The following is a 288,358-nucleotide window of genomic DNA, read 5'->3' as shown; positions in this document are numbered from 1 at the left end:
CTTACAAAAGAAAATATTTGATTCGCGCTGGTTTACAATTTCAAAGGATTAGTCCATTACCATTATGGCAGGAAGCATAGTAGTGTACAGGTGACATGATGCTGGAGAAGTAGCTGAGAATCTATATCTAGACCTACAGGCAGCAGGAAAAGAGTGACAGTAGGTCTGGCATGGACTTTTGAAAGCTCAAAGCCTACCTTCAGTGACACTCTTCCAACAAAGCCACACCTCCTGTTCCTTCCCAAGTACTGCCACTCCCTGATGACTAACCATGCTTATTAAGGGCATTCTTATTCAAACCATTACACAAGGCAATCACTTAATTGCAACGTTCTGTAAAATCAAAAACCAAATTACATACTTCTAACATTCAATGGCACTCTTATTCCAAAATGGAGAAATGGTGGCCCTGAAAAAAAAAATTTAGACCAAAGTAGGACTGAAATCCACAGGACAAAGACCAATCCCTTCACCTCCATATCAAGCATGTGGAAGGCACTGGTTCCAAAATATTTAGGCATTTCTGCTTTTTTATCACTTCTGCCTATAGCAAAGATGGCCTGCCCCCTCCAACATCCTGGATCTCCACTGTGACTTACAATTCAGCTTCACAGTGACATTTTAGGGACTCCTTGCCATGGATTCAAGTCTCACTTCACATTGGTTATACTTAGCAGCTCTCTGGAACTCTGATGCAAGATTCCATGACCCCTCAATCTTTTGTCTTTAATATTTGCAAAACCAACATCATGTGGGTGATCCTATCAAGCCCTATTTTCATCTCTGGGGTGAGCCTGGGCTCCTAGGTACTTCAGTTACAGCAACCTCTGTATACTGAAACAAAGGAAAAACTTTATTAGGCACTTGCCTCTTTGACATTCTGAATATATGTTTTCTCCTTTCAAGTGAATTTCCATTTTCACAAGCTAGAACCTTTGATCGACAGAGCAATGTGAGAGAGTTTGGAAACTTTTCTGACTGTCTCAGTGCAAAGAGGGAGGTTTCTCCTTAATGACACTAATCACTTTAATAGTTACAGTTTTGTTTGCTAAACAAATTTGATCATTATTCACCCAAGATTTTGCAACATGGACAGAATGTAGCCAGACTCTTTAACAGAATATAACTTGAATGCACTCTAGCTAAATTTAGTCCTTGTTCCCCCTCTAGACTCTAGGAACCAGTTTCCCATTGCGTGAACTTCTCTCTGTATTCCTGTCTTCTAAGCTCCTATTAGAATGGCCCACTTAGTGCCACTTCTAGGGTGCTAGGGTTGTTCAAGCTGGAAGTTCCCAACACTGCTACATTGCTCCTACAAACTCACTCCAAAGGCCACAGATCCACATGTGTAGGCATACCACAGCGAGTTCCTCACCTCTCATTACCAATGCCTGTCTTAGTTTCTTGCCTGTTGTTATGATAAAATACCCTAACAAAGCAAATTAAAGGTGTGCAATTCCTGGAGGATACAGGACATTCTGGTGGGAAAGCTAGGTGGCAAGAGCAGGAAGATGTCTGGCCATAAGATATCTGGACTCAGAAAACTCAGAACAAACAAGAAGTAGTGTCTCTTGTAAAGCCTTATGGCCCAACCCAGGGATTTTCTCCATCTGGTGAGGCTGCACCTCCTAAATTACACAGCTTCCTCAAGGTAGCACCAGGTGGGGACCAAGTGTTCAAACATATGTCTATGGAGGACTTTGCGCAATTCAACCACAAGAGTGAAGAAAAGAATACTGAAACTAAGGGTAAAACAATCTTAATGGCTGACATCTAAATAAAAACATGTTTGTTTAAAAGCACATACATTTCTCTTCTAAAGCAAATTTTTTTCAAGAGTTTACTTTCACTTTCTACTTTGAAGTTTAAAGTTTCTCCTGAGAGGAATTCCACATGTCAGATGGTATAATACAAAGCTTTTAAGTGAGGGTTGAAGTCATAGATGTTTTATTTTTATAATTAAAATGTTTCTTTTTACACACAGCATTTATTTATATACTACAACTTAAATTGTTACATTCATTCTCTCTCTCTCTCCTGTGTATATGTTAATGGATTTACATGTACCATGGCACACATGTAGATATCAGAGAGTATGTTTCAGCAATCAGTTCTCTCTTTCCGCCATGTGAGCCCAAGGATCAACCTCAGGTTGTCAGGCTAATGACTATATGTATTTACTTTACGTCAACCCAAACATTAACTTATTGAGGGCCCAGGTCAACAGTTTGGAAGATTCACAGTAGAGGGTCTATCACCCATCTAATTTCAGAAAGATTTGGAGATAGATAGATAGATAGATAAAGATTAGATTGATAGATAGATAGATAGATAGATAGATAGATAGATAGATAATCAATTATTAGGCTTCCTTTATTCTCCTCTCCCTTTGGGCTCTGGCAACTTCTCAAACACTTTCTGTCTTTATAGATTTGCCTATTAAACATTTATACAAATAGAAATTGACAATATGTGGTGTTTGGTGTCTGGTTTCTTTCACTTGTTATAATGGTTTCAAGGTTCATCTGTCTGCAATATGCTTCAAAATTTCATTTCTTTTTATGACTAAGTGATATCCCCAATGTGTTCATTAATTTGTCGCAGCAATTAGTATGTACAGGTTTTTATGCAGACATTTGTTTTTAATTGTCTTGAACATATGCAAAGCAAGGAATTTGTTATATCAAATGTCAAGTCCCTAAAGTTTTGATAAGTTCTCAAACAAAACACTCATTTAAAAATATTTCTTTTATTTTTTTTGAGATTATAATATAATTACATCATTTCCTCCTTCCATTTGCTACCCTCAGACTCTCCCAATATCCTTCCTTGTTCTTTCTCAAACTCATGATCTCTTTTTCTTTAATAGTTTTTTACATATATATTCCTAAATCCATAACTACAACTGTGTCATGTTGCTTATATGTATGCTTTCAGGGATCTACTTGGTGTACTCTTCCCTAGGGACGACTGTTTCTTCTACTCAGCATTCCTTAGTTGCTTGTAGTTCTGAGTGTAGGTCTGGGATTTGTGTGTTCTCTCATCCACTTTGGCATGTCTGTTGTTATCTGCATTGAGCTCACGGTTAGGCAGTCACGCAGGTGAGATTTTGTGGGTGTAGCTTCTGATGCTTTGGGAGACATGGTCTCACAGTTAACTCCCTGATCCTTTCTGCTCCCATTTTCCTAGCTGTGGGGGTTGTAGATATAAGTATTGGGAATGGAGTTCACACCTCTACATTTTGATTGATTGTGGTTTCCTGTAATGGTCTCCATCTGTTACAAAGAGACGTTCCCTTGATGAGGAGAGAAGACTTCACTTACCCGGATAGAACACTGATTCTCTAATTACGTTATTCTTAATAGGAAATTCTAGCTTGTGTCTCTTTGATAAGGAGAGTAGTACAAACAGCTGGGGAAAACATGCTCCCTGCACACTTGGAATAATGATGTCAGTTCTCAGACACCAGTGGGGACAAGAAGTTTTAGCAAAGGACAGGGGTACGTGTCTTATAGGGTGAACGCTAAAGGCCTACAACACTGGCTGCGTTAGAGCAATTCATCTAAAACTTTTTTCCTTGTTTCTTTGCAATCTGTGCTCCCGTTTCCTCACCTGCTAGTAAATTATCTTTACCAGGAGTTGGAGAGACAGTTTCTCAGTGAAGACTGAAACATGTGGAAAATACCTGAAGTTAATTTTGGATTTGGAATGACCTGGTGTTCCCCTCTGTTATGATGTGTGCCTTAAGAGATAATGTTGAGAAAATTTCAGAATTTTAAGAAGATTTTGAATCTACATTTCACCTGCTTTTCTTTCTTTCCAACATAACGCAATCTGAGTAGTCTGAGGAACACTAGGCCTATAGTCAGAGGATCTGATTTGAGCTACTCACTCACTGTCATTTACCAGCCCTATGACCGTGAGTTGACTGGAAGCCTCAGGCTCTGTGTCAGCAACATGGAGATGACTGCTGCCTCCTTTCTCCTTTAGTAACTCTGAAGCGAGAGACACAGGAGAGTGACCAAAGATAGTGATTTCAAAAGGCTTCTAAGTTCTGTGGATGACTGCCCATAGACTTGATCCTCCAGTTCCTTGACAGGTGCCATGCATGATTCTTGTACACAATGGTGACAAGAGGAGAGATGAAGAAGCCAGCAAACTGGGACAGCAGCTAAAAGCACTCGCAGCAAAGGCTGATGATTTGAGTTCAACCTCTGGAACCCACACTGAGGAAGGATTCCTACACATTGTCCTCTGAACTCTATGTGCATATCAAGGCATGTGTACGCATATTTGTCTGTGAACACATGCAGTACATACAAATACATAAAAATGGAGAGAGAGAGAGAGAGAGAGAGAGAGAGACAGAAACAGAGAGGAGAGGAAGAACTAACCTAGACTCCATAGACTGCAAATGTGTATCTGGACTGAATTCACTACAGTTTTCACTAATGTCACCCGTCACTGATTATATAATATTTTGAGTAAAACAGTCTTGCTTCTTAATCAGTACTAGGATATATGTGGTCTTATATGAAAATGAATGGAGACTCATCTGGCACAGGAGACTAGTAAGTCCTACGCTCTCATAGTGTGGTGGTTTGAAAAATAATGCCTCTCATCGGCTCCTAGATTTGAATGTTTGCTCACTAGGAAGTGGCAGTGTTTGAAAGGTTTAGGAGGTATGGCCTTGTTGGATAAAGTGTGTCACTGGGACTGGGTTTTGGAAATTTAAAAGCTCAAGCCAGGCCTCTTGTCTCTCTCTTCTGGCTGCCTATGGATCCAGATGTAGAACTCTTAGTTACTTCTCCAGCGCCATGTCCGCGATGTGCCGGCATGTTTTACTCCATGATGATAATAGACTAAACCTCTGAAACTGTAAACAAGCCCCAATTAAATTAAATTCTTTCCTTTATAAAGGGTGTCATGGTATGTTGTCTGACTAAGACACATAGGTATGGTTCATAGACACTGTGGAATGGCAGGGTGTAGTACCCAGAGACTCGGTGACCCTTATTATGGATCATCACACAGAGATGTACATCCAGTGATCTGTATTTAGGGGTGGGTGGTGAATGATTTCCAGAGAAGAGGGTTATACACTCATAGCATCTGCTACTGGTGATCTGATCTAATGATAATTCCGGTCCTTCCTGAGCTGCAGAGTGTATCAAGCTAAAAGTCATATTGTAGACTCTCTTGAAGGTAGAAAGCACGCCTAAGCAGTGCTTTACCGTCCAGATGCCATCCTACTCACCTTAAAGGAGAAGAACAGTGAGAGACAGCTCCTCCCAGAAGATCTAGCTTTATCAAGCAGGAGCAAGGCTGCTCTGGCCCACAGTAAACAGATGATGATCAGGCCTCTGAGCCATTTTTCTGAGTGGCGAGATATCAGCAGAATGGATTCTGATAAAACAACTCTCATCAGGCCCCGTTCACTTGATGTGCTAGTCTTCACAGCGTGGCCTGTAAAGTCTTACTTTCTATGAACTAGTTAGCAGCAACGCATGTCTCCTTATTAACAGCTGCAGAAGAACCCAGGATCCTTGATCAAGAGAACCCCATCACATCCTTAAGACAGTGAAAAAGGGCTACTTAAAATCCGGAAAAGGCAAGAAAAATGTTATGTTTGAAACTTACTCATATGTATTGCTAATATGATGGAGCTGAAGCATAGTGTTCTCATCCCATGAATGTAGCTAATCTGGTGCTTGTATCTGCACATTTGGTGAAGTCTGTTTTCCTCTTTAAATATTTCCAAACCTTTCTTCTAGATATATTTTATCAAATTAAGAACAGCAGTTGCCTGCCAAAAGCTAATGAGTATATTTTAATTAGTGGTAGGAAAGCCTTTTAATTTGCAAACACAGATACTTTAAATTATGCCTTATAAACAGAACATGGCGCTAAACAGATTCTGTGTTTATGGGAAGGCTCTGCCACAAGCCTCCTGAATTTTTATATCTGAAGCCTGCAGACACCATGGAGAAATCACACCTTCCATCTTGGAAGAAATGTGAGTGACAGTGACACTTTCACTTATTTTAGATAAGAGAGCCAGCCAAGGAGCCCGAAGAAATGGGTTAATGTCTTATTTCTGTTAAAACCCCCAATGTAACTCCCTCATGCCAAGAGTTTCAAATTTACCAATTCTTTCCACATTGAAGAACTGTTTAATTCTTTTTTGATTTTCCAAGACAAGATTTCTTCTACAAATTCTAATCACTAGGCTAAAAGAAAATCAGAAGTAATCTCTTTTCAACTCAGAGGAATTGTACTTTCATTCATTCATTCATTCATTCATCTGAGGTGGAGGCTGCTATTTATTTCCAACAGAGTGTTTCCATTTGTACTTACTATCTAAGACTTGTCCATCCAGGAAGTTAAAAATTTCTCCATTGTAATTCCTAATTTTTATAACATAGTCCTATACGAGAAAGAGCTCAGGATGGTGAGATGGTTCGGTGGGTAAAGGCACTTACCACCAAGACTGGTGACGTGAATTGACACCCAGGACTTACATGGTGAAAGAGGAGAACCAACTCACACAAACTCTCTCTGATGTCCATGTGCTTAGTGTGCTATGTGGGCACCCACACACATACACATGCAAAACAGATCAATATGATAACATAGGAAATGAATCTCCAGATGTGATAAACTATCTCGAGATGTGATGATCTCCTTAGATTAAGGGGTTTGTTGAATGAAATATAAGCTCGAGTCTGGTAAGATTTGGAGAAGAGATGGAAGAAGATCCTAATAGAGTTTTTAGAGCCCAGGACTCAGCCTGACCAGCTCAGTCTCTGTAGCTGAAAGATATGGATACAGAAATTGTGGTACATTTACACAATGGAATACTACTCAGCAATTAAAAACAAGAAAATCATGAAATTCGCAGGCAAATGGTGAGACCTAGAAAAGATCATCCTGAGTGAGGTATCCCAGAAGCAGAAAGACACAAGTGGTATATATTCACTTATAAGTGGATATTAGATATATAATATAGGATAAACATACTAAAATCTGTACACCTAAGGAAGCTAATCAAGAAGATGATCAATCCTCACCCAGAAAGGCAAACAGGACAGACATCAGAAGAGGGAGAAAACAGGGAACAGGACAGGAGCCTACCACAGAGGGCCTCTGAAAAACTTTACACAGCAGGGTATCAAAGCAGATGCTGAGGCCCTTAGTCAAACTTTGGGCAGAGTGCATGGAATCTAATGAAAGAAGAGGGAGATAGAAAGACGTGGAGGGAACAGAAGCTCCACATGGAGTAACAAAAGTAAGAAATCTGGGGCCGGGGTCTTTTCTGAGACTGATACTCCAAAGAGGACCATGCATGGAGATAACCTAGAACCCCTGAACAGATGTAGCCCATGTCAGTTCAGTATCCAAGTGGGTACCCTAGTAAGGAGAACAGGGACTGTCTCTGACATGAACTCCATGGCTGGCTCTTTGATCATCTCCTCCTGAGAAGGGAGCAGCCTTACCAGTCCACAGAGGAAGACAATGCAGCCAGTCCTGATAAAACCTGATTAGACTAGGATCAGATTGAATTGGAGGAGGACCTCCCTTATCAGTGGAGTTGGAGAGAGGCATGGGAGGAGATGAGGGAGAAAGGGAGGGATTGGAAGGGAATGACAGAGGGAGCTACAGCTCGGATACAAAGTGATAAAGTGTAATTAATATAAAAATAAATAAAATAAAAAAGATATGATGGATGTGTAGCACACATCCAGCAAATGTGTGCTAATTTGTCACAGAAGCAGGAGCATACAAGAAACTGGGATTTTGTTCCTCCTGTGTGCACAGCTAGGCTCCTTTCTCAACGTTTTTCAGATAGGTCTAGACCATGGGACTGAGGTCCAGGCTGTGGTGGAAGTGAAGGCAGCACTTTCCCACTGGAATAAGGAAGTGAGTCCTCTCAAAGGACCCTGTGTAGCCTTCCTCCTTTTGCTAGATGCATGAAAACATTGTAAAGGTAGATCCAGACCACATAATGGTGATATTTCCTCAAATCCACCTTATCCTTGTGGAGAGCTGATGCAAAGAACAGCAAGACGATGAGCGGCAACTGTGTTCCCCTGAGTCCACAACAGAGCCGCATGAAGCAAGCACACAATCCAAGTACAGAGTTATAGTGTGTTAAGATGCGGAAGATCAAGTGTGTTCCGCACTGATTAATTAGATCACTAAATGCTAAATGATGGGCATGCCGTTTAATGGATAAATAGATACTAAATTCCTCCGCTACTCTAGGCATTAATAATATACCCTGAGCTGTCTGGATGAAATCTGAAAGGCCCTTGCAAGAACATTCTCATAGAGTTGGCTCTTAAAGGAAAAAGCATGAATTCTTCTCACAAAGTTTAAGTTATTAGACATCTTTCTGCCAACTGTATGACAACTTCCCAATGTCGCTAGGACACTGCACGTGTGTAGGAAACATGGAATGCTGATAATGATGAGGTGAACAGTAGACCAGTGAGGCTTCTGTAGAAATGTGCGTTCACCACAGCTGTTAATCAGACAATGCTGACTCTACAACAGCTTGAGATCGATGTGTTTTAATATAATAAGCAAGAAGGGAACTTTTCTGTCTTCATTCTTCCTCCTGGAAAGTTGCATGTATGGCAGGGCTTTTGTACTCACAGATTTTTTGCTTCTCTCTTGTAGCTTTAAGGACCATCAATGTGATGATCGGTCTTTTCCATCACTGACAAAATACCTGATAGAGATGGCGTAAAGGGTGGGGATGAGTTGTTGTCTTGCTCCTGGTTTTGGAGATTTCAGTTTATAATCCTTGTCTCCACTGGCTCTGTGGCAATTAGGAAGTCCATTGCAGTGGGATTCTGTTTTACAGACTGCTTACCTAATGGCATATAGGAAGGAGAAAGACAGACAGACAGGCAGCCAGCCAGCCAGCCAAACCTAGAAAGACACACATGGGGGGGGGACCACGATACATGCCCCTCGTGAGGCCACATGGTAGGGTAGAGAATGAGGCCTACAAGGCATTGGAAAAACACTGCGAATTAGCACGTGTGAAAACAAGTACAGCCCCAGCGGTTCTCCAGAATGTGCCAAAGGACCTATGGCTCATGTCATAGCACGAAAACCACACCCACCCTGTGTGTGTGTATGGGGGTGGTTAAGACACTAAAGAGACAAGACACATGAATGTGTGTGTGTGCATGTAACACATAGACTTTGCACAGAAAAGCCCACTCTGGAATAAAAGAGCCTATCCTACAGTAAATAGAAGTCCCAACTCTTGAGCAATTAAAAGAGGGAGCATTTGCCACCGAGTCTACCAACCTGAGCCCAGTCACTGATGGTTGCGGGGCGCCAACTCTCCCAAGTTGTTCTCACCTCCAAGTGTGCTATGTCATAAGCTTGTGTGTGTGCACGCACAAACAGACACACACGCACACGTGCACACACCATGTAGAACACCTTTCTGAAAACCCAACTCTTTATGCAGTGGGCACTTTGCTACTGCTCAGGCCCGACTCCTCCTTAGAAGTTTGTCTTGGAAGTAAATCTGCAAACAGGACAGAAAGGCAGGGAAAGAACAGGGACGTGGACAGGTGAAGGGCTGAAGCCTCTCCAGCTAAGAACCAGGAATCCCAGCCAACAACAGCTGCTATCAATGCTGCCTTTAGAGACAAGATGGGACTTTCCTTTTTTCTAGGGATAGTCTAAATAAGAATGTCAAAATATCAACCAGCCACAACTAAACACACACACACACACACACACACACACACACACACACACACACTTTTGTCAGATGCTAATATGCAACTTTCTGGACATTTCAAAAGCAAGTTCATAAAATTTTGTTTCTAGTAAAAACATTTTAACTCTCCCTGCAGCTGTCATGACCAGGGATTTTGTCTTTTCTGTTGAAGTCCTATCCAGATGTACTCCAGGAACAAGCCTACGGTTTCATGTAAGTTCCTTAGCAAGGTTTTGAAGGTTGAACTTCAGAACCCACCAAAACCACACCTGTGCATAAAGAAAAACACAATTTATCATGACTTTCTCTCAAGAGAAAGCACACTCACAGATGGGGTGCTTCATCTCTTACATGAAGGCCTCTCTACAATCCTTGTCCTTCAATCTGCGTTAACATTTCTTCAAATGAATTCTAGCTCTGCTTATTTTGAAATTTCTTTTCGGCAGCAAAAGAAATATCTGGAAAGCAAAAGAGGTATCTGGAAAGAATGCCCCAGGGTGCTGTGGGTGGCAGTTTGATGCCATGGTTCTGGTTCTTGCCCTACAGACACTGACACACCCTTTTCTGATAAATTCTCTTGCTTTTCTTGCTACTATCTATATGTCTTTGTCTAATTCTTTATTTTAGGACCAAAAAATATATATATCTTTCTGTAATTCAGGTTCCACCAAAGCCTGTGTGTGGTACCTGACCCCAAAGATTCCCTTCCACCAGCTACGTCTCACTTCCTAAAACTTTCGTAACTTCCTAAAACAGCACCATCAGCTGGTTCCAAGCACAGACAAGTTAGCCAGCAGGAAGTGGTAGTGTACAATCATAGCACCTGGATCTGCCAGGTAAAAGTTGGAAAGAAGACATGGAAGGAAGGAACATGGGAATATGTTACTATAGAGGACCAAAAGGAGCACATATAGATCAGACCCAATATCCAGAGGAAAACAATTTTTTTTTACCTGAGCGCTGGAGATCCAGAAGTAGGGCCACATGCTTTTCAGCACTTACCAACTGAGCTTCCTCCAAAGAGGTAAGGGTTGGGAAAGGGGGGAAAGGCTGGTTACTTGATGCTGTTTTATTGTGTGTGTTTACATATGTTTGTTGTGAGGTGTATACATATGGAGGAATGTTTGCACATGAGTGTGCATTCAGGTATGGAGGTCAGGGCATAACCTTGAGTGCCATTCCTCAGGCACCATCACCTTCATTTGCTTTTGAGGCAGAGTCTCTCAGTAGCCTCAGGCTTGCCCAATAAGGCAGGCAGGCTGGCCAGCAAGGCCCAGGGATCTCCCCGATGCTGTCCTCGCTCTAGAAATCCAAGTATCAACATGCCTGGTTTTTTATGTGGAGTTCTGAGGATCAACCTTACTTCACTGGCTGATTCGTTCTCTCCAGTCCCTAATTATGACTGTGATCATATAAGCCTGCCTTCTTCACACAGAGGTAGTTTATCTTTAATGAGATTAGAAAGTTGTTTTACAACTTTCTCTGTTGTGGATACAGGTATTTACTTTTTCATTTCTCATAATTTAGCAGATGCTTTTAACGTCTTCACATGGATAACATAATGCAAATTTTTTTCAGGAAGTGTTGTGATTTGAAAGTGAAATGTCCTTTATGGATCCATGTGTTTGGAAAATTGGCCCGCTGCAAAGTGGTGTCATTTTGCAACTTCCTGTTTGCTCCCTCTGCTTTCTGACTATGGACACAATGTGACCAGCTCTGTAATGGTGCTGCTGCCAAGCTCTGATGGGCTGTTTCTTCTCTACATTTAAGACAAAATAAACCTTCCCTCTCCTTCTTCAGGTTGCCTCTTATCAGTACTTGGTCAAAGCAATGAAATAATTTAACTGCTGTGCCCACAAGCATTTCTGACCATCTCTTGATATCTCTTGTGGTGGCCCCTGGTGACTGGCTCCGGCAGGTCTGCACGGCCCCTGCAACTGCCTCACTTCCACACAGATGTCTATGGGGACATCTTCCTCAGACACGTCTCTGTGTAGAAAGGCAGAATCCTGTTCTTGTAACACGTACAAGTGGCCAGTACCAGTACGGATGGACAGATAAAGCTGTAAACCGCTAGGCCACCTGTAACCTGTAATGTGAAGCATTAACAGCCCGGCCCCTAGAGCAAATGATCCAGCTTCTGCTTCCCACCTTCAGTCTCAGAAAGACGTGTTCTAAGCCTTTGAATGGATCTGAGCAGTGCAAAAGCAATGCTTCCCTAGCATTGCATCAAGTAATGTTAGAGCAAGAGCTACCTTAGAAGCCCCGATTGGAGAACAGAGATGATAATACTCAGAATCATGGACAGGATGAAGTACAGATCAGCTCATGTGGAGTATGATGACTGGTCCAACACATATTTAACATATTAATATAGTACATAAGTCTACACAGAAGCCCATTTGACACTTCAAAGACATGTCAAAATTAAAGTTGTTCCCTGAGAACATTCTTTTGCTGTTTCTACTTTATTGAATGGTAATGTGTTTCTCCAGTACATACCCCTAATCATGTCTGGTCATTGCGGCTGTCACAGATATAACATACTGCAATGTGTGCTGAGCTTGGAATGTTAAAATTTTTAATAGCCACAGTAAGTTTGTTCTTAGTTAAAAGTCTAACTTTCCATGCATTGCAGCATGCTGAATGGGCAGGGCAGCAAAGTGAGCAGACATGTATTCCTTTTTTTAAAATTTTTATTTTTATTAATTACACTTTATTCACTTTGTATCCAAGCTGTAGCTCCCTCTTCCATCCCCTCCCAATCCCACTCTCCCTCCTTCTTCTCCTATGCTCCTCCCCCAGTCCAATGATAGGGGAGGTCCTCCTCCCCTTCCATCTGACCCCAGTCTATCAGGTCTCATCAGTACTGGATTCTTTGTCTTCCTCTGTGGACTTGTAAGGCTGTTCCCTCCTCAGGTGGAGGTGATCAAAGAGCCAGCCCATGAGTTCATGTCAGAGATGGTCTCTGATCCTATTATTGGGGAACCCTCTTGGACACTGAGCTTCCATGGGTTACTCTGTGCAGGGGTTCTAGTTTATCTCCATGCATGGTCCTTGTTTGGAGTTCAGTCTCAGAAAAAAATCCCTGGGCCCAGATTTTTTGGTTCTATTTCTCTCCTTGTGAAACTCCTTTTCCCTCCAGGAGTTACTATCTCCCCTTCTTTCATAAGATTCCCTGCATTCTGTCCAAAGTTTGGCTGTGAATCTCAGCATATGTTTTCATACCCTGCTGGGTAGAGTTTTTCAGAGGCCCTCTGTGATAGGCTTCTGTCTTGTTCCCTGTTTTCTCCCACTTCCAATGTCTGTCCTGTTTACCTTTCTGAATGAAGACTGAGCATCTTACCCAGGGTCCTCCTTCTTGATGAGCTTCCTTAGATGAACAGATTTTAGTATGTTTATTCTATATTACATATCTAATATCCACTTATAAGTGAGTATATACCATGTGTGTCTTTCTGCTTCTGGGATACCTCACTCAGGATGATCTTTTCTAGGTCTCACCATTTGCCTGCAAAGTTGATGATTTTGTTTTTAATTGCTTAGTAGTATTCCATTGTGTAAATGTACCACAATTTCTGTATCCATTCCTCAACTGAGGGACATCTGGGTTGTTTCTAGTATCTGGCTATAACAAATAAAGCTGCTATGAACATGGTTGAGCAAATGTCCTTGTTGTATAAGAGCCTTGAACTCGTTGGCACAGGAGACAACTTCCTGAACAGAACACCAATAGCACAGGCTCTAAGAGCAACAATCAATAAATGGTACCTCATGAAACTGAAAAGCTTCTGTAAAGCAAAGGACATAGTCATCAAAACAAAATGACTGCCTACATTTTGGGAAAGAATCCTCACCAACCCTATATCTAACAGACGGCTAATATCCAGATTATATAAAGAACTTAAGAAATTAAACAGTAACAAATCAAGTAACCCAATTAAAAATTGGGGTACAGAGCTAAATACAGAATTCTCAATAGTGGAACATCGAATGGCAGAGAAACAAAGAAATTCTCAACATCCTTAGTCATCAAGGAAATGCAAATCAAAATGACCCTGAGATTTCCCCTTATACACATCAGAATGACTAAGATCAAAAACTCAAGTGACAACACATCCTGGAGAGGATGTAGAGAAAGAGGAACCCTACTCCATTACTGGTGGGAATATAAACTTGTACAACCACTTTGGAAATCAGTCTGGCGCTTTCTCAGACAATTAGGAATAGTGCTACCTCAAGATCCAGCTCTACCACTCCTGGGCATATATCCAAAAGACATGTGTTTCTTTACCCAAGTGACTTATCCAAGGACCGACTCACAAAAACATACTGTATGAGGTGTCCTGTACTTCATGAACTATTTACCCGCTGTGTTTCTGCCTGGCACTCCCTGACAACTTAGTGGAATTTCTCTGCTAAAAGTGCAGCCTAAGAAACTTTTAGAAGCAATATTTCAAAATATTTTGATAAGTAAAAACATTTTTAAAGACTGCCATTGAGTGTCTAATCTTCACATAGCTCTCTGAAGTTGACAATGCAGTGAAAGTGTCTAAGTTATTTGATAGCAATTAAAAATTGATTAATAAGGATGTGATGATGGTGTCATTTGCTGAGCCCTTGCCAACACAAGATGTTGTTTTATGTCGTCTTGTTGTTAATTTTTTAATTTTCTCGACTTATGAGGTAGGTAACTAGTTTAAAACACTGCTTAATTGATAAAGTGTCAAGCCCTCTGAACTGTTCTTGTTAGCTGTAGTGCATTGAGTATGCCCAGCTCTTCTGGGCAAAAATCTTGGGTGATATGATTGTCACAGATGTGACTAGGTGAAGGATTCCAGGATGAGACTATTCAAGGTTGGCCATAGATCCATAGCTGGAGCCTCATGAGAAAAAGACAGAAACAGATCTTGTAACAGGGAAGTTGGAACTGAAAAAAAATGTTACATGGAGATTAACATGAGAAAGAAGCCAGCCTGAAGAGGAATAGTAGAAGCCAGCCCTTCCTTATCCTGCTACCAACTAAGAAATAGAGCATGTGACTCAAAGCCTGCAAAGTACACACCGTGGTGGGGTGAGACTGTAAACATGGGTAGGTGCTTTAGTGCTCTTTCCTCAGCTCAATAGCCTACTTCCGTTCTTGGGAGGACTTGCTCCTTTCTAACAAGCTAGGTATTTATGTGCCTTGCTTAATTTAAAAGGCATTTCCCCCTCCAACTCTCTCCTTAGAAGCTGCTGAGATTTTCGCCAAATTTGTATTCTTTAAAAATGTGACAAATTGTCCTTGAGCTTCATTTGAGTCAATCCATTTTGTTAATGAGATTAAGAGGACCCCAGAGTGACCCTTGGTCATTTCTTCTCACATTCTATTGGACAAAGCACAATATGTAAAAGCAAGAAAGGCATATACATTTGGAGGGGAGAAGAACATTGATGGCTTTTAAGTGAGTGTTACCATACCTGCATTGGTCACTTTCTCTTGCTGTGACAAAAGAAACTTATATAAGGTTTATCTTGAAGCAGAGTGTGAGGGTGCAGTCCTCCATGGTGAAGATGTCAGGTACTCAAGATTGGGCCTGAAACAGCTAGTTGTATTGCATCCTCAGTTAAGATGTGGAAGGACAAGGCTGAAGAGATGACTACAGGGTAAAGAGCATTTTCTGTTCTCCAAAGGACCCAATTTCAGTTACCAAAACGCGTGTTGAAAAGCTCACAACCACCGATGTTTCCAGCTCCAGGGGATGTGAGCATCTCTTCTTGCCTCCTTGGGCACACACACAATATACACTCATAAACACATGTACACATATAAATTTTAAAAAACAAAAAAGAAGTGCAGTGAGATCAGCGCTTTTCTCTCCTCTTCACTGGGTCTGAGACCCAGCCCATGGGCTCGAGCTGCCCTTTCTTAGAGTGGGTTATCTCGTCAGTTAAACTTGTCTGGAATACTCTTATGGGCATACCCAGAGTTGTGTGGTTCTAAATTTACCCTAGACAGCAATGACAATGAAGACTAATTGGCACTGCTACACCCTTTGCTGACTTGCTTTCCAAGCCCATCATTTTAAATCATAACATTCCATATCAAGACCCCAAAGTCACATTTTCATCTCATAATGGGAAATGCATTTAGTTCATCTTTTAACATCCCCATAGATGCAATACTGTCTAAAATTTATGTCTCTTCTGAGACTCCAGATAATTTTATAGCTGTCAGGCCTCTTTTACAAAAGCCTGTTTTATAAAATAAAAACAAACAATTTATGTACTCCCAGCCTATAGTGTTGTATAGTAAACATCCTCATTCCAAAGGTGAGGAGTAGGAGGCTAAGGAGGAAATAGTGAACCAAAGCAAGAATGACACCCAACAAAACAAATATCAAATCCTGTAGCTCTGTGCTGGCATCTTGTACTTTTGATGAAATTGGTCTGGACTCCAATAGACTTAGACACCACCATCCTATCTCCAATGCCGATAGTACACATGGTGTCCCTTTTAGTGGACTCCATATCATTTCATTTCTGCAACTTTCTTTGGTGGATATGCCATCTTCCTGGAATGTTCAATGACCTGGAGTCTCCATGCAACTTAGGTTTTCCTCCTAGATTCATTCCTTGGTTTTTAAAGCCGGTGTTGTGGGGGCTCCGCATCAGATTGCCTTGTATCAGTGACTTTTGGCCATCTTGACACAGGCTTTTATGACCCCTCACACATGTGTATTTTATATCTACAAAACCAGTCTGTGTGAACCATGCTGGCAGTTTCAGCTACCAGCTCAAGATGCAGCTTTTCCCACAACCTCAAGCCTTCTTTGGACCACAGCTGCAGCAGCCTCTTCTTGCCTTCAAGACTGAACCTGGGAGTCTACAGGCTGAGGTCCTCCAGTGGGAACCCCTTCAGCACCTCCATGCCTTAAAATAAATTTGCATTTATATAAGTGGGAAGATAGAATCTTGCCTTCCAGGAACTGTTGCCATTGCTGTGGTGCAGACTGCCAGGTGTTTTCTTTACAAAAGCCTGGAAAGGATCATCCTGAGTGAGCTGTCCCAGAAGCAGAAACACACACACAGTATATACTCACTCATATAGACATATAATATAGGATAAACATACTAAAATCTCTACACCTAAAGAAACTAATCTAGAGGGAGGACTCTGGCTAAAATGCTCAATCCCTATCCAGAAAGGCAAAGAGGATGGACATCAGAAGAAGAAAACGGGAAACAAGTTAGGAGCCTCCCACAGAGGACCTCTGAAAGGCTCTGCCCTTAAGCAGATGTTGAGACTTAAGGCCAAACTTTGGGCAGAATGCAGGGAATCTTATAAAAGAAGTAGGAAATAGTAATATCTGGAGAGGACAGGAACTCCACAAGGAGAGCAACAGAACCAAAAAATTTGAGCACAGGGGTCTTTCCTGAGACTCATACTCCAACCAAGTACCATGCATGGAGATAACCTAGAACCCCTGCACAGATGTAGCCCATGGCAGTTCAGTGTCCAAGTGGGTTCCATAGTAATGGGAACAGGGACTGCTTCTGACATGAACTGATTGGCCTGCCCTTTGATCACCTCCCTCTGATGGAGGATCAGCCTTACCAGGCCACAAAGGAAGACAATGCAGCCACTCCTAATGAGACCTAGCAGACTAGGATGAGAAGGAAGAAAAAGCCCTCCCCTGCCAGTGGATTTGGGGAGGGGCATGCATGGAGAAAGGGGTGAAAGGGAAGGATTGGGAGGGGAGGAGGGAGGGAACTAGAGGGGGGATACAAAGTAAATAAAGTGTAATTAAAAATAAAATAAAATAAAAATTTAAAAAAAGGTATAGGTACTTCCGAACCACCTTACTCTGTAACTTTAAACCCATATACATTCTTACCATTATCAAATTGTCATTTTTTCTTACTTTCTGATTGTTGTTATCTCTCACAGTAAACTCATACAATTGCAGTGAGCAGTAACTATTCCAAAGCACAATGCTATCCTGTCTTGAATTTCTTCTACCATGTCAGCCCGTTGTTTTTAAATTCAGCCTTCCTCGAATTCTCAGGACACAGAGAGAACAAAGCTGAATTCTTTGCCAGAATATAGCATGGATTGCACTAGCCCCGTTCATCAATAGCCTTGGCATATGTTTTCTACTCTTTTCTTTCCCTGCTTAGCTTTAAAAAAAACTAAGGCACAGTCAAGAAACATACAGTAGATAAAGCTTAAAATATAACCTCCTTGACATATTGTGCAGGAGGATTTCCTTTTGAGATGTCCTGTACTTTTAAGCCATCAATTATGTTAGCTTGAACAGACTTAAAGAGATATGGGTAAAATTACAGCAGGCCCCCAGAGACCTGCCACAGCAGGAAGCCTCTCTTTCCTGAAGTAGCTTTAATCTGGAACAGGCAAAACTAATTTGCCCTCTTGTTTTGCAGCTCAGTCCCGTGCGGACTCTGGATCAGCCATGGGACTTGATTTTCCCAGTGGAACAGAAACTACCTGCATGCAATCAAAGCCTTGGAAATGAGCTTTGCATTCCCTCTCTGTTGGAAATCTGTTCTTGGCAGGAAACTGCTTAACCAACTTGCTTTAGAGCAAGAGTCTATGTGAGCAGAGATGGGCCACTGAAGAATGGCTGCCAGAGCTGAGCTCCTGCTCACAGAGTGACTGAGCTTCAGTGGAGCTCTGAAGTCTCCATGAGTCCAGCTATAAATCAAGAAAAGTCCATCCTAGCATTCCACAGCAAGTGAGCACCAGTCACTGATTATATCCAAAACACTAAACTTTGGAGCCACAAATAAGACAGGAGTCACAGGGCGGAGTCACACATTTTTTTCGCAGTACTAAGTAAAAGTACTCCTTTTGGGACCGGAGGTTCTGCCTGTCAAGAGTTCCCACTGATCCTAAGTTGGCATTTGCAGTCTGTGACAGTAACCCTCTGCTTGGACAGCTCCTCTTTGACCTGTACTTTCCTAATCATCTCAGCTGTGGGCAGTAAGTAGCCAAGTCAGGTGCAGTAAGGGCAGGTGCAGGGGGCTTCCTCATGGGGAATGTCCCTATTTCCAGGTTAATGGGAATTGTGTGAAAATCAACAGTGGACAAGCCCCTTTAAGCCCTAACCCCAAGTTCTCCCAAAGCTCCTAGGACTATCTTTTCTCAAAGAGCTCTGCCTCTGGAGTCCCCTATTTTAGATTCTGTCCACTTGTTGGGATCTGTTTGCCTCTAACTAAGTTCTTTCCACCTCAGATTCTCTGCTTCTGAAAATAGAAACAAAAGCATCCACCATGAATGCCTTACTACAGAAACCAAGTACGTGAAGTGTCTGGAAAACACTGCCTGCAGCTGCAGTGAAACACACCTAAATGGCCATGTCCTTTCGGTTTCTTTTCTATGTTGGTTTGTACATGAGATCTCACCAAGTGGATTTATAGAAGCCAGCAAACGAGAACTCTGCGGACATCTTCTTACTTAGCTTGTGACAAAATCAACTGGGGATGCTGACTGATTGGATTTCAGAAGGCAAAATTAAAATACAAAATTATAACTTCAAAACTCTGCCTGGCAAGGAAGAATGAAATACAGTGGTGAGCACCACTTGCTTGTTGGGAGTGACCACCAGAAGCTGAATGGCAGATCAGAAGGGCCTCAATCTAGACCTCTAGGGAGAGGACACGCCTGTCTGCCGTCTTCTAAGTTCCTCCCCAGTCCTATGAGATCATCATCAAAATATGTTACTTGAACCGTTTAATGCATAGCCTGCACCCTTCCAAGAGGACTAGTCTTCACTGGTTAATTACCAGGTAAGTGTTTCATAAACACACCCTACTCTGCAAAGGGTTTCATTTCTCTCTTACCCTCTTTTGTGTTTCCAGAAATGAAAGGGTTGGAATTTTCTTTAATGACAATGCTCTTTGTTCAGGAGACTTGGAAACGAATGCAAAACAAACAAACAAAATGCTATTAGTGAAAAACGACAACAGCCTCAGCCCACAGCCACATGAAGCACAAGAAATGGCAAAGCTGTCTAGAGGTCCCCAGGCTTCAGACCCCTCACTGCATCTTCTGGGGATCAGCTACTGCTGTGCAGGAAGAATTGCATCCCAGGTCTCAGCCAGGTGTGACATCCTGTTTTCACAGTTCATGAGGAACAACAGAATTCTGATAGCCCCACATAGACTTGAACTTGACTGTGTCCCAAACTGCCCTATAGAACAATCCCACTTTCTGGAAAAAGCTCCTAGAAGTTGACCAAGGTTGCTTATTGTCTAAGAACAAATCTAAGACAAAACATCCACATATCTGATCCAACTGTGTTATCTGTGAATAAATGCAGAAGTGGTGTGGAATAGGATTTGGCCACCTCAGTCATGCATGGCTGGGCAGCAGGGCCAGGATTTCAGGTAAAGCCTTCCCTGCTGGAAGATCTACATTGTTTTCTTTCCATCTGAAACAACGTCCTAGGAAGACCTGCCTATTTTCTCCAGAAGTTTCAGAAATCAGTTTCCTTCCATTGTTCTTACCTTTGTTTCATCTTCCAGAACAGACTTTGCAGTCTAAAAGCGTGAGAGCCCATCACAAGTCTCTAAGCTATTACTATGTAAGAATGTTTTGCTGAGCCATAGCTTCTAGCACATTCCTTCCTCATTTCTCATGAGCAATTAGCACATGGATCCAGCATGCGTAAGGAGGGCCAGGAAGCCTCACAAAGCTGTTGGTGGGAATGCCAGGCTCTGTCATCAGTCAAATAGGTAAAGTTTGGAAAATTACACTTTTCCAATTAGGATTTAGTGCTCATGTGAAACTGCCCTGCTCCAACAGGAAGGCGCCTGGCTTGTACTTGGGTCATCACTGGTCCCTTTTCTTCAAGCCTCAACCTGAAATCTACTCAGCCTGCTTTATAGGAGAAAGCTTCAACTGACTGTTTGATGCAAACCCCCTTTTTTGTCCAGCTGCCATTTGTACAGCACTGGAGTCCTGCAGAAGCTGGGCTCACTGCAAGGTTGTGTTCCCTGACAGCACTTGATTGCTTATCTAGATATGGCAAAGGAGATTCCTTTGCCAGGAGTATGAACCTGGAACTCTACTGAAAGTTGCCCAGCACTCTGTCCAGGATAAGTGTATACATTTGTCAGGCTAAGCTGCTACTGCAATAGACCCAACATATGAATGTCTAAATGTAGCAAATTTGATTTTCATGTCTAGCTCCTAATCAAAAAACCTTTGTAAGAAAATGGTCTGTTCCATGATTACCAGGGAACTTTGCAATTGGAGCCTCCATCAGTGCTTTGTTTTGAGGAAGAGCCTTTAGATATAAGAGACTTGGCTGGGCAATTTTGTGGATCATACCTGAAAGTATGGCTTATATCTCTCCATCATACTCCACAACCCTTGCAGTTCTGTACTACAGATCTGGCCAAGGGTTTAGGAGAAGGAGGTAGGTACTTGGTAGAACAGAAATATTTTCCTTGCACAAGTTATTAAGGCTATTTGTGACCTAATGCCAATAGGACTCCATTTTGTTACAACCACAGGCATATGATTTTTCTTCATGTAGAGTGTTTTTTATCCACTGTTACGTGGTAAATTTCTAATCATCCTCCTTCCAAATATACTCAGGGAGGTATCTAGGAGCAAACATGTTAAATATGTTTTAATAGAACCATCTGCTTCCTGTGTCTGTGGGGGGGGGGTGCATGTGTGTTCTGTGGCTACTCCATTAATTCTGCACTCTATTCATTCTACATTCCTCATGACACTACGAATCCTAGGACAGCAAGAGTAACTTCTGTGTTGTTCATCAAATTCCTACTTCCTACTCTGTATTCAACAAGGGAGATGGTCAGTAAATATTTCTTCAGTGCAGAAAAGGAAGGGAGAGAGGGTGGAGGAGGAGGAAGAAATGGGGTGGAAGAGAGAAGGGAAGGAGAGAGGATGAAAGAGAAGAGATGAAGATTGGAGAATGAGAGAGGGAAAAAGAAAGAAGAGAGAGGAGAGAGAAAGGAGGCAGGAGGGAGGAAGGAGAGAACAGTGTGACAGAGAAGAGGTAGGGAAAGGAGTGAGAGAGAAAAGGCACTGGGTGTGGAGTGGAGTGAGGAGGCAAGGGGAATCAGTAGGGTAGTTTTCTGTTAATGGTGACACTCCAGACAGCAGTTCTGATTTCCTCACTGTTGGTATCCTTACTGTTAAGATTCCTCCATTTTTGAATCACATGTGGTCAATTCCTCCTTCAGTTCTTTGAAATATGTGAAAGTTTTCTAATTATTTCTCCCCCAAGGTTTAAAGAAAACAGAACCAGTATGGCTTCTTAACAAAAGATTTCCATATCAGTGTTTCTCAGTGTTTATGAGCACATAGGTGTGGTGAGGATGTGGTTCAGCTCAGTCGCCATGGAATCAGAGATCATGAGCCAAGCTCCGAGGTGACGCCGCTACAGGGCCTTTGGGAGCTAGACTGTCCTGAGCAAGCCCTGGCTTATGCATCACAATCCAGCCATCAGCCAGCTGTTCAGTTTGCTCAACATCACAAGACCACACTCCTAGATGACAGAGTCAGTCTTCCTCTGCTGTGCATTGCTCTCGGGGATAGAATTGAGTCTCCTCACACACTGGCCTCCTCTCAGGTCTTCATGTTCCAGGTACATCCACAACATCAGCAACATCTTTTAGCTTGATTCTCTGAATAACCTATTGCTAACTCTTTCTTTTTCATTAACATGTTTATTTTAGAGTTTTAGGCCATCTGTTGCACTTTTATCTCACATTAATGGGTCAATTCACTATTGATGTGACTAAGTGCATTTTCCCAAGACCCCAAACCAATCACAGCAGTAAACCTTCTCAAGCTTTTAAACGTGCTACTGACCATTAATCTCAATCCATAGAAAAAAATTTACAATAGTTTACTTTTGGATAGCTCTTTGTACCCTACTAAAGCATCGGATGTACACCAGCTCACTCTATCATCAAATCCCATATGCATTACATCCCATATGCATTACATCCCATATGCATTACTCTTCATCATTTTCATCATTGTCTATGTTCATCATGCTTCCTAGCACCGTGCAGGGTAGCACAGGTAGCACAGCTGCTCTTCAGTATAGGTACACTCTGAAGAGTCTTGGAAGCCAAGAACATTGCATAAGCACTGTGGTATTGTGAAGTTCCACTAGGAAGTTCAAGACTGAATCTATTTTATCAAGTCTCTTTTGGTCCACAGATAACTCTTAACATGATTTCACTACTTTACGTGACATCATATGACCTGGTCATTGTGTATAAACCATATTATCAGATTTCCCTCAAGTAAGAAATACATTTCTGATAGACTAAGATCAGAAAGGAGAGGAGAACTTCCCCTATCAGTGGACTTGGGGAATGGCATGCAAGCAGAGGGAGGAGGAAGGGTGGAATAGGGAGGAGAGGAGAGAGGGTCTTATGGGGGCATGCAGAATGAATAAAGTGTAATTGATGAAAAATTTAAAAAAAGAAAAAAAATAATTTAAGAACCTTAAATGACTTTCAAAAGTGGAGTTAGTCAATTTACATGGAGCACGTCTCGCCCCTGGGGGCAATGGTCTCCTGAACCTACTCAGACCTCCAACACCACCACTGCTAGTTCTAGAACTGATGCAGGATGTTCCAACAAGGGGGTTAAGGCTTCTCATAATATTTCCTATAAGCCCACACCTGTTTGTTTATATCCCCCACTTTTATTCATTATTAGCCAGATAGAGCCAAGTAATTGTGGTGATGATACTTGCTTTTTTGCCCAATGCTGGAATGCTAGTAAATTTAGGTATGCCCTGGTTACTCGCATGCCTCCTGGGTGCCTGTGGCCATTGATGCCCCTCACGCTATGACTCTCTTCAAACAGAAAAGGGATCTTGGAACTACAGCCACCATTGTTACTGCCATCTCATTGGCGGCTGTTGGAGCTACCACCACAGCATTAGCCATGAGTCATACTGGGCAGACTGCTCAGACCCTGAATAATCATTTAGCAAATGTAGCTCATGCCTTAGTTGTACAAAAAGGAATTAATGCTCAACTAAAAGAAAGCTTGATGGTGTTCAATCAGAGGATTGACCTCGTGCAGGAGCAAATTGATACCCTATGGCGAATCGCTCAACTTGGCTGTCAATGAAAATATGCTGGACTTTGAGTCACTAGCATATAACACGAGAATTTTTCCTGTGCTGCAAATCTGTCTAAACAATTGTCTAGCTATATTTTAGGTAATTGGACTGGAGAATTCGATACTACGATGGAGCAGCTGAGAGTGGCCATTGTCACAGTAAATTCTACCAGAGTGGACACAGGACTAGCCACAGGATTATCATCATGGATTGCTGCAGCCATGAATCATCTGAAGGAATGGGCGGGCATGGGAGCATTAGCAGGCCTTCTGGTGTTGGTCTCCTTGGTTTGACTGTGGTGTATATGCAAGATTAGAGTCTCACAACAGCGTAATGCAGCCATGACCATTCAGGCCTTTACAGACATTGAAGCAGGACAGTCTCCCCAAGCATGGTTGGCTACCATAAAAAGCTAAAATGTTATGCTCAGGATGCGAGCCTAAGCACTGCACTCAGGGTCAGCCACTTTCGACCCAGAGAAGAGCAAGTCTGATTGCATGCGGGTTGATGCCCCAGGTCCCGCCTCTGAGAAAAAGGTATCAGACGGGTCTAATGATCTTTGGGTGAATGACACCTATATGAACATCGGTACAAAGTCCCAATTTATTTCTAATATCAGAGATCAGACCTCTACTCTTGCCTGATGCGTCTAAAAAAAAATGGGGAACTGTAGAGAGCTGCGGAATGCTATGCCTTAAAGATGGAGCTGGTTTCCACCTTCCACCTTCCCGATGGTGAGTGCTCTCTGTCAGGAACAATTCCACATTTGGCTAAGGCTGAGGATCTCGCTTGCTTCCATGTATGTGGACCTATCTGCATTGCCCACGTGGCATGCTGGGGTTGGCTACCCAGAGGCTATATAAGCTGTGGGCTGGCTTTCCCCAGGGTCAGATGATTGTTCAAGGTTCCTGAATAAACTGCATTGAAAAAAAAAAAGTCCATAAAACCTCTTAGACATAGACAGGAGGTGACGCAATGGATGAGTCTCCCTTAGAGCTCTGGGAGAGGTGCTTTTGAAGAGCCAAGAATGGGAGTGTATTGCTTACCTTTCTGTGGCTGTGATAAAACACCATAACCAAAGCAACTTGTAGAAGGAGTTTCATTGCAATGAGCATTTCTAAGTAAAGATGAGTGGGCACATGGGTGTACTGTGTGGTATACAGTATGACACGCTGTGACACGCTACAGCTTTCACGATGTTTTTATTTTTTATTTTCTTTGGGTGGGGGAGGTTGCAGGGCTGGAGGGCAGATACAAAGAGATGGGAGATGAGTGGGCTTGGGGCGCATGATGTGAAACTCACAAAGAATCAATAAAAAGTAAAAAAAAAAAAAAAAAAAAAAAAAGAAGTACATTTCTAAGAGGGAACAAGTTAGGAACCTGACACAGAGGATCTCTGAAAGGCTCTGCCCCGCAGACTATCAATGCAGATGCTGAGACTTATGGCTAACCTTTGGGCAGAGTGCAGGGAATCTTAGGAAAGAAGTGGGAAACAGTAAGATCTGGAGATGACAGGAACTCCACAAGGAGAGCAACAGAACCAAAAATTCTGAGCACAGGGGTCTTTCCTGAGACTGATACTCCAACCAAGGACCATGCAAGGAGATAACCTAAGACCCCTGCACAGATGTAGCCAATGGCAGTTTAGTATCCAAGTGGGTTCCATTGTAATAGGAACAGGGACTGTCTCTGACATGAACTGATTGGCCTACTCTTTAATTACCTTCCCCTGAGGGGGAAGAAGCATTACCATGCCACAGAGGAAGACAATGCAGCCACTCCTCATGAGACCCAATTGACTAGGATCAGAAGGAAGGAAAAGAATACCTCCCCTATCAGTGGACTTGGGGAAGGGCATGCATGCAGAGGAAGGGAAAGATTGGGAAGGGAGGAGGGAGGGAACCACAGGGGGGATACAAAGTGAATAAAGTGTAATTAATAAAGAATTTAAAAAATAAATAAAATAAAAAAAAGAAGTAAATTTCTACCCTTCCAAATTGGAATCAAGAAAATGTGGTACATATACACACAGAAGATTGTTGCTCAGATATAAGGAGGAATACAATTATGTCATTATAGGGAAACAGATGAAACTCAGACTGTTTGGGAGGGAATAAGGACCAGCTATCGGACAGGGCTCTGAGAACAGGTGCTGGTGAATATGATCAAAGTAGTGATAGATGTGTTTGAAAATGTATAGTGAAACTCGTAATTTTGCACAATACATATATCGGCTCTGCCTCTATACACATGTCCCTTTCCTAAGAGTTTTCTACCCATCCCTTTAGAAGGACAAAAGAGTACTATATCTTCTTCAATTGAGAATTAACTTCTGTGGCCTATTACTGCCTTCCTCCTGCTTTGCCTATTTCTTACACTTGATTTCTGGGCCTTTCCAGAATACCCCTTTCAGCTGGAGATGAGATGAAGATTCCTTCAAAGTCTACTATGGAGCTACAAACACTATTGAGGATGAAATCCAGAGTTGGCTTAAGGGCTCCCTCTGAGAAATAAAAAACACATGTAAAATAATTATAGATGTTTAATATTTAAAATTGTATCATAAAGTCTTTACAGTACACCAGGGGAACAAAATTGTTCTCCATGAGGAAAACAGTTTGAAGGCAACAGAGTGTTAGGCAATTGTTGAGAATCTGTTGCAAGAAAGTTCTGAACTACAGCAGGAGGGAGCAAAAATGCAAGCGATTTGACCAGTGGCAAGCGTTTCCGCACGGAACAGAAGAATCGGTGTCTAGCCCTGAAGTGTGGTGTTGCTGTCTTGAAGAAGGGGACAACTGACATATTCCACCTTATAGCACATATGTGTCTTCAGAGGTACAGTGAGGATTCTTTGTGTTGCGTCTGTGATCGTTCTATCCTGCAGCTGAAGCTTAGAGCCATGCTATACCTGAGTACCAATTTCTCAAGTTTTCAGAAGACTCTCCATAAATACTGATGTTTTCTGTTGATACCCAGAAGTCGAAAACCCAAGTAAACTGAGCTTAGAAATGTGGAGACTTGGGTGCCTGCGGGGATCTTGTGAAATTCCAGACATTGCTGTGTTGGAAATTTTCTAGAAACAGATACACCTAACTATCTGCAGTTCTCAGGCAATACTAATGCAAGGCCTGCAACAGAGCTCATACAGCTTTTCAAGCAGGAAAGGCTGCCTGGGTGCTGGCAAGGCTGGTACACTCTGTCAAGTCATGCACTTGTGTGTAGCATGCAAGACTGTAACAGGCGCAGTGGATACTGTTACTCCAAAGGTCACAGAGAAAACTGAAAGGGTGGCTGCCTTGTAGGAAATGGTTGGTGGACAGCTTAGAGCCCAGTGGATATTAAAAGTGAAGTATCCAGAAGTCTGCTGCATCCACGGAAATCAGCATCCCAAATCTGCCTTTGAAGAAGGTCTACAAAGAACAGGCCACACTGAAAAACTATGTCCCGAAAGTACTGAATGCAATCTCCCTGTGTGTATGAGATTTGTGTTCTAATGTCTAACCACAGTCCTGCTCTGTACCAACCCTTGGCTTTCCCTCCTCTGGACTTAACTATCATGTGTAAAGTAAGCAGATTATTCCACTCTGGTCAATGTGTGGGCTTCTAGTGACACTGAATAAAGACTCACCTTCTCAGTTCCACTAGTCAGATTTCAAAGTCCACGTGTAGTGTGATTACCACATTAATGGCAGATTAGAAACTATTTCCATCATCACACAAAGCTCTATTGAAAGTCTCTGGTAGAGAAGATGTAGCTGGTCTTTTGTAGCTTAAAACTCCCCAGTCCCTGCCCACACACCATCTGTGTTAGTTAGAATAACAAGGCACGGACTCCTGGACAGAACAGTTGCCCTTGTATGCCGAGCATGGTAATGAGGGTGGCATTTGCAATAAAATGGGGGAGGGGGGGACACTGGCTGATTCCAGCTTTCACCCACCGACAGATGCATCCAGGAACACAATGGAAAACCCTGCTAAAGAGGAGTGGGCTGATGAGAGCTGGCAGACAGATGGCACTCAGATTCCTCATTCCCCAAACTCCTACTTGGTTAAACTTCTGGCCAGGACAGTTCTCAGAGAATAAATCATTTTATTCTTTATTCATCAGAAACTTCTGACTCAGTGAAATTCACAACTTAGAGTCCAGTGAATTTTAAAAGGGGTGAATTTAAAAATTACATGCATCCAGGAAAATTGGCATCCTGAATTTACCATTCTAGCATGTCTACAAAGAACAGGTCACCCAGGAAAACTATGTACCTCTGAGAGCAAGGTGTTCCCAGGGCCAAATAAGACAGGTAGCTTGCTTGGATCTATTCTTTTTCTCTGAACAGTTGATCGGAGTGTTTGGGGTTTAAAATTCTTTAGTGTAAGGAAGTTAAGAGTTGAAAAGAGAGCGACAATTGAGGGCATCATGGGATGTAAGCCAAATGCAATAAATTTTGCATTTTATTTTTTCTGATGCATTGCAACAGAGCCCACAAAAGACTGGTCACTTTCATTCCAGGAAAGGAAGACTGGATTAACCTCCACCAGAGTTGCTCATGTTTCAAGCTGTTTTAGATATATTCAATCATTTCAGCTTCTCAGTAAACTTATAGAGTAGGCAACGTTATTGTTCACATTTTGCAGTGTGAAGCTGAAACACAAAGAGTTGAAATGACTTGCACAAGATCACACAGCTAGCAGGTAACTATCATGGACCCTGCTCCCAGGAATCAATACTGCAGCATAGCCATGTTTCACCAGCCTTCTTCACCTGCAATCCATCTTGAGAATGACGAGCTGATTGTATGTAAAAGATGAAATTCTCAGGTGAAGGCACATATAAAAAAACATAAAGAACGCCATGATTCTGGCAGGAGCTAGTGGCCCCATTGGAACCAAATCACTGACCATAATGCTCACACAAATCAAACCTCAGATCATTAGCTCCTTAGTAATATATACTGACCAACTCATCCAGCTTTGTCTTCTCCTTATGTAGTGACCAGAAGCAGTGAGATGGTCAGACTGCGCTGAAGGTGGAAAACAAAGGAAGCACAGGCTAGCAAGGGTCTGGATCTGTGAATGAGGCCTGTGAGAGGAATCTGATCAGGACAGGCCATATGATGCTCTCTGTGCTCTAGGGAGGTCTGTGTGAAGAAAAAGTACAAGCTTTCTGCCCCCGATCCCTGAAATTCAGAGCTTCTTGGGTAGAAAATTTGCTAGGAGAACACTGAGGCACCCCCTGCCGCACCCAGAGAGAGTCAGTGGCCTGTAATTTCTCCATGAAGTTCCCTTCTGGTGTGAAGCCGCACCTCACGTTGTAGAGCGTGCTATAACACTGAGCGCTATCGTAAGAAGCAACTTAAAAGTCATGGTTTACCTGAGGACTGCACGACAGCTGCTCTGCACCTCACTGCACAGACTTTCACCTTGTTCCCAATCTGCAGGTGGCTCAGGGAAAGGTTGACATTTCCCCAGCCACCAATCGCTCTCTTCTACATCTCTATCCCTCACCCCCCACATTCCCTCAGCAAGCATGAGTTCCAGCATAAAGAATCTGTGCACTTATCACTCTGCAGTCCGCTTGCTTTCCTTGTGCAGTCCCCAACTTCTTCCATTCCTTAAATGCCAAGCCCTCCTAATACATTTCAGGGTATATGCTGTCTATACCTGAACATCATCAAGTTTGTATCTCATTTAGGCTCTTGATAACAGGAGAGATTAGTAAGTGCTTAATAAGTGTATATATAGATAAATATGCTATTGAATGAGGAGGTTCTTCTGTGGGTATCAATGTCCTTGAGCTCAGCAGAGTCAAATCCATCTCCAGGCACACTAGGTGAGGAGATTCTGGTCATTAGCTAGCTTAAGTCCTCCCATCATTTAAAAACATACATGCTCCTTCCTTTTGTTCATGCCAGTGGAGATTCATGGAAATAAACAAAGCTATTAGACCCCTGGTCCTAAAAATAAGGATTAATTCAGAACGGTATCACACTGTTTAATTTAACCAAATTATAAGGCAGTGTGAAATGCAACAGTACTTGAATAGACAGAATAATAAGATACTGCTACTCACAGAGTGATGGGCATCTACCCTTTAAGATTTGAGTTTCTGCCAAAGTAGCCACAAAAAATCGTGAAAATAAAGTTTAATTCTGGTACCATGTAGCAGCCCTAGTTCCTAGATAACCATTCACATGGAACAAACACAGGTATAGTTACTTAAATGATGTGACTCTGAAGGATCTTTCAAGCTTAAAAAAATCTAGAAATATAGACATGAGTAAGAGAATTTCTGCAATAATGTGTTATAGTAAATATATTCTTGATTGTTTAAAGCCTGCGTAATGTTTAAAGAAATTTTGTTTTTGAGAGTAGCATTGCTGCTTTTGACTCTAACAGAGCCGTGCCTCTGGGGACTCCTTCAGTTACACGCTGTCTAAGACATGGCACAGGTGATAGAGAGCAGCATTTCCACTCACATGAGTCCCCATTACACATATGAGCAGAGACTTTGGCTCTCTGAAGTTTTCTTGTCAGTCTTCATCAGGAGAAATGTACAAATTTATAAACTGAGTTAATTATTTTAATAATAGTTGAGGTTGATGTTTAGATCTTCAAGCAGGACAGAATATTAGATGGAGTTTCTTTAAAGGCAAAAGAGTTATATTTCTCTGATTTTGAACATACAAGACCAATCATGCTTCAGATGACCACACACCTATCCATGAGAGTACAGGCAGCACTGGTTGGTCAAAAAAAAAAAAAAACAACAACAACAAACAACAAACAAACAAAAAAACACCTAGAACACAAAATTGGAGCTAGGAGGAGTTTTGGGAGAAGAAAATCAACACACAATCTATGAAATTTTCAAAGGCTTTATAAATTTATCTTTTTACCTATTTGTCAATAGAGCTTTACATGAGAAAATTATATTGCAGAATTTATTTTAATAAATACTGACAGTTATAATTAAAAGAAAATCTGGATCATCTTTTCAGTTAGCTGAAATCTTTCATTCATAATAATCTTAGTTTTTATCCTCTTTTCATCTCTTCTTCCAGACAGCCATTAAAAGGTAAGATAGTGGCTGCTAGTGCCAAAAGATGCCGTCTACACCCTACTGGAGTATATCAGGGACATGACTTCCTTGGATTTGTGTCCACAGGAAATGGAACCAGGCAAACAGGCCGGTGCTGGTTTCTCCCACACGCATATGCAATGTCTACACATAAAGGAGCATGGAGAGGATGGGGGGGGGCATAACGCAGGATAGAGAGGAAGGAATAGGAAGGCCAAACAAGAGTAGAATAACAGAAAACCACAGTTTCAGCAAGTGAAGACAAAATAAAGCCACCCCAACCTCAAACTTCAATGGGGGTACGGTGAGCCAGAGATGAACTCATCAAAGCAGAACGGCATGACCTGAGAAAGTTGTCCATCAAGCATGGAGGGAAGCCGGTCCTCTAGGGAAAAGCCAAATACATTCACTTGATTGTGAAGCTTTACAATATTCTAGCATACATCTAGAGGGTCTGTTCACAAACCATGGCAGGTGCTGAAAGGCATGTTACATGTTAAACACCACAAGTTGACGTCACATAGAGGCACACAAGTGTCCAAACAGCACAAATATGTGCATTCATCATGTGCCAATTAAAAACAGAACTAGAGAAGCTGGAGAGATGGCTGAGCAGTGAAGAGCATATACTTCTCTTGCAGAGGACCTGGAATTGGTTCCCAGCATGCAGCAGCTCACAATTGTCCAGTTCTGGCCTCTGACAGTGCCAGACATATGTGGTGAAGATTATTAGCACCCAGACACAATAATTAAGAATAAATAAATCTCTCGAAGTTGTGTGGAGAAAAGGGAAAGGCTGCTAGCTGGATGAGAACAGTAACTACAGAAGCATGTAACCAATATGGCAGTATTCTGAGCATACTCTGTGCCTCTGGCTATGTTGTGGCTTTCCAGCCTGAGTGAAAGGGTCATTTGTCATCAGTTCTGAACGCCACAGGGCAGATCCAAGCGGAGGACAACACCGCACTGCATTTGTGGCAACGGGAAAGACCTGCATTTGAAAACATGGCAGGGTAGACACCTTCCATGTTTTAGCCACTCACCGGTACAAACAAAATATAGTTTCCCAGGATGGCCTTCCAAGGTCCCTCTGGGACAAGAGTCATAGACTTACTGCTGTTCTAGAGACTTAACAGAATGCTCTTGGATCAAACTTTCATAAGCTTTATAGAACAACAGCATTTCCTCACGAAATACTATTATTTAAGTGGTGTGCTTTGATTTATAAAGCCAATGAACAGAAACTGAAGCATGTGGGAAGAAAAATGTAAAAACTAGAAAGCCTGTATCAGAGAACAGAAGCGTTCTGATATTGATGGGTCATGTCAGTTACCACTACCAAAATACAATTCCTCTAGAGAGGAACAGTTTTAACAAACAAACAACAGTAAGTCAGACCACTGTGTGAAAGAGAAACTGAAAATAAAATAGCTCTTATTTCTGCTTAATGTATAGAAAAATGCACATATTTGTCAAAATTTCCTAACTTTAGGTGTTGTACACTTTCTTTACAATTTAAATTACTTTTTAAAAATTCTTTATTAATTACAGTTTATTCACTTTGTATCCCCCCTGTGGTTCACTTCCTCCTCCCTTCCCAATCCCTCCCTTCCTCCACCCTCTGCCTGCATGCCCCTCCCCAAGTCCACTGATAGGGGAGGTCTTCTTTTCCTTCCTTCTGACCCTAGTCAATTAGGGCTCATCAGGAGTGACTGCATTGTCTTCCTCTGTAGCCTGGTAATGCTTCTTCCCCCTCAGGGGGAGGTAATTAAAGAGCAAGCCAATCAATTAATGTCAGAGACAGTCCTGTTCCTATTACTATGGAACCCACTTGGATACTGAATTGCCACGGGCTACATCTGTGCAGGGGTCTTAGGTTATCTCCATGCATAGTCCTTGGTTGGAGTATCAGTCTCAGGAAAGACCCCTGTGCTCAGAATTTTTGGTTCTGTTGCTCTCCTTGTGGAGTTCCTATCCTCTTCAGATCTTACTGTTTTCCACTTCTTTCTAAGATTCCTTGCACTCTGCCCACAGGTTGGCCATAAGTCTCAGCTTCTGCACTGATAGTCTGCAGGGCAGAGCCTTTCAGAGGCTCTCTGTGTCAGGCTCCTGACTTGTTCCCTGTTTTCTCCTTCTTCTGATGTCCTTCCTCTTTGCTTTTCTGGATAGGAATTGAGCATTTTAGCAAGAGTCCACCCTCTTGATTAGTTTCTTTAGGTATACAGATTTTAGTACACTTATCCTATATTATATGTCTATATGAGTGAGTATATACTGTGTGTGTCTTTCTGCTTCTGGGATAGCTCACTCAGGATGATCTTTTCCAGATCCTACCATTTACCTGCAAATTTCATGATTTCCTTGTTTTTTATTGCTGAGTAATATTCCATTGTGTAGACGTACCAAAACTTCTGTATCCATTCAATGGAAAAAAGACAGAATCTTCAACAAATGGTGTTGGTCTAAATGAATGTCTACATGTAGAAAAATTCAAATAGATCTATACTTATCACCCTGCACAAAACTAAAGTCCAAGTGGATCAAAGACCTCAATATAAAACCAGACACACTAAACAGCTTAGAAGAAAAAGTGTGAAAGAGCCTTGAACTCATTGGCACAGGAGACAACTTCTTGAAGAGAACACCAACAGCACAGGCTCTAAGGGCAACAATCAATAATTGGGACCTCATGAAACTGAAAAATTTCTGTAAAGCAAAGGACACTATCATCAGAACAAAACGACTGACTGCAGATTGTGAAAGGATCTTCACCAACCCTCTATCTGACAGAGGACTAATATCCAGTATATATAAAGAACTCAAGAAGTTAAACAGCAACAAATCAAGTAATCCAATTAAAAATGGGGTACAGAGCTAAACAGAGAATTCTCAATAGAGGAATATCGAATGGCAGAGAAACACTTAAAGACATGTTCAATGTCCTTAGTCATAAGGGAAATGCAAATCAAAATGACCCTAAGATTTCACCTTACACCCATCAGAATGGCTAAGACCAAAAACTCAAGTGACAGCACATGCTGGAGAGGTTGTGGAGAAAGGGGAACCCTCCTCCACTGCTGGTGGGAATGTAAACTTGTACAACTACTCTGGAAATCAATCTGGTGCTTTCTCTGACAACTAAGAATAGCGCTTCCTCAAGATCCAACTATACCACTCCTAGGCATATACCCAAAAGAGGCTCAAGTACACAATAAGGACATTTGTTCAACCATGCTTGTAGCAGCCTTATTTGTAATAGCCAGAAGCTGGAAACAGCCCAGATGCCCCTCAGTGGAGGAATGGATAAATTACTTTTTAATAAAATGTTAACATAAACACACAGTAATCCATGACTGCTACCACAGAAGCTAACTTAAACATAATGGAAATCAGTTGCTAGAAACAAGCATGCATAGCTATTAGAAAACAAAATGTTCAGAATCACATTGATAAAACATTAGCAGTTGCTACTAAAATTAGATACACTCTTCTGTCGTGACCTAGGAAATTGACACATACACCTGTGCTGTGGCCTAGCTACAACCCACATGGTGGATGGAAAGAGAGACCTGATTTCCAATGTGTGTTCTCTGCCCTCTACATGTGTACCATGACACTTGGGTGAACACACACACACAACAAACAACAAACAAACAAATAAATAAATGTATGCATGTATGTGAAATTGTTAGTTAAATTATAAAAGAAAAAATAAAGCGTGGACATCTACACAATGGAAAACTGCAGAGCCATGAGTACAAGTGATAACTACAGGATACAGGAGAAAATTCCAGAAATATTAAGCTGAACAAATGAGGGAACACGCAGAAGAACCATGCTGGCTTGTCCATAGCACCAAAGTAGGTGAAATGCATTTGTGATGTTAAGATAGCAGTTTCCCATGGAGCAACTATGGAGACAGGTAGCAGGATCGATGCTGTAGCACATGGGTCAGGTCGTCCTCCCTGACCTGCCTCTCATAGCGTAAGTCCTCACCTGTGAAAATTCACAGATCTCTGCAGTTGGTACCAATACCTGTGTGTATGTGATACATAAAGAAGTGTTTTGACTTTTTTAAAAAGCAGGAATGAAGTCTTCCTACTTCCATTGTCTCCCTCACTGCCGTCTCCTCTGCCACCATCTGCCTTTGGCTTCAGACATGCCTCATCCTTTTCTGTCTCCTAAGCAGCCATGTTTGGTTCCCCTCTGTGCTTGCTTCCTTATTCCCAAGGGTCTTGACCAGCATGAATTTATTCTTCCTTACATTCCAGTGCTTCAACATGTTCTGTTAGAAGCTAAGAGATTTCCTTAGCCAGCCCAACGGGAAACTCAATGCTTAGCTCAAGTAGGCATTCATTTAACGTGTAAATTCATTTAAAAAGAAACAGCATCAAATAGTTCCAATAGCACCTCTCTTTGCTGACCTGGCCATTGGTACTTAGACACTCACAGCTGCTGGTCGTGGGGAGAAGTAAAGGGATGGCCAGACTCTAACTGAACCATCAGAGTGAAGTTTGTGCAGCACGTCCACCTGTGTCTGCCACACGCCACAGGAGGAGAGAAAGAAAACAGAGATCCTGGCGGGAACTGCTGCTATCACTGCTACGGTTCCATGCACTGGCACTGCTGTGTCACAGTCAGAAGTCCTCAGTGGTGTGACATCTGAAAAAGAAGCTTTTGGCTTATCAGCTGTATATCACAGAATGAACACAGCTACAAATAACTAGAATCACAGCTATAGCTTAAACATACAAAAGGTTATTTTCCCTATGATATAAAATCTTGGGTTGGATAGTATAAAATGATGGCTCGGCAATTCAGGCTCATTGCCTTTTGACCTGCAGTCCTTGGCATATTCGCAGCATCCTCTTGACGCTTGGCGGCCTCTCCAAACTCACCTTTATATTCCTGGGAAGAAAATGCTGAAAAGATCACAATGGAAATGTGTCTCATAAATCCGTCAACTTACCTTGCACTCAGCCATATGATTATCACAAAGTCTCTGTAACAGTAAGAGCAGCATTACTGTCTTCTTACCAATGCACTAGCTTTCCCTTCCAAACACACTACTTAGTTTAAAATTCCTGTGATGAAAGGGCGTGCACGCACGCGCGCACACACACACACACACCTGTACATACACACTGCCCACCAATACGTACACAGAGACTGAAAGGATCCTTAATGAGATTGGGAAGGAATATTTAACAAGACAATATTTCCATATTGAGATAATAGTATTATAGTCATTTCCTTTTTAGACAGTACTTATTCTTGTTTTATAATAACATTTTATAAAAACATTTTTGTTTGTTTTTTGGGGTTTTTTTATTTGTTTGTTTTGGTTTGGTTGTTGGTCTTTTGAGATAGGGTTTCCCTATGTAACCTTAGTTGTCCTAGAGTCACTTTGTAGACTAGGCTGGCCTCAAACTCAGTGATTTGCCTGCCTCTGCCTCTCTGAGTGATGGGACTAAAAGCCTGAGCCTGGCTAAGTCAACTGTTTTGAATGCATTTTATAATTTAAAAAATGTCTAAACCTATCCTTCTAGACAGTAAAACCACAAAGGTTTGAAAATCATTTTGCAACATGAAGAAAGACTCCATTAAATAATTGGATGATCAAAATTTTCTACAAGAAGGATGGCTCCTCTGTCTCAAGCACCCATGATGCAAAGCCTGATGTGGACTGAGTGGTCACTGACTTCTCCAGGATAGCCTGTGGCACACTCAGATGGCCTGGGGTCAGCTGCCAGGAGGAATCACAGCTCAAGCAGAAAGTTGAGAGTGATTGTGGATGGTGGGGGTGGGTCATTCTCAGTGGCCAGAAGAAGTGTTTTCCTAAGCATCCCATCTCTCCCAGTGTAGTGACAGTTTGCTTATTTATTGACTCTGCATTAGTGCTGTCCTGAAAGTTTGGCAAGTGTTTTCTGATAAGACAATATTGGCTCAACTTGGGTATTGAGTAGAAACCTTTATTCCTGGGGAAACTACTGTTTCCTTATCAGCTTAAGGCGTTGTGAGTTGAATAATTGTGTGTGTGTGTGTGTGTGTGTGTGTGTGTGTGTGTGATGGTGTGAAGTGTTCTGATCTGAACGTGAACTATTCTCTACATTCTTTTGTATTTGAAATCAGAAGAGAAGCGGCAAAGAGTCTGGGGTGCAGCCATTACCAGGTGTATAGGAAGGAAGTGAAGTTCAGAGAGTCTCCGAAATGCTTTAGCAGGAGAGCTGACAGCCCTGCCTATGATGCTGGCTGTGTGAATGTGAAGATAATCTGCTAAAAGGCCTGGAATTAACTGGTTACCATTCACCCTTCAGGCAGATAAACAGTGCCTGTGTTTACACTATTCATTTGCACAGCCATCTCTTTGGTCCTCGAAACTGGCCCACTGTATAAGGATAGATTTCAGCCCCATCTTCTGGAAACACAGCAGAATATGGCTGGGAGGATTCCACAACAGCATGATGTGGACACTACAGAACAAAGTATTGGGCCAATGAGTGAGCTATATTCTGAGGCAGGAGTGCAGCTTGTGCCCAAGCTGTCCTGTAAACGACAGCCTTGGAGTATGGAGAGGAGACACACCTGTCTGTGTTACAGCCTCAGCAGTGGTGGCCCGTTCTGTAGCCACGGACTGTCTCTATGTCTGGCTCTGTCATCAACTGCAGTGGGACTGCAAGAGCAAGACACCACATCAGTTTCTCCAAAGTTCCTGACAAGCAGGTTATTTTGGTTGCCAAGGAGGATACAGTCACCAATGGTCTTCCAAGTGGAGAATCCAAAGTTCTCCTGTGACTTCTCCACACACAGTTGTCCTCTGTTGGCCCTGCACTCCCACCTGAGGAGAACTTAACTCTGGCAACTCATTACACTCTTCTCAAAACCCACCTCAACAAAAGGGTGTTTGTGGTGGTTTGAATAGGCTTGGCTCCCATAGACCCAAGTGTGCTAATGCTTGGCGCATATGAGTGGCACTCTTAGGAAGTGTGGCCTTGTTGGAGTAAGTGTGGCCTTGTTGGAGGAAGTCTGTCACTGTGGCAGTGGGCTTTGGGGTCTCAAGGTAGGCATAGTGTGGCACATGGTTTCTGTCTGCTGCCTGCAGATAGAGATGTAGAACTCTCAGTACCTTCTCCAGCACCATGTCTGCTGGATGCTGCCGTTTCCCACCATGACAATGATGGATTAAACCTCAGAAACTGTAAGCCAGCATCAATTAAATGTTTTTCTTTATAAGAGTTGCGTGGACATGGTATTTCTTAACAGCAATAAAACCCTAACTAGAACAGTGTTTTTTAAAGTTTTCTTTGAATCACAAAACCAAATTCTATTAGCTTATTCTAGAAGTATGCACTGAGACTTGCAGACGCTTCTAGGACTTGTTGCGAATATTGGAATTTATGGAGCTTGCCAGGTGTTAAATGCATACCATGATTCTTGCTGAAAAACAGAAACTCCAGGCTTAACCATCCCCCCATTTAGCTCCCCTTTTCAGCCCTAAATTGTAATAAAGTGAATAGGACTTGTGGGATAGCCCTGCTCACCTGGGGCTCCCAAGAGTTGGGTATAAAATTGGTCAGTATTTTGAAACACACCTGCTAGTTTTCCTCCTGTAACTTCACTTACTGACGAATGGTTACATGGGTGTTGATGCTCACTTAGATAAAGTTCTGGCTGAACCTGCATCACCATGCTTCTTGTGTCTCCCTTATCTCCCACTCTAGGCCATGAGAACAGAAGAGCAGCAATCATCTCCATTGTCCCCGAATCATGACAGACTGCCAGGTCCAGAAGAGATAACTCTTAAATGCTCACATATCAAAAAGAAAGATGTGTTAAAAGAGGTATGACAAAATTTCTTGGATGATTTGGGCCAAAGCAATAATACATGTGCATTCTTTGCTTCTGGCAAGACATCTTCTAAGAGAACCCACAGCCTCTTCTCCAGAAACTGAATTCCTAGCAGAGAGGACCTGGCATGTGGCAAATGAAGGGTTCTAGTGGTGGATCACCCCAGAGTATCTGGGCCATCTTAGTGTCACTATAAAAGGGTCAATGAAAAAGGACGAAATACTGGAATGAGCGGGAGAAAAGTACAGATGGAAGCTGGAAGTAGTCTCATGTGAGAAAGAGTCAGGAGTAAAGAGAGAGAAGGGAGCCATGCCACAGACAGAGGAAAGGAATTAGCAGAGTCTGTTCTCATAGATGCCAGTAGTTATCTCATAGATGCTAGTCAGTCCAGTTAGACCTGCAATGCTCAGTAGTCTTCCCCAGAGGTATGTTTACATGGACATACCATGCTGTTTTAAGGCACTGCAGTATAGCTCAAGGTAGAAGTCTGACTGTATTTCTTTGAGACACTAATTCATTGAAATAGAAATTTTTAAATGAAGCCAGACTTTAGCTCCTAGAAAGGAAATACTCTCTAGAAAATACTTAAAATTAATGCTATGTCTTTGGAACTGGATAACAATCAGAAGGCTGGAGAAATCTAATAGGAATTGGAGGCTCTAATGGTCATGTTCTCAGTGGAAATACGGATACTGAAGATGACTGGACTGGAACTGAAGATAATTGGACTAGAGGAACCAGACAAAATATTGCATCACAGAGAATATTTAAATGTTCATTTTAAGAGGAAGTTGTTAATACAAACATGATTGTTAAAAGGCATGCTGCCAAGACACAGTAAAATAGCAGCTCTACTAAGAATGGAGGGAAGATCACTATGGGGTCTCAGTACCAGAATTCTCCATAAAGTACCTCACTGTTCCATGCAATGAAAATAGCACCCACACACACTGTCCTTGAGAGTTTCTAAAATTTCCAAGCAGAATGATAAAGTGGAACCTGAATTCTTTCACTCCTTAATAAAGTGAATGAGACCTTGATTGTTAAAGAACCACCGACCAACAGGGACAGCGACTTGATGGGTGCAGAAAGGCTTCACTCATCCAAATGGCAAAGGGTCTCAACGTTCTGTCAAGAGAGGGCTCTGTGGCCTAACAGGACTGCTCCTCCCTTCGAGGGTGGGGAGACCAAAGAGCCAGTCATTGAGTTCCTGTTAGAAATAGTCCCTGTTCCCCTCACTTTGGGAAACCAATTGGTTACTGAGCTACCACAGGCTACATCTGAGTGGAGGTTCTAGGTTATGTTAGGCCACAGAGGAGGGCTTTGCAGCCAGTCCTGAAGATACCTGATAAAACAGGATCAGATGAATGGGGAGGAGGTCCCCCCTATCAGTGGACTTGGAAAGGGGCACGGTGGAGATGAGGGAGGGAAGGAGGGAGGGAGGGACTTGGAGGGAATGAGGGATAGGGACATGGCTGGGATACAGAGTTAATAAAATGTAACTGATAAAAATAAAATAAAAGAAAAAAAAAAGAGAGGGCTCTGGAGAGAAGTGCAAGGGTCTCATTATGCAGCTTCTGCCAGGTCCCAGACAGACAAAAGGCAAGAGGACTCACTCCCATGGACGCTCCCAGAAGTAGTGAGTCCTATGACGCTTGGCTGTTCCTATCCCTCTCTGCAGAGCCTTGCATCAGAATGTAATCCTCCAGTTCCTTGGGGCAGGACGCCTGGCCTGATTGATGGATGAGTCCCTGGGTTGTAAGAGGGAATCTATGACTTTCATGAGACCCCTCAGAAAACTGCTAGTGTGAACTGGAAGGAGCAGAGAAGAGATGAAGCTGATGAAAATGGTCAGACTCTTCAATTTTACAGATGGTAAGGAAACGAGACAATCAAACTACTGACCTTCAAATCCATGCTATTCTACGTGTAGAGAGTGGCTAGCCTGAAAGACAGATCCCTGGCCCAGAAGGCAGGTCCAGGGACCCAAGTTCAAGGCTAAAGGGTTGTGCCCACATTAAACTTTGAAACTACTTGGGGCCTCCACTGTGTTCTCTCTTCCTCAACTCTGGAGTGGCAATCCTCATAGCTGCCATGCTGTCTCATCATTGCTATGGGTATCAGTGTTCCCAGTCCATCGTGAAATTTTGATGTAGTCAAACCTGAGACCTGAGTGTCACATATTTAACAAATGTGTGCCTGAAATGAAATAAATCCAGATTCTCCTTTTTCTCTAACTTAGGTCATTTCTATGATTAGATTTGGGACTTTGGAACTTGTGGGATTTAGATCTAATTTTTAAATTTGAGATGATACTCTTAAGTTGAGACTTTGGGGGACCCAGTGATGAGCTGAATTTATTTTGTGTGTAAGATAGATATAAATCATTGTTACACCTGAAATGGGAAATGATACATCACATTATTACAATATTTAAAAGCTGGGAGTGGTAGCACAAGCCTATAATTCCATCACCAAAGAAGCCGAGGCAGAAGAATTACAAAATTGAGGCCAACTTGAGCTACATAGTAGACCCCATCTGAAGGTTCTTTTTTTCTTTATCAGAAAAAATGATATTTTCTTGCTGGTTTGATTTTTGCTGCCTTTAGTGGTAACCTCTTGAAGGTAAACATGGATAATTCAGACATCAACTCCTTTTTTTGTTGTCCACTTATCAGCTTTGGAGCAAAGTATTTATAGAAACATATCCTTTATTTTACAGGTGTGTGTGTGTGTGTGTGTGTGTGTCTGTCTGTTGGTCCATGTGTCTATGAGTCTCTCTGTTTGACTGTAAAAAAAAACTGATCTTTATTTTGATATTCTTATTATACATAGCAGTGTCAGAAAATCTATGTATTTGATTTGTTTCTTTGTGTTAAGATACAGTCTCTCACAAACCAGTGCTCACATCTCCTGACACACTCTTCATCATTTATTATTGTTCAGTCACAGCTCTCCTTGGCCTTCTGTTCTAATCACATAACAATAAATGATAGCTTCCATTATTACTATTTTTGCTTAACTAATTATGATAAATCTTCATAGTCAGAACATGTCTTACCACAATGGAAGCCTTCAGGAAACATCAATGTTATTGATTCCCTGTTGAGAAAATTAAATTAACTTCTGCAAAGAGTTCTTTAGATTACTAAAGGAAAAGTTCTGTTATTTCTGCCCTTCTGAAATATTAATAATTTAGGTCCATAATCATTTGAGTATATTTATAAAATTTAAAAGTTGATCTATAAATGAATATTACAAGTTGCATTTTCCATATTTCAAAATTCTATATACCATGATGCTCTAGGTTGGACGTAAAACACACACACACACACACACACACACACACATACACACACATCTCAGAAGTTTGTATGTTTGACCACATAGTCCCCAGCAAGTGGGGCTACACTGGGAGGTTCTGGAACATTTAGGAGATAGAGCCTTGATTGAAGAGTAGGTCACTGAAGGGAGAACTTCAGTGATACAGTCCAGCCTTATTTCATTCACCCTCATATGACCAAAATGCCCACTCCCTTGCCTCAACAGCCAAGAACTAGCTATTCCTGTCATAATGTTTTTCTTGCTATGATTTGACTCCTCAAACCATGAGCCAAAATAAATTCTTAAGATGCTGCTTATGAAACATAAAGAAAACTAAGGCCTTTCTGGCTATTATTAAAATGATAATATTCAATTGCAAAACAACTGGCTTTTGCCTGTCTCTCTAAACATGGAGATTATTTAATGAATAAGGAATCATTGCTACAAACAATTCAATGGGTAGGAAAATAATGAGTTGATCAAGTTTCATTAACTCTATGAAGCAGTGAATCAGTAGAAGTTTGTCTTAACTGATCTTCCAGAAGTTACTGATATTTGTTGAGACAGCATAACTTTGGTCAGCTAAAAGGAAGCTCCTGCCTCACAGCCCACAATCAGAACTCAGTTGCAAAGTCTGGCTGGTGAGAAAGGGCCCCTCCAAGCAGCTTCAGAGCAAAGAATAGATTTTTCCTTCACTGGAAGTTACAAGAGTTTTTAAGGGCTCAGAAAAGCAGGCCAAATTTATTTTTTAATTATCTTTAGAGGAATTCACTGAGTGAAAAACCAAGGATCATCAGGAAAGGAGTTCCAACATTTTTTTATATATGGAAAAGGTGGGGGGATATCATATTCCTTCTGTTAAGCACTTGGCTGGTCTGAATACTTTATAATGAGGGATAAAACTATAGCACACTTTACCCCTTCCAAGTCCATATACGCCAGCCATGCCAATCCATATTGCTTAAACACCAGGGCCACACAGCCAATTGGAAAGAGTGGCAGGCAGCAGTCACCACCTCCCTGCTTCATGAGTAGACACTCAGTACTTAGGGCCTACAACCTGAAAGGTTATCATAAAGAAGTGACCAACATTTGGAGAGAGGGTGGCCTTACTCTGATCTAAACAGTCTACAGACAGTGAAAACAGCAGTGTGGCAATGGAGGCAGACTCTACTTGGTCAGTGCCATGTTCTGTCCATACTTCACGCTTCCTGGAAGGCAGGAGGCCTGCTGAATCGAGACGGAGGTAGGGCCACCACAGCCAAAGCTTTGCTTCCTCAGAATTATATTCTCAGGGAAATGTTGACATCAGATCTAGTCTGAGCATATTAAACCATGGAAATATCTATGTTGAGCAGGGAAGAAAAGAAAGAAAAAAAAGTGTGAGAGGGGCGGGGGGAGGCATAGTCAGAAAGCAGCAACTAGCACCACAGGCTTAGCAACAAGGGAAAACAGTGATTAAAAAGCCGACAATCTGATAGCAGAAGGAAAGGTGAGAAAAAAGGAAAATAATGATGTAGAGGCTGTAACATTCCAGGTCATAATCCAGAAATGCTAGTAAGAACCAGCCATAGCCTCATGATCAGAGAGCAAATATCTGTCCTGTGAAGACGATTTACAACAAGAGAAAAGAGGGTGTGCTCCTAATGCTTCTGCAACAGCTGTGAGGCTGTAAGAAGAAAAGAACAGTTTTAAAATAATCCAGGTGGGGACTCTCAGCCTCCCGAGTCCCAGCTTGTGTTCGCTTGTGTTCGTCTCAAGGTAGCTGAGTCAGGCTGGAGGTAGCAGCGGTTAGCTGCCAACGCAGCATCATCTTTTCAGCAGGGCCTAGTCCCTGGATCCGTTCCCTTTACTCCCCCAGACAAGAAAGGAATGGCACTTTACCTTGCAACACTGCGTAAAGAGCAATTATAAAATGAGACAGAACACTAATGTTACATTTAGTCATTTGGGGACTGAAGAGATCGCTCAGTAGTTAAGAACACTCACTCATCGCTCTTGTACACACTCATAAACATAAAATAAAAATAAATAAATCTTTAAAAATTTAGTTATGTTAGGAAATAATTGTTAATTGTCCTGAAATTCACTAGGAAACTAAACCATTCTTGTGAAATTGCTAATTGCTATGGAAGCATAATAGACTTCGCTCCTGTTTTATGGGGGGTTAAAATGTAGAGACAGTGCAACTTACAACAGCTAAATAATTGTACTTGAAAATAAGCATTCTAAGCTGGGTAATGGCTAATGTTTTTTATCTAGAGGTCATGAAGGGGGTGTTTTCTCTGCCAGTTCCACAATTAAAAGGCAAGAAAGAAATCTCAAGCACAACAGATGGCAGCAGGGGCAAATCTCAGACACAGCAGATGGGAGCACACACAATCAACCATAGAGAGAGGTTTTTCCCAGGAGAGAGGGCCCATGCACAGCAAGGCACACACTGAAAGAGCCTCTACAAAGCTTGGGACTTGGGAAACCCAAGCCAAGTTCAGCATTTCTTTGACGAATGAGATTTTTGAGTATTTTGAAAATGGTCTTTCTCTGCCATTTTAGGGTTTGTCAATTTGAACAAAAGCAGGAAGGCTGACAGGACCACAACTTTGGGATAAAGAGGCCCTTCTCTGGCCTTGAACTTGCTGGGCCAGTCCACAGGCTGTAGGGCCCCACTGGCCTCAGAAAAACAGGCTGTCCAGCCTCTGTCTTAAGCTGCAAGGCTTTTTCTAAGGCCCACAGGGTGAGGAAGCAGCCAGCCATCTTGGAAGGTCACCATTCCATTATCTAGTCATGACTCTTCTCCCTGTGTGCTAGATCAGAGAATCTGTCTGACTCCTAGTTCCTGGGTTGTGTTCAGTGATTCAAATTTAGATTTCTGGGCTAGTAAAGTGATAGGTTTTTCCTGTTATCTGGTGAGGGAAAACAATGAATTAAGATTCATGTGCAAGTAAAGATATTTGGACAAAAGGGTATATTGTGTGACACACTGTAGCTTCCACAACAAGAATTTTTTTCCCTTTTGTGAGGGAAGTTTCAAGGGTGGAGGGCAGATATGAAGAGATGAGGAGAAGAGTGGAATTGGAGTGCATGATGTGAAATTCACAAAGATTAATAAAAAGTTAAAAACAATAAATACATAAATCTAAAAAAGAAAAGATTCACGTGTCAGTGGTTTTACTTATAAGTGAATCAGATTGTGAGCATCTAGACAATCTTTACAAGAACTGGAAACAAAATAAGATGGACACACCCAAGCTTGGAGGGGGTCAAAGCCCTCAACATGCCAACAGCCTAACCACAGGACCAAAGGAACGGAAATTGTTCTTAGTAAATAGCTGTATTCTACTTCTTTGAAGAGTGGATGCTGCAAAGGGCATTTGGGGATTATTAGAATGAGGTTCATTATGCTGTGGTGAATAAGTGTTTGCCAAAAATGTACCAAAACCAATGTTTAAAAAGACAGCCTAAAGGGGCTCGGTACATCACAGCACTGTGATGCTCTGGCTTCCGGCCACCCCCAGCAGTAGGCTTGAATGTGGGAGCTGTATACTGTTAAAGTCTCAAGTTCCCACGGAAGAAAGAATATTTATTGCAGATACATACAGTAATTTCGTAGTGGATGTGAAGTCTTCTTGGTTATTATCTTACAAAACAGTGAAATTGCTGACTGCTCTTTATACTGTGGCCTGACGCTAAAGGTCCCAGTTGTTTTCACAGTTTGTCCTTAGGCTGAAGTAGATGATACAGTTAATTTGGTTCTTTACAACATTTCAAGGCAAATTATAATGTAATAACTTTAATATTTTAACTAAAATGGTTTAAGTTGCTATAACATTTCCTGTTTTATGTAAAATACAGGCCCAAACTTTTCTTCCAGTCAAACCCAAAGATTCACAGTAGCTCTTTCTCAGGCTTTGTAAACAACAGTGTGGGTTTAGTGACAGGCACCACTCCCACCACAAAAACAGTGTCTCCCCACGGCATGACATCGAGGTGAAAGTGCTAATAGACTCCACGGTAATCCTAGAGCAACTGCACAAGTCAGCTCAACCATTGTGGTGTTGACAACATCATTTGTGATTGGCAACTTTACTTTTTGGTATTTTATTTCTATTTCTTCAGTTAAAGTAAGAAGAATAACACTGCTCATATCAAATAGTGAATATCCTAAGGCCAACTTGCGCAGCACTTAATGTACATGATGGCTTAGTGGCTAGGAGCACTGGAGGCTGTTCCAGAGGACCCAGGTTCAATTCCCAGCATCCACATGGCAGCTCACAACTATCTATATTTCTAGTTCCACAGGATTCAATACCCTCACACAGACCCATATGCAGGCACAACACCAACGCATATAAAAAATACATAATTACAAATATGTGTTTTTAATTTAAAAACCTTTTTCTCTCCTCAAAAAATTCATGTTATCCTCTTAACACATATATTTTTATGTTACAGTTAAAATTAATTTAATCTCAATAAAAGGAACAGCCAAGCACAGAAACAATTAAAAATTTCATCAAAAATAGAATAAGCAAGCTTTTGTCTACTTACACAATAAAATACTTGCACTAACAAAAATGTGTAAATGGTAACTTCATGTTATAATACAGCTAAATTCTTAAGAGGAAAGCTGGGCCTGGGGAGAGGACACAGTGGGCAAAGCATTTGCTGTATAAGAAGGAGGACCTGGATTCATATCCCCAGAACACACATAATGGCCAGGCATGGTGATAATTACCTGTAACCATAGTGTTGAAGGTAACACTAAGACATGCAGAGACTGGAGGCTTGCTGGTCAACCACTGTAGCTGGACCAGTGATCTCCAGGGTCAGCAAGAGACTGCCTCGACAAATAAGGAAGGGGATAACAGAAGAGGACTGCTAAAGTCAACCTCAGCCCTCCACGTGCCCACACAAAAATGTCATCATACACATGTGCATAGCACATATACATAAACACACATACACAATAAATGTGTTAATCAATAGGAAAGGCTACACTCTTAGTCCTTGTGGCGAGATTCTGCTTCTATAGCAGTAAAAAGAGACAACCCATTTGACTCTAGCACAGCAGGTGTTTTCATATATATATGAGGGGAGACTATTCAATATCTGAAAATACTTCATTTTTTAGCACTTACTGCTTTTATTTGAATTTATTTTGTGAAAGTTAATCTAATTTGCAAGTGTTATATATGTATGTGATAATTTTATACATGATACTTCTGTGAAGTTAAATATGACAATAATAAGTGGAATTTATACCAATGGTAACGATGTTGAAAATATGAAAACAGATAAATATAAAATGATATTTTTTCATAATAATCTCAATAAAATCTTGTTTCACTCTAAACTATAAGGAAAGTGAAGGTTTTGTGCACTCTCTTCTGATTTCTGATGTCAGAGAATAAAATCAAATGATCATATCATTAGATGCAGAAAAAGCCTTTGACAAAATACAACACCCCTTCATGATGAAAGTCTGGGCGAGATCAGGGATACTAGGTCCATACTTAAGAATAATAAAGGCAAAATAGAGCAAGCTGAGATCAAATTAAATGGAGAAAGACAACGCAATTCCACTAAAATCACAGACAAGACAAAGCTGCCCACTCTCTACCTCTTCAATGTAGTACTTGAATTTCTAGCTAGAGCAAAAAGAAAATTAAAGGAGATTAAGGAGATACAGACTGTAAAGAAAAAAAACTTAACTATCCCGAGTCACAGACAATAAGACAGTATCCATAAATGACCCCAAAATTCTACCAGGGAACTCCTACAGCTGATAAACACCTCCAGCAAAGTGGCAGAATGCAAAATTTACTTAAAACATCAGTAGCCCTCCTGTACATAAATGACAAATGGGCTGAGAAAGAAATTAGGGAAACAACACCCTTCAAAATAGCCACAAATAATATAAAGTATTTTGGTTTAGTGATAACCAGGCAAGTGAAAGAACAGTATCACGAGAACTTTAAGTCTCTGAAAAAAGAAACTGAGGGAGATATCAGAGAATGGAAAGAGCTCCCATGCTCATGGATAGGTAGGATAACATAGTAAAAATGGCCATCCTACCAAAGGCAACCTACAGATTCAATTCAGTCTTCATCAAAGCACTAACACAATTCTTTACAGGCCTTGAAAGAAAAATTCACAGGTGGGAAAATGAAAAACCAGAATAGCTAAAACAATCCTATACAATAAAAGAACTTCTGTAAGTATTTCTGTCACTGGCTTCAAGCTGTACCACAGAGCAATAGTAATAAAACTGCATGGTACTGGAATAGAAACAAGCTGGTGGATCAATGAAACTGAACTGAAGATGCCAAAATAAGCTCACATATCTATGGGTGCTTCATTTTTGACAAAGAAGCCAAAATCATACAATGAAGAAAGGAAAACATCTTCAACAAATGGTGTTGGTTTTTTTTTTTAAGATTTATTTATTATTTATACAGGGCACCAGATCTCATTAGAGATGGTTGTGAGCCACCATGTGGTTGCTGGGGATTGAACTCAGGACCTTTGGAAGAACAGCCAGTGCTCTTAAGATCTGAGCCATCTCTCCAGCCCAAATGATGTTGGTTTAACTGGATGTCTACATGTAGAAAAATGCAAATAGATCCATATTTATCACCATGCACAAAACTCAAGTCCAAGTGTATCAAAGACCTCAAGATAAAACCAGAAACACTGAATCTATTAGAAGAGAAGGTGGGAACCAGCCTTAACCTCATTGGCACAGGAGACAATTTCCTGAACAGAACACCAAGAGCTCTAAATCAACAATCAATAAATGGGCCCTCATAAAACTGAAAAGCTTCTGTAAGTCAAAGGATACTGTCAACAGAACAAAACAACAGTCTACAGATTGGGAAAAGAGCTTCACCAACCCTACATCTGACAAAGGGCTAATATTCAATATATATAAAGAACTCAAGAAATTAAACACCAGCAAATCAAATAATCCAATTAAAAATGAGGTACAGAGCTAAACAGAGAATTCTCAAAAGATGATTTTTGAATGATGGGGAGCACTTAAAGAAATGCTCAATGTCTTTAGTCATCAGAGAAACTCAAATCAAAATGATTCTGAGATTCTACCTTATACCCATCAAAATGGCTAAGATCAAAACCTCAAGTGACAGTACATGCCAGCAAGGATGTGGAGAAAGGGAAAGACTTTTCCATTGCTGGTGAGAGAGCAAATGTGTACAACCACTCTGGAAATCAATCTGGTGATTTCTCAGAAAGTTGGGAATAGCTCTACCTCAAGGCTCAGTTATACCACTTCTAGGCATATATCCAAAAAAATGCTGCACCAAGGTCATTTGTTCTATTATGTTCATAGCAACTTTATTTTTGATAGTCAATATCTGGAAACAACATTGATGTCCCTCAACCAAAGAATGGATAAAGAAACTGGTATATTTGCACAGTGGAATACTACTTTGCTATTAAAAACAAGAAAATCATGAAAATTTCAGGCAAATGATCATCCTGAGTGAGACAACCCAGACCCAGGAATAGACACATGGTATGTACTAGCTTATAAGCAGATATTAGCCATATAGTACAGGATAACCATATTAAAATCCACAGAACTAAAGAAGCTAAGTAACAAGGAGGACCTAGGAAAGGATGTTTGAATCTCACTCAGAAAGGGAACTAGCAGAAGTGGCTGAAGAGAGGAAACAAAGTAGGAAAGGAAGCCCAGAGAGAAATGAAGGTGATGATAAGACTTTGGCAGAGCATGGGTGGAAGGACAGAGGGCATGCAGAGAGAGAGAGAGAGAGAGAGAGAGAGAGAGAGAGAGAGAGAGAGAAAACGTGGGCGGAGGCATCTCTGTGACAAGCTGGAAGCCTTACACAAGGTAGGCTCTTGAGAGAACATGGGGTGACTCCAGCTGAGATCCCTAGTAGTAGGGAGTCATAGAGACTGAAGAGGCCATCCTCTAACCAGACAGAACTCCTAATGCAGGGAGGGGAACCAGAAAGCACCCACAAAAATTTTAACCCCAAATTTGCCCTGCCTACAATATGTTCAGGGAAAAAGATAGAACAGAGATTGAGGGAATATCCAACCAATGCCTGGACCAATCTGAGACCCACACCAAGGGACAAAGCCAGCTCCTTACACTATTAATGATACTTTGCTATACATGCAGACAGGAGCCTAGCATAGCTGTCCTTTGAGAAGCTCTACCCAGCAATGGATTGAAACAGATTGAAACAGACCCACCGCCAAATATTGGCAGAGTGCAGGGAGTCTTGGAAGAATGGGGGAAAGACAGAAGGACCTGAAAGGGATGGGAACTCCACAAGAAGATCAACAGAGCCAGGTAACCAGGGTACAGGGGGTTGGGGCTTGTGGAGACTCAAGCACCAACCAAGCACCATGCACTGACTGGACTTAGGCACCCTACACAGATGTACCTGATGGGCAGTTTGATATTCATGTGGGTTTCCTTGTAAGGGGAAGGGGCCTGTCTCTGAAGAGGACTTTGTTGCATGCTTTTTGATCACTTCCCCCTGGCAAGGCTGCCTTGCCAGGTCTCTGAGGAAGAGGATGTGCTCGGTCTTGATATGACTTGATGAGCTGCAGAGAGTTGGTGGGGTGGAGCTTTCCTTTCCTGAGGAGTAGGGAAGGGGGCTTTCGGGGAAGAAGAAGGGAGGGTGGGAACAGGAGGAAAAGAGGGAGGAGCTATGATTGGCATGTAAAATGAATAAATAAATAAATTAGTTAAACAACCAAACAAAAGAAGAAATTTCCAAGCCTGTCATTAGTTTCTGTTTTCCATAGAAATTTTTATAAAACAGAAATTATGAGTCCTTAAAAAACTCTTGTTAAAATGCTTAATTCCTATCTAGAAAGGCAAAGAAGATGGACATCAGAAGAAGGAGAAAAGAGAGAACAAGTCAGGAGCCTGACAGAGGACCTCTGAAAGGCTCTGCCCTGCAGACTATCAATGCAGATGCTGAGACTTATGGCCAACCTTTGGGCAAAGTGCAGGGAATCTTAGAAAGAAGTGGGAAACAGTAAGATCTGGAGAGGACAGGAACTCCACAAGGAGAGCAACAGAACCAAAAATTCTGAGCACAGGGGTCTTTCCTGAGACTGATACTCCAACCAAGGACTATGCATGGAGATAACCTAGAACCTCTACACAGATGTAGCCCATGGCAGTTCAGTATCCAAGTGGGTTCCATTGTAATAGGAACAGGGACTGTCTCTGACATGAACTGATTGGCCTGCTCTTTAATTACCTCCCCCTAGGGGGAAGCAGCATTGCCAGTTCACAGAAGAAGACAATGCAGCCACTCCTGAGGAGACCTAATTGACTAGGATCAGAAGGAAAGAAAAGAAGACCTCCCCTATCAGTGGACTTGGCAAGGGGCATGCATGCAGAGGGTGAAGGAAGGGAGGGATTGGGACAGGAGGAGGAAGGGAACCACAGGGAGGATACAAAGTGAATAAACTGTAATTAATAAAGAATTTAAAAAAATAAAAATAAAAAAATTGGTGTTATGTAGACATACTCTGTTTCAAAAAATGATGTGGTGAAATTTGATACTATTTTGGAATTGGCTTAGAGGTGTCCTGGTTTGTTTGCATTATCAGCTTGACACAACATAGAGTCTCTTGGGAAGAAGGAACCTCAAATGAAGAATTGCCTGAAATGAGTTGGCCTGTGGCTATGTGGGGCTTGTCTGTCAGACATTGTGTTGACTGATGACTGACGGAGGAGAGATCTGCCCAGTCTGGGAAGCACAGTTCCTAGGAAGAGGTTTGGGGCAGTATAAGAAAAGCAGCTGAGCGTGAGCCAGAGAGGGCCATTAAAAAAATGTTCCTTCACGGTTTCTGCTTCAATCCTGCTCTGACTTCTTTGTAAGATGAGACAAACCCAGTCCTTCCTAAGCTGCTTCTGAATAGTGTTGTCAGTGACACTTGAACAGAGGTAGATACTGTACTATCGTCTAGCTCCTCCATTTCCAGAATCCTGCTCAATCTGTGCGTGTTTTATCTTCATTTTTGTTGCTGATTTTTGAAATGTGCACTTCCTACATTTTGCCTACGTTCACTTACACTGAAGGTGAACTGATGGTCAACCCACCGGGATGAGTGTCAGAGTTCCTTCTGTGCAGTTTGGAACATTGCTGGAGCTGTCCCGTGAGAGAACTGCTGAGAAGGTATGTAGCTGTTTTCAGGTGTGTATGTGGAGGGAACACCAAGCTGATAGAACAAACCCTTCAACAGGGGAAAGGAAGAGATTTAGAGCCCAACAAGGATAGGGCTTGTTGTGACTCTGCCACATCATTTCCAAGTTTATATTAATTGGAATTTTTGCATTAAAAATCCGAACACAATTCCCTTTCTCATGGGAAACTGCGATACAGAGTTTATCTATTAATTGGCAGAGACGTGAAACATAAACTGGGCACTGAAAGAGAAATGCAAAGTTCTGAAAATGAGAAATAATTCAGTATGTAAGCCTGGTGAGGTGACTTGACACCAAGACCATGTGCCACCATCAATCAGACCCCAAGAAGGAGATCAGAACCTGGGGGAGAGGCAGAAAAGCAGTGGAGCTTGGCATTAAGCACTGCAGATTTTCTCAGCATGGATGGCTGCACTGCAGAGTCTCGCAGCAGAGATGGCTACACTGCAGTTTCTTTCACAGGCTGGATGGCTGTGCTGCAGAGTCTGTCTCCGCGTGGATGACTGAACTGCAGACTCTCAGCATGGATGGCTGCACTGCATGTTCTATCACCGGCTGGATTGCTTCGCTGCAGATTCTCTCAGCCTGGGTGGCTGCACTGCAGACTCTCTCTCAGCCTGGGTGGCTGCACTGCAGACTTTCTCAGCCTGGGTGGCTGTAGGACTCTTCTCTCCCATAGTAATATCCTCAGGGTGATTTCTTCCTTCTGCTTCCTTCAGCTTCAAATGTATTTATCCATTCACATTTCAGCCCATTTAAACATGGAATTTAAGTAACTATTAAATAAGGCTTCATGTATACTTGTTAATCATTATTTATTCTACTCCTGAGACTATGTTGTTCTAAATAGTTTCCTAAACACTTTGAGTTTTGGGGGGTGTAATTTTGGTTGTTTGTTTTGTTTTGTTTTTCCCTTCTATCAACAGACTTCTTGTCATGCATGTTGGGATTTTTTTTTTTAAGTTCTACACTTTAACTATTATAATTAGATTATTCCCTCACTACCTCTAGAATAAATTTGAACCAAATTTTATGTCTCGGAATTGAAACCCACAATTTGTAATGATAACGTTCTTTAAGAGCTTTGAGTAGATGGCCTCACTCACATCCTACACATTTGTGTACAGTCTGTCCATGACTACAAGGAAACACCTCTTTTGAGTTTAACCAGGGTAAAACAAAAGTACAGGAGCCTGTAGGTGTGGATTAGGAAGGACACCAAAGCAAGCTCACTGGAGATCTACGGTAGTAACAGCCACTTGTCAAGAGTCATGTCAGGAAGCTCCTGTTTGTCACACTCAGGGTGTGTCATCTAAAATTACTGTTGGAATACACCTGGCATTGCATATGACAGATTTCCCCAAATGCATGCTAGTATTGACATTAAAAATTTGTGTTTATTATTTGTTTACTCATTATGTGTTAATTGGTTGATTTTGTGATAGAGTTTGCTTTGCAGCCAGGTAGAGCTAGGCTAGTGCTCTGTAACTCATGCTAGTCTCAAAATTAGCACAATCCACCTGCTTTAGCTTCGTGAGTACAGGGATTACAGGAATGAGCTACTAGTTCATTCTCTAGCTTTGAACTTTGTTTGTAATATAAGAAAATTGAGCAGTCAGGGATCAACTTTGATCATCCCTGAGGCTTTTCAGTTATTCTGTGACTTAAGTGCAAATCTGTGCTACAGACCATCTTGCACAAAATAGTTAAAGGTTAGATTTGATGATTATTTGTTAAGAGGTAAAACTCTCAAAGTATGATATGTTCATAAATGGATGATTTTGAAATTTTAAAGCAAGCCTGCACTAATTGTGAACACCTCTCTTTTCATTCTATAGTGTGCCTCTATCAGATTTCCTTTCACAAAGAATTGATAGTCAATTGCAAGACCACCCATTAGTAAATGTTTTACATCTCATTTTTTGAAATGAACTTTACAAACTTGGCAGTTTTTCTAAGTACTTTATAGAATGATCAATAATGGGGACAAGAAGGCATGGCTCCCAAGTACATGACTCAATGTTTACAGAGGCACCAAATATTCAGGTGTTAGAATCAAAGCCATAATGTCTTCTTTTATGTTTCCTGGTAGATATCCTCCATGATAGACTTTAGGGTCACTTGAGTGATTTTAGCAAGTGAAGGTTAGAGAAACTCTTATTGGTTGATACATCTTCCGTTTCCTGGTTTTTTTTTTTCTAACATTATTTTTCAGGACAGTCTTTCACTCAGGATGAGTTGGAGAAGGATAGAGTCTATGCTACTGTACAAGATGGGATAGTATAGATGTCCCAACTTGTTAACACTCATCCTGTAAATAATAGTCAGGTTTGGTTCCAGAGTTTAGCTGTTATTGAAAAGATAAGTACACAGGTATGAGACTGGAGCTCCACATTGGAATATACATTAGGAGGGGGGCATTAAATTGATAACTGTTTAGAGATTCATGTCAACTCTATTTCTAATTTACTCTCTGCACATGGCTGCTGAAATCCAAGAGCCTAGGTTCTGATGATTATCCCGATGGACAACACTAAGACTGTAGAGTGAAATGACGTGACAGAACCATCGAAAGAGCTTAGGTCAATGGCTGACTCAGCAGCATAGTGGACAGTATGATTCTTACAGCTGTGATCAGTGCTGGACTCTGGAGCACAACGGATGGTATGATGCCAGCAATGCTGTCCCTCGGGAGGCATAGCCCTACACAGCAGTGCTCAGACACCATCAGCTAAAATGTAAGGAATGGAGAGCTTACAAAGTCAGGCACACACACAATAATGAATTAGAGATCAAACCTGAGAGCTAAGGGAATATCAGCTGGGCAGAGCATAGGTAAAAGAAAATGCCCCAAATACCATCTCTACCATAAAGCTAAAAATGATTTTTAATTAAATTCTATCATTCATAGAGATTCTCTTTTTATTTTCTTAGACTGTGTCTCACTGCGTAGCCCTGGCAGGCCCTGGACCCCCTGTGAAGACCAGACTGGCTTTGAACTAAAAAAGTCTGCTTCCCAAGTGCTGGGATTAAAGACACATGGCACAAATCCCGGCTAGATTGATTTTTTTCTTAAAGGAAATATAAATCAAAAAAATCACACTGTAAGTCTGAGATAGACAGTCACATGAAACTATAAAGAAAAGCTATAATGTAATAGGATGACAGATAGCATTTCATTTAACTCAAGGTGAAGAGCAACAAAACTAAAAAATAGTCAAACCTGGGAACCAAAGACTAGAAGCCCAGTGTTTTTGTTCAAACAAATGGACTGCACATAAAATCTAATCATTATCTATTAATTTGTCATCTGGAGAAATGCAGTGTCCACTGGGTAGATGTTATCCAAAAGTAAAACAAAATGCAGCTAAAAACTTAGTTAGGATGCCATTGTGAATCTCTAAAATACAATTTCTCTAAAGACAAAACCATCTTTAAATCTTAGCTTCAGAGCAAAGGATGTCTGTTTCTAAAAAGAACATGAAAATGCACAGGCTGCAATTGCCTCTTCCTCTGCCCTACAGAAAATAAACCAAGACACCTATAGAGTCATTTACAAAGACTCCAAAGACTCAGGGCTACACACAAAACTACTCCAGCTAATTCCAATAGCAAAACAGCTGATTCTTTTTTTATCATTCTTTTTTTTGTTTTTTTTATTTTATTATTATTTTTTATCAGTTACATTTTATTAACTCTGTATCCTAGCCGTGTCCCGATCCCTCATTCCCTCCCAGTCCCTCCCTCCCTCCCTCATCTCCACCGTGCCCCTTTCCAAGTCCACTGATGGGGGGACCTCCTCCCCATTCATCTGATCCTAAAACAGCTGATTCTTAGGAGCAATACAGTCTTATCAGAAGAATGGGAGGCCTCAAATCTCTGTAGGCCACCCCAACCAGCCACTTTCCTCACATCTAGGATAGAGGAAACCTTGAGCAGAGAGACCAAGACACAGCAGCCACTCCAAATCATAAGCAATTTACATGAAGCCAACATTTTTGGAGTCCTCACCTTGGTCTCTCATCAGAGGTACAAGCTTTTGAGGACAAGAAGTTCATCATAAGGAAGGTTTTGGGTAATGTAAGAAATATCATTAGCAGCAATGATAATAAGGAAGATTTATTTTTATTTATTTTATTTGTATTTGTATAAAGAATAGCCCCTTGAAATGTAGGAGATAGAGATGCTGTGGGGCTGGAAGTTGTTGAAGGAAAAGGGGATGGAGACAGCAAATGTTACAGGCCCTGGTACAGTTCCAATTTAAGGTGGTAGGTTCACAGCAGGCTGTAGCCATTATGGATGCTATCCACTCATAGTCCTGTTATTACATGTTAGCTCTGTGGTTCCTTATTCATCTTATGTATGTTAAATAAAGAGAAATCAGCTGCTTCTGATAAAAACAAACACAAAAGAGAAGTGATTAGGCAATGTGAAAGGTTATAGTTGACCTTTTCAGCTACACTTATCCCACAATGTCAGTCACATACATAATATGTATATTTTAGAACTTCAGTTTTGAAAGAAATAAAAGATACATTTGTGGGGGTGAATTGGATGTTGAAATTTCATCAGACTTTATAAAAACTGTATTGGAAATCATTATTCAACACATTTAATAGTTAAGGCTACATGTGTATCTTGGCAGATATCTAGAAACTATAAAGGCTGAACGAAACAAAAAATGTTAGTGAAGATAGAACAAAAAATGAATAATTAATTTGATAGAATGAACAACAAATTGAAGACAGACGATAAAATAATCAGATATTGACATACAAGATAAAAGATTAAAATAATTTATTTAAATTTAAACAATAAGAGAAAAAATAACAAAAAAAAAATCAGATGAAGATGCCCAAAGTCAACAGACAAATAAATGGAGAGGAGAGAAAAGGAAAATGCCATGCAAAGAGCAGTAGGAGGGAATGAGGGTTCATTAAATTCCATCAACAAAATAACAGAGAGAACAACGAAACCGCCACATCAGAAATGAGATGCTGAGGAAAGATGGATCATGTCAGCAGCAAGCACAAGCAGACTGTTTTATTTTTATTAGATCCAGTACACTTGAAACAAAACATACTTTTAGCCATAAGGACCTTTAATAGTATTAAAAGTCCAACTCATTAAAAAGCCCTAAATATCTATGTATAAGATACAGTACAAAGCTCGTGGAAATTAACAAAATTAAATGGAAAAAGGGAGAACTTTATACTACTATGTCAGTGACTGTTAGAAAAACAGATGGAAAGAATCAATGAGTATATAGGTCATGAAATCTGGGCCCTAGATATGCGCACACGTGCATGTACACACACTCATGCATGCTGGCACGCAAACACATATGTGTACACATGACAATGTATGTCTTTCAAAAAATATCAAATCCACATGGCACACCACTAATGAGAGGAAGCTAGAAGAAATTTCCAACATTAACTTCTTAAGAACAACTATAAAATATTAAAGAATCTCAAAGATGGCATGAATACAATCCAAGAGAATACAAACAACTGAATGAAATGAAGTTAATTCAGGCTATTGAAACAAAATTCTATAAAGAATTAAATACTTGAAGTAAAAACAAGCTGAAATTACACTAAAGAAAAAATTCAACATGTAAAATAAAAAGCCAAATAGGAAAGCCTCACCAGAACAATAAATCATTAGAAGACCTAACTGTAGAGTGAGGAGACAAGGCAGAGAGATTAGATCACTCACTCAAGATTAATGATAAAGATTTAAAAAAAAGAAAAAACATGCAATGTTTGGAATACCATGAAAAGGTTAAAGTTGTGAAATATGGATATTGAATCATGACAAGAATTCCACGTTAAATACACACCAAAAATATCCAATAAAAACCACAGAAGACTAATTTCAAATCTATGGGGAAGTAATGCCCATCCAGATAAAAGAGTCGTAAAGAACAGCAATGGGAACAGAGAATACTCTCCTCGTGACACATCACAGTTAAAGCACTGAATATAAAAAACAGAGAAAAAATACTGAAAATGGCGATAAAAAAGGGCCAAGTCACATACAAACTCAGGACAATCAGAATAACAGCTGATAATTCAATGGAAACGTTTAAAGCCAGGAAGATTTGGAGAGGTAGAGTTCAAGTTCTAAAGGAACCCTTTGATTAATATGCCCAGCAAAATTATCTGTCAAAAGTGAAGGAGAGACAAAATTTTCTAAGATAAAATCAGACTGAAAGAATTATGAACACTCAGTTTGCTCAACAGGATACTGACTGGTAGGAATACTTAAATGGAAGAGGAGGGAAACACAATAAGAAGTCACAAAAGAAACAATAACAGTTGAGCAAATAAAGAATGCTATGATGTTAAAAATCAGTGAAATAACAAAAATAAGTAGATACATTTTGATAATATTGAGTATTAACAGTCTCAGGTCTCCCATAAAAAAATATATATAGAAAACAAGGCTTGTGTTCTGCTGCCTCCGGGAGAAAAATCTCACTACCAGCTTAGAGTGAAAACAGCAAATGGAACCAGAAAATAGGCAGGTGTGACCATTCCAATGTCTGACACAATAGACTTTACAGGCAAAGTCATCAGAATCAAAAAAGAAGGTTACTATATATTGATTAATGAAACAATCAATCAAGAGAATATTAATATTCTAAACATAAACACTAAACACCAGTGCATCCACTTTCGTAAAATAAATGTTACTAGATGCAAGACTCATAATAATAGTAATGGATTTAATACTTTCTAAAATTTAAATTACGTATTATAAAATAAATTAGGCTAATAATAATAATGTAATATATACTTCTACATAAATATATGGGTATTATTCTAAGAGGGCAAATTGGTTCACTTGGAAAATTCAGCTGTATAAGACATCATTTTAACAGAATAAAAAAAGAAAAAAAATGATACAGTCATCACAACTGATGCAGAAAAAATATACTTCCAGAAAAGAAACTCATAAAAGAGGCAGAAAAACAAGCTTTGCTGTGAGATTGTATCTACAAGGACTGTCAGGAGCTAAGTGCCTAAAATGTCAGTAGCATGACTTCCTGAACACCAGCTGAGCAAGGATGACACCAATAGACATGGAGGAGGGGAAGGAGCTCAGGACGCTTGGGTCCTACACAAAGAACTACAGGCAACTGAGGAATGGTGGGAGTGTGAGAAATAGTCTCTTGGGAAGAGCCTTACAACTAGCTTCCCCAAACCCAATGGTCATTCTTGAAAGCATATATACAAGTAACATTATATAGACTGAACAGGTAGTATGTATATACTTAGGAGTGTGTGGGTACATATGTTTTAATGAATAATTAATGAAATAAAAAGAAGTCTCAAATTTGAAAGAGAGCAAGAGGATTATATGAAAGGGTTTGGAAAAAGAAAAGGGAAATGATGTAATTATAGTCTCTAAATTAATACAGATTTAAAATTGAATGAAAATAAAGAATATTTATGAAAATCCTATAAAGGATGTATCCATTAGCTGCTTTGCCCTGAAGGTGGGGATGAGGGCAATACCTGTCCATCATGCACCGTGGGCCTCCCCAGTGTGACACAGTAAAACCCACCACTGTACTGTGGACTTCTGTAAGACCCATCAGTGCACTGTGGGCGTCTACAGTGCATATAGCAAAAACTAACCCACAAGGGTGTTCAGACTGGAAAACATCATGGTTAGTTTAGATTATCAACTTGACAATCTAGAATCCTTAATAAAAAGGCCTCTGAGAATGTCTGCGAGGAAATTTCTCAACATGTTCATGTGGACAGATCTATTTTAATTGTAGGAGGAACAATTTATTAAGCAGAACAACCAGAACTGCACTAAAAAGAAGACAAACTGGCCACTAGCATGCATGCATGAATACACTGCCCCTTTCTTGACTGGGAACATGATGTGACCAGTTCTCTCTAGTTTCAGCTGTTGGCTGTGACCTCCAACCCATGATGAAACTGTGGGCAGAAAAAAAAAAATCTTTCTTCTTCAATTTATTTTTTCCAGAGTATTTCACTACAGCAGGAGAAAAAAAAGAATTAAGTTAGAAAGTATAAACTGAAGCTGCCATGATCAATATATGATTTGCCTCACAGAACTACTATAAATGATAAATGAACAAAGATCACAAGATATAGAGGTAATGTACAAAGAAGTTATACTATGCTTATCAACAATGAAGAACTAGAAATGCAATTAGAGATTATCATTTACAAAAACATCAATTACTCAGCATGACAGACAGTCTTCAGTGCCAATTTCATTGAATTAAAAAAATCTCCATGGTTGTACAACCTGTTTGTCTGTGAAGAAGATGTGAGAAATGTTTCACTGAACAGGGAAGACTTACCCTGAACATGGGCAGTGTCATTCCATGGGCTGAGACCTTAGACCAAATAAAAAGCAGAAAGCAAGCTGAATACCAGCACTCACCTCTTGCTGCTTCCTGACCTCACACACACGTGGCCAGCATCTACCTCTCCCATTGCCATGGCTTTACTACTGTGATAAGTTGTCTCCCACTAAACTGTAAGCCAAAGCAACTGTTGACCTTGAAGTTGTTTCTGCTCCTGCTTTTTGTAGTACCAGTGAGATTAAAAACCAATATACATAGTAAAAACATAAAAATATTTTCAAGTCTTAACTGTGAAGCTGAGAAAATATCTCCTTTGCTTACAGATTTACTCTTTAGAGTCAGTGGAATTTCATAAAGCCTTTCCACAGTTGTTGGTATAGGATGAATAAAAAAGACAATGGAGGAAAATAGTCAAGTTATCTTAGATAAAACAAGATGATTTTGGAAGACTTGTGCTATCAAATTCACGGCTTGTTGGAGATTTCAGTTAATCAAGGTTCAAACACAACACTAGCTAAGCAGACCCATGGAGCAGCAGAGACTAGAAACAGCTGTGTACACTATCAGAACTTACATAAACCAAGAAACTGAATCAGTGCAACTGATTTACTGTCAGAAAGTTTATTGTTAAAACTAGATCTTCATCTTGAGAAACAAATTAAATTTTGATCCATATATCATTCTATGTATGAGAATTAATTTGATATAGATCATAGGCCTACACAAAATGATAAGAAAAAATAAAGCAACTGGAAGAAGAGATAAGCGTATCTGTGTATTAAGATACTCAGGGGCAAAATTTCTTAGATATGATGTCAAACCAACTATAGCCTAGACTTTGCCATATTCTAAAATGTCCCATTAGCAAAGCCATTTTAAGAAAATGAAGATGCCATAAAGAAATGAAAAGTGTGATATGATATATTACATGATAATATGATATATGAGAGGGTTTGTAATATAAATATATCTGACTAGGAACTTTTACACAAAACATTTTTGAAATGCTCATGAATCACCCATAAAAGGCAAAGAACACAATAAAAATGGGGAAATATATTCATAGTAAGTACATTCCAAAGATACATCAATATGTCATGAGATCACTTCATATAAAAGCATGATGATATAACTTTATAGACTGCCTGAATCTTTAAATGAAATCACCAATATTGGCATGGATATGCAGTAACTCCCACTCCCAGGTGGCAGGGTTAAACAGCAGAGATATCTTAGCACACGGAACCTTCCTTTAAAATTCCATGGGTTTGACCCAGGAAGGATTTCATTTCTAAATATTTACACAGATGAAGTAAAACTCAGCATCTATATGATGCTCCCAAGTGGCCTTATCTACAGAGGCTGAGCCTCTGCAGCCTTCCCCATGTCATCACCAGACCTGACAAATTATGACACATTAACACAGCTTAATGCTACCCATCAATAGTAATATTTCTCATATGAAAAGCGATGTGGCAAAAAGCTCTCTCAAAGGCTAGAACTTCAGGAGGAAATTCCAGGGGCAATAGCGGCAGTCTGTCCTCTTCTGAGGCCCCCATGTGGTGTGCTTTCTGTTGTTGGCATCAGAACTCAGAGCCCTGCACAGGTTCCATGCTGTATTACAGGCAAGTTTACCTCAGTACATTATGTAACAATACAACCCTAACCGTGTTAGCTCATCTTGCCCATCAGCGACACTTCAACAGTTGAGAACCAGGACTGTATTTCCCCTATGGCTTCAGAGCCCAAGAGTCTGACCTCATTAACTGTATTTTCATAAAGGTTTATCTCCAAAGACATTTAGAGTGAGGTTTCAATACATAAATTGAGGGAGGTGTACAAACAGTCCGTATCAAGTGATAAGAAATATTTTATTTTAAAAATATCTGTACTTGTTACAAGGAGATTGTTTTTGCTAACTTTGTTGTGGGTTTTATTTTTTCCTAAAGACATTTCATACAACATGAAATTGTATGAAAGAATCAAGGAATTTTACACCTGGAAATGTCCCTAGGCTGAAATGTGACAAGTCATTTGTGTTTTGGAATAATTGTGCCAGTGCAAAGCAGGCAACAATTAGCATCTAGGAGAGTAACAGCAATCCAATTAGGAAGCTGTGAGCAGCTGCAAAGGTTTGTACAAAGCATTTCAGGAAATAGTGTTTTAAGACAAAACAAGGCAACCATTAACTACATTAAATGACCATTTTTCTTTTTAGAAATACAGAAAAATGGCATGTCTATAATGAAAAATAATGATTTAATCAGATGGTGTGTCGAAAAGGTTCAGAAAAATAATTCTATGAGAAGAATGTTTAGGAAGAAAAATTAATCTGAAGACACGAACAGGCTGTTCCCTGCTCCTAAAATAGATCTCAATTTGAAGAGGAAAATGGCCTCCTTTCCCTGTACTGTATCTAAGATATTCAGGTCACACACTGCAAGGCTGAAAATATCAAAAAAGGTCTTCACTCCTAGCCTTTAGTACTTTTTCAAGAAAAGTTTTTCTTTTCCTTCCTGTCAGTGGATGGCAAAAATAAAGACCCCTTGCACAGCTAGATTGTAACCTGTGGTGTTACAACCTGCTGAACACAGGCACATACTGTGAAAGAGCTTTCTCCCAGGTGTTGGGGGTGTTTGTGCATGTGCTGGCAACAGGAAGCAGTATCAGACCTGAGCTGTCTGTTGTATCGTGGCCTCCAGAGCAGCAGTGGTTAATTATTCCTCTGTCACTTTGTGGCCCAGCGTCAGTGAGGAGTGCTCCTGCTTCCCTTCCGGCTTTATTTGAATCTTAGAACAATTTCTGTTCATAGAAAGTTGCTTCTAGAGTTTTGCTTTTGTAACAAATTCAATTTGGAGATCAGACATCTCTCTGGTATTGCTTTTTCGAAAATAAAGGTGAGACCTAGGGAAGAGAATGTAAATTTTACTATTGAGTTGTTTAAAACACATTTTCAGATATTTGAGAGGGAATATTTCATAGAAAAAATGAAATCAGTATTTTTCCATGACACTTGAATTGGTTTATTGAATTTTCTGCAAAGATGATTTACTTATGGTATAAACAAACACTAGGAAGAAATATGGTCTCATAGTGTTTGAGCCTTTGTAGGTCCCAGTATACAGGAATGTATGTTTGCAACTGAGGAAATTCATACTTCATTGTGCATAGAGAAGCTTCCAGAGATCGCATAAACTCTCCAGCCCTGTCCACACAGTGCAGGTCTCACTGGATCCCACCTGCATCATTGCTGGCATTTCTCACTCACGCTTTGGAGTTCCCTTTGCTTTATGAAGGATAGTCTGGAAGTGTCAGGAGTTAATGAGCCTCAGAGTGGCCTCCACCAAAGAGAGTCTTGGAGTGAACAGTCCCCTCCCAGCAACCAAAACAGAAAAATACTGACTTGAGCTCTGAGCCTTTGGCCCAAGAAAGGCCACAATGATACAGACACTACCTATGTTCTGTCTCTATCCTCACTTCCTTCCTTGTTCTCTGGGATAACTTCCCTAATAGGCTTGGCATTCTTTAATATCTCTCTCTGATTTGCATCTGGGAACCTACAATGTTCTGAAACCACTGTTTATTACCCTGCAATTGTTCAGAAATGTCCTTGTCAGGAATAATCATTCAGTACTTCTTTGCTTTAGCAGTAAAGCTGACACTTAAAAAGGCTGAGGCCAAGTCCTTAGCCCAAAAGACAAGATTGTATGTAACAGATCTGTGAGAGGGTAGAGTTAACACAAACTCATTATGCTCTACACAAATAACATTTTCAGTATTCCACCTCAACATCACCACCTGGAGGTGTTTTGGAAGTCCCCTTGCCTAGAGAACAGCTCTCTTGGGAGTGCTGGGGTAGTTACAGGCTTTTGTACTGACATTCTCAGGGTAGGAACCATGGTTGGTCTGAATAACGCAACCTTCCTGCTTTGACACTTCGTGCTGTACCTGTCACTCTACCTGTTCTTTTTAGCTCAGACCCTTGCGATTTCCTGGGTCCATTTTTTTTTCTAAAAGGGAAAGAATGTGTAGAGATGATCAGGGAGCTGGTAAGAGAAAGCAGCTTGCGGAGAGACCGGGTAGTGTGGCTTAGTGTGCCATGTGTGGTATTTCTTGGAGTGCTTACTTCCTTTAATTTCCAGTTTTATAAAGTCATTGGAAGAAGCCATAGAGTATAGTATGGGAAATAAGTCAAGGTAACTACTGTATATAAAATGCTTCTAAGTAGGATTTACCAATTAGCAATGCTGATAAAGTATGCCAGAAAGTATTCAGTTGGGCATAATTGAACATCTTCCTTCCACTCCCTATTCCTGAACTGCAGAGAGGAAAACCCTGCCTCCCATTTTACTTTGAATCTTAAGAGTGAACGCAAAATCCAATTGTCTTAGTGTACCATCCAATTACAGAGTAATATGATGTTTAACATCACTGAGAGAGAGACAGAGAGCCAGGGTGGGGGTTGGGGAGAGAATCGTACAAATTAAAAGCAAATATTCTTAATAAATGTTTATGGAAAGTGGAAAGAAGCAAAGACTGCTATGATCTCATTTCTAGAATATGGAATCTTTAAGTGATAGTTTAGTAAGAGGCTTGATATAAGTGGTTGGCCTTCCAGGCAAACTTCAGGAGACTTACAAGGAATAGGGTTTCTACCTCTGATCAGCCACCACATGGCTATTGAAGAGACCAGGGAAGAGTCTCCTCCACTAAGGGTCAACTATCAACATTGCTGAGTCCTTTAGGAGATGTGGCTCCTCTGAGGAGCTCATACCCAGAGGCCTGTAGCAGATGTCAGTGTCTAAGAAAAAGTTCAAAAATCTCAGCATCTTCCTAGGCAGCATCCATTAATCAACATCCATTAAACAACATCCAATTAAATAGCAGCTAAAGCTCAAGACCCAGAGCAGAATTAGAAAAGTAAGAAATACCAGGTGTCAAAAGTTCATTCCTAGAAGTTAAATGATTTTTTTTCTGAAAATATTTCTCTCTAGGAGTAAAATTGAAATATCTTTAAATTAATTTGATTATTTTTGTGTGCTCCATTTTTATTTTAAAACCAGACCTTAAGAATGGGCTAGCCATTCCATTTGTTTTGAGCACTTAGATTAATTAACAACTGACTCATGGAAACAAGTACCAGCTCATGGACTGTGGTCCATACACATCACAGAACATATATTCACTGCAGCTGCTGCATACTTAAATCAATGTTGGCTTCCCATTGTATTTACAACAGAAGCCTGACACTACCAAACCAAAGAGTATAGCCAGTCCTTACTCATTGCAAAGTGTATCTTATGTCTCGATCACTAAAATCCTGCCGTAGTCAGAATTTTAAGTAACCATCAGGATGATAACTGTTTCTTGACAGGTTGCACTGCACACCAAAAAGGGTTGGCCACAAAATTACTGTGCAATTATACACATACAGCTTTACCTTTGTTTATCAATTTCTTTTCCATGTCTGTGTACTTTTGTTGCTTTAATAATAAATAAAGTAGCTTTCAGAAAGTTTAAGAAATGCAAAATTCAAATTAAACAGAGAGCTACAATCTGCTGCTGATTTATAATTTAACTTCATTGTTACTAGAAAAAAATAAATGCTTAAGATTTGAAAATAGAGTCACAATAGTGTCAATTTCATAAATTTTAAATGTATGATTAAGTAGAATGAGTATTCCTCCAATACAGAGTATTGAGTTTTACATTAACTCGTGCTCATTGAAAGAATTTTGTTGGGTAACCACACTCTGCTAAATTATTATTTATCCTGCCCTTTCTTTAACATTATTCATGTTCAAGGTTCGACACAATGACTTTCAAGGAGACGGTGCCAAAGACAGAGACAGAAACAGAGTGAAAAGAAGGAAAACGTCTTCAAAGAGACAGCATTAGGAAAGAGGGTGGCTTCAGAGTCTACTGGCAAGCACTGCTAAACACCAGGCTTGATGTGGAATGAATGGTCCCAGTTGGGTGACTACTGTGGTAGCATTGTTGTTACCTGTGGATCAGGGAACTTCACACAAGGGGTAAGAGTGGGGGCACCCCTGCTGCTTGGGAATGTCTTCTAGCCTGACAGATTACTGCACCCATAAAATCTCAACAATTGTGCTGTCTAAAGAATACCTTCCTAATCATTTTGAGTGAGGTATCCCAGAAGGAGAAAGACACACATGGTATATACTCACTCATATAATCCTATAAGATATGATAAACATAATGAAATTTATACACCTAAAGAAGATAAACAAGAAAGAGGACCCCGGGTGAGATGATCAATCCTCACTTAGAAAGACAAATGGGAAGTGCATTCGATGTAGGAGAAAACAAGTAACAGGACAGGAGCCTACCGCAGAGGGCCCCTGAAAGACTCTACCTAGCAGTGTATCAAAGCAGATACTAAGACTCATAACCAAACCTTCAGCAGAGTGCAGGGAACCAGATGAAAGAAGGAGGAGTTTGTATGACGTGGGAAGGATAGGAGCTCCACAAGCACCAAATATATCTGGGCACAGGGTCTTTTCTGAGACTGACACTCTACCAAGGACCATGTATGGATAGAACCTAGAACCTCTGCTCGGATGTAGCCTGTGGTAGCTCAGTAACCAATTGGTTTCCCTTAGTAAGGGGAACAGGGACTATTTCTGACAGGAACTCAATGGCAGGCTCTTTGACGTCCCCACCCTCCAAGGGAGGACAGTCCTGCTAGGCTTCAGAGGAAGACTTTGCAGCCAGTCCTGGAGATACCTGATAAAACAGGGTCAGATGAAAGGGGAGGAGGTCCTCCCCAATCAGTAAACTTGGAAAGGGCAGGGAGGAGATGAGGGAGGGAGGGAGGGTTTGGGAGGGAATGAGGGGAGAGGGATACAGCTGGGATACAGAGTTAATAAAATGTAACTAATAATAAAAAAATTAAAAAATTAAAAAAAAAAAGAAAACCAGCTTCCAGACACAGCTGGAAAACTGAGGGTAGAAAAGCTACAGTATCTGTGAAGTGATTTCTTCTTTGAACCTCTTTGGTAAAATTTACAAAATCCTGCCTACCATTGCAGAAGGTGGCAGACCTTCAGCATACAGACTCAGAGCCCATAATACAAAGCAACTATTCTTATGGCCAAAAAAAAAAAAAAAGAATGATCATACCAGTCAAGATGCTGGTGGGGAAATTTTCACAAGGCCCCATTGTAAATGCAGAGTTACAGGCAGTCAATGGCTCCTAGGAAGAAAGAATCAATTTTCTTGAGAGACAATGTCCTTGATAGGTTATCTAACCAACATGGTCAGCCCAAAACACACGTGAGTAACCAAAACAGACTCAGTAGGATGTGTGTGTGTACCACAATAAAAACTGTAGAATAGGTCATGACATATAGGGGGAGTGGGGAATGTAGTTTAATGGGAGAGGAAAAAGTGAAAATTAGGAAAGTAAAATGCACTCGTATAAAAAAATTCTTGAAAAAGTATTTTAAAAACTATGTAGCTTGTTTCATCATTCTAATATATATTTACTCATTATTTTCATCCTTCATAACTTTAGGTCCAAAAACTTTAGGATAACTTAGTTATTTTTACCCTTTTTGTTTTAGATGCTACTTTACTTGTTGTATTGACAGCTATTAATCACATCATTTTACTATCCATGTATTTCTGTACATATGTACATACATACACATATCATTAATAAGTAGAATCACAGCATCACAAACATTGTTTTAGGCAATTCAGGTCTCTTAAATGTTTAAATAAATGTTATATTTTCTTTTTTGCTTCATTGAGGTTTTGTTTTGTTTTGTTTGCTTGTTTGCTTGCTTGTTTTTTGTTTTTGTTTGTTTGTTTATAACTTACAGAGAGTCACATGCCTCTCCCTCCTGAGTGCTGGGACTTAAAGGCATGTGTCACCACCACTCAGTTTTATTTTCTTTAATTATTTTAATTCTGGCATCTTAGGGATTCCATCTAAGCTCCTTTATATTGTGGTCAAAGGATGTCTTTAAGATTTCCAGTTAGTGGATAAGTACTAACTTCCTTGTAATTTTTTCAAATTATCTTTATTTGCTTTCATTCTTGAAAGAATGCTTTTGCTAACTAGATGGTTTTAAATGTATATATATATATATATCTCCAAAATTTGAGTGTATATTTTCATTCATCTTGAATAAGTGAATTTATATCTCTCATCAGTTCTAGATCGCTCACAGCTATTAAATCCTAAAATATCTCCCCTACCCTTCTCACCACGTTTTATCTTGTCCAATTTTCAGTGTTTGATCATTAGATCATCTCATTGTAATCTGTGTATCACACTCTTTGGAATTTCAAATCCTTTAACATTCTGTGCATTGTTGAAACAACCTTTTAAAACCTACTTTCCAAATCACCAATTCTCTCTTCAGCTATATTTAACCTTGGCCCACTTTTAGAGATCTCGCAGTTACTCTCTGTTTTAACTCTGTAATTTGAGGTTTGTTATTTTAAAGTTTCACAGTGTGGCATTTATAGTCTTTGTGGCATTTATAGTCTTTGTGGCATTTATAGTCTTTGTGGCATTTATAGTCTTTGTGGTTTTTTTCCAGTTTTAGTCTGCAAACACAGAGAAAGAAGTTCTTTCATATGTTGCTTTGATAATCATCACTAACAGACACGGTGGCTTTGTGTCTGCTCTTTGATTTAATCTAGCTGATAATATCTGCTCTTAGAGCATATCTACAACGTGTTCATAGTCTGTGCTCATCACATTAAACAACAATTCATAAGTAGTTTTATATTTGAATAATTTCTATTTTATTTTCTTGCACAGGGAATGCAGATAGCTTTTTTTCTAAGAGTTGGAGGCTATAATAAACAGAACCAAGGCTTAGAGTTTTTTGGTTTTTTTTTGCATTTCTAAACAACCTGTTTAAATAACTCATACATCTTTTTCCAAGTGAGGCTCATTTATTTCTCAGTCCAGGTGCTGTGGTTTGAGTCAAAATATGCCACAGAGGCTCATGTTTATATGCTCATACCTAAAAGTGATGGTGTTTTGGAGGCTGTGGAACTTTATATATGTGCCTGACATGTTGACATTGTTACAGCACATTGTCACCTGCAAAGTGCATACTCAAAACCTATGCTTTGGACACACACATACACACACATGCATGCACGCATGCACCACCACCACCAAAAATGTTTTAAGTAAGTTTAAGAGCTTCTATTTTATGACATTTGTAATTATCATCAGTGACATGTGACCTATGAACTACAAGTTTAGCACATATAATAATCCTAAAGATGGTCTTTGAATATTATGCCTGGTCCCTAGATCTGTTTTCACTCTTTGCTCCCTTATCTCTTGCAGTGTGGACCTCTGACGCGTCATCCTCCTGTCATGGAGTGCTGCACTGGGCCATGCACTCTGTGAAGACTCCAAAACCACGAGACAATGTAAGTCCTTTCTTATGACTCGTTTCTGTCAGCTATTCTGATCACAGGATGAGAAAGTAACTGATACAGAAAACTGGTAGTAAGAGTAGAGTCATTGCTGTGATTGAACCTGACCCTGTGATTCTTCGGCTGTTGGAAATGATCTCCAGGAGAAATCTGGACAACACTGGAAATATCTTTTGGAGAAACACTAAGATGTAGTAAGTTTCACCTACCTTTAATTTTACTAGGACTTTGGAAGACTAGAAATAAAGACAATGAAGGGAGACTCGTAGTTCTTGTTTCAGGTGGAAACAAAAACTCTACTTTAGTTGAATTTGCCTATGGTTTGCTTGTGTTGTGTAAATGTGAATATGGTTGAATACAAAAGTAACGGCCTAATTAATCTGATGGAGAAAATTTTAAGATAACATAGCTTTTGGTTGTGGCATGGTTATTGTCATCAGATTTTAGTCAGACCTGCAGTTAAAATCAAGAAAAGATAAGTAGATCCAAAAAGATGTTTGAAAAATATACAGTGATGGCAGAAGAGACATCCACTTGAAACCAAAAGCAGAGAAAGTATTGAAAAGTGTCCAAAGTTACTAAAGAAGTTAGTGGCATTCAAAAGAAGCCAAGCAATTTGTGCTGGGACAATAGGCAGGGTGCCTTGAAGTAATATCTAGAGTTGGAGAGGCATACCCTTTGCAACATCTAGGGTATACAACTTCAGACTGATTTAAAAACTTATCTTTGAAGACAGTCTCAGGACACCTTACTACAAAAAGGTTGCCCAAAGGAAGTGCTTTGCATTGTTCACTGCCTAGGTACATCGATACCAATGCAAATACAGTCTGAAGGGTGTTACTATTGCTTAAGTGGCAGCAGAATTCAACAGCACCCATGTGGTATTGGTTTGGAGGCATATACAATAAATGTTACAAAGCAGATTCCGGAAGACCAGGTATATGTATCAGGGTCAGATTCCCTTCAGGAAGCTCCTGGTAGGGAAACGTGTCAAGTCTGTGGCCAAAACCTAAGCCACAATGGAAATTCAAGAGCACCAGATGCCAAAAATGTGGAGCATCTTTCTAGAAAAGCTGTAGACATGAAGTGGACACAAACTAAGAAAGAGACCATGTGAGCATCAAATGATTAGATCATAGGGATGTATATCATAGATGTATTGAAACTCAGGAAATACCATCATGGGCACCCACTGTCAGAAAGGGAGCTGCAGGGTTTAATAATTGCCTTGCACAGCTTCAATCTTGATTTACTTTTATCATTCTTGTCTATATTTCCATTCCTCTGTTTTGAAATAGGAACACTAATTCTGTGATTTTGTGTTCTGAAAATATGTAGTATCTTTTAGTTTATAGGCACTCAAAATTAAAAGGTTGTATCAAGCTTCAGTAGAGCCTTGGACTTAAACTTTCAGACAGTGTTGGAAATGTAAAACTATGTGGAATTTTTAATTAGACTAAATAAAAATTTAACCATGAAATGGACAAAAGCCTTTGTGGGTGGGCTGTGGAGAGTTGAAGTTCAAATTGGAACCATCCTCCAGCCCAGTGGCTCCTGCTTGGAATGTTTGCTCTCCAACTGGTGGTACTACTTGGGGAGGGTTTGGAGCCTTTAGGAGGCGGGGCCTCAATGATGGAAATAGGGCACTGGAGGTTTGTCTTTGAAGGTTATAGCCTGGTCCTAGCTTCAACTCCACTTTCCATATCATAACCTTTGTCACACTCTTGTGCTATCATAAAATAACCACTCTAGCTTGACAAGCTGGAGACCTAAGTCAGGGTAAACTCCTGGGAGGATATGAGGGGCGATTCAAACAGAGACTCCTAGTAGTATAGACCATAGAGACTGAAAAGTACATCCTCTAGGTCTAGGCTAGTCTTCTAAAGGTGGGGAGCAACAACTCACCCACAAAAACTTTGACCCAAAATTTACCCTGCCAATGAGATATGTAGAGATAAAGATGGAACAGATATAGAACAGACTGAGGGAATATCTAATGAATGCCTGGCCCAACCAAAGACCTACTCTATCTGAGAGGCCAACCCCTGATACTATGAGTGATACTGTGCTAAGCTTGCAGACAGGAGCCTGCCAGAGTTGTCCTCTGAGAGATTCTAATCAACAAGTTCTCAAAACAGATGCTGAGACTCACAGCTGAACATTGGTCAATGCTTAGGGAGTCTTGGGGAATAATGGGAGGAAAGAGAAAGGACCCAGAAGTGGCAGGAGCTCCACAAGTAAAACAACAGAGGCAACTAACCAGGGCTCAGAGGGGTTTGCCGAGACTGTAGCATCAACCAAGGACCAGGCATAACTGGACCTAAGCCGCCTACAAAGATGTAGCAGATGGGCAGCTTAGGCCTCATGGAAGTTCTGTAGTAAGGGGAGTGGGTACTGTAATGGACATGGACTCACTTGATAGCTTTTAGATCACTTTCCCCTGGCAGGACTACCTTGACAGGCCAGAGGGGAAGAGGACAATTTCACTCCTGATGCAACTTGATGAGCTTGGGTTAGATGAGAAAGGGAGCTCCACTTTTCTGAGGAAAAGGAAAAGGGGAGGTAAAGAGGGGCTGGAAGGGGAGGAGGGAAGGTGCTACAAGGATGTGAATTGAATAAAATAAATATATGAGATACAAAGGAAATATTCCACTCTACCGTACCTCTCCACCACAATGAAGTAGAAGCACGAGCCCTTAGATTAGATATCGTAATCACAGTGACATGAAAGCAGCATGTTAGGTCAGCATTCTGCTTTCACTGGCCTCTTCATACCCACAGATAGTCCGGAACAGAAACATCAGCCTTGAACACCTGCTTTGGCAATGGAGGAGCAGAACGGAACTTACCTCACTGTGAGACCATAGGCTCACAGGAGCCATGCACCATTTGCTAAAGTTAAAATCACCTTGGAGCTAGAGACACAGCTCAGTGTTAAAAGCACTTGATGCTCTTGCAGAGAATTGGAGTTTCATCTTCAGCACCCATGTCAGATGACTATACCCGCCTGTAACCTCAGCTCCAGGGGATCAGATTTGTTCTTCTCTCCGCTGTGGGCACCTGGACCCATGTGTATGCATGGACACACACACACACACACACACACACACACAATCAAATTGTTAAAATAAACCTCTAACAAAATTAAATGGCCTTATCACTGAGTTTCATCTATAGAATCAGTAATGATCTCAGTGAAGCATTTGTTTCCCTCTTTGATGATGAACCACACCCTATGTTAGGCCAAGGAGTTCCTCATTACCTTATTCTGATGCTTTTAAAGAAAATGCCTCTCTCACCCAGCTTGAACAGCTCCCTGTTAAGTTAAGCACATTATATAGCCCACTGTAATGAGACTTTGGAAATTTTAGAGATAATTTACGCTGTGTACCCTTTATATATCGTAGACTGTAAATGAAATAAACATACTTTTAAGTTGATCTATGTGAAACTTTAAAAGAATGGAAACATTTTTACGCTCAGGATGCGAGGCTAAGCACTGCACTCAGGGTCAGCCGCTTTGGACCCAGAGAAGAGCATGTCTGATTGCATGCGGGTTGATGCCCCAGGTCCCGCCTCTGAGAAAAAGGTATAGGACGGGTCTGATGCTCTTTGGGTGGATGACACCTAAATGAACATCAGTACAAAGTCCCAATTTATTTCTAATATCAGAGATTAGACCTCTACTCTTGCCTGATGCGTCTAAAACAAAAAGGGGGAACTGTAGAGAGCTGCGTAATGCCGCGCCTGAAAGATGGAGCTGGTTTCCGCCTTCCACCTTCCTGATGGTGAGTGCTCTCTGTCACAAACAACTCCACATTTGGCTAAGGCTGAGGATCTGGCTTGCTTCCATGTATGTGGACCTATCTGCATTGCCCACGTGGCATGCTGAGGTTGGCTACCCAGAGGCTATTTAAAGTGGGCTGGCTTTCCCCAGGGTCAGATGATTGTTCAAGGTTCCTGAATAAACTGCATTGAAAAAAAAAAAAGAATGGAAACATTTTAAATAAAAGAAAGGAAAAGAAGATAGAGACAATCACAATCATAAAAGATTTGTTTAATTGATTAGACAAAACTATAGATTTTATTAGATGTTTTTATAATTAAAAAATATGTTTAACATAGACTCAGAAAGACATACACGGAATATGCTCACTTTTAAGCAGATTTTAGTCATATATTACAGGATAACATACTGCAGTGCACAGATCCCAAGAAGATAAGCCCGATGGGTGTCTGTAGCTTCATGAGTGCCCAGAAGGACACTCAGTTAGGGAAGTGGGGGATGTCTCTGACATGGACTATATTGCTTACTTTTTGATCACTTTCCCCGGATGGGATTGCCATACCAGACCACAGGGGAGGAAGATAAACTCAGTTCTCATGTAAATAGAGGAGCTGCGGTGTCTGGGTAAGGGGTCCCCTATTCTAAAGCCTAGGAGAGAGGGGATGTGGAAGGGACTGGGAGGAGACGTAAATTCATAAAAAACAATTAAATAAAAATTAAATTATAAGAATAAATTATAAGAATAAATTAATAAAAATATGTTTAAAATTTAAAGATAGCAAAGAGATATTAAACTATTTTAAAATTCCAAATAACCAGTGCTATAAAGGAGAATAAAATCTACAGAATAATCAAGTCTCTATTTAATAAAAAATAGGAAGGAAGGGCTGAAGAGATGCACTGGTGGTTGATGTGCCTGCTGCTCTTCTAGAGAATGCAATTCAGTTGCCAGCACATATGTCATGGGAACCTCAGCTATTTCTAATGTTAGCTCCAGGCTGACAACGTCCTCCCTGGCTTCCATGGACACTGGCACACACGTGACATGAACTACCATAAACACACATATGCACATAAATAAAAGTTATAAGAATGTGGCTGTGTTTCATCAGATTAACAGTCAAAGGAATTGTTGGACAAAGTATTAAACACTTTTCTGGAAATAATTAAAATTTAGCTATGGATAGAGTCTTTTGTGATAGGAGATCCCTGCAGGTTCCATTAAAGGGTGTTCTGTTTTCCAACATACAGAGTTTCCCTTCTAGCTCTTCCTGTTTCCTATCTTCCCAGCTTCACACACAAGATCATTTCATAGGTCAATAACCACCTCATTGTGTGGGGTCACTCGAGCAGTGTGTCCACAGTAACACTTCTTCATTTGGCAAAATTGAAGAAACTGTACCTCTCTATGCTAATAGAACTAATTATGTCAGATACTCTTTTGGTACAAACTTACACTAAAAGAGATTTCAACAATATCTAAGTAATCTATGCACTTAAATTTCATGGAAAATTTGAAGAACATTTGCCTTCATATCACATGTCTCAGTCCTGGACTTAATTACACTCATGAGATGGCAGAAGTAGAAGAAATACTAGACATGTACTTCCTCAATGATAGATGACAATATAGATGCCTGGAGTGAGGAGGCTGTCTGGAGTGTCAAAGAGGATGCATCCTCCATTGGCAGCTAGAATCCAGGTCCTTGTTACTGTTCTTCAACTAAATTTTTTTTTTTATTCTCTTATCTATGGACCAGTCCTTTGGAAGACAGAGCATCAAGTAAGAATGTTCACAATAGGTAGAAACAGACCATACTAAGTGTTCATTCATAAGTAGATATGTTGTGTTTCAGGTAGGGGAGAAAGCCTTTCTGGAGCTTGTGTTTTAGTGGGGGTAGAGGACTAGGAAAAGACACATAAGCCACATAAGTTCACACAGTGACATTCCAAGAAGCACGAATAGGGAAGCAATGATTTCTGTAAATCAAAGGTCTTTCTGGTTAAAGTTTTCTACTTTGCTCTGGGAGTTGACAAGAGTCATGCAGTCAGCCCTGTAAGGGTCTGCATAAGGCTACTCTAATAATGACAGTGGAGGAAAAGTACCTGGTGCTAGACCATGGCAAGGCAATTGAGGAGGGAAGGCTAGTGGGCCAGGCTATGCTCACCGGAGGTGGCAGTGGGCGTGGAGCAGATGATGAGGTCAAAAGTATCCTGACCACAATTGAACAATTTAATATTATTTTAAAAGTAAGTGGATCTGCCTGAAGCTTTCATAGGAGCAAACTTCAAGAAGATAAATTTGTCAATTGATCTTTTTAAGGTAATATGAAAATAGATCATGTTAATGGCATTACAATTGATCTGTATTTTGTGACATGCAACAGAGTGAAAGTAACAAAGAAAATAAGACAAGACAAAAATAACTGAAATAGTCTGTCATTATGATGTCAAACCATTTGTGAAGAGAAATATATACACACACAAGCTAGAATCTGGAACTCTGTATCTCTGGCTGGTGATGAAGAGATGCCATTGATATTCAATGACAATCAATAGGTTTTACAAACCCTGAAATTCTAAAGATGGTCATTAAACATGGTACAAATTAAATGGTAATCATTAGTCCATTGTGCCACAGTGATAGTGATGAATCTTTTGTTTTATTTTGTAAAGGCAGATTTCTTTGTGTAGTCCTGACTGTCCAGGAACAATCTCTACAGACTAGTCTGGCCTTGAACTCAGAGATTCTACTGCCTCTGCCTCCTGAGAGTTGTGATTAAAAGTGTGAGCCACACCACCAGGCTCATAGTGATAAACACAATGAGAACATCCATCATCATATTCTCCATCTGTCTCATTTTCATGCCCATCTTTTATGACTTTGACCATTTATTCAAGTCTCTTATGATCTGTCCTTGAGAAATAGAGGTGCTTTATAAGCCCCTCAAATCATTCCTAAAGCACATTCTTGCTGTGGTTCATTTCTTATCAACAATATGACCCATAGGTGAAAACAATGGAATGCAGGCTTTTTTAAGGGTTGAAAACACAAGTGTTAACCACAGTATAACTTACTAACATCTTCCTGATAGAATTTGAAGCTTGCTCCACAGGAGGAAATTTCATGTTAGTACTGTAATTCTGGTCAAAAACCCATGGCCAGTCATGGGCCCTCAGAGTAAACTTACTATTGACATTAGGCTAAATGGTTATGTTGTTAAAGTACCTTCTAAATATTTACACTTATACCCTTAGATTAATGCTCTTTGGCTTGGTTAGAGAAACTTCTTTTTAAAATTCAGGCAGAAACTTATAACTAGTGAGAGTGCTGATAATAAGTGTCTGTGGAGTACTCAGTCATAAGTGAGGCGAACATCACTGGTGAGGGCACAGAAAGACAGTAAACACTGAAGAATGGTGAGAGCCGTGAAATGCCGACTTCTAGACACGATATGACTGTTTGTATAGCTGAATTTACCGCAGCTTAGTTACCTGCCCAGCTTCTGAACAGAATCAAGCCAGCCAAAATTCCAACATGAATGGGGTTGGAGCCCATCAGACATCACCTGGAGGCAGGGAACACCAACACCCATTCTCAAACCTTCTCAGTCTTTTTGTTGGAAGCGGGTTTTTATGTGCTCATGAGCCATTTCGTTGGAAGCGGGTTTTTCTCGGCTGCTGGGAGAGGGAGTCATTTTTCTTTGAGGGTTTATCCACTGGTAGGTTCCCATGTGCCAGTGGATGATCGCACACCCAAGCACATATGGCAGAACTAATTGAGAACAAAACAAGAGACAAGGTTATGAAGTTGGGAAGGGAATTTGAAGAAGGGAGTCCAAGAGGGAACTTCCAAAAGGAAGAGGAATGTAAAAAGATGGTGGGAGAGTGAGATATTAAGGAGAAAGGAAGGGGCTATGACCAGGATGTAAAGTGAAAAAATAAATAAATAAATAAATAAATAAATAAGCATTTTAAAACACAAAAAAAGTGTTTATAATCAAAATACATTGTATATATGTATGAAATTATCAATGAATAAGAACTAGTATTATGAGAAATGAAAGTAAACTTAGCAGTGATAAAGTATACTATATACATAAATAATAACTACTTTATATACTGTTGTAACTTTTTTTAATTAAATGGTTTATAATTAAAGATGGTAAGGGCTCTTATTTCTGAAGTGTGGGTAATTTGGAGTTCAGTTGTTTCTTTTTCATTTTGTTTTGTTTTCCTGGTCGGATGACACTTGTTTTCATAGTCGCAAAATTCTACTTCAATTGAACCATGCGTAAGTCCTCAATCCACCACATATTAACTTCACCTTCACTTGATAAAACCCACCAGTGGATTTTACCTGTGAGGGCCGTAGAATAAGATAACACGTCATCCACAGCGGCGCCGACCCTTGTCAACATTCGAGTTAGGGTGGCTTTTCACTGTGCTGTGGTCCGCCATCCTAACTAGGCTGAAGATTTTGTTTGGATCCTTATTTTTGTTAGGAAGAAACAATGTATGCATTTTAGCATAGATATGTATGGATGAGGAGTAGAGCTTCAGTTTATTGGACTCTGCTGATCGAGATGGACTAGATTTCATCTGGTTACTGCTTTGGGAAAATATCTTATATAATGATTTATATATTTACTTATGTATATATATGTGTGTGTTATTTATCTATGTACTATGAATAAAATTGTCTATCCAACTAAAGTATAGGTATGTTGGTATGGCACTGTATATCTTTGAATGCCATGCAATTTCTCATAACAAACTTTTAAGGTAAATACTGTTTTGACTATCTTAGAAGTAAGAAGGTTAAAATGTAAGATATTTAGTAAATTGTCCTTAGTAATGACCTAAGATGAGATTTTAATTCAGAGTTGTATAGTCTCAAGGGTAAGAAGCTAGCCAAGAATTAGCCGAGAGCCCTTAATGCCATAGGAACTTAGATAATGCCGGGTAGAATTCTCCCTGGTCTTCTCGTAGATACAGTGGGACCTGGGCTATGCGTCACTTCCCGCTCTGGTTTTCTCATCACTGCACTGCCATAGCACGCATTTCCATAATATACTCTGTAACTTTACAAACACTGAGGAAGCCAGGAAGTTAGGATGAGTGCAGCACAGCAGCAGTCTTTACAATGAGAGCCCAGAGCTACCTGCTAGGAAGGCTGATTCTCTGTGAGGGTCCATCTCCACTCCTATTACAAGATACAATGCTAATTATCTTCCTTTTGTGGCAATGTAATGCTCCCTAGAGCTGGTGCCCTTGATTTCAGAAACTGGCCAAGAACACTCACGCCCAGGAATACTGATGCTACACAAAGAGAAATTCATTTTCTGCTTTATTTTCTAAGTGAAATTGCACCCTGTCACCACTTCTATCTGCTGCCATGAAAGGTGTTAATGAAACATGACTTCTGGGATTTGTTTTCAAGATTGTCTTCCATTACACTCCATGGTCTGAAAATGCCTTGTAAAATCTCTGTGTCAGGACATCATAGGGGTGTGGGGTAACACACTCTTGGTAACTCTCAGAGAGGCCTGATAGTCACATACATTGTTTAATCTCTAGATTGGGAGGCCAAGATGTGCACAAAGGTCTTAGCGGGAATAATGGAGCACTGTTCTCTAATGAAACCACACAGGTTCATGTTTCACTGTTGGAGCCCAGGTTTCAGGTTGTCTTTAAAATTGATGTTTCAATTCATCAAAACTCAGAAGTTGCTACAGAGCCAGCCGTCCTTCCGAAAGACAAGTTCTCTTGATCTCAGTGCTCTGTTCTGAGAGCAGTTTCTGAAGCAGGAAGTTTAACAGTGAGATGAAGGACCTTGGGCCATTTCCCGGTGGACAGACTCTGAGTTCTCATTCTGAAGGAACTAGAGCATCCCGGGAACAGTGATGATGGGGAAGATGTAAGCATCGGCCAGCTCAGATGGCTCTAGCCTCAGGGCCTCTCACTAAAGCATCCTCCAGCATCTTCTTGTAAGCTGGTTGATTCATTGTGACCTAATGTTTACATAGACCTGATCAAGGTAGGCAGTTTTGTAGCCATATGTATCCATGGGACCTGTACAGATACCCTTGAGTTATATCTTTGTGTTTCCAGTTCACACATGAGGCAAACAGCTCATACTCACTGCCTTGTGACTCTGTTTTTTTTTTCTTCTCTTTGTTTACTAATTATCAAGTTACATCCTTGATGTATCCCCCTCTCTCCTCCCCTCCCAGTCACTCCTCAATCCTTCCCCCTCCACTACTTGCCTCTTCCTCAGAAAAGGGGAGCTCCCTTTCCCATCCACCCCAGCTCATCAAGTTGCATCAGGACTGAGCATGTCCTCTTCCCCTGTGGCCTTGCAAGGCAGTCCCACGAGGGCAAGTGATCAAAAAGCTGGCAAGTGAGTCCATGTCTGATGCAGTCTCCACTTCCCTCACTAGAGGAGCCACATGAAACCTAAGCTGTCCATGTGCTACCTCTGTGTAGGGGCCTAGGTCCAGTCCACACATGGTCCTTGGTTGATGCTTCAGTGTCAGCAAGCCCCTCTGGGTGCTGGTTGGTTGGCTCTGTTGGTCTTCCTGTGGAGCTTCTGTCACATGCAGGTCCTTTTCTCTAGGGGAGGCAGCACTGTTCACTCTGCATGATGAGAGCAGCGCCCTAGTTAGAACTGGCTGACAGCTGAGAAAATGCATTGCCGTACCACTACAGCCCCAGGTAGAGTATGTGTTTCTAACAAGACTGTGGCAGAGAAACACAAAATAGCTATTTAAATAAACAAGTGATTATTAGGGAACTGTTCTGCTTTCAAAATGATGGAAATCATGTAGGTTTTCTTCCTTCCTTCCTTCCTTCCTTCCTTCCTCTCTCTCTCTCTTTCTTTCTTGTTGAGAAAGGGTTCTGCTGTGTAGCCTTGGATCTCCTGGACTCACTTTTTATACCAGTCTGGTGTTGAACTCACAGACATCTGCCTGCCTCTGACTCCCTGAGTGCTGGGATTACAGGGCTGGGACAGCACACCTGGCTGATTGTCATATCTTCCTAGACGCTGGTTTTATTATGCAGGTAGAAAATACTTTCCCACTGCTCATGCCACTGTTGTGTATGGGGCCTAGCTATAGGAAGTGGATATCTTCATGCTCATAGCACAACCATGCTCCCTGTCCCACCTCTGCTTCCTGCTGTGCTGAAATGTGAGGAAGTGAGAAAAAAATAGCAGAAGGCCATACTATTACTTTGTACTCTAATAGACTATACCCTCAAGCCATAGACAAGCTCAAGCCTCCCTCCCTTAAGTTGTATCTTGCCGGGCATCTGACTGTAGAAATGAGAAAAATAACTAACCCAGAAGGCTGATACCAAGAAATTGGGTTGTAGACGTGACTATGTGATATGCAGTTCACAGCCCCACATAGCTACCTTCAGGATGATGTGGACGTATTTGGAGTCACAGACTAGACAGGTCCTACATATAAGCAGAGTTTAATGCATTACTCTTGTGGGCGCTCACGAGACCAGAATGAAACGAAATTGGAGATATTGAAGGTTGTCTCTGCTTCCTGTTCTCCAGAGACACAGGTGAGAGGACCTAGCTAAGATCTCCCCTGCTATGGTGCCTTCTTGCTGCTATAGGGTGTATACTCTTGTCGTAGCTAATCTCCGCTGTACCCTTGCACAGACTAGAGGTACCTCTGGGCTTGTCTGTGAGCCAGCTTCCAGAGAAGGGTAACTAAGGCAGGAAGACACAACCTGAATGTGGGCAGCACCATCCCCTAGGCTGAGCTTCCACTGAATGAAACAGAGAAAGCAGAGGGAGCACCAGCAGTCATTCCTCTCTGTGTCATGACTGCCTCCGTCCTCCCACCAGGTCCACAGGGCATGATGAAATGCAGGCATCTTCAGGTTGCTTTTGTTAGGTATTTTGTCACGACAATTAGAAACATAGCTAACCTTCAAATCATGAGACAGAGTTAGTCCTTCATCTCCGAGCTTGTTTCTTGTCAGGAATTTGGTTGTAGCAATAAGCAAAATAACTAATACAAATACAGATAAGTAGTTGATAGATGTAGAAGGTAGATGCTGCTGCTACTGCTGGGCTGCAGTGATGGTGGTGGAGGGGAAGAAAGATGATAGATAGGTAGGTAGATAGATAGATAGATAGATAGATAGATAGACTGATAAACTAATAGATAAAATATAGAAATAGTGAAAATAGATAAAATATAGAAATAGAGAAAATGTAAACTTATTCCGGAAAGGCTAACAAGGCTCATTTTTGGTTCTGTATAAACTCTCAACTGACCTTTATCCTCAGAAAATAGGCTGATGTTAGAATCTGCCTTATTGAAACTGACATATATGAGTTAGAGGCACCACGAGATGAAACCAGGAGCCCTGAGGACTTTACTATCTTCCTATCTTCTCACATTCTAAAATATTTTTCTCCATGCTCTAAATACCAAATGTTTTTTTTGTTTTTGTTTTTTTTTTGTCAAAAATTTAAAGAGAGGAACATTCTACCAATCAGTATCTCTTGGAGTAGAACAGGAAAGGAGTTTGATGGAGTTTTTAACTTTGCCCTAGTTTTCTGAAACATTTCCTGACATGGGTCTATGTTGACAGTAGTTAGCAAGTTCCTCTCTCTCTCTCTCTCTCTCCTGGTCCCAGTTTCACCAGCTCTACACTAAATGAGAAAGACAGCCAAGTACTGGTGAATTATTGTGAGATGTCATGAGAGGAAGAAATAGTCATTTTTCCTATCCCCAGTGTCCACTCTCATCTCTTGCTGCTGGAGTTCATTATTATTAATAATGTCAGGCCCTAGGCTAAATGACTAGCATACATTAGCACATTTAATGCTCATGTCAGTCCAGTGAGATGCATAGCTTCTCAGAGCTTTTGCAAATTAGAATCATGAAAATTTTAATTATGCAAATCTGAAATTGTTTAATATAGAATATCCACACATTCTCACTTCATTTGCACAATTTCAAATACAGCAATACAAGCCTCTCTCATTTTAATAAAATATAACAAAAAAAATCCTTAAATCAAAATTCAGCCTAAAATGCTAGGTTTGGTGACCAATGTCATAGTTCCAGCTACTTGGGAGGCTGAGGCTTAAGGATAATGTGATTGAGAACAGTCTGGGCTACATAATAAGATTCTTCTTCAATAAGAAGCCCAATAAAAATTTACCAAATATAAAAGGGTAAGCCTAGAGAATTTTCAATCGGACTTACACCTTGCTCACCTATGGCTGATACTTTTGTTAAAAAATAATAATTGTTAGGATTAAAGTTAAAGCTTACTGAATGCTAGCTAAGTGCTTCAAGGATTTGAAACCATCTATTTTTAAGAGGGAAGAAAATCCTGCCAAATAGAACTATTATTATTCCCAATTTACAGAGAAAGAAGAGGTGATATGCCACAACTGAGGAGGAAGATGGAACCAAGCCCCACTCCAAGGGATTAATCTTAAGTTACATGTATCTTTAATTAAGTTAGCTTTTAGAGTGGCCCCCTCCCTATGACATATGCTTGTCTCTTGTGTTTATATTCTTACATTAGAAATCAAACTGGGAAGTGATTATGTAACAAGTAATGCATCCACAGCCCAAAGCTGATGGAACCCTCACTCACCTGACAGGGGAGGTAAGTTAACAAACAGGCAGCTCTCCTACTGTGCACAGCTGAGAACACACGGACCCTGTGAACACATGGACCCTGTGTGTCACCTTTGTATGGCTTTTCTTCCCTGAACTAACAGAGATGTAGCTGATGGGCAGCCTGGGCTTCATGTGGTTCCCAAGTAGGGGAAGTGGGAGCTGTCTCTGACATAGACTCTGTTGCCTGCTTTTTAATCATTTACCTCTGACTAGGCTGTCTCACCAGGCCACGGGTGAAAAAGATGCATTCAGTATTTCCCACTTCTTTCATAAGATTCCCTGCACTTTGCCCTAAGTTTGGCTATAAGTCTCAGCATCTTCTTTGATACCCTGTAGGGCAGAGCCTTTCAGAGGTCCTCTGTCGTAAGCTCCTGTCCTGTTTCCTGTTTTCTCCCTCTTCTGACGTCCATCCTCTTTAAGACATGGAGAGGAAAGGATCATTCGTAGAGATAACCTAGAACCCCTGCACAGATGTAGCTCATGACAGTTCAGTGTCTAAGTGGGTTCCATTGTAATGGGAACACGGACTGTCTCTGACATGAACTCAGTGGCTGGCTCTTTGATCACTTCCCGCTGAGGGAGAAGCAGCCTTACCAGGCCACAGAGGAAGACAATGCAGCCACTCCTGATGAGACCTGATAATAGACTAGGATCCTAAGGAAGGGGAGGAGGACCTTCCCTATCAGTGGACTGGGGGAGGGGCATGGGTAGAAAAAGGGGAGGGAGGGTGAGATGGGGAGGGGAGCAGGAAGGGAGCTACAGGGGAGAAACAAAGTTGAATAAACTGTAATTAATAAAAATAAAAATAAATTTTAAAAGATTCACTCAGTCCAACTTGCTGTGCTGGGATGGGTTGGTGGGAGGAGGAGGCTCCCCCATTTTTAGGAGTAAGGGAAAGGTGATAAAGGGAGAAGAAGAGTGGGTGAGACCAGGAAGAGAGGAGGGAGGGGCTTATGGTCAGGATGTAAAGTGAATAAATAAAATTTAAGAAAAGCATCTGAGAAAGCATTCATGTCCACACGCTTAACATGCTTCGAACTCCTTCAGCTCCAGCTGTGACAGAGAACATCTGGGCACTTACTCAAAGGCTTCCGTTGCTGCTGTCCTGTCTTCTCTAACTTCAAAACCACTGTCAGGCAATAGCTAGAAGGAATGCATGCCCAACTAGGTCCAAGTCCCCAGGGAAGCTGAGGGACTCTTGGTGACATCCCCACACCCTGTCTTTGATTTCTGCCGCAGGCTGATTTAGCACAGTACATCTTACCCTACAAAAAGTACAGGATAGATACAGTTCAGCCACAGAACCAGCAAAAACTGCATAGTAGCTTGTTAAAGGAAAAATCAGAGTGTCTTTCTCTGAGCAGAATGACCCAACACAGAGACATTGCACTGCTGTTATTTTGGTCTTTCACTCCCTGCAAAGTACCCAAATACAATGCTGTGCCCAAAGTACCCAAATACAATACAAGGATGACCACCCACAGGCATATTTTAACCACAGAATACGTAGAAGATGCCTATATTCTGACTTCTATGTTGTCTATAGACAGAGCGTCAATTAACCCAGTCCTGTGTCTGTGAGTACATACTTTTAAATTTATTTTTTTATTTATTACAATTTATTCACTTCTGTGTGTACATTCTTAAACATGTGCACGCACAACAGCAAATGTTCCACAAGAACTGTCTGGAGTGGAAGGAAGTTTTCTCAGGAAAGTCGACTCCAGCCTACCTACTGTAAATCCTCCTCAGCACAAAGAAAAGCACCCTGCTTAGAAGTACAAAGCTCCCAGAGATAGAAAAGGTGCCAGCTATCCATCACGGTGTGGTCACCACTCTTGCGTGAGGGTGGGAAGCTGGCCTGCTTCCAGAATAACTGAAGTAAATTCCTAAAGAGTAAAATTAATATGCAAATATTAGTTCCTATAATTAATCACAAGTTATTTCTATTATGCTTAATACATTGATTTATATCATGTGTAAATATACAATTTAATATACTAAGTATATAGTAAACATGTATACAAAATTATATTTAATTTATTTATTACATATTTATTTACATAAGAGAATACCCACTCCTATGTACATATATACATTTTAAATATATACCTATTAATTCAAACAAACTGCACAGCTGTTTCTTCTTTCTTGTCAAAGGCATCCACATCAGTGGTGAGCATTTAGATTTCTGGTGTTTGTAAGTGCTTTCTCTAGAGCACACTGAACTGACATGGGTGCTCTAGGCTCTGTTCTCAGACACAGGAGTGGAACAGGAGCATTTGGTTTTATCTGCTATGGTACAGTGACACGAGATCCCTCTGCTGCCCACTGCTGCTGTCATCCTTACTGCTCTCTTTTCCCTGGAGGCAGGATGGACCAGGAAAGATCCTCATCTTCCTGTTTCTTGCTTCCATGAGAAGGTCCTGATTCTTCTTCTTTTTCTCTTCTTCTTCTTTTTTTTTTTTTTTTCTGAATAAATACAGGAGAGACAGAGGTGTGCTGTGCAGGATAAGGGCAGCCCTTTGAGAAGAAGATGCACACTCTGACTAAGGACAGGAGCTGTTTGAAGGGAGAAGCCCATGAAATTCTGAGTGTGGACCAGTCTGCTCAGACAGCATGCAAGGGGGAGAGCACACTCCTCCCTGCCCTTTGAAGACCACTGAGTCTGTAGGGAACACAGATCTTGAGGAAATGTCAAGGAAAGGGGCTACTTGCTAAAGGTCAGGGCTGAGTCTGGCTGCTGTGTGTAAAGTAGAAGAATCACTTATGTAAAGACTCAAAGTAGGCAGGGCTGAAGACAGCACAGGATCTCTGTGGGTGGCAAAATGTCCCAGTACAGGCAGGTCACAGCTCCATCTGTAGGTATAGGTGGGACCGCAACTATGGAAATTTCCAGGACATATGAGGTTACAAAATAAAAGAGATGATTGTCTACCTACCTACATACAAATACCCCAGTGTGATTTAAACTGCACTTCAGTGTATAATAAGAGATTTTATTTTGACAAATTCAAAGAATAGGCAGATGTTCATATTTTGATGTTAACTTAAGACATTTGAGAGCAGGAGGCTGAAACTGCCCCAGATGTGGTTCAGTGGTGTGCGCTCACAGCCGAGAGCATCACACACCGCTACCAGCAGTGCTCCCTCTCTGCTGCATTACACTGATGGTGGCAGGTCAGGTAAGAGAAATGAAAATATAATCAGATTACACCCAGAGCAACTACAAGGGTGTTTGGGAAAAAAAAAATGCATGTATTAGTGTTTGACTTGAGCTTTTTGTTTGTATGAGTGAGAGTGTGTGTGTTCCAGATAATTTTAAAGTGTGAACAGAGCTGAGAGCCATTCCTTAAACAAACAAACAAACAAACAAACAAACACATGATTTGAATGTCCCAGGTAAAAGTCGTTGAAGTATGTGATGCTAGTATGTCAGAGCGACAACACTTAAAGGCTCCTGTGTGGTGAACTTGGATTTACATCTGCAAAGTGAAAAAAGGCAGCAATTTGAGAAGTTGGGATTGCCAAGGTCATTCTAATTTCCAATGAAACATGCTGGGCTGTGAAACAACTTGAATGAGCAGCCCACAGTGAGAAGGTGCTCGACAGAAAACATGCTGGCTGGGTGTTTGTCTGTCGGTCAATGGGAACTGAACACTGCAAAATGACTGGTTCCCTCTCTGCAGGAGGATGCATCTATGTAACAGGGATGTCTGTCTGATGCACCTCCCTCAAAGAGCAGTGCTCAGTCCCCCCAGAGAGGGAGAAGCCAGCAAAGAGAAGACAACTTTCGCCCCTTATTTTCTTCCTGGAGTCCTTTAATCCATGGAACACTCCAATTCTTTTTCACTTAAGAACAGGAGAGTGTGTTGTGGGACATCTCCTCAGGGAATCAAGATAGCTTGGGATTCAGATAACAGGTCAGCTCTGCAACATCATGAAATGCCATTGTCAGTGAGCTACTGAGACCATTTGGCCAGAAAACAGTGCCTGCAAAGGAGTGAGTACCAGATTCCATAAGGGCAAGCAATCCCAGGTTGTGACAGCCAGGCTTAGGATCTTTTACACTCACGAAAAATAAGTGTATGTTAAAATCAGTAAGCCCCTGCAGTTGATGTCTGTTGTTTAATACAGGTAAGTGCTAATAGGTGAGTAAAAGTGCAGTGGACAGAAATCTGGAGAACCCAGGTTTCCTAACATAGGCTCACACACATCCAAAGTACCAGAGAGCACAGAGAACTGCTTGTCAGGAAGAAAGGAAGCCTCATGAATGCTAATCTGTGACTCTACACCAAGCAAAGGGAAATGGAGATGTCATAAACTTCCAGCCTAGCATGGACTCCGGCCCATCTGTATCTCAGTGGTGTGAGCACCACACGGTGGGAATTAGGCATGGTGTGTTCACGGCACACAGAAAGGCCGCTCAGCTGTTTACTTCTCCTTTTCTCCTCACGGCTGTGTGCATGATGCACAGGAATGGCCTCCTTTAAAGCTGTGACGAAGCCTGAGTCAAGCACGTACCATTCTAGCCACACTTTTCTAACCTTGCCTGACCAGCCCCAGTCACTGCTTAGGTGTCATTTATTCACATTTTTTCCCATTGCCATCTTTGCCACCCCTTCACCGTGAATCTCGAATTTGTCTTCTGTACTTCCTTATGCTCAGTGCCACTCTCCCATCACAGGAACACCGTCCACAGACAAGCTCAGGTCACATGCCAAGTTCCTTAATGCAGGATGGATTTCATTCATGTGTCCACAATTCAGATGAAGACAGTGGGGCTAGAGAGCTGGCTCAGCAGTCAAGAGTGCTTGCTGTTCTCCCAGAAGACTATGGTTCAATTCCCACCACTCACATGGCAGCTCACACTGCCTATAGCTGCAGTTCCAGGGCTCTAAGAGCCTCTTTTGACCAGTGTGAGCACTGCACACATGTGGCTCAGAGATGCACACAGACAAAACCATCCACACATATTAAACAACATCAACAAAACCCTTTCAATTAAGAAGCAGGGAGCAAGACAGGCCTGCTAGTATACACAGGCCACAGTCCCCTTCTCAGGGAATGGTTTTCCCCACAGTAAAATAAATTAAGGGAAGCAACATCATCTCCAGAGGCATGTCCAAGGTCCTTCCCCCAGGTGAGTCTATGTTCTGTCAAGTTGACAGCTAGCCAGCCATCACAGAGGTCCCTGGCAGGTCTCATGAGGAAGGGGCATGTGGGAGGTTCTTGGGAGAAAAGGGTCCTTTAGAAAACTCACTCATCCTGCGTTGTTCCTGGTGAGCAGCTGACCTTTTAGAGCCAGAGTGGACAATGTTCACCCTAAGGCTATGCTTGGCACCAGGCACTGTGGGGTACTAAGGGAGGGGTTGTAGTACCAAATCACTCCTAGTTAAACAATAAAGTTAATAGCGATCTAGCAGGACACTGTACGACTCAGAAACTGTTATTCTCAGTTATCTACCGTACCTTCCCACAAAAAAAAGGTCTCCCTACTGCTTGAAGACAGAATCACAAACAGCACACTTCCGGGAAATGTGGGCTTTTATGCAGAGGCTGTCTTAGACTGGAGAGTGGATGTAATGCTGACTAAGTCAGACTCGTGCCATTTGACTTCTTCAGGGTACATTAATTGTTTAAGTAACTTTACTGTTTCAAGCTTGTCCCCCAAATTCTCATCTGTGAGCATCACTGGCTACATTAGATTCTCTGTGTGGAATTTTCCAACTACTCAAGAAGTGTTTTCTGATGATTTATTTTGTGAATTGTGAGTGGGTGGATTTTTTGTGGAGAGATTTGTTTTGTTTGGAGACCAGGTCTCATGTGGTCCAAACTGTCTTCAAACTCATTATATAGTGGAAGATGGTCTTCAACTTTTTTTAAAACCATGAACATTTTTAAAATTTAATTTAATTTAATTTTTTAGGCCTTTGCATCCTAGCTGTAGCCCCCTCTCCATACCCTCCCCATCCCACCATTTCCTCACTCTTCTTCTCCTATGCCCCTCCCCCATCCAATGATAGGGGAGGTCCTCCTCCCCTTCCATCTGACCATAGTCTATCAGGTCTCATCAGGACTGGATTCTTTGTCTTCCTCTGTGGCCTGGTAGGGCTGCTCCCACCTTAGGTGGAGGTGATCAAAGAGCCAGCCCATGAGTTCATGTCAGAGATGGTCCCTGGTCTTACTACTGGGGAACCCTCTTTGATACTAAGCTACCTTGGCCTACTTCTGTGCAGGGGTTCTAGTTTATCTCCATGCATGGCCCTTGTTTGGAGTAGCAGTCTCAGAAAAGACCCTTGTGCCCAGATTTTGATCTTAAACTTTTGATCCGCCTGACTCCACTCCAGGTTCTGGGTCACAGGCCTGTGACACCGCACTCAGTTTATTGTTGCCAGGAATCAGCTACAGGACTTCCTGAATGCTAGGCAAGAATTCTATCAACAAAGCTAGAGGGCCAGCCCTATGAGTTCCATTTCTATAAGCTGCAACGCATTAGAAAATGAGTTCCCAGCTGGGTCTCGAAGGGATCAAGAAAAAAAGAAACTTGTTCTGACTCTGTGCCAGCAGCTCTGACAATTGGAACAAGTAGAGGAGAATGTTTTAGAACCTGTTTTAAAAACCTGTTCCAAGGGACAGGAGGAAATGAGGGCACACAGTGGTTTGGATGTAATTATCTCATGTTTTGGAAGTGTGGCCCCAGTGTAGTGATGCTAAGAGGTGGCAGGACCTTTGACGAGTGTTGTCTACTGGAAAGTCATAAGAGACACCGATGCAGAAGGGATTGCAGTAATTCCCTGGAGCCCCTGGCTAGTTCTGTCACGAGGAGTATTATGTCAGGCTGCCGCAGATCCTGTTACTCAGACTGTGGGCTGTGTTACTGTGTAATCTGTCCTTCACAAGTGTCCCTTCCATGCCCTTGAACTGCCAGGCCTGGGAGCAAAGTAACCCCCTTTCTTTATGAAGTAACAGAAAGCAGAACACTGAGGAATGATGTCCTGCTGAAGAAAGACAATGGAAAAGAACAAAGTGGAGGCCCTTTACCAAGTCTGCTTTTACCAGACTGGGCTGACCTACGTTTGCTACAGAAGAACAGCCTGACAATTTATAGCTTGCTTCCTGGATAATCATGAAACAACCGTCACTTTATTCCTTATGAAGTTCCATTACTGTAAACAAACTAGCGTAAAAAAAGCTGCATTTCTTAGGTTCCAAGGTTCTGATTAGATGAAACTAAGTGTCATGTATGTAAGCATAAAGAATGCGACAAAGGGTTTTAAGAAAGAAAAACTTTGTATGGCTTTAAATGGTGATAAAATGCAAAAATAAATAAATAAATAAGCCAAATAATGATGAGGACAAGGAAGAAGATATTTTTCTTAAACGTTCCTCTTAATGTTGTTAAGGTGATTCGTATTCTTAGCTAACAGCTAACAGTTCTGTGTATACCAGATGCTTCCAGCTCTTCTTTAAAACAAATCTCCCGTCTGTCCGTGGCTCCAGGTTCCAGTGCAGCAGAAGCCAGCACGGTAGGGTGGTGGAGCAGCGTCTGACCTGGGCTCCAGTCCCCATCCCCATGGTGCAGCAAGAGGCATTATTTTCACTGTCTGGGTCACGACGGCCTCTCTTTCACACTCCTGAATGGGTTACTGTTGTATCCCTGCAGAGCTTCCAGAGATGTGATCTGGCTGGGATGACAGGAGAACGAAATGACAAACCACAGTCGAAAGGACACACAGAAAAGCGGGGATCAGGTGGACTGTGGTTTCTGCTAAGGAAACCTCAGCACCCTGGAAACACAGCATGCTCATTAAATAGAGCTGAACAGAGAGCTGGAGGGCTGCTGCACACAGCTGCACACAGCTGCACACAGCTGAATAAGGAGTCAGGGTTGCTAGATACAGGAAGGCTGGGTTTGTGGTTTACGCAGTACAGTTGGATAGAGGGAGCAGGTTTAGCTAACCTTGCTAGGAGCAGTCTCTACAGGGTAAGTTTTCAGACCATAAATATCCAGAGAGAGTAAGCTTTGGTGGACATTTTTCTGGACACACTATCAACACCATCAGCACATGGACCAGAGGAAAGATTTTCCATCTTTGAGTCTCACCAAGTGGTTCTCGCAACCTTGAGACCCTGAGTCACCCTGGTTCTGGACACTATGGCTACCTTTTAGGGCCACTGACAGGATGGAGTCTTTCTTCCTAAATCTTAGCCAATAAATCTGTGTTGGTGAATAGAGATGCCCACCTACTCCTTTGAGTTGATTTTGGCAGATGCGAGGTGTGAAAAGATTTTGATCATTCAGATTAAATTAAGACTTTCCAGAAGCCATTGTTAATTCAAGTCTTGCAGCGCCGAAGACAGTGTTCAGTGTCTTTTCAGTTCTTCAGCACTCACGGAGATCTTGTAGAAAATCTAAGCAGCAGGGCTGTGGTGGATACATATTACAAGAGATGACTATACCTCATATTAGAAAGGTCACTTCTCAAAGTTCTTTTATAAAAAATTGAAGATAGTAGCTTCATAATATAAATAAATGTGCTAATTTATAAATTACATGAGAAAAAGAAGGAAAAAGGAGCTAAATCTGATGCAGGAAAAATGAAAAGTAGAAATGGAAGCGACAGGACGTCTTTCCTACTTTGACACAAAGTTTGAATTTCAAAAGTCAAAATTAAAGAAAGCAATCAGTCCAAATGCTACAGAAAAAGAAAGTGGGTGAGAGAAAGGGGATGGTCCAATGTGTCACTGTTCTGTAGAATGCGGAAAACGGGGTGTCTACAGGAGGAAGGCCCGTAATGAAACTCAATTAAAGCAAATAAATGGCATTTGTAAAAAAATAAAAAATAAAAATCTTCACCTGGTGATAGTGTTTGCTTTGTGCACACTAGTAGTCTTTTTTTTTTTTTTTTTTTTTGTCTTTTCTTTTAAAAGATTTAGTTTTGGATTTTTAAAACTCTGTGTGTGTGTGTGTGTGCGTGTGTGTGTGTGTGTGTGTGTGTGTGTGTGCGTGTGTGTGTGTACGTTTAGGTGCATGTGTGCCGTGGTGCCCATGTGGATATCAGAGGATAATTTAAGAGGTCATTTCTTTCCTTCCATCATGTGGGTTGTGGGAATGCAACTCAGATTACCAGTTTTGGTTATAAGTACTTTTTACCCATTGATGCATCTCACTGGCCCTAAAAGATATTTTTTGTTGCCGGCAGACGCCAAAGGTGAGGTTTGTGTGTAGACACTGTTACTGTTTTTATCTGAAGGACTATATCGTCCACATGTTTTGTATGCAGCAGGAAGTTCTCAATCCCCACTAGTCTTCTGTCTGAGTGTCTCTGTCCTTCAGCTAGATCTGAGATTGTCTCATTAGTAAAAGTTAAATAACTTGATTTTTCTCCACACTGACATCAGTTTCTTCTGCTTGAGTTTCAGTGAGATCATTGGAAGTACCGGTCTACAGAGTCCCTGAAATCACTATGTCTCCAGATGCAATTTTCTGACTCTACTCCTTTATCTTCTCCTTTAAGAACTCATTAGACACATATTAGCTTGCTTCACATTGTCACACAGGTTATATCTATTTTTGTATGTGTGTTTGTGCATGTATGTGTGTGTGGTGTATGTATGTGTTCATGTGGTATGTGTTCATGTGTGTGTACTTGTGAGTGCATGTCTACATGTGTGTAGAGGTCTGAGGTTGACAACAGGTATGTTTCAATTGCTCTCCACTTTACTTTCAGACAGACTTTCTCCCTGAAGCTGGCTGCCCAGAGGGCTTTACCTGTCTTTGGCTTCCATCTTGGGGCGAGCCTGTGGGCCCAGCTTTGACATGGTGATATGAAATGAACTCAGGTCCATATGCGAACACAAGCACTTCACGAATTGAACCATCCCCCTGGCTCCTGCAGAGGTCTCTTAAGGGCCTTTGACTTCTGTTTGTTTACATATCCAATCTACCTTTCACCCTAGTTTACTTATGCCCCAGACACTGTAATTACTATGAGCACAGTCTGAAGCTTCTCTTTCTTTGTTCAAAAAACTTAGTTATCACAATTATTTTAATGCCCTACTTATTTTAACATCTATGGCAGCTCTAGCTGAGCTTGAATCAATTTGTTATTTTTTTCTCAGATCAATGAGACATGCTAAGCTGCAGTTATGACCTAATTATTGGTAATTGTGACAAGACTTGGCTCACTGGAAGCTAGGTGTGACATTCCACACATATCCTTGAGCATTGTTCTGGGATAAAGTAAAGCCACTTGGAAACAATCTGAACATTTCTAGTCTTACACCTACATATGTTTATATTTGACTGAACTTTGCATTAGGCCAGGGCTAACTGTTCAAAATGGAGGCAGCCTGTCTGAGAACCCCAGGCAGTGCAGCAAACTGTGAGGGTCTGTACCATGGCTGGACAACAGGCACCATTTGAGCCTTGATAGTATGACACACTTACACTCTGTTATGATGTGATTAACATCTCAGTTGTAGTGGTTTTTCCATGCATGTGACCGATATGCTATAAAGGTTTCTGGGTACCTCTACACATCTCCAGCGCTGCCTGTACTGTGTGAGAAAGTAAACATTAACCACAGACTTGCAGATATGTTAACTGAGACCAGAGTTCACGCTGGGGCATCTACTAGTCATGAACTAGTTGTTATAGACTTTGAGAGAGTGTTATTATTCCTGAATACATTTTAGAACCCTTTTATCTTTAAACATGAGTGGTGAATTCAGGCTAACTCTCTGGCTCCTCATGCTTGCTTGCGGTATTTCACTCTCTGGGCAGAGTCATCTCCACCCACTAAGTCCAGATACAACCACAGAACTGTTTATATAAGGCCCAGAGCAGCCACAAGACAAAGCCTCATGAGATCCCTGCCTACCCTCTTCTAATTTAGGTTGTAGATAGAGACAAAACATAAATGTGTTTTAGAAGCTTTAAACAGAATTATAACATGTGCATAGAAAAGTACACATATGCTAAGTGTGCTCCTGGATGAACTTCCAAATTTCCAGCCCCAAGACATGGTCTTGGCTGGGCTACTGTGTCCTGTGTTCAACCAAATGTTAGTTGAGGAACTTGAAATGATGTCTTCCAGAAGTAGTTAATATCAACAACTGAGATTAAGCAAAAGAGACTTCTCAATGATGCAAAGGTCCTTGGCCAATCAGCTAAAGACCTTAGACCTTTAAAGAAAAGACTGAGACTTCTCTACAGAAGCATAAATCCCACCTCCACACAGCAGCAGCAGCTCTTGTTTATAGGTTTCCAATGAGACTGTTCCTTCTTAAGCCATGTGCATGTAAGTGTGTTGTGTGTGATTTTGTGTGTGTGTGTGTGTGTGTGTGTGTGTGTCTGTGTGTGTGTAGAACCTCAACTGAGGCTGTCTGATTTCCATCAGGTAATCTCTCCCCTGACTTAAAGTATAAGTATAGAGATAATACATGAAACTAAGCACGATTAAAAGAATTTTTTTTTTAAATAGTAAAGTCAGAGGTCTGGAAACGGATATAAAGCCACGTAATCAGTGGCAGCACCTGTCTTCAGAAGGGAGGACTATTGGCTGCATTTCAAACACTGGGATAATATGCATCATTTCTACTGGACATAAGGGAAAAGAAGTCATGGAGTCAGAGAAAACTCTGCTTTCCTGCAACACTTAGTGCGGTTTGACACACCAGATTAACTCCAACCTTCCAGCCCCATCCTGAGATGGCCCAGCTAAAGCAAAGCTGAGCGTGGAGCTGTCCTGAGGCAGCACTGGGAAGATGTTCTTCAGCCCTCAGTCATGAAATCGCTGATTGACTGGCATCTGCCTTAGTGAGATCTATCTAGATAGCCAACCCCAGACACAACGTACAAGGAGAGAGTGCATAGGGTAAAGGCTTTCTTTGGAGAGATAGCTTGTCCTGACCTTATCCCCACATCCCAGTAATGAAAGGTCCAGAAATGGAGTCTCCTCACCCAGTGCATGAAGGGAGAGGTCAAAAGGTTTGGGAGGACGTGATGGATGATCCCAGGATGCTGCCAACACCACTAGGGAGCAGAAGACCAGCATCAGCATGAAGCACCCTGAAGGAGACAGGCTTGTAATTTTACTGAAAAGAATCTTGGTCTTGAGGAGCCCACGTTTTCTTCTGTTGTCCCCTTTTCCCATCAGCTCACACAGTATTTCCTCAGTGGTCTCAAGATAATTTTCCAAAAGCTGAGTTGAATAGAAAGCCTCAAAAAAAAAAATTTGTAGCCCAACAACCACCATCCACTGACCTAGAGCAAACAGAAGACAGCTAACTGGGCAGCAAGCATAAGTCACCACGAGACAGGAGCAGATTTTCTCTCATTGACATTTAGATGCACATATGAGCATTAAGCCCATCTTCTCCACAGGTCCCAGCTTCTGCTCTCTACCTAGAATAGGTCCATTTTCACCTTTTCTTCCTGGACGCCTTTGGCAGTGCTATTCCACAGTGCTATGAGTGAGAACACTGTCCTCACTCAATGCTAACTCCTCCAGCCCTCTTGCTCAAGAAGAGTCAGACCCACAGTGATTGGCCCCGCACCTCTGAAAGGCTTCCCTAGCCCATCTCCTGTTACTCATGGCCCTTGTAACCAACACCAGTCTACATGACAAGAAATCAGCCAACCACAGGGAAAGGCATGCACAGCCATTTGTAAAGGGCATGAACCCCAGAAAGGAAAAGGAAATGTCCTTGCCAGCACCTGCGGTAACGGCTCTCCTCTGGTTGGGTAGTGTCTATTGGCCTACTTTATTATTTATTTATGATATTCTCTATTTTATATGTTTCATCTTCAAATTGCTTGGTCCTTTCAATTCTTTAAAATTATAGTACTTCTTTCATGGAAGATGGGATGCACACATGCACATAGAGCTAAGGAAACAACTGGAGGTAGCCATTCTCTCGCTACATCATGTGGATTCTGGACTCAGGTCCTCAGGCTTGCCTGCAATCACCTTTACCCACTGAGCTGTCTTGCTGGTCTCAAGTTGCTGGGGTTGGTGGATTTACTGTTCATGTTTTCATGTTGAAAGGAGTCACATCACTCCAGGATCCAGAAATAAAGGTGACTGCCTAAGAAGGTGGCCTGGCAGGAGAGGTTCGGTAGGTAGCACAATCAGAGGTGATGATGTGAAGGGGTCAGGAATGGGCAGCAGGAGATGCCCTGCCCATCAAGAGGGTAAGTGCCAGCGAGGCCCATCAGGAGTGTCCCAGGAGTTTATTCAAGATATCAGAGAGCATCAGTACAGAGCCCAGCACTCAAGAACAACCCTGATCTCGGGAGTCTGGTGACAATAGCTAACCTCTCTCTCTCTTCTAATTACTTCTCTTGTACACTGACCCAGCAGGAGAAGGCTGTGTGCTCTGCTCAGTCTCAATAGCAGGAGGGCAGAGCTGTCTGACGTTTGGTCAGTGTCAGACTTTGGGTGCTCTTTGGAGTGGACTAACTTCACCTGCTGCAGTGACGTCATCACATCACATTGACGTGCAAGGAGAGTGACCTCAGAAATCCTGGGTCACCTATGTTCCGACTGTTCTGAAGAGAAAGTACCGTCCTGTTGGCTTCATGGGTGAAGAGAAAACAAGAACAGATGGGTTTTCTGGCAGTATCATGTCTCTCTCTCACTAGTGTCCGCAGCAGTTTAAGCACCAGAATAATCTGTTATTCCACCACATTTCCCCACTTTTGCAGTTAGACAGTTTGGAATATTTTGGTCTAGGGTGGGCTTCCTTTGAAAAGTAGCCCCAACCGATTCCACGAAGTTTATTTGAGCAGTGTGTAGCCTGCAAATGTTACAAGGCTGAGGGGGTTTCCTGGAAATGGATCTGCCCACACAGACAGGCCTGCAAATGAGCCTGCCCCGGCAGCCCATTTCCTCCTGTCACACATGATATATGCAGGCTCCCAAAAAGAGGATTTCCACTTGCACACAGGCCTACAGCTTGCACCCCAAAAGAGCTCCCAACTTTGCAGGTATGATTACTTATGTGCTGTCCCAGGCCATCTCTACCGCACTGGCAACTACTCAATCTGCAGCAACTGTCAAAACAAAAACAGTTTCTGCTTCAACTCACTTCAATCATCTCTCGAGTATTTGAAGCTGCATTTTTCCCCCAAAGAAAAAGCTGTAGTTCCTGTGAAGAAAAGATTCTTTCATTTGAAAAAAAAAAAAAAAATGGAGCTTTTCACCTCTTCACATCTTTGATTTCAAGAAGGGGAATCTCCATCATGAGGCTCAGATGCTGGAGACTGACAGGTCACAGAATGAAGCCAGGATAAGGAAGAGACTGCACCTCCTTCTGTTTTGTTTGGGCGTGGCTGCATCGGCACAGTAAAGAGGTTCCACATAGAGCGGCTGCACCTGTGAGACCTGCTCAGGAGTTCAATCGCGCCCTTCCCAGAAACTCTCCCAGACCAAGACTCGTTGCAAAAGCAAGAGGTTTATTAACCATTGTACAACGGGGTCACCCCTGCTGGTCAGCAAAGAGTGGCACCGGGAGACAAAGGCCTTTAGGTTTTTAAAAGAAAAATTGAGGGAAATTTGAAGTTTTAGTTTTGGCAATTTAGGATTGGATGAGGAAGCTATAAAGTAAGATAATTGGTTAGTCTTAGGTGCTCAAGCTTGGCCAGTCCTGCCAAGTGTGGATGCAGCTGCACTTTAAGGTGGGGGTGGTTAGCTCATCCTTGAAGATTAGGGGCTGCGGACTCTTGGCTGGAGGTCAAAAGCTAATCAGAAGAAGTCTAGGTTTGTTGCTAAGAAACGCTATCTCAAGGACAAGGGTCTGGTCATTCTTTTGCTGAGTGAAGGTCATTGCTTGCTTGCCCTTTTTTTATATCTGTCCTCATGGATAGGGTCACATTTCTTCACTCTCTGGAAAGGTACTAAGAGGCTTTAGCTCAACCTGGACCTAAAACTCAAAACTATAGGCTTTAGAAGACATATAGGTTACAAAGTTAGCCTAACCCTTTCACACCCTCCTCCCCTACTGCTTCTCAGACAGTTGGGTTCTTGTGTTTTACCCACTCTCCCATAAAATCCAGTTGCCTGATTGCTGCACAAGTGAGAGAATACACGGGATATTCCAGAAAACAGAAAACCTAGAGTGTTTTCTGGGCCTTATACCAAACAGACGCCTTGGAGTTTTTCTTCTCAATGTCAAGCTCAATCAGCAAGCTCAGGCATAGAAGCAAGCCGCAGACTGAAGTCTAAAGCATGAGAATAGTCTCAGTGTGTAGCTGTGCCCTCAGGGGGCTGGTCCAGGTTCCAGAGACAGGGTACTAAGTGTGCAATTATGAAGGACATAGATCATTCTTACTGTCAGAGGCACAGCTCATTTATTACCAAAACAAAATGGTCACATGTAATTGATGACTAGTGGTTTCTGGGAGATATTTTTAGGAGGAAAAGAAGTTATCTGAGGGTCAGTGAGATGGCTCAATAGTTAAGTACTTAAGGGTGCTTGCCACCAAGCCTGATGACATGAATTCAATACACAGAACTTACATGGTAGAAGGAAAGAACTAACTCCCTTAAATTATTCTCTGACCTCTACGTGTGTGCTATGGCATGCATGTATGTGTGTGTGTGTGTGTGTGTGTGTGTGTGTGTGTGTATACATATAAGATAGATAGATAGATAGATAGATAGATAGATAGATAGATAGAGTAAATAAATAAATATCTTTTAGAGTTGTCATTTGGAAAAGTTCCATGGTAGGAAGCAGAGCAAGCATGCACCCAACAGCTACTGGGTAGCACCTCAGTGTTCACAGATTTGAAATAGAATCTCCATTAGTTACTCCCACTCTGATCATGACTGTGTCTCCATGTCTCAGGACATAAACTAAATGTTTCAGTCTGCAAGTTATTTGTTATGCTTTCACTTATCAGATAAAATAAAATCTCAGAAAGTGTAAATGGCTTGTATCAGGTTGTACTCTAATATCTTAATGAACGCACACAGTTGAATAGCTGTCATAAAACTTCTCTATCCACATATAGCTAGCTCAGCCATTTGTAGGGGCATTGGTCAAATGGGTAGTCCACTGAGAGATCTGAACTATCTATGTAACCTGATATTTCATGTTTATAGCAAGTACCTAGCATGTAGAAAACACCATAAGTATGTAATTATTATTCTTAGAGATAGATAATATATTTGCTGTATTTTTCTGATAAGTCTTGGAGAATTACCCCAATCAGTTCAATAGTCTTGTTATTCCAAGGTTTTATATATAATTTTAGCATGAAAACTTGGACTATTTTTTTGGTTGAACCCTGTGATAGTTCCAACCCTACCAATTATTATTTTGAAGAAAATAAAAACTAATAAATATGCCAGAGTGTTTAAGAACTCTTAAAGAAGAAGCTCATAAATTTTTGCTGTTATTTGAGATTTTTATAACATTTTATGCCCATTCTTTATCATTTTTTAAGTGGTGAACATGTTTCATCTTCTTTTAACTCACTGAGTAGGAATCAGGTCTAGTAGAGTGCCCTCATTAGGTAGTCATAAGGCCTACCTCCTCCTGTCTTGACCTTCCTCATGTTTATATACAAACTGCCAGGGTGAAAGGCATCTACACTGGCAATGGACTTAGTCAAAGCACCTACCAGGGTAAAAAGAAGAACTGACAGGTAACCCTGAAATTCAAGGCAACAAGTTTGAAGAATTCACAAGTACTCTGGTACCTGTTGGTCAGTGTGTCCAAAACCTCACTTTTATCTCTCTGTAAATTAGTAATATCTCATCATGTTGGTTTTGTGCTCTATAATTTACTTGACTTCCACATGTAATTATTCAATATGATCTTTAAAGCCAAAGTAATATGGACCGTAGCATTATTTTTATTTTATACATAAAAGCACCAAGACTCAAGTAGCATCTGTGATCTTTCCCACATTATGTAGTTGGTACACTCTTGGTTCTCCTACTCTGATGACTGGTCGGGAAAGTGAAATCTAAGCATGAATCTAATACCAGAAGTGCTGTCTTTCACTTCAGTACTTAGAATATTTTGATGGCAGCATCAAGGAAGAGCTGAACTGAAGGAAGATCACAATAATTCATTAAACATGAAGAGTTACAATTATTATCTAAGCTTCAACTTCATGCTCAATGCAACATTTTTCTAAGGAAGACACAAAGACAACAGAAATGTTGATTGTGCGCCCTTAAGAAACTCATCAACATAAGAGGATTGCTGTCATCATTAACTCCACATGCTCAGTTAAGGGAGGGAGCCTGCAGAGATGTCATTGGACACAAAGCTTCAAGGTTCACAGTGAGTGTTTGGGCAGTCGAGGACTGTGGAATCAGGTACAGAAAACACATGAATTCTAAAACATGTCACTATAAACCAGTCTAACTCTTACATTTCAAATCTAGAATTTATGTCAAAATCTAAGCACTGCCACAGCATTTATCTGCAGTAACCTCCTGTGTATTCAAGGACTATCAGGGGGTTTGCTGAAAACTAAAAAGAAGAAAAAAAGAAAGGTTTTGCAAAATGGTAGCTTTGCAGGAGATGTTTTGAAGAGTAAACTTGCAAATAGTTAATTATTGATTAACCCAGTCTACTACTTTTACAAAGCACCAAGTGCCAAACACTATATTTCCTTAAATCTCTACAAACAAACAAAAACCCTCCTTCATCAGTCAGTACCTAGAGTTTCCAGTAACTAAACTGTAATTTATTTGTTTATTGAGCAAACATTTATCGTACCATTGTGTTATCAAAAAAAGATAAACACAAGTCTGTCTTGAATTACTTAGGAAGAAGTAACTAAAAATAGTACACCCAGGACAACTAAAGTCAAACAGTTTACTCACTTAAGTATATTGTACCTTCCCTTGATATCTGGAATATATTTTTAAAAATTATAATTTTGTATTATAAGTAATGAGTTATATAGTTTTCTCTTAAACATTTCTCTTAAGAACGTGAAAGCTTTTACTATCACTACCAAATTTGATCCCCTCTTCTCTCCCTGCTGAAAAAATCACCATAAGGTAAATACAAATTTAGCTAGCACCATACTCTTAGCAGCTGAGCGACTCTGGAACAATACAGAAGTTTCCCTTAGGGACTTACCAGGAAACATCAGAATCAGCCTCCAAAATAAAAGGTATATTGGATTACAGATTAAAGATTTATACAGGACCCAGAAGGTGGAAATCTCTGCTGGTAACAATTCAATACAGAAAAATGACTTTAGCTCTCTTAAATAAAGAAATTTGACTCACAGATTTTGTGACATGGGCATAAACAGGTGAAAATAGGAAATTCTGAGGCCTTCAGAAGTCAGGATAGTGTAGAAGTCACATCCCGCCAGAAGGTTGTGATGACAACTTTTCCAAAGTGGAACTGGTGGGTCTCAAACCCAGGACAAATGGCTAACTGAGGTGCTCATTAACATATCAAAGTGGATGCTGGCAGCCAGATTCTGTTACAGGGTATGGCTGGTATACACTGCCCCTTATCCTAAACTTCTCCAGCCCAGGGGCTAAACTACCCTTCCCCCAGATGACCCTCCATATATACCTCAGACATTTTGGTTACCTGGCCTTTTGGTCTACCCTTTTTCCCTCTTGGCCATTCTCTTGGCCCAGGCCAACCCTCTTTGTTGGTGGCTCCTCTCTCTTTTCACATGGCCTAGCTCAGTCTTGCCATGTTCAATCTGGACTATCCCAGATGTTGCTGCCTCTAGCTCTGCTCTCCCTTTTATCCACAGTAAAATTTTCCTCTAGCATACGTAGGAGCAGTCATATACTTTCCTTTTCTATTTCTTTTCTTTTTTTCTTTTTTAATTCAAGGATAACAACCACAAGCAAACAAACAAACAAAAAACAGGATTGCTATAGGTTGTCCTTCCAGGGAGGAAAAATCCTCAAGGAGGTAATTCTCATAGAGGAAGACAGCACCATGCCAGATTCTCTCTTCTCTTAGGTTTCAGTAATGCCAGCAGTGGATCTCAAGATGAACAGATCCAGGACATTAAAGGCTCTTTGAACAGACTTTCTCCATCGTACTATACTGAGAGGACGGAGCTGCACAAGGTGGGCCCAATTAGAGACAATCCTTCAACAAGCCCAGGCTGTCCTCTCTCCAGCAGGAGAAGCCGAGGTAAGGCTGCAACTGAGATATACATAATGAATAAGATTTGAAGTCATGTTTGGTGCACTACTCTCTACCCAACAACCACCCCAGAGTACTCTGAGGGAAACTATGCAGAGGAAAGAAGAGGCATGTTGAGTACTCCTCCCCACTCCCCTGTGTTTGAATAAATCAGCTAAATCTCAGTCAGTGCTGTAGATAGGACTTGAAAATCCCTGTGGAATGGTGATTCCTCCTGTGTTAAGCTTTTGTCATTGTAACAAAGTGCCTGAGAAAATCAGCTACAGGAAGAAAGAAGCTTTTATTTTGGGTCATGCTTTCAGAGCTGTCTGCCCAAATGTTGGGTCCATTTTTTTTTTCTGGGCCTGAGGAAAGACAAGAACATTATAGTGGAAGAATATTATGAGACAAACCTAGTAACTCCTCTTAACAGCATCATTATCATTTGGGAACCAAGCTTTCAACTTGTGGACCTTTGGAGGACATTCCAGGCACAAAACCCACTCACAATTAAATCCACTTGCAATGAAAAGTACATCAGTAATAATTGTATCTGCATTTTCAGCAATTTCTGCAAAGTCTGCATATTATTTTATTTCTCTCTAAGGTTTTTAAAGATAAGATGCCAGATTCCATTCCATTCCTGCATCTGATGGTGTCTCTTTTCTCTGCTTGGATTCTAGTTCATGCAGCTCTAACTAAGCAGTGGGCATCTGATTATCCAGCTTGCAGTGGGTCAGCCGAGTCTCTCCATCGAGAGCACAGCTTGCTATATCAGGTTTAATTGCCCTGGCCTGTCAGAACTGGGCATCCAGCCTTGACAAAGGAGTTCTTCTGAAAACCCTAAACCAAAAGAAAAGCTCTGCCCAAGAGAGTGTCCTCAGCTAGCAGGAAGTGTGTTATTTGCAGAAGTTCAGGCAGGCCCCTGCTGTTTGCAGAAGTTCAGACAGAGCCCTGCTGTTTCAGCCCTCTGACCTCTCATTTTTTATATCATTTACTTTACAAAACACAACTGCAAATTTTCTCTGCCACCTTTAAAATAAGTATCCTTAGAAGACTGTAAGTTTGGCTAGACATCTGTTTAATATGTGCAAGGCTCTGGGTTCAATTTCCAGCACAATTTCTGTGCAGGGGTTCTAGGTTATCTCCATGCATGGTCCATGGTTGGAGTATCAGTCTCAGAAGAGACCCCTGGGTCCAGATTTCTTGGTTCTGTTGCTCTCCTTGTGGAGCTGCTGTCATTTCCAGGTCTTTCTATCTCCCCCTCCTTTCATAAGATTTCCCGCACTCTGCCCAAAGTTTGGCTATGAGTCTCAGGTCTGCTTTTTTACCTTACTGAATAGAGTCTTTCAGGGACCCTCTTTGGTAGGCTCCTGTCTTGTTCCCTGTTTTTTCCCTCTTCTGATGTCTGTCCTGTTTGCTTTTCTGAGTGAGGATTGAGCATCTTACCCAGGGTCCTGCTCACTTAACCTGTGTAAGTGTACAGATTTTAATATGTTTATCCTATATTATATGTCTAATATCCACTTATAAGTAAGTATATACCATGTGTGTCTTTCTGCTTCTGGGATACCTCACTCAGGATGATCTTTTCTAGTTCCTACCATTTGTCTGCAAATTTCATGATTTCCTTGTTTTTGTTTTCCATTGTGTAAATGTACCACAATTTCAGTATCCATTCTTCAGTTGAGGGACATTTGGGTTCCAGAATCTGGCTATTATGAATAAAGCTGCTATTAACATGGTTGAGCAAATGTCCTTATTGTGTACTTGAACATCTTTTGGATATATGCCTAGGAGAACTATAGCTGGATCTTGATGAAACACTATTCCTAATCCAAGAAAGCACCAGATTAATTTGTGTGCAAGAAAGAAAGGGATGGATTCTGCACCCACCCTCTAGCAGCGGGAGAGAATCCAGCAAACAGAGGGCAGGAAGCACACATCTCCTCTTCCTAGTGGGAATTAAGTGACTGAACAGGAGGCCCAGGCTGAACCACTTTAAATAGCCTCATGCTGACTCAAGCTTTAGGGATACTCAGTCATTGGCCAGGCTGAGTTCCTACTCCCTTACTTGCATTTGATTTGAGTTAGTGTTAAAAATATTACTGTCCTGCTTTTAAAAGTTTCACAAGTATACTCAAATATAATTTCACACCCAAAAATTTGCTCATTTGGAGTGAAAGATGTAAAGATCTGGGAAAATATCAATATAACATATACTACTGAACACTAAGCTTAGAGTTCTCTGTCATACACAGTAGCTGGCTTGGAAGCCTGTCTCCATTCCCATCCTGGCTTGGTACATGGCTTCCTGAATGTTCTAGTGGAAGCGCATCCCTCATCCTTCATGTGAGCTATCTAAAACCCCATGCACAAGCTTATCCCTGTGGTGGCTTGCTTTAAACAAGTCTCATTGGTATATATATTTTTTTTTTTCATTGTGTGAACTGACAAGTTTTGTGATGACATTTTGATATATCATCCACTCATATTTTGACTATATGCATTAATATCCTCTCCTGCTCCATGCTTCTTTCTTCTAGTCCCTTTTCTCTTCATAAATTGTCCCTTTTCTATTTTCAAAATGTGTATGTCTGTGTATATGTGTGTGTGTGTGTGTGTGTGTGTGTGTATGTAAGAGAGAGAGACAGAGAAGGGTGTACCAAATTTTAAAATCTGATTTCACATACCATAAAAAATAGGCAGCATGAGTCTTTCTGGGTCTGATTTCCTTCACATAATATGATAATCTCCAGTTCCGTGTACATTTCCTGGGGAAAAAAATGTCCTTCATAGTTGAGTTAACTCCAGACTTTCATGTTGTGTCCAAGTGCACCCTATCACTTGTACTTTGCTCTGCCTATCAAAATGGAATTTCTAAGTATAGTCACCTTCAAGGCAGACAGAATGAGACTCTCTTTCTTGAAAGGGCATGTGAAACCTTTGGGGAATCTCATGTGAATGAAATCAGGCATTGCACACACACTACCATGTCATGTTCCTTCATGAGCAGCTGTTCTGGCCATCAGCGCTGTCCCCGTCTCTGTGATCTGGAACACATTGCTGTATAGGCTAACCTTCATTTAGGCAGGTTGCTGCACCTCACCCACTCACTGAATCGCAATCTGCAGACTGTGTTTCTTAGAATCTTCATGTAAAGAAGGATTTCATCTGGACAGCGCTACATAGCTGATGTTTAGACCAACAATGTCAATCAGCTGACCACATACAGTGAAATTCACCCCAATGGATCACCACAAATTTGACAGTGCACTTCATTGTCCGGAACACACGCTGAAATGAAAAAAAGAGTTTTTAAGGTAGGTGTTCCCATAGTATGCACACTTGAGGAGCACTCAGTATTCCCAATTAAGAAATTTAGTTTTGGTCATTGCCTGTCTAAATTTTCCTCAGTAGTGGCCTTTCTTTACAATCCAAATCTCTTTTCAGAGTTGAACTCTGTTCTCATATCTCTAAGAAACATACTTTGAAGCTCTTCAAAGGGAGCACAGATGGAATTGAGAAGTTGCTTTCTGTGCTGGAAGACTTATTTTTCCCGTCAGCTACCAGGGGCTTGAATGAGATGTTCAAAGGCTTCCACAGACCTGTGGAAATGTAATCTCTCTTCCTCAGATTTTCCCCCACATGGCGATCTTTGTCCGTCTGCAGCAGCCAGTTAAAATCGATCATTGTGTCAAACCAATTGGAAGGGGGGAAAGGCAAGGATATAATCAGAGCAACGGGAAACCATTTAAGCTGGGTCCAGAGGTTTCTGGATCTCTTCCTAGTATCTAGCATGAGTCAAACTTTAGCATGTGCTTGATAAATACACCGTTACCTCAGTGGTTCTGTTCAAAAAATACAGAGCCTCCAAGAACACTTAACTTACCAGCTCCAAGTACCCTGAGAGACCCAAAAGTCACTGTCATGTTTTTATAGGCAGTTAGGCTCCAGGCCTGGATGCAGAGCCAAGGATGGGGAGACGAGTGGGCCTAGTGAGCAGAACACACAGATCTCAGGGCAGACTCCTTTGGTGTGCTCTGCTCAGAAGCCATTTAGTGACAACTCTCCTCAAACTCTTTGTCAAGCCCTGTGGGACATAATTGCCTATTATATGAAGCCATTTATATATAAAAAGTGCCTTCTATACTTCATATGCAGTAGGATAAGGCAAAAAGAACAGGGCTGGCAAAGTGGCACAACAACTAGAAGCACTTTCCCGCATGCCTGAAGGCCTAGGTGTGGTTCCTGGAGCAGGGGTAACTGACTTGGGAAGGTTGTCTGCCTCCACACCCACCTCAGTGTGTGCACCACCTCCCCCAGAGACACAATAACAGTTTTTAAATGGGAAGATGAGTCTCCTTTTCAAAGTTCCTCTGACTCACATTTAGGCATTATTAACTCTTGATGTCAACTAGCATTGAGGTATGATTCCTTGTTCAAAGAGGAATAAAAAATATGGAGAGTCACTTCTTTAGTAACAAAAGAGATATGGGTAAGGGAGAACACAGAAAAGTAAGAGTGTTAATTGCACAATCTCCAGGAATTTGGACTGGACTATGGGCAATGAAGGAATGAATAAAAGACAAACACACAGACACAGACAGAAAAGCTGAGATTTTTCCATCAGAACTGGGTTTTCTGATGGAGAAACCATAGCACCTTGGAAGCTCAGCATATTTATTACATAAAGTTAAGCAGGGAAGCATGGCTATTACATACAGTATCTCCAAGGGGGTAGGATTATTACATACAAATAAACAAGGAGTCAGGGTTTAAAGTATACAGCTGGATCGAAGAGACAGGTTTGATCAAAGCTCAGTAGGAAAGCTGTCTTCCAGCCTCCATAGTGGAGCCCTCTTTCGGGTGTAAACATCTGGGGAGGAGAAAACCAGGGCAGGCATTTTCTGTACAATGCCAACACTGTCACTTGATAGGCAAAGGAAAAGCCCTGCCACTTCCCTCTGAGCCTCCCTCAGAGAAAGAGGTTTATCCAATCCTCTTTCCATCTGAGGCTCTGGGGTCCTTATCATGGCTGTACCCATGTCAACCACACATATTCACTCAGAACTTCACGCACTTGGGCTTTCTCTGCCCCCTCAACTATTAGCATTGGAGATTATTGCATAGTGACATTTCTTCTGAAAGCAAACATGTATTTGCCCTTTTGGTATCACTTATGTTTCTGGAGTTCAAGAGCTTCCTTTACATCTCCTACAGTTTGAGGCTGATGTACCCACTTTGCATACACTCATTGTATGTCTTCTCTCTGAAGCTTCTCTTTTCACGTAGCTCTACTCCTGTCCTGGTCAGACTGCTTCCCACCATCGAGTAGTACATTGCTTTTTAATACTCCTTCCCCCAGGACTGACATCATGGCTTTGACATCAGTTATGATTTGACTGTTGAAATGTTTCCCACAGGCTTATGTTGGAACATGAGTGCCAGCTGGTGGCACTGTCCTGGCAGGTTGTGAAATATAGGGTGCAGTTGCCTAACATAAATCACAAGAGGTGGGCCTTGGGTACTCTAGCTTGGCTCCACTTTCAGCTGAGTTCTGTGCCCCCAGAGCTTTAGAGTGAGAAAAAGTTGAGCTGCAAGTTCCCACAAGCACTGATAAAAGCTGACCTCCCTCTTTCACCCTCTGACTTGGCTGTGAGATGTTCTTTGTAGAGAAAAGTGTTTACATCCTATTTGTTAGTCTAATCCCCTGGTCTGCCCAGTTGGGACTATTCACATTTCAGAATATCATGGAGATGGACTTTCAGTCATGTGATTTTTGTTGTTTTCTTGGTTGTTTGCATCATGTTTATTCTTCTCTTTTTCTGATGTTTATATTATAGATACATTTTTAAATTAGACATGATTGATTCATAGTTCTTTTTTATCTATTACAATAATGAAATATATTCTTTTCTTTGAGCTCTTATTGCCAAATGGACACGTATCTATATGTGAACTAAAAGGGCTATTTTCAACCACCAAAATGGAAACTCATCCTCAGGGAGTCGGCCCTGCATATCACAGAGTGAGGGGAAGGAGAAAGGAGCAAATGCTTGCTGACTTCTAAAGGGAAGAACAGGTGTGGAAAATGCACCCTGCAAGGTTTGCTCTGCAAACCACTGATTTTCTTTAGATAGCAGTTTCCACCACATTAGCACAGCACCAGAGGTTATTCTGTCTCCATTTCTTTTTTTTTCTTATTTAATTTTATTTTTTTATTATTAGTTACATTTTATTAACTCTGTATCCCAGGTGTATCCTGCTCCCTTATTCCCTCCCAATCCCACCCTCCCTCCCTCATCTCCTCCCTGCCCCTTTCCAAGTCCACTGATTGGGGAGGACCTCCTCCCCTTTCATCTGACCTTGTTTTATCAGGTATCTCCAGAGTCCTCTTCTGTGGCCTAGCAGGACTGCTCCTCCCTTGGGGGGTGGGGAGGTCAAAGAGCCTGCCATTGAGTTCCTGTCAGAAATAGTTCCTGTTCCCCTTACTGTGGAAAAACAATTGGTTACTGAGCTACCACAGGCTTCATCCGAGTAAAGGTTCTAGGTTATATCCATACACTGTCCTTGGTGGAATGTCAGTCTCAGAAAAAAACCCTGTGCCCAGATATATTTCATCCTTTTGGAGCTCCTGTCCTTTCCACGTCATACTAACTCCCCTTCTGCCGAAGGTTTGGTTATGAGTCTTAGTATCTGTTTTGAAACACTGTTAGGTAGAGTCTTTCAGATGCTTTCTGCAGTAGACTCCTGTCATACATCCAATGCACATCCCATTTGTCTTTCTAAGTGAGGATTGATCATCTTACCCCATGTCTGTTTTCTTGTTTATCTTCTTTAGGTGTATAGATTTCATTATGTTTATTATATCTTGTAGGTCTATATAAGCGAGTATATACCATGTTTGTCTTTCTCCTTCTGGGATACTTCACTCAGAATGATCTTTTCTAGATCCCACCATTTGCCTGCAAATTTCATGATTTCCTCCTTTTTGGTTGCTGAGTAGTATTTCATTGTGTAAAAATACCACAATTTCTGTATCCGTTCCTCCGTTGATGGACATCTGGGCTGTCTCCATTTCCTGAGGAAATGCATCTTCGCAAGTATTCTAAAACCAACACTATAACTGAGGGCCTTGGATCAAGGAGGTCACAGAGCTGCAAGTTCATAGTGCACTGCTGTACGATGATTTACACTAGCAGCACATTCACACACGATGATGTCTAACAGCCCAGCCCTGGCCGACCTTTGCAATGGCAGCATGTTCACGTGTGCCTTTCTTTTTCAATACTCAGGCACCTGTACAGGGTTCCTTTCCCTGGAATAGACACATTGATTTTTAAAACTGCCAAATGACTTACCGAAGCTCACAAACTAATTTTTTAGCAGATTCAAGTCCAAGTTGTTGTTTTTTTAATTCAAGTTTAGTGCTATTTCAGTCTACTCTAATTAAAACACTATTTTAGTCTAATTTTTAATATGAAATTTTAGTACTTGACATTCATATTTCAATACTAAGTGTGATAAAGAGCTACTTAAGGGGTGTTGTCCCTGATGTCCATCCCTATGCTAATATTTTTTTCCTATGTTAATGTTTAATCAGATCTGAGACACAGGAACACTTTATTTCATAACATTCCAGGAGTAATGGATAGTTTTAATAGTAGCATTCAAAATAACACAAGGAACTATTATTTTAGTCTCAGTTTACCCTACAGGATGATTTTTGTAAAGGACAAAGTTGAAGACTTACATTAGTTGATTTTGAGGTTTAGTATAAAGTTACAGTAATTGCAGAATGATTAATAGAAAAACAAAAAGGCAACAAACCTCTGTGTGCAAAAATGCATGTGTGTGTGTGTGTGTGTGTGCATGTGTATACATGTGAGGGGGCATGTGTACATGTATGCACACGTGTGTACAGTGCCTGTGTTCAGGTAATTTGTTTTCAAACAGGGTACTAAAAAAAATTCAATCAAAATGATCATGTAAAATGTGCTGAAATAACTGGGAAAATGAACATTGAACTTGATTTCACCCAATGTTTAAAAATGATCTGAACATAGAACACAAACTTTAAAACGTGAATATGCTAAAAGAAAATAGTTGAAAACCTTTGCGCTCTGATGAAAATAAAGGTATTTTACTAAATAAACAAAGAAAGAAAACATACAAACCGTAAAAGAAAAGATTATAAAGTCAGTGAGGATTAGTTCCTATGCTCTGAGATGACAGGACGTATGTGAGAGCAGCATGCATGTTTGACCAGTAATGTGTGGCCCCAGCATGCAAAGAATTCCTCTCTGGATAGGAATTTGCATTTTAGCCAGAGTCCTCCCTCTTGATTAGTTTCTTTACGTGTACACATTTTAGTAGGTTTATCCTATATTATATGTCTATATGAGTGAGTATATACCATGTGCATCTTTCTGCTTCTGGGATAGCTCACTCAGGATGATCTTTTCCAGATCCCACCATTTACCTGCAAATTTCATGATTTCCTTGTTTTTTATTGCTGAGTAATACTCCATTGTGTAGATGTACCACAATTTCTGTCTCCATTCCTCCACTGAGGGGCATCTGGGCTGTTTCCAGCTTCTGGCTATTACAAATAAGGCTGCTACAAACATGGTTGAGCAAATGTCCTTATTGTGTACTTGAGCCTTTTTTGGGTATATGACTAGGAGTGGTATGGCTGGATCTTGAGGAAGCGCTATTCCTAGTTGTCTGAGAAAGCGCCAGATTGATTTCCAGAGTGGTTGTACAAGTTTACATTCCCACCAGCAGTGGAGGAGGGTTCCCCTTTCTCCACAACCTCTCCAAAGAAGAAGACAATGCAGCCACTCCTGATGAGACCTAATTGACTAGGATCAGAAGGAAGGAAAAGAAGACCTCCCCTATGAGTGGACTTAGGGAGGGGCATGCATGCAGAGGGTGGAGGAAGGGAAGGATTGGGATGGGAGGAGGGAGAGAACCACAGGGGGGATACAAAGTGAATAAAGTGTAATTAATAAAAAATAAAAAGAAAAGAATTCCTCTAATTCAACTTCAGTAGACAGACACTGGGATAAAAAATATAATGAATGTTCGCAGACAATTCACTGTAAAAAAGGTAGTGCTGGGCAGAGGGGCGCATCTTTAACTCCAGTACTAGGGAGGCAGAGGCAGTTGGGTCTCTGTGAGTTCAAGGCCAACCTGTTATACCGAGTGACTCTAGGACAGACTGGGCTACACACAAAAAAGTCCTCTCTGGAAAAACAAGCAAAACAAAATAAAACACTAAAAAGGAAGAAAAAAATAAATGGGAAAGAAAACAAACAAACAAACTTTGCTATCAAAGGGGGAACACTGCAAAGTGTGATTAACGGAAAAAGACAGGACTAAGTGTCGGTGATAAGCCCAGGTCAGTCAACTCAGGGGAGTTTGACTGCTCCTTTAAAAACTAAGCATTTTCACAACAAAGGAAAGCTTCCATGCCTATGTATTTACTGAAAAGAATGAAAACCAAAACTATATGCACAAAAAGAATTTTGAATGCCTTCTCAAACAGCTTCAGTCCTAAGAGCCCCCAAATCCCCAAATGAAATAACCTACACATTCATAAAATGGTGAGTACTTGCAAGTTACCATTAGTCCACATACTAGGGCACTATTTGACAACTAAAAAAATAAAAGGAATGAATCACTGAGATATATAAGAATGAAGCTCAAAAACATACAGAGCAAATAAAGCCAATGTTTTTATCATCATTATTATTATCATTATCATTACATATTGTATCAATAATTTATTATATATTGTTTATAGATTATTACATACTTTATATTAAATATAAACATTTTATATAATTAATATAACTATAAATATATAATATTTATATAATATATAAAATGCATAAGTAATAAATATTTTTAAACCACATGTTAATAAATATTAATATTAATTAACATTGATATTAATAGCAGATTTTATATAAATATTTGTATTATATATTTACATAAACATTTGCTCAAAATGATGACATTTTCATCATTATAACATGGTACTCATGCTTTCTGTTCATCAGTATCAGGTAAGTCTACTTTGGGCTGATAAGAGACTGGAACTTTCTTGCATCCTATGAAGTTAGGAGACACACACACCCAACTACATTTGTCAGCTCATCAAGCAAAACATTCACAGAAGTAATGTTTGAATCCATGCTAGTCTTTAGGGGCAGCGCTCATGCCATGATGTCTCTCCCCACAAAGTCTCTGCTTAAGAAGATCTGAGTGAAGAGATGCAAGGAAAAGCCACGAAGATGTGCAAAGCAGCCAAGGCCACTGCAGGAATGATACCCTGTATATGTTGGTAAGGTCCATGTGCTGGGAAGGTCATGTTACACAATATAATTTATCCTTATATGATTAAATTCCAAGATGACCTTGTTCCTAAACAGATACAGAAACCCACAGCCAAACAACTTGGGGAGTGTTGTAGAAGAGTGGGAGGAAGGATTGAGGAAGCCAGAGGGGACAAGGACACCAAAAGAACACCTACAGAATAAACTAACCTGGGTCCTGGAGGGGCTTACAGGGACTGAACCACCAACCAAAGAGCTTGCATGGGCCAGAGCATGGGCCAGACCTGAACCCCCTACACATATGGTTGTCATGTGGTCCCCTAACAACAAGAATAGTGGCTTTCTCTGACTCTGTTGTCTACCTATGGATCCATTTCCCCTGGCTGGGTTGCATTGTCTGGCCTCAGTGGGAGAAGACTCTCTTATTCCTGCTAAGGTGGTTAGTACCCCTTAGGGGGCCTCCCTTTCTCTGAGAAGGAGAGGATAGAATGAGAGGGAGGGGTCATGAGGATAGGACTGGGAGCAGAGGAGGGTGGGGACTGGCATTACGCTGTAAAGTGATTAAATAAAACAAAAACAAAAATCAAGACAATTTATTTACCATTTCCTAAATCTGAACAGGCATGAAATACAGATAAAAACATTCTTGTTAGAGCTTCTCACTAACCACCTCTCAAGAAAGGCTGTGGGTGGATGGTACATCCTGCAAGCTAGGGTTTAGTTGATATAGAAGAGTCTACACACTGCCTTCCTCTGCAAGGCTCTTCCCTCTCTTTCTAATCAGTCAAAATTCTACACCTGTTCTGAGAGCTCAAGCAAGTTTATTTCCTTCACATTCCTTATTCTGGAGGCCCTTAATAATCTCAAATTTTCCCTGTGATGCTTCTACTTCATAATGCTCTATGGAGACACATATTATGGTCTACATGGAGGAAGTAGGCCTGTCCTCCCACTGTCTTCTGTGCTCTCCACATGCTTTCCTAAATACTGCACGTAGGTAACAGAAGGTGCCCCTCCCTGCAGGAAGGGAGAGCATTGAACCACACAGAGCCCTGCGGACACGTCCTTCCATTTTACCCCTTGCAGAGTTTTACTTTCCTGTCTTCACTGTGAGTATATCACCCACGAAAGCATGGCTATGTTAACTTCTACTGTGATTCTATATGAGCCAAGTGAAATAATTCTGCTCAGGGTGCTGAGACATATATTTTGTGGCAGTGTTACTTATGTAGGGACAAATGGTTTTGTCAGATTTTCTTGCCTCCTGTCCCATCTCTCGCCATTGTACTCTTTTGCTCCGGATCCCCTATCACCTATCTTATTATTTTATTTTGTACTTGTCTTGAGATAAAGATAAATTCTTTAGCCTAGGATGGCCTGGAACTGTCTATCATTTTAGCTGACAACAATAAAAAAAATGTATTTTCTCATGTTTCTTACTTGAGTTGATGTCATCTGTGCCTGCCATTTGGTAAGTCATCATTTTCCATCTGTCATTGCCATGCAAAGCTTTGGTTCTGTCATCAGACAAAACTCTCCTCTAGTAACCAAGGGCATCGCTAAGATGACTGCCGCCCTCTGTTTATCTGTATTAGTAGAGGCACCCCTTATATCTGTTGTCATGGAAGGTCCACTCCATGATTCATCTCTTTTTTGAAAAATAACAATTTTTAAAATTTATTTTTAATTTATGTATTTACTTTACATCCCAATTGTAGCCCCCATCCCTCCTTTCCTTCAGTTCCTCCCTCTCACCCTCTTCACCCTATCCCTCATTTCCTTGTCCTCAGAAAAGGGAAACCCTCCCAAAGAGAAACCACCCAGCACATCAAGCATCATCAGGAGGGAGCTCCTCCTCATCCTCTATGGTTAGGCAAGGCTGCCTGGCTGGGGCAAAGTGATCAAATGCAGGCAGCAGAGTTCATGTCATAGACCATTTGAGCAAATAAACAGTCCCAGGGGAGCTCAGATTAACTAGCTTCCCCTTCTCCACCCTCCACCAACACTAAGGTATTGCCAACACTTTGCCAGTGCTTAGAACACTTATGAAACAACCTGCACTCATCACCCAAGCTACACATTTTCTGAGAGTTTAGCTAATAAAAGTTATCAAATAACTCTCCACGGAATTGAATGATTGTTTTACTTCAATCTAGATAAATGTGTGTCCCTCACTTCCCACAGCTCTTGTACAGGTTTGGCTCTATGTTGCTTATTAAGCCAGAGGCCTGGTCTCACCCAGCAGAGGCTCTGACGTGATGGGGAAAGCTCACACCTGAAAGCAACCAATGCCCTCTTCTAGAAATCCTAGTGCACTGGAAATTGTCATCTCTGTTTCAGACAGTAGAAAACAATGTAAAGAAAACAAGAGGAGGAGCTTTTAAGTGCCCAGACATGACAGTGCTCTCCAGCCCTCGCCTGTGCTTCCAGAGGAAGAAGGGAGCTGATTTCAGGCAGGAAGTTGGGAAGGCTGTTCCTTAGCTGGAACAGCCCAAGATAAACTCTTTCTGCAGAGATCCTCAATTTTACACAAATAATTTGAAACAGAAGTGAAGTATGTCTGTAAATTTACCATAGTAGCTGATAGAAGGAGCCAAATTGCTTTATTGTGCAGTAGTTTTCATTCTCTCTACATATAGTATGCATCATATGTTTTCATTAAATTTATTCCTAGAAAAGTAAGTTAGATATACAATTAAAACATTTTATTGATTAAGTGAATATATATATATATATATAATTACTAAAAAGTTTAATATAGATAAACACTCATGACAGATTAATCACAGCCTGCTAACATCTATCAAGCACATGTTATATACTATGGACTGACTCAATATGATATTTAATATTGATTACAAAACTGACAGGAGCAGGGGTCACCTAGGAGAGGTGTCCCCAGGCACGCTGTGACAGGTGATGTTGGCAAGGTCATTTGAGTTGAGAACCCGTACAAGAGTGGGCAGCACCATCCCCCCTGGCTTGAGTACAGGAGAAAGTGGGCTGAGCCAAAGCACTCATCTTTCTCTGCTTCCCCCGTCATCAATGTGGTGTGACCAGCTACTTTGAGCTCTTGCTACTTTGACTTTCACCATGATGAACTGTATGCTGAAGATCCAAACCTTTCTTTCGTAAGTTACTTTGTCAGGGTATTTTATCACAGCAGGGAGAAAAGAATGTAAGACGCTTGAGTGTGTGCTCTGGATAAAAATCTCTTATTTACTCTTCAGAATTTTTTGTAGTGGATTCTCTGCTCCCCACTATACAGTTAAGACAAGGAAAGCTCTGAAACATAAATCCTGGAATTTGTGTGTTCATTTTGTTTCCTGAAATTTTATTGAATTATTTTTAGAGCATTCTCTTTAACTTTTTGGTAGTGTATTATAAAATATTGGCATGGTTCTTTGTTACCTGTTTGGTGTGTTGAAAGAGTGAAGCTATACGCTTTTATTTAATAGAAGACTTTCATTACTGTTTTAATCTTATTGCTATTATATTCTGTATAAATTTTCTATCTCTTCATGATTCTGTATTGGGAGATTTATGTATGTCTAAGTAAGCATTTATACATTTTTCTCTAAATTATGCAAGATACTGACAATAGTCTCCAACCCTGCATTTTCAGGTGTCAGTTTTAATTTATTATTTTTACTTCTCATTTTACTTTCTAAAGTTTTTTTGTGTTAGTTATATTAACAAAAATCAATCTTTTGTTAGATGCATTGATCATTTCTATGCAGTATCTACTGTCTTGTTTATCTCTACTTTAATCTGTTATGTTCTTTCTCCTACTGGTGTTCAGATTAGAGTGATCTTTGTTTTGCTCTCTGAAGGGTGTTGTTAGGTTGCTTTTTTTTTTTTTTTTTAGATTCTCCCTGCCTTCCCTGGTCATTGCAAACTTCCTTATCTCATAAGATTGGGCATGGCATGATAATAGCCTCAAAAGACTTTTTACATTTTTCTTTTTATTTATTCTGTAAGTTATTGGTGGCTCAAATATGCTGCAAAATTTCCGTGTATTTGTGAATATTCCAGCCCAACCTGGGATATTTATATATGTGTTATATTACTAATGTAATAAGATATTGATCATATAATGTTAAAGAAATGGGCAAAATAGTGAGTCTATGGAAATATGAATGTAATGCTGTTAGTGACAACTCATATAACACATAGAAACAGAGCATGGTGGGTTTCAGGATGTAGGGGTATCCTAGGAAGAGGATGATTAATGTGTAAATACTTATGAGATAACTAAAATTTTTAGACCTAATTTACAAATTGGAACTGTAGTGAGTAACAATATCAGACACTTGAGATTTGCTGAAAGGGTAGAGCTGAAGTGCTCTCACCACGAAGAAACTCAATGCTGGAAATGATTGAGATGTTAAATATTTCACTGTGCGTATGTATTCTCCATCTTAAATATGCATCAGTTGTCAATCAAACCTCAATAAAGTTGGGAAAAATTAAGCATATTAAGATGAAAATGAATATTCTGGGATATTTTTCTTGAGGGACAAAAATATACTTCGGTTTTCTTCTTTCCAGCTGTTTGTTCCTCCTTTCATAAATAAACCACTCATCTGGTCACTGAACTAATTATAATTTACAATAGTTATTTCCCTACTGAAGGAGAGGATTATTTTCTCTCTCCTTAGCCTACTATTGGCAGCAGCATTTGAGTTTGTTAAAAGAAAAAGCACTAGCATGAGCAACGACTGTTTTCGGCAAAACTGATCTATGTGATAACGGAGGGCACAAGCTTTAGAAACGGATGTGAGTGGTACAACACCCATCTGCTAAATCTGTAATAGGCCAGAGTCAGATGACCTGGAGCAATATTACTACTGTGACTCTGCACTGGAAAATGAGACATGTTCTGATATCACAGACTGGGTAGAGGAATCGCTAAGGTAATGGTAATTTCTGGGAACAGAAATCATTATGGCTTGCCTGCCAGAGAGGATATGATGTAAATCATGTCATAAATAGAAACTTGAATTTTAAATTTAGTTTGTCTCATCATGGAACAAAGCAGAACAGACAAATTCTGCTTTTGTTTCTGGATGTGTAGACTGGGCTTTTATACAGAACACACTGAGCTTCTCCATAGCCAAACCAGAAGCCACAAGCCAAACTACATACAAGGGGACCTTAGGAAGTAATGCCACCATGAGAAGTATGGGAAATGCAGATGGATCAAAACTCATCATATCTACAATGATTAATTTATTTAGTCAGAGCCAAGCAGATGGACAAAATCATTCATGTGACCACAGTTAATACCAGTCATGATGGGCCATCTTTGGTGTGACCTGATGAGAAAGGCACTTCAACTCCAGGCGTTTGCTCCTTATACCTGTAATCTCCATCCAATCACGGAACACTATATAAATGCAAATTGCTTCACTACTACTCCTTAAAATAGTCAAGGGCAGCAGAAAGAGAGACAAAGGATGAAAAGTTGGTATTCTAGAGCTCTTCAAAGAAACAGATTCAATAGGACAGATACAGCTATATGCTCCAAGAATGATCCAATTCTATGCAATTATGGAGAGCAAGAAATGCAAGCCAAAGACATGAGGACACCAGCAGCAGTCTGAACCCATTCTCAAATACCTGAGAGTCAGAGACCCGTAGGGCAAAGTTTGGTCTCACTCAAAAGTCAAGGATCCCAGAGGGGCAGTTAGAGAAACAGCAGTCACCCTTCCTCTACCTTTGGATTCTGTTTGTGCTGTCAGGGGACTGAATGACATCTCACTACATGGAAGAGAACTATCTGTTTTGCAGAGCTCACCAGCTGAAATTCTACTCCCTTCTGGAGATGTTTTTGGAGATACACCCAGAAACAATGTGTTATCTTACATATCTTCTAGCCAAGTCAAGTACTGATTACAGGTAGCAATGGTGAAAGGTCAGGAAGAACTATTATTTATCCAAAGCCTACTAAGACAAGACACATTGTTGCCCTGGCCTCTATAATATCCCCGTGAGACTGCAGGGACTGTATTATTTCAGAAACCAAGACACAAACACAACATATAATGGTCATGTCACTATTGACAGGTACAGATCAGATCTGAAAAGAGATTGGTCATGGGATTCTAGCCCCTTGAAGATAAAGAACATTACCAGGACCTGAAATAGCATCCCTTTTCTGCCCTAATGACAAATGCCACGGCAAATAGAGATAGCATATGCTTACTCAAAATTAAAAACTAAGACAACTTTTCTCATGTGTGAAGCCATGGTTCACACTTTTCTATGTCTGTCACATCTGAAAGAATTTTTTAAACTCACTGTGAATTTACTCAGGGGTTGTAAAAAGAGAAGAAAAGAAAGTAAGAAAGAGAAGGATCAAAGACTGAGTGGGAGGACAGAGGGAAGAAGGAAGGCATGAAGAAAGGAGACAAAGACCATGTCTCATGTTTCTGTAGATTTTATACCCAATTCACATAGCATGCCGTACTAGCTAAGAGCCATGAATACCACCAATTTCTCTTATGGCAACTCACATTGGAGAGCAACTTCTCCACTCTATGTTCAGTTTTATGCATTCATATGTTGTCTCTGATGCCAGTCTAACCTGAAAATAGCTGGCTCTGGAAAGCGGGTTTTTAGGAAGAGTTCTGGCCTCTGCTAACTCTGGCAGATCTTTAGATAGAGCATACAACACTGAACACAGAACTGAAACTTGCATATCTACTATCCATGCTTTCACATTTTAAAATCTAACATGCATTCAAACAAATTTTGGCTATCTAAATTAAGATGTTTTATAACAAAAATATGAAACACACTGAGGTTAAATTTGACAGAAAGTATTTTTTAACTTTTATTAAGTACACTTTGTTCACTATGTATCCCTCCATAAACCCCTCCCTTCTCCCCTGCTGATCCCACCTTCCCTCCCCCTTCTTCATGCATGCCTCTCCCCAAGTCCACTGATAGGGGAGGTCCTTCTTTCCTTCCTTCTGATCTTAGTCTATCAAATCTCATGAGGAGTGGCTGCATTGTCATCTTCTGTGGCCTGGTAAGGCTGCTCCCCCCTCAGGGGGAGATGATCAAAGAGCAGGCTAATCAGATTATGTCAGAGACAGTCCCTCTTCCCATTACTATGTAACCTACTTGGACACTGAACTGCCATGGGCTACATCTGGGCAGGGGCTCTAGGTTATCTCCATGCATGGTCCTTGGTTGGCGTATGAATCTCTGGGAAGACAGAAAGTATTTTTAATTGTGTAGGTTTGGTAAGTCAGAGCCTGCATTTGGTTGGTTGTCAGTTTTGAATTTTAAAATCTATTCTTTAACTGACATTTCTCAGGAAGTGATTCAAATTGTTATAGTTTATTGTTTTGACATGTGTGTTAGTTACTTTTCTTGAAATGTGGTAGCAACTAAAGGGAAGAAAGGTGGGTTCTCACTCACAGTGTCAGCAGCTGTGCCCCATGGTGGTGGGTAGACTTCCTAGGTGGAAAAGCTTCACGGCAGGAGCTGGCAGTGCAGCTGACCCATGAGTTGAAGGATAAGAGGACAGAGGCAGGAATGGCATCAGAACCAGGCTACAACATTCCCAGGCCCATTCCCAGGGACCCATGTCTGCCAGACAGACCTCACCTCCTACTCGTTGCATAGCTCTCAAAATAGCAGCACACACAGGGAATGCAGGAAAAAAAATGAGCCTGTGGGGCACATTTCAGATTCAAACCATAGATGTAGGCTTCAGTCTTGTACTGAGGAATTGTGTTTGTTTTCAACTTGGCACTATCAACCAAGAACCTCTCTCCATTAAATTTCAACTTTATTGGTGCAAATGAGAAATGTTAGTGGTGTTGGAAATTTTCTTAATTTGGCTGTACTTGTGTTATCATTAATATGATGATGCACTTCAAAATTATCGTTAATTTCACAATTATTTCTTTAAATAATTATGTATTTCTACTCATGGAAAAGAAATTAACCATTGCTATACAAACACCAAAGAGAATAAGACACAGATATTAAGTGACACTATTTTCTCCACTAAAAAAAGAAAAGAAGAGAAAAGAAAAGAAAAGAAAAAGGAAAAGGAATGTGGACACTGCAGTTGCAGCTGGACAGCAGGCACATGGCTTTGTGAAGCATGGAGCAATGGCTGAGAATGACCTCCTAGCAACTTAGTTCCACAGGAAATCATCACCCTTATCCCTAACATTTAAGATTCTGTCCTAAACCTAATAATAAGAGTCTAGGAGCAATGTCATAAAAGATTAAGGTACTGAATCTTAAAGGCTTTCTAGTCCGGTTCATGGAGCGGTACACATTTTTATCACACGTACAAGCAGGTTGGAGGAGTGGGGCTGAATTGACACTAATGTTATATACAGTTAACCTTATTCACAGTGAGAAAAGAAAAACCTAATCTTTCTTACAACATTCCTAAATTCAAAGGGGAAAAATGAAACAACCTTCTATTTTTCAATTTCATACAACTTTAGAGGCTCAAAGCCACCATAAGATTAAAAAGAATTTGTATGTGTGATTTGCTTGTTTTGTTGAGACAAGGTTTTACTCTGTAGGCATGCCATTCTGTTACTTAGTGTATATATCCTAGGCTGACCTCAAACCCATGGCAATCTTTCTACTTCAGTCTCCTGAGTGATAGAATTACATACGTGACCACCATGCCTGGCTTATATGTTTAATTTTAAATTAATATTATTCTATGAAAATGTCATGCGTTCATTGTCATCAGAGGAAGTAAGATATGAAGAGTGAGGCAAGGGCTAATAACAAGTTGAACAAGGTGTTAATTCTGAAGCTGCCGAATAATTAATGGTGATATGCCTTTATTGAAGACCAGTGTCAAAAATAACTTCCAGAAATATAAAAATATTCATCAGAACTGAATTAACTTCCCAAGGAAAAAAGGACCTTATTTTGTCATGTAAAGTAATTTTATCTTCTCATAAAACATTCACCACATCTAGAATACATGCATCATTGTCAGTGTTCATCTTCTGCCCAAGTGCTGAACAGATAACTCACATTGTAAGCAATCATTCCTATGCAGGATGTCCTAAAACACTTGTCATTGTGCTCTAAATTTATCATGCTTTGTGTTTCCATCACATTAAAACTTATGTATATCCTAGCCCTGTTCACTACTTACCTGAAAACTGCACAAATATTCTCCAAATTATACAGCTGTCCTATCTCAGAAGCTATTTGTACACGAAAGTTTGGGATGTCAAAAATACTATATTTTCTGTATTCAACGAATATAGAAAGGTTAATTTTTAAAATGTGAATGGCACTAAATAGAAAAATACGTGAGCTGAGAGCAGTACTCCAGAGTTGGTGGAGGGGCACAAACACGAGCAGAGTGATCTCAGGTTTGACTGTCACTACTGGGCCTTTTAACAGACAGTAGGACAATACAAGTGGAGCCCAGGATCAGAAGCTAACGCCACCCACACTGCCTTTACTTCTTCTAAACTAGTATGAAGATGACAGAGACCTTTAAAGAGGAAATTAAATAAATCCCTTAAAGAAAGACAGGAAAATATAATAAAGCAGGTGAAGGAAATGAATACAACAGTTCAAGACATAAAAAGGGAAATACAAGCAATAAAGACAACACAAACAAAGGGAGTACTGGAGATGAAAAAATTTATGTAAGTGAATAGGAACTGCAGCCTCAGGCATCACCAAGAGAACACAGAGATGGAAGAAAGAAGAATCTCAGGCATAGAAGACATGATAGAAGAAATTAATGCATTAGTCAAAGAAAATATTAAATCTAAAAAGTTTCTGACAGAAAACATCCAGGAAATATGGTACACTATGAAAGGACCAAATCTAAGAATAATAAGAATAGAAGAAGGAAAATATTCTCAGCGCAAAGGCCCCGAAAATATTTTCAAAACAATCATAGAAGAAAATTTTCCCAACCTAAAAAAAGAATGCCTATCAATCTACAAGAAGTTTATAGAACACCAAATAAATTGGACCAGAAAAGAAAATCCCCCCCCATAATTTCATAATATTAAATGCCCAGAACAAAGAAAGAATACTAAAAGGTGTAATAGAAATGGTCAAGTAAAAAAATAAAGACATACCTTTTAGAATTATACCCAACTTCTCAACAGAGACTTTAAAAGCCAAAAGAGCCTGGACAGATGTTTTTCAGACTCTAAAAGAGCACAGATGACATCACAGAAAACTATACCCATCAAAACTTTCAATCACTGTGGATGGAGAATACAAGTTATTCCATGACAGAACCAAATTTAAACACTCTCTATCCACAAATCCAGCACTCAGAAAATACTAGAAGAAAAACTTGAATACAAGGAGGCTAACTATACCCACAAATAAAGGAAACAAATAATTTCACACCAACAAATCAGAAGGAAACATACACACTACCAACACTAACATCCAAATAACAGGAGTAAACAATCATTGTTCATTAATATTTCTCAGCATGGAGGAAGTCAAATATCCCAATAAAAAGACACATGCTAACAAAACGGATGTGAAAACAGGATCTATCTTTCTGCTGCATACAAGAAATATATCTCAACATCAAAGATAGATAAGGGTAAAGAGCTGGAAAGTGATTTTCTGAGGAAATGGACCCAAGAAGAAAGCTGGTGTAGCTTTTCTAATATCTAGCAAAATAGACTTTCAATCAAAATTAATCAAAAGTGATGGGGAAGGATATTTCATACGCATCAAAGGAAAAATCAACTAAGATGACATCTCAATTCTGAATATCTATGCCCCAAACGCAAAGGCACGCACATTTATAAATGAAGCATTACTAAAGCCTTAAACCACAAAATAAACCCCACACAGGAGACCTCAGCACCCCACTCTCACCAACGGACACATTCATCCAGAAAGAAACTAAACAGAGAAATAACGAAACTAACATATATTATCTATCAAATGGACCTAACATATATCTACACAATATTTCATCCAAAGACAAAAGAATACGCTTTCTTCTCAGCACCTCGCAGAACTCTCTCCAAAACTGAGCATACACTTGGGTCACAAAGCAAGATTCAACACATAAGAGAAAACTAAAAAAAGCCCATGTTTCTTATCAGACCACCACTGATTAAAGCTGGACATCGGCAACAACAGAAACAATAGAAATCCCACAATAGAAAGAGGAGTAAATGGCAGGAAATAATCAAAGTCAGATAAAATCAATAAAATAGAAACAAAAAGAACAATAAAAGAATCAACAAAACAAAGAATTGGTTCTTTGAGAAAATCAACTAGGTAGACAAACCTTTGTCCAAACTAACTAAAAGGTAGAAAGAAACTATCCAAATCAACAAAATCAGAAATTAAAAGGGGGATTAGCAACAGACACTGAGGAAGCCCAAAGAATCATTCAGTCTTACTTCAAAAACCTGTACTCTACAAAACTGGACAGTTTAAAAGAAATAGACAATTTTCTCAATAAATGTCATTTACCAAAGTTAAATTAAGGTCAAATAAACAATCAAAGTAGACCTATAACTTCCAAGAAAATAAAGCAGTCATTAAAATCTCTGAACCAAAAAGAGCCAATGGTTTTAGTGCAGAATTCTACCAGACTTTCAAAGAGTTAATGCCAATATTCTTCAAATTATTCTTCAAAATAGAAACAAAAGGACCATTACTAAATTCATTATATGAGGCCACAGTCAGCCTAATACCTAAACTACACAAACACTCAACAAAAAAAGAGATTTTCAAACCAATATTTTGTGAACATTGATGCCAAAATACTCACAAATGAAATCCAGTAACATATCAAACAGATCATGCAGCATGATTAAGTAGGCTTCATCCCAAAGATGTGGGGATGGTTCAATATACAAAACAAAATCAATCAATGTAATGCACCACATAAACAAACTGAAAGGAAAAAAAAACAAACAAACACATGATCATTTCATTAGATGCTGAAAAAGCTTTTGACAAAATCAAACGCCTTTTTAAAAGAAATGTCTTAGAGAGAGCAGGAATATAAGACACATACTTAAACACCACATACAGAAAGCTGATGGCAAATATCAAATTAAAGCAATTCCATTAAAATCAGGGGTAAGACAAGGCTGCCCACTGTCTTCATATCTATTCAATATAGTATCTGATGTATTAGCTAAAGCAATAAGACAACTAAAGAAGATCAAGAGGATACAAATTGGAAAGAAAGAAATCAAAGTATAGCTATCTCAAGATGATATGAGAGTACACAGAAGTACCCAAAAAAAATTTTTACCAGGGAACTCCTACAGATGATAAACAGCTTCAGCAAAGTGGTTAGAGACAAAATTAACTATCACCCTCATATATACAAATGAAAAATGGGCTAAGAAAAAAAAATTAGGGGGAGATCCAATATGGCAGTGCTGCTAATCGCATAGTGCATCTGAACATCAAAGCAGTGACTGTATAAGAACCAACAGACTGAACTGTGGGCCTCACAACACCAGGCAACTGAGTTTCCCAAGTGAGAGGAAACCCCAGGGTGAGGGAAACAGCTGTGTCAGACTTCAGGGCACCTAGCTGATCCCCAGAAAACTTCCTGGGTTCTTTTAATCACTCTCCATTTCCAGCACCTATCCACATGCCTGCATCTTGTGCTAACCTTCCTAAACTGAATTGTGGGCCCCCAAACAAGAGAGACTGGCTCTGCCAATCAAGGGGAAGTTCACAATGAGGGACATAATTGGGTCCAACCTCAGGGCACCTAGCTAATCCCCAGAAAAGTTCCTGGGTTCTTGCAGGCTAGGGGGTTTCCTGTGTGCTATGCTCACTAGCAAGTGAATACATTCTGGGTACTGGGGCAAGCAGCATCAGCCTCAGGCCTCTAGACACCTAGTATTCACAGGAATTGCCCCAGATGTCACTCTGAAGCTCAGCCAGTCTCCCTGAAAAAAAACCTCTGGGCTTGCTGATTCTTCAGGATGGCTACACCCAGTAAACACAGTGTCTGAGCACAGTGTCTAGGCAACTACAGCTCATTAACTTCATAGTAAGAAAGCCAGTGGCAGGGCAACTATCTCCAAGACTGCCTGGTAAGAAGAGAGTCCTTGGGCTTCTGAGGCATCCAGTTAGCCCACAGGGTCACACACCTGAGAAAACTTATGGCAATTCCCTGATAACCACAAGCCAGTCAGAGACCATACATAATAATTTGAGAGGGGCTACTGCAGGAACCTCCAGTTTTCTGCCCAAGGGGATTTTCCATTCTACACCTACCCCACAAGACACCAGCAGACAAGAGAAACTGCCAGCCAACATCTGAGACAACCAAGATAGGTAAAGGCCAGCATAAAAACATAATCAACAAAAGCCAAAGCAATATGCTATCTCCAGAACCTAGTTATCCAAGGACAAGCAGCCCTGGATATCCTAACACATATGAAACTCAAGAAAGTGACCTTAAATCTAGCTTATGAAGATGATAACTGAGGAAATGAATAAAATCTGTAAAGAAAAACAGGAAGATACAGTCAAACAGATTATGTCCTTTAGAATGGATTAAATGATTAAATCACTGGAAAAAATAGGGAAAATTTCAAACAAATAGATGAAGGAATTGAATGAAAGGCAAGAAAATACAAATAGGTAAAGGAAATCAACAAAATGGTTGAAGATCTGAAGATGGAAATATTAAAAAAAAAAAAAACCACAAACTGAAGAAACCCGGGAAAGGGAGAACTTAGGAAAGAAAATAGGAACTACAGACATAAGCATTTCCAACAGAGACAGAAGAAAGAATCTCAGGGGTAGAAGATAAAATGGAAGAAATTAATACATCTATCAAAGAAAATGTTAAATCTAAAAAATTATTGACACAAAAAAATCTAAGAAATTAGGACACCATGAAAAGACAAACCTAAGAATAATAGGAATAGAAGAAAAAGAAGAAATGAAAGTGGGGGACATAATGACAGACACTGAGGAAATCCAAACAATCATTAGATCCTACATGCCACAAAATTGAAAACAAATGAAACAGACAATTTTCTTGATAGATTCCACTTGCCAAAGTTGAATCAAGTCAGGTTAATAAATTAAATAATCCTCTATTCCCTAAGGAAATAGAAGCAGTCATCAAAAGTCTCCCATCCAAAACCAGCCAAGGGCAAGATAGTTTCTGTGCAGAATTCTACCAGACCTTCAAAGAAGAGTTAATACCAATACTTTTCAAACAATTCCACAACATAGAAACAGAAGAAACATTACCAAACTCATTCTATGAGACCACAATCTTCTTGATACCTAAACCACACAGAAAACTAACAAAGAAAGAGAATTTCAGACCAATTTACCTTAAGAACATTGATGCAAAAATACACAATAAAATACTTTCAAACTAAATCAAGAACACATCAAATATATCATCTACCATGACCAAGTAGGTTTCATACAAGAGTGGTCCAATATATAGATATACATTAATGTAATCCACGATATAAACAAACTGAAAGAAAAAAAAATACATGATCATCTCCATAGATGCAGCAAAAGCACTTCATAAAATACAACATCCATTCCTGTTTAAAGACCTGGACAGATCAAGGATACAAGGCACATACCCAAACATAGTAAAGGCAACATACAGCAAGCCTATAGCCAACATCAAACTAAACAGAGATAAACTTAAATCAATTTCACTGAAATCAGGGACAAGGCAAGGCTGCCCACTCTGTCTCATCTCTTCCACATACTACTTGAAGTCCTAGCTAGAGCAATAAGAAAACTAAAAATTAAGGAGATACAAATCAGAAAGAGGGAAGACAAAGGATCACTATTCACCGATGATATGATAGTCTACATGAGCGACCCCAAAAATTCTATCAGAGAAATCCTTCAGCTGATAAACACCTTCAGCAAAGTGGCTGGATATAAAATTAACTCAAAAAAATCAGTAGCCCTCCTGTATACAAAAGACAAACAGGCTCAGAAATAAATTAAGGAAGCAACACCCTTCACAAGAGCCACAAAAAAAAAAAAAGATAGAGTATCTAACCAAACAAATGAAAGATTTGGATGAAAAAAAAAAGTTTCTGAAGAAAGAAACTGAGGAAGGTATCAGAAGATAGAAAGATTTCCCATACTCATGGGTCAGTAGGCTTAACATTGTAAAAATGGCCATCCTACCAAAGGCAATCTACAGATTCAATGCAATTCCCTTCAAAATGCCAACACAATTCTTTATAGAGCTTGAGAGAACAATTGTAAAATTCACATAGAAAAAAAAAAAAAAAGAACCGGGAGAGAAACTTAAAGCAATCCCACTGAAATCAGGGACGACAAGACAAGGCTGCCCACTCTCTCCATATCTCTTCAACATAGTGCTGGAAGTCCTTGCTAGAGCAATAAGACAGTTGAAGGAGATCAAGGGGATACAAATTGGAAAGGAAGAAGTCAAATTATCACTATTTGCAGATGATATGATAGTATACGTGAGTGACCCCAAAAACTCTACCAGGGAACTCCTACAGCTGATAAACACCTTCAGCAAAGTGGCCGGATACAAAATTAACTCAAAAAAAATCAGTAGCCCTCCTGTATACAAAAGACAAAAGGGCTGAGAAAGAAATTAGGGAAACAACACCCTTCACAATAGCCACAAATGACATAAGGTACCTCGGAGTAACCCTAACCAAGGAAGTCAAAGACTTGTATGAAGAAAAAAAAAAGAACCTAGAATAGCTAAAACAATCCTATACAATAAAAGATTTTCTGGAGGTATCTCCATCCCTGATCTTAAGCTGTCCTATATAGTATCAGTAATAAAACCTTCATGGTACTGGAAAAGAAACAGACTGGTGGGTCAATGGAATTGAATTGAAGATCCAGAAATAAACTAAATATGTTAGAATAAATAGTGGGGAAGAACCTTGAACTCATTGGCACAGGAAGTAACTTCCTGAACAGAATACAAACAGCACAGGCTCTAAGATCAACAATTAATAAATGGGATCTCATGAGACTGAAAAGCATCTGGGAGACAAAGAACACTGTCAATATGATAAAACTGCAGCCTACAGACTGGGAAAAGGTCTTCACCAACCCTACATCTGACAGAGGGCTAATTTCCAGAATATAAAGAACTCAAAAAGTTAAACGGCAACAAATCAAGTAATCCAATTAAAAAATGGGGTACAGAGCTAAACAGAGAATTCTCAATAGAGGAATACTGAACAGTGGAGAAACACTTAAGGAAATGCTCAAAGTCCTTAGTCATCATGGCAATGAAAATCAAAATGATTCTGGGATTACATCTTACACCTATCAGAATTGCTAAGATCAAAAACTCAAGTGATAATATATGCTAGAGAGGATGTGGAGAAAGGGGAACACTCCTCCATTTCTGTTGAGAGTGCAGACATGTATAACCACACTGGAAATGAATCTGGTGCTTTCTCAGACACATGGGAATAATGCTACCTCAAGACCCACTTATACCATTCCTGGGCATAGGCCCAAAAGATGTTTCACCACTCAACAAGGACATTTGCCCAGTTACATTCATAGCACCTTTATTGTTAATAGCTGGAAGCTGGAAACAACCCAGATGTCCCTCAACTGAAAAATGGATACAGAAATTGTGGCACATTTACACACTAGAATACTACTCAGCTATTAAAAACAAGGAAATCATGAAATTTGCAGGCAAATGGATAGAGCTAGAAAAGATCATCCTGAGTGAGGTAACCCAGAACCAGAAAGACATACATGGTGTGTACTAACTTATAAGTGTATGTTAGCCATTTGATAGAGGATAACCATACTAAAATCCACAGATCTAAAGAAGCCAAACAACAAGGAGTACCCTAGGGAGGATGCTTACTTCTCATTCAGAAATGCAAACAGAAGAGACACTGGAAATGGTGGAAGAGAGGGAATAGGATGAGAGCCTACCATAAATGTCCTCTGAAAAACCCTACCCAGCAGGGGATCGAATCAAATGCTGAGACTGGCAGCAAAACTTAGGGCAGAGGGCAGGGAGTCTTAAGGAAGGAGCAGGCAGGGGGAGGTAGAAGGACCATGAGGGTACAGGAGCTCCACAAGAAGAGCCACAATAGCCAAAGAATTGGGGCCCAGGTGGACCTGCAGAGCCTTATGCACCAACCAAGGTTCATGCATGGGGAAGACCTAGAGGCCCTGCTCAGATGTAGCCCATGGACAGCTCAGTTTCCATGTGGGTTCCCTAGTAATGGAAGCAGTGGCTGTCTCTGACATGGACTCTATTGTTTGTTCTTTTATTATTTCTCTCTTGCCAGGCCTCAGAGGAAGAGGATGCAGGCAGTCCTGATGAGACTTGATAGTCCAGGGTCAGATGGAAAGGGGGAAGACTTCCCCTTTCAGTAGAATAAGGGAAGGGGATGGGGGGAAAGGGAGGCAGGAAGGGACTGGGGGAAGGTGACGGAAGGGGCTACAATTAGGATATAGAGTGAATAAATAGTAAAAATTAAAAATTAAAAAAAATCAAGGAATCAATACCCTTCACAATAGCCACAAATAATATAAAATATATTGGTGTAACTCTAAGCAAGCTAGGAAAAGATCTGTATAGCAAGAATTTCAAGTCTTTGAAGAAAGATATTGAAGTTATCTGAAGGTGGAATGTTTTCCCATTCTCATGGATTGGTAGAATTAACACAGTAAAAACTGTACCTTACATTAAATTCCTGTCCTGACTTCCTCCAGTAATGGACTATGATCTGGAAGTGTATGCTGTATAATTCCTTTCCTTCTCAACTTGCTTTTTGGCCATGGTGTTTCCTCCAGCTATAGAAATCAAACTAAGACAGAATTGGAGGAAGAATTGTAGGATCCAAAGAGATCAAGGAGACCACAAGAAAAACCTACCAAATCAACTAACCTGGGCTCATAGTAGCTCACAGAGACTGAACTACCCATCGGAGCATGCATGGGACTGACCTAGGCTCGCTGCACATATTTTACAGCTTGTGTAGCTTGATCTTCAAGTATTACCCTACCAGTGAGAACAGGGGCTGTCACTGACTCTGTTGTCTGGCTTTGGGACCCTTTCCTCTTACTGGGCTGTCTTGTCTAGCCTCAATAGGAAGAAATGTGCCTAGACTCACTGCAAAACAAACAAACAAACAGACAGACAGACAAATAAACAAACAAAAAAAAACAGAAAACAAGCTCATGCAAACAAGCTACCTGGTCAAATTTTCTAGAATTTGAAACTTTCTAAATATTTTCTGTTATGAAGAGAATTAATATTGGATGCATAAAGACTTTTATTTTAGGGATGGATCCTTTTCCTAAAAAATACATTTGAAGTATATCTGTAGAACATAATCAGAGCTGAACAGCAATAAATCTGGAATGAACTCAAAAAAACAAACACAACATTCACAAAGAAGAAGGGGAAGAAGGAGGAGGAGGAGTATGAAAAGGAAGAGGAGAAAGAAGGAAGGAAGGAAGGAAGGAGGGAAGGAAGGAAGGAAGGAAGGAAGGAAGGAAGGAAGGAAGGAAAGAAGGAAGGAAGGTTATCCCTGGTTGAGACAGAATTCCTTCTGTAATACCTATCCTCTACTGTTCCCTTCATAGCTAGGCTTTGATTTGTGAGCCTTACAGCTTTCATTTTCTTTATATAGGTAGAGCACATGTCTGCCTTTGAAAGACAGTCATGCCTATAGGATGAGTATACAAGAATCAATTCCTATACATTAAAGATTTCCTGACCCAAAGAGCATCCAAAATGGTAAGCTCAGCTTACTAGGTTAGCACATAAAGAGTATAACACATAGTATGGTTTTTATTAATTAATATTTTGTATGGTGGCTTGTTCACACTTTCAGGGAGCGCAAGATGGTGATTCCAGGAATTGCACTTTTTGGTTATTACCCAAATGGAAGTCAACACAAAAGGTTCTGTTTTACTTACTCTTCCTGTGGTTTTGATAAAATATTATGTCAAAAGCAGCATATGAAGAAACAGATTTATTCTAGCTCTCAATTCAAGAACATAGTCCATCATGTCAAGAAAATCAAAGTAGTAGGAAATTGAGGCCAGTATTTACCTTGTATCCCAAGTTAAGAAGCAGACCTTCTGAACAAAGCTTAGCTCACTTCGTTTTTGGTTTGGTTTGGTTTTGTATAAACCATGATCCCAGCCCAGGGAATGTTTCTACCCACAAAGAGAACTTGTATTACCCTAATCAAGATATTCTCCCACCAAGCATGCCTGAAGCCAAGTCCCTATTGATTCCAGAACTCATCAAGTTGACAGCTGAGATCAACCATCACACCTGCACATAGATGCTTATATCAGGTTTACTCAAAATTGACAAGACTGGGAACCAGCAATGTTGGGAGAATGGGTAAAATGTGTTACAACTAAGAAGTAGAATATTGTTCAGCCCTTACAGAAAGTGACCTATCAAGCCCTGAAAACACATGGAGAAACCAAAATGCATGTGAGAGAAAGCAGTCTGAGAAAGGCCAAATGTATGATCTCAGCTGGAAACATGAAAAATGAACATCACTCCGGATAGAGGGAAATGGGACAAACAGCAAACAGACAGACGATTTGGGACAGTGAAAGCACTTGGTATGGTGCCATAAATATAATTTCAGATTCATTTAAACTTTAGATTGTAAACTTTAGCCTCAAAACTCATAGGAGTGAGCCCTCATGGAAGCTTTGGGGGAATGCTGACAAGTAAGGTCAGATCATCAGTGGAATAATATCCTTCCATGAGGATCTGGAGAGTGGGGAAGGCTGTGCAGGACAAGGCTGTAAGAACTCTGTTTTCTATCCAAATTCACTGTAAATATACAATTTCTTTTTCAATGTAGTCTGCTTTAAAAGTAAAAGAGAATTGTGACGTTTGCAAGAAATGCATGCAACTATGCCAGATGCAGACAAATGTCACATTTTTTCTTCAGGTACAGAGCCTAGGGGTGTGTGTGTGTGTGTGTGTGTGTGTGTGTGTGTGTGTGTGTGTGTGTGTATGTGTGACAAAGACACACACACAGAGAGAGATGAAACTAGAAAGCACTTCAGAAAAAAGAGAAATTCTTAAGTAAATGGGCACTATAGAAATGCAATACATGTGATTTTAAAAAAAATCTGAAGTTGAAACTAATTGAAAGAAGAAAATCAGTTGAAATAGGGAAGGGGCATGGGGGTGAGCAGCACAAATAAGATGAAAGGATAAAACACATCAAAAGGCAGGTGCCATAATAAAAACTGTGAATTTGTATGCTAGCTTAACACTTCACTATAAAATTTAATAATCAAATAGGAAAGCAACAGACAGAGCGGTACACTTTTGTAACACAAGCACTGGTGAATCTAAAGCAGAAGGACCCCAGACTCAAGGCACTGTGCACCACACAGGAATATCATTCCTCACACAACAGAAAGAAAAACCAAAGAGAAGACATTTACTTGCCCTTTGACTTAAAGGCTCTCCATCACCATGCTTCTTAGGACTTCTGATTTCTTTTTTCTTTACTCCATGAGACAAGCAAAATCTCTAGATGTCTAAGGCTGTGGATATTTTGGTCTGGGGATTTGTGGAGAGGGTTGTTAGTATGGGTTAATTCTTCATGTTCAGAGATTGTTTTGTGATGGGAGTTGAGTATCAGCAATACTTCCTGCCCTGCCTTGCATTTTAAAACTGTATTTACCTGCTAGAAGAAAAAGTGGGGAAGAGCCTAGAACTCATTGGCACAGGAGACAACTTCCTGAACAGAACACCAACAGCACAGGCCCTAAGAGCAACAATGAATGGGACCTCATGAAACTGAAAAGCTTCTGCAAAGCAAAGGACACCGTCATCAGAACAAAGCGACTGCCTACAGACTGGGAAAGGATCTTCACCAACCCTTTATCTGACAGAGGGCTAATATCCAGTATATACAAAGAACTAAAGAAGTTGAAAAGCAACAAATTAGGTAATCCAATTAAAAAATGGGGAACAGAACTAAACAGAATTCTCCATAGAGGAATATCGAATGGCAGAGAAACACTTTAAAAAATGCTCAACGTCATTAGCCATCAGGGAAATGCAAATCAAAATGACCCTGAGATTTCACCTTACACCATCAGAATGACTGAGATCAAAAACTCAAGTGACAACACATGCTGGAGGGGTTGTGGAGAAAGGGGAACCCTCCTCCACTGCTGGTAAGAATGTAAACTTGTACAACCACTCTGGAAATCAATCTGGCACATTCTCAGACAACTAAGAATAATGCTTCCTCAAGATCCAGCCATACCATTCCTAGGCATATATCCAAAAGAAGTTTAAATACACAATAAGGACGTTTGCTCAACCATGTTTATATTTGTAATAGCCAGAAGCTGGAAACAGCCCAGATGTCCCTCAACGGAAGGATGGATACAGAAATTGTGGTACATTTACACAGTGGAATATTACTCAACAATAAAAAAAAAAAACAAGGAAATCATGAAATTTGCAGGTAAATGGTGAGATCTGGAAAAGATCATCCTGAGTGAGCTATCTCAGAAGCAGAAAGACACACACGGTATATACTAACTCATATATACATATAATATAGGATAAACCTACTAAAATCTGTACACCTTGTTGGTATAACGTTCTTTTGAAATGTATACACCTCATCCTTGTTCATTGAAATGCTGATTTCTGCCCCCCCCCACACTCTCTGGTTTCAATCTGGATATTGCATCATGATACTCATTCTAAACATCCTGTCTCAACTTGGTATAAACTTCCAAATAAAACAACTAGACACAATATTGAGCTGGGAGGAGCCAAAGGACAAGAAATGAGTTGGAGGAGCTAGAGGGCAGGAAATGAGTGGGAGGAGAAGCAGCAAGAGGAGAGCTGGGAGACTGGAGCTGGAGGAGAGATCTTGGAGGACGTGGAGCATGAACCAAACCTAAGATTTCACAAAAAGTGGGTATAATGTGGGAAATCTAAATGTTAAGAAACTATTAGGGCTTGGATGTTTAGGATGGAGTAACTATTGCCCAGCATTGTGTTCTAGGTTAACTAAATAAACCCAGTCTCTGTGTGGTGATTTGGGTATACAGCTGCTTAGGACTAACAGCAGAATTACCAGATCAATAGTAAATATTAATTCGCTTACAACAACACCTAAAGAAACTAATCAAGAGGGAGGACTCTGGCTAAAATGCTCAATCCCCATCCTGAAAGGCAAAGAGGATGGACATCAGAAGAAGGAGAAAACAGAACAAGTTAGAAGCCTGCCACAGAGGGACTCTGAAAGGCTCTGACCTTCAGACTATCAAAGCAGATGCTGAGACTTATGGCCAAACTTTGGGCAGATTTCAGGGAATCTTATGAAAGAAGTGGAAAATAGTAAGAGCTGGAGAGGACAGAAGCCCCACAAGGAGAGTAACAGGACCAAAAAAATCTGAGCACAGGGGTCTTCCCTGAGACCCAAGTAGCATGCATGGAGATAACCCAGAACCCCTGCACAGGTGTAGCCCGTGACAGTTCAGTCTCCTAGTCAGTTCCATAGTAATGGGAACAGGGACTGTCTCTGACATGAACTGAATGGCCTGTTCTTTGATCACATCCCCCTAAAGGGGAGCAGCCCACAGAGGAAGACAATGCAGCCACTCTTGATGAGACCTAACAGACTAAGATCAGAAGGAAGGAAAAGAAGACCTCCCTATCAGTGGACTTGGGGAGGGGCATGCATGGAGAAAAAGGAGGAAGGGAGGGATTAGGAGGAGAGGAGGAAGGGAACTACGGGGGGGGGGCATACAAAGTAAATAAAGTATAATTAATAAAAAATATTAAAAAAACTCTGTTTAATATTATATTTCTCCAAAAATCTCATAAATCTTTATCTTTTATAATTTAACAATAGCAGCACTGAAAAAAGATATGAAAAATGTTTGAGAGCCAAGTGTGCTGGTGTACATTTGGAAACATCCAATTTTCGATTACTGTTTTTACACTACCAGAAAAAGTTCATTAAAACATTCAGTGCTTGCATAGAGTATATGAGCATGTCAGTATGCAGGTGAACAACACAGATGCATTAAGAATTTTAATGGAAAAATAATAGCAGTTGAATGTAAGAGATTCAAAGCTAAGCAAAGAACATTTTTGTTTGACATTAATATCTACCATATGCCAGTTTTAATAGAAATCACACTTCATTTACTAAAATTTATTTTCCCCATAAAAACTCAGTTATTTGTGGTGGCCAGGAGTGGTTTAAAGTGTGTTTTTAAAAAAGTGAAGAAGGCCTTAGGCAGAGAAGAAAAGAAATCAAAAGCCAGAAAAAACCCACAAATAAATGTATAATGAAATTCGAAGTAAACACTGAGATTAAAATGTCTCTTTGACTTTTGTGTATAGCAAATAATAGGTACTGTCATATATACGCATGTATATATGTATGTGTGTGCCTATATGTCTGTGTGTATGCATGTGTGTATATATATGTCAACCTTTCAGTTACTCCTTTTATCAATAAATCCCAAAATATTAGTCATAAGTCATTTTGCTGGATTACATGAGACATAAAAAATGTTTGAGAGGCCCTCTGTGATAGGCTCCTGTCCTCTGTTTTCTTCCTCTTCCAATGTCCATCTCATTTGCCTTTCTGAATGAAGATTGAGCATCTTACCAGGGTCCTCCTTCTTGATCAGTTTCCTTAGATGTACAGATTTAGTATGATTATCCCATATTATATGTCTAATATCCACTTTTAAGTGAGTATATACCATGTGTGTCTTTCTGCTTCTGGGATACCTCACTCAGGATGATCTTTTCTAGATTCCACCATTTGCCTACAAATTTCATGATTTCTTTGATTTAATTGCTGAGTAGTATTCCATTGTATAAATGTACCACAATTTCTGTATCTGTGTCTCAACTGAGGGACATCTGGGTTGTTTCCAGTTTCTGGCTATTACAAATAAAGCTGCTATGTACATGGTTGAGCAAATGTCCTTGTTGTATCCTTGAGCCTCTGAAAGACTCTACCCAGCAGGGTATCAAAACATATGCTGAGATTCATAGCCAAACTTTTTGCAGAATGCAGGAAATCTTATGAAAGAAGGGGGATATAGAAAGACCTGGAGGGAACAGGAGCTCCATAAGGAGAGGAACAGAACCAAAAAATCTGGGCACAGGGGTCTTTTTTGAGACTGATACCCTAACCAAGGACCATTCATGGAAATAGCTTAGAACTGCACAGAAGTATCCCATGGCAGCTCAGTGTCCAAGTGGGTTCCATAGTAAGGGCAACAGGAGCTGTCTTTGACATGAACTCATGGGCTGGCTTTTTGATCACCTCCACCTGAGTGGGGAGCAGCCTTACCAGGCCACAGAGGAAGACAATGGAGCTAGTCCTAATGAGACCTGACAGACTATGGTCAGACAGAAGGGGAGGAGGATTTTCCCTATCATTGGACTGAGGGAGGGGCATGGGTGGAGAAGAGGGAGGGTGGGATTGAAAGGGGATGGGAGACGGGGCTATAGCTAAGATACAATGTGAATAAACCATAATTAATAAAAAGAAAATAAAAAATTAAAAAAAATGGGAGCTAAGTGTACTGGTGCACGTTTTTAAAAGGTATTTGTAAATGGCAGCACTCAGGAGATGGAGAGATAAAGATCAGGAGTTCAAGGCCAAGCTGTCCTATATAAGGAGACTGTCTCAAAGTAAAAACGTTAAGACCCAGTTCATGTCACTCTAGCTGCTTTATCCATAGAGGATAGAGGGAAAATGCACCATTAGTTCACCCTGTGATAATCGGCTAATCCAGTGTTCAAGGACTTCTTTTCTCAGTAGAGTCCACAGACCAGGCCAGTATGGGCAGCATTGCCTTCTGCCCACAGTGAGGACATCAGAGTCTCAGTGCCACCACATAGGGACATTGGTGTCACCTGGTAATGGAGCAGCACCCCATGAGCCGTACTTCCTAAGACAAGGAGTGTAGTAACAAGTGTCAGGAGTTAATGCCCTGTAAATCTATTTATCTTATATTTCAGTATTTTGTTCTCATTGTGACTTTTAAATGGATCATTTCACGCTGGATTGGGGGAGAAGATATAGTTCTTTTTTGTGATATAGTTCTAAAGGGTTGTGAAAAAATAATCTTAAAATTTCAGAGTCCTGGAAGATAGCTGGGAAGCAGGAAGGACTAAGGCTGGTGTTCAAAAGGGCGTCTGCATTAATCATTTAGCAAACGATGAAATAGCACCTGAGTTATCTGGGTCGTACAGAGCTGTAAGAGGTGCAAACGCTCTGGAAACAGCCCAGAAAGCAGAGGGCCAACTGGGCTGTTATAACAGCACGGACAGCAGAAGAGGGCTGGCCCAGGGTAGGAGGGAAAGCCAGGCAACAGCAGACTTCAGGGAGATAATGCCCTGTCACTGTTACTTCATTTGCTGATTAGGTTTTTTTTTAATTTCTTTATTTTTTATTAATTATAGTTTATTCACTTTGTATCCCAGCTGTAGCCCCCTCTCTCATCCCCTCCCAATCCAATCCTCCCTCCTTCTTCTTCTCCTATGCCCCTCCCCTTTCATCTGACCCTAGCCTATCAAGTCTCATCAGGACTGGCTGTATTGTCTTCCTCTGTGGCCTGGTAAGGCTGCTTCCTCATCAGGGTGAGGTGATCAAAGAGCCAGCCCCTGAGTTTATGTCTTAGACAGTCCCTGTTCCCATTACTAGGGTACTCACTTGGACACTGAACTGCTGTGGGCTACATCTGTGCAAGGGTTCTAGGTTATCTCCATTCATGCTACTTGGTTGGAGTATCAGTCTCAGAATAGACCCCTGGGCCCAGATTTTTTGGTTCTGTTGCTTTTCTTGTGGAGCTCCTGTTTCCTCCAGGTCTTTCTCTCTCACCTTCTTTCATAAGATTCCATGTACTCTGCCCAAAGTTTGGCTATGAGTTTCAGCATCTGCTTTGATACCCTACTGGGTAGTCTTTCAGAGGCCCTCTCAGGTAGGCTCCTGTCTTGTTCCCTGTTTTCTCCCTCTTCTGATGTCTCTCCCATTTGCTTTTCTGAATGAAGATTGATAATCTTACCGGGTCTTCCTTCTTTCTTAGCAGAAATTTAAAATCAAAATGTATATGACCTAAGAAGATGGGCTTGGGCCTGTTCTGCTTTGAATGTGAAGTGTTTCCCATAGGCTCCTGTGTTGAACATGTGGGTCCTAACTGGTGTTAGTGTTTGAGAAAGTTGAGGAATATTTACTGGCTGGAGCCTTGCTAAAGGAATTGGATCACTAGGGGTGAAGACTTGAGTCACTATAGCCTGGCTTCCTGTGACTCTCTGTGGTTCCTAAGCACCTCTGCAATGTTGTCAACCAGCCACCAGCCCCTGTTATCACGCCTTCCCATCCTCCTGCCCTGTCTTTCCTGCCATGTTTGATTACATCCCTCTAGATCAGAAAGATGGCTTACAAATGCAGACACAAGCGCTCCCTACTCTCTTCTGTCATGGCACCCCAGTCATGAGGCATCCCAGCTACACTGAAAGAATGCTTCCTGATATAACAGCAAGACTTGCCACATATATGGTACTCCTGAGGAAACAGCTGAGACGCCAAATCAGAGGTATTGCTGCTCAAACCTAGCACTATGTATCTTCTGATTCTTATCCTTCCTGTTTCTTTTTCCATTGTTCTCTAGTTATATGCTTGACCCAAAAGGTTGCAAATTAAACAGGTGGCTCAGATGGTAATTGCAGACAGAAGATTATGATAATGTGTTTTGCATTTGTTATTAAAGAAGAGAGAAATTAAACATGAAATGTTGAAATCCAGATGCTGCATTAGTCATTTCAAAATGCTTAACTCTGAGTTTATTGAACCTTAAACCCTGGACTCCTATCAGGCTACTTGTTAAAGAGAGTTGTTCCTGGGGCTAGAGAGGTGCTGGGTTGTTAGAGAGCGTGCTGCACCTGCAGAGGATCTCAGCTCAGTTTGTACCTCATCAGGGTGCTCACAGCTGCCTGCTCCTGACCCGGACAAATACCCAAACACATGTGTTCCTACACACAGAGAGAAGGGAGAGAGAGAGAGAGAGAGAGAGAGAGAGAGAGAGAGAGAGAGAGAGGGAGGGAGAGAGGGAGAAACAGAGAGAGAGGGAGAAACAGAGAGAGAGAGAGAAACAAAGAGAGAGAGAGAAACAGAGAGAGAGAAAAAAACAGAGAGAGAGAGGGAGTATCCTTTTGGGGTTTTTGCTTGTTTTAAAGAAAGAAAGCCACCCCTCCTTCCCAAGGCACAGCTTCTTCCTATAGGGAGGTCATTTCAACACCAAGCTTTTGCCAGCTCACATACTGCTACAAAGCATTCATCTTGGAGGTTCTTTTTTTCTTGTGTTCCCGCAAATACAGTGGCCCAGCCTGTGAGTACACAACAAAGCCCCAAGAAGCTGCCACCCAGGCTGCACAGGAAGCAAGAGCCAGGGGGAGCCAGGTCTCTTGCATCAAACTGGTTCATTAAATAATTCATTTAACAACTTCTGCCAAGACCCTGGTGCTACTTAATTACTTGCTTGCTTTCTTCTCCCTCTTTTCAACTTTCTTTTAATTGAAAATCCAAGCCAGGCATGTCGCAGCCTGGGAAGTCAGATCGCTTGGAGACATCTTCTGACTGTCTCATTAGGTGTCCAGCCACTGAAAAATGTATGATGGTTGAAGAAAAGGATGCAGGAGTAAACAACCATGGGGAAAAAAATTAGATTTTCCAACAATGCCTAACGAGGGAAACAGTACTTACAAACACAACTCAGTTTTTTTCCTTAACAAGGGAAGCAATAAGCAGCAGACATACAGATGTCCTAGGAGCCCAAAGATGATTCTGGCAAATAAGGGCAGGACCACATGGTGGTGTCTGTAATAGGCAGGACACAAAGCAAGATGAAGACATCATTGTTGTCCTAAGGGACCATGAGAGCAAGTGGGGAGTCTGATCTTTGTTCCTTGAGAATGGGTGAGAGCCCAGGGAGAAATTTAAGTCTAAAATAGGAAGCCAGTGCTATTGGAGTCAGGATACTTTTTTTATTAGCATACAAACTTGTGAGTTCAACAAAAAAAATGGATTCTCTGGGTTTCCAGACACTGTGCTGATGTTCAGTAGTGGCCAAAGGAGATATGCCAGGAATCCACAGACCAGTGTTAAATGCCTGTTCTGAGGGCTACAAAAGATTATTTTCAAAATAAACTGTTCATTCTACAAACAAAAATACCATTCTGGAAAATAGAACTGAAGAAAAGCAGCTGAACCGAACTACCTGGCTCCATCCTACCACTGAGCACGTTGGGGTTCATAAAACAACTCGCATACAAGTGGCCCTGCTCTCTGCGGCTGCTTCCCTCAAGAGGAAAACAGAGTCTGGAAGTGCTGAAAGGTTTGAAGGTGTGTCTCTCTTGGGACCACACAGACTCAGGTTGGAAGAACAGAAGTTCTGTCATTTCTTAGGCCGTAAATTATACCATTTTAGATCTTAGTCAAAATGTTGATGATGAATAAGAGGCACAGATGGGTTGATGAGCTGAGGCTTGGGCTGGAGAGGGGACTGTGGAGTTGCTGGTTTCCTCCAGAAGGAAACAGGTGGGTCCATCCCATCTCCGCAGGGATCTCTTTGCCCAGCATCCTTGAAGTCGTGCGCCAGGGACACCCAGTACTTGCTCTGGCAAGTGATGAGACCTTAATGGTCCCTCCAGAAGGGCTGTGATGTCACTACTGCAAGGAGAGTGCTTAACACTCACAGTTTCAGCCATTGAATTGTTCCTTTACAGTTTAATTTTTCCCTTCCAGCTCCCACGGACCACCTGATACATTAGCTTCGCTGCTGTCAAGTAACTGAAGATTCCATGCAATCATCACGATTAAGTCTTCAAAGCACAGCCTAGAGGTTGAGTTCTGATAAGGACAGCTTGCGTCACTATGACTTAGTTCTGTAGTAAGTTAAAGCTGCAGTTCCTTCTGTGCCAGATGGTGCGCGATCATCCAGCCAGAGGAGAGGAAGTTTTTCCTGCACAGATCTAGCATGTTCTCATTGCTCCGATGCATCATGCTGCATAGTCTTCATGGTCTGTTGGAAGGGCTGGAGAGGGTCTGTTGTATGTGTGTGCATGGGTTGATGTCTGTGGAATGCATGTGTGTCTGTATGTTTGTGTGCATGTGTGTGCAAGTGTTTGTGTGTGCAGTTGTGGTGTATGTGTGTGTGTCTCTGTGTGTGCACTTTGATTTTCTTTCTCAGGAAACAAAGTATGCTTTCTACCCCAGAACAGAACTGGCTTCACTGTTTTCTGTGTTGTGTTGGTAATTTCAAATCTGTTCTGGTCTTCCTTGAAGATAATCTCCTTCTCTCTTCAGTGCATGCTAAGTTCAAGGTTCACAGCTGCATCAAGCTACCTCTGACCTGATTCCATAGCTCCTCCTTTTCCACACCTCTCCACCCTGAGAGATTGTCGCTTTCTCTGGCCTAGTGATATCAGTCTTTGCACAGCTCCCTGTGAAATGTCCTGAAGTGAAAAACTCCTGAACCTTTGTCCTGTCTAAGCACATCTTTCATCTTCTCATTCTTGACATACTCGTAGGCAATTTTTAAAGTTCCACTGACTTTTCCCTGTGAATCAAAGCTTCTGGTTCATCTTCTGTCAGACTCTAGAAAGAAGACTGAAGCCTTTGCAACTGGTTTTTCTATTGTGGCTGTGCTTGTACCCCACCACTTTCACAGCAACCTCCAAAAGTAGTAGTTTTAACTAGCCCCAGAAACTCACCTTTCACCACTTGGGTAATTGCTTTCTTCCCCATCTCTTCTTCAACAACAACCAACAGGAAAACAATGTGGACCACATCCTATAGGAAGGAAGATCATATCATGCAAGCTGCATATGGGACTTTGTCTTTTCCTTTTCTATTTTCATCTTTTGCTTTATTGAGACAGGATCTTACTAAACAACCAGGCTTAGCTCAACTCCTGTCTCTGTCTTCCCAGCACTGGAATTATATGCAGATTTCATCATGCAAAATGAGAGGGGCAAAATTAATTTTAATGGCATGTTATTTCAGTACCTTGTTTTTTATAGTTTCATCTAAGATATTATGCCACCACTTAATATAAATATTATTAATATATTTTACACATTATTTTTGTATTAATTTTTGAATTAATTTGTATAATTATAATTAAAATTTTAAATTTTGACATATTTCCCATAACTGAAGTATACCCTTGGGCTAGCCTCATTCTGAGGGCTGACGCTGTGCTTGTATCAATTACATATGACTACAGGCTGCAACATTTGGCACCATGAACTCACGGGCTGCATCTTTTTCTGAATTTTGTTCTTCTCTTTTCTCTCCTACAAGAACATCAAAAAGTTTGCCTTTAAAATCATCTCCTGATTGTTTTACTTTTGTAATGGCTTGGAATCGCTCAGAACCTTTCTGTTGTGCTGCCACTTTTAAATGGAAAGTTTTAGTTTCTGCCTGGGGCTTCCTTACTCTATCCAACACACCCTGACATCAGCACTGAAGAAAGGTTTTGTTCTGTTGCTACTGTTCTAATTCTTTTCCTATAGTCATATTTTGAGACATTGTGATGTGTGATGATCTTTGTACAATCATATTTAAAAGTAAAGGACTCAGCATCTGTTTCAATTCCCTGTTGGGTGGAGCCTCTCAGAGGACAGCCATGCTAAGCTGCTGTCCCCAGGCATAGCAGAGCATCATTAATAAATAGTGTCAGGAGTTGACTCTCTTTCATGGGGTGGGTCTCAGGTTGGGCCACGCATTGGCTGGACATTCCTTCAATCTCTGCTCTATATATCCCTGTATATCTTGTAGGCAGGGTACATTGTGAATCGAGGATTTTGTGGGTATATTGGTGTTCCCCTCCCTCCACTAGGGAGTCCTGTCTAGTTAGAGGGTGTCCTCTTCAGTCTCCAACTGCTACTAGGAGTCTTAGCTAGAGTCACCCCTATACACTCCCAGAAGCCTACCTTGCCTTAGGTCTCCAGCTTGTCACAGAGATACCCCTGCCCATGCTTTCTCTTCTCCCCAGAGGCCCTCTGTCCTCCCACCCCCAGGTCTCTCTTCAAGTCTGATCTCTACACTCATTTTTCTCTGAACCCCCTCTCCTACCTTGTTCCCTTTCTTGAACCACTTCTGTCTATTCTATTTTCCCTACTGAGTGAGATTTAAGCATCCTCCCTTGGATCCTCCTTGTTACTTATTTTCTTTGGATATGTGAATTGTAGTATGTTTATTCTGTAATATATGGCTAAAATTCCCTTATAAGTTAGTACATGCCTTGTGTGTCTTTCTGGGTCTGGGTTACCTCACCCGGGGTGATCATTTTTAGTTCTATCAATTTGCCTGCAAATTTCACTATTTCCTTTTTTTAATAGCTGTATAGATATACCACAGTTTCTTTATCTATCTTCGGTTGAGGGACAACTAGGTTGTTTCCAGATTCTAGCTGTTACAAATAAAGCTGCTATGAACATAGCTGAACAAATGTCCTTGTGGTATGGTAGAACATCTTTTGGGTATATGCCTAGGAATATCTGGGTTCTATTCTCAATTTTCTGAGCTATTCTCAATTTTCTGAGAAAGGGACAGACTGATTTCCAAAGTGATTGTACAAGTTTGCACTCCCACTAGCAATGGAGGAATGTTCCCCTTTCTCCATATCCTCAACAGCACATGCTGTCACTTGAATTTTTGATCTTAGCCATTCTGAAGGGTGTATAATGGAATCTCACAGTCATTTTGATCTGCATTTCCCTGATGACTAAGGCCATTGAGCATTTCCTTAAGTGCTTCTCAGCCATTTGCCAGAGCCCGCCAGCAGAGTCAAACGGTTATTGAGTTGGGAGTGAGGATTAAAATTAATAAACCAACACACAACACACAGGGGACTTTTCTAAGAGACTCCAGACCCAGCCAGCCAGCAGCCTTTTATTGCAGAGAGTTTTTAAGCCAGAGTAAAAACAGATCAGAACAATGGGTTAAATTTACAGGGAGGTGAAGCAAGAGGTGTGATCTTGACACGCAATCCCACCTGCTGTCACAAACAAAAGGAGATGGACTTGCAAATTCTTCCCTGACTTCAGTGAAAGCCTGGTAAAAGCAGTCTTTCCACTGAGATTTAAATATCAAAGCAGCTGCCAGTTCAATGGCTCCCGACAGCCATTAATGAGAGTTTTGTGGAAAAGTGGGGGGAAGGACAGAAGAACCTGAAGGTGACAGGAGCTCCAAAACAGAGTCAACTAACCAGGGCCCAGAGGGGATTGCAGAGACTGAGGCATGCAGCAAAGGACCATGCGTGGACTGGAACTAGGCCCTCTACACAGATGTAGTCAATGGGTGGCTCAGGCTTCATGTGGGTTCCCTAGAAAGGGGAGCAGGACCTGTCTCTGACAGAAACTTTATAACCTGGTTTTTTATCATTTCCCCCTGGCAGGGCTGCCACAGGGGAAAAGGACTGGCTAAGTTCTGGTTCAACTTGATGAGCTGGGGAGGGTAGGTGGGGAGGGCTCCTTTTTTCTGAGGAATAGGAGAGGAAAGATGGGGGAGGAAGGAGAGAGGGTAGGACTGGGTGGAGATAAGGGAGGGGTTACAATAGGGATGTAAAATAAGTGAATGAATTAATTCATTAAAAACATTTATACACGTATAATAAAAATAAATCATTTAATTAAAAAAGGAAAGATTCAATTGAATAACATAAGGAAGAGACAATAATTTCTTGCATTGACCTACATACATTGGCAGGAAGCAGCTACCAAGCTAGGAGCAAGGAGTCTAGGGCCTGCTTTTATCTAAAGAATCTTGTTTCTAGAGAAGCCTTGTTATCTTGGTCAGTCAAAAATACAAACATCTCTAATTCTGTGGATGCCACCAGTTAAAGGTTCACTGAGATTGGGGAGGGAAAGCAGGAAAAGGCCTGATGAACACCTGCATTTCCCTCCAGCTGCCTTCTGATCTGTGGAGACATGAGCATGCTGCCAGGACAGGGGCTCTGCTTGCCTGGCATGAAGGACCAGGAAGGCAGTAATATTAATGAGTAATCAAAACAGACCTTTCTGGGCTTAAATTGCTTCTCATCAGGTATTTGGTTACAGCGCTGAGAAAAACAAATAATACAACATCCTGACCTCTGGAAAATTGGGATTCTACTTGGCTTGAACTATATACACACACCCAGCAACCGTTGGCAACTTTAGACCCCTACTGGCCTTCAGCTGCATGCTTATCCTTGAATGGTAAAACTGGGTTTCTTAATCTAATACTGTTTTTGATAGTACTGTTTTTTTTATTCAAATACATGTAAGACCCACCTCTCCAAATAATTTCCTGGAATTCTGGGAGTTGTAGTTTTAAGAAAATAACAAAGCCTCCTGGAAAAATACGGTATGGGTTTGACCTCATAAGTCTCTGCAAAACATGTCTAGGGCCACTTTAATTTCAGAGACTGGTCCTGACCAAAGCCCATCCTGGTCAGTGTTTAATTAAGTGTTTGCTTGAAATTTGGCTCAAATGGTAGGACTGGATTTTCTCTGGTGAATCTCAGGATTAACATATGTTGTTCCAGAATATATCCTGAAAACAAGGGTGATGAACATCTTGATCTTGACTTGTTGACGAGTCCATATGAGGTAGGGCAAACTGCTCTCTGGAAGGGATAAAGATCCTTGTGCTCTCTATTTTTCTTGTGCTATGAAAAAACACTATGAGCAAATTCAGCCTATTTGGTGCCTTTGGAAGAAAGCTGATTCTGGTTTACAGAGAGAGTCCACAATGGTGGGGCTTGGCATAGCAGGAGACAGACAGAGCAGGAAGCTGGGGGATCACATCTTCAACTGCAAGCATAAAGCAGAGAGAGGAAATTGGATGTAGGGTGAGGCTGTATAATCTCAAAGACCACCCCTCAAGTGTTTTACATCCTCCTGTAAGATTATACCATCCACACCTTCTCAAATGGTATCACCAGCTAATAATCACGTATTCAAATACCCAGGCCTATGGGAGACATTTCTCACACAGGGTACTACAATCATGTATTTGCTATCTTATACTTGTGCATAATTGAGCACACATATGGCTAAAATCAGATGCATGATGGGAAATGACATGCGCAGTAGAGAAAAACTTACATAACCTTCCTGTCAACCAAACAACCAAACACCACTGGCAACCAGCTCCTTTTCATGAGGGCATACCTCCAAACCTGGTGTTCCCAAGGTGTCTGGTCTTCACTATGACTTTGCTTATGAATATTGCCACTTTACCATTTGTAAATAGGTTTTCATTCTTTGAATAAAGCACCAAGAACCTAGAAAGACTCAGCCCAGAGAATAACCCCAGTAGTGTTCACAGCAGGGGTGGGGCAGGCACCCTTGGCCTAGCCTGACCTAGGAGATCACCAACAGCTTCTATTGTAAGAGGCTACTTCAGTTTCAAATCCCTTTTCTGTTACTTTGATGTGGGGAGATGGATATCCTTGTTTGGTGTTCTACCTTGAACTAACAGTTGCTTTGTTTTGGAATGCTTTGTTCTTACCAAGAAAAGACAATGTCCTTGAACAGCATGCATAAAACTATTACTCAGAAAAAAATGATCTAAATTTCAGCTTGTCTCAATTCTTCTAGGAGAGAATGTAATGGCAGTGCAGAAGCAGCACTTGCTGGCACTCTCCAGCATCTGGTGTCTGTTATTAACCTCAGGCACAGGCTTTATTTACTAAAGAGGAGTGAACTGAGCCTCTGGAAGAACTGTCACATGTACAACCTACTTAATTCTTCGTTTTCATGTCAAGCACATTGATTACCCTCTGTGAAGCAAACCAGACCTTGATAACAGGTATGTGAGCCAAAATGTACAGAATATATGATCTCTCTGATACAAAAGGTCTACCCTCCACAGCCTCACAAAGAAATACAAATAGAAGAATCATCATCTTGAGAACACATATTGTAAATTTAAATGAAGTCTTTTAATTAATTCCCCAAATAGCCTGTTCTGTGTTAAAGAGTTACATATTCCAAAAGATTGATTTTCCTAGAGTGAAATAATGTACTCTGCTGCTGAGATTTAATTCCAGCCTTCAAAATCCAAAGTTCGTGCCACTTCCTCATGATCAGGAGCCCTCTGACAAGTGTTTGACACTCTTTGCAGGTGGGCATTGAATTCAGTCAGGCTCAGATTTAACTAGAGTTCAATCTGTTCATTAAGCATGTTTTCTTCAAGCTTTGGAATTGGTAAATCACAGAGTGCTGGCATCTAGGCAGTGTAAGGAAGTGTGCTCGTCATGCCAGTTAGCTGTATCCTATCAAAATAGAAAGGTTTCTGAACACTGTCAGCCATCTCTCAGGAGACAGACAATGGGGAGAATACTAAGATTGTCATTTATTTCTGTACACATTTACCTGCTGGCAAACATGACCAACAGATCTCCCATACAACACAGGCAGGCCATTGTATTAGAACCTCCCATTAGTTCCCCATCAACCCTGCAAAGATGTCCCCAGTGGTAGACTCCAAGGGATAATTCCTATTGAGATCTTCCTTGGAACATAGCTCTGATGAAATATTATATCTTGTGACTCAGATTGGTGCACAACTACCCAGAACTTCTCACTTGCACCTAGTGCCCAAGTAAATTCAGTGTCAAACACTACACCTTCTGAGAGTTTATACCTGAAATATTTAACAATGTATCAATGAGCCCACATGCCCCTGAAGGTGCCACCTATGTTGTGAATCTTATTTTGAAGTTATCTTTATCTGCAAGTTATCTATATGGCTTTTAAATTCCAGAGGAAAACAGAAAATTCCTAAAACAAAATAATGGGTCTTTTATTTTTGTAGGTCAGGGATTTGCCTTAAGGGATGATATCAAAATTATAAAAAGATATCCCCAGTGAGTATCAGTGATGGTGTCAGGGGAAGCACTGTCTCAGATGCACTGATGATACAAAGAAAGCAAACTGATTTTATCAAAAGATTTTCACTTTTAATACCAAAAAGTTAGGACCCAGTGTGGACTCCAAATACCAAAAGCAGAAGACGGCACTAACTGTGCCAGAAATGTTTAGGATGAGCAGGGGGACTTTCTGGCTACATCCTTTCATAAAAAAAGAAACAAGGAGCACCTGTTTACTACCAGTTCGTGGGTAGTAAAAGACACCAGAAGCAAAAAAGCAGTGCACCATTCTCATGACTGCCTTTGGGACACTTAAGGCTATAGTGACAGTGACAACTAAAACTGTGATGGAAGAAGCCTGAATAGAAATTTTTTGCTGCTATTGCTTTTCACTTAAAAGGCACTGGTTTCAGAAGCTGGAAACAGCCCAGATGCCCCTCAGTGGGCATCTGGATACAGAAATTGTGGTACATCTACACAATGGAATATTACTCAGCAATAAAAAACAAGGAAATCATGAAATTTGCAGGTAAATGGTGGGATCTGGAAAAGATCTTCCTGAGTGAGCTATCCCAGAAGCAGAAAGACACACACGGTATATACTCACTCATATAGACATATAATATAGAATAAACCTACTAAAATCTGTACACGTAAAGAAACTAATCAAGAGGGAGGACTCTGGCTAAAATGTTCAATCCCTATCCAGAAAGGAAAAGAGGATGGACATCAGAAAAAGGAGAAAAGAGGGAACAAGTCAGGAGCCTGCCACAGAGGACCTCTGAAAGGCTCTGCCCTGCAGACTATCAATGCAGATGCTGAGACTTATGCCCGACCTTTGGGCAGAGTACATGGAATCTTATGAAAGAAGTGGGAAACAGTAAGATCTGGAGAGGACCAGAACTCCACAAGGAGAGCAACAGAACCAAAATATTTGAGCACAGGGGTCTTTCCTGAGACTGATACTCCAACCAAAGATTATGCATGGAGATAACCTAAGACCCCTGTACAGATGTAGCCCATGGCAGTTCAGTATCCAAGTAGGTTCCATAGTAATAGGAACAGGGACTGTCTCTGACAGAAACTGATTGGCCTGTTCTTTAATTACCTCCCCCTGAGGGGGAAGCAGCATTACCAGGCCACAGATGAAGACAATGCAGCCACTCCTGATGAGACCTAATTCATTAGGATCAGAAGGAAGGAAAAGAAGACTTCCCCTACTAGTAGACTTGGGGAGGGCATGCATGCAGAGGGTGGAGGAAGGGAGGGATTGGGATGGGAGGAGGGAGGAAATCACAGGGGGGATACAAAGTGAATAAAGTGTAATTAATAAAGAATTAAAAAAAGAAATAAAAAAGGCACTGGTTTCTATTTATTGATTTAAGTGAATTAAAGTGATTAGATGGCTACACCAAGCACAGGTCTGAGTTCAGATCAATGTGGTGAAGACAGCCCATTTCTAGGTCTTCTGTGTCTATGTTTCCATATCATTATGCTCCTTGAAGTTTGGATCTCTCTGGAGTCAACCTTTGGCCAATTATCTGCATATCAGCAGGTGATACTAGCCAGCCCAAATTCCTCCTCCATACCACTGTGCATTGTCTCATGTTGACCTGGCCGATAGACTTACTTGATTGGTTCCTGTGGTCGTCCAGATTCATTGACAGATCACATCTGTATCTACTCTTTCTACAAATGGATGACAGGGAAGCTATGTAACTTTCTCTCCAGATGAGAAAGGCTCAGTGAGCATCATGGTATCCAAGTTTCGGGGAAGAGTGCTCAGCCTCTGGTTTGACTTCATGTTGTTTCCACAATGGTTGTGGAGATAGGCATCAGCCTTTCAGCTTGCTGTTTAGGAAACGCACACTCAAACATGTTGAGTGATAAGTTCAAAACTAAATCAGAAGTTCCTGGAGCTGACTCCAGACACTCACAAGAAGCTTTGTGATTGGTGAGGGACCAGTGGCCCATTACAACCGCCTTTACTATAGCAGAGGCAACATTCTGCTCATTTTATTTTTGTTATCAAGAAGAAAGAAAAAGAAATTTTCAAAAGCTAGTTCGATGACAAGTAAACAGACCATTAGATAAAAGTATCAGAGAGGATAAAATGAACCAAGATGTTGAAAACAAAGCTCAGTGGGAAATGCAGAAGTTGGTTTTCATGTCGGTTTATAGTTTATTTCATTTTCACATATTCTTTTCTACAATTAAGTTTCTGTGTTCCAGCTTTATAAATTAGACATGTTTGGTACATAAAAAATTAAGCCATATAAGACCAGAGAAAGGAGAAAATCCCCTAGAATTTCATTGTCCTGATGCAATGTTGTCACATTTGAAGGATATTTGTACCGACCCCTTTCTTACATGCCTTGGCAAGGAATGATGTGCTGGGAAGTGGAGGGAGCGTGCATGTGAACTCTGGTTTGCTGAGTCTGTGGATGGATGCTGTTTTGAGTGTAATCATAGACAGCATTGCAGTGAATGTCCCATCCCACACTCTTGCCCTGATATGAGATCTAAGGATGTATTAATAGGTGCTTGATATTTTAAATGATCCATATTGATTTCCATGCACCCATGTTGTTGAGTTACAGAGAATACTACTTTATTTTGTAATTTATTTCTTTTTATTAACTACAGTTTATTCACTTTGTATACTAGCTGTAGCCCCCTCTCTCCTCCCCTCCCAATCCCACCTTTCCTTCTTCATCTCCTTCTATGCTCCTTCCCAAGTCCACTGATAGGGGAGGGCTTCCTTCCCACCCGTCAGACCCTGTTCTATCAGGTCTCATCAGGACTGGCTGCATTGTCATCCTCTGTGGCCTGGTAAGGATGCTCCATCCCCCCATCAGGGTGAGGTGATCCAAGAGCCAGTCCATGAGTTCATGTCAGAGACAATCCCTGTTCCCCTTACTAGGGAACCCACTTGGAGACAGAGATGCCATGGGCTACATCTGAGCAGGTGTTCTAGGTTACCTCCATGCATGGTCCTTAGTTGGAGTATCAGTCTCAGGAAAGATCCTTGGGCCCAGAATTTTTGGTTCTGTTGCTCTCCTTGTGGAGCTCCTGTTCCGTCCAGGTCTTTCTATATCCCCTTCTTTGATAAGATTCCCTGCACTCTGCCCAAAGTTTTGATATGTGTCTCAACATATGCTTTGATACCCTGCAGGGTATAGTCTTTCAGAGGCCCTCTGTGGTAGGCTCCTGTCCTGTTTCCTGTTTTCTCCCTCTTCCAATGTCTATCCTGTTTGCCTTTCTGAGTGAGGATTGATCATCTTACCCAGGGTCCTCCTTTTTGCATAACTTCTTTAGGTGCACCAATTTTATAATGTTTATCCTATATTATATGTTTAATATTTACTTATAAGTGACTATATATGATGTGTGTCTTTCTAATTCTGGGATACCTCATTCGGCATGATCTTTTCTAGGTCCAACCATTTGCCTGCAAATTTCATAATTTATTTGTTTTTAATTGCTGAGTAGTACCCACTGTGTAAACAAACCACAATTTCTGTATCCATTCCTCAGTTGAGGGACATCTGGGTTGTTTCCAGATTCTGGCTATTATGAATAAAGCTGCTACGAATTTGTTTGAGCAAATGTCCTTGTATACTTGAGCCTCTTTTGGATATATGTTTAGGAGTGGTATAGCTAGATCTTGTGGAAGCACTACTCCTAATTTTCTAAGAAAGCACCAGATTGATTTGCAAAGTGGTTGTACAAGTTAACATTCCCATCAGCAAATGAGGAGGGTTCCCCTTTCTCCACAACCCCTCCAGCATGTGTTGTCACTTGAGCTTTTGATCTTAGCCATTCTGATGGGTGTAAGTTGAAATCTCAGGGTCGTTTTAATTTACATTTCCCTGATGACTAAGGACTTTGAGCGTTTCTTTAAGTGTTTCTCTGCCATTTGAAATTTGTCTGTTGAGAATTTTCTGTTTAGCTCTGTACCCCATTTTTTATTTTATTACTTGATTTGTTCCTTTTTAACTTCTTGAATCCTTTATATATTCTGGATATTAGCCCTCTGTCAAATATAGGTTTGGTGTAGATCCTTTCCCACTCTGTAGGCTGTCATTTTGTTCTGATGACAGTGTCCTTTGCTTTATAGAAGCTTTTCAGTTTCGTGAGGTCCCATTCATTGATTGTTGCTTTTAGAGCCTGTGCTGTTGGTGTTCTGTTCAGGAAGTTGTCTGCTGTGCCAATGAGTTCTAGGCTCTTCCCCACTTTTTCTTCTAACTGGTTTAGTGTGTGTCTGGTTTTATGTTGAGGTCTTTGATCCATTTGGACTTTAGTTTCATGCAGGGTGATAAATATGGATCTATTTGCATTTTTCTACATGTAGACATCCAGTTAGATGAGTACCATTTGTTGAATATACTGTCTTTTTTCCATTGTATGGTTTTGGCTTTTTTCTCAAAAATCAAGTATCCGTAGGACACTGGGAGTGTGGGTTTATTTCTGGCTCTTCTGTTTGATTCTTTTGAGCCACCATTCTGTTTCTATGGAAGTACCATGCAGTTTTTATTGCTATTTGTCTATAGTACAGCTTGAGATCAGAGAGGAAGACACTTCCAGGCTTTATCTTGGACATCAACTTTCCCTGGGAAAGCATGAATCGTCCTCTACACCTCTATGGTCTGTTCCACCTGCAGCATCCTCCAGTGATATATATGTCTAAGCGAGCAGCCTGCAAAGTCTAGGCTTTAGACTAGAGGTTTAATGTGAGGAGACCATTTGTTTTCCTTCTTATATAGAAATATAGCATATAGATGCATTTTATATGTACAATACTTTTTTTTTAATTCCACTTCTAGAGCTCAGTTTCATACAACCAGGTACCGTCAGTCCTTTTAGTTATTGCTAACTATACAGCTGAGGACAAGAGCTTGCTGTGTTAAGAATCTCTGCTTTGACAACCCACGTGACCTCACATCTTTTCAAATATTCGTTGAACTACATATTATGGCTTACAGGTGTAACTTTACCGTTTAAGAGTGTGAGGCAGAAAGAGCCCATGTTTGGGGCCAGCTTGGAAATAAGAGTAAGTTCCAAGTCAGCCTGGACTGCATGAAAAGATCTTGTGTTGAAGTACTGGGAGGGAGAGGGAGGAGAAAAGGAGAAGGTGCTGCTGTGTGCAGTATGCGTGCATGTGTGTGCATGTGTGTGTGTGTGTGTGTGTGTGTGTGTGTGTGTGTGTAAAACCTTCCGTAATAACATCTTTCCCCCCCCCAGAGGTCCATCTCTGCCTGTTTTCTCAATTTTTCTTTTTTTAAATTTTAATTTTTTTTCACAATTTATTCATTATATATCCTGACTGAAGCCCCCTCCCTCAACTCCCCAATGCCATCCTCCCTCCTTCTTCCCCCCATCGTCTTTCCCTAGTCCATGAAAGGGGGAATTCTCCATTATTGCCATCTGCCAATAGCATGTTAATTCTCATCAGGACTGCCTGGATCCTCCATAGCCTTGATGTAGGCATGGCTACATCATCAGGGGCAAGTGATCAAAGAACAGTCAACTGAGTTCTTGACAGAGGCAGCCCTTGCTCTACTCATTCAGAGATCCACATGGAGACTGAGCTGCCAATTGACTACATCTGAGCAGGGGGTCTAGGACCTCTCCATGCCTGGTCTTCCATTGGTGCTTCAATCTCTGCAGGAACCCCTAGGCTCAGATCTTTTAGCTTTGTTGGGCTTCTTGTGGAGCTCTTGTCCTCTCCATATTCCTCTATCCCCACCCCGTCTTCTTCCCTAAGACTTCTTGTGCTCTGCCCAAAATTTGGTCATGAGTCTCAGCCTCTGCTTTGATGCCCTGTTGGGTGAATCCTTTCAGAAGACCCTTTATAGTTGACTCCCATCCTGTTTCTCCTCTTCCACTGCTTCTTGTGTCTATCCTGTTTGCCATCTGAATGAGATTTAAGTATCCTCCCTAGGGTCCTCCTTAGTATTTAGCTTCTTAAAGATAAAAATTTTAATTAAAAAATTTAACTGTTTATGCCATTTTTTTCACATTTAGCAGAGATCTGCATTCTTTTATTATTGACTGACAAGAAATCTTTGTAATTAAAACTATTAATCCTCATCTATTGTTATTGCAGCCACAATTTCTAATTTGTCTACTTTACATCTTCCTTTATGGTCATGAAGAAGAGATGTTGGAATTGGACATACATTCATCCTTTCTCAAAGATGTCCCGTTCTTTCTCTTCCCTGGTACAAGAGATTGGGCAATGTTTATAAAGACATTCTGGATGTCTAATTAAATACTAACTGTAGTGTCCAGTTAGCATAAAGAAAACAATATTGATTTCTAAAGTTATCAAGCTCATATCATAAGTATCTGTGAGAAAAATGACATACAGACTTCACTTATTTCTTTTTCTGCATTATATATCTTTTGTAAAACTCTGACATAGAGCAGGCTTCAATTCATTGAAATTACCACCAGTAGAAAGATAAAGCAGAAAGTTTTTATTTCTAGTTTATCTTATTTTTTTAATGTAACTGTGCAGAAAACTGAACAGAGCATGTACTGTTTTGCTTGCGTTAACAAAACATCAGAGGTTACACACTTCATTTTAAAAGTACTATTATTTCACTTACATTTTGAGATGTGAAAAGGTCAAGATTGGTTCACTTCATCTATTCAGTCTCTGGTTTTGGCACCCACTGGGTCACAAGATTGTAAAAATACTAAAAGTGATATAGCAACACATAGATGGAACCAAGCAAATGAAATAGCCTCATCTTTCAACAGTCTTCATGAGAAAGAGCTAACTGGATGCCTGAGATTAATGTGATGACTTCCAAAGGCAACAGCCAATGACCACATCACCTTCTTTTAAGACACACCTTCTAAAGGCTCCACCCTTCCTCTTCATCACTGAATGAGGAACCAAGCTTCTGCTTATGGATTCATGATTGACACACCATATCTAAAACACTGGCAGCAACAATGGGTTTTCACTAAATGAACCCATCTAACTAGCTCTAACTCAACATTGGAACATTGCTAGTAGAGAAAACCAGTGTGGCTCCTTTTGTTCATTCCCCCTAACATTACACCCACCACTAATTCATAATGTGATATATTACTTAGATAGTAACATACACACAATTTTGAATCTGACTTTTTCCCCTTCATTGCCTTATATTGAAGTCTTGAGTCCATCATCTCATCAGTCTTCAGAGTCATCCTGCCTGACTCAGCACACCCAAGAGCTTCAGCCATGAATTTGATTTTTCTTACTTTTGTCAATTTCCACATGTCATCCCTTTGTAATTTGAGTTTTTATTTTAATAATCCACTCTTTTAAAATAACCTTAAACTAAATTCCAAAATCAATAAAACAATCAAGACATTGTGCATTAGTTTTGTTTTCTATGATATTTTAAGGAAATGCTTTTAATGTTAAAAACAATGAGCCCATGGGATATTGTTCTTGTTTCATTTTCTGTTGCTATAACAAGATACCCTTACAAAAAGCAACTTGTGGAAAAGAGTTCATTCTAATTACAGTCTAGGGAACAGTCTATTATTGAAGGGAAATAAAGGGAGAAACCCAAAACAGCCACACTCACAGTGAAAAGCAGAGAGAAAGGAATGCAACTGGGCTTCCTACACACATCTAACTTTTCCTGCCCAACATAGTTCAGGAAATGATGCCACAGACAACAGGCTGGGTCTTCCTACATCAGTTAACAAGCAACACAATTCCCCACAGACATGCACAGAAGCAAACCTGATCGAGCTAATCCCTTGACTGAAACTCTCTTGACAAAGGATTCCAGGTTAAAGCAAGTTTTTATCTAAAATTAACCAACATAGACATTTAGAGAAATCTTATACCATACCTTATGGATGTTTCATTGAAAATAAATTTCTATAAAGGGCATTAAAAAATAATTGCTATGCTTCATGGCTGATTGTTTACCTGGCTTAGGAACTAGAAAATTCATTTCTTGACAGCATTCCCCTGTTGTTCTAGTCCTCAGGAGCTTCAGCTGATAAAGATTACAAAACAGCTTCAGAAATGAGGATGCTAATTTGAGAACAGGCAATGAAACTGTCAACTCCCAGTCTGCCTATGAATTTGAATAGGTGCAACAGAACACTCTGTCCCTGCACTAACTGCTTCTGAGGCCAGCTAGAGATCCACCACTGTCCTCCGGAGTGTTATACTGGAGCAAGGCAGCTCCATGGTGGCAGTCAAGTCTGGCTGGCATAGAAGCAAGAATTCCTGCCTCCAAGGAGACTTGCAGATAACACCTTCAGCCTAAACTCCTTCCAGCTGTCTCATAAAAACACATTTCTTTAATACCCCAGGTTATAAAGCACAATGTAAACTACAGTCAGCAAGGTAAAGCGTCACCATGGGACAGGTGCCTATGACATAAGACCAAAGGAATAGAAAATTTGACAGTGTAATCGGTGACACTATCATGAAAACACCGTGATTTACCTCCGTGGGTCAGATCGAACCAAGTTATGTGGAGAGTGAAGAACCTTTCCTGGTTATAGCCAAAAAGGTAGGTAGGACTGGCAGAGGTATGATGCTTTGTTGCTTTGAGGATGCAGGAAGGATGACAGGGTAGCACCTGCAAGCTCCTGAAGACAATAAACAAACAAACAAATAAATAAGTGGAGTCTCCCTGGAACCTGAAATGGGGTCAGAGCTGCTGGGTCAGTCCAGTGAAATCTTGTTGTCATCTTGAGGATAAAGTGTGAGGTGACACATTCGTCTTCACCCCCTGTGCTTTTGCCCGTCCTCTATGAGAAGAAACAAATACCAAATACATACACCAGTGGGGTCAGACGACACTCATGTTTCATGTTAAAAAAGGCACCTGTTCACTTATGTTTTAAATGATTCTCTCATTAATTGTGGAGATTTTAATAGTACTCATCCCATATTTCAAAATTTTCCCTAAAATTTTGAAAGTCTAATTTTTTCAGCTTATCATAAAACACATTATGTAACTTTTAAAAAGGCTAAGTGACTAAAATTGTGAAAAAGTATTTTCAAGCAAATAAACTACACTTTTCAAACTACTAACTTTTCTCATGGGTCTTTAGTAAGGCTTCCTAAGTGCTGCGTTAAAGAAACACGTGGTTTTCTTTTCTTTTCGGAAGAAAAGTAAAGTCTTATGTCTATGAAAATGTCTTATGTCTAATCAAAGATTGATAGCTGGGCCCTCCAAGATTGGCCTGTGTCTGCACTGGGCCTGTGTCTGCACTGGGCCTGTGTCTGCACTGGGACTGTGTCTGCACTGGGCCTGTGTCTGCACTGGGACTGTGTCTGCACTGGGCCTGTGTCTGCACTGGGCCTGTGTCTGCACTGGGACTGTGTCAGCACTGGGCCTGTGTCTGCACTGGGCCTGTGTCTGTACTGGGACTGTGTCAGCACTGGGCCTGTCAGCACTGGGCCTGTGTCTGCACAGGGACTGTGTCTGCACTGGGCCTGTCAGCACTGGGCCTGTCAGCACTGGGCCTGTGTCTGCACTGGGCCTGTCAGCACTGGGCCTGTGTCTGCACTGGGCCTGTGTCGGCACTGGGCCTGTCAGCACTGGGCCTGTGTCTGCACTGGGCCTGTGTCTGCACTGGGCATGTCAGCACTGGGCCTGTGTCGGCACTGGGCCTGTCAGCACTGGGCCTGTGTCGGCATTCCCTCCTGATTAGGGATGGGAGACATGTTCACCCGAGCTTTCCTGCACATCTCTCTCCAGACCAACATGTGGGTTTTCCAGGTATTTGCGGGTGTTAAAGATAACTGTCCCTTCCAAAAGCTGAGCAGTGGCTGTTTTCATTACTTGGTAATTCACTAGTGTGCATCCTCCTCCAGTGTGGGAACCAGAACACTCTCGTACCCTGAAAGCAGCCTGGTAGGCAGGCCAGTGGAAGCACAGGAGAACTTCAGGTGGGAGACGAAGACTGTTAATGTATCCTCCTGACCTGTACCTGTTCCCAAATTGAGCATAAACACCAGTACTGCAACAAGCACACGTGGACCTGGCCTAGAGATGGAAAGCTAACAGGACAGGACATGGGGGAGGCCTTTTTATCAGTGTGCTCAGTGTCCACAGACACAACCAGGCATGGATCAAAAACAGAGGGCAGAATGCACTGGAGATGAGCAGGCAGACTCACCCACTTGCCATTAGTGTCTAACAGTGCAATACCTACTGAGCGTTCACATTGCACTAGCCAGAGAAGAGCTGCAGTTCGCAAGGGGTGTGGGCTACATGCAGATAACAATCTATTTTAAAGTTTGAAAATTCAGCATTCACAGATTTTGGGATCTTCTGGGGTTCATCTCCCACAAAGTCTGAGACATGACTGGATTTTATCATGAGTTTAACATATGTAAACTTCATTGGGTTATGAATGGCATGGTGGCACATGCCTTTAAACCTATCATTGCAGAGGCAGAGACAGAAGCTGGCATGTTTCTGTGAGTCTGGAGCCTCTTGGCCTACATACCAAGATCCAGGCCATGCAAAACTTAAAACAAAGAAACAAGCAAACACCTAATTAATGGATGGCAGAGTCTGCTCTCCATCCTCTATTACCACCAACTTGAGATCAAACAAATAGTACTACTTCTATTACTAATGATCATGACAATAGCTTGATATTTGTTAACTCACCCATGTCAACAACCTTGTGAAGTAGGTACTTATAGGTAAAGTTATTGGAAGAAGTCTGGTATCTTGGTAAAGATAGCACAGCATATAGATGAACAAGGAGCTTCATACAGTCTGCATCTAGAAACCGACTGATAACCACCTCATCACACCACAATGAAGTCACACGAGTTACTGAATGAGGGCGACTTGAACTATCACATAGAAAGAGTAGAAGATAGGCGTGGATTGTCTGAGTCTAAGTGGCAGGCAGCGTCTCTGAGGAGCAGCAAAGAAGACTTGGTGGAAGTGAGTCCAGAAGGAGGCTGAACTGGGCCAAGCTGGAGGTGGAAGTGCAAAGCAGCTCAGCAGACCTCATAAGCCTGGAGCACACCCATCTGAACACCCAGGACAGAAGCCTTAACTGAAGACATCAGCCAGCCCTGAGCACAACCTCAAGAATTACTTGAAAGCACTATCCTAAACATTTTCTTCTGGCATGATTATGTCATTAGCTGGTCACATCTTTCAACACATAGAGAAATCCTAGAAGTAAATGCAGAAACATTTAAGAAAATGCAAGTTGTAGTATTATTTTTAATTTACACATATTTGATATATATGAGAATTTATAAAGAACAGATTTTGTATATTAAAGTAATAACTTGAGTTATTGCCTTGTGATTTCTATTTTTTATAAAAAATGGTAACTTTTAAGTTGCAAAAATATGTTAACAAATAATATTATCCAATGTTCTTAGCCCTTAAACCAACCTTATTTTCTATCGCCTAGAAAAAAAATATTAAGAATTTTATATACTCAAAGACTAATAATTTTAAATTAAGATCTTATTAAAATATTCTGAACTATTAGGTCACTAAATAATACTTAAGCATACATAAAAATTTAAGTTATCGATTTCATAAGAATAACTTAAATACTTAATTGAGGTACTTAAGAGGAAATAATGTATATTAAATGCCTAGATTCAGTTAAAATATTTAAATGAGTTTAATTAACAGGTTAGTTTTTTTGCAATAATATATGCTTACTATAATATTGTTTCTTTATACACACTCAGGGAATTTTTGTTTCCAAACTCTACTGCTAGCAAAGAGGTTGAGATAGGATCTTTTGCCTCTAGGAATGTTTCATTCGCTGGAAAAAGAGCTAATAGAAGCAGAGTCCTATATGTCTCCTGCGGAGACATCTGTGAGAAATGCACCTGTGCTTCAATGATGCACTAGAGAAGTGGTTTTCAACCTGTGGCTCTTGACCCTCACAGATAGTCTGCCATTAGATGTTTATATTATGATTCATAACAGTAGCAAAATTAAAGTTCAGAAGCAGCAACAAAATAATTTTATGGTCAGGGTCACCACAACACCAGGAACGCAGCATTAGGAACATTGAGACCCTCTGTTGCAGAGCTCTGGGGACGTAGTTGCTACTGCAGCATGACAGAGCCTATCCTCACTATCAGATAAAACACCTTTTGAATGTTGTTTTTTAAATCAACTACATTTAACAATAAAGATTTAACAACCAAACTAGAAGTACTACTGAATAACTAAGTATCTAAATATGTAGCTTTAAGAAACTTAGCATCAACTTTTCACCTCTCATTTTCTACAAAAATGTTCAAGCCTATAGAGAAGTAAAAAGACATTACATTGAAAACCATATGCTCTTCACCTTGAATCTACAATTAAGACTTCCGTGTCTGAACAGTGTCACGCTGCAGTGGGTGGCAGCGGTTTATGGAAAGACTCAACTTGCTGAATGCTAAGGACAAGGTGAACTGCTCAGTCCTAAGTGGGCCACTCATGTCATCCCCTGTGAGCTTGGGGAGCATCGTGGAAGAGGAGGCTAGAATGTAAGAGCTGGAGGACGGGAAAGCGCATGGTACACAGACAACTTTTGGACCTGACGTGTTGTAGCTCTCATTAACTCATTGCAGTTGTGATTATTCTCACAATATCTCCACACAATTGGATCTTTCAACTTTTCACCATGGAAAAAGGCTCAGGAAGTCCCACCCCTCCTTGAGGGGCTGTAGATTGTTAAGTTTACTAGGGGGAGGATGTCTGTTTCTTCAGTGTTGTCGCTAGTGATTAATTGCCCATGTTCCAGTAAATAACAGCTCACCATGCTCGTTAGGCAATACTGCTTAAAACCAGAGAAGCACACAAACACATGCACACACTTGCGCACTTGCACACATGCACACATGTGCTCTCTCTGCCTCTCTCACACACAGTGTGGGCATGAAAGTAGGAGAGCCTACACGAAGAAATAAGGGCTTCAATGGGAGAAGGGGGATAAAATAGGGGCGGGGGTTGAAAATCACTGACATTCATTATATACATCTATGAACCCATCAGAGGGTAAAAAATAAAAAAATTACTGTGTTTTTTGCCTTATCAGACATCTATTTCTAAACCCAGTTCCACACATAGTGACACCCCCATACATACACAGGCACACCCCCACAAAACCCTCCCATAGGGACCACCCCCACAGGCACACACACACACACACACACACACACACACACACAGTCACACCCCCACACCCCCACACATACAGGCACTACCCTCCTACACACAGCAACCCCACCCCCGACACAGGCAAGCCCCACAGGCACACACACTGGTACTTTTATACACCCACAAGCAACCCTCCTCACAAACAGGTTCTTCACCCACACTGCAGGCACCACCCCTCCCCACACACACACAAGGGCACATCACACACATAGGCACCCTCTGCATACACAGGCAAAACACAGCCAGGAAAGACAACACACACACACACAAAACACAGCCATTGTTTTGAACTTTTCCACCATGCTTTTCATTTGCCTTTTTAGAGTGTCACATAAATTGGATCTTATGGCACTTATTCACTTGTGCAAGATTTATTTAGCTCAGCAAAATGTTTTGGGGATTCATCAATATTGTCACAGGAATTCATGGTTTGTTCCTGATCGTTGCTGAGAAGAGTCTCACTACAAAGCTTTCTTGTTGGTGGATTTTTGGATGATTTTCTGCTTTAAATTACTGTAAACAAATTCGTTTCGCAGGGGTCACTGCCTGGTTTAGGTGTTTTCAGGTTCTTGGAGTCTTGTTCACAGAACCAAAGAAGCATGCAAAATTTCAAAGTGGCAAGGAATTACATTAAAAAGCAAAGCAACAGTGTAGGTCAGATGCAACACGGTTGGCAGTGGCCTCCTGGAGTTGGCGTCCTCAAGAGCGCTGGTTATAGCTGAGGGCCTTCCTTTACTGTCTCTAAGGGAAGGAGGTTGCCAAAGAGTATGTAGTATGGGTAGTCCTCTGTTTTGATGGAAAGGCTTGGATTATGTAAGTTTTACTCAAGGTGCATTTCTCTTCTTAGGATGCATCTGGTTTTAATACGTGTATGCTTAAATCTGCAGAGGCACAGCTGAGGGTTTATTCTGAGGATGCATTTTTCCTTATTGTACATGCACCTAAGACCATTTCAGGACAGTTCAGAACCCCTGCTCCTGTTCCTAGGACATGTTACAATAGAAACTGGGGTATTGCCACAGAGTTGTCAAAGCAAGTCCACTTTTATTTGAGTGAGCTAGTATGCCTCCCACCGTGAATATCATAGGAATATTGCTATGCAAGTATCCTGTGGAATATGATTACATTATTCTGAAAAAATCCATATTCATGGGACTGCTGGGTACTTAGGAAAGTTCGTGCTTAGTTCTAGTAAAATTCTAGAACTTTTCTAATAACAGCTGTACAGTCTCATGAGTGGAAAATCATGAGGGCATGATTGACTCCAGGTATTTGTCAAATTTTATGAACTTTTTCAGTTTTAACATGACTGAGGGATGTAGTAGAATCTCATTACACTTTTTTCTTTTTTTAAAAAAATTTTTATTTAACTTTTATTAATTCACTTTATTCATTTTGTATCCCCCCATAAACCCCTCCCTCCTCCCCTCCCGGTCTCACCCTCCCCCCCTTTCTGCATGCATGCCCCTCCCCAAGTCCACTGATAGGGGAGGTCCTCCTCTCCTTCTTTCTGATCTCTCATTACACTTTTGATTTTCATTTTTTACTTAAATTTATTTTTTGGCTTATTCACTTTAAATCCTGATTGTTGTGCCCTCCCACATTTCCTCCAGGTCCAACACTTGCTCTTTCTTTCTCTCATGCTCCTCCTCTAGTACTCTAGAAAGGGGGAGGCCTCCTCCCCTACCAACTAAACCCAGACTATCAAGTCTTATCAGGAGTGCCAGCATCCTCTTCCTCTGTGGTCTGGAAAGGTCTCCCATAAAAGGGAAATGATCAAAGAGTAGGAAACACAGTCCATGTCAAACTAAGCTGCCCATATCTGAGCAGGGGATCTAGGTCCTCTCCATGCATGGGGATTGGGTGGTGCATTAGTCTCTGCAGGCCCCCCTGGGCCCAGCTATTTTGGACCTATTGGTCTCCATGTGGAGCTCCTGTGCCCTCCAGGTCCTTCTATCATCACACTCTTCCATGAGACTCTCTGTGCTCTGCCAAAGTTTGGCTGTGAGTCTCAGCACCTTCTTCAATTTCCTGTTGGGTGGAGTCCTTCAGAGGACATCTATGGTAGGCTCCTGTCCTCTTCCCTCACTTCATCTGGTTCTGGTGTCTATTCTTTTTGCCCTTATGAATGAGATTCTGACTATTATGAATAAAGCTGCTATGAACATAGTTGAACAAACGTCTTTGTTTTATAGTGGAGCATCTTTCGGGTATGTGTTTAGGAGTGGTAAAGCTGGGTCTTGGGGTAGTGTTTTCTGAGAAATCTCCAGATTGATTTCCACAGTGGTTGTACAATATTGCACTCCCACCAGAAATAGAGGAGTGCTCTCCTTTCTCCACATCCTTGCCAGCATGTGCTGTCACTTGAGATTTTTATTTTAGCCATCCTGAAGGGTGTATGATGGAATCTCAGACACATTTTGATTTACACTTCCCTGATGACTTGGGGCTTTGAGCATTTCTTTAAGTACTTTTGGGCCACTTGATATTCCTTTATTGAGAATCATCTGTTTAGCTTTGTACCCTGTTTTTTAACTGGATTATTTGATTTCTTGGTGTTTAATTTCTTGAGTTCTTTATATATTTTAGATATTAGCCTTTTGTCAGATGTAGGATTGGTGAAGATATCTTCACAGTCTGTAGGTTGTCATTTTGTTCTGTTGACAGTGTTTTTTGCTTTAAAGAAGCTTTTCAGTTTCATGAGGGCCCATAAATTTTGATCTTAGAGCCTGAGCTTTTGGTATTCTGTTCAGGAAGTTACCTCCTGTGCCAATGAGTTCAAGGCTCTTCCCCACATTTTGTTCTAACAGATTTAGTGTTTCTGATTCGATGCTGAGATCTTTGATTCAGTTGGACTTTTATGCCAGGTGATAGATATGGATCTATTTGCATTTTTCTACATGTAGATAAGCACCATTTGTTGAAGACAGAATCTTTCTTTCATTGAATGATTTTGGCTTCTATGTAAAAAAAAAAAAAAATCAAGTGTTCATATGTGTGAGGGTCTATTTCTGGGACTTTGATTCCATTCCATTGATTAACCAGTGTGTTTCTATGCCAGTATTATAAGGTTATGGGACAAAATTAAATAAAAAAAGACAATTAAGCATATGACAGATCTTATATATAAAAGAGGTTTATTAGGTGGATATGGAGCTAGAAAGAGAAGGGACAGCAGGACATGATGGTTTAAAGAAAGAGAGAGGGGGAAAGAAAGAGAAAAAGAAAGAGAGAGAAGGGGAAAGAAAGAGAGAGAAGGGGAAAGGACCAAGAGAGGCCAAGAGAGAAAGAAACAAGAGAGGAACCACATGGCCGACTGGTTCCTTTAAGGGGCAAGGTAACCATGCCTTCCAGGTGTGGCCACCTGGCCGGTGACACATGATGACATCATAAATTGCTAGGTAACCCAGAAGCAGGTTTTGTTCCAAAATTCTAACAAGTACCATGCAATTTTTGTTTGTTTGTTTGTTTGTTTTTATTACTGTTGCTCTAAAGTACAGCTTGAGATCAGGGATGAAGATACCTCTAGAAGATCTTTTACTGTACACTATTGTTTTAGCTATTCTGGCTTTTTTGTTTTCCCTTATGAAGTTGAGAACGGTTTTTCAATCTCTGTAAAGAATTGTGTTGGTATTTTGATGGGAATTTTATTGAATCTGTAGATTGCTTCTTGTAGAATGGGCTTTGTTACCAGGTTAATTCTACTGATCCATGAGCATGGGAGATTTTTTCGTCTTCTGATATCCTCTTCAATTTCTTTCTCAGAGACTTGAAATTTTTCTCATACAAGAATTTCACTTTCTCAGTTAGAGTTACACCAAGACACTTTATGTTTTTGTGACTATTGTAAAGGGTGTTGTTTTTCTAATTTCTTTCTCAGCCCATTTGTCTTTGTATACAGGCGGGCTATTGATTTTTTTTTTTTTTGAATTAATTATGTATCCAGCCACTTTGCTGAAGGTGTTTATCAGCTCTAGGATTTCCTTGGTAGAATGGGGGGGGGTGTACTTATGTATACTACCATATTATCTGTGAATAGTGAGTGATACATTGACCCCTTCCTTTCCAACTTTTATCCCCTTGATCTCCTTTAGTTGTCTTATTGCTCTAGGCTGGACATCAAGGTGCTATATTGAAGAGGTATGAAGAGAGTGGGCAGCCTTGTTTTGCTCCTGATTTCAGTGGAATTGACTTAAGTCTCTCTCTATTTAGTTTGATATTGGCTATAGGCTGCATATTGCCTTGCATCCCTGATCTCTTCAATACTTTTAACATGAATGTGTGTTATATTTTGTCAAATCCGTATTCAACATCTAAGGATATGATTATGTAGGGGTTTTTTCTTTCAGTTTGTTTATATGGTGGGTTATATTGCCAGATTTTCATACGCTGAACCACACCTGCATGCCTGGGATGAAGGCTACTTGGTCATGGTGGATGATATTTTTTATGTGTTCTTGGATTTGGTTTGTATTTTATTGAGTATTTTTGCATCAATGCTCATAAAGGAAATTTTCCTGAAATTACCTTTCTTTGTTGGGTCTATGTGAGGTTTAGGTATCAAGGTGACTGTGGCTTCATAGAATGAGTTTGGTAATGTTCCTTCTGTTTCTATTTTGTGGAATACTTTGAAGATTATTGGTGTTAGCTCTTCTTTGAAGGTCTGGTAGAACTCTGCACTGAAACCATCTGACCATGTTTTTTGTTTTTTAAATGGGAAAATTTTGATGACTGCTTGTATTTCCTTTTGGGATATAAAACTATTTTTTTTTACCTGATCTTGATTCAACTTTGGAAAGTGGAATCTACCAAGAAAATTGTTCATTTCATTGATATTTTCAAATTTTATGTTATATAAGCTTTTGAAGTAAGACCTAATGATTGTTTGGCTCTCCTCAGTGTCTGTTGTTATGTTTCCCTTTCCATTTCTGATTTTGTTCATTTAGATGGTGTTTTCCCTGCCTTTTAGTTAGTTTAGCTAAGGGTTTGTCTATCTTGTTGATTTTCTCAAAGAACCAGCTCTTGGCTTCATTGATTCTTTGAGTTGTTCTCTTTGTTTCTAATTTATTGAATTCTGCCCTGAGTTTGATTATTTCCAGCTGTCTACTCTTCTTGGGCATGTCTGCTTCTTTTTTCCTAGGACTCTCAGATGTGCCATTAAGTTACTTGTATGAGATCTCTCCTGTCTATTTAAGAAGGCACTTAGTGCTATGTAGTTTCCGCTTTGTACTGCTTTCATTGTGTCCTATAGGTTTGGGTAAGTTGTACCTTCATTTTCATTGAATTCTAGGAAGTCCTTTTTTATTTATTTTTATTTCTTCATGACCCAGCAGTCATTGAGTAGAGTGTTGTTCAGTTTCCATGCATGGCTAAGCTATTTGTTCTTTTTCTTTTTTTTCTTTATTAATTACACTTTATTCACTTTGTATCCCCTTTGTGGTTCCCTCCCTCCTCCTGTCCCAATCATTCCCTTCCTCCACCCTCTGCATGCATGCCCCTCCCCAAGTCCACTGATAGGGGAGGACTTCTTTTCCTTCCTTCTGATACTAGTCAATTAGGTCTCATCAGGAGTGGCTGCATTGTCTTCTTCTGTGGACTTACCACAGAATACTGCTTCCCCCTCAGGGGGAGGTAATTAAAGAGCAGGCCAATCAGTTCATGTCAGAGACAGTTCCTGTTCCTATTACAATGGAACCCACTTGGATACTGAACTGCCATGGGCTACATCTGTGCAGGGGTCTTAGGTTATCTCCATGCATAAATCCTACTAAAATCTGTACACCTAAAGAAACTAATCAAAAGGAGGACTCTTGCTAAAATGCTCAATTCCTATCCAGAAAGGCAAAGAGGCTGGACATTAGAAGAAGGAGAAAAGAGGGAACAAGTCAGAAGCCTGACACAGAGGACCTCTGAAAGGCTCTTCCCTGCAGACTATCAATGTAGATGCTGAGACTTATTGGCAACCTTTGGGCAGAGTGCAGAAAATCTTAGGAAAGACTTGGGGAACAGTAAGATCTGGAGAGGACAGGGACTGCACAAGGAGAGCAACAGAACCAAAAAATCTGAGCACCATTTTCTTGATTTCCTTAATTTGTTTCTTTGTATTTTTCTCCAATTCTTTAAATGGTTTGTTCAATTCCTTCAGCTGTTTTTATTTTCCTGTAATTCCTTGAGTGTTTTATGCATTTCCTCAAACTGTTTGACTGTATCCTCCTATATGTCTTCAAGTATTTTATTTATTCCCTCTGGTATTATTTTCATAATCACAAATTTGTCATTTTCTTGTATTTCAGGTGTGTGAGGGTACCCAGGGATGCTTTCCATGGGATAACTGGGTTCTGGAGATGTCATATTGTTCTGGCTTTTGTTGATTGTGTTTTTATGCTGTCCTTTAGCCCTCTGGTTGTTTCTGACTTTGGCTAGTAGATCCTGTCTCCTGCTGGAGTTCTCAAGGGTGCAGGAAGAGATCAGGGTAGGAAGCTGGATGTTCTTGCAGGAGCCCTTCTCAGGTTGGTGGGAATGGTCTTGGACTAGCAGATATATCTCTGGGACTTGCCCAAAGCTCTCCTCAGTTGTATGATCCTGGAGGCAAACTGGACTCCTCAGGCTCCCAGGAACCCTCCAATCACCCAGGAAAGGTCTTAGAGTCAGCCCTGCTACTGGCTTTTTTTGCTCCAAGATGAATGAGCTCAAGCTGCCCAGACACTGTGCTTGTTGGATGTAGTCATTTTGGAGAACATGTGAGTTCAGTGGTCTTTCCAGTTTCCTTAGGGATATAGGTTGAGCTGTGGAGCAGTAGCTATGGTTGTTTCCATGGATCCACCCATTCAGACGCTGGAGGTTGGAGCAACACACATGCAGTACCAGGTATCCACAGACAGTGGGAGCAGGTGGGTGACCTAAGGCTAAATCAGCATGCCAGTGGGAGCCCAGAAACTTTTCCCAGGATTATCCAGATGACCTGAGGTTGGAGTCCATCACTATGGGCTCTCCTCTTACCTAGGAATCACAGACACTGGGGCTTTGGGAGGCCACAGGACGGCCTGTTAGATGCTCTGCTCTCACTGTTGTCATTTTGTTCAGATACTGTGCACAACTGGTGCTGCCATCTTGGAACCCCCCTTTATTTATTTATTTATTGCTAGAAAGGTGGTTATGTGACCCATCTCTAACTGACTCTAATGTAGCAGTGGGATGGGGTCACTTTTCCTAAGCAGAGTGCCTTCCTTTGGCTTCACCCACACAGTAGTGGCTACATCCTTGCTACTGCATCTAGCACTAAACTCTCAGCAGAAGAACAAAGTCACACTGCTGGGGTTGGATATGATGTGTCTGACTCCACTCAATCACAAGAGTTCTACCCAACTTATACTTGGACCTGAGGAGACCCTTGCTGAGGAAAACTCATTCAGTACTGAACAGTCCTCCATACTGCATTTTAATGCCCAAAATTCCATTTGTTACATAAACAAATTGTTATTCATTCCCTATCCTTTTTGAGAGATGGGATTAGCTTTTTAAGCTTGAACAATAAACCTTCTGTTACCAAATAAGATTAAAATCATGCAGGTACATTTCTAGTTCCCTCTTGGGGGCAGACTGCTGCAGGACCTGACTCAGGGCTGGTTGTGACAGCAGATTTCTTCAGAGCTTCAGTCCACACTTAGAGGCAGGCTCTTCTTTTTCTATGCTGAGCTAGGGTATTAACTATCTTCTGACAATTAGAAAAGAGAAAACTCTCTGCAGTTTTTCAGTCACAACATAAACTGGGATTCTGCAGGACACATCCCAGAGAGGTTGTTTTCAGTAGACACCCTACTACCTTCTTCCCTTATTTGGCCTCCTATCCTACACTCTGTTGCATCGTGTCTGTCCTACACTCTGCACTAAGGGCATCAGTAGGCACTGAAAAGTATTAGAGTATTAAGAAATTAAAATTATGTAATACAGTATTCTTCAAACTGTTTTCCATAGATGTTTGTGTCTCTGAAAAATAAATAAAAGAAAAACTGTGTACTCTATTGATTTTAAGAATATTAACTAAATAATAAAAACAAGTCTTGTTTGCTACAGTATACCCAATAAAGTGAGCAAACATATGTAGACAAGATGCTTTTCTTAGTTTATCATGTACTTGATGCATTACATCAGGGACATCTTTTACTTTGGGGACAGAAATAGTCTGTGGAAATATTGATCATAATTTCTTTAGGGGTGAGTTTCATTTTGCAGAAGGGAGCATGACCTCAGGAGTACTATGTTCTGATTACCCATCTGTGGGTAATCAAAATAGCTTTCATGGATCTTTAGGCTTATATCAGAAGCTCAATTTTTTAAGTTGTTTTGGCAGCAGCTTTTTTTTTTATCACCTCACAGCTCCCTTGCAACAAGCCTCTAGCTACTCATTGGGTCAATATTTCAAAGAGGAGATATTTAATTATGGTAGCTATCCAATAGAACAATGCAAAAACTACCTGGAGGTTTGAGAGGGAGTGTTGTGAAAATGAAGTGGTTACACATATAAATAGGCAGAAAAATCCCTTTTATCTCTTTAATCCTGTGACCCTTTCTGGTACTCTCCAGTTGGAAAATTCTACCAGGAAAAAAGATACAATCAGAAATGTGGATCAACTAATATTGAGCTGGAAAGATTCTAGCAGGTCACCAAACAGAAAGATCTTCAAACTTGAATGTGACTCAGCAAACATCATCTGAAGATTACAATATACCCCATAAATAGACACAGTTGAGGTTATGACTTGAAAAGTGAATTATGATCATAACTACCACAAGACCTGCTTAAAATGAAGAGCCAGTTTCACTCCCAGTGAACCTGACTTAGGTCTGGAGCACAGGCTTTGAACCTGTGTCTTTATAAGTAATGCTGTGGACCAAGCCTTGAAAAATGCAGATACAGACTTCATGTTCCTCAAAATCATAACGAGAGAAACTGGAGCCACCAAGGTCAACTAAGAAGCTGAGTCCTACCCCAATGACTCTCAGGTCATCAGTCTTCTCATCAGCAATCCTGGACTTGGGGCAGTTAATAAACACAAGAGGCTTTTGGGCTTTCCTTACATCAAAGCTATTTGCTCATGTAGGTTAAGATGATCTGGAACTTCCTAAGATATGGAAAGGTGGGTCATTGTGGAGAAGAATGGCCAGCCTTGTCACTCCCAACAATAAGTCACTCCACACAAGGGCTACTTAGCTTGGCAGGACCAGCTTCGGTGCTTAGCTGTTAATATGGTCAACCAAGACACTTTATATCTTATTATTAAGAACGTGTTTGCCTGGGGATTATGTTCTCAGTTATAAGGAAATGAATTAAACATCCAGTTTGTTATAAATGTACTACTGAAATCAATTGAAATTCAAGCTGTTAAGCATGTCTGGAAGGAGTTTTTTAATCAGATTAGTTGAGGCAGTAAGGCATCCCCTTAATCTTGGCCTCACCTTAGAGTGGCAGCCCACATAAAAGGATGTAGAAGAAAAGTTTGCATTTTGCCTGTTTGCTCTCCTTCTCACCAAAAGCTCATCTGCTTTACTGCTGATATATTCCTTCACCTGTATTAGAACTAATGTGTTTGGAATTTCAGTATAGACTGAAGACCTAGGAATCATCCAGGACTCCAGCACTAACGAACTACTAAGATATTCAGCCTCATAAACTGAACTACTGAACTACTGAAATACTGAAATACCTGATTCTCAGCCTTCCTACTGTTGGACTCTTAGAACCACAGTATGTAAGTTAGTCTAATAAATCTCTCTCTCTCTCTCTCTCTCTCTCTCTCTCTTTCTCTCTCTCTCTGTCACACACACACACACACACACACACACACACACACATATATATAGAGAGAGAGAGAAGGAGAGAGAAGGAGAGTGAAAGAATCAGTTCTGTTTTTTAGAGAACCCTGCATGATATGATGGTTGAGACATAAGCATTTCAAGTTCCTTATCATGACAGATCTTTTCACACAGTTATCTCTCTAAGTTCTACAATCTGCTGGAAGGGACTCAGATAAAGACTTACTTAATGTCACTGCTACCCAACAAATTGAGAAATGCCATAATTCCTTTCCTATAACAAAGTATACATTTTATCTTACTGTTTTGTTGTTACTGTTTTGTTTTGCTTTTTTTTGTTGTTGTTGTTGTTTTGGTTACCAGGAAGCATAAATACCTTTCTCCCTAATCAAGCAACTGGAGTGACAATAGTAGTTTAATCATGAGTGTGCTTTTTCTGTTTGGTCCCTTGAGGTCTTCTTCAATTGTCCTATTCATATTCTTGGCTTGATTTTATCAGCACATATGCTGACTCCAACTTTGCTTTCACTTTCTCAAATGCTCATTGACGAGGAGTATGAATATGAATATAAATACTCTCACTAGAGTTGAAGCCTAAGCCAGGTGTAGCAGATGCTGTCCTGGCTCCCCAAGTTCCTCTCCTCTCTTCAAATTATTTATTCTTTGAATCAATCCAGAGTTGAGATTCTGATCCCCAAAGCCCCTGTGTCTGTGGATGACAAGATTCTTTGGAACATAAGGCTCTTCCCAAAGAGATCAACTTATCCAACCAGAATCAAACAGGAACAATTTGATAATAAAGAAATTGGCACTAAAAAAAAATCTTAAAAATAATACTGAAAACCTAAACTCAGAGGGAAGCATGCAGGCTATGGTTACAAAAAACACAAGAGTGGCAAATGTCAGAAGCCTTGAAAAGCAAGAAGAAACACAGAACAGAAACTAAAGAAACAGTGGATAGGGCCACTTGAAAGTGAACCATTGCATCTACAACATTTGGAGAGGTTAACCACATGGAAATTCAGTATGTCCATTGAGAACAGTTATGCCTGGCTGTAGCTGATGCTTGCTACTTTGTAGGTTCCTTTTTCATTCTTTTACCCTTATCTACCTTATTAAATCCCTGACACTAGATAGGAGAGATTTAAAAAAAGATAGAAATGAAAGAGAATGAAGTTATCATTAAGCCATGTCCTCCTGATGAGAAACATCAAGTTCTTTAGGGCAGGTTTGTTCTTCACCATCTGGACACATAATTTCTTCTCATTTCTTTTCCCACAACTGCTTGACAAACTACAAAGCAACAGCAACAGCCACCAACCAGCCACCTACAGCAATCCGGCCATAACATTTATATATCCTCTGAAGAGTTTACAAAATTCCAAGCCTCACACATGTAGAAACTACTGCAGCAAAACCATGCCCTTGTAGAGAACAATGCAACCCACAGTCAGCTGCTATGAAGTAGTCTGCCAGTCCCACACCTAACATTAAAACAAAAACATTTTAATAATCTTTCTGTGCTTTTTAAAGAGCCAAAATTCCAAAATACTCACTATAGTTCTCCCTTTCTGTGTTACTCTGTTAATTATGCACAGTACAGTTGTAAATTATAAACAGAAGACATTTTCAAGGAAATAAGTACTTTTTGTATCAATGGCCATTGTTTTCAGAAGACATCTCCTACTCTTTCTACTGGAGAGGCATTGCTTTTGAAGTAGGGAAACAGTAGCAGCTGAACAATCCTATCACCTGCATTAAATTGCATCTCTATTTTAACATAAGCTATCATTTAATTTCTCCTTTGAAATTTTCATCTGTGATTCCTAGATGTACAATGAATCCTTGGGAAATCAATCCGCTCTTTCCCAAGATCATCTATACTGTCCATATGGGCAAAGGACCATAAACTCCAGTAGATATTTTATAACATTAAATTCTGGGGGATAGTATAGGATGTTTATCTATGGCCAAGTATAGAGTATCACTGCCCAAAGTAGCATGCATTAGATCTGCAATACTTAATTGAGGTTTTTTCTGACTGCTTGTTATTTCCTGGTTGACAAGAGGCAAACAGCTTGTACTTTTAGCTTCAGGGCTTTGAGAGAGGTTCCCAAAACTGTTTCCTAACAGTAAGAAACTGCCTTGGCTAGCTCTCTTGGACCTACAACATTGTTCCAGTTGTCGCCCTTACCAAATTGCCTGCACAACCCTGGAAGCCTAGGCCTTCTTTCCTATTTCCATGTAGAAAACTGATTGCTGCAAGAAATGGTTTGTTCACTTTTTCAGCACAGAGCACAGTGTTTCCTGCAGTAAACACACTGAGGATTTTCAGAGCTGAGACGTTTGGTGGCTTGGACACAGGTTCTCTCCAAATGACAGAACTTCCCACAGCTGAAGCACTGGGCTTTTTAATATCTCAGATCTCTAGCTGCAGCTTGACCTATGATATTAGCATGATATACTTGAGAACTAATATCAGTCATTTACCTTATCCATTCATCCATCCATCCCTAGGTACTGCTCACGCTTTTAATGGTCTAATAACTTTTTTTACATTGGGTATTAACATTTTCATATTCCAAGGTCTCTGTTCAACACTTGTCTTGTGCCAGGGACTAATATGTTCTTGCTCACAGCTGAGATTAACTTATAAAAAAAAAAAATCAGTGAATAGTTGTAGATGATTTGATAGTATACCTGTGTGACCCCAAAAATTCTACTAGGGAACTCCTATAGCTGATAAACACCTTCAGCAAAGTGGCTGGATACAAAATTAACTCAAAAAACTCAGCAGGCCTCCTGTATACAAAAGACAAAAGGGCCGAGAAAGAAATTAGGGAAGCAACACCCTTCACAATAGCCACAAAGGACATAAAGTACCTTGGTGTGAACCTAACCAAGCAAGTCAAAGACTTGTATGAAAAAAAATTTCCAGTCTCTGAGAAAGAATTAAAAGAAGTTATCAGAAGATGGAAAGATCTCACATGCTCATGGTTGGCAGAATTAATATAGTAAAAATGGCTATCATGCCAAAAGCAATCTATAGAGTCAATGCAATTCCCATCAAATTACTAACACAATTCTTTACAGACCTTGAAAGAAAAATTCTCACCTTCATATGGAACAAAAAGAAACCGAGAATTGCTAAAACAATTCTCTACTGTAAAAGATCTTCTGGAGGTATCTCCATCCCTGACCTCAAGCTGTACTGTAGAGCAACAATACTAAAAACCACATGGTACTGACACAGAAAAAGAATGGTAGATCAATGGAATCGAATAGAACACCCTGAAATAAATCCACACACTTAGGGACACCTGATTTTTTACATAGAAGCCAAAACCATTCAATGGAAAAAAGATAGCATCTTCAACAAATGGTGCTGGTCTAAATGGAAGTCTACATGTAGAAAAATGCAAATAGAACCATACTTTCACCCTGCACAAAACTAAAGTCCAAGTGGATCAAAGACCTCAATATAAAACCAGACACACTAAACCACTTATAAGAAAAAGTGGGGAAGAGCCTTGAACTCATTGGCACAGGAGACAACTTCCTGAACAGAACACCAACAGCACAGGCTCTGAGAGCAACAATCAATAAATGGGACCTCATGAAATTGAAAAGCTTCTGTAAAGCAAAGGACACTGTCATCAGAACAAAACGACAGCCTACAGACTGGGAAAGGATCTTCACCAACCCTATATCTGACAGAGGACTAATATCCAGTATATATAAAGAACTCAAGAAGTTAAACAGCAACAAATCAAGTAATCCAATTAAAAAATGGAGTAACAGAGATAAGCAGAGAATTCTTAACAGAGGAATATTGAAAGGCAGAGAAACACTTAAAGAAATGTTCAATGTCCTTAGTCATAAGGGAAATGCAAATCAAAATGACCCTAAAATTTCACCTTACACCCATCAGAATGGCGAAGATCAAAAACTCAAGTGACAGCACATGCTGGAGAGATTGTGGAGAAAGGGGAACAAACACTCCTCCACTGCTGGTAGGAATGTAGACTTGTACAACCATTTTGGAAATCAATCTGGCACTTCCTCAGACAACTAGGAAGAGTGCTTCCTGAAGATCCAGCTATACCACTCCTAGGTATATACCCAAAAGAGGGTCAAGTACACAATAAGGACATTAGCTCATGTTTGTAGCAGCTTTATTTGTAAAAGCCAGAAGCTGGAAACAGCCAAGATGCCCCTCAGTGGAGGAATGGATGCACAAATTGTGGTATATCTACACAATGGAATATTACTCAGCAATAAAAAACAAAGAAATCATGAAATTTGCAGGTAAATGGTGGGATCTGGAAAAAATCATCCTGCGTGAGCTATCCCAGAAGCAGAAAGACACACACAGTATGTACTCACTCATGTAGACATATAATATAGGATGAACCTACTAAAATCTGTACACCTAAAGAAACTAATCAAGAGGGAGGACTCTTGCTAAAATGCTCAATCCCTATCCAGAAAGGAAAAGAGGATGGACATCAGAAAAAGGAGAAAAGAGGGAACAACTGACACAGAGGACCTCTGAAAAGCTCTGCCCTGCAGACTATCAATGCAGATGCTGAGACTTATGCCCAACCTTTGGGCAGAGTGCAGAGATTCTTATGAAAGAATTGGGAAACAGTAATATCTGGAGAGGACAGGAACTCTACAAGGAGAGCAACAGAACCAAAAAATCTGAGCACAGGCGTCTTTCCTGAGACTGATACTCCAACCAAGGACCATGCATGGAGATTGAGACTGATACTCCAACCAAGGACCATGCATGGAGATAACCTAAGACCCCTGCACAGATGTAGCCCATGGCAGTTCAGTGTCCAAGTGGGTTCCATAGTAATAGAAACAGGGACAGTCTCTGAGATGAACTAACTGGCCTGCTCTTTAATTAACTCCCCTGAGGGGGAAGCAGCATTACCAGTCCACAGAAGAAGACAATGCAGCCACTCCTAATAGACTAGGATCAGAAGGAAGGAAAAGAAGACCTCCCCTATCATTGGACTTGGGGAGGGGCATGTGTGCAGAGCGGGAAGGAAGGAAGGGAGGGAGGGTACCACAGGGGGGATACAAAGTGAATAAAATGTAATTAATAAAGAATTAAAATAAAGAATTAAATATTAAAAAAAGAAAAAAATCAGTGAAGGCTTCTCCAGAGCCTTGTGTAATCTCTGAAAATGAGATGGCTCTTTTACTTGGGTCCTCCACATTGTCCCAAGCTCTTAAACCACTAAGCAATATTGTTCTACAGTGGCATCATTAAGTTGAATCTGTTCTTGTAAATCAGAGTACCACCCTTCACCCAGCTACTGATCTTTTACTATGTTCATTCCTCTTGGTTTATTTTGCTGTTAATTTGTGTCTATTCGTGGCTTCTCCCCTCCACCATGTTAACCATGTCATTGTAGACAGGCTTCTAGTACAGCTATCAGTAATGCCTTTCAGTCTTGGGGATAATTCTATTTTGAGTAGCCCAGTTATTTAGAATTTGTTCCACATAAGGTGAAGTAGTGATGCAGTTGACTTAAGATTAACCTTTGCTATCAAAATGGGCTGCTTAGTCGTGTCTCTGGCATAGCTACTTTGCACTCATCCTCCTGGCTGACCACCCAGCTCCTTGCCCAACCCAGGGGCTGCAATTTGCCATCCAGCATAGTTTTTCTCCTTCTCTCCTCCTAGGGGGAAACTCCCCCTCTCTTGCTCAGTTATTGTGTCTGAAGTTTTTATTTCTCCTTTTTCTAAAGCTACTTGTCACCTCCGAGTGCTTCCATTTCCACTTGCAATTTTTCTAGTTACACAGTTAACTCTGCAACCCTTTCAGAAATTAGAGAGCAGAAGGAACTCTTGTTTTTCTCATTTCACCCATTTTGTTTGTTTGTTTCTCAGGTACCTCCATTTCCACCTGAAAGTTTTTCGACTGTTCAGCCATTCTTCTAACCTTTTCTGAGACATAATATATGAAGGAGGAGGAAGAGAAGGGAGAAGGTTGGAAGGGGAGAGGGGAGAATAAAACAAACAAAGAAAGAAACAAAAAACCCAAAATATCCCCTCTGGGAGGAAAACAGGGAATAATCCAGCAGAAGCAGAGGTAATAATAATTTTTTTTTGGCATCTTGAAACAAAATCTCCATTCCTTTGTCTCAGCAGTTTTCTTTCAGAGTACCATTTGTAACCATACTTTGCTGTATTATGGGTTCCTTATTCTTTCTCCCTTTTCCACTCTTACTGCTATTTCAACACCTTAACACTGGATAGGAGAGAAAAAATAGAATGGAAAGGGGAAGAGGTTATCATTTGACTTCTTCCTGTTGACTGGGGACATGGAGTTCCTTGGGGCAGCTTTTATCTTCATCATTAGATATCTATTTTTTTCTGCTCATTTCTTGCCCATGCTACTTGACAATGTGCAAGCACCACCACCAAGCCACCAAGAGCAACCCTGACTCTCAGGGTTCTAGCATTTATATATCCTCTGAAAAGATTCCAGAGTTCCAAATGTCATAGATGAAGAAACTATCTGCAGGTAGCAAAACTACACCCCTGGTAGAGCATGAAGCAAATCATAGCAAGCTGCTGAGAAGCACCCTCATGTCCCCACACCTGGAATTAAAATGAAAACTTTCTTACAATCAGGGTGTTTTTTAAGGAAACGAAAATTCCAGAATTCTCATTATATCCAGCAGAGTAGAGCAGATGTAGTCTTATGTAGAGTACAAGAGACGTCAACTAAGTTAGGACCTGTAGGTGATATCAGATGATCTCTTTATGCTTCCATGAATGTTGAGTGAGCTCCAGCTTGACCCTTCCACAGGTCTGGGTCTTCTTTGATGGGGGTTGTCTTAGTTAGGGTTTCTGTTGCTGCAATAAAGCAGCATGACCAAAAATCAAGTAGAGGAGGAAAGGCTTAATTTGGCTTAACCTTCCCCATTGTAGTCCATCATTGAAGAAAGTCATGACAGGAACTCAAACAGGACAGGAACCTGGAGGTCAGAGTGATGCAGAGGCCATAGAGCAGTACTGCTTTCTACAGGAAGCCTGTTTCTTTTTTTAAAATTTAAATAAAAATTTATTTTTATTCACTTTGTATCCCCCCTGTAGCTCCCTCCCTCCTCCCTTCCCAATTCCACCGTCCCTCCCTCTTCCCCACTTGTGCCCCTCCCCCAGTACACTGACAGATGGCTCAGCCATTAAAGTCTAGGCTCACAACCCAAAATATAAGTGCCTGTTTCTTATAGAACCCAGGACCCCCATGCCGGAGGTGCCACCCACCCACAATAGGCTGTGTCTTCCCCCATCAGTTGCTAATTAATCAAGGCAGATGTTGAGACGCATAACCAAACTTTGGGCAGAGTACAGGGAATCTCATGAAAGAAGTGAGAGATAGTAAGACCTGGAAAGGACAGGAGCTCCACAAGGACAGCAACAGAGCCTAAAAGTCTGGGCACAGACATCTTTTCTGAAACTGATACTTCAGCCAAGTACCACTCATGGAGATGTCCTGGAACCCCTGCACAGAGGTAGCCTATGGCAGTTCAGTATTCAAGTGGCCTCCATAGCAATGGGGACAGGGACTGTCTCTGACATGAACTGATTGGCCTCCTCTTTGATCACGTCCCCCTGAAAGGGGAGCAGCCTTACCAGGCCACAGAAGAAGACGATGCAAGCATTCCTGATGAGACCTGATAGACTAGGGTCAGAGGGAAGGGGAGGAAGACCTCCCTTTTCAGTGGACTGAGAGAGGGAAAGGGTTGGGGAAGAGGGAGGGTGGGATTGGGAGGGGAAGAAGGAGGGAGGTTCGAGGGGGATACAAGTGAATAAACTGTAGTTAATAAAAATAATTGAAAAAATAAATAAATAAACTCAAAAAACCCCACTTATTTTCAACTTGTAAAAAAAAAAAGAAAAGAAAAGAAAAAAGAAAATGCCCCACAGGCTTGCCTTTAGCTCTATCTTCAAGGGACATTTTCTCAATTGAGGTTCCTTCCTCTTAAATGACTTTAGCGTAAAGGTGCTTCCACAAAACCTGGGCTTCAAGCTGCTACTGGGTTTCTATGAGTTGTAGCTAAGACTCCTGCCTTCTTTTTTATCTGTGCATTAAAATTAAATTACTAAAACTTATATTGTGAGCTTGACCATTGATTTAATCCAGAGCCTCTCTAAAATAAACAACAAGAAATGCATGTACCACTCAACCTCACTTTCCCCCATAAGGCTTTGGACTTCCAATGATTGAAACAATTCCATTTCTTATTGTGGCTTATCACAGCTAAGTGGCTTCAAATGTCACGTATTTATACCCTGACACTCTGATGATCTGACACAGGTCTCAGTAAGCTAAAACTCAGGCTTTACTCCTAGAGGCCAGAGAGGAAAATCCACTCCTCTTCCCAATGGACTCATACACCTGACCCTTGTCTCATCTCCAATTGGCAGCCCTCGTCACGTCTCCTCTGACTATGCTCTTACCTCATCTTACTTACAAGGACACCTGTGATTCCACCTGTGATGCAGAATGATCACTCATCCTACGATCCTTAATACAATGACACCACAATGACTTTCTTCCATGTAATGATGGCTTGCAAACATCAGGGCTCAAGACACACACATCTTGAGAGACAATTGTCCCAATGCTACAGATACCAAGCAAAGCCCTTGCCTCATGATTTGCTCTTTCAAATGCCTTCATGTGTTTCATTTGCATTTGAAAAAATATTTAGAATAATAACAGAGATCAAAGTGTGACATATAAATTTACCTTCTCAGGATATCTTTGGTGGATCTACAGAACCACTGTGTTTAGATTGAGAAATTGTTCCAATATTATCTTATGAAAATTTTCAAGTATGAAAAAGTTGAAATTATATATTAAATGTTTTAATACTAAACATAAACATTCTACCAACATTGTACAGTTTGCTTTATGACATAGTTGTGCATTAGCCAATCTTTTGTCTGTTTATCTTACTTTTAAGCATATTAACTTTAGAAAAATACCATCTTCAAGGATCTAAAATGGCAGCACCAGCACTAAAGGGTATCTGAACAGCAGCTCAGCAGTGGAAGCAGAGTGAATTGCAGGCCATACTGTGGACCCAAAACCCTGACATCTGTTTTTCTCATATGAGATGAGAACACATGGGAAATGGGAAGGTCCATCTTCAGGCCTCCTGGTTAATACAAGGAAAAATTCCTGGGCTCCAGACCTTCACAGCTGTAGCCTTAGGCCCACTATCTGTGTATACCTTCCTGGTACCTGTAGCTTGCAGCTCTGACCTTGGGTGCTCACTCTCAGTGTACATGGAGTGGATGCCTTGTGGTACATAGGGTGCATGGCTCCAAACATGGGACCCACTTTTATCCATGGTCCCATGGACATCTTCCAGTACTGACTCTAAGTTCCAAAATCAGGTATCAGGTCTCACCAGGCCTTGGAAAGGATACCTTCTAGTTTCTGGGATGGGGCATGCAGCACCAAACTCAGGGCCCATTCTCACCATCCCAGGAGAGTGGCTCCAACACAGGCCTCCTGATACTCAGGACCCAAGAAAGCAACTACAGACACTGCTTTAAGGTGCAAACTATTTTCTTAAGGAGACCAACAGGACATTAAGCTCACAGGTTTTATAAAAAGGATGTGCTCAACAAACACAAGGTCTGAGCATAGTGCCTGGTATCACTAATCTCTGAACAAGAAAGCCAGTGGTAGGGGTAGGACAGCTGACTCCAGGACGTCTCTCGGCGAAAGGAAGATCCCTGAGCTCCTGAGGAATCCATGTGGTCCCCAGGATCAGACATCTGAGGAGACCCACAGGGAATTCCCTGAGAATCACCCCACAGTCCAAGATCATTTCCAAAATCTGAGAAGGACTCTTGCTCGAACATTCAGCTTCATTCTCAAGGGTCTTCTCATATCCTGATGAACTACAGTAGGCAACAGGATCTAACATCCAACACCAGAGACAACCAGATGGTTAAAGATTAGTGTAAAAACACAATTAACAAAATCCAAAGCAATATGACATTCCCAGAACCCAGTTATCTAAAGGTGAACAGCCCTGAATGCCCTAACATAACTGAAACAGAAGAAAATGACCTTACATCTACGCTTATAAAGATAATAAAAAAGAAACAAATAAATTCCATAAAGAAATAAGGAAGATACATTCAAACAGATTGAGACCTTTAGAGGGAATAATTAAGTCACTGAAATAAATACAAGAAAGTTCAAACAAACAGGTGAAGGAATTGGACAAATCATATAATGAAAGGCAGGAAAATTCAAATAAACAGGTGAAGGAAATCAAAATGTTTCAAAATCTGATGATGGAAATAGAAACATTAAAGAAATCACAAATTGAAGAAATTCTGGAAAGGGAGAACTTAAGGAAGAAAACAAGAACTACAGAGGTATGCATCACCAACAGAATGCAAGAGATGGAGAAAAAAGTTGTAAAAGACACAATGGAAGGAATCTATACATCCATCAAAGAAAATGTTAAATCTAAAAATCCCTGACACAAAACATCCAAGAAAACAAGGACACCATGGAAGAAGAAACCTAAGAATAATAGAAATAAAAGAAAGAGAAGATTCCGGCTCTGAGGACCAGAAAACATTTTCAACAAAATCATAGAAGAAATTTTCCCTAATCTTAAAAAAGAGAATTCTATAAGCATACAAGAGGCCTTCAGACCATGAAATAGATTAGACCAGAAGAGAAAATCCTCTCACCACTTAATAATCAAAACACTAACTGTACATAACAAAGAAAAAATATTTTAAAATAATAAAAGCTGCACGGGAAAAAGACCAAGTAACAAGAAAATGGTAAACCTATCAGAGCCACATTTGACTTCTCAGAATAATCCATGTAATCCAGAAGGGGCCAGACAGATGATGGCTACACTGAGGGACCAGAGATGCCAGTCCAGACTACTATACCCAGCAAAACTTTCAATTACAATAGAAGGAGAAAACAAGATATGCCATGGCAGAACTAAATTTAAACAGTATTTATGCACAAACTCAGCCCTACAAAAGATACTAAACAAACAAACAAAACCCACAGGATATAAATAACTTCACTACACAAATAATTTTTGTATCCTATAAGACTACCGTGAATTAAAGCTAACCCTCAACAAAAACTGAAATATCAAAGAACCTACACAAACATGAAAACTAAACAACTCTCTTCTCAATGACAGCGGATCAGGTAAGAAATAAAGAAAGAAATTAAAGACTTCCTAGAATTCAATAAAAATGAAGGCATAACTTAACCAAATTTATGGGACACAATGAAAGAAGTGCCTTCATAAAGAGATTGGAGAGATCTCATACAAGCAACTTCCAATGGCACAAATGAAAGTCCTAAGAAAAAAGGAAGCAGACACACCTAATAGTAGACAGCTTTAAATAAAAACTCAGGGCAGAACTCAATAAATTAGAAACAAAGAGAACAATTCAAAGACTCAATGAAGCCAGGAGTTCGTTCTTTGTGAAAATCATTAAGATAGACAAACCCTTAGCTAAACTAACTAAAAGTCAGAGAAATACCATCCAGAAGGGGCCAGACAGATGATTGCTACACTGAGCGACCAGAGATGCCAGTCCAGACTACTATACCCAGCAAAACTTTCAATTACAATAGAAGGAGAAAACAAGATATGCCATGACAGAACTAAATCAATAAAATCAGAAATGAAAAGGTAAATATAAAACAGACACTGAGGAAATGCAAAAAATCATTAGGTCTTACTTCAAAAGCCTGTATTCGACAAAATTTGAAAATCTAAATGAAATAGGCAATTTTCTTGATTGATTCCAATTACAGAACTGAATCAAGACCAGGTAAATCAATTAAATAGTCTTATTTCTCCTAAGGAAATAGAAGCTATCATCAAAAATCCCCCATACAAAAAAAGTCCAGGGTCAGATGATCTCAGTGCAGAAGTCTACAATACCTTCAAAGAAGAGCTAATACTAACACTCTTCAATTTATTCCACAAAATAGAAACAGAAGGAACATTCCAAACTCATTCTATGAAGCCACAGTCACCTTGGTACCTAAACCTCACAAAGACCCAACAAAGAAAGAGAATTTCAGGAAAATTTCCCTTATGAACATTGATGCAAAAATACTCAACCAAATACTTGCAAACCAAATCTGAGAACACATCAAAAAGCTTCATCCCAGGTATATAATGGTGGTACATTGGAAATCCATCAACGTAATCCACCATATAAACAAACTGAAAGAAAAAAAAAAAACACATGATAATCTCCTTAGATGCTGAAAAAGCATTTGACAAAATCCAACATCCATTCATGTTTAAAGTCTTGGATAGATCAGGGATAAAAGGCACTTACCTAAACATAGTGAAGGCAATATATAGCAACCCTATAGCCAACATCAAACTAAATGGTGAGAAACTTAAATCAATCTCACTGAAATCAGGAACAAGAAAAGGCTGCCCACTCTCTTCATATCTCTTTAACATAGTTCTTGAAGTCCTAGCTAGAACAATAAGACAATTAAAGGAGATCAAGAGCATTCATTTCAGAAAGAAAGAACTCAAAGTATTCTTATTTGTATATGATATGATAATGTACATGAGTAACCCCAAAAGTTCTACCAGGGAACACCTACAGCTGATAAACACCTTTAGCCAAGTGGCTGGACACAAAATCAACTCAAAAAATCAGTAGCCCTGCTGTATACAGAGGACAAATTAGCTGAAAAATAAATTAGGAAAACAACATCCTTCACAATAGCCACAAAGGACATAAAGTACCTTGGCATGACTCTAACCAAACAAGTCAAAGGCTTATATGAATAAAATTTCCAGTCTCTGAAGAAAGAAATAGAAGAAGATAGAAAGATCTCTCATACTCATGGATTGATAGGATTAACATAGCAAAAATGGCCATTTTACCAAAAGCAATCTACAGATTCAATGCAATCCCCATCAAAATGCCAACACAATTCTTTAAGATCTTGAAAGAAAATTTCTCATCGTCATGTGGAAATTTTTCCATAAAAAAAAAATGCCAGGGCCAGATGTTTTCAGTGCATAGTTCTACCAGACCTTCAAAGAATACTCTTGGAAGAACTTAAAAAAATAGAAACAGAAGGAACATTACCATTTCATTCTTTGGGGCCACAATCACCTTGATTCCTAAACTGCACAAAAAAATAAAAAGAGAACTTCAGGATAATTTCCCTTATAAACATTGACATGAAAATATTCAACAAAATACTTGGAAACCAAATCCAAGAACCCATCAAAAACATCGTCTTCATTCCAAGCATGTAGAGGTGATTCAATATATGGAAATCCATCAATGTAATCTACCATATAAACAAACTCAAAGAGGAAAAAAAAAGACATGATAATCTCCATAGATGCTGAAAGAACATTTCACAAAATCCAACAACCCTTTATGCTTAAAGTATTGGAGAGATCTGGGATACAAGGCACATACCTAAACATAGTAAAGGCAATACACAGCAACCATATAGCCAACGTCAAACTAAATGGAGAGAAACTTGAATCAATTCCACTGAACTCAGGGACAAGAAAAGGCTGCCTACTCTCTCCATACCTTTTCAACATAGTACTCAAAGTCCTTGCTAGAGCAATAACACAATTAAAGGAGATCAAGGGGATACAAATTGAAAAGGAAGAAGTCAAAGTATCACTATTTCCAGATGATATGATAGTATACATGAGTGGCCCCAAAAATTCTACCAGAGAACTCCTTCAGCTGATAAACACCTTCAGAAAAGTTGAATACAAAAGTAACTCAAAAAAAGTCTGAAACCGTCCTGTGTACAAAAGACAAACTGGCTGAGAAATAAATTAGGGAAACAACACCCTTCACAATAGCCATTAATAACATAAAGTACCTTGGTGTAACTCTAAACAAGCAAGTGAACAACTTGTATGAAAAAAAAAGTTTCAAGTCTCTGATGAAAGAAATAGAAGAAGATATCAGAAGATGGAAAGATCTCTCATGCTCATGGATTGATAGGATTAACATAGCAAAAATGGCCGTCTTACCAAAGCAATCTACAGATTCAATGTAATCCCCATCAAAATGGAAACACAATTCTTTACATACCTTGAAAGAAAAATAAATAAAGAACTTCATAAAGAAAAACAAAAACCCAGAAGAGCTAAAAGTAATCCTGTATAATTAAATGTTTTTTGGAGGTATCTCCATCCCTGATCTCAAGCTGTACTACAAAGCAACAGTAATAAAATATACCATGGTAATGGCATAGAGACTGGTTAATCAATGGAATGGAAGTGAAGTTCCAGAAATAAACATGAGTTTTAAGAAAGGAGCCAAAACCTTACAATGGAAAAAATATAGCATCTTCAACAAATGGTTCTGGTCTAACTGGATGTCTACATGTGGAAAATGCAAATAGATCCATATTTATCACCCTGCACTAAACTAACTACCAAGTGGATCAAAGACCACAACATAAAACTAGACACACTAAATCTATGAGAAGAAAAAGGAGGGAAGAGCCTGGAACTCATTGACAAAGGAAACAACTTCCTGAACAGAACACCAACAGCTCAGGCTCTAAGATCAACAATCAATAAATGGGACCTCATAAAACTGAAAAGCTTCTGTAAAGCAAAAGACACTGTCGTCAGAACAAAATGATAACCTACGGGCTGGGAAAAGATATTCACTAACCCTGTATCCAACAGAAGACTAATATTCAAGATAAATAAAGAGCTCAAGAAATTAAACACCAACAAACGAAGTAATCCTGCAGAGCTAAACAGAGAATTCTCAACAGACAAATATTGAATGGGAGACAAACATTTAACAATGTGCTTAAAGTCCTTAGTCATCAGGCAAATGCAAATAAACATGACTCTGAGATACCATTTTACATCTATTAGAATCTAAAAATCTAAAGGTAAAGTGACAACACATGCTGCAGAGAGTGTGGAAAAAGGGAACACTCCTCCATTTCTGGTGGGAGTGCAAATGTGTACAACCTCTGTAGAAATCAATCTAGTGCTTTCTCAGAAAATTGGGATTAGCCCTACCTCAAGACCCAGCTATATCACTTCTGGGCATGTACCTGAAAGATGCACCACCATAAAACAAAGACATTTGCTCAACTATGTTCATCACAGCTTTATTCATTATAGTCAGGGATGGTTCAATATATGGAAATCCATCAATGTAATCCACCACAGAAACAAACTGAATGAGAAAAAAATACATGATCATCTCCTTAGATGCTGAAAAAGCATTTCACAAAATCCAATACCCATTCATGTTTAAAATCTTGGAGAAATCAGGGATACAAGGCACATACCTAAACATAGTAAAGGCAACATAGAGCAAGCCTATAGCCAACATCAAACTCAATGGAGAGAAACTTAAATCAATCCCACTGAACTCAGGGACAAGGGAAGTCTGCCCACTCTCTCCATACCTCTTCAACATGATACTTAAAGTCGTAGCTACAGCAATAAGCCAACTAAAGGAGATCAAGGGGATACAAATCAGAAAGGAAGAAGTCAAAGTATCACTATTTCCAGATGATATGATAGTACACATGAGTGACCCCAAAAATATTACCAGAGAACTCGTTCAGCTGATAAACACCTTCAGCTGAAAAAAATCAGCAGCCCTCCTGTACAGGAAAGACAAAAGGGCGGAGACAAAAATTAAGGAAACAACACCCTTCACAATAGCCTCTAATAAAATAAAGTACCTTGGTGTGACTCTAACCAAGCATGTGAAAGACTTGTTTGAAAAACACTTCAAGTGTCTGAAGAAAAAAAATGAAGAGGATATTAGAAGATGAAGCGATCTCCCCCGCTGATGGACCAGTAGAATTAACAACGTGAAAATGGCCATCCTGCCAAAAACAATCTACAGATTCAATGCAGTTCCCATCAAAATATCAGCACAATTCTTTACAGAACTTGAAATAACAATTCTCAATTTCATATGGAAAAACAAAACACCTAGAATTACTAAAACAATCCTGTACAACAGATCATCTGAAGGTATCTCCATTCCTGATCTCAAGCTGTACTACAAAGCAATAGTAATAAAAACTGCATGGTACTGGCATAGAAACAGAATGGTGGACCAATGGAATCGAATAGAAGACCCAGAAATAAACCCACACACTTTTGGATATTTAATTTTTGACAAAGAAGCCAAAACCATACAATGGAAAAAAGATAGCATCTTCAACAAATGGTGCTGGTCTAAATGGATATCTACATGTAGAAAAATGCAAATAGATCCATATTTATCACCCTTCACAAAACTAAAGTCCAAGTGGATCAAAGACCTCAACATAAAACCAGACACACTGAACCCCTTAGAAGAGAAAGTGGGGAAGAACCTTGAACTCATTGGCACAGGAGACAACTTCCTGAACAGAACACCAACAGCACAGGCTCTAAGAGCAACAATCAATAAATGGGACCTCATGAAACTGAAAAACTTCTGTAAAGCAAAGGACACTGTCGTCAGAACAAAATGATAGCCTACGGGATGGGAAAAGATCTTCACTAACCCTGTATCCAACAGAAGACTAATATTCAAGATAAATAAAGAACTCAAGAAGCAAAAAAATCAAGTAACCGCATTAATGGGGTACAGAACTAAAAAGAGAACTCTTAGTAGAGGAATATCGAGTGACAGAGAAACACTTAAAGAAATGCTCAACATCCTTATTCATCAGGGAAATGTAAATCAAAGCGACCCTGAAATTCACCTTACACCCATCAGAATGGCTAAGATAAAAAACTCAAGTCATAACACATGCTGGAGAGGATGTGGAGAAAAGGGAACCTTCTTCCATTGCTGCTGGGAACGTAAAGTTATACAACCACTTTGGAAAATCAATCTGGTGCTTTCTCAGACAATCAGGAATAGTGCTACCTCAAGATCCAGCTATATGATTCCTAAGCATATATCCAAAATATGCTCAAGTATACAACAAGGACATTTCCCCAACCATGTTCATAGCAGCTTTATTTGTAATAGCCATAAGCTGAAAACACCCCAGATGTCCCTCGGTTGAGGAATGGATACAGAAATTGTGGTACATTTACACAATGGAATACTACTCCACAATTAAAAACTAGGAAATCATGAAATGGTGGGAACTAGAAAAGAACATCCTGAATGAGGTATCCCAGAAGCAGAAAGACACACATGGTATATACTCACTCATAAGTGGGTATTATACATATAACATAGGTTAATCATACTTAAATCTGTACACCTAAAGAAGCTAATTAAGAAGGAAGACCATGGGTCAGATGTTCAATCCTCATTCAGAAAGGCAAACTGAATGGACATTGGAAAAGGAAGAAAACAGGGAACAGGAGAAGGAGCCTACCACAGAGGGCCACTGAAATACTTTACTCAGCAGGGTATCAAAAGAGATGCTGAGACTCATAGCCAAACTTTGGGCAGAATGCAGGGAATCTTATGAAAGAAGGGGGAGATAAGAAGACCTGGAGGGGACAGGAGCTCGACAAAGAGAGCAATAGATAAAAAAATTCTGGGAACATGGATCTTTTTTGAGACTGATATTCCAACCAAGGAGCATGCATTGAGATAACTTAGAACACCTAGAACTCCTGCACAGATGTAGCCCATGGCAGTTTAGTCTCCCAGTGGGGTTCCTAGTAATGGGAACAGGAACTGTCTCTGACATGAACTCAGTGGCTGGCTCTAGAATCACCTCCCAGCAGCCTTACCAGGCCACAGAGGAAAACAATGCAGCCAGTCCTGATGAGACCTGATATGTTAGGGTCAGAGGGAAGGGGATGGACCTCCCCATCAGTGGACTTGAGGGGGCGGGGCATGGGAGAAGAGGAGGTGCAGGGACAGACAATGGGATGAGGGAGGGGATGAGTGGGGATACAAAGTGAATGAACTGTAATTTATAAAAATATAAATAAATTTTAATAAATGAAAAAATAAAAAAGGACTTCAACTTAAAAAGAAAAGCTAAATAACAAGGAGAACCCTACAAAGGATCCTTAATTCTCATTCAGAAGAACAAACAGATTAAACACCACAGGAATCAGATAAAGAGAGCAAATAGGATGGGAGCCCACCATAGATGTCCTCTGAAAGACTCCACCCAGCAGGAAATCGAAGCAGATGCAGAGACTCACAGCCAAACTTAGGACAGAGCACAGGGAATCGTATGGATGAAGGGAGGATAGAAGGGCCAGGAGGGAATAGGAGCTCCACAAGGAGACCAACAAAGCTAAAATCTCTGGGCCCCAGGGGGCCACCAGAGACTTAAGCACCAACCAAGTTTTGTGCATGGGCAGGACCTAGACCCCCTGCTCAGATGTAGCCCATAGTCAACTCACACTCCATGTGGGTTCCCTAGTAAGTGGCTGTCTCTGGCATGAACTCAGTTCTCTGCTCTTTGAGTTCCCCTGCTGGGGCACAAAGGAAGATTACCCAGGCAGGCCCTATGAGACTTTATAGGTTAGAGTCAGATGGTAGGGAAAAAGGACTTCTCCTTTCAGTGGACTACAGAAAGGGGAAAGTGGAAAAAGTGGAAGGGAGTGTGAGACCTGGTGGAGATAAGAGAGGGGGCTACAATTGTAATATAAAGTGAATAAATTATAAACAAAACATCTTAACTTTAAGTAATTCAGTATCTAGTCATCAACCAGATTACTTGACAATGCCTGTTTTGAATGTGACTCAACAGTTTCTACTCCTATTGATAAAAGAAAAGAATTTTTGCGTGAAAAATGTCATGTCCTTATGTATACATAGATTTCTTCAGTGTCACATATACACTTAGTTTAAGAGTCATCTGTGATGCACAGTTACCTGCACCTTGGCAGTATGTCTTCTCAAGAGCCTGCTGCCTCTGTCCACTTTTCTCATGTAGGCTTTTCCTTGGGGCTTTAAAATTCTACTAAATATGCTTGTAAGATGCTCATGGGCTACTTCAGGAGCCACTTCAACAAAAACCAGGAGGTCAGAAGCCAGCAGAGAATTGCCTCAGCTGCAGTGTTAGGATAGACGATCATGGGAGGTGTTCTGTAGCCACAGACATTAAGCAGCCCAGCCTTGCTTCCTTTTGCTGTGATCTTAGCTTATTTTTGGGCACTCCCTCTTCCCATCTCTCCTCTTATGAGGCTCATTTCACTTGCTAGGACCTCCTTTTCTGGAAATTATCTGCCTCTGAATCTTGTCTCTGTCTCTAGTTCAGGTAAAACCCAAAAATAATACATCGCCTCCTCCTCCTCCTTCTCCTCCTCTTTCTCCTCCTCCTTCTCTGTCTCTCTCTCTCCTCATTATCCTAATCCACAAGAAATCATCTCTTGCTAAGGATACTGCAATGGTCTCCTAATACATTTTCCCTCAAATTTTATTCCCCACAAATTGTTCAATGTGATCACCTTACAGAATTTGAAAGTCTTCAGTTGTTTCCTTTTATGCTAAAACAAACTCACATTTCCTATCATGGCCTATGGAACCTTTGATGCTCCAGTCTCATCCAAACATTACAGTCTATCTCTCCTCCATACCTCAGTTGTTCCCCAGCTTTTAAAATGTTCCAGCTCTTAAAATGTTACTCCAAAATACATCAAGAGTAATTGCATTCCATCATCCTTATACTTCCTCATCTCTTCACTCAGAATCTTTATCCAATATACTATGGGGGGTTGTAGTAATGACAACATTCAGATCACAGCTAAATATTGTGTTCATGGAGTATTTGTCAGCCACGTTAAATAAAGCCCTGGCCAAGCACAAGTTTCATTATCATTTACCTGTTTGTTCAGTGATTTTTCTTCTCTCTGCTTTTTAAACATTTATTACCCACAGAGCCATCTTATTCTTGTTTTCTGCTGTACTTTCCACCACATTGCTTGGCACAGTAAATTATCCTGAGAAAAGCAATGATTAAAATGGATAGAAATAGAAAATCCATAAGAGAATACATAGCTAAAGAAATATAGAGGCATCTCTCTACTGAGTTATCAAAGATCTGATGCAAAACAAGGAGATATTTTATGTAAGCCAAATGTTCTGTTCTTAATCATGTTAGCAAAAACACAGTAATTCTTTGTCAATAGGTACAAATCTTCTAGAAAGAATCTGGTAATATCTGTCAGCAGCAATGAAAATCCTCACACTCTTTGGTATAGTCATATTACATTTGAAAATTTATTCCAAAGAAATGATTTGAATAAGAGCACAGAAATACTGTATGCATTGGGGTTTTTACTGAGGCTATATCTGACAGTACACACTAAAACAAACAGCTCAATCATGCCATTTCTACTTAAAAAAAAGAGGATTAAAGACAATAGTTATAGAGACAACATGACAGCAAGCAAAAATTAACATCTTATAAAATTAAATTGTAAAGTAACAAAATGCATATATATTAAGGCTGTAAATATGGATAGAAACTTTAGCATAAAATACACAAATATGACAAGAAAAGTGATGAGATTAAAAGTTATGGTAACCCTAATTTTCTAAAAATGCTTTATACTCATAACCATGGATAATAAAACAAATCTGTTCTCCCTGTGTGAAAAAAATTGTTTTGAAAATAAGACTGATCTTTTATTCAGTCTGAACAGTCAGTCCACGCCACATGCTAGAAATTGCTCATTCTTGTACACTGATAGCTCGAATTTATCTTGAAGATGTATATGTTGTGAGGAAATGGTGATAATACACTGCAGGACTGCAATACACTGCAGGACTCATGAGGTGCTGAGAAGAAAGCTCACTGCACAAAATCACCTGGGTAAGGAGGAAACACTACCCAGGCCCCACCACAGCTCACTTGGCTGCTATCCATGCATTCCTGTTGCTAGGTGTATTTGTTTGTGTGCTCTGGTGGCTCTTTGGGATGCCTCCTCTTGAAGCGATGACATTGAGTGCTTTCCATTTATCATGCTGGCATCTGCCAAGTTCTCTTGAGAGAACAGCCACTGGGGAAAGGCAGACTAGGCACTCATTCAGTTTTGCCCAGAATGACACACTGCATTCATGGGCACTTCTTAAGGCCAGGGGCTGAATGCTCATTGCCAGATTAGGTAGCCAGGTCCCAGCACAGCTGCTCCGTGGAAAGGCGTAAGGGTCACACACAGGCAATATGAAGGTGAGCTCACCTTCAAAGTGGGTCAGATCTCTGCAATCAAATAAGAAGCAAGTACAGCTATCCACAGGAGATAACTTTATTCTAAAATGTCATTTCAAGGGGAGAGACCCTTATATATATATATAGCCATGGAAGAAGATACATCCAGATCTGCAGTGTCTCACTGATAAACAGCATTAGAAGAACATTGTGAGTGGGAAGAGTGGATCAGGCACAGAGCGTCTGTGTGCTGATAGTATAGAGTGTGCCCATGCATTCTGGGGCAAGCCTTCTCAGAAGAGAGTCTAAGCAGGATAATATGCCACTCACCCCCAAGGGCTGGCCAAAGTTTGCAAACCTTGGGGATGAGTGATTTCCCCAGAACACAGGTCTTCATAACTATGGCTCTGCTCAAGATATGGGGCTTGGATCCAGCTCAGACTCATGCTTCCTTTTATAATTACCATGTTAGTCTGTTCAGATTGTTATAATAAGCCCATGAATCAGTGGCTTATAAATGAGAAACTTGGTTCTCTGTGTCTAAAGGGCACTGCCTGGTGAGTGTCTACTTTCAGCTTCACGTGGAAGCTCCAGTGAGGCAGCTCTAAGCCTCTTTGAAAAGGGCACTAATCCTACTCATGGAATTTTCATATCTCCTGGTCTAGTCATCGGAAAATGTTCCATGAGAGCTGGGTTTAAGTTCCAACAAATGACTTTGAAGGGGCACATTCAGACCATGACTGTGGATGTACACTTTTGTGACAAGGACTTCTGATCTTCTACCAACTCAGTGTCCTTGGCATAGATTGTTGCCATTCCAAAGCTTATGGCTACATGTGGATGATGGAACGAGAGCCCAGGAAGCTTCTCATGCCTCACCATTCATTCCATCTTGAAGGCTTGGACAGATGACGCTCACTAAACATGGTAGAGTTGTAAAATGGGAAGGCCACGCCTCAAACACTATGTGTGTCTGCTTCTCAGCAAGTCAGTTAGACTTTGTGGACCTTGGAAATAAGATCCAGTTCTGCTAAATGGCAGCGATTGCTTTATTTTATTATTTATGAGGCTAATAGTAATCCCAATCTTTCTAAATCTTGAAAAGTTTGAGTTTAAATAGTTGCCACATCCTAAAAAGGTGGCTCAAGTGATATTGTTTGCTGTGCAAGCATGAAGAATGGAGTTTGACTCTTCAGAACACAGGTAAAAGCTGGGCAGGAATAGTGCTTCCCTGTAATCCTTGTGCTCAGGAGAGGATCCTTGAGGCAAACCAGCTAGTAATTCTATCTGGGAATGATTACTCCTGGTTCAGCAAAACAGCCTGCCTCAATAAACAAAGTAAAAAATGACAAAGGAAGGCACCAATGTCTCCATATGTGTGTACATACCCTCATATGCACACACATATGAACCTATCCTCATATATAAAGGGGAAAAATAATAAATATTTGCTAAAGCTTTATTTTTTTAGCATCATGCCTGGAACATTGCAAGCTCTGAATAAATATGAGCTATCATTACAAATGCCATCCCCTGTTAGAGCAAAACAGCTCAGCATCTATTTGTGTCTTGAAGGAACAGTAGGTTTTCAACTGGGAGAAGTCTTGGAGACCATATTGCAAATGGGATATATGACATTCAAAGGGCCAGAGGAAAGGAAACATTTGGGAAGTGATATTGATCCTGTTTCACTGCATTGTTCCAAAGACAGAATTGATGCAGTGTAATACAGGAAAGCTGACTGCTGCCCAATGCTGGAGAGCCCTGAATTAATTCAGAAGCTTCAGCAACACAGCACACAGGCAATTGTGTATGTACACACTTAGGGAGGCAGAGTGAAATGTCTTCACTCAAAAGGAAAGAGGAGTAAAAGGAAAAAAATGAATGAGAGGAGTGAGAGAAGAGGAATGGAAAGAAGAAGAATGAGAAAGGGAACAAAAAGGAGGGTAGGAGGGAGAAGCAAAGGGGGGGTACATTCAGTAAGAAATCTTAGATTTTTCCAAATTCTAAAAATGATGGCAATAAAGTAAAATTACTAGAAACAGAAAAAGCACCTGCCCTCAGAGGTGCTGAAACACTATTTGCTGTAGCAGCTAGAACTCTGGCTCTTCCTTTGGAACAGGAACCTCCTGAAGAATATGATGTAGGGTTGGAGAGATTGTCCAATGGTAAAGAGCTATTGCTGCTGTTGCAGAGGATCTATTCTCTGCACCCACATTGTGGCTTATAACCATTTCTAACTCCCATTCCAGCAATCTAAGACCCTCTTCTAACTTCTCTAGGCACTAGGGACACACATGGCATGTATTCATACATGTAGGCAAAACAAATCAGACACATAAAATAAAATAATAAAATTAATGATCTCCTGGGACTGTGGTGTGAGTACCTGTGTTGCTATCTACAGCAGCCTAAGAAAATTAGCTCTGAAATTTGCTGCAAAAGTAGAGCTGTCAACAACTGTGGGAGGTATTATGAAATTGCCTTATAAAATTCTAAATTGTTAGTGGCCATGCAAATCCATTTTTGCTTCCCTAAGGCTGAAGTGCTCCTCTAGAGGTTGAGACTTCTGATCCTGGAACAAGCTGAGACTGTTTGGCATGAACGCATCTCCCAAAATGGGGGTTTGGCTATCATCAACATGATGACCTGAACCAGAATCAACATAAGAGAAGTTTAGGCTGCTGGTATTCACATATAATATAGTGAAACAGAGACAGAGGGATCCCTGAGGATTGCTGGCCTGGCCTGCTTTGCAGGTTTCAGACCAGTGAGAGATGTTTTCTAATTTTAAAAAATCCAAAGTAGATGGTTTCTGAAGACTAACACTCAAGGTTTTCTTCTGGCACTGCCTGCACATACACACATTTGCACAACATACCCACACATGGATGTGCAGACAAGCAGACACTTGTAACACCCAGAATAAGATGATGTATTTAACCCCAGGGACATTGGTAGTAATACTAAACATACACATTCTAGAAAGTTCTACAGTTTTGAGGCAAATTTTAAAGCTCCAACTGTATGTTACTCATATATAATAGAAAATAATATAATGGGGTACCGCAGGTAGCAGAAAAGGAAATTCAATATACAGACCTGTAACCAGCCAAACACACACAAGCAACTTGGTATAACTTGCTTAATATCTAGAAATAAAAACATCAATGGAAGCATTAGCTCACATGATAGGAACTATAATAAAAGATTTGGTCCACTAAGTTTAACATTGTAGTCACTTAATGTTGCATCCTTCAAAACATGCAAAGCAAAATGTTTCCAAGGATAAAATTACAGATGAATTTACCATCCTACTTTGTACAAGTTTATGTTATAGAATGAAAAAAAGATACATAATTCAATAAAGTATTCAGATAAGCTGAACTATATAAATACCTTTTTCACCATTTTACTGCTTATCTTTCTCTCTGTGAATATCCATTTATCTACCATCATGCACACGAAAAGAGTTCTGACTATTCAGAACTAAGCTTTACTGGGTCATGAAGCAAGTCATTAATATTACAAATGTATGTCCTGTATATGCAGATCACTAACTCCAGGCCATCTCCAGACGGACTCTTAGGTAATTCCTTACTGTGATGACAGTCATGCTCCTTCCATGTCTATGCTTGCTTTCGAATTACAAAGGGAGAAGAGTTCAGAGGTTATTGCATTGAGACCCCATGGACCAACCACAGGACTTGGGTTTCTGCTTGCTCCATTATCTTGGTTCCGTAAGGAGCATTTTGCACACCAGGGATGGAAAAATGGTTCCACTGAAACCAGAACTGAACTCATGCCTGGTCACTCAGGACTTTCCAACTAGTAAAATCATTTTAAAGACACATGCATATTACTTTTTATGCATAAGCCACACCCTCTCAAGAAAAATGTTACAGTCCTTTTCCTATATTTCTATATTTCATTCCCTGTTCTATCAGTGTTCACGCTTACATGCATCTTAAAACCTTTCCTTAAGAAGTAAGAGAATGTTTATCCTATATTATATGTCTAATAAGCACTTATGAGTGAGTATATACCCTGTGTGTCTTACTGTTTCTGGGTTAACTCACTCAGGATGATCTTTTCTAGTTCCCACCATTTGCCTGCAAATTTCATGATTTCCTTCTTTTTAATAGCTCAGTAGTATTCCATTGTGTAAATGTACCACAATTTCTGTATCCATTCCTCCATTGAGGGACATCTGGGCTGTTTCCGGCTTCTGGTTATTACAAATGGAGCTGCTATGAGCATGGTTGAGCAAAGAGGGAGGGATTGGGAGGAGATGACAGAGGGAGCCACAGCCAGGATACAAAGTGAATAAATTTTAATAAGTAGTAAATTTATTTTGATGGAGGAGGTAAGGGGAGTGAAATTATAGATAAAGACTTAGACCTTCAATGTAGAAAACATGTTAAAGAGCCTGGACCGATCAGAAATTTATCACCATAAAATAAGCACACTGCCACTTATAGGAAACAACAAAAAAAAAGAGAAAAGTAAAATACAATTAATAAAATAAAAAGTAAAACAAAACAAATTGACTGCCCCTTCAGTGATTACCTAAGGAGACAAAGGCAGGAGGAGCCATCCTGCGGGAGCACCTGCAGAGGCCCTGCTTGCTGATGAATGTTCTTTCCTGGGCTTTATCTCACGATAGGATTTTTTCAGGGAAGAAGTTTCCTATGAAGCTGGGAAATGAGAAATGTGCACCAGACATGCTTCTTCATGAGAAAAAGCAGCTCATGCAGAATCACTTCAGAGAACACAGGGAACTGCAGCTCAGCCCAGGGGACATCTCTGGGAAGGAAAACAGTCCCATAGCACTTTCATACCTGAGCAGCTCAGGAGCTGAGCTTGTTAAACACAGCCTGCTTTAAGGAAACCCTGGAAGATGTAGATGCCAGAGTGAAAAATCAGAGGAAGAACAAGAATGGTGTCACAAGAGATGCATTCAGATAGCAGACAGTGCATGCCTCAGTCCATAAGCACCAAGTGCATTGCTCCTCTGCTTCTGAGGTTCCTGAAGGCTATAAAGGTGACCTTTGCCTGATAATTAAGTCAAGAGAAAGCAGAAGCTCCATCGAAGTACCCCTCTTTATGGGAGCCTTTGCAAATATTTGTCTTTTGATGCCCAAAGAGTTTTGTTTAGTTTTTTTGTTGTTGGTGTTGTTGTTGTTGTTGTTTGTTTTAGTTAATTTATTTTTTAATTAATTACAGTTTGTTCACATTATATCCCAACTGTAGACCCTTGCAATCTGACCTTCCTTCCTTCTTCTCCACCCATGTCCCTATCCAGTCCACCAATAGGAAAGATCTTCCTACTCTTCAATCTGATCCTCGTCTATTAGATCTCATCAGGACTGGCTGCATTGTCTTTCTCTGTGGCCTGGTAAGGTTGCACCCCCATCAGGGGGAGGTGATCAAAAAGCCAGCCATTGAGTTCATGTCAGGGACAGTCCCTATTCCCATTTCTAGGGAACACACTTGGACACTGAGCTGCCATGGGCTAAATCTGTGCAGGGTTTCTAGGTTATCTCCATGAATGGTCCTTAGTTGGAATATCAGTCTCACAAAAGACCCCACTGCCCAGATTTTATTTATCTCCTATGGAGCTCCTGTCCCCTCCAGGTCTTTCTATCTCCCATTTCTTTTAAAAGATTCCTTGCACTCTGCGCAAAGTTTGGCTATGAGTCTCAGCACCTGTTTTGATACTCTGCAGGGTAGAGTCTTTCAGAGTCCCTCTGTGGTAGGCTTCTGTCCTGTTCTCTGTTTTCTCCCCCTTCTGATGTCCATCCAGTTTGCCTTTCTGAATGAAGATTGAGCATCTTACCCAGGGTCCTCCTTCTTAATTAGCTTCTTTGTGTGTACAGATTTAAGTATGATTATCCTGTTATATGCCTAATATCCACTTAAAATTGAGTATATACCATGTATGTCTTTCTGCTTCTGGGATACTTCACTCAGGATGATCTTTTATAGATCCCACCGTTTGCTTGCAAATTTCATGATTTCCATGTTTTTAATTGCTGAATAATATTCCATTGTATAAATGTACCACAATTTCTGTATCCATTCCTCAACTGAGGGACATCTGGGTTGTTTTCAGCTTATGGCTAATACAAATAAAGCTGCTATCAACATGGTTGAGCAAATGTCCCTGTTGTATACTTGAGCATATTTTGGATAAGTGCTTAGGAGTGTTATAGCTGGATTTTGAGGTAGCACTATTCCTGATTGTCTGAGAAAGCACCAGATTGATTTTCCAAAGTACAACTTTACGTTCCCAGCAGCAATGGAAGAGGGTTCCCCTTTCTTCACATCCTCTCCAGCATGTGTTATGACTTGAGCTTTTGATCTTAGCCATTTTGATGGGTGTAAGGTAAAACCTCAGGGTTGTTTTGATTTGCATTTCCCTAATAGCCCATTCCATATTCCTCTATTGAGAATTCTTTGTTTAGCTCTGTACCCCATTTTTTAATTGGATTACTTGTTTTTTTGCTTTTTAACTTCTAGAGTTTATATATATATATATATATATATATATATATATATATATATATATATATATTCTGGGTATTAGCCCTCTGTCAGATATAGGGTTAGTGAAGATCCTTTCCCAATCTGTAGGCTATTGTTTTGTTCTGACCACAGAGTCCTTTCTTTTACAGAAGCTTTTCAGTTTCATGAGGTCCCATTTATTGATTGTTGCTCTTAAAGCCTGTGCTGTTGGTGTTCTGTTCAGGAAGTTGTCTCCTGTGCCAATGAGTTCCAGGCTCTATACTTTTTCTTCTAACAGGTTTAGTGTATCTGGTTTTATGGTAAGTCTTTGATCCACTTGGACTTTAGTTTTGTGCAGGGTGATAATTATGGATTTATTTGCATTTTTCTACATGTAGACATCCAGTTAGACCAGCATCATTTGTTGAAGTTGCTGTCTTTTTTCCATTGTATGGTTTTGGCTTCTTTGCAAAAAATCAGGTATGTGGGATTATTTCTGGGTCTTCTATTTGATTCCATTAATGCACCACCCAGTTTCTATGCCAGTACAATGTAGTTTTTATTACTGTTGCTCTATAGTATAGTTTAAAATCAGGGATAGAAATACCTCCAGAAGATCTTTTATTGTAGAGGATTGTTTAAGCAATTCTGTGTTTCTTGTTATTCCATTTGAAGTTGAGAATTTTTTGTTCACGTTCCATAAAGAATTGTGTTGGTATTTTGATGGGAATTGCATTGAATCTGTAGATTGTTTTTGATAAGATGGCCAATTTTACTATGTTAATCATGCCAAGCCTTGAGCATGGAAAATCTTTCCATCTTCTGATATCTTCTCTTTCTTTCTTCAGAGACTGGAAGTTGTTTTATACTTGCTTGGTTAGGTTCACACTAAGGTAGTTTATGTCCTTTGTGGCTATTGTGAAGGGTGTTGTTTCCATAATTTATTTCTCTGCCCATTTGTCTTTTGTGTACAGGAAGGCTACTGATGTTTTTGAGTTAATTTTGTATCCAGCCACTTTGCTGAAGGTGTTAATCAGCTGTAGGAGTTCCCTGGTAGAATTTTTGAAGTCACTCACATATACTATCATATCATCTGCAAATAGTGATACTTTGACTTCTTCCTTCCCAAAATGAATTCCCTTGATCTCCTTTAATTGTCTTATTGCTCTAGCAAGGAGTTCAAAAACTATGTTAAAGAGATATGGAGAGAGTGGGCATCCTTTTCTTGTCCCTGATTTCAGTGAGATTGATTTACATTTTTCTCCATTTAGTTTGATGTCGGCTATAGGGTTGCTGTATATTGCCTTTACTATGTTTAGGTAAGTACCTTGTACCCCTGATCTGTCTAAGACTTTTTAAACATGAATGGATGTTGGATTTTGTCAAATGCTTTTTCAACATCTAAGGAGATTATCATGTGGATTTTTTTTTCAGTTTGTTTATATAGTGGATTACATTGATGGATTTCCATATACTGAACTACCACACCATAACTTGGTCATGGTGGTTGATATCTTTGATGTGTTCTTGGATTTGGTTTGCAAGTATTTTGTTGAGTACTTTTGCATCAATGTTTATAAGGGAAATTTGCCTGGAATTCTTTCTTTGTTGGGTCTTTGTGAGGTTTAGGTACCAAGGTGACTGTGGCTTCATAGAATGAGTTTGGTAATGTTCCTTCTGTTTCTACTTTGTGGAATACTTTGAAGCGTATTGGTATTAGCACTTCTTTGAAGGTCTGGTAGAATACTGCACAGAAACCATCTGGCCCTGGGATGGTTTTTGCATGGGAGACTTTTGATGACAGCTTCTATTTCCTTAGGGGATATAGGGCTATTTAATTTATTTACCTGGTCTTGATTCAGCTTTGTAATTGGAATCAATCAAGAAAATTGTCCATTTCATTTAGATTTTCAAATTTTGTGGAGTATAGGCTTTTGAAGTAAGACCTAAGGATTGTTTGGATTTTCTCAGTGTTTGTTGTTATATCCTCCTTTTCATTTCTGATTTTGTTGATTTGGATATTGTCTTTCTTCCTTTTAGTTAGTTTGGCTATCTTGTTAATTTTCTCAAAGATCCAGCTCTTGATTTCATTGATTCTTTGAATTGTTTTATTTATTTCCAATTTATTGATTTCAGTCCTGGGTTTGACTATGTCCAGCCATCTACTCTTGTTGGGTGTATCTACTTCTTCTTCTTTTTTTTCTAGGACTTTCAGGTGAGCCACTAAGTTGCTTGAATGAGATGTTTCAAATTTCTTCTTGAAGGCATTAGTGCTATGAACTTTCCTTTTTAGCACTACTTTTATTGTGTCCCGTAAGTTTGGGTGTGTTATGCCTTCATTTTCATTGAATTCTAGGAAGACTTTAATTTCTTTGTTTATTTCTTCCCTGACCCAACTGTCATTGAGTAGCGAGTTGTTCAATTTCCATGTGTGTGTTTCTGTTGCTGTTGAGGTCCAGCCTTAGTCCATGGTGATCTGATAGGATACAAGAGATTATTTCAGTCTTCTTGTATCTGTTGAGGCTTGCTTTTATGAACAACTATATGGTCCATTTTGGAGAAGGTTCCATGAGGTGCTGAGAAGAAGGTAAATTCTTCTGTGTTTGGATGAAAGGTTCTGTAGATGTCTGTTAAGTCCACTTGATTCATGACCTCTGTAAGAGTCATTGTTTCTGTGTTTAATTTCTGTTTTATTGACCTGTCCTTTGTTGAGAGTGGAGTGTTGAAGTGTCCCACTGTTAATGTGTGGGGATCTATGTGTGGTTTCAGTTTTTATTAATGTTTCTTTTACAAATGTGGGTGCCCTTGTATTTGGAGCATAGATGTTCAGAATTGTGGTGTCTTCTTGCTGGAATTTATTTTTATGAGTATGAATTGTCCTTCCTAATGTCTTTTGATTAATTTTGGTTGAAAGTTTATTTTATTAGATAGTAGAATGGCTACTCCTGCTTGATTCTTGGGTCCATTTGCTTGGAAAACTGTCTTCCAGCCCTTTAACTCTCAGGTAGTGTCTATCTTTGTGATTTAGGTGTGTTTCTTTTATGCAAGAGATTGTTGGGTATTGATTATGCATCCATTCTGTTAGTTTTTTCCTTTTCTTTAGAGAGTTGAGTCCATTGATGTTGAGAGAGATTAATGACCAGTGGCTGTTAGATCCTTTGATTGTGATGTCGGTTGCGGTAGTGTGTTTGTGTGCTTGGCTGCTTTTAGTTTTGCTATAGTGAGCTTATTTATTTCCTGTGTATCCCTGAAAGTAGTTAGTTTTCTTGGATTTTGTTTTTCCTTCCAGTATCTTCTGTAATGCTGGATTTGTAGGTAGGTGTTGTTTAAATTTGTTTTTGTCATTGAATATCTTGTTTTCCCCATCTACGACTACTGAGAGTTTCACTGGGTATAGTAGCCTGGGCTGACATCTGTGTTCTCTTAGGGCCTGCATGATATCCATCCAGGCCCTTCTGGCTTTCATAGTCTCTGTTGAGAAGTCAGATGTGATTCTGATGGGTTTGCCATTATATGTTACTTGGCCTTTTTCTCTTGCAGCTTTTAGTGTTTTTTCTTTGTTCTGTATACTTACTGTTTTGATTATTATGTGACAGGAGGATTTTCTTTTCTGGTCTAATTTATTAGGTGTTCTATAGGCCTCTTGTATGCTTATATGTCTCTTCTTTAAATTGGGGACATTTTCTTCTATGATTTTGTTGAAAATATTTTTCTGGGCCTTGGAGAAGGGAATCTTCTTTTTCCTCTATTCCTATCATTCTTAGGTTTTGTCTTTTCATGTTGTCTTGGATTTCTTGGGTGGTTTGTGTCAGGAATTTTTTAGATTTAACATTTTCTTTGACAGATATATCAATTTCTTTCATTGTATCTTCCACACCTGAGATTTTTTCTTCTGTCTCTTGTAGTCTGTTGGTTATGCTTACCTCTGTAGTTCCTGTTTTCTTCCCTAAGTTCTTCTTCTCCATGATTGCCTCTGTTTGTCTTTTCTTTGATTTTCTAACTTCAGATTTTGAACCGTTTTGTTCATTTCCTTCACCTATCTGACTGTATTTTCCTACAATTCATTCACCTGTTTGTTTGAACATTCCTATTTCTTTCATTTCTTTCAGTGATTTAATCATTTCCTCTCTGAAGGCCACAAACTGGCTGAATCTTCTGTATTTCTTTATAGATGGCCATTTCCTCCATTTCTTTATGCATTTTTTGTTTCCTCTCTATAAACACAGATGTGAGGTCATCGTCTTGAACTTCACTTATGTTAGGGAGTCCAGGGCTATTTGTCCCTGGATAACTGGGTTCTGGAGATGCCCCATATTGGTTTGGCTTTTTTGGTTGTTTTTTTACTCTGGCCTCTACCCATCTGGCTATCTCTGTTGTGGTGGTGCCCTCGGTTCAGTCTGGGATCATGATCAGACTGTGTGTGTGGTTCTGGGCTGAAAACAGAAACATTGCCTGCTGGGATCGGGAATTCTTCTGGGGTTTAGCTGGGTGACCTGAACCCGAATGCTTCCCACAGTGTGGGGTTTCCTCTAATCTGGGAAACACAATTGCTGGTGTTTTAGGGCCCAGAGTTCAGTCTGTTCATCACTGTGCAATCACTGCTATCCTGCTCCTCAGACAGTTTACACCTTGTACTGCCATCTTGGATCTTCTGCCCACAGAGTTTTTAATCCCAGTCTTTCACAAGGGAAAATCATGACATGAAGAAGCAAAATGAAACAAAACAAAACAAAACAACAACAAAAAAAATAGAGTAACTCTCATGTATTGAGTTCTTCCTGCGACTTAAGAATTAGATCGATTGCCTCATGTGAGCAATTATCCTTTAATATTACTTAGGTATTACTGTTTCCATAATAAAGCCAAGGAAGGTGAGTGGGAACTAGTAATAATGTAAAACTTTCCTAACCACCATATTGGCCCATGCATTGGTGAGCATGAGCTCAGACACTTCCATAGGCCATGTTCTCTTCCACAGAGTTGGCCAGACACTATGCGCTACCTTCCTAAACTGATGATTTTGGCAAGAGAGCCTCCAAATCTGTTGCTTTGCAGTGTCCTGGAGCAGGAAGTTATGACAGAACACCGGGGTTTCTTGTTCAACCTAGATAACCTGCTCCACATCACAGCACCTATAGCTTCCACATAACAGAGACCTGAGGACCCTGGACAGACCTCTCATCAATAGAAATGGCTGCTCAGCTAACCTGTGTTATTTATACTTTCAGAGAAGGCAGTGACTATCTTAAAGGTGGCCAGCTGCCTTTAGGAAGCCTAATATTATTATACAAGATTTCTCCCCTCCTTCGCCTTTCCTGTTCCACTACTCAAGTAAATCAGCTGAAGGTCTGTCTCTCCCTGTGAATTCAGGCTAGTCTTACTGCTTTTCCCAGAGACCAGATGCTTTGGCTGACTTGATAATGAACTTCCAGTTTCCTTTTTTTTTTTCCTTAAGTGATTCTAAGGTGAAACACAGTGTATCCACTCAAGAAGGCCATATGTGGAGATCAAGTCTTCCGGCACCGGGCCAGCAAAGGACTGGCCTTTGGGGAAGATAAATACAAATACATAATGCCCTGAATACAAATATAAATTTCATAAATCTCTTATGTTTAAGGAAATAGACCAAAGACTGTAGTCCTAGATGTTTGACATTCTAGGTAAACTGCTTTGATTTTAGGCAGGCATATTAAGAGTTTTATGTAGAGGTCTCCCTTCAGGGGAAGTGTGTGTCTAGTTTGCATTGCATTCCACTGGCATCTAATCCTTGAAGAATATTCAGTAGGAAGCCAGTATCAAAGAGATCCTGGGGAGCTGAGTATCCTTTTAGAGTCCCCAAAGCTGCTTTCTGACAGCCTGCTGCTCTTCCCAGGAGCAGCTTCCCAACTCTTTCATGTTCCCAGTGGTGGGAAGAACATGCTAGTCCAGACTGCTACTCACAGCAGCCATTTCCTCTCAAGAAGAAGCATCTGAAATCCACACATTCTTGGTAGTTTAGCACCATCTGACAGGAAAATGGAAATATCATCCCCTCTTTGCTTCATGTCTTTACTTCCAAATGAAAGAATTTATGACTTATTGCCAATCACCACCCCTGTTACAAAATTCAAATTAATAGTGGAAAGTTGGACAGATAGCTCGATAAATATTTAATAAAAATATGAATGAATTAACTAGTGAATGAATGAATGAACTCTCCTCTTCATAAAGTCTTACAGAAAGTATTTTGGCAAGTGTTTACCCTCCAACTTTGGAGTCTCATGCACATTGGAGTGTCTCACAGGTGGTTCTAGAATATTTCAGTTGACTGAACCAACTCAGAGTGGCAATACCAGTCATAAGGTAATAGCAAGAAAACGGATTGAACAGACTGAGCTATGAAGGAATATGCCAGTCTGCATACAGCAAAGGTCTCAGGTGTTTTGCTTAACTCTCAAATTGTGACATGATTGATTGTGTTTTCTCTGTCCTATTTATCTTCCCTCATTTTCAAGGAAACATTTCTTCAAACAATTCCTGAGAACAACATTGATAAAGGATCAGCTTGCTAATTAATTTAGACAACTCTCAAATCCATAAGCAATGTATTTAGAATCTGGCTTTCCAGGATCATCCTTATTTTTCTAAATGTTGGTGTACCAGAGTTCAAGAAAGAGAGTGCCAACCTGGTGTGTAACTCACTTATAACCACTGTCAAAACATTGCTTTCTTCAAACATAAATTGAGAAACCAAGGAATTAACAATTAGATTTTGGGGGTATTGGTTTAAACTTTAAAGTACAAACCTGAAAAAAGCCCAGCCAGGTTGAGGCACTTCCAGCCACTGCAGAGGAGGAACCAGCCTTACTGCATTCTTTCCCTGCCCACTAGAGATACAGTTGCTAGGAAACTGGCCCAAATAGCCAGGCCAGAACCATTTATGGTCTTGGTGCCTAAAGTAAACCAATCATTTCAAAAGTCAATTTCCCTTACTCAATCATATAATGCCAAAGCATGTAATCCACCACTTGTGGTTCTTCCCTTTAAAATCCTTTTTCCCCTAGACAGCCATGCCACACTCCTCTTCTTCACCAAGGAAGTTGCTGCGACTGGGCTTGAACTTGTATTAAATAAACCCTCATGTATTTGCAGCAAAGTCGATTCCTCTTGGTCTTTGGGGAGTCTCACGAACTGGGCATAACAAAATAACATACATAATAATATGCATATAAAATAATGCCTTTTAAGGTGCCCAACCTAAAATATTTACAACAAGATTATGTAAAATAACTGAAACAAGCAATCTTATGATCTCTCATTAGTACACAGACTCTGTGTTGGGATCCTTAAGCAGGCATCTTTACTGCCAACCTTAAGAAACCCGACAAACTGGTTATCCAGCATCTGTGAGGCTACCTGCAAGACCACCTGCTGACCACCAGAAACTACCTGCACATGTTCTGGGTTGCCTTAGAAGATAACTCAAAGCTCCTCCTCTGTCTCTCTTTCTCTCCTGCTTTGTCCAGAGACGGTCTCTGCGACCCCTTCCCCTTCCCCCAATAAACCTCCCAAGTGGAACCAGTCCCTTGGGGTGATTTGTGAACCTGCTGTGTAACTCTTTTGTGCAATTCTATCACTCTGGAAACATCTGTTTCCCAGGAATCCTCATGATGACCTCCATCCTTCATGCACACCATCAAGGAGCTAAGTTCCTTAGGTACTCAGGTTCTGAGCTCCCGATTATCCAAACAGATCGGGGCTGCTGCTGTTGGAAGCTACCTCTTGACCATGAACTCTGGAGGCCTGTTGGTTTTCCAGTTTGAAAGTAGGCATGGTCTCAAAACTATTTCTAGGATTTGGGCTGGAACTCCTTTTCTTAGGTGTACCCTGTGTACTATGTTTTCCAATGAGCTGAGTTGGTTCCTTTGACTCCTCCAGCTCTCCTCCTGCATGAGCATTTCAAGACCACCACACTCTTTTTCTTTTACCTTTTGTTTGACTTGCTCTGGCAGGCATTCCAATTGCTTCCTCCTTCAGTAACTACCAGTTAACAAAGGACACAATGTGGTAGCAGTAGCATAGAAAACAGAATAGAATAGGGTTATACAAGGAATAGAGCTACAGACTAACAGGCAATGAAGGTGGATACTTAATGTGAATCAGGGCTTATATTTGGTCTCATTGTCTGAGGTGGCCCTTCCTTACAGACTGTGTCTTGAGGAATGCTGCTCCTACTCTGGTTCTTTGCACATTTAAAAACAGGAGATAAAAGGGTTATGCACTCACTCAAGACATAGGCAAGGAGGCATTGGGCTATAAAACTGCAAGAGTAAACAAACACTGTCACTTTACATAAGGCTGGAATCAGCTCCCTGCTGAGTTAAGAGATAAACAGGTAAGCCAAGGAGAAAATATAAATCATAAGCTTTATGAAGAACAAAAACATGTCACAGAGTAAAGTAACTGTGAATAGTTTACAAATAGGAGAGGCAGCGTTTCAGTCCATGTGTCTGACCAGAGACTGAGTTCTGTCCTTAAGAAAGTAGCTAAGCAGCATCTACCTATACTTTGTAATAAAAGCATGTAATAAAAAGTGGCTTGCAGCCTACTGTGTTTTTAAAGTCAGGGTGTGTCCTTGTATGCCACTGAAAATGGTTTGAATGTAGTCTCCTTTGTCTTAATATTGGACATCAAGTGGGAAGAATACTTCCTTGAGTAAGCTCCTGCCCTTGCTCAACTCTTGGTCGCTTTCTCTTCTCTTGCATTTGAGCTACTCATGTTTTGCTCCATTTATTTAAGAAAAAAAAGGAACACATTTTCTTTTCTTGAATTTTATTCAAAACTCTGGCATATGGTTGTTTTGATTTCATACAACCCAAAGGGCAATGCCAGGTATTTATACTGCAGAGGACAGGAGGGAATAGGAGAAAAGATGGACAGAGAAATGAAGGAGAAAAGGAAAGGAGGAAGAAAGAAGTAGGGGAGAGAAGGAGGAAAGAAGGACTAAGTTGATCCCTCAGCCTTGTGCTCTGTTGGCTTCCATCCTCCTCGCAGATGGTCCTCCTACCATACTGCCATATTGCCTGAAGTTTTTCCTCTCCTTATTTCTCCTCTTTCTCAAATTCTTGTTTGTTTCTTATGCAAAATATTTGCATAACAGCTTTTGCCTTTATAATACCCTTGCCTTCTTAGTCATTTCCCCTAGGCTTCATCTTCTACATCTTAAGTGTTTTAGCAAGGCACTTGTCTAAATTCATATTTGTTCTCTCCTAAGAGCAACTTTGCTGCCAACTAATCAAACAATGCTATTTTTCAGTCTGCCTCACTTGTTTAGACACTTGTAATATACCACCAAATGTAAGAAACTAATTCTGCAACAGAAATGGCTTTATATTTACAAAGAAAAAAAAAGTCTCACCTGACTCATTCCAACATTTTGAAGCTAGAATTCTGTATATATCACTGACAGAAGCTAATTAAAAGGCCATCTCCCCTGCCATCCCTCGGGTGCCACACTAGAGAAGGTGAAAAGGCAGGACAAATACTGGTACTTCTTCACACCTCTTAATTGGTACTATTTCACCCTTGTCCTTATGGAGGAGCAGCAGCTGAGAACTGGTCCATTTTCTGTCTGTCCTCTCAGGGCCACATAAGAAGGGAATGCAACAGGCACTGGATGATGTCTTTAAAAGTATTGCCTTCCCATGGAAACTAACTCCTTACTGGCCCCTAGCTCTTAAGGTCCATCATGCCTACTGAACTGCTTAGGTGGACTTTGGCTCCTGGCTTCCAGCTTAATGCCATTTACAGGATAACATAGTAACAATCCACCCTGCATCAATTCACCCAATAAATTCATAGGCATCCGTTTTGTAACAGAGAAGAGCAGCTCAAACATGTGTGGTGAAAAACATCATTTAGCTTCAGCTGTCTGGCTCAAGTTTAGCATGCATAGCACACCTCTCATTGCCTAGAAATCAGCTAGAGTTCTTGAACTCTACACACACAATCCCCCAGATAGTTTGGTAAAATGATTAAAATACAGACTCAGGAGTCAGGTGTCTAGGAAAGAGTGCTACTTTGCCATGGGCCACTTACCAAAACTGCATGCAATCATATAGAGCTGTAAATACAGGTATCACACATAAGATAGTGTCCCATATATAGGTCCCTTGTGACTTTACAGTGAAACCATCTTTAGGTCATTCTACTACTTAGAATCTTTTAGGAGCTATATTAGTCAGGGTTCTCTAGTGTAACAGAACTTACAGAATGAATATCTCTCTATATAGAAAGGCGTTTATTAGAATGTCAAACAAGCTATGGTCCAATTAGTCCAACAATGGCTGCCTGTGAACAGAAGTTCCAAGAATTCAGTGGTTTTTCAGTCTACGAGGCAAGATGTCTGAGCTGGTCTTCAGGATATACTGGGATCTTGAAGAAGTAGGCTCTAATGCTAGTGAAGTAATGACTTTCTAGAGAGGCAAGAACACACAGGCAAAGAGTGAAACTTCTTTTTTCCACATACTTATATAAGCAAAAGGTGTGGTCCAGACTAGAGGCAGGTCTTCCTACCTCAAAAGATCTAGTTTAAAGGTGTGTATTTCTGCTTCAAAGATCCAGAGTAGATGTGGGTCTTCCAATTTCAAATCAAACAAAAAATCCTTCTTAGATGTGCCTTTCTTTTGGTTTTAGATAATTCCAAGTTGACATCCAAGAATAGTCACACAAAGTTCATTTAAGCATCATAGTAGCCAAGCCAATTCACTACATGATAGCAATCAGTTCTGGTTCTCTTTAGCATTGAGTTATATCTGAGAAGCAGATGCCCACGATTATATAGATGGCCTTTTATGCAAGTGTGGCACATCTGACATCTAGAAATGATAGGCACTTCTCCCCCACATCTCCTTGATTAATTTCCCTTCATTAGGCAAATGAAGATCACAGTGCTAAGAGATGGGAGAGCCTCAAGTCACCATAAGAATGGAGGCTGCTTTCTCCTCAGGAATATGAGAAATAAACACATTTATTCTTGCGTTTGTATAGACATAATAGAGTAGGCCTACTCTGGCTAATCCAAAAGACCTGGCTCCTGCTGCCTCTCAATTATCCACAGTATTTGAATTTTCACTTTATATTTAAATGGTAAGAAGCTACCTGATGTGCCTTTTTAAAGCCCATTTTTATTGCCAGTTTAATTTGGCTCTTACAGTTTCTATTTTACAAATATGAATGAATATCACTTACTCAACAATGATTCTATCTACATAAATGTCCCTGCTAGAGCTTTAACTATGAGAACCTTCATTTGCAGGACCCCAGCTGATCTACACTACCCTGCGGCACTGAATATTAAGTCTCAGAGTCAACCACAATACTTTCAATGACATCAAAGGAGACTACACTAAAGGCATAGAATTCAGACAGCCAACTGTAACTCACAGGCGTGTCAGTGACCTTGTCAAGTCATCCACCAACTGGATATCTCTGAATCTTCAATACAGATTATTTTTATTCATACGATCCTCACATTCTTATTACAACATAATAATATAATAAGATAAGACAAAAGCAACCTATCACACTGGATCTGGACAAAGTAAATAGAAGAAAAAGAGCCCAAGAGAAGGCACAAGAATCAGGGACCCACTCATTTGTACACTCAGGAATCCTATAAAAAAATCTAAATTGGAAGCCTATAATATGTATGCAGAGGACCTGGTGCAGACCTGTGCACTGGTCTCTGTGAGTTCATACGAGTGCTGATCTTGTTAATTTAGAGGGCCTTATTTTCTTAGCGTCCTCCATCCCCCTGACTCTTATACTCTTTCTGCTTCCTTTTCTGTGTGGTTCCCTCATCTCTGAGGGGAGAAATTAGACATTTAATTTAGGATAGAGTGTCCCAAGGTCTCCCACTCTCTGCATAATGTCTAATGGTGAGTCTTTGTATTTGTTCTCATCAGCTTCAGGAGGAAGCTTCTCTGATGAGCTGAGAAAGGCACTGATCTATGATTACAGGATAATGGCATTAGGGATCATTTTATTACTGCTTTTGTTTTGTTTTGTTTTGTTTTTGCTTTTTTAAGAGCAGTAGCATTTGGTTTTACCCTATGTCTCTGGGCTATCTAGTCTCTGGTTCTTGATCACCCAAGAAGCATCAGGTATGGGTTACATCTCATGGAGTGGGTCTTAAGTCAAGTCAGACATTGGTTTGTGCCACTATTGCACTAGCATAACTTGAAGGCAGGACATCATTGTAGAACAAAGCATTTGTTCCTGGCTTGGTGTTTATGTTTCTCCTTTGGTAGTGTGCAGAGTACCTTCCTGTATCAAAGATGCTAGAACATAGGGTGAAGCCTCTATGTAGGCACCAGTTCAGCTACTCCATGTTCAGTGAGTTGTATAGATGTTGTCTTCAGCAACATAATCTTACCATTAGTTTGTGGAGAGCAACCTATAATCTTGGCAACATCCTGGGTTGTTGAGGATTCCAATAGGACACCTTTGGACAACAACACAATTAGATGTAACTCAGTCTCCATACTGGAAACTTCATATGGTGACAAAACGTTGCCAGCTGGGACTATCTCCCTTGTTATTTGTGGATTTCATTTAGATTGCCTTCACACATAATCAACAGTGTATCATTACACTTCCTTTTCCAAGATGAATTGTGAATCTACACGAATTGTGTGCAGTTCAAGAGGACCTATATTTTTACATGTCCTCTTTTAGTCAAAATGACAATGACAATAAAAATTTTTTATCAGTCTTTACACAGAGAAGAAATGTTACCTGGAAACTTACTAAGAAGGTAAAGCTTGACATGCAGCCTAAGCTTGGGTCCCCAGAGAGCCTGAGAATGCTGGAAAACACTGATACTCCCCAGCCCTCAATGGGTTAGGTGTGTTGACAAGTGCATAAGTATGTGGTAGAATGATGGGAAAGAAAGAAGCAAGCAAATTGGCAGTGGAGAAATGGAAGATGAAGCCGAGTAGTTTGTGTGCTATGAAGTGAGGTGGAAATGGAGACAGGAAGTCTCCAGAAGGCAGAACAGGAAGTAAGAGAAGGAAATTGCTGTTCTTGCTCATTGGAAAATGGTGAATTATACTGTCCATCAATAGATCGGGTAACAAATACAAGTGCTGGTGGACCTATGCCTTCTTCCTTTGAGAAAATCAACCACATGTGAACTTCTGTGACTCCTAGAGCTGTATTCTAGCCCAGGAAGAAGAACAGGACCTGCAGAGTGGAGACCCACAACTGACTTGACATGTCCTGCTGTCTTTACTTCTCATCATTGGACTATCTACTAATCTCTGTGGTTTGTTGCAGTAGTGGTTTCAACCATGAGACTGGATGGCTCTTTGTTGAAATACAGTTTACTGTGTTGTGTTTAGCTTTGACCAGGGATTTATTTCCTTTGGAATCTTTGGGTTGGACAAATATTTAAAGACACTCAGAGGCACTACCCACAGCATGAGCCACTACAATGTGTAATTGTAGGATGGTGAAATGGAAGAGAAAGAGAAGTGAAACAGTTTGAATAACATGAAGAAAGGCAGATCTGGAGATGCAAGGATGGGGATGAAGAGCACGATGTGAGTAGCTGAGGCCATGGTGAAGTCCCAGCCCATGTGCTACTAAGGGCCATGTCTAGGCTTATGTCCATGCAGCAGCAGAGTTTTTTGCCAATCAATGCCCATGGCCCAAAAGCCATGCATGTGTGCCTGGTCTGGGCTGCCATCTGGCACCAGTTGATATCCAAGAGCTGCACAGAGCTGGCCTTGCCCCTCACTGGCTCCATCACTGGGGAAAGCTGGCCCTGGTATGGGGGGCTTGGGTAAGCCAACCTCAAGGGCTTGTGTGTAGGAGAGCTGTCCCTGCCCCTCATTACCATGCTATGTTGTAGGCAAGGGAGAGGTGCCCTTCCCCCTTACCCTTTGCTTCTCACCCCCTGAAGTGGGCAGAAGAGCTGATCCCAGGGTCATAAAAGCAGAAAAGCTTTCCCTGCCCCTCCACCTCTCACCTGGGCAGCACAGTAGAGTTATTCCCACACCCTTGCCAACTTAAGCTTTGGGTAAGCTAACTGGGGCAGTTGTGGAGAGCTCACACTGGTGGTAAGGGTCAGCTGCCCTGCTGAAGAAGCTAGCAGGGCTATGAGTTGCTCCACACCAACATCTACACCATCTATGTACTGCTGGAATGTGTGAAAAGACCAGTCCTGCAGATCCAAAGCTGCAGGATCTCCATGAAACGGAAACAACAGGATATCTGAAAGGAATCTCAGTGAGGATCCAGTGTTGATAGTATAACAGAAGCTAGAGGCCTCAAACCAGACCAATAACTCATTGTATTCAACATTTGCAACTAGAGATGTGTGCTCAAAAGGGTATACTGTGTGACACACTACAGCTTCCACAATAAGATTTAAAAAAACAAACAAACAAACAAAAAAACACATTTTTTTGGAGAGGGAGGTTGCAAAGGCAGAAAGAAGATAAAAAGGAACTGGGAGATGAATGGATTTAAGGTGCATGATATAAAATTCACAAAGAATCAACAAAAAAAGAGAAACAAACAAACAAAGGTAGTGCTCTAAGGCTTTGTGCCAAGCAGAGAAAATCAGAAATCTGTGATGAATCCAAGTCTCTGCATCTCACCTCCGTCTGTTTTCACCAGCCATCAGTCAATACTGATGCAGCTAAAATTTGAGCCACAGAAATCAAACAAGATCAAGTAGGCTTCGTCCTAGAAATAATCCAACATGCATAAATTGATAATTGTAATCCACAATATAAACAAACTGAAAGACAAAACTCACATGTTCATCTCATTAGATGGAGAAAAGGCCTTTAACAAAATCCAATGTTCATTCATGGTAAAAGTCCATCCTATGTTTCCCAACTGCAGGCTGCTGGGTGGGAAACAGATGTGTTAGTTTCTCCCACAGGCAGGTCCAGGCACTGTTTGCTTCCAGAAAGAATCAGAGGAAATCCCAGGATCAAAGGTTCTGTTTCTCCCAGGAATGGTCCAAGCGCTCAGGGTGAGGCCCATATGCTGGCTGAGGCTCCCAGTTTCACCGGAAAGGTGGAAATGAGTTTTCCATTGGTTCTTACAATTAGCTGTTTAAAACGAGATTGTTATACCAGACGGCAGTGGAAACTCAGGTGTTCCCAAAGCCTGTGATGACACTTCAGTGTTACAAGCTTCCAGTTAAGCTACTATGTTAACAGCACGGTTTTAGGCAAAAGCCTAAAGTCAACCAGAAGGCAGGTCTAGTGAGACAAAGTTCTGGTGGGACTCAGGACAATGGCTGCTGTCGCAGTTCTGCATGCTGGTGAATAGCAGACTCTCCAGGAGGAAAGTAGCACGTGCTGCCTGACCAGCAGTCAAGCCCCATGGTCCAGAAGCTGATGAGTCTCCAGTGGTGATGACTAAGGAGTGGAGTGAGAGAGTTTATTTCATGAATCAGAGACTTATAAACCTCAAGCAGTGGGAAGGATTCTGAGGGTGAATGTGTTTGGTTCACTGGAGCTAGGGTCTCCAGGAATACTTAATCTACATGTAACAACACAGCCCTATCACAAGAGTGCGAAAGTAGTACTTAATTATCCTGGGTGGAGGAAACTCAAGTACAGTTAAAGGTCATTGGTTGAAAGCCAAGGTACCAACACATCTAATAGGGTGGGTATTTCCCTAGAATCCCTTGGTGCTTGTTGAATGGGTTTCTTATCAGGGAAGGGTTGAGCTTTTAATGGTCCTGAGGGCTGTGGGACACTGGGTTCCCCAGATTAGGTGAAGACTCCTATGAGAAAGGGAGCTCTTTGTCTTACACTAAGCTCAGAGGCTTTCTGGAAATGCCAGACTTTGACCTTAATAGCAGAGTCTCACAGAGATTCAGTGCAGTCCCTAACAAAATTCCAACACAATTCTCCATTGATCTTCAAGGACAATTCTTAGCTTCATATGGAAACAGACATTGGGGGAGAGAGAGAGGATCTTCAACAAATAGCTCTGGTCAAACTGAATATATGCATGTAGATGAATGCAAATAAATCCGCACTTATCACCCTGCACACAACTCAATTCCAAATCGGGCAAAGACCTCAACACAAAAGCAAATACACTGAATCTGACAAAAGAGAAAACGTGGAATATCTTTGAACTCATTTGTACCAGAAAAGATTTTCTGAACAAAACAGCACTAACATAGGCATTAAAATCAACAATTAATAAACGAGACCTCATGAAACTGACAAGCTTCTGCATGGAAAAGGACGCTGTCATTAAAACAAAGCAGCAAGGGGCAAGATGGCGGCGCCGGGAGGACTCTCATTCTGAGCAGCAGCACAGCAGGATCAGCACAGTGAACAGCAATCAGAACTCTCGGCCATAAAACACAGTCATTGTGTTTCCCAGGTGAGAGGATACCCCACGGTGGGGGATTCAACCAGCTTTTAACTCACCCGGCTAAACCGCGGAAGAGATCCCAGTTCCGCCAGACGCTTGGCTGCCGGCCGCCAGCCCCAGCCCCAGCCCAGAGCCACAAGCCAGTGTCTCTGGTCACGGTCCCAGACTGAACCTTGGGCACCACACTATCAGAGACTGGAATTTTCAGTCGAGAGATAACCCCAGGGTACAGGAAACGATTGGGACCGGCCTTAGGTCACCCAGACATCCCCTGGAAAAGACTCGGGCGGGTTCCACGGGCACCCCAGGAGCCAGCCCGGAGCCAGAGCCGGGGACCCAGGTTCCGGCACAGAGCCCTGCCTGCCTGCGCGCCTGATTCGCCGCCAGAGATAGAAACAGCGGGTCTGATCTCAGAGCACTCAGCTCACCCCCAACCTGAAAAGGTCCCCGGAAAATTACCCAGCTTAGGGAGCCACTCAGACTCCCAAAAGCCACAAAGGCAGACACAGGCAGTTTCTGCGCACCAGACAGCTGGCAGAGACTGAGCCGCCATCACACAGCTGTGCTCCAGGCACAGGCAAATTTCTGTGGCCAGCCAGCTGGTGGACACTGAGCACTGTGCACCAGGGCAAAAAAAAGACACTAGGAGTCCATGTCTCCAGAGAATCCACGGGGAAGGAAGGAAACTGTACTGATCTAAATCACCCAATCCTTCCCTAGAAAAAGTCTAGTAGTCTAGTGGGGCCGAGGCGCCAGCACTCAGCTGTGCTCCAGACACAAGCACAAACAGTTGAGGCGCGCCTGATGTCCAACTGGGTCACAGCAGCTGATCATTAAATTTGCAACAAGAAACCCAGAAACAGGGCAGCTGCCCTCAGGACTTCCCTGGGTGAGAGGAGAACCCTCTCGACTAACAAAGACCACAGTTACCACTCAGGTCTATATCCCTGAGGTGAGCAACTCCTGAAAAAACACCAGCCATCCAGGGACTATACCCAAAAAGCTGAGAAGACATCCTTCAGGAAAATCCAGCTTTCTGCAAAGGGGATTCTCTCCACCACAGGATCCCCAGGAACCACCAGAAAATAACCCCAAACTCCTAAGATAACACAATGGGTAGAGGCCAGGGTAAAAGCTCAAGCAACAAAAGACAGAGCAATATGGCATCTCCAGAACCCAGTTACCCAGGGGCAAGTAGCCCTGGACACCCCACCATAACTGAAATCCAAGAAGATGACCTAACAAGTATGCTCATGAAGATGATAACAGAGGAAACAAATAAGATTCGTAAAGACATAGAGGAAGATAAACTCAAACAGAATATTGCCATCCGTAAAGAAATAGAGGAAGCTGCAGCCAAACAGTTTATGGCCTTTAGAAAGGAAATGCTTAAAACACTGAATGAAATGAAAGAAACAGAGTTGAAGGAACTAAAAGAAAAACAGGAAAGTACAATCAGACAGGTGAAGGAAGTAAACAAAACAACTCAAGACCTGAAGATAGAATTGGAAAAATTAAAGAAAACACAAATGGAAGAAATAATGGAAAGGAAGAATCTAGGGAAGAAAACAGGAACTACAGAGGTAAGCATAACCAACAGACTACAAGAGATGGAAGAAAGAATCTCAGGTGTAGAAGATACAATGGAAGAAATCGATGTATCTGTCAAAGAAAATGTTAAATCTGAAAAATTCCTGACACAGACCGTCCAAGAAATGCAAGACAATATGAAAAGACAAAACCTAAGAATAATAGGTATAGAGGAAAAAGAAGACTCCCTTCTCCAAGGCCCAGAAAATATTTTCAACAAAATCATTGAAGAAAATTTCCCCAAGCTAAAGGAGAGGCCAATTAGAATACATGAGGCCTACAGAACACCCAGCAAATTTGACCAGAAAAGAAAATCCTCCCGCCACATAATAATCAAAACAGTAAGTATACAGAACAAAGAAAAAATACTAAAAGCTGCAAGGGAAAAAGGCCAAGTAACATATAATGGCAAACCCATTAGAATCACACCTGACTTTTCAACAGAGACTATGAAAGCCAGAAGGGCCTGGACAGATATCATGCAGACCCTAAGAGAACACAGATGTCAGCCCAGGCTACTATACCCAGCAAAACTCTCAGTCCTCATAGATGGAGAAAACAAGATATTCAATGACAAAAACAAATTTCAACAATACCTACAAACAAATCCAGCATTACAGAAGACACTGGAAGGGAAAATACAACCCAAGAAAGCTAGCTACATTCAAGAAAACACAGGAAATAAATAACCTCACTTCAGTAAAACAAAAAGCAACCAAGCACACAACCTGATGACCACAGCCAACATCAAAATCAAGAGATCTAACAGCCACTGGTCATTAATCTCTCTCAACATCAATGGACTCAACTCTCCAATAAAAAGACACAGATTAACAGAATGGATACGTAAACAAAACCCAGCAATCTGTTGCATACAAGAAACACACCTAAGACACAAAGATAGACATTACCTGAGGGTAAAGGGTTGGAAGATGACTTTCCAAGCAAACGGACCCAAGAAGCAAGCAGGAGTAGCCATTCTAATATCTGATAAAATAGACTTTCAACCAAAATTAATCAAAAGAGATGGGGAAGGACACTTCATACTCATCAAGGGAAAATTCCACCAGGAAGACATCACAATCCTGAACATATATGCCCCAAATACAAGGGCACCCACATTTGTGAAAGAAACATTGATAAAATTTAAAGCACATATAGATCCACACACATTAATAGTGGGAGACTTCAACACCCCACTCTCAACAAAGGACAGGTCAACCAAACAGAAATTAAACAAAGAAACAATGTCTCTGACAGAGGTCATGAATCAAATGGACCTAACAGACATTTACAGAACTTTACACCCAAACAAAAAAGAATTTACCTTCTTCTCAGCACCTCATGGAACCTTCTCCAAAATAGACCACATAGTGGGTCACAAAGCAAGCCTCAACAAATACAAGAAGATTGAAATAATCCCATGTATCTTGTCTGATCACCATGGAATAAAGCTGGACCTCAACAATAACAGAAATAACAAAAAGCCTACACACACATGGAAACTGAACAACTTGGTACAAAATGACAGCTGGGTCAGGGAAGAAATAAAGAAAGAAATTAAAGTCTTTCTAGAAATCAATGAAAATGAAGACACAACATACCCGAACTTATGGGACACAATGAAAGCAGTGCTAAGAGGAAAGTTCATAGCACTAAGTGCCTTCAAAAAGAAATTTGAGACAGCTCATTCAAGCACCCTAATGGCTCACTTAAAAACCCTAGAAAAAGAAGAAGCAGACACACCAAGAAGGAGTAGACGGCTGGAAATAATCAAACTCAGGGCTGAAATCAATCAATTGGAAACAAATAAAACAATTCAAAGAATCAATGAAACCAAGAGCTGGTTCTTTGAGAAAATCAACAAGATCGACAAACCCTTAGCCAGGCTAACTAAAAGGCAGAGAGACACCACCCAAATCAACAAAATCAGAAATGAAAAGGGGGATATAACTACAGACACTGAGGAAATCCAAACAATCATTAGGACTTACTTCAAAAGTCTATATGCCACAAAATTTGAAAATCTAAATGAAATGGATGATTTTCTTGATCGATTTGACTTACCAAAGCTGAACCAGGACCAGGTAAATCAACTAAATAGACCTATATCCCCCAAAGAAATAGAAGCAGTCATCAAAAGTCTCCCATCCAAAAAAAGCCCAGGACCAGATGGCTTCAGCGCAGAATTCTACCAGGCCTTCAAAGAAGAGCTAACACCAATTCTCTTCAAACTATTCCACAAAATAGAAACAGAAGGAATATTACCAAATTCATTCTATGAAGCCACAGTCACCTTGGTACCTAAACCTCACAAAGACTCAACAAAGAAAGAGAATTTCCGGCCAATCTCCCTTATGAACATTGATGCAAAAATACTTAATAAAATACTTGCAAACCGAATCCAAGAACACATCAAAGATATTATCCACTATGACCAAGTAGGCTTCATCCCAGGTATGCAGGGGTGGTTCAATATACGGAAATCCATCAATGTGATCCACCATATTAACAAACTGAATGAAAAAAACCACATGATAATCTCCCTAGATGCTGAAAAAGCCTTTGACAAAATCCAACATCCATTCATGTTCAAAGTACTGGAGAGATCAGGGATACAAGGCACATATCTAAACATAGTAAAGGCGATATACAGCAAGCCTATAGCCAACATCAAACTGAATGGAGAGAAACTTAAAGCAATCCCACTGAAATCAGGGACAAGACAAGGCTGCCCACTCTCTCCATATCTCTTCAACATAGTGTTGGAAGTCCTTGCTAGAGCAATAAGACAGTTGAAGGAGATCAAGGGGATACAAATTGGAAAGGAAGAAGTCAAATTATCACTATTTGCAGATGATATGATAGTATACGTGACTGACCCCAAAAACTCTACCAGGGAACTCCTACAGCTGATAAACACCTTCAGCAAAGTGGCAGGATACAAAATTAACTCAAAAAAATCAGTAGCCCTCCTGTATACAAAAGACAAAAGGGCTGAGAAAGAAATTAAGGAAACAACACCCTTCACAATAGCCACAAATGACATAAGGTACCTCGGAGTAACCCTAACCAAGGAAGTCAAAGACTTGTATGAAAAAAATTTCAAATCTCTGAAGAAAGAATTAGAAGAAGATATGAGAAGATGGAAAGATCTCCCATGCTCATGGCTTGGTAGGATTAACATAGTAAAAATGGCCATCTTACCAAAAACAATCTACAGATTCAATGCAATGCCCATCAAATTACCAACACAATTCTTTACAGACCTGGAAAGGAAAATTCTCAACTTCATATGGAATAACAAGAAACCCAGAATTGCTAAAACAATCCTCTACAATAAAAGATCTTCTGGAGGTATCTCCATCCCTGATCTTAAGTTGTACTATAGAGCAACAGTTCTAAAAACTGCATGGTACTGGCATAGAAACAGAATGGTGGATCAATGGAACCGAACAGAGGACCCAGAAATAAACCCACACACTTATGGACACCTGATCTTTGACAAAGACGCCAAAACCATACAATGGAAAAAAGATAGCATCTTCAACAAATGGTTCTGGTCTAACTGGATGTCTACATGTAGAAAAATGAAAATAGATCCATACTTGTCACCCTGCACAAAACTGAAGTCCAAGTGGATCAAAGACCTCAACATAAAACCAGACACATTAAATCGGCTTGAAAAAAAAGTGGGAAATACCCTAGAACTCATTGGTACAGGGGGAAACTTCCTGAACAGAACACCAACAGCACAGGCTCTAAGAGCAACAACCAATAAATGGGACCTCATGAAACTGAAAAGCTTCTGTAAAGCAAAGGACACCGTCATCAAAACAAAGCGACCACCTACAGATTGGGAAAGAATCTTCACCAACCCTTTATCTGACAGAGGACTCATATCCAGTATATATAAAGAACTAAAGAAGCTGAAAAGCAGCAAACCAAGTAATCCACTTAAAAAATGGGGAACAGAGCTAAACAGAGAATTCTCTGTAGAGGAATACCGAATGGCAGAGAAGCACTTAAAGAAATGCTCAACCTCATTAGCCATTAGGGAAATGCAAATCAAAACAACCCTGAGATTTCACCTTACACCCATGAGAATGGCCAAAATCAAAAACTCAAGTGACAACACATGCTGGAGAGGTTGTGGAGAAAGGGGAACCCTTCTCCACTGCTGGTGGGAATGTAAACTTGTACAACCACTCTGGAAATCAATCTGGCGCTTTCTCAGACAACTAGGAATAGCGCTTCCTCAAGATCCAGCCATACCACTCCTGGGCATATATCCAAAAGAGGCTCAAGTACACAAAAAGGACATTTGCTCAACCATGTTTGTAGCAGCTTTATTTGTAATAGCCAGAAGCTGGAAACAACCCAGATGCCCCTCAACTGAAGAATGGATGCAGAAATTGTGGTACATCTACACAATGGAATATTACTCAGCAATGAAAAATAAGGAAATCATGAAATTTGCAGGTAAATGGTGGGATCTGGAAAGGATCATCCTGAGTGAGTTGTCTCAGAAGCAAAAAGACACACATGGTATATACTCACTCATATAGACATACAACATAGGACAAACCCACTAAAACCTGTGCATCTAAAGAAACTAAGCAAGAGAGAGGACCCTAACTAAAACGTCCAAACCCCATCCAGAAAGGCAAAGAGGATGGACATCAGAAGAAGAAGAAAACAGGAAACAACCTAGGAACCTGCCACAGAGGGCCTCTGAAAGCCTCTGCCCTTCAGACTATCAAAGCAGATGCTGAGCCTGATGGGCAACTGTTGGGCAGAGTGAACAGAATTTTAGGTAAGAACTGGGAAATAGTAAGAGCTGGAGAGGACAGGGTCTCCACAAGGAGAGCAACAGAACAAGAAAATTTGAACATAGGGAACTTCCCAGAGACTCATACTCCAACCAAGGACTATTCATGGAGATAACCTAGAACCCCTGCACAGATGTAGCCCAGGGCAGTTCAGAGTCCAATTGGGTTACATAGTAATGTGAAGAGGGACTGCCTCTGACATAATCTGATTGGCCTGCTCTTTGATCACCTCCCTCTGGGGGGGAGCAGCCTTACCAGGCCATAGTAGAGGACAATGCAGCCACTTTTGATGTGAACTGACAGACTAAGATCAGAAAGGAGAGGAGAACCTCCCCTATTAGTGGACTTGGGGAGTGGCATGCAAGCAGAGGGAGGAGGGAGGGTGGGATTGGGATGGGAGGAGGGAGGGGCTTATGGGGGGAAGCAGAATGAATAAAGTGTAATTGATGAAAAATTTAAGAAAAAAGGGAAAAAAGTAATTTAAGAACCTTAAATGACTTTCAAAATTGGAGGAAAACATGGAGTTAGTCAATTGGCATGGAGCACGTCTCGCCCCTGGGGGCAATGGTCTCCTGAACCTACTCAGACCTCGGACACCACCACTGCTAGTTCTAGAACTGACGCAGGATGTTCCAACGAGGGGTTAAGGCTTCTCATAATATTTCCTATAAGCCCACACCTGTTTGTCTATATCCCCCATTTTTATTCATTATTAGCCAGATAGAGCCAAGTAATTGTGGTAATGATACTTGCTTTTTTGCCCAATGCTGCAGTGCTAGTAAAGTTAGGTATGCCCTGGTTACTCGCATGCCTCACTGGGTGCCTATGCCCATTGATGCCCCTCACGCTATGACTCTCTTCAGACAGAAAAGGGATCTTGGAACTACAGCCACCATTGTTACTACCATCTCATTGACGGCTGTTGGAGCTACCACCAGGGCATTAGCCATGAGTCATACTGGGCAGACTGCTCAAACCCTGAATAATCATTTAGCCAATGTAGCTCATGCCTTAGTTGTACATAAAGGAATTAATGCTCAACTAAAAGGAAGCTTGATGGTGTTCAATCAGAGGATTGACCTCTTGCAGGAGCAAATTGATACCCTATGGCAAATCGCTCAACCTGGCTGTCAATGAAAGTATGCTGGACTTTGTGTCACTAGCATACAACATGAGAATTTTTCCTGCGCTGCAAATCTGTCTAAACAATTGTCGAGCTATATTTTAGGTAATTGGACTGGAGAATTCGATACTACGATGGAGCAGCTGAGGGTGGCCATTGTCACAGTAAATTCTACCGGAGTGGACGCAGGACTAGCCAGAGGATTATCAACATGGATTGCTGCAGCCATGAATCATCTGAAGGAATGGGCGGGCATGGGAGAGTTAGCAGGCCTTCTGGTGTTGGTCTCCTTGGTTTGCCTGTGGTATATATGCAAGATTAGAGTCTCACAACAGTGTGATGCAGCCATGATCATTCAGGCCTTTACAGCCATTGAAGCAGGACATTCTCCCCAAGCATGGCTGGATACCATAAAAAGCTAAAATGATACGCTCAGGATGCGAGGCTAAGCACTGCACTCAGGGTCAGCCGCTTTGGACCCAGAGAAGAGCATGTCTGATTGCATGCGGGTTGATGCCCCAGGTCCCGCCTCTGAGAAAAAGGTATTGGACGGGTCTGATGCTCTTTGGGTGGATGACACCTAAATGAACATCTGTACAAAGTCCCAATTTATTTCTAATATCAGAGATCAGACCTCTACTCTTGCCTGATGCGTCTAAAACAAAAAGGGGGAACTGTAGAGAGCTGCGGAATGCTATGCCTTAAAGATGGAGCTGGTTTTCGCCTTCCACCTTCCCGATGGTGAGTGCTCTCTGTCACGAACAACTCCACATTTGGCTAAGGCCGAGGATCTGGCTTGCTTCCATGTATGTGGACCTATCTGCATTGCCCCCGTGGCACGCCTGGGTTGGCTACCCAGAGGCTATTTAAGCTGTGGGCTGGCTTTCCCCGGGGTCCGAGGATTGTTCAATGTTCCTGAATAAACTGCATTGAAAAAAAAAAAAAAAAAAAAAAAAAAACAAAGCAGCAGTCTACAGAATGATTTTTGTTTTTTACCATCTATACACCCAATAGAGTGAAAATATTCAAAATATAAGTAGAACTCAAAAGAATAAAGAAAACAAAAAACCCAATTAAAAAATGAGGTATAGATCTAAACAGAGAATCCTCAAGAGGAAACACTCAAATGACTAAGAAACTTAAGAGAAATGTTCAACATTCTTAATTGTCATCAAGGATATAAAAATCAAATCTACTTTGAGATTTCCTCTTATACCTGTCAGACTGGCTAAGATCAATAAAATAACTAACAGCTCATGCTGTCAAGGATGTGGAATAAGAGGAATATGCACTCATTGCTGGAGAAAAACAAACTTAACAGCTACTGTGGAAATCATTGTGGCAGTTTCTCAGGAAGACAGACTAGATCTACCCAAAGATTCAGCTATACCACTCTGGGACATATACCCATGGATGCTTTGTCTTACCACAGAAACACTTGTTCAGCCATGTTTCCTGCTCTATTTATAACGGCCAGAAATTGAAAACAACTTAGATATCCATCAACAGATAAATGGATAAAAAAAAATTGTGCTACATTTACACAATGAACAATTACTCAGCTGTTAAAAAATGAAGTTCAGATGCATGGTGATGGTGTACACCTTTAATCCCAGTGCTTGGGAGGCAGAAGCAGGCAGATTTTTATGAGTTTGAGGCCAGCCTGGTCTACAGAGTGAGTTCCAGGATAGCCAGAGTTATACAGAGAAACCCTGTCTCAATCACTCCTGCAAAAGAAAGAAATTCACAGATAAATATCACAAATAAATAGATGGAACTAGAAAAAATACCATCCTGAGTGAGGTAATACAGACCCTGAAAGATAACTATGGTATGTAATTTCTTATATATGGATATTAGCTGTTAAGTAAGTGAATAGTTATTGATGACCATGAGCAGGGGGTGCTACTGGAATAGAAAGATAATTTGAGGAGAGGAAGGAAAGAGGGGCATGAGGGGGGAAGATGAAATTATGGGTTATTGAGTGGTAGTATGGAAACTTAATATAATAGAGGCTTCCTAAATTATATACATATGTGAAAGCAATCTAAATGAAACCACCAGATAATAGGAAAGACAGAGCCCTAAGTGGACATCTCTTGTCACCAAATGAAGTTTCCAATACTGGGAAAGGGTTGAACCTAATTGAATTGTTGACGAAAAAAGCCCCATGGGGTTTCTAAAACAACCTGGGCTCCTGCTAAGACTATAGGTTGCTCTCTTTAAAATGACAGGAAGTCCACATTGCTGAACATAACACCTATATAACTCAGTGAACATAGAAAAGTCGAGATGGTAGCTACATACAGCCTTCACTCCTATATTCTAGTGTCTTTAATACAGAAAGGTACTCTGCATGCTGTAAAGGAGAAACATAAACGCCAACCTAGCCACAAAACATTTGATCTGCAATGTTGTCCTACCTAGAAAATATACTAGTGCAATAGTGACACAAAGCTTGTGAGTAACCAACCAATATTTGACTTGACTTAAGGCCTGCTCCATGAGACCTAACACATATTTGACACTCCTTGAATAACCAAGAACCTGAGACTAGATATCCTAGGGTTTTAGGGGAAGCCCAAATACTACTGTTCTACTAAAGCAGTGGTTTTCAACCTGTGGGTCAAACCCTTTTGGGAGTTGAGCAACCCTTTTGCAGAAGTTGTATATCAAATATTTATATTATAATTCATAACAGTAGCAAATTTGCAGTTATGAAGCAACAATGAAAATAATTTTATGATAAGGTCACCGCAACATGAAGAACTGTATTAAAGGATTGCAGCATTAGGAAGTTTGAGAACCACTGTACTAAAAGGAAAATAAAATGATTCCCTAGTGACACTCTCTCTGCTTTTCTCATAGATAAGTGACTTCTTCAACCGTCATTAGAGAAGATTCCTTCTGCATCAGATGGGAACAAATACAGAGACCCACATGCAGACACTCTGGAGAGTGATTGATGTGTCTCCTTCAATTCCCTCCCCTTAGAGATCAGCAGAAAACTTGCAGAAGAGGTGTACCAGGGTGGGGGTGGGGTGGGGTAGAGGGTGGGAGTAGAAGTCACCATGGAAACGTGTCCTTCTAAATACAAGACTGATTCACGTATGTACTTGCAGAGACTGAAGCAGCATACACAGCGCCTTCAGGAGTCTGTACCAGACAGGGTCTTAAAGCTTAAGGAGTAGTGAATACATGCCACCATCCCTAACCTCAAAGCTATCTCCAACTGATAAACACTTGAAAATAAAACTTTATTTCTCTAAGGATTCTCACTGGAAATCATAGGACTCATGCCCAAGTAGATGGCCAACAGGTAATGAACTCAAAGACATCCTTGGAGGTTCTTTTTCTCATAATATCATGTCAGGGTTTTTCTTTCCTTTTCCTTTTAAAATTTTATCTTTTTATTTTTATTTTATTTACCCAATAGTTCCTTTTATATTATAGCATTGAGTTTTAGGTTTTTACAGGATTCCTGAGTATACCAACGAGTGGGATTTGGCATCTATAACTTTTTTTGTGCCCATTCTTAGCCTCTTTACCTTTTTGTTTGTTTGTTTTAGTTCTATTACAATGTATTTGGTTTTTTATCATATCATATTATATTATATTCTCTTAGATTCCTGTTTGTTTTTTTTCTTTTTCCCTTTTATTGACTATAGATTCTTTTTCTCGTACATTATACCCTGAATACAATTTTTCCTTTCTCTACTCCTCCCAGTTATTCCCTACCTACCCTCCCATCAGGATCCATTCTTTTTCTGTACCTCATTAAAAAAGAACAGGCTTTTCAGGGTTGTTTTGATTTGCATTTCCCTAATGGCTAGTGAGGTTGAGCATTTCTTTACGTGCTTCTCTGCCATTCGGTATTCCTCTACAGAGAATTCTCTGTTTAGCTCTGTTCCCCATTTTTTAAGTGGATTACTTGGTTTGCTGCTTTTCAGCTTCTTTAGTTCTTTATATATACTGGATATGAGTCCTCTGTCAGATAAAGGGTTGGTGAAGATTCTTTCCCAATCTGTAGGTGGTCGCTTTGTTTTGATGACGGTGTCCTTTGCTTTACAGAAGCTTTTCAGTTTCATGAGGTCCCATTTATTGGTTGTTGCTCTTAGAGCCTGTGCTGTTGGTGTTCTGTTCAGGAAGTTTTCCCCTGTACCAATGAGTTCTAGGGTATTTCCCACTTTTTTTTCAAGCCGATTTAATGTGTCTGGTTTTATGTTAAGGTCTTTGATCCACTTGGACTTCAGTTTTGTGCAGGGTGACAAGTATGGATCTATTTTCATTTTTCTACATGTAGACATCTAGTTAGACCAGCACCATTTGTTGAAGATGCTATCTTTTTTCCATTGTATGGTTTTGGCATCTTTGTCAAAGATCAGGTGTCCATAAGTGTGTGGGTTTATTTCTGGGTCCTCTGTTCGGTTCCATTGATCCACCATTCTGTTTCTATGCCAGTACCATGCAGTTTTTAAAACTGTTGCTCTATAGTACAACTTAAGATCAGGGATTGGAGATACCTCCAGAAGATCTTTTATTGTAGAGGATTGTTTTAGCAATTCTGGGTTTCAAGAACAGGCTTTTAATAGATAACAACAAAAAATAACAAAATAAAATATAATAAAAGAAAAGAAAACCCATCATATTGAAATTGAGCAAGGCAAACCAATAGAAGAAAAACAGTTCCCCATCCCCAAAAGGCACACAAATCAGAGACCCCAGGAGTTAGATAAAAACACTAAACTGAAAGCTATAATATATACACAGAGAATCTTGTGCAGAACAGTGTATGCCCTGTTCTTGCTGCTTCAGTCTCTGCAAGATCACATGAGATTTGCATAGTTGATTTTGAGGGACTTGTTCTTCTGTTGACCTTTAGCCTCTCTGATTCTTACAGTCTTTCTTCCTCCTCTTCTGTGGGGATCCCTGAGCTCTGGAAGAGATTTCATGGAGACATCCCATTTAGAATGTGTATTCTAAGGCTTCTCTCTGTGTGTAATATCGAGCTGTGGGTCACTAGATTTGTTCCCATCTGGTGAAGGAGGAAGCTTCTCTGATGACAGCTGAGCAAGGAAGTGACCTATGAGTATAGCACCGAAGAATATCATTTTATTCACTATTTTTTTTCTTCACTCTAAGTCTCTCTGCTATTCGGTCTCTGGTCCTTGGTCACTCAGGCAGTGTTGGGTATTGGTACTATTTTGTGGAGTGAGCCTTAAGTCAAATCAGATGTTGGTTAGTTATTCCCACAAGCTTTGTGCAACCATTGCCCTAACATATTTTGCGGCCAGGGCAACATTACAGATCAAAGATTTTGTGGCTTGGTTGGTTTTTATGTTTCTCTTTTATAGAATGCAGAGTGTCTTCCAATACTAAAGACACTAGAACATAGGAATGAAGGTTCTATGTAGGCACCAGCTCTTGTCTCCATGGTCATTGACTTATGTGAGTGTTGTCTTCAGCAATTGCTGTGGAGAGCAACCCACTGTTTTAGCAATAGCCTAGGTTGTTTTCAGATTTCCATGGGAGCCCTTCAGCCAACAACTCAGTTGGATGTAACCTAGTCCTAGTACTGAAAGTTCTGAGTGGTGACAAGAGATGGCCATTTGGGTTTCCATCGCCCTCATTATTTGCAGAGTTCATTAAAATTGTGCTTATATATTTTAGGAAGTTTCCACTGCACCCTCAAATGCTCCCTAATTTTGGCTGTCTTTCCTTGAATTTCCTTCTTCAATCTTACCTCCCTTCTCCCTCCCACCTAATTCTCCCATTTCTGTCGATGCTGCGCTCAGCCAAACCATAAAGTCTGTTCTACTTCCTCACTCCAGTGAGATCCGAGACTCCCCTAGTCCTTTCCTCTATACTATCCTCTCTGGGTCTAAGATTGTAGCTTGGTTATTGTTTACTTAACAGATAATATCCACATATAAGCAAATACATACCATATTTAGCTTTCTGTATCTGGATTATCTCACTCAGGATGATTTTTTTTTTCTGGCTCTATCCATTTTCCTGCAAATTTCTTGATGTCATTATTTTTAACAGCTGATTATACTCCATTGTATAAATGTATCACATTTTTATTTATTCATTCTTTAGTTTAGGAACATTTATGTTGTTTCCAACTTCTGGTTGTTATAAATAAAGCACTGATGAACATAGTTGAGCAAGGGCCATTGTTGAACGATGAAGCATCCTTTATTATATGCCAGAGGGTGGTATAGTTGGGTCTTGAGGTAGATAGTTTCCCATCTTTCTGATATCCATAGTGGCCGTACACATTTGTACTCCCATTAGCAATGGATGAGTGCTCCCTTTGCTGCATATCCTCATTAGCCTGAGCTGCGCCTGTTTATTTTCTAATGAGAGGCAGAAAGGGGATAGATCCAAATGGGAATGGAAGTGAGGAGCAATTGGGAAGAGTAGAAGGAAGAAAAACCCTAATAAGAATGTACTTATAATTTAAAAAACCTATTTTCAGTAAAAAAAAAAAATTGAATGAATGAATGAATGAATGAATGGACAGGTACCATCTAAGATAGGAAACAATGGTAAAAAAAATACAGATGGAAGTTATGTCAACAAAAATTATGCAGAGGAATATCAGGGCAAGAAGTCACTGAAAAAGTCATGCTGACTCCTTGAAGAATAGCTATGATTACAATAACCGGTGAAATAGAAATAAGCCCTTTATATGTCTGCTTTTTACACAGGTCATCTACTGTTTGATCAGGACTACTCCATATATGCAATTGTTTTGAAAACTTACTTTGATTCTCCAGTGGATATTTCAGAATTCAAGTAAATCATGCAGAATATTCTCTGTATAAGCTATGTTTTTGCATTATTAAGTGAGCTGAAATTTGCCAATTGTTACAAAAATTTATGATAGAATTCCCCTCTTTACACACACACACACACACACACACACCTATTCATCAGAACCTCTATGCAAGACCAGAAGCATAGCTGCAAATTCACCTGATAGGAATAAATACAGCCAAGATTCTCAGGTTTTCAAAGCAACTAATGTACCAATATCAATCATGCAGATTGATTGGTTACTCAGCCATCTGTGGCGGCAATGTTTTACATTAATGGCTAACAGGTACTACCCTTTTCCAATCATCAGATGCATAATGCTCACAGAAATTCCTCGCTTAATCCTTACAGCTCACCCAGCTGGGAAGCAGCACAGACATCCTGTCAACCCAGGCAGGATGCTGTCCCCTCTCCAGTCCTCTGAGCTTCTCGTGATATCAGGAAACATGCACTGTATTTATCTGTAATGATACATAGTTTACTTCTTTTGTGTAAATTATACATTTTCTGTCTGAGATTTATCAAATCCCGATTCGACCACTTTCTGCTGTAGGAACATGGGCAAGGTTGCCTAGCTGCAGTGGGCCATAATTTTCTCCTCCAGCTGATATTATATAGACGTTACATTAACATTTTCTGCAGAAGACCCCAAAATTATTTAAAACACTTGGATATCCAATCATTCTGGCCAAATCCAGCCTGATCAAGGCTGACCTATGAAGCCTCCATACTGAGGCAAAACCTCACCCCAACATCTCTCCTTCTGTAAATAAAGCCCTAATACTAAGGAAAGTCCACCTCTCTCTCTCTCTCTCTCTCTCTCTTTCCCTCCCTCCCTCACCCACAGGCACACCTCTCCAATGGGTACATCCAGCCCTTGGTGTAGCACAATCTGTATCTAAGGACAGCTATGGATATGGCAGAAAACATAATCACAAACTTACTTAAAACATTATGAGGAGTTCGGAGATGACTCAGTAGTTAGGAGCACTTGTTGCTCTTGCAGATGACTTGGGTTCAGTTCCCAGCATCTACATGATGATTCACAACCACTTGATTCAGGGAATTCAGTGTCCTCTTCTGAGTCTGTGGCACCAGGCATACACGCAGTGCACATACATACATACAGGAAAACAGTCATAAATGTAAATGAACATGAATCTAAAAAGTAAAATAATTGTGAGTTGGAGGGTATGCTGTATCTCAATAGCTTAGTTCTTCACCAAGAACTTTGTAAATGAAGACATCCTATCTCAGTAGTTTAGAAACCAGCCATCTCCATTTTGTTCCTAGGAACCATTTTGAGACTGTATTCAAGTTAAATTTCTGTTTAATATAAAATTTGTTCCTGACTTGAAAAGCTTCTGTAAGGCAAAGGACACTCTTAACAGAACAAAATGGCAGCCTACAGATTGAGAAAATCTTCACCAATCCTACTTCCAACAGAGGGCTAATATACAAAATATGTAAAGAACTCAAGAAATTAAATACCAACAAAACAAATAACCCAATATAAAAAATGGGGTACAGAGCAAAACAGAATTCTAAACAGAAGAAAATTGTTGAGAAGCACTTTTTTCCTTTTTATTTTTATATTATTTGCAGTTTATTCACTTTGTGTCCCAGCTGTAGCCTCCTCCATCATTTCCTCCCAATCACTCTCCCTCCCTCAGCTCCTCCCATGCTCCTCTCCAAGTCCACAGATAGGAGAGGTCCTCTTCCCCTTTATCTGACCCTAGCCTATCAGATCTCATCGGGACTGGTTGCATTGTCTTCCTCTGTGACCTGGTAAGGATGCTCCCCCATCAGGGGGAAGTGATCAGAGAGCCAGTCACTGAGTTCATGTCAGAGACAGTCCCTGTTCTCCTTACTAAGAAACCCACTTGGACTGCCATGTGCTACATCTGTGTAAGGGTTCTAGGTTATCTCCATGCATGGTCCTTGTTTGGAGCACTTTTAAAAAATGTTTGTAGCAGCTCTATTTGCAATAGCCAGAATCTGGAAACAACCTGAATGCCCCTCAATGGAGGAATGGATACAGAAAATGTGGTACATTTACACAATGGAATACTACTCAGCAATTAAAAACAAGGAAATCATGAAATCATTAAAAACAAGGAAATCAAATGGTGGAAGCTAGAAAAGATCATCTTGAGTGAGGTAACCCAGAAGCAGAAAGACACAAATGATATATACACATTTATAAGTGGATATTAGACGTATAATATAGTATAAACATACTAAAATCTATAACCCTAAAGAAGCTAGACAACAAGAAGGACCCTAGAAAAGATGCTTAATCCTCATTCAGAATGGCAAACAGGATAGACATTGGAAGTAGAAGACAAGGAACATGACAGGAGCCTTCCACAGAGGATCTCTGAAAGACTCTACCCAGAGTCTTTGATACCCAGAGTATCAAAGGAGATACCAAGACTCATAGCCAAACTTTGGTCAGAGTGCTGAATTCTTATGAAAGAAAAGGGAGAGAGAAAGACCTGGAGGAGAAAGGAACTGCACAAGGAAAAAAACAGAGCCAATATACCTGGGGCCAGGAGGGCCTGCAGAGACCTATACTCCAACTAAGAAACATGCATAGAGAGGACCTAGCCCCCCTGCTGAAAGGAAGCCCACTGGCTGTTCAGTTTCCACGTGGGTTCCCTAGTAAAGGGTACAGGGGCTGTCTCTGACATGAACTCAGTGGCTGGTTCTTTGATCACCTCCTTCTGGGGGGGGGAGGGGAGCCTTGCCAGGCCACAGAGGAAGACAATGCAACCAGTCCTAATGAGACCTGATAGGTTAGGGTCAGAGGAAAGGGCAGGAAGTCCTCCCCTATTAGAGGACTGGGGAAAGGGTCTAGTGGGAGAAGAGGGATGGTGAGTGGGACTAGGAGAAGAGAACAGAGGGTGCTACAGCAGGGATACAAAGTGAATAAATTGCAATAAATAAATATATAAATAAAATTAAATTAAAAAATGTTCAACATCCTCAGTCATCAGGGAAATGCAAGTCAAAATGACTCTGAGATTCCATCTTATACCAGTCAGAGTGGTTAAAATGAAATAAATAAATAAATAAATAAATAAACAAACAAACAAAAACAAATGAGAGCACATGCTAGCAAAAAAAATGTGGAGCAAGGGGAACATTCCTTCATTGCTGGTGGAAGTGCAAACTTGTACAACCACTTGGAAATCAATCTGGTGCTTTCTTAGAAAACTGGAAATAGTTCTACCTCAAGACCGAGCTACACCACTCCTGGGCATATACCCACAGTATACTCCACCATACCACAGGGACCATTTTTTCAACTATAGCAGCTTTATTCGTAATATTCAGAAACTGGAAACAATCTAGATTTCCCTCATCTGAAGAATGGATAAAGAAAATATGGTATATTTACCCAATGGAGTATTACTTAGCTATTGAAACAATAGCATCATGAAATTTGCAGGCAAATAGATAGGAAATAAAAATGATCATCCTGAGTGAGGTAACCCAGACCCAGAAAAATACACACATAAGTAGATATTCACTTATAAGTTGATATTAGCCATATAGTACAGGATAACCAGGCTATAATTCACAGGCCCAAAGAAGCTAAGCAACAAAAAAGGCCCACGGGATGGTACTTGAATTCCACTCAGAAGGGGAAATAGAATGGGTGTTGAAAGTGGACCGAGAGGGGGAACTTGGTGGGAGAGGGTGTGGGGAGGAGAATGAGGGTGAGGATCAGATGTGGGGAGAGTGGGAATGGGAGGTGAGAGGGCTGGGGGAGAGAAGGGAAATTGAAGAGGTAGGCTTCAGAGATAGGCTGAGATAGGCTGGAGACCTTAGACAAGTAGGCTTCCAGGATGATTGGAGTGTGACTCGAGTTGAGAATCCTAGCTGCGGGGAACATGGAGATTGAAGAAGTCTCCTGCTAATGAGGCAGGAGGAACTTCCTGTGAAGGGAAGGAGACACCAACCCACCTACAAAACCTTCGACCCCAAATTTACCCCGCCTACAGGATGTGCAGGGATAAAGATGAAGCAGAGAATGAGGGAATGGTCAAACAGTGACTGGACTAACCTGAGATTCACCCCGTAGGAGAAAGACAACCCCTGACACTATTATTGACATTCTGCTATGCTTGCAGACTGGAGCCTAACATGACTGTCCTCTGAGAGGCTTCACCCAACAGCAGAATGAGACAGATGCTGAGACCCATAGTTAAACATTAGGTGGAGCTAAGTGAGTCTTACTAAAGAGTTGGGGGAAGGATAGAAGAACCAAAGGGGATAAGAACTCTATAAGAAGACCAACACAGTCAACTAACCTAGGCCAATAGAGGCTTAAAGAGACTGAAGCCTCAACCAAAGAGCTTGCATGAAACGGACGTAGACCCGCAACACATATGTAATTGATGGACAGCTTGTTCTTAAGTTGGGCCTCAAGCAACAAGGGGAGCAGGGGTCGTATCTAACATGGACTCAATTGCCTGTTTTTGGATCACTTTCCCCTAGCTGGGCTGTCTTGTCTGGCCTCAGTAGAAAAGGATATACTAAGTCCTGATGAGACCTGATGGGCATGGGGGGTTTTGTAAAGGGGGCTCCCCTTTTCTGAGGAGAAAGGGAGAAAGAAGAGGAGAAAGGGGGAGGGAGGGTGAGAGAAAGAGGAGAGGAGGGAGGGGACTGTGATGCAGATGTAAAGTAAATAATATGAATACATTTTTTAAAAATTTCTTACCATAGATAAAACAGAAGACAAAAAAGCCAGAGAAAAAAGAAAGAGAGAGAGAGAGAGAGAGAGAGAGAGAGAGAGAGAGAGAGAGGAAGGAAGAAAGGAAGGAAGGAAGGAAGGAAGGAAGGAAGGAAGGAAGGAAGAAGGGAAGCAAGAAAGCAAGCAAGCTTGTTTCTGTCTATTGGAGCTGGACTAACCCTACTCCAGTAATCGCAGAATATACAAAAATTAACCCCAGAGCCACCTGTTCTCAAAAATGTTGTTACCTGACCCACTTTCCTTAACTACCCGGTCTCACTTCTATACCCACACTTACGTGCAAAATCCCCACCATAGAGTTTTGTCCTACAAAAAGGGCTTGAGACAATGGCTCAAGGATGGTTTCATGAAGGGCCCTAGGGGAAGACAGCTGCAGATTGGGTTCTGATGTGTACAATAATGCTTGCTTCAATTTTGCCATAATTTGGGTCAATATTCTTTCTCCTTGAGTCCTGTAGGATTAACAGTGCCAAAAGGGTGGACACAACTAAACCAGCTTTGCAGTGAGTTCCTATTTACATTATCTCCTAAGAATGAGTCTGGTATTGTTTTCTTCACATTCTAGATGAAAAGCAGCATGAAGAGGGTGTTTCTTCCTCTTGACACACATTAGAATTTAGATTTGAGGCAGGCTAGTCTGTGTGAAAGTTCATGCTATTCCAAACATGCTGTGTTAACTTCTTTGTTTAAAAATGGAATACACACCATTTCAGAGATGTTGCTATCAACTCTCCAGGTAGCGCTGCCATGGAAACCAAGTTTCTGGGGCAGGGGTGGGGGTAGGAGCAGCAGGTTCTTTGTCTGCATGGGATCCCACCACAGTGTTTCCATGGTTTTGGTCGCCATCTTTTTTTTATGTTCATAACAGCTTTATTCTTTTTTATTATTATTTTAATTATTTTTATTAATTATAGTTTATTTATTTTGTATCCCCCCTGTACATCCTTCCCTCCTCCCCTCACAATCCCACCCACCCTCTTCCCCACCCCTGTCCCTCTCCCAGTCCATTGATAAGGGAGGTACTCCTCCTGTTCCCTCTGATCCTAGTCTATCAGGTCTCGTCAGAAGTGGCTGCATTGTCTTCTTCTGTGGCCTGGTAAGGCTGCTCCCCCCTCAGGGGAAGGTGATCAAAGAGCAGGCCAATCAGTTCATGTCAGAGACAGTCCCTGTTCCCATTACTATGGAGGCCACTTGGACACTGAACTGCCATAGGCTACCTCCATGCAGGGGTTCTGGGACATCTCCATGAGTGGTCCTTGGTTGGAGTATCAGTTTCAAAAAAGACCCCTGTGCCCAGACTTTTTGGATATGTTGCTGTCCTTGTGGAGCTCCTGTCCTCTCCAGGTCTTACTATCTCCCACTTCTTTCATAAGATTCCCTGCACTCTGCCCAGAGTTTGGCTATGAGTCTCAGCATCTGCCTCAATACACTGCAGGGTAGAGCCTTTCAGAGGCCCTCTGTGATAGGCTCTTGTCTTGTTCCCTGTTTTCTCCCTCCTTCAATGACACCATCTTAAGGGACATCACTGTAAGTTTTCTGCTGCTTTCATGTGATTCCTGTAGAAGACTGCTCTCTCTCCTGGCACAGGTAAAAGGTATCTGTAGAAACAAGTACAGATTCATCAAGCAATGAGATTGATTATAGCTTCCACTCCTTTTACCAGGGCTATTAGAATGTGGGGTGTCAGCCCCAGCAAACCAGGCTTACCCATGAGTCTCCAAAGGTCCAATTAATAAACAGATAGTACTTAAAAGCAGGAAAAGAAGGTTTATTCTATGTGGCCAAAATGGAAAAGAAATAAAGAGTTGCAGTACCCCCCCCCCCATACACACACACAAGGACATCTTGACATCCTACCACGAAGCTTTGGTTTACATAGAGGACAGGATGTACAATTAAACAGTCCCAGTCAAGCTACAGTCTCATCCATTCCTGACCCATCTTTGACTCAGCTCCCATCTTGCCTGCCTTATCCGACAAATTGTCAGATTGTATAAAATCTCTGTCTGGAAGCTCCCCCCGTGTCCCATTAGCTGGCACTATGCTTTAGCCTTTTCCTTCTGCCATGGGAAATTCCAATTTCTTAAGGTCCATTGTTTCATCTGGCTGATGGCCAAGTAGCAGTGCCTCATTCCTGCTGGGATGTTAGCATCTCCTCCATCATTTGAAATGGGAATTTCAAAAAGCATTTGAGAAGCATTCAGTAGATACAAGTATCAGCTGCCCTTTAAACATGAAGCGGTTTGTGTTGAAGAAGGAATGTTTGAGCAGTGAATAATACCCAATGCCTTGTCCCTCACCAAGTATAGCTCTCTCATGTGCCTGGAAATAACATTTCCTGTGGCCGAGGAGAAGCTTTATCCTGCCTTAGAAAACAAGGAAGTGAAATACACAGGTCCTTCCAGTCATTTCTTTCTATAAAAATTTTCTTCCTATGACTTTGGGCAGTCCACCTTTGTCCAAAATTAATGTACACTTAAACAGTGTTCAACAATGTGTGGTTGAATATAGACACAGGAAACAGAAACACCCCATGGGCATTTAATGCTCAGAATACAGAATGGAAGCTGTCCTTCAGGTTTTCTAGTAAAAAAAAAACAAAACAAACAAAAAAAAAAACTCGTACCCTGAAAATGGGTGTATTTCATTTCTGTTGACTAGAAAGAGACCCTAAGCAACACACATCCCAGATCAGCTCAAAGCATTGGAAGCACTGTCCTGGCTGCTCTCTACCTATAAAGTACATCAATCCCCATCTACAGTCTCTCTGTGGTTGCCTCCCAAATGATATTTCTAGCCTCCTCAATATGTTTTATTTATATAAAAGAAATAATATAGACACTTCCTGAGAAAAAGAAAGAAGCAATGGTGAAATAGTTCTTTTTTCCTGCATCCTATTGGCTTTTCTCAAGTTGTAAATATTAAAGCCACGAATAAAGCACCAGAGGAATAACAGCTGGTGACAAGTCAGAGGTCTTGAAAAGACTCCTAAGAACTCACTGGAGTCCAGGCAAAAGCTCCAAGCTATTCCAATCCTGATGGTTTTCAATGAAAAAAGAATGTCGCTTCTATTTCCAATTACCCTCCTGGGAAATTTCACTTGAAAAATTCATTAGATGCAATTATCACCTCCATAAATTTTACTGTCCCTTTCATAGACTTGAGTCTGTGGAGATCATGCAAAAATGACTTGATAAATCAAGTGACAAATGCCAGGCTTGGCTTGAAATTACCTCAGAGATACCATGCCAGGGAGACAGAAGATATTATCAGGAAGGGCGCCTCCACCATGAATGCACACCACAGAGATGAGGCTTGATTCATTAAATGAAGACCAGCCATGTCAGGTATGTGCTGTGTAATAAACTGAACATTCAGTGGCTTAGAGACAAATTTTCAGTTGTTTTCTCTTGAATATTTACACTGGCTGGGACTTGATTGCTCCAAGTCAGCTGGAAACATCTTGACCCCAGGTATTCCTTATCCTCCTCCTGAGAACATGAAGGTGCTGTCCTGGGTAGAGTGGTGCTTTAGGAGAAAAGGCCTGAGTGAAGTAGGACACTGGTGGTATGTACCTCTTTGAAGGTATATCCACACCACTTTGCATCTGGTGTGAGGTGAGCAACATCTTCCTCCACAAATTCTCAGAACCGTGAGGCCATGTATGATACCCAGGAGCCCTAGACTGACCTCTGTAAAACTGCTTTTAAATTATGTTCATGAACTCAATGACTGGCTCTTTGACCTCCCCGCCTCCCAAGGGAGGAGCAGTACTCTTAGGCCACAGAGGAGGACTTTGCAGCCAGTCCAGAAAATACCTGACAAAAGCAAGTCATATGAAAGGGGAGGAGGTCCTCCTCTATTAGTGGACTTGGAAAGGGGCAGGGAGGAGATGAGGGAGGGAGGGTGGGATTGGGGAGGGAATGAGGGATACAGCTGGGATACAGAATTAACAAAATGTAACTAATGAGAAAAATAAAATTATGGAAAAAAAATAAATTATGTTCATGAAAATTTTAGTCACAGACAAGCAAAAGTAACTAACAGCTGCACCCTGTTTACAGGGGTAGTAAACATTTGACATTGAGAGCCTAAAGTACCACTGCTTAAGCCTCTGCTTAACTCATCTCTGACAGCAACCTGCAGCAAGCCACTTGAGTGAGCCCTAAACCAAGGAACAAGGAAATGCATTTTCCCATTACAGGGTTCAGAACTGCAGAGCCAGATACTGAAGGTTCTGTATTGCCTGCCTGGGCCTGCTTCTGCCCTCCAGGGTGTCTAAACACCATTGCTCACCCAGCTGCACTGGAAGGAATAAAATTTAGTCAGATGGGTGGGTTACACAAGACCTTGATCTGTGGTGTCTGTAAGGAGAAACAGCATTCTCTGAAAAGGTTTTCAGTGAAAGAGCTCCCTTTGTTGGGGGTGAATAAGGGATATACAAACCTTGGGGAAGTGGGTAGGAGTTTTTGGACGTGAGTATACATCATTGCTGGGGCCGAGATGCTGGGAATATTTCTTTTACATGAAGAGAATTCTGGGTGTTAGCTGGATATGTCCTCATAAAGAAATAGGAAGTTTTAACCTGAAACTTGGCCAAGGGGCTACTTGACTACCTCAAGGGTGACAGAGGTGTGGGTCACAAGGCTATGTGCACCGAGGCATGCAGACCCAGAAGAGGAAGGGAGCAGTTCTTACTCCTACCAGTCTCAAGATGAGAATTTTTGGTTTGGTACAAGATCTGGTGACATTTTCTATGCCGGGTAAGGTACAAGCATAAATCATATAAAATCCAAAGAAAAGTATAGCCTGTGATATTGTCTGTGAAAGATTTCCTATCAGTCAATCAGCAGAGTTTATGAAGTCTCCCAGCTCCCAAGACTCTCCTCTCCTCCAGCTGCTACAGCCTCTAGACATTAGCTGCAGCAGTTGTTTTGAATAAGTGACATTAAAAAAATCATCACACTTAAAATGGTGAAGTACAAAGATAATTGTCTTGTTATAACATTGATAAGATCATAGAGCTACCTTCTCCTGGCTCTGTCATAGCAAACAGTAAAAATCTACTTACTTATGCTGGGTTTTAGAGTTTCTTTGTTTGTGTATTTGTGTGTTCACTTTGCTTAACAGTCCAGCACATCATAAGAACTGTAGTTTCCTGAAGGAAACAATCCTAAATCAGAAACTGTTGTACTTCATTTGGTTAGGGCATGGATTTTGGCAGGCAATCTTGAACTCAGTTTCCAGATGGAGAACAGGGGTTCTGTTTCTCTAAGAGGCAGCCACAGCACTTTAGGGAGAGGGCCGTGGGCCTTTCTAAAGAAAGCTAGGGTGTGGAAAAGGATTTTACAGTGTGTTACTGTCTAGCTCTTTTAGATAAGATCAAGAGTGGCAGGGGAAACCAGGCCTTCCAAAGCCTATGGTGATACCAAAGTCCAGCTCTTGGTTAAGATCCTGTACTGAGCATGGCAGAGGTGTCAGTGAAATCCCATGCCTACTCAGCTTTCAGCTGAGACCCAGGCTTGATGAGTCCCAGGACCAGCAGTCTGGAGAGCAGGCCCAGAGAGGTCAGATAGCCATGGTGGAACACTGATGGTATCATGCAGCAAGCAAACCCCAGCACATTTATTCAAAATCAGAAATTTTTAAACCTTGGACAGTGGGAGGATGAATGTGTTTGAATCAACACATTCAAGGGTGAATGTGTTTGATTTAAGAGGGTCGGGGAGTCAGGAGTACTTGATTTATATGTGTCTCATTTTCCATGCAGTAACATGATCCTACCACAAGAAAGAGAACATAGTACCTAATTATCCTAGGGATGAGGGGGAAATTTTTAAGTACAATTGAAAGTCACTGCTGAAGAGTACAATCCTTAATAGGGTAGGGCATTCCTAGGAATCGATAGCTAGCTGAATGGGCTTCTTGTCAGGAAATGATCTGGCCTGTACTCTTCCCTGAGGGCTCTGTGACATTCCTTATAAAATCTGGGGTCACCCAGATCAGGGGAGACTTTTATAACCCTGCTGTAAAAAGGGAGTCTACCATCATAAATGGAACACAAACAGATGACTTTCCAGAGAAAGCAGATTTCAACCTAATCCAGCAAAGCCCCACAAGAAACTACCTATTTTTTACGGTGTGTGTGTGTGTGTGTGTGTGTGTGTGTGTGTGTGTGTGTGTGTGTGTGCAGGGGAAGCAGTGCTTGCCTGTGCTTATCATCATTATACCTGGACAGCAGAGTCTAAGTAAAACTGGGTCCCTGTTGCCTGATGTTGACCAAGTCATGCCAGTGCTCCAAGTTCTCAGTATTTTTGCAGCCTCTGTCAGCTTATCAAAGGTAATGCACCATAAACCCAGGAGGCTGAGATACAAGGACTGGTTAAAAAACAAAACAAACAAACAAACAAAAAAAAACTCTGTAGAGTGGTCATTGATCTCATTACTTCACACCAGGACACTTAGTGTGTGCTTGTTTCCATAGATACCCAACTGTTCCCATCCCAAAACTACACCCTGTTTAAAGGCATCATGATTAAGTCAGCACTTACCAATATTCATTGGGATATTGTTATATGGGCATGGGAGAGTTGGGTGCTAACCAAAAAGTCAATTCATAAAGATCTTAAAAGAACAACTCCCATGTATTTCTCCTTCCATATAAATGGAAGGTGAATGTAGTTATTTTAATGACAATCAAAGGCCTGGGGTGTGCATGCCAAGTTTCTCCACCTGGACTAACACTTTATGAAGTCAGCTATACTTGAAGCACCACAAGGTTTCTGCTCCCCCTCCTTCAGAGTGGAATATCTACACAACTACCTACAATTCCACCAGAGACACGTGGTTTCTCCAACTGTTGCCAGCTTTTTAGTGCTGTGGCAAGGCCCTGGGATAAGCACCTGAAGGAATGAAGTCCTTATTTACTCTTGCAGTTGCACACATTTCTGTCCATGGTCCCTCAGCTCCACTGGACCTGTGTCTGCAGTTTCTAAGCCATGAGGTTGTGGTGAAGGATCAGAGAGACAGGAAGTGGCTAGAATACCATTTTTCACTCCAGCATACCAGTTCCCGTGATACTGCCTTCCAGCCTTGTGTCTGAGGTCTGCTGCTTATATGTGCCACCAGTGGGTGAGCCAGCATCCAGCTTGTTAGCCTCTGGATAGATTTAAAACTCTGAGCCTTCCCTTGTTTATTAACTGGCTCAATCATTCACAGACACAGAAGTATTTATTTTGTGTGCTATTTTCCTTTTTCTTAGGTTGCCTAGCCTTGGCTGCTGGGAACTCTCACAGAGGGCTCCCTCCTTCCGCTTTTGCTTATTATCTGATGCTACACAATAACCCAGGCTCATCTTTCATATTTTCATTCTTGCAGTTCTCTACATAATTTCTTCAAGTTTCCCTGGGTCTTTCTTTGAAGAATGACTCTAGAAACCAGTACATGGGTATAGTGGGTTGCTATTGAGACTTTAGGCTGTCAGTGATCAACTCAAAATCATGTATGCTTATAGTAATTCTTGTACATAAACATGCCTGTAAACAGTTCGTATGTTAGCATCTGGATACCAAGTCAAGCAAGATTCATTCTGATGACTCTCCACTCTTATTCAGTAGCACAACAACCACAGCTTTTCCACTGTTACCTGTACACTACTTCTGCATCCTCAAGAAAACTTGACCTTGATGTCTACTATCTGCTTAGTTGGTACTTCCATTCCTGTGTAGATTGAGATGAGTGAATCATAATCATTAACTGGCCCACTCCCTGAGAAACAACTAGCCAGAAATTATTTATACACAAGGCTGGTGGAGGATAGCTCAACGGGGGAGCACTTGCTTAGCATATACAAGGTTCTGAAAGGGGAGGAGGCAGAGGTGTTTTCCTTCAGAGTAGTGTTCACATATGACCTTTTAGCCTTCAAATTTACAGCATCCATCATTTTCCATGCCACTCAGAGTGAAGGCCCCTATCTCTGAATCCTCTTTATTGGGATTGCTTTTCATATGTAACACAGTTTCTCTTCCACTGTTTATATTCCTTCCTCAGATCCCAAAATCTTTGTATTTGAGTACATTCAATTATAATGTCCAAAATTTTAACTACAAATGTCACAGAGAGGAGTTTTGTTAGTTCTGATCCAAAGTTATTTCTTCATACCTCTAGCAAAGAGGGGCCCATGTTCTTTTCTTATATTAAAGTTTCAATTCCCAGTGACCTCATATCTTGCCAAGCTCTGGCCTTTTCTTCTGCATGTTCAAATCAGTCAATAATCCCTTTGTCCCCTAAGAGCTGCCAAGGATATCCAAACAGGGTATTCTTTACCTCCACTGAACCTGCATTTCCCATGCCACCTTGTGGAAGAAAAGGTGAAGTGAGTATGGATCTCCCTGGATCAACAACATTCAAACATTCTTCTCCCAAGCCTTCCTTAGTCCATTTCTCTCTGGGCCTACAATCTTTTGTCCCTGTTTCTACATTTGTCACAAAATTATTAGACCATGAAGTCTTGAGTCTAGACATGTCTTTAAGCTCAATTCCTTCAATCCTATGTATGTGGCAAGTTAGATCCATAAAACTATTATTTGTTTTTTTACAATATGATCAAAATATATTGTATGCAAAAAATGTTTTCCAAGAACATGAATTTTAGTTACAGAATCAGTAATATACTTATGAAAACAGTTTATATCAGAAAAGAAATTACAAAGTAGTTTGAAAAAGATGTGCAGTTTTATGCACAGGCTATCCTTCAAAGAAAACAGCATGCCCAAGCAGATGCTTTGATTAAAATCTCCAGCACGAACTCAGTGGCTGGCTCTTTGACCTCCCCCCACACACACACTGAGGGAGGAGCAGCCTTGCTAGGCCACAGAGGAGGACATTACAGCCAGTCCTGATAGGCAAAAGTCAGATGGAAGGAGAGGAGGGCCTCCCCTATCAGTGGACTTGAAACTATTATTTGTTAAGTGACAGATAAAGAATGAATAGGAAATGCCAGGAATTCCATGTAGTACATATACATTATGGGATATTATTCATCTGTGAAGAAAAATTAGATCACCAGTTTTGCAGGTAAATGGATAGAATTAGAAAAGAAAATATTGAGTGGGGTAACCCAGACCCAGAAATACAAATGTTGCATGTTCTATTTCATCAGAGGACTTAGTTCCAAATTTTCAGATGTGAGTATTTAGTCCAGTGTAACAACAGAAACCAGGAAAGCAAAAAGGGACCATTGTCGTGGGCTAGGAAGAACAATAAAGAGCAAAATAAAAAAAAGGGGGGGGGGAGACTCCAGTTAGTAAGTGGTAGGGAAATAAATACAAAAGGAGGAGGAAAGGGTAAAATAACAATAAGGATGTCTGAAAGTCATAAGGAATCATACTTTATCTATCTTATGAAAAACAATACATGTAAGTCCATATATAAATACACATATGTAGTTCAAATGAAATTTTCTCATCTGGTCTGACAATGCTTCCTCTGGAACCGAAGACCACCTAATAAAAATTCCAACATTAGTCGTGAGAAGTTCTTCTTTGAGTTTGCCAGAGCTGCCCAAGAGACTCCCCAAACATTACAGATTATTGCTATTGCCCTTGGTTGCTCCCCGGTGGTTGGAAGATAAATTCCTATTGCTGAATACATCATGCATTTCACACACAGAGCCCAGAGGCCCCTAAGCTGGAACTGACAGGAATACCTCTCCCCTGAAGACTAGCTTTCATGGTACCACAAGGTGCTGTGCAAACTTTGAAAGGAGAAAAACAACCAAGAGCTATGAAGCCTGTGGACCACAACAATGACCAGCATGGCATAATAATGCTATGGGTGTGGTAATGCTGTGCATACCTGGGCAGTAAACAACATCGTTCTAATTGGTCATAAGACCCACCAGGGGGAAATCATACCTGGTAATGAAAACCTAGTCCCCTGTTTGGGGATAGTGAAATCACAACGATTGGAGGAAAACCTACAACCACCAATTTACTAAACCAACGTAACTCCTAACTGCATTCTAAATATTTATCCTTAAACCTACAGAGAAGTACAGTTCTCACCCCTCATCAAGAAAACTTCTCTTTGCAACAGATGTAAACCATTACAGAAAATCACAGCCAATCAAAATGGAGAGTTGTGGAGCAGAATCTCAATGGATACATGTGCTACTGTAGCTAAGACTTGGGGAACATTGTGGGAGAGGAGTCTAAAGATTCAGAGGGCCAGAAATTCAGAGAGTTTGCTGTGAGACTGTATCAACTAGTGATCAGAAGGTACACCCAAAAAGTCTCACTATAACATAACATGAGCGGTAGAAGGAAAGCACCAATAGACATGCCAAAGGGGAAAGCGTGGAAGACCTCCATCTCACACAAAAACTGCAGGCAACTAAGAAATGCTGAGAGCAGAGAAAATAGTCTTCTCCTGGGAAGAGTACATCATTACTCTTATCCAGCACCAAATGGTCAGCCTGAAAACATACATACAAGTAACATTATACAGATCAAGCAGGTTATATTTGGGAATATATAGGTATATACATACTCATGTAATAAACTTGGTAAAAAAATGGAAACATGAGTAAGGCTGGAAGAAAATAAATCTACCAGCAAAAGAGGAAAAATTTAAAGATGAAAAAAAGTAAAAAAATAAGGATGGAGTTACCTATGCTACTAATGGGCCTGGAGAAGGCAGAGGATTGAGGCTATCTACAAATATCTATAAATTAAGGCTGTCTACCTTTCACCAACATAAAATACTGATGATCATTCTTTCAAGGATGTAATCAGTATTGCCAAAGAACCTTCTACATCTGTCGGAAAGAGCCAAACCACAGACTCCTAAACCTTGAGGCTGGAAGAAGGAACTCACGTTCCTGCCCTCATCCAGTTCTCTGCTCTGTGTTACAAGTAAAAATGGGGGTATAACAAGAACAGTGAGTAGAGTTCCATGGTGTTGAGATGCACCACAAGACTGCATGAGGCAGGGATTCAGACTCACATCTGAGCTACATCTTGTGGCCAAAAGAAGGATAGCTTCTCTTAAGATTCACCATCCCAAAACTCCAGAATATTTCCAAAACATTACTGACCCTGTCAGAGGAGTACAAGATTGAGGGTGGTTGTATCATTGTTGATGGAGTACAAAGAAACAAGGGAAAAAAATAATTCTAGTGTCATTATTAATATTGGCTAGTAGAGCAAGAAAGAATTGAACTGAAAGTAGCAAATTCCAGTAATTGAAATAGCTTCTGAAGAAATTATATGGACTAACCAAAGACGTCAATACTGTCAGAAAGATATTACTATAAATCTGCTGCCTGCCCTTCACTGACTTAATGGCTCAGAGTGTGTGGCTTCATTTCTGTGAGGGTTAATCTTGAGCAGACATGCAGCTGTATATGTAAGGGTTGTGCAGAGAGGTTTGTAAGAGGGGGAAGACCCAGCATGGACATGTGTAGCACCACTGCGTGGGTTGGAGTGTTTACCTGATTGAAAATAGAAAGCAAGCCAAAAGTCACAACGGCCCCGAGATTTCACCTTACACACATCAGCATGGCTAAGATAAATAAGTGACAATACAAGCTGGAGAGGATGTGGAGAAAGAGGAACCCTCCTCCATTGCCGCTGAGAATGTAAACTTGTACAACCACTTTGGAAATCAATCTGGTGCTTTCTCAGACCATTAGGAATAGTGCTTCCTCAAGATCCAGCTATCCCACTCCTAGGCATATATCCAAAATATGCTCAAGTTCACAATAAGGACATTTGCTCAACCATGTTTGTAGCAGCTTTATTTTGTAATAGGCAGAAGCTGGAAACAACCCAGATGTCCCTCAGTTGAGGAATAGATACAGAAATTGTAGTACATTTACACAATAGAATACTACTCAGCAATTAAAAACAAGGAAATCATGAAATTTTCAGGCAAATAGTGGGAACTAGAAAAGATCATCCTGAGTGAGGTATCCCAGAAGCAGAAAGACACACATGGTATATACTCACTTATAAGTGGATATAAGACATATACTATAGGATAATCATACTACAATATGTACACCTAAGGAAACTAATCAAGAAGGACCCTGGGCAAGATGCTCAATCTTCATTAAGAAAGGCAAATGGGATGGACATTGGAAGATGGAGAAAATAGGGAACAGGACAGGTGCCTATCACAGAGGGCCTCTGAAAGACTCTACCCAGCAGGGTATCAAAACATATGCTGAGACTCATAACCACACTTTGGGCAGAGTGCAAAGAATCTTATGAAAGAAGGGGGAGATAGAAAGACCTGGAGGGGGCAGAAGCTCTACTAGGAGAGCAACAGAACCAAAACGTCTGGGCACAGGGGTCTTTTCTGAGACAGATACTCCAAGCAAGGACCATGCATGGAGATTACCTAGAACCCCTGCCCAGATGTAGCCCATTGCAGCTCAGTGTCTAAGAGGGATCCCCAGTAATAGGAACAGGGACTGTTTCTGACATGAACTCATGGGTTGGCTCTTTGATCACTTCCACCTGACGGGGGAGCAGCCTTACCAGTCCACAGTGGAAGACAATGAAGCCAGTTGTGATGAGACCTGATAGAGTAGGGTCAGATGGAAGGGGAGGAGGACCTCCCCTATCACTGGACTCAGAGAGGGGCATAGGAGGAGAAGAGGGAGGAAGGGTAGGATTGGGAGGGGATGAAGAAGGGAGCTACAACTGGGATACAAAGTGAATAAACTGTAATTAATAAAAATAAAATAAAAATTAAACAAAGAAATATAGCCAAATGTCATTCATCTCTTTGTGCTTCCTAACTATTGATACAATATGACCAATGACAGCACACTCCTGTCTCTTCATTTTCCCCGCTATGATAAACTGTATCCGCTCGAACTGTGACCCCAATTAAACTCTTCCATCCTTCCTTAAGTCAGATATTTTTGTCATCTCACTGAGAAAAATAACTAAACAACAACAACAAAAACGGTCCTAAGGAATGAAGCTATTGATGTTCAAACCCTGACAATGTGACTGACAGTCGGCGGGAACAGGCTTCTTAACATGGAAATAATTTTTAACTGTGGTCTGAAGATTCCCTAGAACACTATAAGAAGAGGTCAATAGACTATTTTAGCAGCAGCTTGGAAGACCAGAATACCAAGACAAACACAGACAGTGCGGACTTATGAGGTTTCAGAGAAAAACAAGACTCTATTATGAATTGAACTAGAGGATATTTACATCACACTGTTGCAAAGAATGCAGTTCCATTAGGCCCTGGTCCTGAAATTTTCAATGAGGCTGAATTTAAAGACAACAGACTTTTTTTTTTTTTTTTTTTTTTTTTGAGAGGATGTAACTGCACAGAGTTCAGGCTGTAGCACATTTTCCTGCTCACTGCTCTTACTCAGGTCTACAATGAGAAAAGTCAACAAATAAATAAAAAAAATGAAGCTTGACAAAGAAAGAAGTATGTGCAAGTTTGTAGTTTCAGGCAAGGAAGGTGCAGAAAGAGCATCTGTTAGCAACCTAAAGAGACAGTCGTGCTTTATTCTGGGACAGTAGGAAAGACTTCAGGCAAATTCATTTGAAAGGAGGGATATGAAGGGGTTCCTGCTGCAAATTACCTACCAGGGAAGTGCTTTCTCAGATTCAGCCCTAAAGGCACATGGAGGCCACTATAACTGTGGTCTAGAGGGTGCAGGACAAGGCTACACCTTGAGCTGGCAGCAGAACTTGTCAGCATCGTTCCCATGACACTGGTTGTGCTGGATGAAAAATGCAAGAAGCATTGGTGTCACAGAGATTTGTGCCAAGGTTCCAGAAAGTTTAGAGTCAGAAGCATCATATCCTTGCAAGCTGGCCCTTCAAGGCCATCGTATGAGGTTGGGGAGGTGAAATCTAGGTTAAAAAGCAGTTGAGCCTGGCGACAGGGACAGGTCCCACAACACTGGTAAAGCTACAGGTAATACTCTTGTTACTGCCTGCCTGCCACCCCTGGTAGTCTTTTCAATAAACCTGGTTTTTGTTTTGGGGTGTTTTCCCTACCTGGTCTAAATGGCGAATGTGTCTATTACCTGCTAACTTCTCCCCTGATTCTATGGTGCCCAGTCCACTACTTTTCCTTTGCCTTATCAAATGATAATGGTAATATTTGCTTAGTGGGATTGTTTGGAATGTTAAAAATATGCTAAATGCTTATGAGACAGATCCTTAAATCTTAAAAAGAAGTCATTGGTATTAACACTTTCTCTGTTGCCATTGCCACATCAACAATGACTCGGTTTTATCATACCTTCATTATCTAAACACTTCATCCTAGTGAATTGAATCCATTTTTCATTCAATTTTATTACAGTTATTTATTTTGTTTGTGTAAAAAATAGACTGTGTGTGAAAGAAACACACACACACACAGTGGGCACATGAACATGCCATATAACAGAGGTCAAAGGACAATTTGCAGAAATAGGTTCTGTCTTTCCACCATGTGAGTGAAGGGATTGGACTCTGGCAGGTCATCGGTCTTGGTAGCATGTACTTTAATTTCTGAGACATCTTGCCAGCCCCTACAAGTGTTTTTCTTGCTAATTTTATTAATCATCCATTTATATCAGGTTATGGATGATTCCTCTTATCATATGAACAAATCTGGATGACCTTGCCTTTTCCATGACAAGTTCATCTGCAGAGACCTAAATGAAGAAAAATAAAAATACCCCTCTTTGTGCATTCTGTGTTTTCACTCAGTAGTTGAGAAGGGAGCACAGGGAAGGACAGGGTGATTAGGGTAAAATACTGCAGAGGTTTCGCCACTGCCCTACCTTCCAAGAGACAGCACTCAGCCTTCCAGTTCTTCTGCCCTGCACCAGGCCAGAGAACCAGTTATATAAAAGGCTCCTCTCTGACTCATGCATCTCTCCAGCTTTAGGCCGCATTTCTCAGTGACTGGTAACTATTTTAATGAAGAGGAGAGAAAATTGCCATATTGAGAAAAATCCCTGAATAAACAGCGGGAGCATAATTGCTATGGCCCTCAGGCTCCTGGGAGCTCACGCCACTTTCTACAGTGATTGTCATGATTACCTGCTGCTTAATTGTATATTTAGGACTCTATGGAAATTGCAAACATATTTCAGCTTAGCTGTAAGAATTTTCAGTCCGAAAGAGGTAACACTGTCGCTCTGAATTAAACTCATGCGGTTGTGTTCATGTTTTTGAGCTTGTGTGTGGGAAATTTTGAGGACAACCAGTTTCACTGTCAGCATCTGGAAAGCCTATCTCATGACCACCACTGCTAAAGGAACGACAGCATGTGGGGCTAGTCTTTCTTTTTTGCTGCGTCTCTGTCATCTTTGCTCTGCACCCCAGGAGATTCCATCATCTTTGACATAGCATGGGAAGACCTCAGTGGCCACGTACAGGGGCAGTTTTTCCAGATTGCTCTGGATGGAGTTTCAAGCCAGGAAAGTCTCATATCCAGGATAGAGGTGCAAAAGGGACACAAGTTTCCTTAACCCTGGACAGCAGTAGAATGTGGCGTCTATAAAAATCTGTCTTTCTCTGCTGACAAGCACTTCTGTACTAAATGGCAGGGTTCACAGCAGCACAGACTGAGCACGTGGCTGAGGATAGTAACAGGGCATGGGCAAAGCCAGGGAAGTGTCTTACCTACCAATCATACCAATCATCAGATCACAGATCAGAATCCGTTAGTTCTCAGTAGGCATCATCAGCACTTGCAGATTTAGGACATTACACTGTGAACACACATACACCAATCTTTCTAAGCATCACAGTCCAGGTGCCTGTTCCATCCACATCATACAATGCAGCCTCTTACAGAAGCATCTGATTTTCTACAGCTCGACTCACAGTGGGAAAAACTTTTCTCCCAAACATAAGAGATTATCTACAAATGTTTTACTTACTTACATTTTCCCTGTCTTGAAGCTGGGAATGACCAATAGTTTAGGAACTCATCTCAGCACCAAGCTGTCTACACAACAGAAAGATCTGCCCTGGCTTTGGCTAAATCTGCCTACAACTTAAAGACTTGCTATTTTTAAGAGATCACATAAAATATTTGACAAATACATTTTTCTCACTGGGTGGTGGCAGCACATGCCTTTAATCTCAGCACTCAGGAGGCAGAGGCAGACAGATTTCTGAGTTGAAGGCTAGCCTGATCTATAGGGCGGAGTTCCAGGAGGGCCAGGAATATACAGAGAAAACCTGTCTTAGGGTGGGATATAGACGGACGGACGGACGGACGGACAGACAGACAGACAGACAGACAGATAGATAGATAGATGGATAAATAGATAAATGATAAATAGATAGAGATATTCCCAGAATGCATATATATATATATATATATATATATACACACACACACACACACACACATATATGCACATGCATTCTGGGAATGCATGACATAGCTAGAAAATCAGAGTGGTGTGCTCTGGATGCAGATGTCAAAACAAACAAAAAAAAACCCATACTCTATCTTAGTCTTGAGTCCTCTGAAGCCTGCAAAATAAAGCGGTTGCATAGATTTGTATAGATCAATGTTTCCAGATTTGTCTGTGTTTGATATTTTGTTTCTGTTGTCAATACTAGGGATTAAAACCAGAGCCTCATCAACTAGCAAGTACTCCATCACAAAGCCACATCCCCAGCCATTTTGAACTTTTTATTTTGAAAGGGGGGGGGGACCCCACAAGGTTGCCTAGGCTTGCCTTGAACTCATTCATTGCCTGCCCAGGCTTGCTTCAAACTTAGGATCCTCCTGTTTCAGCCTCTTGTAGCTGTGATTGAAAACCTTCCCTAGAACACCAGCGCTGTGATGCACACCTGTAATCCCAGCACTTAGGAAGGCAGAGGCAGACGGATCTCTTTGAGTTTGAGCCCAGCCTGGTCTACTATCAAGTCCAAGGCTACATGGTGAAACCCTGCGTCAAAAAGTAAAGTAAAATAAAGTAAAATAAAATAAAATAAAATAATAAAATAATAAATACTTTTCCAGTGAAGCCCAGCTTCCTTGGCAATATCAGGAATACCAGGAAGATATTTTGTAAGATTTGATGGACTCGTCATGCTGTGATTCAGGAATCCAGGCTCTTTTGAGGATGGGGCCACTTGTTTGATGTTCCTTAGACAATTCTAATGTGACACTAGGCTTAAGACCCAACACAAGGGTTAATTTCTGAACCCACACCTCTACAGACATTTTGTCACCTGCTACACACATCCTCTCTAAACTAGAATTTCAAAGGAAACAGAATTTAATATGACCCCAAATGACTTATGCCTTTGTGTGGGTTCCTTTCAATTCTGGAACCTGTGACTTGCTTTCAGCCATGAGAAATGACGCTGTCATATTACTCAGAGAACACTGAAGTCATAGGTCCCGCTGGCTTTGAAGAAGCAAGCCGCCCTGCTGTAGTAGAATTTTTTTGCTGGGCAACAAATGTCACTCCTTCCAAATCTCACATGATGATGTCTAACTGCCATCGCAATGGTATTTGGAGATGGAACCGTCAAGAAGCAGGTGGGTCGTGAGGATGGGAATTCTGTGACAATCTGTGCCTTACAAGAAGGGTAAAAATAAAAAAAAATAAAATAATTAATATAAAATATAAAATAAAATAAAGCTGCTCTCTTTCTGCCATGGCAGAGTAGAGCTGGAAGTCCCCAGGCTGCAGCCCAGAAAAGAACCTTCACCGGAACACAACCATGTCAGCCCTCCCTTACAAAGCAGGGGTACAGAGGCTGACTACCAACTGCCAAGCTTTGTAATACTAAACTCTGAGCATGGCGATGCGCACAGCAGCTTAATGATAGACCAGGCTCTGTGTAAGTTAGCCTAGCCTAAGCTTAAGGCCTACCTTTCTGCAAGTAACTTATTCATCTTGTCAAGCCTCAGTTTCACTTTATGTGAGCTGTGAATAATAACACTGCCCAATTTCCTAGCATTTCGGGGGGGGCAGGTCAGTGAGTGGACTGGAATTAATAAGCACAGGACTTGTGTCTCATCATAACTCAAAAAATAGCAGTAGGAATGGCTGTTGGAACTGTTTTGCTAGGTGGCTTACAGGATAATGTATTTATTTTGGCCCCCACTGTGACCCTTCTTCTTAACAAACCATTCTGCAAACCTGAATGGGAGGGCAGGCCCACTTGGAAATGTAGAGGCGGGTCAATGACTGAGTATCTGCCGAGGAGGGCACTGTCCTGTTCCAGAGCTGGCAGGTAGCACTATCTCTGGTCTCTGTCCTCTGATAAGCATGAAATTATCAGCTTCCAGTTAGAGGTTTCAAATGACACTTCAACAGCAAGAGGGCAGGGCTTTGGGGCCCTTTCTTATAGCTGGCTGAAGTTACACAGTGAAATCGTGGTTCTCTTCTTCTTAATCTGCACCTAATATAGTCTTCCATCCTTTTTGATTTCTAAAGCTACTGCCCAGTAAGCTCTTTTTAAAGATATCTTCAGATACTAAATGTAATTTTCAGAGTCAAAAATTGAAAAGCTGCTTGATCGCTTCAAAGATGCTGCAAAATGATTGCATTTACAAAGCAGAATGTGGGGAGCGTGGCCCAAAGTCAAGCGGACCTGTACTAGCTAGTGCTGAGGCTTGCTGTTGAGAGAGTCTTACACTGCATGTGGGGAGGAGAAATCTAAAGCTGGGTCCTGGAAGAGACTTACTACTTGGCTAGGAATAACTTCTAGAACGTTGCCTGACAACGCCCAGAACTCACCTTTAAGGAGTATGCTGAAAAGAGGGAAGTAATAAAACTTAAGGATAACTTTCCTTCTATGAAAATAAACTCTTTAAAAAGCAGAAACAAGAGAAGATTTAAGGGATAAATCAAAACATACCAAACAAATGCATTACCATAAATTTTGGATAAGCAAAAGACAATGAGATTTAGATAAACTCATCTGAAAAGCATGAAATTATCAGCTTCCAGTTAGAAGTTTCAAATTATGCAGTGCACACAGGTCACAGGTGCCTTGTGGTTGCTCCATAATGCCACCAGGAAATAATTTCAATATTGGTTCCACTTCAGGAAGACACAAAAGTGTCACAGAGAAGAATGCCTGCCTTAATGGTGCCTTAGATAAAGCATATTTTCTTATCTTACGCATAATTCCTTTTAGAACCACAACATTTATTTGATGGGCAATCAAAATTAGACTCCGTCTTTTGAAGTAGCCGGAGCAATCACTTCAAATTTTAGAATTAAATTCTGAAGCAAATGTTCAGTGAACAATGTTCAAATATTCATTCAGCCCTTGCTCAGACAACATGGCAGGTGACTGCTGCTCTTCTAGTGAGCTCTTGTTCACTCAGCAAATGCAAAGCTGAAGTCAGACAGTTAACAGAACACAAGATTAGGGGAAGAAAAGAAAAGGGGAAAATAATTTGACATTTTTGCAAGATAGCCTCTTATCTCTCCCTACTGCCAAGGGATCTTAGAAGCAAAATAAGCAGTAAGGCATTACACACTTCATGCCCAACTAGAGAGGCCTCCTAAAAATGGAACCAAAGACTCAGATCTCAAAAAGTGACTGAGCAAGCCAACTGCAGCAGGTTATCAGCAGGAGCCTCTGGTGTCCCTGGTGTTCTTGAAACAGGTGGGGACCACATCAAGGCTTTTTTTTTTTTATTTTTTAAGAATTTTTCCAGGTGTGACACTTTTCCAAGTATTAGAACATTATCTGCAAACTTTGACATCATTTCATTTATGATGTCACATGAAAGCTGAGTCCTGGGAGATATTTCCTATTTGGTGAGTGCATGTGCTCTTGACAGTTGTGACATACTGAAGTTCTATACATTCTAACACCTCTGATTGGAAGTTGATGACATTATGGTTCTTAAATCCATAACTTCATGTAAATTGCTTGTTTTTAGCTCCTACCAAATTTCTGGTAATGAATGTAATGCATTATGACTTTTGTCTTTCAATATAATTGTTTATTTTGAACTTAAAAAAAAAAAACAAAAACAACAGTTCTCTGGGAGAAAAGACAATTTGGAGTTAGTAAAGAGTGAGTTAAAGTGCCAATCCAGCAGGGGCATAGATCCAGTGCTCAGCGCTCTCGTTACAACAGCATTACAATTTTCATCTTAGAAATACTATTTCCTTTTCCTTCCTAGATCGGAGAGGATTGGACCATAGGAGCTATGCTTTGTTGGATTTCTACCAAGGCAAGATGTGTGTTCCCCAAGGCAAATGAAATGTATTTTTAGCTTTCAGTGAGGTTAATAAGTCTTTTATATAAAAGACTCCCATAGTTTATGAAATGAGTAGCAAATCAGAAGTGGCTTTCTAATTACATGATAGTATATACAAATTAAAATATTTTTAAATGTTATGAAATAATCAAATCATAGGAGAAAAGCAAAATGGTCCATAAAAATGTAAGCATTATTTAGTGTTTTTGTACTAAAAGTGGAAATTAAAAATATTGAGATTAACTCTTTCTTGTAAAAGTAAAAACACCAGCAATGATAGAGTGATAAGAAGTGTCTGGCATGCCCTCTACAGGGGCGTGTCTGGCATCCCACTACAGGGGCTGCAGCAGAATTTATCAAGCTCTCTAAACACTCATGAGATTCATACTGCCATGGCTATGAATGAACCCTGAATCAGTCCCAGGAGTCCTGAGAACAACAATAACATTTTTAAGGTTACTTTGTGTGTGTGTGTGTGTGTGCATGTGTGTGTGTTTGTGTGTAATGGAAGTTTTGGTTTCTTTGTGAACTCAGTTATGTTATGTAAATATGTTTTTGTTTTAATCCCAAGTGTGGGATTTTAGTTGGATTTAGTTTGTCCACAGATGTTAATTGTCTCATGCGGAAATATTAAAATGAAATTACCATTGAAATAAAAGTGTAGAACCCATTATTTTAATTTTGATCAGTTGTGTGAATTTTATGCCCATGTGATACGATGATGTTTTACCATTGGGGATCTTTTCAACTGATGAAAAATACAGCTATGGCACTTTCTGAAAAAAGAGGAAGTTATTAAAATAATGACACTTTGTTGTTTTTAAAAAGAATAGTGTATAAGAGCTGAAATGTGACTTTTTTTTGGGTTACGGTATTTTGGAGACAGCAACTCACACTAACACCTGGCTTTTGTCATGTCTGGTGCCCACATCTATTTTGGCTTTCCAAGCAAGGTAAATACAAAGAAAGAATCGAAACAGTAAATAGAGCACCACAACATTATCTGTTGAACTGTGAGTTACATGTGAATTGGGGGCCATTGTAGGGCCTCTGTCTCTACCACAACCAAATGCAGGGAGTCTCCTGAAGCCTCCATGCTGAAAGGCAGAAGAGCCAAGCTGCAATGACCTACTTTAGTCATTCAGTTACGTGTTACTTTTTTACTATTTATTATCTTTCTTTTTACTGTTTTTATTTTTGAGAATTTCATACATTAGTGTGTTTATTTTTAATCGTATCCATCCTTCTCTCCCCATTCAACACCTATCTCTCCATACCCTCCTCTCAAATTCGTGTCCTCATCCTCATAAACACTATCATTTGTATAGTACAGTCATTTGCTGGGTACAGTCAGCGCTCCCCATGTCACTGAAGTTTGCCACTTTCCTTTCCTAGGTGGGAGGGAGAGGTGCACCGGGGTAGACCAAAAGGCAATCACGGGGCCACACATGCCTCTGTACGACATTGTTTCAGAGATGTGCTGTTGCATGGAAACCCACTTCAAATCTCATTGGCTTAAGAGAACAATGACAGTTTGGGTCAGCATTCTATGGGAAGGCAGGCTCTGATGTCCAGCTTTGCCCCATGGGCTATAGCTGAGATTACCTGGGCAGTCCATTCAGAATCCCCAGATGGCTTCTATGCTCTTCAGACAATAGGTCACCTAAGCTTCTTTATGTGTAGGAATAGGATTTACAGAGGACCTGTGATAAGGAAATGAATCCTGTTATAAATGACTGAGACTTATTTGGCTCTGACTGCATAAAACACTCAGACAGGAAATGACCATTAGCAGAGGCTGACACTCACAGCTCTCCAGGAGCAGGAAGCCTTTGAAGGTACATGGACACAAAGCCACATGAAGAAGCACCAGGCCATCTGGAAGCAGAAGGAACAGAGTAGAGAAAATAACTGTATTGATTATTAGTGTTTTGTTTTGTTTTGCCAGGACAAGATTCCCGGTGGAAGCCACTTAAAGGAAGAAGAATTTACTTCGGCTCTCATTCTGAAGGTTCACTGTGAATCAGGAGGCATGATGGAGCTGAAACATGCTGCTGGGACTTCTCAGGTCTCCATGGATCAGGAAGCAAGGAGAATGGTGGAACTCAGCTGGCTTTTCCTTTCTTCCTTTTCATTAGGTCTGGGCCCGCAGCTCATAGGTGACACTCATATTCTGGCTGACATTTTTCCTCAAGTAATCCTCTCTAAAGTGCCCTCCCACACATGCCCACATGTGTGTCTCTTAGGGGGCTTTAATTAGTCGTGCTTACAGGGAAGATGAACCATTTCAATGACCTGGAATACTTACTGGGGTTTGCTGGAAATAGACTTGATGCAGACTAGGAATACTGGGTAAGCTCAGGGTTGGAGGGAACAGATAATAATAGGGTGCAGGACTACCACATGGCCTGGGTGATTACAGAGCAGGGGAGCATTGGCTTGGAGCTGGAGATGTTATAAAGGAGAATAGTGGGGTACGGGCTTTGGACCAGTTGGATTGTTGAAAGACACACTGAGGGGAAACACTTGCTATCAGAAGGAATCAGCTAGTCATTGAGAGGCAGTGTCCCCTGGAATCAGGCCCACTGTGCCAGGTTAGAGAACTAGGCAAACACAGGCCTGATAAGCAAGCTCATGCCAAACCTCTGCTTGCACAATGCCTGATAAAACACTAACGTGTTGAAAGGAGGCAATATGATGGTTAAAGACGCACGACATAGACACAGAGACAGATTCTGTGGAAGGCTGATAAGGTGATAGCTGTTGGATCCCTAAGTAGGCATCTCTATGGCCAGTCCCAAGGAACCTGACAAACGGGATCTCAGGTATCTGTGAGGCCACCTACAGGCCACCTTGTGGACCACCTGAAACCACCTGCACATACTCTGGGTCACCTTATAAGAGAACTCACATTACCACCACCCTGTCTTGCTCTAACCAGAGACGGTCTCTGTGACCCCTACCCCCTTCCCTTAATAAACCTCCCAAGTGGACTTAGTTGCGTGATTTGATTTGTGAACCCGCTGTGTAATTTTGCTGCACAGTCCTAACAATAGCCACAGCATATTTCTAAATAAATGAATATCTAATAAGCCTAGAATTATTTATTCACTCTTACACTTCTTGTACCCTGTTTTTCTCATTTCACCAATGAATATGAATTACAGTGAGAAAATATCAAGATGTGTCAACGAAATTAATAGTACTGAGTTAGTTTATGTTCCTTACAAACCCATAATGAGGATTCTTGCACAAGTGAGTTGGTAGAGAAAAATGACCACAAGGGAGTAAGAGGAGCTACCGGGGCAGTTCGAGGCTAACTAAGACTGAGCCCACTGAAGCTCATGCAGTCCTGAGACCCTGGAAGATGGATGACTCTGCAACTCATTAATCTTGGGGAATGCTTTGGTTCTGTACTATCAGTGTGGTCAGTGTCAAGCCCCAAGGAGAGGAAGAGGCCTCAGCCATTGACAGAAAATTATGTCTTGAGAATGAAACAGCCTTTGGTCCATCATTGTCTATTCTACTGCTGTGATCAAATGCCGCACACATGAATTCAGCTATAACCAGAGTGTCCAATTACTGTGCTGAGGCTGGAGAGTTCAAGGTCAAGCTTCTAGTTAGTTTAGAATCTGAAGAGGCCTGTTCCTCAGGATGGCATCTTCGGTGTCCTCAGACAACAAAAGAGGAAAACATCCTTCCAACATTGATACAACAACGCCTTGTATGAGGGTAGTGCTCTCACAACAGTCACCTTTGTAAGCTTCACTTCTCTCCCATCTGCCCAGAGCTCTGTATGTGCCAGGCAAATGTTCTACCACTGAGATACATGCCCAGTCTCTTTACCTTTATTTTGAGGCAAGGTCTCTCACTAAGTGGCACAGGCTGGTCTTGAACTTGAAGCAGTATCACCCTGCTTCAGCCAGCCATACAGATGGGATGGCAAACCTGTTTACTGGGCTCAGCAGACCCTATTTATTAATATCACTGCACTATCAGTCTTAAATTTGGATTTTAGAAGGACACACATTCAAATCAGAGCACTAACTATGAGGCAGCAGTTTGCACTCCTGTGGAGACGTAGGTGCCCTTACTCTATCAGCCAGCAGCAGCCACCATGGCGACTTCAGCTTGCTTCCAAAGGCCTGCTTGGCAACAACTCCCATGAACACCTTGAATATCCAATATGGACTCCTAACATGCCTTCTATACAGAAAGTAAGCATCACAAGAATGCTAGATGAGCAAATGTTAACCTGATAAAATGCAGCTCTTTCATGTGGATGCCATAATCCTTCAAAATGGCACTGGGGAATGGCTGGACCAGCACTCTTTCCCTTGTGAATTGCTTCAAAACTGTGGATGTTGATGCAGATTTTGCTAATTGCTGCCCACCACCACCCCCCCAAATTTTTTTTCTCTGTGCTAAAAAAACGCATGAGAAAATTCAAAGGAAAGACTCATTTCTGAAGGTTGTAAGCCTAAATTATAAACTTAAGTCAATACGTCTAAATGTTCCAAAAATAGGGGCAGATAATAAGAGTGCTTTCTCAAGCAAAACCTCAGCCTCCCTCTGCTGCACTCAGAGAAAGCAGAAATGAATCTCTCTTCTCAAGTGAAAAAATAGGTAATGGAACACTCCACCAGATGCCTTGGATTCCGGGCACTGATGGTGTTTCCATCAATCTCATTTATTTTTATCTGAAGTCTTATTTTCAGGCCATTACATTCAAATACTGAATCAGGCAATATCTACCAAATACTGTCAGAAAATAAAATAAAATAAAAAGGAAATGCCTCTCATTAGCAGACACTAATTTTCTGGGTTTTACCATCAATGATGAGAAGTCTTCACTGAAGGAGTGAGCTAATGGCTGGCAGAATTTTAAGCAAATGATCTAATGGAAGTGCTTAGGAACATCCAGAAGCTGGAGTCACTCTGAGGTAAAATGTGGACAGGATAGAAAAGCGTTTCATCCGAAGTCTCCGGAATCACCAAATTAAAGAAGAAGCTGGAGGAAAACAAGAGCTTCTAGAAGGGCCACAGTCAGAGTGCTACTTAGGACCCAGAGCCAGCCCTCCCAGGTCTTCTCAAGCCCTCTGTCTTCAACAGCCAAGCAGCACTGCTGGGTCAGGCCATGATTGAAGTAATGGTGTCTACAGGACAGAAGGAAAACACAGCTTTGTGATCAGCTACAAGGCTAAGTGTGGTGGCTTATACCTGTGAGTCTGCCTCTCAGGAGGGTGTCACGGGACAGCTGCCATGAGTCTGGCCCGCAGAGAAAATTCATTTAGAGAAAGAGAGAGAGAGTCCAAGTAGTAAGTTTGACATGTTTTAGTATTTTCTCATACAAATAAATCTATGGGATAGAGCAATCAATAAAGCTTAAAACAAATTATTTTATAGTTTGGGATGTGGACAGTTTAGCTGCTCTCAATTCCCTCGATCAGAGTTTTGTGAAGTCATACGCCTGAGATCATCTTTACTTCCAAGCTTCACTTCCCAGTCCCAACCTTTGCATTCCTCAGCTCCTTTCCTCTTCCTAGCTATCTTGTTTCCCTTATTTCCTCACACATCTATAACTTGTCACAGTAGCTCGCCCTGGGGTCATGAAAAGCCATGTGTTTCTGATGACACCCTGGAAAATCCCACAGGGCACCAGCCATTCTTTGACAGGCAAGCTGTCCTCCCAGGAAGTTAAAGAGGGCAGCACCAGCTGGCATGGAGTCCCCTTGAGGAGTTGGAAATGGAGCTAGCTCAGCTGGAGTCCTCTGAAGTCCTGTTGAAAGCTGGCTCTACCAAGCAGGGGCAGGAAAGGGAGAGTTTTCATGCTGGGGGCTCTTCCCCTGGGTGTCAGGCCATCATCCAGATGACAGGACTCAGCAGCTGCCAGTACCCAAAAAGAATGGCCTAGATTCTATCCCCAGGACAGAAGTTCTCTGCTGGTTTCAGTTGCTTCACTGAAAATTCAGTAGGTAGAATGACATGAAACTGAAGTATGTGTTTTCATACTTAAAAATATCCAGACCTGATTTTATATGTTTCTACCTGTTCTGTCCTGTGGTATGTGTGAATGACAAAGAAATCATGGTGGGAAAACCCCTCATAAGGACACCATTCTCCATGTGGATCACACCATTCCTTAAAAATCTCCAGTGGGTCCCTGTTAAGTCACATTAGGTCTGTACTTTCCAGAGTGTGGAGGGCTGAGCAGAGTTACCAGACCTCCCATCAACCACCCACTCTCTTCTAAACTTCCCCTAAGCTTCCTGTTCCTGCACTCCTTCAGCAGAACTCACGTATATTCACAAAACTTCCCCAGTTTCCCTCCAATTCATTTATATATTTGATTCATTAGATAATTAGGGACAAGTATATCTCCTTGGGTGAGACCATCCTAGCACACACAAGTTTGATTCTGAGAACTGACACAAAAAAAATCTGCAAATAAAACCTGGACCCTGTACCTGACACAACAAATTCAACAGACTATTCAGGTTTTTCTCAGAGAGTAATATTTTTTTTTACATAAAAGTTTATTTAGCCAATTAGCCATATTCCTTTTAACATTTAAGATATGGAAAGTTTTTACAATACAAACCTTTTCTGAGCATTGTATCCGTGCTTTTGTTTGACCATTGCTGTCAGAGACTGCCTGTGCTACCATCAGAATGACATTTGTATTGGGGGATACCAAGGTAGTACTGACCACAGCAACTCACAGCTAAGTACAGAAGACTCTCAGTCTTAGATGCAGGCCCAGGAGCAGAAGAAGCATCCATCCAGGAAATGGAAAGTGAAGGCTTCCCTTGTGAGGAAACCTGGTGGAGGGAGGCAGCTGTGAACTGCCAGTTCTTCTGCCCTCAAGCCAGTCAGCAGCTAATCCTGACACACTGACTCTTCTGCAGAGTTTAGTGAAATGGTGCTAATTTCAAGGTGATCCCTTGGACTTGCTGATCTTCTCTGCTGCCCATGTACATAACATGCTGGCCAGGTGGTCTGAATTGAGCCCATTACTAGATATAAGACAACTAGCAAGGGTAGGTTTCCATGGTCAATGAGAGCCAAAACACAGAGATTCCTGATATCGGAAGTCTTTTTCAGGGATTGAATCATCTATTGCACACCATGGTTACTTATTTCTTGTGATTGCACCACACTTCGCATCATTATGCACTTCCAAGGCTCCAAGAGGAGAGCAGATTGGAAGTTTCCCATAATACACTGATTGATAACAGATGGCTTGGTCAATCCTCAGAGAAGACATGTGTCAGGAGCAAGCCTTCACTCATGAGGTGGAAAGGAAACTACCATGTGCCCACTGGTTCAATGCTGCCTAGAATCCAAGGGAGGGTAAGTCTTTCAGGTAACATGAAGGAGAGCACTCATTTGGATCTTCCTTGAGAGTTCCTAGGTGGTTTGCTTCATAGAACAATGTTCTTCAAGTGGTTTCCCTAGTAAGGGGAAAAGGGGAAGTCTCTGACATGAACTCAGTGGCTGGCTCTTTGATCACTTCCAGCTAAGGGGGGAGCAGCCTTACCAGGCCACAAAGGAGGACAAGGCAGCCAGTCCTGATAAGACATGATAGGCTAGGGTCAGATGGAAGGGGAGGAGGACCTCCCCTATTAGTGGACTGGGGAAGGGGTATGGGAGGAGACAAATTAGGGAGGGTGGGATTGGTGGGGAAGATGAGGGAGAGGACCACAACAGAGATACAAAGTGAATAAATTGTAATAAATAAAATAAATTTTAAGTAGATCCAAGATGGTAGCGACGAGCGCACACAGTTTCTGTGTTGCAGAGGAGCTGAAACACCAGAGTTGGTGAGTGGAGGACTACTGGAGCCAGGGAAATGATGGTGAGGCTTTCTAAATGAGAGGGAACATCACATGAGGTGAGACCTTTGGTTTCGGCTCACCCACAGACTGCTTTGGGGAAGGAGAGAAACAAGCATTTGATCTCGCTGGACTCCCCTTTTTCAGGCCTCCATTCTCCTCGGCACAGCTGGCTCATAGAGATTCTCAGCTCAGAACTCACTGCCTGGGGACTGTGGTGGCAGAGGCAGGGCTCCTGGCCCCTCAGCCAGGGCTGCCAGCTATAACTGCCTTCAGAATCCTGGATCTGTGGCACCATCCTCCCTGTGTCCCAGGTCTGAGAGTGGCCATACCAACTCTGCAAGGTCTCCCAGGCACTGACTATATGGCCCGCCCAAACCCTCCGTGGTGAATAATAGGCTATATAGCCACCAAAATCCAGCAGACCCACCAATAAAACTAGGCACGCAAGACGCAGGGTCCCCAGGTCTGGAGACCACAGGGGTGGGCCCCCAGGACTTCCCAGAAGGCATCTAAACTGGCATCCCAGTCTCTAGCTGCAGCTGGATTTCCTAACCTGGCTGCTACAGCAGCACTGAGCTGGCAGAGCTCGTCAGTCCTCCTGCATATGACTAAGCAGGTCCAAACCAGAGAGCCTGGATACCCCAATCCTTGCCGATGTGACCTGCTTGAGAGTGAGTGCACCCTTGAGTGCCTGCAGAACCCCAGATCCAGGGTCCTTCTAAACTAGAAGCTAGGCATCACACCCTTCCTACCCACACACCCACTGTGGGAAACAGAGGAACTCTTGGGACATCTAAGCCCCTGCTCTGTGGGTCCAACAGTGGAGTTCAGGCAGATAACACCGGGAGCTCAGACAGAGCTGAATACCAGTGGCCTGTAGGCCACTGAGGTAGTCAGAGAATTTGCATAAGGAAATTGCACCATGATTATCACCAGCGCCTGCTACATCTACAGCATATGTGCAAGTAACCCCTTAGATGCCTGCAAGGCAGAGCCCCTCCCACACACTCAAGGGTTCTACATTCTCCATCACTCTGTCCCTCAAGGCACACTTCCCCCGCACTTTTCCACACACACTCTCACTGCATTTGTCCTTTGGTGCCTGTGGATTTTCCTCCCACAGGTACAGCTGAAGCACCAATGCACACACTGAGGCCACAGGACCTCTCAGCTTCTTGAAGAATTCTCCAGACGTTGGAGAGAGATGGTACCAGTCTGAACTGCAGAATCCAAGAACAAACAGGGAAGGTTACGGATATCAATGGCCAGGGGTTGGTGAAAGAACACATCCAACATAAATCAGGACATTATGGCTTCATCAGCAACCCCCAAAACTGGTGGATACTCCAATTCATCTGTAACAGAGGAAAATGACTTTAAAGCTATGCTTACCCAATTATTTGAGGCACATAAAGAGGAAACAAACAAATCTCTCAGAGCAATAGCCATACAAATGCAGACAGTTAAAGAGGAAATGAACAAATTTCTCAGAGAAACACAGGCAAATATAGCCAAACAAATAGAGGCACAAATAGAGATACAATTAGTGGCATATAGAGAGGAAACGAACAAAAAAAAAATAGAGACCATCACAGAGAGACAGGAATCCACATTCAAACAGAAGAAGGAAATCGTGCAAGGCATCAAAACAGAATTAGAATGCAAACACAAACTGAGAAAACCCTGGAGCTGGAGGATTTAGAGAAAAGATCAGGAACCACAAAGGTAAGCATCACCAACAGAATACAAGAGATGGAAGAGAGAATTTCTGGTGCTGAAGGTACACTCACAGAAATTGATATTTCTCTCAAAGAAAAAGTAAAATCAGAAAAGTCCCAAACACAAAACATCCAAGAAATCAAGGAAGCCATGAAAAGACAAAATCTAAGAATAATAGGAACTGATAAAAAAGAAGATTCCAGGCTCCAAGGTCCAGAAAATATTTTCAAGAAAATCATAGAAGAAAATTTTTCCAACTTAAAGAAAGAGATATCCATAAATATACAAGAGGCCTACAGAACACCAAATAGACTAGACCAGAAAAGAAACACATCACATCACATCATAGTCAAAACACTAAATCAAAAATATATTAAAAGCAGCCAGGGGAAAAGGCCAAGTAACGTATAAAGGTAGACCTATCAGAATCACACCAGACTTCTCATCAGAAACTATGAAATCCAGAAGGGCCTGGGCAGGTGTCATGTAGACTTTAAGAGACCACAGATGCCAACCCAGACTACTATGCCCTGCAAAGCTTTCAATCAACCTAGATGGAGAAAACAAAATATTCCATGACAAAATAAATTTTAAAAAGTTTTCTTCAGAAATTCTTAAATTTTCCAGAATTTCAAAAAAAGTTCAACTTTAAAATAAAAACATTTTATTAAAAATCCACTTTTAAAGAAATAACAAATAAAGAAAAAAAGCGTTCTTGCTCATATGGTGTCAGACCATGATGTGACAGGAAAGTGATTATGTGCAAGCCAGACTTCAGCCAACTTGAACAAATACACAAATTATACAAGTATAATACAATGTACAAATGACAAGGCTGTCCAGGCTGGAAATTAGATCACATTCCAGGCTTCTCAGCGGGATCTCCTATAGTGAGACAGACCTAGCTTCCTCTGTCACGCTTGCCCTGACTGTAGGCTCAGATTTACAATTTTGGATGATCCTAATTAGAACCATTTTAATCATGTATTACTTTCTTTGCCCTTTTCTCCTTACACCTATTTCTGCTATTGTTTTTTTTTCCCAGTAAAATAAACCTTTTCCTTGGTTTATTTTTACCCTTAATGAGGATGAATCAGGAATTTGGTGGAAGTCTGGTTTGTCTAAGTTCCTCTGTGACATAGGTTCAATGAAAGAAGTTGATCTGGGAGGTAATCCAGCATGCAGGGAAGGCAGGGGAGAATCTGGGTCAGCGAGCCACCCAACATCAGAGTACCACTGTGGGCAGCTGGAGCTTAAGGGGCCGGGAACTCTGGGATGAGAAATGCTTCAGTTATTCCATTATAAGATAGTAGGGGATATGGAATGTGTATACTGCTGAGAGGGATGGATTTTCCCCTGAAGTCTTCTGACACCCTGAGTTTAGACAGATGGAAACTATTTTGTACTTCTTAGCCTCAAAGTGGAAGATAAAAAATTTATGTTAAGCCATTTACTTGCTAAATTAGCACAGCAGCAATAGGGGAGATGCAGAGAGGATAGTCCTATCCCAGCCCTTCTGAGGTCAATCAGAGAGGCTCTGTGACCCCCGATGTGCAGCATGGACTTTGCAACTAAGTCCTCTTAGGAAAGTATTTACCCTCAAAACCAGCTTGCAAAGAATGCAGTGTCTCCAACAAAAATCAGTACTTCAATCCTTAGCCACTCTCCTTACAGGAAGGACTATGGTACACTGCTAAGAAAAGAATGTCAACTCTGGCCACTCATGTCGTGGATTTGAATCCCAGCTCTGTCATTAGCTGTGTGACCCTGGGAAACTTAAATTCTCATTGTTTGCTTTATTAATCTACAAAATGAGAACAGAATCATATCTGCCTATACTGAGTCAGACATGTCTTCCTCCCCAATCCAAGTTCTTCCTAGACCCTGAGAATGCAGCTGTGTTTGAAAAAAAGTAGTTATTACAAATCTAACTAGCTAAGTCAAGGTTACCTTACACTTAGATGCTTTTTTTAGTAAAGCAAAACAAAACAAAAAAACAACCTCCCAGAGTCAGTAATATCTGAAATCAAAATATATGCTCAGGTCTCATTTCTTTGTAGAAACTTTGTCATTCATTTTAGCCAATCATGTCAGAATATGAGGCCTGGTTCTGAACAATCAGAATGAAGTGCATGGCCCTTTTAACTTGGGATGAAAACCCAGGAAACTTCCTGTTGGGTGGCATACTGGCCACATTTTTTAAGGGGCTGCATACCCTTCTCCAAAGGTATAACTTTTGATTTGTCAAAATACTTTGAATTTGTGGGATCATTTTCTTGGGATCATACTCATTAATACCTTTTTACCATTAGTTTCAGCTACAACTTGTAGGAAACCTCTTATATAGGTAGACGCCTCCTGTATGGATAGATACATCAGATCTTTGCCCTTTGGCTGACTGTGGAGGCCCCTGTGAGCCCTTTTCTGTAAGAGTAGGTCATCCATGTTTCAAATCTGAGTGTCCCTGGTTTCTGGCTGCTTGGGCATTGATTCTCAGTATGGGCTTTAAGATTCTCTGGAAGTACACCAAAGCTTTGAGGCCTCTGTGATGCTATGGTCCTATCTGATTTATTATATTATTATTATTATCATAATCATCATCATCATTTTGATTTTTCTACCCAGGGTTTATCTGTGTAGCCTTGGCTATTCTAGACTCACTGTGTAGACCAGGATGGCCTACACAGAGCAATTCACCTGCCTCTGCCTCCCTGAGTTGCTGGGATTAAAGGTGTGGTCCTATCTGATTTATGCATACTGAGAAACAAGGCTTTTTCCTGAATTTTTTATATGCTTCAATGGAAAAAATATACCACAACAGTAGATTCAATAGAAAAAGTAGATTATTTGAACCATCCATCTTCTTCTATGGAAACAGAAATTAAAGAATGCAATAATAATAATAATAAAAATAATAATACAAATGGGAGCCATCCTCACTTTCTTTGGGAAAACTGGAACGGGTTTGGAATAAAATAGTGTATAACTGTGCAATAATAACTTTAGTAATAATTAGAATTTTAATTTTTATTAATATAACAGGTTAAATATTCTTTGGAGGTCCCAGTGATTTTTAAATTGGTAAAGTGGCCCCAGAGAGAAAGAGAGAGAGAGAGAGAGAGAGAGAGAGAGAGAGAGAGAGAGAGAGAGAAATGAAACACTGTCTTTAGGGTTAGGGGTTTTATTTACAGTTTTTCAGATAGCTAGATTTCTCTCACTATCCAATTTTCATATAAAAAGGAGAGCGCCAACCTTCTGTGGGGTCATTCTTGACAGCAGGTGTCCAGAAAACAAGCGGACATGTGCCATACACAAAAGTGAAAAGATTTACTTTGCTTTCTCCTTTTTTGTTGTTCTTTTAGAAAGCGATCCAAGATACTTTTAACTTTCTGTGCGATTCTAAAATCGAAGCCAAACTCTCCAGGAGAACATGCCAAGCTTGACCTGTGTTGAGTGTGCTTTCAGATGACAACCGAAAAAAAAAAAAAACCAGCATGGCATCCGAGGCCAAAAATACCACAGATATCTGACAGTCTCTGAGGGTCCCTCAGACTCCCCTCTGAAACTAGCCATGCTGCCATCTTCTGCACTTGAGGTTAGACATTTTAAACTTTAGCAGGGAGCACAGAGGAGTCCCTTGTTGGATACAGAATCTGTGTCCTTGCGGAGAACTCTCGGCCTCGGATGCCATGCTGGTTTTTTTTCGGTTGTCATCTGAAAGAACACTCAACACAGGTCAAGCTTGGCATATTCTCCTGGAGAGTTTGGCTTCAACCCTGAAAGGCTCTACCCTGCAGGGTATTGAGGAAGATGCTGAGACTCAGAGTCAAACTTTGGCAGAGTGCAGGGAATCTTATGAAAGAAGTGGGAGATAGTAAGACCTGGAGAGGACAGGAACTTTACAAGGAGAGCAACATATCCAAAAAGTCTGGGCACAGGAGTCTTTTCTGAAACTGATACTCCAGCCAAGGACCACTCATGGAGATGGCCTGGAACCCCTGCACAGATGTAGCCTATGGCAGTTCAGTGTCCAAGTGGCCTCATAGTAATGAGGACAGGGACTGTCTCTGACATGAACTGATTGGCCTGCTCTTTGTTCACCTCCCCCCGAGGGGGGAGCAGCCTTACCAGACCACAGAACAAGACAATGCAGCCACTCCTGATGAGACCTGACTGACTAGGATCAGAGGGAAGGGGAGCAGGACCTCCCGTATCAGTGGACCGGGAGAAGGACACAGGAGTGGGGAAGAGGGAGGGTGGAATTGGGAGTGGAGGAGGGAGGGAGGTACAGGGGGCATACAAAGTAAATAAACTGTAGTTAATAAAAATAATTAAAAAAAACTTCTGGCATCCAGAACTTCCTGAAAGATCACTTCATGAACTCCCCACATGGAACCTCAAGCTCAGCTCAACCTTTCTTGCTCCCATAGTGGTTGCTGTAACCATAGCAACAGCATTACTAGTCAAGTCCTCTGAGAAGATGTATTCCAAAGGAGCTGTCCTGCAGTGTCACAGAACCCGGCTGCCCGACCATTGGTTGACCAAATGTTAAGAGGAAACTTCTAGAACTTCTAGATCCAGAGTAGAGCAGTCAGGGCAGAGTTTGCGAAAAAGGGCCTAAAGTCTTAACCTGATCCCCACCTACCTGCAGGAAGGAGCAGCTGGAGGCAGCACAGCACAGGGAGAAGGGCCTTCGGTGCCACCCGGCCCCCACTGGCACCTCAAGTGCTGCCAGCACTTTTCTTGTGTCTTCCTCTGTGTGACCGTCAGGCTAAAGGAACTGCTCTAGGGGAGGCTTCCAAGGATGGGACCCCTGCTCCCAGAACTGGCCCGTGGCTGGTTCATAGGTTAAGAACTCTCATCTCCTCCTTAGGAGGCACACTTCGACATCTAAGGCTTCCAAATGTAAACTTACATCTTCAGCTCCAAGGCCCTAGAATTGTTTGCATCTTCTTTTCCTGAGAAGCCACCATTCTCCCATCAGAGTGAAAGGAACCAACACTGAGCTCATGACTCTGGTGGGGACCTAGCGTTCTGAACCACACAGGCAGTCAATGTGAATCTGACTTTCTGAACCGAAGAGATACTGTGTGGTAGATCTCAAAGAAACCTGGGACAAGTCTCAGCACCTCTGGCTCCTCATCCTGCTCCCTACCCTAAACTCCTCCCTGCTGGAGGCTGGGCTTCTGCTTTGGTTCCCGCAGCTGAATCCAGAAATAACTCAGCCATTTTGGCTACTGCTGCTCTTTTGGCCTATCTGCCTCTCTTGCTCTCCTTTGTCCTCCTTCCTCTCATTTAGTTTAGTCTGCCGACCATGCCCAACATGAACTCTTCCCTCTGCCTGCTTTCTCCATTATAGCTACAATAAAATTTCTATACTTTAGGAGTAGTAATGTCTTCTTCCTTTTATCTCATTTTTTTTCACCATGTATGTGCTGACAGTATTCCAAGAGCACCACTTTAACCCTGTAATTGTTTTTCTAAAAAACCATAACCTCAGTTTATCCCAAAGTGGGCAGGGCTGTTAGGAAAACCTAGACTGGGCATGCTATCAAATAACTAGCTGTTTACCTTCAAGGCTCTAAAGAAAAATAAAGTATACCTGGAAATCTCTCAGGGACCAATGGACAGGAAGAGGAGACCTCTGAATGCCAGGTAATAGCCAGAATTGGACCCTGGGGGAGAGAGAGGGAGGAAGAGAGAGAGAGGCAGAGAGAAAGAGAGAAGTCCAATGACAACTGTTCTCTCTGGTCTTTAGTGTGCAGTGTTTCTGGATTCACAGTGGTTAAACTGGCTGACAATGGCATGGCACAGAAATTCTGTCCACCCTCCGTGATTCTTCTGTGAAACTAAGATTATTTAAAAAATAAAAAGACTTAAGAAAAAAAAAAAGAAAACCTTTTACTGTTGTGTGTGCATGCCAGCTCATGCTCTAATTCTATCAAAAAAAAAAAAAAAAAAACCTTTACCATTCTAATTAAATCCAACAGCAAAATCAAAAAGCAGCTGGTTAACAGCTTTAGCATTCTTTTAATTGACATCAGGGTTACTTTCCTTTGAAGGGCATTTAGTCGTTCTTCTCTTCCTTTGACTTCTAGTTCAGCTGAGAAAAGAGCAAAGAAAAAGAGGGGGAAATCAGAAAGGAGAGGAGAACCTCCCCTATTAGTGGACTTGGGGAGTGGCATGCAAGCAGAGGGAGGAGGGAGGGTGGGATTGGGATGGGAGGAGGGAGGGGCTTATGGGGGGATGCAGAATGAATAAAGTGTAATTGATGAAAAATTTTTAAAAAAAAGGGAAAAAATAATTTAAGAACCTTAAATGACTTTCAAAATTGGAGGAAAACATGGAGTTAGTCAATTGGCATGGAGCACGTCTCGCCCCTGGGGGCAATGGTCTCCTGAACCTACTCAGACCTCGGACACCACCACTGCTAGTTCTAGAAACGACGCAGGATGTTCCAACGAGGGGTTAAGGCTTCTCATAATATTTCCTATAAGCCCACACCTGTTTGTCTATATCCCCCATTTTTATTCATTATTAGCCAGATAGAGCCAAGTAATTGTGGTAATGATACTTGCTTTTTTGCCCAATGCTGGAATGCTAGTAAATTTAGGTATGCCCTGGTTACTCGCATGCCTCACTGGGTGCCTATGCCCATTGATGCCCCTCACGCTATGACTCTCTTCAGACAGAAAAGGGATCTTGGAACTACAGCCACCATTGTTACTACCATCTCATTGACGGCTGTTGGAGCTACCACCAGGGCATTAGCCATGAGTCATACTGGGCAGACTGCTCAGACCCTGAATAATCATTTAGCCAATGTAGCTCATGCCTTAGTTGTACATAAAAGAATTAATGCTCAACTAAAAGGAAGCTTGATGGTGTTCAATCAGAGGATTGACCTCTTGCAGGAGCAAATTGATACCCTATGGCAAATCGTTCAACCTGGCTGTCAATGAAAGTATGCTGGACTTTGTGTCACTAGCATACAACATGAGAATTTTTCCTGCGCTGCAAATCTGTCTAAACAATTGTCGAGCTATATTTTAGGTAATTGGACTGGAGAATTCGATACTACGATGGAGCAGCTGAGAGTGGCCATTGTCACAGTAAATTCTACCGGAGTGGACGCAGGACTAGCCACAGGATTATCAACATGGATTGCTGCAGCCATGAATCATCTGAAGGAATGGGCGGGCATGGGAGTGTTAGCAGGCCTTCTGGTGTTGGTCTCCTTGGTTTGCCTGTGGTATATATGCAAGATTAGAGTCTCACAACAGTGTGATGCAGCCATGATCATTCAGGCCTTTACAGCCATTGAAGCAGGACATTCTCCCCAAGCATGGTTGGATACCATAAAAAGCTAAAATGATACGCTCAGGATGTGAGGCTAAGCACTGCACTCAGGGTCAGCCGCTTTGGACCCAGAGAAGAGCATGTCTGATTGCATGCAGGTTGATGCCCCAGGTCCCGCCTCTGAGAAAAAGGTATTGGACGGGTCTGATGCTCTTTGGGTGGATGACACCTAAATGAACATCTGTACAAAGTCCCAATTTATTTCTAATATCAGAGATCAGACCTCTACTCTTGCCTGATGCGTCTAAAACAAAAAGGGGGAACTGTAGAGAGCTGCGGAATGCTATGCCTTAAAGATGGAGCTGGTTTCCGCCTTCCACCTTCCTGAGGGTGAGTGCTCTCTGTCACGAACAACTCCACATTTGGCTAAGGCCGAGGATCTGGCTTGCTTCCATGTATGTGGACCTATCTGCATTGCCCCCGTGGCACGCCTGGGTTGGCTACCCAGAGGCTATTTAAGCTGTGGGCTGGCTTTCCCCGGGGTCCGAGGATTGTTCAATGTTCCTGAATAAACTGCATTGAAAAAAAAAAAAAAGAAAGAAAAAAAAAAAGAAAAAGAGGGGGAAACGGGGAGGAAATTGGGAAACAGGAAATGAGAAGAGGTTAGGGAAGGAGAGGGGGAGAGCTTGCTTCCAAGAGAATTACACCAACTGGCTGGAGTTGGTTGTTTGGATAACATGAGGCCCCAGGTTTTTACCAGTGACCCTTACAGTCTCCAAACCCTGTGAGTCCAACCTTAGAGCACTCACTTGTCTCTGCTCAACCCTCTCTTATTTCTGATCACAATGTGGAGCTAACAGCTGTGAGTGGAGCCCCCTCACCCCTGAGTCCCAGCACTCATACCCTACGGGAGCCATTCAGCACTCACCAGGTTCCAAGGTTGAACAGCACCACCTGCATGCATATAGCCTTTGATTTTTTTTTTTTTAATTCACAGAACCTGCCCCCATAACACTACTTAACCCTAACAACCTGTCCTTCTGCAGAGTTCTAGGAGGGCTGACTGCCCTAACCCTCCTTAGCACTTGACCTTGTCTTGATATTCGCCTTCTTCTCTTCACATTTCTGTACAGCAAAAGCTCATGTTCAGAGAGGTGTTAGAAAGATTATGTTGCCTTGATAAGTGCCAGTTCGACCCATTTCAGCAAACATACTTCCATCAACTAAACTGTGTCAGTTGTTCTGTTTGTAGTTACCTGTTTATTTTCTTCTAATTTTCCCTTAGTTGAAGTAATCACACTGTACACTGTTAAGCCATGACACTTTTTCCATGGCAGGCCAAACACTGTACAGTTTACATGTCTTATTTACATTTCACACAACTCTAAGGTGTAGATTCTCTAATTATTTCCATTCATAACATCCCATAACTAAGAACAAAAGAGATTGTAGCACTTAGCAAAAATCACTGAGACTTGAGTTTAATTGTTGTTGCCCTTATGATCCACTGCTGACAACTTCACACCTCAGCCACCATGGCTCCTTCCTGGCTGAAATGCTAATTGTCCTGCAGATATTAGCAGGGGAGGGGAAGGGCAGTGCTGGCAGATTATACTTTGTAGATGACAGACATTCATTCTGTATAGCACAAATGACTGTGACATGCTTTTGCTGAGATTATTTTAAGACAAAGCTAAGTTTTCAGTTACAAGAAGGAGTTGACATAACCCTCCTGGAAAGCAATTTGGTAACACACAAGACAACTGTTTAAAGTGCACAGCCTTTGATCCAACATTTCCACTCTCAGCATTTGCAGAGAGAGAGAGAAGAGAGTTAACGCTGTGGGCAAAGACTTAGCTCCAAGATTTGTATATTAGCACTCTTTCTAATAATGAGAACTTGAAAGCATCCAAACGTCCAACAAGAAATATTTATATAGTCTATAACAAGGAATGATGGATAGTCATTGAACACTACATGGCAATACGTTCTGGAATACAGAGAAGACATTATATGTTAATTACTAAATGGTTTATAAAATCATAAAGTATGATTTTTAAATGAATATATTATGTAGTCAATAATACATTCATATTTCATATATATGACATGTATATGTTAGATATTAGGTCACCTAGAAAAATCGAGTTTGATAATTAGATGAGAGGTGAAGTGTACCTGTAAAGAAAGACAACAAAATGATAATTGACAGAATGCCTCAATTATAAAAACAGGACTCCTATGAGATTACAACTGGCCTTCTTCAAACTTTATCACTAGCCCAGAGAAAATTTTCTTTTGGGAAAAACCTGTCCTCCTAAGAGAGTCTGCCTCACCTTAGGCAAACAATTTCAAGACGGAACTATAACAAACCTCATATAGACCCCTACAGCTGCAATGACCTCTTCACACCCAAGTCCCTCACCCCACCCTTATAAAGGGTCCCAACCAGATTCCTCCCCACAACAACCTCCCATGCACACCCCTCTATTTCCCAAGGGACACAGACTCTCCCTTGTCTCCTCTGCTAAAGGGCAGATTCCGGTCTCTTTCTGCCTTTTGTCTCTTTACACTGTCTCAGAAATCTAACAATAAGAGTGTGTTTTTGAGTGAGGGGCAAGATGGCGGCGCCGGGAGGACTCTCATTCTGAGCAGCAGCACAGCAGGATCAGCACAGTGACCAGCAATCAGAACTCTCTGCCATAAAACACAGTCATTGTGTTTCCCAGGTGAGAGGATACCCCACGGTGGGGGATTCAATCAGCTTTTAACTCACCCGGCTAAACCGCGGAAGAAATCTCGGTTCCGCCAGACGCTTGGCTGCCTGCCGCCAGCCCCAGCCCCAGCCCCAGCCCAGAGCCACAAGCCAGTGTCTCTGGTCACGGTCCCAGACTGAACCGTGGGCACCACACTATCAGAGACTGGAATTTTCAGTCGAGAGATAACCCCAGGGCACAGGAAACGATTGGGACTGGCCTTAGGTCACCCAGACATCCCCTGGAAAAGACTCGGGCGGGGTCCACGGGCACCCCAGGAGCCAGCCCGGAGCCAGAGCTGGGAACCCAGGTTCCTGCACAGAGCCCTGCCTGCCTGCGCGCCTGATTCGCCACCGGAGATAGAAACGGCGGGTGTGATCTCAGAGCACTCAGCTCACCCCCAACCTGAAAAGGTCCCTGGAAAATTACCCAGCTTAGGGAGCCACTCAGGTTCCCAAAAGCCGCAAAGGCAGACACAGGCAGTTTCTGCGCACCAGACAGCTGGCAGAGACTGAGCCGCCATCACAGAGCTGTGCTCCAGGCACAGGCAATTTCTGCGGCCAGCCAGCTGGCGGACACTGAGCAGTGTGCACCAGCGCAAAAAAAGACACTAGGAGTCCGTGTCTCCAGAGAATCCACGGGGAAGGAAGGAAACTGTACTGATCTAAATCACCTAATCCTTCCCTAGAAAAAGTCTAGCAGTCTAGTGGGGCCGAGGCGCCAGCACTCAGCTGTGCTCCAGACACAAGCACAAACAGTTGAGGCGCGCCTGATGTCCAACTGGGTCACAGCAGCTGATCATTAAATTTGCAACAAGAAACCCAGAAACAGGGCAGCTGCCCTCAGGACTTCCCTGGGTGAGAGGAGAACCCTCTCGACTAACAAAGACCACAGTTACCACTCAGGTCTATATCCCTGAGGTGAGCAACTCCTGAAAAAACACCAGCCATCCAGGGACTATACCCAAAAAGCTGAGAAGACATCCTTCAGGAAAAACCAGCTTTCTGCAAAGGGGATTCTCTCCACCACAGGATCCCCAGGAACCACCAGAAAATAACCCCAAACACCTAAGATAACACAATGGGTAGAGGCCAGCGTAAAAGCTCAAGCAACAAAAGACAGAGCAATATGGCATCTCCAGAACCCAGTTACCCAGGGGCAAATAGCCCTGGACACCCCACCATAACAGAAATCCAAGAAGATGACCTAACAAGTATGCTCATGAAGATGATAACAGAGGAAACAAATAAGATTCGTAAAGACATAGAGGAAGATAAACTCAAACAGAATATTGCCATCCGTAAAGAAATAGAGGAAGCTGCAGCCAAACAGTTTATGGCCTTTAGAAAGGAAATGCTTAAAACACTGAATGAAATGATAGAAACAGAGTTGAAGGAACTAAAAGAAAAACAGGAAAGTACAATCAGACAGGTGAAGGAAGTAAACAAAACAACTCAAGACCTGAAGATAGAATTGGAAAAATTAAAGAAAACACAAATGGAAGAAATAATGGAAAGGAAGAATCTAGGGAAGAAAACAGGAACTACAGAGGTAAGCATAACCAACAGACTACAAGAGATGGAAGAAAGAATCTCAGGTGTAGAAGATACAATGGAAGAAATCGATGTATCTGTCAAAGAAAATGTTAAATCCGAAAAATTCCTGACACAGACCGTCCAAGAAATGCAAGACAATATGAAAAGACAAAATCTAAGAATAATAGGTATAGAGGAAAAAGAAGACTCCCTTCTCCAAGGCCCAGAAAATATTTTCAACAAAATCATTGAAGAAAATTTCCCCAAGCTAAAGGAGAGGCCAATTAGAATACATGAGGCCTACAGAACACCCAACAAATTTGACCAGAAAAGAAAATCCTCCCGCCACATAATAATCAAAACAGTAAGTATACAGAACAAAGAAAACAATACTAAAAGCTGCCAAGTAACATATAAAAGGCCAAGTAACATATAATGGCAAACCCATTAGAATCACACCTGACTTTTCAACAGAGACTATGAAAGCCAGAAGGGCCTGGACGGATATCATGCAGACCCTAAGAGAACACAGATGTCAGCCCAGGCTACTATACCCAGCAAAACTCTCAGTCCTCATAGATGGAGAAAACAAGATATTCAATGACAAAAACAAATTTCAACAATACCTACAAACAAATCCAGCATTACAGAAGACACTGGAAGGGAAAATACAACCCAAGAAAGCTAGCTACATTCAAGAAAACACAGGAAATAAATAACCTCACTTCAGTAAAACAAAAAGCAACCAAGCACACAACCTGATGACCACAGCCAACATCAAAATCAAGAGATCTAACAGCCACTGGTCATTAATCTCTCTCAACATCAATGGACTCAACTCTCCAATAAAAAGACACAGATTAACAGAATGGATACATAAACAAAACCCAGCAATCTGTTGCATACAAGAAATACACCTAAGACACAAAGATAGATATTACCTGAGGGTAAAGGGTTGGAAGACGACTTTCCAAGCAAACGGACCCAAGAAGCAAGCAGGAGTAGCCATTCTAATATCTGATAAAATAGACTTTCAACCAAAATTAATCAAAAGAGATGGGGAAGGACACTTCATACTCATCAAGGGAAAATTCCACCAGGGAGACATCACAATCCTAAACATCTATGCCCCAAATACAAGGGCACCCACATTTGTGAAAGAAACATTGATAAAATTTAAAGCACATATAGATCCACACACATTAAGAGTGGGAGACTTCAACACCCCACTCTCAACAAAGGACAGGTCAACCAAACAGAAATTAAACAAAGAAACAATGTCTCTGACAGAGGTCATGAATCAAATGGACCTAACAGACATTTACAGAACTTTACACCCAAACACAAAAGAATTTACCTTCTTCTCAGCACCTCATGGAACCTTCTCCAAAATAGACCACATAGTGGGTCACAAAGCAAGCCTCAACAGATACAAGAAGATTGAAATAATCCCATGTATCTTGTCTGATCACCATGGAATAAAGCTGGACCTCAACAATAACAGAAATAACAAAAAAACTACACACACATGGAAACTGAACAACTTGTTACTAAATGACAGCTGGGTCAGGGAAGAAATAAAGAAAGAAATTAAAGTCTTTCTAGAAATCAATGAAAATGAAGACACAACATACCCGAACTTGTGGGACACAATGAAAGCAGTGCTAAGAGGAAAGTTCATAGCACTAAGTGCCTTCAAGAAGAAATTCGAGACAGCTCATTCAAGCACCCTAATGGCTCACTTAAAAACCCTAGAAAAAGAAGAAGCAGACACACCAAGAAGGAGTAGACGGCTGGAAATAATCAAACTCAGGGCTGAAATCAATCAATTGGAAACAAATAAAACAATTCAAAGAATCAATGAAACCAAGAGCTGGTTCTTTGAGAAAATCAACAAGATCGACAAACCCTTAGCCAGGCTAACTAAAAGGCAGAGAGACACCACCCAAATCAACAAAATCAGAAATGAAAAGGGGGATATAACTACAGACACTGAGGAAATCCAAACAATCATTAGGACTTACTTCAAAAGTCTATATGCCACAAAATTTGAAAATCTAAATGAAATGGACAATTTTCTTGATCGATTTGACTTACCAAAGCTGAACCAGGACCAGGTAAATCAACTAAATAGACCTATATCCCCCAAAGAAATAGAAGTGGTCATCAAAAGTCTCCCATCCAAAAAAAAGCCCAGGAACAGATGGCTTCAGCGCAGAATTCTACCAGACCTTCAAAGAAGAGCTAACACCAATTCTCTTCAAACTATTCCACAAAATAGAAACAGAAGGAATATTACCAAATTCATTCTATGAAGCCACAGTCACCTTGGTACCTAAACCTCACAAAGACTCAACAAAGAAAGAGAATTTCCGGCCAATCTCCCTTATGAACATTGATGCAAAAATACTTAACAAAATACTTGAAAACTGAATCCAAGAACACATCAAAGATATTATCCACTATGACCAAGTAGGCTTCATCCCAGGTATGCAGGGGTGGTTCAATATACGGAAATCCATCAATGTGATCCACTATATTAACAAACTGAAAGAAAAAAACCACATGATAATCTCCCTAGATGCTGAAAAAGCCTTCGACAAAATCCAACATCCATTCATGTTCAAAGTATTGGAGAGATCAGGTATACAAGGCACATATCTAAACATAGTAAAGGCAATATACAGCAAGCCTATAGCCAACATCAAACTGAACGGAGAGAAACTTAAAGCAACCCACTGAAATCAGGGACAAGACAAGGCTGCCCACTCTCTCCATATCTCTTCAACATAGTGCTGGAAGTCCTTGCTAGAGCAATAAGACAGTTGAAGGAGATCAAGGGGATACAAATTGGAAAGGAAGAAGTCAAATTATCACTATTTGCAGATGATATGATAGTATACGTGAGTGACCCCAAAAACTCTACCAGGGAACTCCTACAGCTGATAAACACCTTCAGCAAAGTGGCAGGATACAAAATTAACTCAAAAAAATCAGTAGCCCTCCTGTATACAAAAGACAAAAGGGCTGAGAAAGAAATTAAGGAAACAACACCCTTCACAATAGCCACAAATGACATAAGGTACCTTGGAATAACCCTAACCAAGGAAGTCAAAGACTTGTATGAAAAAAATTTCAAATCTCTGAAGAAAGAATTAGAAGAAGATATGAGAAGATGGAAAGATCTCCCATGCTCATGGCTTGGTAGGATTAACATAGTAAAAATGGCCATCTTACCAAAAGCAATCTACAGATTCAATGCAATGCCCATCAAATTACCAACACAATTCTTTACAGACCTGGAAAGAAAAATTCTCAACTTCATATGGAATAACAAGAAACCCAGAATTGCTAAAACAATCCTCTACAATAAAAGATCTTCCGGAGGTATCTCCATCCCTGATCTTAAGTTGTACTATAGAGCAACAGTTTTAAAAACTGCATGGTACTGGCATAGAAACAGAATGGTGGATCAATGGAACCGAACAGAGGACCCAGAAATAAACCCACACACTTATGGACACCTGATCTTTGACAAAGACGCCAAAACCATACAATGGAAAAAAGATAGCATCTTCAACAAATGGTGCTGGTCTAACTGGATGTCTACATGTAGAAAAATGAAAATAGATCCATACTTGTCACCCTGCACAAAACTGAAGTCGAAGTGGATCAAAGACCTCAACATAAAACCAGACACATTAAATCGGCTTGAAAAAAAAGTGGGAAATACCCTAGAACTCATTGGTACAGGGGAAAACTTCCTGAACAGAACACCAACAGCACAGGCTCTAAGAGCAATAACCAATAAATGGGACCTCATGAAACTGAAAAGCTTCTGTAAAGCAAAGGACACTGTAATCAAAACAAAGCGACCACCTACAGATTGGGAAAGAATCTTCACCAACCCTTTATCTGACAGAGGACTCATATCCAGTATATATAAAAAACTAAAGAAGCTGAAAAGCAGCAAACCAAGTAATCCACTTAAAAAATGGGGAACAGAGCTAAACAGAGAATTCTCTGTAGAGGAATACCGAATGGCAGAGAAGCACTTAAAGAAATGCTCAACCTCACTAGCCATTAGGGAAATGCAAATCAAAACAACCCTGAGATTTCACCTTACACCCATGAGAATGGCCAAGATCAAAAACTCAAGTGACAACACATGCTGGAGAGGTTGTGGAGAAAGGGGAACCCTTCTCCACTGCTGGTGGGAATGTACAACCACTCTGGAAATCAATCTGGCGCTTTCTCAGACAACTAGGAATAGCACTTCCTCAAGATCCAGCCATACCATTACTGGGCATATATCCAAAAGAGGCTCAAGTACACAAAAAGGACATTTGTTCAACCATGTTTGTAGCAGCTTTATTTGTAATAGCCAGAAGCTGGAAACAACCCAGATGCTCCTCAACTGAAGAATGAATGCAGAAAATGTGGTACATCTACACAATGGAATATTACTCAGCAATGAAAAATAAAGAAATCATGAAATTTGCAGGTAAATGGTGGGATCTGGAAAGGATCATCCTGAGTGAGTTGTCCCAGAAGCAAAAAGACACACATGGTATATACTCACTCATATAGACATACAACATAGGACAAACCCACTAAAACCTGTGCATCTAAAGAAACTAAGCAAGAGAGAGGACCCTAACTAAAATGTCCAATCCCCATCCGGAAAGGCAAAGAGGATGGACATCAGAAGAAGAAGAAAACAGGAAACAACCTAGGAACCTACCACAGAGGGCCTCTGAAAGCCTCTGCCCTTCAGACTATCAAAGCAGATGCTGAGCCTGATGGGCAACTGTTGGGCAGGTGAACGGAATTTTAGGTAAGAACTGGGAAATAGTAAGAGCTGGAGAGGACAGGGTCTCCACAAGGAGAGCAACAGAACAAGAAAATTTGAACATAGGGAACTTCCCAGAGACTCATACTCCAACCAAGGACTATTCATGGAGATAACCTAGAACCCCTGCACAGATATAGCCCAGGGCAGTTCAGAGTCCAATTGGGTTACATAGTAATGTGAAGAGGGACTGCCTCTGACATAATCTGATTGGCCTGCTCTTTGATCACCTCCCTCTTGGGGGGGAGCAGCCTTACCAGGCCATAGTAGAGGACAATACAGCCACTTTTGATGTGAACTGACAGACTAAGATCAGAAAGGAGAGGAGAACCTCCCCTATTAGTGGACTTGGGGAGTGGCATGCAAGCAGAGGGAGGAGGGAGGGTGGGATTGGGAGGGGAGGAGGGAGGGGCTTATGGGGGGATGCAGAATGAATAAAGTGTAATTGATGAAAAATTTTTAAAAAAAAGGGAAAAAATAATTTAAGAACCTTAAATGACTTTCAAAATTGGAGGAAAACATGGAGTTAGTCAATTGGCATGGAGCACGTCTCGCCCCTGGGGGCAATGGTCTCCTGAACCTACTCAGACCTCGGACACCACCACTGCTAGTTCTAGAACTGACGCAGGATGTTCCAACGAGGGGTTAAGGCTTTTCATAATATTTCCTATAAGCCCACACCTGTTTGTCTATATCCCCCATTTTTATTCATTATTAGCCAGATAGAGCCAAGTAATTGTGGTAATGATACTTGCTTTTTTGCCCAATGCTGGAATGCTAGTAAATTTAGGTATGCCCTGGTTACTCGCATGCCTCACTGGGTGCCTGTGCCCATTGATGCCCCTCACGCTATGACTCTCTTCAGACAGAAAAGGGATCTTGGAACTACAGCCACAATTGTTACTACCATCTCATTGGCGGCTGTTGGAGCTACCACCGGGGCATTAGCCATGAGTCATACTGGGCAGACTGCTCAGACCCTGAATAATCATTTAGCCAATGTAGCTCATGCCTTAGTTGTACATAAAGGAATTAATGCTCAACTAAAAGGAAGCTTGATGGTGGTCAATCAGAGGATTGACCTCTTGCAGGAGCAAATTGATACCCTATGGCAAATCGTTCAACCTGGCTGTCAATGAAAGTATGCTGGACTGTGTCACTAGCATACAACATGAGAATTTTTCCTGTGCTGCAAATCTGTCTAAACAATTGTCGAGCTATATTTTAGGTAATTAGACTGGAGAATTCGATACTACGATGGAGCAGCTGAGAGTGGCCATTGTCACAGTAAATTCTACCAGAGTGGACGCAGGACTAGCCACAGGATTATCAACATGGATTGCTGCAGCCATGAATCATCTGAAGGAATGGGCAGGCATGGGAGTGTTAGCAGGCCTTCTGGTGTTGGTCTCCTTGGTTTGCCTGTGGTATATATGCAAGATTAGAGTCTCACAACAGTGTGATGCAGCCATGATCATTCAGGCCTTTACAGCCATTGAAGCAGGACATTCTCCCCAAGCATGGTTGGATACCATAAAAAGCTAAAATGATACGCTCAGGATGCGAGGCTAAGCACTGCACTCAGGGTCAGCAGCTTTCGACCCAGAGAAGAGCATGTCTGATTGCATGCGGGTTGATGCCCCAGGTCCCGCCTCTGAGAAAAAGGTATTGGACAGGTCTGATGCTCTTTGGGTGGATGACACCTAAATGAACATCAGTACAAAGTCCCAATTTATTTCTAATATCAGAGATCAGACCTCTACTCTTGCCTGATGCGTCTAAAACAAAAATGGGGAACTGTAGAGAGCTGCGGTATGCTATGCCTTAAAGATGGAGCTGGTTTCCGCCTTCCACCTTCCCGATGGTGGGTGCTCTCTGTCACGAACAACTCCACATTTGGCTAAGGCCGAGGATCTGGCTTGCTTCCATGTATGTGGACCTATCTGCATTGCACACGTGGCACGCCTGGGTTGGCTACCCAGAGGCTATTTAAGCTGTGGGCTGGCTTTCCCCAGGGTCCGAGGATTGTTCAAGGTTCCTGAATAAACTGCATTGAAAAACATAAAAATAAAAAATAAATAAATTAAAGTATTATATTCATAGTATTTAAGTGAAAAAAAAGAGTGTGTTTTTAAGGATGCAGTAATTATTTATGATACTGAATTTTCTTTTTACTTTTTAAGTGAATTTGTTTTACTTCCATTAAAAGGGAAAAAAGCAGTTATCAAAATTATCACAAAGTATGTCTATCAAATGTCATGAGTACTGAAAGTTTAACTATGTGACAGCTGTCACTCAGTGTGATCTTCCCAAGGAGCTGGGGCTCCCAAACATGCAAGATTCAGCAGTTCGATGTTAAGGTCCTTTCTTCCACAGGTGGGAGCCTTGGCAAAGTCTGTTCAACCCATAGGAGTTCTATCCTCTTTGTTATGTCCAGACTCCACCTATAGATGCTTGGGTCCTTACTCCTCAGATTGGAAGTGGCAACGGGTCGGGAGGACCCACGCATAGGCAATAAGTTTCCTTCCTAGGTTCCTCTTTCAAGGCTTTCTTCTCTTGAAGCTTATATTTCAAAATGGAACACTGGTAGGAGATGGCCTGTCTTTGATTAGCAAGAGCCTTCCACAGGAAGAGTTACTCAGCTCCTAACAGGCGTGCAATAGCTACAAAAGAGAAAATTAAAGAACAATATTTGTTTCTTTAAAGCATATTGGCTATGGTGATACCAGTGTGATTGCTTTTGTTTCCTGAGATGTTAACAGAAACATTTGACTCCAGAGCATTATGAAATAAACCCATGTCGTCTTGATGCATGATTGACAGAATTTATGGTTATTATCTATTAGTATTTTCAAGTCAATACCAGAGTAAGAGAGCTTCTCTTCTTTTCTGTCCATATTCTTTTTTTCTTTTTTTTTTTTTTTGGAATTGGTGTGTGGTGCTTTGAATAGGTTTGTCCCCACAGACTCATGTGCTTGAAAGCTTGACCCATGGAGACTGGCACTATTAGGAGGTTTGGCCTTGTTGGAGGAAGTGCACTGTGTAGGTGGGCTTTGAAGTCTCCTACTACTCAGCTTCCATCCACTGTGGATTAGTCTCTTTCTGGCTGCCTTCTCAGCTCCTTCTCTAGTACCATGTCTTCCTGCAGGCTGTCACACTTCTTGCCATGATGATAAGACGCTGCGCTGAACCTCTGAAACTATAAACCAATCCCAATTAAATGTGTGTGGTTATTGTTGTTGTTGTTGTTGTTTTTATGAGTTGTCTTGGTCATGGTGTCTCTTCACTGCAGTAAAACCTTAAGACACAGTAGTTCTTAACTTCTAGAGTGAAAACATTGACCACTCTTTTGAGACACAGAACAGAGATTCTGTGTAGTTGACAGAGGGATTTCTCTCAGAAGAATGCTGAGGGACAGGAACAGAAGCAGAGTTAGGTAAGAGCAACATCCTATGTCAAGATCTGGTTTGAGTTGCCTCCTTGCCTTTACCTGGTCTCCAGGAAGTTCTGGCATGGACAGACTCTGGGCAGCCGCCCAGGAGGTGAGGAAACTGAGCAATGAACTCACTAAAACTAGTCATTTGCTGTGCAGCTCCATGTAGGTGGTATAGACTTACAGTTCATTTTAAGTGGGCCAGAGGCCATCTTAAGGAGGCCAGAGGTAGTTCCATTAAAGAGGGCACTGACGTAAGTCATGTTCCTGCATCCCCAGGGATGCTTTCTGGAACAGCCTTAGAGTCCTAGTGGTGCACCAACAATGTCCTCATTTGTCTGTGTTCAGGAGTCCTTTCAATGAAGTCGGAGTCATCTGTGTCAGCTGATGGATGCATTTGTGGGAAAGTTAGGACAGAAACTCCTTGATGGCATTCCAGTGAGTCTGTAATCACTCTTCTATTTTAACTGCTCTCTCGTGTCTTTACTTTCCACTGCAAACACTTGTATTTTCTTTTGCTTGTGTTTTTTTAATTTAATTTTTATTTTTTAATTAAACTTTTATTTTTATATTAATTACAGTTTATTCATTTTGCATCCCAGCTGTAGCCCCTTCCCCTATTCCCTCCCAATCCCATGCTCCTTCCCTCCCTCATCTCCTCCCATGCCCCTTTCCAAGCCCACTGATAGAGGAGGTCCTTCCATCTGACCCTAGCTTATCAGGTCTCATCAGGACTGTCTGCCTTGTCTTCCTCTGTGGCCTGGCAAGCTGTTCTCCCCCAGGGGGAGGTGATCAAAGAACAAGGCACTGAGTTCGTGTCAGACACAATCCCTATTCCACTTACTAGGGAACCCATTTGGACACTGAGCTGCTATAGGCAACATCTGAGCAAGGGTTCTAGGTTATGTAGGTTATATCCATGAATGGTCCTTGATTGGAGTATCAGTCTCAGAAAAGACCTCTGTGGCCAGATTTTTTTGGTTTTGTTGCTCTCCTTGTGGAGTTCCTGTCCACTCCAGGTCTTATTATCTCCCCCTTCTTTCATAAGATCTCCTGCAGTCTGCCCAAAGTTTGGTTATAAGTCTCAACATCTGCTTTGGTACACTGTTAGGTAGAGTCTTTCATAGGCTCTCTGTTGTAGGCTCCTGTCCTGTTTCCTGTTTTCTCCTTCTTGCAATGTCCACCCATTTGTCTTTCTCAGTGAGGATTGATCATCTTACCCATGCTCCTCATTCTTGCTTAGCTTCTTTAGGTATACAGATTTTAGTATGATTATCCTATATTATATGTCTGATATCCACTTATAAGTGTGTATATACCATGTGTGTCTTTCTGCTTCTGGGATACCTCTCTCAGGATGATCTTTTCTAGATCCCACCATTTGCCTGCAAATTTCATGATTCCTTGTTTTTAATTGCTGAGTTGTATTCCATTGTGCAAATGCACCACAATTTCTGTATACATTCCTCCATTTAAGGGCATTTGGGTTGTTTTCAGGTTCTAGCTATTAAGAATAAAGCTGTTATGAACATGGTTGAACAAGTGTCCTTGATGTGTAAGTTGAACATATTTTGGATATATGCCTATAAATGGTATAGCTGGATCTTGAGGAAGCACTATTCCTAATTGTCTGAGAAAGCACCTGATTGATTTCCAAAGAGGTTGTACAAGTTTACATTCCCACCAGCAATGGAGGAGGGTTTTCCTTTTTCCACATCCTCTCCAGCATGCACTGTCACTTGAGTTTTTGATTTTAGCCATTCTGATGGGTATAAGGTGAAATCTCAGGGTCATTTTGATTTGTGTTTCCCTGATGACTAAGGGCAGACATTGAGCATTTCTTTCAGTGTTTCTAAGCCATTCTATATTCCTCTACAGAGAATTCTCTGTTTAGATCTGTACTCCATTTTTAATTGGATTACTTGATTAATTGCTTTTTAACTTCTTGAGTTCTTTATATATTCTGGATATTAGCCCTCTGTCAGACATAGGGTTGGTGAAGATCCTTTTCCAGTCCGTAGGCTGTCATTTTGTTCTGACGACAGTGTCCTTTGCTTTACAGAAGCTTTTCAGTTTCATGAGGTCCTATTCATTGATTGTTTATCTTAGAACCTGTGCTGTTGGTGTTCTGTTCAGGAAGTAGTCTCCCGTGCCAATGAGTTCTAGGCTCTTCCCCACTTTTTCTTCTAACAGGTTTAGTATATCTGATTTTATGTTGAGGTCTTTGATCTACTTGCACTTTAGTTTTGTGCAGGGTGATAAATATGTATCTATTTGCATTTTTCTACATGTAGCTATCCAGTTAGACCACCACCATTTGTTGAAGATGCTTTTTTCCGTTGTTTGGTTTTGACATATTTGTCAAAATCAGGTGTCCATAGGTGTGTGGGTTTATTTCTGGGTCTTCTGTTCAATTCCATTGATCCACCAGTCTGTTTCTATGCCAGTATTATGCAGTTTTTATTACTATTGCTCTGTAGTACAACTTGAGATCAGGGATGGAGATACCTCCAGATGATCTGTTGTTGTACAGGATCTTTTTGGCAATTCCGGATTTTTATTTTTCCATGTGAAGTTGAGAATTTTTTCTTTCAAGTCTGTAAAAAATTGTGTTGGTATTTTGATGGGAATTGCGTTGAATCTGTGGATTGCTTTTGGCAGGATGTCCATTTTCACTATGTTAATCCTACTGATCCATGAGCATGGGAAATCTTTCTATCTTCTGATATCTTCTTCAATTTCTTTCTTCAGAGACTTGAATTTTTTTTTTTTCGAACAGGTCTTTCACTTGCTGGGTTATAGTCACACCAAGTGGCTATTGTGAAGGGCGTTGTTTCCCTAATTTCTTTCTCGGCACTTTTGCGTGTTTTATTTTGTTTCTTGGGGTAAGAATGATTGTGTGACCTGACTGGCCTTTAAGTTTCCAAAGTGCTGGGGTTCCAGGCTGCCTGCGAGGTCATTCAGACCATCACGCCATTCCCTGACACATTCTGTCTACAGGAGAGTCCTGAAATGTGGTCGCTGCTGCACCATCCCTTTCCTTTACCAATTTCCTTTTACCGAACTGCAAAACAATTCCTCTTTGAAGGTGACCTTTTAGTTCTGAAAAAACCAAAACCAAAACAAAACAAAACAAAAAAACCTTTATCACTGCATTTCTAAAATATATTTCCAAGCCTGTTTTCCTTCATGAAACACTCCTACCCTTTAGGTGTGCAAGCCCACACGCTCCCAGCCTGTGTGCCCACTGTGTGCTCCGGAGTACCTTCGGCGGAGACACAGGACCTCCTCCGGCAGCTTCCGGCAGCAGCCATGCTTCCGCTGTGTGACAGGTAGTGAAAGCACAGTGACCCCATGCTCCCTGGGGTCCTGCGTGAGTCTGGGCCAGGCTGTGAGCCCCTCACTCTGCTACCTTGAGTACCCTCCTATGGCTTTATTAGTATATGAATGACTCCCCAAAATTCTTTTATGTGGCTCCAGAGAAAGTC

General features: G+C 41.0%; 1 long non-coding RNA gene across 2 annotated transcripts; it reads left to right on the top strand.

Annotated features, from left to right (window-relative positions):
* The first annotated feature begins 51,784 nt into the window (after nt 1-51,784).
* On the top strand, nt 51,785-258,495 carry LOC132656583 (uncharacterized). 2 transcript variants are annotated; one of them, XR_009594336.1, is made up of 4 exons: nt 51,785-52,311; nt 66,505-66,731; nt 70,043-70,128; nt 257,387-258,495. It is a non-coding gene; the product is annotated as an uncharacterized LOC132656583 (long non-coding RNA). The 2 variants fall into 2 exon arrangements; XR_009594337.1 differs by lacking the exon at nt 257,387-258,495 and adding an exon at nt 102,562-102,703.
* Nucleotides 258,496-288,358: the final 29,863 nt, after the last annotated feature.

Source organism: Meriones unguiculatus, chromosome 9 (assembly GCF_030254825.1).
Source record: "Meriones unguiculatus strain TT.TT164.6M chromosome 9, Bangor_MerUng_6.1, whole genome shotgun sequence".
In the NCBI taxonomy this organism is placed as follows: domain Eukaryota; kingdom Metazoa; phylum Chordata; class Mammalia; order Rodentia; family Muridae; genus Meriones; species Meriones unguiculatus.
Note: the sequence above shows the minus strand (reverse complement) of the source record. Positions and strands in the feature narration are given on the sequence as shown.